Source organism: Cupressus sempervirens, chromosome 10 (genome assembly GCF_028749045.1).
Source record: "Cupressus sempervirens isolate cs-2001-9-10 chromosome 10, ASM2874904v1, whole genome shotgun sequence".
Taxonomy (NCBI): Eukaryota; Viridiplantae; Streptophyta; class Pinopsida; order Cupressales; family Cupressaceae; genus Cupressus; species Cupressus sempervirens.
In genome coordinates, this window is record NC_143127.1 from 632,874,671 (window position 1) to 633,163,028 (window position 288,358).

The window sequence follows — 288,358 nt, forward strand, 5'->3', positions numbered from 1 at the left end:
TAAGGATGAATCATTTACATTCCCTATGTGATCTACCTGTAGCCAATCAAAAAAATGGAGAAGGCATGTAACCAATGAGAAAAATACAAGGTATGAGCAGGAATTTGAGATTCAATATGGATTGTAGATCCATACCTAACCCTAAGTCTTCACAATCTTTAAAAGGAGGTCAAAAACTCTATTAGGTAGAAGGATTAGAACAATGTATCGAGAGATTATAGTAGAATTTAAGTGTGAAGAAGGAAAGACTTAGTGAAAGGAGCAGCAATTACATATCTAGTTGATCAAAACAAAATAGGGGACACATATAGAGATCAGATCAAGCAAGGATCGGAACTGAAAGAGCAGATCTAGTGCTTGAACCCAGTAATTAAAGATTGCATTCTATCAGGTCAAATGTTCTAATACTCTCTTACCATTGTATAAGGTGATGAAAATCCTATGTTGGTAGGTTATCTTAATAGCTAGGTGGGAAAACCTTTGGAGAAGGTGATGAAAATCCTATGTATTAGGTGGGTTTAACAACCTATTGTAAATCATTTAACAGGGTGACACTTCTTGTAAAGTGTTTGTAAATCTTCTAACCAGGTCACTATTGACACAGTGTAAAGCCTTTAATAGGGTAGGCCTCTAACAGGGCAAACCATCAAAAGTGGTTAAACATATTGCTACAGTAATTTTTGTGGGTGTCATCCCCACCCTAGTTTTACCTTCTTATTCCTAGAGGGTTTCTGGGTTACCAAATCTCTTGTGTCATGTGTCATGCATGCTTTCATTTCATGTTTGTTTATATGTCTACATGCATGTGCTTTACTTTTAGTTATGTGTTAATCAGGGTTTAAAAGGATAAAAACTAGGTACTTCTGATTCACCCCCCCCCCCCCTTCTCAAAAGTACTCTTCCCGTTTGAACATTCCAATAGTTCTTATCCTTGATTCACATTTCCAACCTTAACATCTTTAGTGAGGTTGACAGCTAGGAAGGAAAACCTTTGGAGAAGGTGATGAAAATCCTATGTATTAGGTGGGTTTAACAACCTATTGTAAATCCTTTAATAGGGTGGAACTTCTTGTAAAGTGTTTGTAAATCCTCCATTTAGGTCACTATTGATATAGTGTAAAGCCTTTAACAAGGTAGGCCTCTAATAGGGTAGACCACCAGAAGTGGTTAAACATATTGTTACAGTAATTTTTGTGGGTGTCATCCCCACCCCAGTTTTACCTTCTTATTCCTGGAGGGTTTTTGGGTTACCAAATCTCTTATGTCATGTGTTGATGCATGCTTTCATTTCATGTTTGTTTATATGTTTACATGCATGTGCTTTACTTTTAGTTATGTGTTAATTAGGGTTTAAAAGGATAAAAACTATGTACTTTTGATTCACCCTGCCCCCCCCCCCCCCCCCCCCCCTTCTTAGAAGTACTCTTCCCATTTGAACATTCCAACAGTTCTTATCCTTCATTCACATTTCCAACCTTAACATCTTTGGTGAGCTCAACTTTTGATATTTCCTCTTTTAATTTTGGAGTTATATTATTGCATTTTGATCACCATCTTTAGTGAATCCAAATTTTCAACTCTTACTCTTATGGAGTTAGATTATTCTATTTTGATCACCATCTTTTGTGAATATGACTTTTCAATTCTTTCTCTTGTGGTGTTATATTTATATTTACATGATTTTTATATTCATTAGGTTATATTGTGTGATTTTGATTTAGTTCATATTATAAGGTTAGATTTCTTTGGTGTCTTCTTGCCTTTTCCAGTGTATGAGCTTAATCACCTTCATCCCTACCTATATTATTCACATTAGGAGAAGTTTTAGACTTATGGATCTCTTTGATCTATATTCATCTTCTCCTCTCCTAAGGAACCTTAGTGATCCTATGGTTTCTCAAGATCCTAGTCCTTCTATGGAGCATGACCCTTCCCACTCATCTCATAATGAGGATGAGGCTAAATGTTCCTCCTAAAAAATTTGATAATCTTGCTATAAGATTGATAAAATGCATGATTTTCTTCTTCAAGAGAATCAAAATATGAATAATATTGCTTCTTTTGATGCTCTTAAGAAATTTATATGTAATGATAAACATGGTGTTAATCTTTTGTATGGTCTTACTCACCTTTCCCATACTCATCTTAAGCTTCTAACTGAAGTCGCATCTAAAATAGGGATAGCTCCACCTGTTACTACTATTGAACATGTCCTACCTATTTTTTAACCTATCTCTATCATTCATGCTTATCTTTCTCCTATTTTGACTACTTCTATTCAGCCATCTAGTCATCCTACTAGTATTCTTCCTATTTTTTCTTTACATGTGAGTGTTTCACCCACTTTTTAGCCCACTTAAAATCCTTCATATAATAATGTTCCTTTCACTTATCCTTATTCTCCTACTATGGTTAGTGTCCTAACATGAGTGAAAGATGTCCTAACATGATGGAAAGATGTCCTAACATGAGTGAAATCATCAAACATGGTCAAATTTGGTCAAATATGGTGAGACAAATGTCAAACTAAGGTTGAACCAGGTGGAAAGCCACAGAAAGTTGATTGACAGTATGGGATGATGCAAGAATGCATGAATGCAAGATGAAGATGATTTGGTGAATCAAAAGATATGATCATGGTGATGGAGAATGAGATGAAGAAGAAAGATGAGATGAGGAGATGTTAGTATGATGGAAAGACTTTTTCTTTTGTAAACTAAAAAATATATCAAATGGAGCTTTATTTTGATATGGCAAATGGAATGCAATGCATCATGGTATAAAGTGCTAGAGTGCAAATGCAAGCCTTTTGCATAAACAATCACGATGTAGACAAAGAATGACCTTGTCCTTCCTGATGCATATGTACATGCCCCAGACTCTCAAAGGTATATTGTAACAGAAAGAAATAGAAAAAGATGACCATGAACCATCTTGACCACTCTCATAGATCAGTTTATATCATTGAGTAGCATAGGAACATTATCAAAGAAAAAAAAAGAAAAAAATAAATCACTCACTAAACAGCATGAGCCAGCAGCTATTCTTGTCTGTTATTACTTGTCTTTTAGTGTTTTAGGTGTTCAGACAGTGTTTGACATGTTGATGATGTGATAGTTTTGGTTGTGGATTTAGTTGATAGGTTCATAGTGATATGTTGGATTGATTGTTTGTTCACATTTCTTAGATAGTGTGATTGTCTCAAAAGTGTAGTGCTTTGGATTTTGATCTGCAAAGTGCAAGTGTGTACACAAAAGGGATGGTTATGTATAGTGAATATTGACAAGTTTTATTGCAAATTTTTGATGGGGTTTATGATTTTTACAATTTTTTGGGGATATTTGATGTTTTTGTGTGACTGATTTTTTCAAGATAGTTTATGATTTTTGGGTTTTACTTCAAGACATTTTATGATTTTTATGTGATTTTCTCAAGATATTTTATGAGTTTTAGTGCTTTTTTCAGGACATTTTATGATTTTTAGTGATTTTTCCAGGATCATATTCAAATGTTTAGGATTTTTTCAAGATTGTATTTGAATTTTTAGGATTTTTTCAAGATCATAAAAGCATATACAAGTGTTAGCTCCAATCTATTTTGTGATAGGTCCAATGGATAAAAATTTCTTAGGGATATGCCTCCAGTTCAAGTTCAATCTCATGCACTGTGCAGGTAATATGCCCCCAAACAAGACGCAAACTATGTACAAAGGCCAATGATAGAGTTTGTGCAGACTAGTGATGCTTAGGTAAGATAATAAAGGACATTAACTAGTTTGTGAGCCATGATAAGGGACCAAGGATGTCCTACAATATGAAGGATATGATCAAGGAATGATAGAGGGGAAAAAACTAGATGGGATCCCGATAGATGGAGGAGCAACAACTGATTACACATGGTGCTTGTTTGCCAGGTTTTCACCATGGTACTTGCCCAAAGCGCCTGTTTGCTAGGTTTTCACTTTTGGACGAAATTTTTCTCTTGACTCAAATTTTCATGCCAAGATGCCTGTTTGCCAGGTTTTCATCAAGGCATCCATTTTTTCATTTTTTTTCATTTTTTTTAATTTCTTTTCTTTTCTTTTTTTAGGACTTTTTGCTATTTTTTAAATTTTTTTTTAGGACTTTTAGATGGAATCAAGAATGTTGCTAACAACTACTGATAAGAAATTTGTTGTTACTACTACTAGCTAATAATCTCAAGGTCCATGACTGACTATAACTATGTAGTATTTGTTTTGAGTCTGTAGCTAAAATCAAACCACTGGAAAGGCCTTAAGATATACCATCATGCACCATATGTAGGACAATGTCTGCCTCTTGCGAATCAAGGCATTTGAGGATAATTGGGTCAATAGATATGTCATGTGGGATGTCACTGATGATGACATATGCAAAGGCTTGTTGGATAAATATTTAAGCTTGGGTGTTGGGAAAATTAGGTAGCTAGATTTGGGGATAAACAACTAGATATAAGGGAGGGTTGGGAGGGTTGAGACCAATGACCTTCCATATAAATACTGACTGAGAGAACTCCAAAAGACTTTGTGGCGTGTTGAACACTAGAACACTAATATTCATGGCATCATATTTTTCATTTTTTATCCTTGGGAGCTGCTTAGCTTTTGATTTTTTACGATTTAATGGCACCTTTCGATTTTCACCAAGAGACCCATGGTTGTTATTTTTTTCTCTTTTTGCTTTGTAACTAGAAGGTGGAGTTGGCTCCCCAAAGTATGTCAATGTGTTCTCTTTAGAAGAAATTGCTTCTTTATGATTGTCAATCAAAATTCCTTCATAGATTTCAAATTCTATTATAAGAGTGTCCTCATTGTTGAATCGATCAAAAATTGGTGGTCCACGTTGGTCCCAATCTAATAGTTTAGGATAACTTGAGGGGATTTCATCATCAATGTTGAATGGGCTTTGGTGAAAGATATGGATATGGGCATTAGATTCTATTGTATCATTGGTATTATGCTCAGAAGTGAGAGGATTGCTGGTTTCAGGTGGGATATCCTCATATTCCTTTTCATCGTTCAAAACATTTATAGTCTTACATGTAGGTACCGTAGTTCTAGGAGGACCTATTTGTAATGGTTTAAATCCAAGCCCCAAACTAGGAGGTCATCCTTTTGTAGTGATAGGTTCAATTATACCTTGTTTCTGAGATCCAAGACCACTATAGCCAGCATAGCCTCATTTTTGCATGATAGTAAACCCAATTTTGTATTGGCTAGGAGATATCAAAGCAGGCTCTTGGTCTTCTTTTGCTTTCTCAATACATATAGATGTATCCTCATTGATAGAAGTGGCATTTTGTGTACCGATCTTAGAGTGTTGATCTTGCAATAGTTGTAATTTACCATAAGATAGGGGAGAAAGTGGCAACTCCCCAATGTGAGAGACTTGAGACATAAAGTACTCTCCACACCCATTGTCTTCAATATTCATCTTTTCCTTGGCCTTACTGAGGATTATATAAGCATCCACATACTTAGAGGAATCTATGGGTTGTGCTTCATTGTTTGTTGGGATTTGGTATGTAGTAGCATCTCTTAGATTAGCACAAAAATGGAAAGGATTTGGATCACTAGGGATGGTAACCTCCACATTGTCATAGGAAAACTTTAGGCATTGATGATATGTAGAAGGGACTACCGTCATAGCATGAAGCCAAGGGCGTCCTAGTATCATGTTGCAATTCATTTCTATATCTAGGACATGGAATAATGTGTTCTCAGTAGTTGGACCAACTCTAATAGGTAAGATGATGACCCCTGTAGATAAACATTCACCATCATCATAGGCTTTGATTGTGATCCTTCGAGAGGGATCCACATCAATTTCAGAATAACCCAAACCTTTGACTACTTTAAGTGTACAGATATTCAACCCTACTCCTCCATCTATCAAGACATATCTGACTTTAACATTGTGGACAAAGACTTCTAAGTGAAGGGGATCATTGTGGTTGGGTTTGTCTTTAGGAATATCTCGAGGGGAAAAAGTGATATGCTGTGATGCAGATAGGTTCCCAACCATGGCTTGGAATTGGGCAACATCAATGTTATCTGGGACTACTAACTCTTTAAGGGCTTGATCCAAGATCTTCTGATGTTGGGGAGATGCACGTAGTAGGTCCAAAATGGATATTTGCATAGGAGTCTTGTTAAGTTGTTCAACAAGGCTATAATCAAGAAAAGTAGGAGCAGTAGGTCTACTAGGGGGTGCAAGTATAGTAGAAGCAATAGGTCTAGATGGGGCTCCAGGTAGGGTGATCTTGATATAGCATGTAGTGACAACACAACAATGGTTTTCAGCCTTTAAAGTGAATGTGGATATGCGGGAATTTGACTCATTGAAATAGTTGATAGTGTAGTCATATCCCACGTGCATTTTATTCACATTAGCTTGTGAGTTTGAGTTTGAATTGAAGGGCTTCTCTTTGTCTTGATAACCCAAAGGATCTTTGAAAATAGTGTGATCAGAGTTGGATGCTAATAATGATGGATCAACTGTGATTACACCATCATCAATGAGGTCTTGTATTACATGCTTTAGTTGGAAGCATGATGAGGTCTTATGTCCTTTGGTGTGGTGGTAATCGCAGTGTTTATTGTCATCCCACCAATCGGCTTTAGTCAATGGTTCATCTTTGATCGGGGGTAACTGTAGGAAGTTATTACTTAGTAACTACTATAGTGCAATCTCAAGAGGTATCCCCAATGGTGTGAATTTCCTATCTTTGGTTCTAGGATGTCTTCGAGGTTTTTCTTGCATGGAAGTCTCAATTTTCTATTGTTGAGGTGTTGTTTGATTAGGAGTTTGTGAATTTTTAGGGTTTGCACCTTTCAAAGTCAATTGAGTTTGTACTATGCTAATTGTTCATGCATCCACAATTCCATCATTAGTCACATTCTTATTTTTGGAGAAAAATTTAGCCTTCTCATTAGATGAGTTGGTGTTTGTGTTGTCCTTGTTTATCTTGAGGATTCCTTTACGGATAAGAGCATCTTCAATACTAGCCCCTTTTTTCATCAGTTTAGAAATGGTGCTTGGACTCTTGATTTTGAGTTCATACATTAAGTCTAAGACTAATTTTTCAATGCACAAGTTTACTTGTTGTTCTTTAGGAATGTCTAGTGAGCATTGACTAACCAAGCTTCTCTAGTGCAGTAAGAATGTGATAAATGATTCTCCTACCATTTGTTTAGTTGAGCACAAATCAAAAAGTGTCACCTCATTCGTAATGTTAAAGGCAAAGTGGGAAATGAACTTGTCTTCTCACTCTAACCAAGATTTGATAGTACCAGGAAGTTTGGAGTACCATTCAAGTGTGGGCCCACCTAAAGAATGAGGGAACAATCTCATGAGGTAAGTGGGCTCATCATTGAGTTTGGTACATGAGACATAAAATTATCTAATGTGATCAACAAGGTTGCCTTTTCCTTGGTATTTTTCGAACCTTGGAGCCTCAAAGTGTTTTGGCAATGGAGGTATATACAAACTTTTATCAAATGGATTAGGATGTAAGTCCCTCTCTGTATATAGAGCCTATTTCTTTTGGACTCCCAATGCCTCGACTTGTTTAAAAAGTTGCTTGAATTGTTTTAATAGCTCTTCATTGGGATTTTGTGTGATATTATTTTCTTCAAGTCTTTTGTGTCTATGAGTAGACCATTTGCTATGGCAAGAACTATGTCTACTTGGCTCTGACATTTTTGTATATGATGAGTCTGGTGATGTGTCACTAGGTGGTGGAGGTATGTTGGTACCTCGAAGACAAAAGGGTTGTTGTTGTGATACCTGTTAGGGTACTTTTTGTGGTATTTGATGTGGCACTTGTTGCGGTATTGACTGTGATTGATGTACCATATGTTGTTGTTGTGCCATTTGTTGTGGTTGTTGTTGGGATACCTCTATTGGTTGCATGTGAGGCCATGTATGTGATTGTTGTTGTAGAGGTATCTGTTGAGGTTGTGGTGGCACATGTTGTTGTTGCAATAAATGTTGTTGATATGTTATTTTTTGCTCAAGGAATCTTTGGTATTCCAACTATTGTTTGAGTTGCTCTTATTGTTTAGCAAACATGGCTTCTTGTTGTTGGAATTGTTGTTGATACATTGCATGGAAATCAAGTGCGTTTATGTTGGACTGCATATTAGGGATGTTGGATGTTTGCACCACTTGAATTTTTTGTTGTTGTGGTTGGTGTTGCTATTGATATGTCAAATGTGTGTTAAGTGGATGTAGACTTGGTTGAGGGTTGGAAGTGTTAAGTCCTTGTACCACTATAGGTTGATGTTGTTATGGGAGTTGACTAAGTCCTGGCGAATTGACCATCATGTTGGTATTGTTGCTTTGACACCTTTGTGTGTTAGAGGTTTCTCCTTGGGACATCATGTTGATTTGACAATGAGGTGCATTCATTTTGGGAATAGGTTCAATGTTAATAAGACTTTTCCTTTGTGCATCAATAGGGATTTTTGTAGTTGATGTTTCACATAGTGTACTTGTGGGAGGCTCCATAACATTAGATGCCATGACACTTGGTAGAGTTAGGAGTAAAGGTTCACTTTGTTGATTTGTCTCAAAAGCAGGTATGTTTGGCATCCCTAAAGCACAAGTCCCCTTAGGTGCATCTTGTTGGTTCATCATGTGACTAAAATCAAGTCCTAATGTCCTTTTGGGGTGTTTAGGAATTGGTAGTATTTCATCAAACAAGGGGTTAACATTGATGTGTTCAAATGTAGTTTGGAGGATTTCGATGGTTGATTCTTGATGGGGCCTTATAGGTTCCATTATTGCATTTGACAACTCCAAAGGTTGTTATTCCTTACCTAAGTCCAAATTGATCATGGGTTGTATGTTTTCAATGGTTGTGTTGGTTTGATGTTTAGACTTAGGTCCCTCCACATTTGGGTTGAATTTGATAATTTCTCGGTCTATTTTTGTCTTGACATGCCCTAGCATTCTCTTCATCATTGATGCCATAATCAGTGTTAGAGTCATTACTAAGGTGGATAGTACCTTTTTGTATGTTTGATGTGTTATAGTCAAAGGTACTTGTGTTAGGTTGGCTGAATTTGAAGGAGTGTGTTTGTTCATCCTTGAGTGTGGTTGGTACACTTCCTCCTCCTGGTGGTATCGGCACAAATATAGGTTCAAAGTTTTGACTCCATTGAACCATCCCATGTGTAGGGGAAGAGTTTGAAGGAAAACTCATAGTAGGTGCATTTTTTAAGGTTTGTTTTGTCATAGCTTGACTATGATAATCTTGTGGATAGATGTTTAAGGGGTCTGCAAGTAACGGTTGTGACGCCTCAATTTGGTCTTCATTAAATGGTTGTTGGGTCTTCTTGCTCTTCTTCTATCATGGATGAGGTTTTGGTTGTGCTTGTGCCTCAAAAAATAATGGTTGGTAAAGTTCTTCAGATCTTTGAGCTGATTGTGTCCTAATGAGTGTTGGCATGATACCTAAGAATGCAGATGCAATGGAGGGAAACCTAAATGGAATTTTTGCCTCCAAGTGTGCACCTAAACTACCAACTACGCTAAGATAGTACCAAGTGTGCCCATGATGTAGTTGGGGGTCTGAAGGTAAGTAGTTGGTAAGTAGGAGGTATGTAATGGGTAAATAGAGGTGTTAGGGTGCCTAAAATGTAAATTTGAAGTGTTTTGAGTGGTTTAGAGTGATTTGCAAGATTTAGGGATGCAATGCAAGGTGTGGAAGTGCATATTAGGGTTCTATAACCTAGAATGAAACACCTAATTCCCAAGTGCATCCTAAAACTACCAAGTGCATCTTTAAAACACCAAGTGCACACTTGAAGCGTGCAGATGGTAAAATAGGGTTGCAATTGGTAAAATAGGGTTGCAGTTGGTAAAACAGGGTTGCAGTTGGTAAAAGAGGTCAAAAAGGTCAAAACTTGATAACTAAGATGTGGGTATGCAAGATATGAGTTTTTTTGTGAATTTTAATTGTTTAGAGAGTTTATGCAAAGTGAGGAAATGCTAAATGAGCTAGGGTCTTGATGTGCAAAGTGTAAATGTCCTAGGGATGTTATGCAAATGCAAATGCAAGGTGCTACTTTGAACGTATGCAAAATGAAGATTATGGTATGCAAAATGAAGGTTAGGGTTGTGTTTTGGACTTGGAAATGACACTAAAGGTAGGTGTATGCAAGGTGTATTATGAAAAGGATGGTGTTCTAGGGTTGATAATGATGTTTTGGATATGCAAAAAATGAGGATAAGTGATCAAAAGGACAATTTGGTTGATGGACACTTTGATAGGGTTTGGTAGTGAAAATGATGCTAAGATTTTGATCAATGCAAGATGAAGGGGATATACCACTAGGGTAAGTCAAAATGACATTTAGGAATATGATTATGCTAATGATAGAGGTATATGCAAGGTTTTGAACTTAGGTGAAATCTTAAGAAAGTATTTTGTCTAGGAGTATAACCTTGTGATAATGGACTTTGGATCTTGGCCAAAAAGTGATAAAAGACAAAAAAGATCAAATTGATAAAAGATGATAAGGTCAAATCCATCAAGACATAGATAGATTTTGACCAAAGAAAATGATAAGAAAAGATAAAAATACTAGTCCAGATCCATCATCCATCAACACTAGGATATACTCTAAGACTCATACTTTGTTCAAATTTTTGATTGAGTTCAAAGGTTCTATGGTTTAAAATGACATTTAGGGAACTCAAAATGGTGATTATGCTGATTGTATATGTGATATGAAAAGGTCCTAAGGTGAAAAATGAGATTTTGGGTGCAAGATGTAGTTCTGGGTCAATTGCAGAATGAGGAGGTACAGAGGCTCCTAAATGCAGTTTTAGGTTTCCAAAGTGCAATTTGGAAGCCCAAAATGGTCATGCAGGTGCCCAAGTGCACCCTAATAGTGCCAAGTGTTCTCTAATAGTACCAACTATTCCTATGACATATTTGGGGCAGTTTGGGCGTAGTTGGTAGTTTCTGGGCACAGTTGGTAAGCTAGGAAGTATGTTTGCTGGTTCTGAAGGGTATGGTTGCCAAGTTGATATGCTAGGAAGCTAAGATGCTAGGGTTGATGTTATGATGGGTTGGGAGATTTAGAATTGATTTTATGACTTAAGGAATGATGTTCTAAGTGAAGGTAATGAAGACTAGGTGATGCAAAATGCAGATTTGGGCAAGCTAATGCAAGGGGAGCTAACCAAGTACCTAAGGACACTGTAAAAGCCTCAAAATGTTATCTAGAATCCAAAACTAGTTCATCAAACTACCAAGTGCACTCAGATAATACCAACTACATCCATGACATAGTTGGGGCTAGTTTGGGCTTAGTTGGTAGTTTCAGGATGTAGTTGGTAAACTGGGCTGAAACTAAGGCAATTTTGGGAGCTATGATTTCCAAATTGATGTCACAATGAGCTAAACCATAGAGGACAATGTTAAGACCAGAATGAATGCTAAAAATGATGTTTAGGACACCTAGAATGAGGGTTAAACTGGTCAAGATGAAGGTTGGGTATGCAAAGATGCAAGATGGACAATACAACATGCAAGTTTTGAGATTGGAATGCAAAAACTAAGGGAGGTAACCTTAACCCAAATGGATGCAATATGAAAGTTAATGAATACTAAATGAGGACTAAAAGGTGCAATATTAAATCTATATGATTCAATTATGAAGCCTAGACTAGGGTTAATGCAAGTGGAGTCTATGCAAGGATGAGATCTATGTTTTGCCAAGCACATTTAGGAGCACAAGTTGCCATGTTTTCCAAGGTTTGAATGTGTTGAACCAAAGTTTGCAAAGTTTGGACAAAGGTTGAGATGTTTTGACAATTTGTAATGTTTTGAAAAGGTTCAAGATGTAAATTTGAATGTTGGCTATTATCTTTATTAATGTTTCACACACACATAAGACACATTAAGACAAGAATAGTTGTTGTTAAAAGTGAACAAACACACCACAACCTAGGCTTTAAGACTGTATCCACTAAATTCCTACTTGAACCAAAGTTCATCCATGCTTATCTAGAGTGGAAAACCTAGGATATTGGTACCACAGGCTCCCCCTTACAGTGCACTCACTTCTCGAGGCAACCAAGATCCACTTCCTAAGGGGCATGACTTCCCAAGGGACTATTGCCTCTACTAAGGACCGCACAAATGTAGGATGTCTTCACGGGCATGGGTGACCCCCTAAGCTAGTGGATAGAAAGGATTTTGGCCACTAAAACACAATTTTTAGTAAGGGCATTCTATTCAGCAAGTGAATGATAAACTTCCACAGAAGGTCTCCCAGCCCTAAGAACTAAGGTTTGACGCACCACAATGGTACTAGAGGAGAGCTATCACGCAACAATACCGTCAACACAGCTTTCACTATAATCAAATTTTATATAGAGGCTAGAATATTGACCTGGATTTTGGCCTATTACCACTCTGAGGTTGTCCCCTAGCATACCCAATATCGAGTATCTTGGTCCAAGGTAGGCCTCCTATAGAAGTTACATGGATTTCTCTTACACCCAAGATCCATAAATGGCGAGGGGAGAGGATACGTCCAATGTAACTCCAAGGGATTTAAACATTCTAGACATACTAGGCATAAAAGAAAAAGTTCATTTTAAGCACCAAACAAAGTGTTATCTAATCTAGGAAATCCACACACATGGTTTTGACAAACACGCAATGGTCTTCAAAAATGTCCTGCAAACAAACATTAGTAGTTTATTATGATCATGTCTTCATCCAACAATTTCCACATGCTCCAAGTAGACCATTAGTAACACAAAATCATCTAATATATGTTCTAGAAGCAAATGGAAACCTTACATGAAAATTTTGATTGATGTGTATGATTTATGTGAACCAGATGCACTCTGAGAGAGCAAACTGCACCCCAGAAGGCCAAAATTGCTTAGAATGCCCCCAAGTGTGCCCAAAAAGTGCTAAATATTTCCATGACATAGTTGGGGCCCACTTGGGCACATTTGGTAGTTTTTGGGCGCAGTTGGGAGCCCTGGTGCAAGTTGTGGGGAATTGTGCCCTAAATGAGACCTTGAAACTACAAATTTTGACACCTATACTACCAAGTGTGCCCAAATAGTGTAGACTATGTCAATGACATATTTGGTAAGTTTTTGACATCATTGGTAAGTTAGAAATAGCAAAAAGAGGTTTTGGTGGCTTCTAGACTCCTAAAACTGCTCCTAGGGGTCCCAAGTGCACCTTGACAGAGTAGAGTGCACCCTAGGACAGCAAGCTAACAAAATGCATGAAGAAAGAGCATACAAGTGTTTTATTGGACCCCCCTAATTAATCTAGGTGTTATATGGAAGTGTTGATAGCCTTTATACCCTTCCAAGTGAGCTCCTTCATTGCACCTACAAGCACAAAACAAGAAAATCCAAGTTAGATATGCATGTTCACGTCAGGTTCACCAATTGTAGGACCGGAAAATGGGTTAAATGCATAACATACTATGAGAAATCACAAACTTAATCAACATACATTAGCACCCACTAGTCTACCATGAAAGCCAAACTAATAAAAAAAGCAATAGAAACCCCCTCTTTCATTTGTAGCTCCCATGTCCTTCTTTCTTCTCCAAGTGATGTAGATTCAACTTGCCTATAATGCACACAATATTGAAGCAAAAGTCTATGATAATGGTGATAATTCTATGAGAATACTTGAAGTTTTGATTTTACATGATAGATGGAGTGAAAATACTAAAAAGCTAAGGACCTGAAAAATGCTCAAGAATTAGGACCGGAAATGAGAGGGAGAATGCTCATTTTATAATTGACATGGAGGATGAGAGCATTGGATTTGTCACCTTCGATATGTGATGTGGCAAGAGATTTCTTTGAGAATCCATGATGCATATGACACTATATGCCAATTGTAAGATTCTATGATGCATGCAAGTCAAACTCGACTAAATGTGGAAGAGAATCTATGACACGTCATAAGACACCACAAGCCCACTTAAAGCCAAGAATCTATGACAAATAAGCCAAATATGGACATGCGCAAGGGAATAAGAATATTGGATTATGAAATATCTTAACCAAATGTCAAAGGAGCATCCACGAGGTGTCATACTCGAGTGTCATGATGATGTCAATATTTTGTAGAATATTTGAACTAAAAATCCTTTATTCCACAAAATAGAAATTAGTAGAAAATGAAATTAATGAAGGAAAATGTGACTTAGGAAATTAAGAATTCCCATGGTTTGTGAATGATGAATAAATTAATTAATATAATTAATTAATTGAGAAGGATAATTAGGAAGAATAATTAGTAAGAATAATAGGATTAAATTATGGGTTATTTAATCTTATAGAGAAAATTAGTAGATGATTGGCCAAAATTGATTAAATAAATACAACAATACCCTTTGATGAAAATGTGATGATAATATAGATCGAATAAGATGATGCCAAGTAGACCAAAGCCATGGTTAGATTGATTGATTGAAATTGATAACATGCCAAGGACATGTGACATGAATTGATTGATATGTAACATTTAACCTACATTGTAAATGCTACAAGATCAAAATTGATTGAAAAGGTTTGATCATAATAACATCGACAAACACTGTCAATATTATTAAAATGGTTGATAATGCCATGATCTAACATTGAAAGCCTCAACAATTTCAAATATTGGATGACATGAATGATAGTTTGACCTAGCACTAAGAGCCATGATAGTACTAAGGTTAGATTGATAAGATTGATAGGTTGATAGGTTTCCAAGGTGCTGAAATCCACAATAATGCCTAGGAATGGAAAAATGATGACTGATTTTGGATGTTTGACATGTTTTGTGATGATTATGACTGATTCTAGGTGATTTTGGGTTGATTTGAAATGGTTTTGAGTTGATTTGAAATGATTTTGAGTTGATATGAAATGATTGCAAAATTGTTGGGTGATGCGACGCGCTCCCCTGCCCACAGGTGGTTAATTATGTGGTGTTCCATGTTCACTAATAGTCATGGCTTTTGGTGCAACGGAAAATGGGCCCCACAATTGGTATCAAACCCTGGTTTTGGCTTGGTCGTGGGTTCAAATCTCCCCAGTGCCTTCCCGACCCGCGTAAGCACCTAGTATGTGCGTTAAGGGGGAGATTGTTGGGTGATGCGACACACTCCCCTGCCCACAGGTGGTTAATTATGTGGTGTTCCATGTTCACTAATAGTCATGGCTTTTGGTGGAATGGGAAATGGGCCCCACAAAAATGATATGAAATTGATGTGAAAAAGGATGCAACTAATGAAATATGATCAATTTTGGCCAAAAGATCAAAGTTAGTAGAATGAGAAAATGGGACAAATTAGTATGAAGAAGTGATGAAACTGTAGATGCAAACCATTTTTTAGCATCTACACTTCCATGGTTATTGTTATCACTGAGGAACATTTATGTGCTAAGAAACTACATCATGATTTTTTGTTAATTTCATTGTGGTTTTGACATTGTAGTGACAAAAAACTTAGTCATTATCTACCAAAGAATAATGCAAGTATAGATCATGTCAAGTATAAGCCTCTAGAAAATACATGCTAAGTAATATGGTAGTTTGTACTGAACACTAGTAGATGTTGAGAAGACAGTGTGTGCCAAGTCAAGCAGGAACCAAGAAAATAGGAGGTGCCAAGAAAATAGTGCATATTGAGTGATTCTAATGTCAAGAAATAGTAAGTGTCAAGCCATTCAAAAGCTGAGTATTAGTAGATAGAGTATAGTGAAGGACAAGCATCAGAGCCTATTGATGTCAAATGAACAATCAATGACATAGATATTTGTAATGGCATAAAATTCTATGTAAACCAATTACTGCCAACATGAACATGAATTTTTTATTATAAGAAATAAGGACAAAATCATATTATGCATCCCTATGTTATGCATGCAACCAATCAAATTGAGGGAAGCATTAGGCAAAAATAAGGATCAACCATAGTCATTGGTTCTAACCTAATTTTGTCTCAATGATGCTCATAAAAGAAGTAAACCCTAAGAGTAACTTATGTTGTGAAGGAGGATACTAAGGAGAGTATCTGGTGTGAAAGAAACATGGAGAAGATGGCTAAGACAAAGTTATGCAATGCAGAATCAATCTGAGAAGAACATACATAAGAAGTGAAAGCTTAGAGAAGATAGATCTAATTAGGAGGATCAAGAGATAACCAGTAAAGAGGAGAATTGACATCAAGCAGTAAGGTGCTAACCGAAGGATCATGTGTTGAATCATTCTTATAGGTGATACAAAGTAAATAGTCTTAACAGGATTTTGTAAATATCTTAATTGAGTGCTTACTTCATTATGAGTTTAAATCCTTTAGCAAGGTGAGACCTAATAGTCTTTCTAAGCCTCTAACAAGAAAGACCTTTCATAAGGTAGATCATAGTTTATGATCAAAACTTTATAGCCACAATTGGCCACACTTTATTATTGCAATACTAAAGATTTGTGGGTGTCATCCATACCCTAGTTTTACCTTCTCTTTGGAGGGTTTCTAGGGAAAAAATACTTGTGTTATGTGTTGATTTACTTTATGTTATGGATGTGGTGCATGCTGACTTATTTTAGTTTGCATGTTAAGTTATGAGATAGATTAAGGTGAATTGCTTTTATGGTAGAAGTTTCAAGTGTTGATTCAAACACCCCCCCTCCCCCCCACCCCGCACCCCCCCCACCCCCCCCCTCCCCCCCCCCTTAAAAATTTTTTTCCCATTGTTATTTCCAACAATTGTAATTAGATTTGAGTTCTCGAGAAAGGAAATTTTGATAGCTTAAAAGGTAAGATCTTGGAAATTGAAATCTACAAATTGGGAAAGACTATCTAGAACTAGAAGATAGAATATAGCTTGCCCTACATCATCTAAAGGAGGAAAGAGGGGAATTGTAGCAATCATTAAAGAGAAGAGAAGATATGGCCATCCAGAAAAATGACACTCAATATCAAGAAGAAGATACCACTAGATTGTTTGAGGAAAAGGACTCAAAATAATTCAATGCAACAATTACAGATCTGATAGAAAAGAATGGTGCCCTAAATGAAGAAGTGAGGAGTTTGAAAAGGGAACAAGAAACACAAGCAATACTATTGTGTGTGAAATCTAAATGGAAAAAATAAAGAAGAAGAAGACAAAGTCATGATTGAAGAATAAAAAAGATTACTGCCTAACAGACTTAAGGAGAAGTCATAAGATGTGCAAAATCTTATCAACACTCAACTAGATTGGATGAATCAGTTGATGACTGCAAATCAAGAATTGAATAGAAAAGACATTGAGATTGTAACCATGAAATCATAGAATGACCTACTAAAGAATGAATTGAGAACAAAGAAGGAATTCATTAAAAGGTTCAACAAACCTAGTGAAGCCATAAAGTACTTTAAACAATTGATGAACACACCAAGGACAAATGGTGATACTGTTAGAGTTGAATATTCTACTACTAAAGTAAGAGAATCATCTAAAAGTGGTGAATAAAGGAGTAATAAGGAAAGATCAAAGAATCCACTTGTCATCATTGTGGAAAAATAGGTCATATAGAAAATGTCTGTAGGAGCAACACTAGAAATCAAAACCCTAAGTAGAAATGCAAGGGACACTACTATAACTACAAGAAGTAAGGACATCTAGCACATGAATGAATGACAAAGACCACCAACACTTAGAAATTTGAAGTTCAATGTTACAACTATTGGAAGTATGGACACAATGCATATGAATGTAGATCTATACCTAAGTGGACATCAAATAAGAAAACAAAGGTACATCATCAAGGTAATTCTTATGATTGGGATTACAATACAAAGGACAGTTGTCACTATTGTGAAGAATAAGGTCATATTCATAAAAAATGCATAAGCACTCACTTTAGAGATAATTACAATAGATGGTTGAATGATAATGTATTCTTTAGTTGCCTCAAGACTGGTCATGTAAGCAAAAACTATCCAACTCGGCCACCTGCATCGAGAAATAAGTTCAACAAAGGTAAAGGAAAGGTTGATACTAAGAAGGTGAAGATGAAAATGAACAAAACTTGGAGAAAGAAGGAAGATTGCAATACTTCAAGCCAAGATGAGGTCACTTTATCCAATGGATCAGGTGATCGCGTCAACCCCAACTAGGAAATCAAAGGTATGTGTGGAACTAACACTTGAAATGTTATATTTTGCATCAGTTCCAAGTGTTCAAGTAATGAAAAGGATCTATTAGCATATATTAGATGCAATGAAGTTATTAGAAGAAAGAGAAAATCTATCATTTTGTTGTTTTCTTTTGTTTTTGCCAAGTATTTGAAGTAGTGCAGTAAGTGTCAAGTAATAAGGTACTATAGTAACTGTCGAGGTAGCTATGATAGCTGAGTATATTGAAAACCTATTAGCAACAAAGCTTACATTTTTATATGCACTAAGCATTAATTGCAAGGTTTTGAAGGCTATATAATCATTTTTTTAAGTCATTTACATTTACCAAAAGATCAAAGAGCATGAAGGCAATTTGAGAAAGGGATTAGAGTGATTGCATATCAAATTCAACTGCTATATGACATTTTACATCGATTTAAAAGGTATTTCACTCATGTCAAGTTATACTATTTCACATTTTCCATAGCCTAGCAAGTGAAACATGGTAGTGAGTTCATCAGTAGAAGTAATAAAGGAATGGAAAGAGGTTTTTAATGTTTAGTTAATTAGTAATGATGTGAGACAACTTCCATTTTGTGCTATTCCTAAAATCGCATATAAAGGAGACCTATCTAGTGCATTATTGACTATTCCACCCAAGGTTTTGATGATTTAGGATATTAGATGTTGTTATACATGTAAGATTGGAGAAGTTGGAGACTTACAAATCAAAGAGAGTTATCAGAAGTTGTGTGAGAATGGAGTTTGAAAGAAGAGAACAAAATTGTAGAGCAAAAAGGGTTGACGTGGGCCCTAGATTTCCCACAAGTATTCAAAATAGGATCTATAAATACTATATTAGGATGAATACATGACAATAAACTATGGCTAGAGAATGGACCTATCAAAATATCAAAGAGGATCATTTATAGAGTGACAGGGTCCTACCCTAGACAAGTCGAAGACATTGAGGAGCAAAGAAAAAGAAGTAATCAAGAATAATATTAGATTCATATGGAACAAGAGGGGAATGTCAATTGATACAACTGAAGACCCTATTACTACATTCAAGCTGATATTGATAACACACATATTCTACCAGTCAAGCTGACTCAATAGTGTGCCATGCATTGTTATTGACCTAGGTTACAAGATCATTTCTATGACCTAGTCAAGCTACAGCTTCAACAATTATTAGAAAACCTAGAACCTATCAGGAAGGAAAAGAGTTCTTCATGTAAGTTTGGTTCACTCATTGTTTGCATATTATTTTATGTGTAAAATACTTTTCCTACATTTGGTAAGGTAGTTTAGAAGTTCAATCAGTCTGTTACCCAACAGATTGATGAATTCATTGAGCAACTAGGAGAAATTTTTTATTTAGTCATGACTAGTTATTTTAAAGATTTCAAGAAATCAGTGAAGCAAAGGTCAATAGTTCTTGCATCTCTAGTAGAGCAACATTATAATGACATTTGTTTCCTAGTAGATGTTGACTATACTTATGTTTAGGCATCTATTCCAAGGGTTAGATGGTTGAGACCATTACCATATGAGATAAATGTTGATGAGGCATCAATAGCCATCACTACATTGTTGGCAAAATAAATTGACAAGGATGCTACATCCTTTGGGAATTATGATGAATCCAAGTCAAGGATCACCATAGAATTGAAAATTGCCATAGTCATTAGAAAGAAAAACAAGATGGTAAAGTAACTTAAAGAGAAGTTTGATGAAGGAATAGAAGAAGAAGAAGAAGAAGAAGACAGTCAAGGACCTCTACAATTTACTCAAGGACAAAGTGAAGATCAAGCTTCAAAATATGAAGAGGAAGTTGATCAAGAACCAAAGAAAACTAAAAAAGAAGAGGAAGGCATAGCCAAAGAAAGTAGAGAAACTAAAGAAAGTGGCAAAGAAAGAACAATAGAAGTCAGTTGCACCTTTGACAAGGTCAAGCACAAGGGTTGTCACTATCCAAGCTAAGGAATCTCAATCAAAAAAAGGTAAAAAGAAGAATGATACAGAAGATTCAAGCATGCCTACTAAGATATCGAAGAGAAGTTTGAAACTTCAAGAAGAATCAGATGAGGAAAGGATAGAATTAGATTACATTAGTCAATTCAAAGTGGTAAGCCACAATCCTTCATCTAATATTGAAAACCTATGTAACAATATAAAGAGTAATGCAGATTTTTTAAATTTTCAACATGTTTATTTTGATTAGTTTGACAATGGAGATAAGCATAATATTGAAGAAGTTATTTATGATATGGTGGCTACTTTAAAACCACTTCATTAGAGATTGCTAACTCATTACCCAAAAGCTTATGTGAAAGAGTTGGGCAAAAATGGAAGTTTAGTATGGAGACTGGGAAGGCCACTTTAGCTCAAGTGATGCATGAATTTAATAAGAAATAGATCACAAAGGTTGTAGAGAAACACAAAGGGAGAATTGTTCCTAAATACAAAGCCTTTCATATTTTGAGAAGTAGAGTTGAACAGGTGGTAACCCAAAGAAAAATACTTTGGAAATCAATTTATGGGTTGACTGCACAATTAGTGGAATCAATAGAAGAGAAGAAATGAACAGAGGTAGAGAAGAATGAAATAGAATGGGTTGAGACTACTTAGGATGACACGATTGAGGAAGATGCATAGGATGTCAATGTGTTGAGCACCAGTCCTACACATGGTGAGAAAGAAATTCAATAGGACTCAGTGACCATTGAAGACATGCCTAATAACGCTACACAAAATGTAAATCCATTGAGTGAGGAAGATTTGAAGACTCTGCAACAGAGCTCCACCAATACTACTATTCCATGTACAAATCCTATATTGGTTAGAGTTGATGAAATTTAGAAGGTAGAGATTGCATCTATAGGGGAGGAAAAACAAGACACATCCAATGTGCCCTCATCTTTACAGAAGTTAAGGAGAAGGAATCACAAGATACAACTGATCAAATTGTAAAATTGGAGAAGAAAGATGAACCTACAAAGATACCATCTGTAATGCCTACTATAGCCATTGAGATGAAAGATAAAGAGGCATAGATACTAGCTACATTACTGCCTACTCTACATAGCTCAGGTTTACCAGCCATTATGATAATTGACAAAGAGGGTAATGAAGAGAATAAGGGTAAGGAAGTCAATCCTATACCCACTACACCAAAATAGGGTGAAGAAAAAAAGAGGATGAGAAGATAGAAGAGGATAAGATGGTTGTTGAGTCAGAGGAGAAAATTGTAATACAAACATTGGTTATTTACTAGTCACAACATCTTGTCTTAGCAGCCAGACTCTTCTAAGGCCGAGTACCCAAGATACATGATTGCAAATAGAAAGGTTGAATACTAGCACACCCAAGAGTGTTGAAGCTACATCATTTGAGGATGTGAGTTTAGATGAGGTGATTGTTTTACCAATGTTTGATTTGATGACAATCACACTTGAAGAAATGAATTTTCTTTAAGAGGCTCTACAAAGGAAGAAAAGGCAAGAAATCTTAAGGAGAGAGCATAAGAAAAAGCAAGTTTTGCATGAAATTAAAGACATTTTTATTGATGCTTTTAGTCTCCCCATTTCATTATCAAATAAGCCTATTATAGAACAACTTGTCCACATGGTTGACAATATAAAGGATGAGGACCTAGAGACCAATGTTAAATTATTGGAATGGTCTAAGAGAAAATTTCACACAAAGGTCATGGATAAGATATCCAGTGCCATTGCATTGAGACAAGTTGACTTGTCAACCAAAATGGATAGTGTGAAGAAGGTATTAGAGAACATTTTATCTCTATATACAAAATTATATAGCATTGATCTATTTACCAAAGATAATCAACAATCTATTGAATAGTTGCAAGGAGATTTACAACTAATAGGTACTATATTAAGGCAATCTCCTAGCACTAGTCAAATTAATTTTCAGAGGTTACTGACAACACAAAGTATACTTTCCAAGTTGAAAGTAAAGGATGAAAACATAAGATCTACATTGATCAATACGTAGTCCATGCTAACCCCTCATGTGGAAGTTTTGCAGAAGGAACTAGCCTATGTAGAGATATTGATGAAGAAAGATTCACATCTTTCTACTCATGAAGGCTTAGTTGATCTAGCAACACAGCTAGAAATTTAGATTCAATCTCTAGATGTAGCCACTAATAATTGGGATTTAGCATTAAGAATCATTATGGAGTTACATAAGCCATTTTTTGAAAAATGCACTTTAAGTGTACAACTCAAATGCCATAAGTGTCAAAAAAGGGAGATTATATAAAGTTTGAAGATTTTGTCAAGGAAAATATCTACTCAAATGGAGATATAGAATAGAAGCAAAGCATTTACTCAAGGGGAGTAAAATAACAAGGTAACTTCAGCATTTTTGAAATTTTGAGGATTTTATATACAAGTCGAGTAAAGAAGATACATTGTCTGACTTATGCATGAAGGAATGTATATGCCATGACAAAGTGTTTTTTCCACTCATGTCAAAGGGGGATATTTTTAATCTCATTATGGCTTTGACATTGTAGTGACAAAACACTTAGTCATTATCTAGCAAAGAACAGTGCATGTCGAGTGAATAGAATGAGCCAAGTGATCAATGTGAGTCAAGTGAACAAAGCATGTCGAGCATAAGCCTTCGACTAATACAACTTGAGTAATATGATAGTTAGTGATGAGCACTGTTATTATTTGTTCACCCACCAAAGATTCAAATTTTAAAAGTCCAGCCCGTCCAACGGCTATTCCTAGAATTAATATTATTTTAATGCCTAAGAGACATCAAAAAATCTAATCAATCAAACCTTGTAAAATTTTCCACGGCCCGCAAGTTCTCTGTCATTAGATCTAAGTCAAATCTACGTTTGGTGCTATCTCACCATCAAAAGCTATGCGAGATTTACGTTCGCGACATGGTGCCCTTTTGCCACATGTCCTGTGGGTCCAACGGGCCAGGCAATGAGTTTGGTGGGTCAAAAAAGTTTCACGGCACTGTGGGCGTTATGTCGCTATCGTGTGTTGGCCAAAAAATCTTCATAAAGACATAGCGCCCGACAAAAAAGGTGTTCAGCAGGCAGGTTGCATCACCGAAAATGTCTTACAGTGGACAATCAGTTTTCATGGGCCAAAAAGTTCAAAAGGCGGCAAGAACTCCAAGAAAATGAGTTGGGTCCCATTCTGTATTATGTTTGCCTAGTTGGAAGGGTCCTTGATCCATGCTAGCAAATTAGAACATGCCACATCTACAAGGAAGGACTACTCAATGGGTCAAGGTGGTACAGGTTTCCAGGATGATGCTACGCAGACCAGTGTGGGGACGCCACGTGTATTATGGGGCTAGGGTTGATCAGTAGGATCAGGGAAAGTCTTTCGTGGCCATAGGATCAAAGTAGGATTGACGGTCGATGCTATCTCACCTTTCGAAGTTGCACAGAGAATATGATGGTGACATAGCACCCTTCTGCCACATGTCTGGTGAGTTTCAGTTGTCAGCGAGGATCCGTCAGAACATGGATGCACTAAGGAGAATGATCTATCTTGCTCGTCATCAGATCAGAAAAGATTAATGATAGGCACCATCTCGCTATGGTGAAACTATGTGGTCCTTACCATGGTGATATAGCCCCTTAGTGACATGTGTCAGGTGGGGCTGTGTTATCTTGTAAACCTCAGGGGTGATGCCAGGTGTGCTGACGGCAGAGGAGAAAAGTGAAAAGTATGACGAGTCTTCATGATCGTCAAATTAAATCAAATCAATGAAAGGTGCCATGTCGCCATGGTGAAGTTGTGCGATCTTTACCATAGCGACATGGCACCCTTTCACCACGTGTCAGCGGGGCCAAGTCTTGTTAGGGTACGTCGATCAGATATTGCCAGGTGTTGTTTGGGCATAGAGCAGTTGCTGAGGTGGCGCCAGATATGATGGGCCTAGGGTAAGAACAATATAGTGGTACGACGAGTCTCCATGATCATCAGATTTAAGGCAGATCGATGGTCGGCGTTATCTCGCCTTTCAAAGTTGCACGACGGATACCATGGTGACACAGCGCCTTGTTGATACGTGTCTCGCTGGCTTGGATAGGGTTGGCGGTTAACAACTGACGATTAGTGTGATCGTTGTAGTTAAAGATAACAATTCGAAGGTGGCATAGTTAGTCCAACGTAACGAATGGTCAGCGCGTGGGACCTTGAGGAGGTGGCAAAATAAAGAGAGGCAATTGGCCTGCGTGGCCCAGTTGGCTTGTGAAGCTAGTTGACTCTCTAACCCCCGTTGATTCATGAACCTAAGGGGCAAAGGTGATTGATTTTATCTTACGATCTAATCTTCATGATCAATCCCAACCTACTAGAAATGAATGCAAAACATAGGGAGACACTCCACTGTCTCAGTCGATCCATCTACCTAGTCAAACATCGATGGCACCATTCTCAGTCCTCTTAGGACACCTATTGCAATAAGATTAGATTTTCCTCAGATTTCCATGATTGTCCTTCGTGGGACTTAATGGCAGGTAGCTACAGGGTCACTTCAGCTACAAAAGATCTCAGTTATGCCTGAGCTATAAAGGCAAATTTTATTGTTTTTGTAAAAGGGGACTTCTCTTCTAATTTCTCTGCTACTGCTCGCAGGTCTGCAGTGTAAAATTCCCTTTGTCTCTGAGCTATATAACATTTTGTATCATCTCCTTCAACCATCAATGTGTATGTGCATTCATCTTGCCTCTCATTGGTGTATTGTTGAGATCTGTGGCTCTCATACTGTGTCTATTTTTTGCCTATTGGATAATATATAAGTGAAATTCCTTTCCTTGTGTTATTCAACTTGGTTTCCTAATCTATATGTGGTTATTGATTGACATAAGTCTGGATGTGTATGTCTTTTGAATGTTATCTTGGTTTTGTAGTGCATATATGGGCAGAAATGAAGTCTGAACACTCTATTTTGGTGCATCACCTCCTTAGATTAGACTAGGTAGATTTGCTTTCATGCTCTCTTTCTCCCTTTTCCTCTCCAAGAGTACTTAGGTGCACCCTGATAGTAAGAGGAAGCCGGCCTTCTCTGGAGACTCAACCTCGCAGTTCAAGTCCCACAGCTTGGAGGTTGTTTCCATGTTTCACTAGGTTGTCCTCGTGCATAGGCCTTGGACAAGGGTGCAAACCTAAGTGACAACAGTTTCTGGCACGCCTGGTGGGACACTTTTTCAAACAAAATTTAAAGTCTACTGGTGTCAAGAAGAAAGAGTTTCAGAGATTAATGCTGAAGAGGTAGTGTTGGCTTCAGTATTCAAGCCTTCAAGAGGCTGATCCTTCAAAGTACTTGGCGACTCTGAACAATACATATCTGGTTCCAGGCCAAAGTTGCAGAAATTCATTCCCAGAGCTGAAACAAGGGTGTCTTTTAGAGGTAAATTTCAATATCAAGAGCTTTCTCTTTCAAATCCTAGAAGAAGGAGGACTAGAACTTCATTATCACCAGTTAGGGGTGTAATAACAATTAATATACCTGTAAGATCTGTCTCTACTCCTCCTATTGCTCGAACTCAGCCTAGATTGCCATCAACACTCATCAATTGAACACTTGCTTACATGGCACAGCCAAGAGTTCATGCGTTTGCCACCTTTAATGGTGGAAGTCCTCTATTTTTAGCCCAAAGACATAATATACCAGTATCTGCACTAAAAAGTATACCTGATTTTACTAGTGAAACTTCCATCTCCCCTTTAGAGCATATCCAAGAAGTAGAAAATATCTGTAATATTCATGGTATTACAGAGGATGATGTTGCTGTCAGACTTCTAGCCTCATCTTTAAAAGGAAAAGCATTACAGTGGTATAGAGGCTTAGCTCATGGTTCTATAGCTAATTGGGATGGACTGGGAGCAGGATTATGCAAACATTTTGAGGATAAGAGTGACCATTTGTCACTTTTAGAGCAGCTGACTACAATAAAAAGAGCCCCCCATGAATGTATGACTGATTTTAATTATAGATTTCAAAATACATGGGATAGAATACCCACTACAGTGAAACCTACCCTTGGTAATGCCTTCTTGCATTACCTTAGAGCTTTTAACAGTGATATTGCCACTACAATCCAAACTATGGGAGGAGATACCTTGCCTAATGCTTATGAGATAGTCATAAAAGCTGAGAACATCCTAATACAAGGAGGAAAGTTGGCTCCAAGGCTCCCTATGCCTTTCTTTCTCGATGTTCCCAACCACCAACCAGCAATAGCCCCTCTTCCTACAACTTCTACATCACAAGCCCTTACTCCAGTTCCTCAAGCTTCCACATCCTCAAATGGGATAGATGAACTCAAAGAGATGTTCCAAGGTCTAGTGTTGAATACAGATAAAAGAGAGAAGACCCTGGATAAAAAATTGCAAGAGCAGGGGAGGGAGTTGAAGGACCAAGGGAAGAGATTAGAGGATAGTTTTTCTATAATACAAAAAATGAGTAACAAGTTGGTGGCCTTAGAAAGGCAAAAAGCTCAAGGTGGCAAGCCTCCCCAATTGCAATATCAAGCTCCAAATGGTGGTAGGCCTCCTAATCAGTGGAATAGCTCTTTTGATCAAGGTAGGAAAAATAGTCATGCTTCTGCTTCAAGCTCAAATCATAACAGAGCTATAGTCCCTCAAAATAACTTGGCCCAAGATCAAGATTTCTGTCCTTCTTGCAACTATTCTTATACCTATTGCATGTGCCAGAAGGCAGAATCCTATTTGGCCCTGACTAACCAAGAACCTACAGCAAAGCAACCATATAAGGAAGATCATCCCAAGGAGACCTCATTTATTCAAGGACGTGATGATTGCTCTTTCATGAATCATCAGATTGGGGAGCATTGTAATGTAAACCAGGATTTCGTTGCTCATAACACTAGAAGTAAGAAGAGAGCTATGAAACATGCTGCCCCTCCTCCTAAGCAGGCCTCAACTTCAAGTGTTGCACCTCATGTACATGCAGCAAATGAACAAACAAGTACTTCACAACAGAAAAAGCAAGATTCTAGAAAGAAAGATGCAAGTGATCCTTATGTTGCTCCATCTCAACCTCTTATAAGTGTAGCTCCCAAGGTTTCTACCAAAGTTCTTAATGCACCATTTAATGTGGTAGAGCAAATGAAGAAGACCAATGTGAATATCTCCATGTGGGATGCCATTGCTACCATACCAATACATAAGAGGATGCTGCAGCAAGAGTTAGAGAAGATTGAACCTAAGGATCAGCCATCTACCATAGAGAGTGCCACAAGTCTAGTACAACCAGCAGGGGATGTGGAGACAAATAAAAAGGTTAGACCTCCTCCATTCTATGTTTCTCTGATTATAGGGGGCAAATTAGTCCACAACTGCATGATAGATTCAGGGGCTAGTAGCTCAATAATGCCTAGGTGTGTTGTTGATGCTTTAGGAATGAAATATGAGCCCATTGTTAGGGATGTGTTACAATTAGATGGTAGTACTGTCAAAACTATAGGTATCCTTAGGAATGTGGAGATGGCCCTACATGCATGCCCTGGTTGCACTGTGATTCAAGACATATCTATTGCTGAAGTCAAGCCCTATTTTGCTATCTGTCTTTCAAGAGACTTCACTTCTCAAATTGGTGGATTCATATCTACTGATTGGTCATATATGTCATTTAAGACTAGATATGGAGCCAATGCCTCAATTAGAGCAGAACCTCAAGCCCTTCATCACACTGAATCTTACACCCCCAATCCCATCAACATGAATTGCCCTATTCTAGAAATGGATGAAAATGACATAGTAAATGAGCCTGCTACTTCTATAGTAGAGATTCCTAATTTCTTCTTGGATGAGTGGGAAAACGCATATCAGTTTGAGCCTATGTCAGAAACTCTTGAGACAGGCCTCAGTACATATTGCATAATAGAGAAAGATGCTCAAGTTCCTAATCTTGTTGGGACTAATGATGATATAAATGGAACATGGAGTATGTACTTTGATGGTTCAAGGAATAGAAATGGATCAAGGGTTGGTGTTATGCTAATCTCTCCTACACAAATAAGATATTACTTCTCCTTTAGACTCCAATTTAGTTGCACCAATAATGTGGCCGAGTATGAATCTTTGATTCAAGGTCTCTTACTTGCCCAAAAGAGAGGAATTCAAGCCTTGAAAGTATATGGGGATAGTGAGTTGGTAGTTAACCAAGTGAGCAACCAGAATATCACTAAAAATAGCCTGCTCAAGTCTTACAAACACAAAGTCTGGGATTTGCTTTGAGGGCTTCAATGCATTTAATATTCAGAGCATCCCTAGGAAAGAAAATAGACATGCTGATAGACTTGCAGCAATGGGTGCAGCTTACGATGTACCAGGGAATCTTGAGGAAAGGAGGAAGCAACAAATAAAGGTGGTAGTGAGGCCTATCATCCCTGACAACAACACTCATTGGCAGGTGTTCGATTTTGATGAGCAAATTGTGAGTTTCTTGCAGAATGAGGTAGAATTCTCAGAGAGAAACCAGTCAAGACTGCAAAATCAGTATGGTGGTCAGATCATTCATCTCAGTTCTAACAAGTTGCCCAAGGGTCTCATTACCTTGGAGAGTGTTTTTAATCCTGATGATCAAACAAGAGGCAAAGGAATGAATCTAGCTGCAGAAAAGGATGATTATGCCCCAGTTACAATTGCTGATGGAAAACCTCTGAATATGGGGAAGGTATGTTCTGAAACTGAGCAAGAAAACTTCATCCATCTATGTCAAGAATTTAATGATGTATTTTCTTGGACTAATGATGTATTTGCTTGGACATATGATGATTTAAAAGGGTTTGACCCTAGTTTGTTTCATCATACCATAGATTTAGTTGATAAGGCCAAACCAGTAAGGCAAAAACAAAGGCCAGTGAATCCTAAGATTGAGCCTCTAATGAGAAAAGAGCTATCCAAGTTGATAGAAGCTAATATAATCTTTCCTATCAAACACTCATCATGGGTAGCTAACCTTGTCCCTGTAAGGAAGAAGAATGGAGAAATCAGACTGTGTGTGGACTTTAGAGACCTCAATCAAGCTTCTCTTAAAGATCACCATCCTCTCCCTTACATGGAGCAAATTCTATCCAAGGTTAGTGGGTCAAGGAGATTCTCTTTTCTTGATGGATTCTCTGGTTATAATCAAGTGCTGGTTAAAGAATCTGACAGATATAAGACTACATTTACTACTAAGTGGGGCACCTATGCTTATTGCAAGATGCCATTTGGACTAACAAATGCAGGTGCCACATTTCAGAAGGCAATGGAGATGGCCTTTAAAAAATTAATTGACAAGTTTGTCTTAGTATACCTTGATGATATAACTGTATATTCAAAAGATGTAGAAGATCATTTTAATCATCTAAGGTAGGTATTTCTAAGATGTAGAGAGTTTGGGGTCTCCCTCAACCCAGCCAAGTGTTTCTTTGCTACAAGCCAAGGAAAACTATTGGGACACATTGTATCTAAGGATGGGCTGACCATTGATCCAGAAAGAACAAAGGCAATACTTGCCCTTCCTCTTCCTAAACACAAGAAAGGGCTGCAAAGTTTCCTTGGTAGAATAAATTTTGTAAGAAGGTTTATTCCTAATCTTGCTACCATGGTGAAACCTCTTACAGCTATGCTTAAGAAAGGTATGGTCTTCTCATGGACCAGGGAAGGGAAGGAGAGTTTTGAAGAGATCAAGGTAGCCATAGCCTCAGCCCCTACTCTCATGAATCAAAATTTTGAGAAAGATTTCATCCTCTACACTCTAGGTGGTGAGTCAAGTATCTTGTTGTCTTGACTCAAACAAATGGCAAGGATGAGGAGTAGCCCATAGCTTTCTTTAGTGAAGGGCTCAAGGAATATGAGGATAAGTACAGCTTTGTTGAGAAGCAGGCCCTTGCGGTCATCAGAGCCTTGAAGAAATTCAAACACCTCTTATCCCACAATAGGATCCATTTGTTGGTACCCCATGCCAGTGTAAAAGACTTCCTATTAAGCAAAGATATCAATGAAAAGAGAGTTGGATGGATCATTAGGGTAATGGAGTATGATGTTGATATTCAGATTACCAAGCTGGTAAGAGGGAAGGGGTTGTGCAAAGAAATGTTATCAGGCCAGGATTCAAATGAAGAGGCTGCTATGGTAATAACAGAGCAGCGGGAGGAAGGAAGTGCTAATGGTCCAAGAAGCTGGATAAATGATATGAAGAGCTTCTTATCAAGGGATGGATACCCTCAAGGATTGGACAGAGCTAAAAGAAGACAATATAGACTGCAGTCCATTCACTATGTTGTAATTGATGGTATCCTATTCAGGAGGGATTTTAATGGGATCCTATTGAGATGCATTGAAGAGGATCAAGCTGAGAGGATGATAAAGGAACTTCATGATGGCCCTGATGGTGGCCATTTCTTTGCAAGAACAACTGCTATGAAGATCATGAGGGCTGGTTATTATTGGCCATCTCTGTTCCATGATTGTCATGGATATGTGAGAAAATGTGAGAAATGTGCTTTCTTCTCAGGAAAATAGAGGCTTGCAGCTCTTCCCCTTCATCCTATTCAGGTGGATCAGCCCTTTACTCAGTGGGGGTTGGATTTTATAGGCCCCATTAATCCTCCATCTAGTGCAGGTCATAAATGGATTTTGGCTGCTACTGATTATTTCACTAGATGGATAGAGGCAGTTGCCTTGAAGGATGCCACAGAACCATCAGTTGTTGAATTCCTTGCTGGAATTGTATCTAGGTTTGGTGCTCCTTCTACTATCATCTCAGACAATGCTAGGTCTTTTGTTGGAACCCAGATTTGTGCATGGGCAATGAATCACAATATCTACCTGAGCACATCATCAAATTATTATCCCCAGGGTAATGGTTTGGCTAAGTCTTCCAACAAGACTCTGATCAGAATCATGAAGAGGACAATAGAAGGCAATCAGAGGGTCTGGCATAAGAAATTAAGAACTGCTCTATGGGCTGATAAGATAACACCCAAGAGATCTATTGGGAATTCGTCTTTTGTGCTATTATATGGTAGGGAGGCCAAACTCCCAATTTCATTAGAATTCCCATCCTTGGAGTTGGCTCATTAGTTCGAATTGATTGAAGATAATGCCATGTCAATAAGAATGGCAGAGCTGATTGAACTAGAAGAAAAGAGAAACAAGGCTATGCAAACCCTAGAGATACATCAACAACAGATGAAGAGGAATTTTGACAAGAGAGCTAGGCTCAGAATCTTCAGAGAAGGAGATTTAGTTCTAAAGTAGGATTCAGACAGAGCAAAACTAGGAAGACATTCCAAGTTTGACCCACTATGGAGTGGTCCCTATCTGATTGCCAATTGCAAACAGGCTAATGCATTCCAGCTAAGCCGGCCCAATGGAGAGATTTTTCCCATTCCAATCAATGGGATCTATCTGAAACCCTGTTTCTGAAAATTTGGGAATTCCTGTACATGAGTAGTTTAGTTTCTTTTTTGTTGTTTCCTACTTTTCAAGAAGTGCGCGAGCACAGCCATCTCCCTGTGAGGTAGTAGATTTTGAGGTGTCTCAGGTTGCAAAGGAAGTTTTATTTTTGTTTCCAGTTGCAGTCGCGGAGCTAGGGTTTTCATGTTTTAATTTCTCACAGGAAGGGTTAGGGTTTTGCAGTTCTCAGATTCATACTTTTTTGACTCCATAGCCCAATGGATACATGAGGCCACTGGTCATGCATCGAGCAGGCTCATGCCCCCTATGAGTCACCAGAAATGTTATCATTTGTTCACCTGCCAAAGATTCAAATTTTAAATGTCCAGCCCGTCCAACAGCTAGTCCTAGAATTAAAATTATTTTAATGCCTAAGAGACATCAAAAAATCTAATCGATCAAACCTTGTAAAAGTTTCCACGGCTCGCAGGTTCTCTGCCGTCAAATCTAAGTCAGATCTACAGTTGGCATTATCTCTCCATCAGAAGCTGCATGAGATTTACGTTCACAACATGGCACCCTTTCACCACGTGTTCGGTGGGTCCAACGGGCTAGGCAACAAGTTTGGCTCGTCGAAAAAGTTTCACGGCACCGTGGGCTCTATGTCACTATCGTGTGTTGGCTGAAAAATCTTCATAGCAACATAGCACCCGACGAAAAAGGTGTTCGGCGGGCAGGTTGCGTCACCGAAAATGTCTTACAGCAGACAGTCAGTTTTCATGGGCCGAAATGTTCAAAAGGCGGCAAGGCACCATGTCACCATTAGAAAACTCATAAGTTTTTTGATAGCGACATAGCGCCCGGCCAGCCGGAAGGTGTTCTACAATGAGTCTCAGTGTCGGCGACAAGGTTCACGGCAACGAAAAAGATCAATGGCAAGAACTCTAGGTAAATGAGTTTGGTCCCATTCCATATTCTATTTGCCCAGTTGGAAGGGTCCTTGATCCACGCTAGCAAATCAGAACATGCCACATCTGTAAGGAAGGGCTACTCAATGGGTCAAGGCGGTATAGGTTGCCAAGATGATGCTACGCGGACCAGTGTGGGGATGCCACGTGTATTATGGGGCCAGGGTTGATCAGTAGGATTAGGGCAAGTCTTTCATGGATGTAGGATCAAAGTAGGATCGACGGTCGACGCTATCTCACCTTCTGAAGTTGCATGGAGAATATGATGGTGACATAGCGCCCTTCTGCCACATGTCTAGTGAGTCTCAGTTGTCAGCGAGGATCCATCAGAACATTTGGTACGTGGCTAGTTCCTATTCATGGATGCACTAAGGAGAATGATCTATCTAGCTCACCGTCAGATCAGAAAAGATCAACGACAAGCACCATCTCACTATGGTGAAATTGCGCAGTCCTTACCATGGTGACATAGCACCTCAGTGACACGTGTTAAGTGGGGTCGTGTTATCTCGTAAACCTCAGGGGTGATGCCAGGTGTGTTGACGGCGGAGGAGCAAAGTGCAAAGTATGATGAGTCTTCACGATCGTCAGATTAAATCAAATCGATGGAAGGTGCCATGTCGCCATAGTGAAGTTGCATGATCTTTACCATAGCAACATGGTGCCCTTTTGCCACGTGTTAGCGGGGCCAGGTCTCGTTAGGGTACGTCAGTCAGATATTGCCAGGTGTCATTTGGGTGTAGAGCAGTTGCTGAGGTGGCGCCAGATTTGATGGGCCCGGGGTAAGAACAATATAGTGGTAGGACAAGTCTCCACAATCATCAGATTTAAGGTAGATCGATGGTCGGTGCTATCTCACCTTTCAAAGTTGCATAGCAGATACCATGGTGACACAGCGCCTTGTTGACACATGTCTTGCTAGCTCGGCTAGGGTTGGCGGTTAACAACTGATGGTTAGTGTGATCGCCGAAGTTAAAGATAACAATTCGAAGGTGGCGTAGTTAGTCCAACGTAAGGAATGGTCAGCACGTGGGACCTTGAGGAGGTGGCAAAATAAAGAGAGGCGATTGGCCTGCGTGGCCCAGTTGGCTTGTGAAGCTAGTTGACTCTCTGACCCCCACTGATTCATGAACCTAAGGGGTGAAGGTGATCGATTTTATCTTATGATCTGATCTTCATGATCAATCCTGACCTACCAGAAATGAATGCGAAACATAGGGAGACACTCGACTGTCTCAGTCGATCCATCTACCCCGTCAGAACATCGATGGTGCCATTCTCAATCCTCTTAGGACACCTATTGCAACAAGATCAGATTTTCCTTAGATTTCCATGATTGTCCTCCATGGGACTTAATGGCAGGTAGCTATAGGGTCACTTCAACAGCAAAAGATCTCAGTTATGCTTGAACTATAAAGGCAGATTTTATTGTTTTTGTAAAAGGGGACTTCTCTTCTGATTTCTCTGCTACTGCTCGCAGGTCTACAGTGTAAAATTCCCTTTGTCTCTGAGCTATGTAACATTCTGTATCATCTCCTTCAGCCATCAATGTGTATGTGCATTCATCTTGCCTCTCATTGGTGTATTGTTGAGATCTGTGGCTCGCATACTGTGTCTATTTTTGGCCTATTGGATAATATATAAGTGAAATTCCTTTCCTTGTGTTATTCACCTTGGTTTCCTAATCTGTATGTGGTTATTGATTGACATAAGTCTGGATGTGTATGTCTTTTGAATGTTATCTTGGTTTTGTAGTGCATATATGGGCAAAAATGAAGTCTGAACACTCTATTTTGGTGCATCACTCCTTAGATTAGACTAGGTAGTTTTGCTTTCATGCTCTCTTTCTCCCTTTTCCTCTCCAAGAGTAGTTAGGTGCACCCTAATAGTAAGAGGAAGCCGGCCTTCTTCGAAGACTCAACCTCGCAGTTCAAGTCCCACAGCTTGGAGGTTGTTTCCATGTTTCACTAGGTTGTCTTCGCGCATAGGCCTTGGACAAGGGTGCAAACCTAAGTGACAAAAAGCTTTAGTAGGCGTCAAGTAGATAGTGTATGTCTAGTAATTCAGGTGTTGACCATGTTGGGACTAAAAATTGCATGGTCAATTTTGAGTACCATTGAGAAATTTGAGCCCTATAAATGCTTTTAAATGCATGTGTACCCATCTATTAGTTTGAGGCCTAAGAGGTTTTTAATGCTTCTAACACCTTTCATTTAGTGTGCCTACTTGTTCCATGAAGTTAAATCACCATTTTGAGCCATTTTACAAAGTCTCATTTTGAGCAAGTGTCAAATCTGCATTTTACCCTTAGCGTCGAGGCTTTGTTTGCCATTGAATATCTCACACCCAGAAATGTTTTGTGACCGGCCACTTTGAGAGTGTTTAGTGTCCATACCAGAGAACCTAAGTTTTAGATTTTGAGTCATTTCAAGTATGTCTTACTAGGTTTTGAATCCCTCAAAGTTGGTCAGTTTTCAATGTCATGCTGATATGAAATGTTTAGAATTTTGGGAAGCCCTGTTTGACATGTTGTAACTTTTGACTAGTTGACGAAAATGCTAAATTTCCTTTTGCATTATATTGTAAATGTCAGGGAGTTTTTATGTTTCAAGGTTCAGCTCATGATGAATCCATTTGATTAGTTTTCAAACACGATTCCAAATGCAATATCTATCTTTTTACTAGTGTCATGAAGTGCAGATTTGTCGGAAGCCCTGTTCATGATGTTATATCTTGAGATTTGTGATTGGTAAGATTGAATGGATTGTTCCCTTATGTTGTCCTCTAAAAATTCTCCAAGTGTGCCAGTTTTTAAGTCTTGATGAATCCATTTGCATACTTTCCCAGGTCAATTCCATTTGCAAAAAATGTTTTATGTTAGTGTTTCCAGTTTGCAAAATCCAAGTAACCTACTTTGACCATTTGCCATTTGCGCCCTGTTATTCATCATGAGCCCAAATTGTAGATCTATATTCTCCCCATGACAGAGAGCCAATGCCCTATTTTTTGTCTTCCCAAGTGTTAGTTTACCTAGTTTTCAAAGCCAACTTTGAACCCCATTTATTGCTTTCTGACATGTTTATCTGCAGGTGATTCTGAGAAGACAACTTTGATGGTGAATATCTTTTGACTGGAAATTTTTCATAGGAAAAGATTCAACAGGATGCAAGAATGCAAAACAAAGAATCAATGTGCCATTTTTTAGAGCTCTGTGAGGTGTTTGGGTCAATTTTTTAAGGCCAGTCAATAGACCTCCTGACATTAAATTGACAAGTTGCAAATTAATGAAAAATGAGTTTTTAAGGATCAGTTAGTACTCAACTTGGATTCCAATCAGTTTGAAAAGGTCAGTGGGTCAGTTTGAAGGTTTAGTTGTCCAAAAATGAAAAAAAAAATTAGCCAGACCCACTTTGGCGCTCGGCTAAATTCATTAGATTTGTGACAGTCAGCAAGATTTTAAAGATGGCTTCTGTATTTAAACTTTGGAAGTGTGGAATTAGTATGATCATATGCTCAAGTGATAATTCAAAGTTACATGGAAATAAGGAACAGTCACCAACATAAAGAAGCCCTACCTAAAACTATATCTAGAGTTCACAAGCCTATCATTCCAAAAAAATTTCCATAGAAATCTCTCAAATTCCAATGAACGAAAGTTCCAGACCTACTACCTATGAAATTCCAAAGGAAAAAAAATCTAGTGTTGATGTTGAAGATAAGCCAGTTAAACCAAAATGGAAAGAGGGGGAAGACAAAGTAGCAAATGAAGAGGATGTGCAACCACCAAATTATGCACAAGAAAAGAAGTATAAGGAGCCATCTTCTTTTTCTCCCAAGGATCATATGTATTATCATTGAATATTGAAGACATCAAAAGAGAACAGAGCCTTGTAATCACTTTGAGCATTCAATAAAAGGATCTACTTTTCGGGTGTGGCTAGATTTTTCCCTCAGCTACTGGAGGATCTTAACGAATTTCCAAGACAAGATGAAGGTAGATATGGTCTACTTGAAGAGCCCATGCCATATAAACCTCCAATTGAAGCAGTTGATATTCCAAACCTGATGAAACTATTAGTTACTAAATATAACTTGAGATAATCCCCCCAGGACAAAGCTCAAGTCCCACACAAAGCTAAAGATTTGAAGGACCCAATGAGCATGTCTAGAGAAACTACAAAGAGAATAGTTAAGCTTCTAGTCCAAACAGTAGAAACTCCCACTATGGATACAGAAGTGCCACTTTTAGCAGAATCTAAGAGGCACATACCTATGGAAATCCCATGCTCACCAGAGATTACAAAAGGAAAGCGCACATTGATAAAAGAGAGATCCACGTAAGTAAAATTAAGGAGACATTCACGTAGGTGTAAAAGGTCCCAATGTGGAGGGGCAGATGCATTCAATGCCATCAAAAAGAATAGCTCACACCATTTTAAGGGAACTTGAGCCACTGGTCAAAAGTCCACACACATAGTAAAGGCATCCTATGGCACAAAAAAAAATGGAGCCCATGGTGTTGAAGGGAGAAGGGGCAATTCCCATTATAAGGTAAGTTGTCCCATTTTGAGTGTCCACGCAAGGAAGCAACAGGCATTTTAATTGAAACAAGACACCAAGGTTAAAAAGGGTGGATCACGCCAAGCTTGGAGGAATCAGCACACATTGAAGGAGATGCCATGTATAAAATAACATCAGTCAAAAACCACCCATGCCAATGACTGAAAGATCACAGCTTAAAACTGCACTTGTTAAATTATGCTCAAAGTTAACACATTTTGATCTGTCTTGTTGCCAACTGTAGAGACTCAAGAGTGGTTCTATGTCATAAAGGAAGGGATGGCTTGAGGCAGGGGAGTCAACGTCAAACATGGGTAGAGCCCACGGTGGGAGAGCCCAAAGTGGCTTAAAAAGGATGAGTTGCTCCATAACCAACTGGAGCAGCACAAGTGCAAGTCACGATAGGGAGAATGAGGTCTACGTACAGAGTAAAATCTCTCACAGCAAGAAGGTAGCCCATTGATAGAGCACAAAACCATAAAATTGATTTATCCCATGTGGGCTGGGGAACAAGACCTTTTAGCTTTTAAATACAACCATACACAAATGGATGGTGTCTAAAAGATGTTGCCTTTTGAGAGACAAGTTGCATTGTGGACCCATCCACAAATGTGACAGCTAGAAGGTCACTAAAGTAATATTTTAAGCAAAGTTGTTGATGTGACAATGTGGCACTGACGCATAGGATTGCACCACGTGGTGCATCCTATGGTCAGCACATTCTTGCATGAATAAAATGAAAGGAATTTAAGCAATGCAGGAATGCACTCGAGCGCCACATGGCAGTGGGCTCGGGGCGCATTCCAAGGTGGCAATCTAGTCAAGGCCAAGGGGTGATGGGGCATGCCTTATTAGTAGATGATGTGGAAAATGGGTGGCCAGTGGTAGCATGCCATGTGGCACAAGCAGAATGAATTAACAAGGGCCAAAGATGGAGTCGTCAGATCTCACCACGTGGCGAGATCGGACGATTGGCACTTTCTCGCAATACGAAGTTGCCCAAAGGTTAAGAAAATGCAGGGAAGTGGGGATGCACCATGTGGTAGCGAGTCCCAACCTATGATGATGTGGTACTAGAGGTCAACAAATCAGATATCGCCACGTGTCAAAAAGGTCAAACTAGGGTTGACCACAGATTTGAAGGAAAAGGAAAAAATTTTAAGTCATAAAAACTTTATTATTTTAAATTCCTTTTGAGATTAGGTCACGTGCAGACTTTTAAATGAAAAACTTGTTTTTTATAAAGTTTGAACCTTAAGACATTTTAAATTTTTTGAAATTTAAAATCAAGGATGCAAACCTGAGTCTCATAGCAAAGGGGGACATTTTCAAACTAGCTTTCAAGGGGTTTCCAGTAGGCTAAATATGAAATGTTATATATCGCCAAAATCATGAGAAGATGAACTTTCCAATTGTGGAGTTTTTTCCTGCACAGGGATTCATGGGTTCAAGTTATAACCAAAAATGTGAAATTTTGGGCCTTCTTAGTGGAATGAGTTAAAACTGAAAATGCAGTTACAAGATCAGTAACCGATAATGAAAATGAAGTTGGGGTCATTTCTAAGTTAGTTAAATGGGGTTTTCACTAGCATTTTCATAAGGCAGATCAGATATTTTGATGACTCAAAAAGTTTTCATCATTTCAACAAAGATATTTTCTAATCAATAACAAAAAAAAGGATGAAAACAAAATCAGATCAAATGGGTAGAGGGATGAAAGAGGTTTCAAAATTGCTAGGGATGGAATTCCAAGTGGACACATGTCGTCTTCAGATCGGATCCAGGAATTCATCTTGGTCTATATCTTTCTTTCTTTCATCCATTGTAAGGGTTCCAATTTTTGGAGAAAAAACCACTCACTGCTGAAATACCGTGTTTTGGATCCAGTTTTGATGTATTCCCAATATTGAGACACCATTCATTCAGCAATTTCTCTTTTGTATGAACAGCAGTAGTGAAGTTAATTCAGCTAGTTTCAGATCTATTAGGTGTTTGTGTTTTTGAATTTCATGTATTTGAATGTATAATTTCAAGGAAATGAATACAAGTGAGCCAGAATTTCTTTCGTTTCATTATAATTCTTATCTCCTATCTCAGTAATTTGCAATCTTATTTGGTCTAGGAACAAAGAGCTGATACCCATTTGCATCCCTTTAAAGTTGTATGTCACATATGTTTTGTTGTTGGAACAAAGGGCCAAGTAAATGCTTGATGTGTTTGACAAGGTTGCTAGTTATTTTGAGAAGGATATTTCATAAGAATGAGGTCTTAGTGAACATTGATGTCTGAATCACAAAGTGATAGGATGGATCTGATATCCTTGTGTATGAGATATGACCTAGATATCACAGATGTATGTATTCAATTCATAGAAATTCCCAATGGATTAGGCATTGATCATTTGTAGGATCAATTCATTCTTATTGCTGCATGTTTAACGATTTGTTGAAAATCAACATCAATAATCAATTGTATTTCCCTTTCATGTTAAAGAACCTAAATGTGATGCCCTCACTCAACTTTTGAATACCATAGAGTTGTAATTTTCTACTGTAGATCTATGTCATTTCATCAGTCATTAGGAGAAATAAGGGTAAAATCTTCTTAATAGATTCAGGAAAATGTTTTTGCACTGGTACGATATCATTTGAATCTAAGGTCTACCTACCTTGGTTTAGCAGAGCCTGAAGTAGAAGAAGGGTCAAGCCTTATAGTTTTCCTTGTGTCTAAAATGATATGTTGAGAATGGGAGTTAACTGCCCCTAGATATGTCATATTTCCATGGGGATAATTAAAAACCCTCTAGCGTTTTCAAACACCAACAGAGAAAATAGCAGGTGTCGAGAAAATTGTGTGTCAAATGATTCTAGTGCCAAGTAACAGTAAGTGTTGAGCCATTTAGAAGTCGACTATCAGCAGATAGAGCACAATGAAGGTCAAGCATCAAAGCCTATTGATGTTGAGTCAACAGTCAATGACTTAGATATTTGTAATGGCACAAACTTCTATCTAAACCATTTTTGGCCAACATGGACATGAGTTTTCAATTATAAATAATAAGAAGGGAGTCATATTCACATCCCTATGCTATGCATGCAACCAATCAGATTGAGGAAAGCATTAGGCGGAAATAAGGATCAACCATAGCCATTGATTCTAACCTAGTTTTGTCTCCATGGTGCTTATAAAAGAAGTAAACCCTATGGGTAACTTGTGTTGCAAAGGAGGATACTTAGGAGAGTATTTGGTGTGAAAGAAACATGGAGAAGATGGCTAAGAAAGAGTTATGCAATGCAGAATCAGTCTGAGAAGAAAAGACACAAGTAATGAAAGGTTAGAGAAGATAGATCTAATTAGGAGGATCAAGAGATAACTAGTAAAGAGGAGATCTAACATGAAGCAGTAAGGTGCTAACCAGAGGATCAAGTGTTGAATCATTCTAATAGGTGATACAGAGTAAATCTTTTAATAGAGTAGTCTTAACAAGCTTTTGTAAATATCTTAACTGAGTGATTACTTCATTGTGATTTTAAATCTTTAGAAAGGTGAGACCTAATAGTATTTTTAAGCCTTTAACAAGGAATACCTTTCACAAGGTAGATCATAGTTTATGATCAAAACTTTGTAGCCATAATTGGCCACACTTTATTGCTGCAATAGTGAAGATTTGTGGGTGTCATCCCCACCCCAGTTTTACCTTCTCTTTGGAGGGTTTCTAGGTAAAAAATACTTGTGTTATGTGTTGATTTACTTTATTATATGCATGCTCACTTATTTTAGTTTACATGTTAAGTTATGAGATGGATTAAGGTGAATAGTTTTAGTGGTAAAAGTTTCAAGTGCTAATTCATCCCCACCCCCCCCCCCACCCCCCACGCCCCCCCCCCCCCCCCCCCCCCCCCGCCCCGCCCCGCCCTCAAAAGTTAGTTTCCCATTGTTATTTCCAACATTTTTATGAGTTAGTTGATACTTGTAATGGTTTCTTGTATCATCCTTAAGTTTCCATTTATATTCTTTTTTATCTTTGTGGTAAAGTGGTGAATAATACCATTTTCATTATTCCTACTTTCGATCAATTCCAAGTGAAGCTTGGTTTACCTTGGTTGACTTTAATGCAATCCATTACTTACCCTATTCATCAATGTATGAAATTTCCTTATGATGGTGAAATTAATACAATAAATACTAATCATTATCATCCTTCTCAACCTTGACATTTTTCTACATTTGATTTATTTTGGCCTTCTATTCCTACTACACCTCCTACTCATCCTGATAATATTTTTCAATCATTATCAAGGTCATAATGCCAAAAGATTGTTGAGTTGAGTATACCTAGGGATATCTCTTGTGGTCTTTTTCTTACATATTTTATGCCTATTTCTTTGATTCTTCCATTTATAATGGTCAACCACCTCTTGCATCCACTGATCCTTCTAGTGTGGTTCCTTCTTCCAATGTAGTTTCTCCTTCCAACTTGGTTGCTCCTTCTAGTTCTCAACCTATCATTGTTCCTCTTTTTTTCATAAAAAGGTAAGAAAACTATGGTTTTTGATCCCTCTTCTCAACAAAAAATAATACTAACCATAAGCAACATGATCATGAATGTTGAAAGAATCACCAAGCTCATGTTAAGGCTCGTATGAATACTTCCCACCAACCCATGTCTATAGAGGAAGTTAAGCATACTAATGAGAAAGATAAATATGATATTTAGATTTTGGATTCTATTATTATTGATATTGATGAAGTAGATTCTTTAGATGATGATGAGCATGATATTATTGATCTTAATGTTGATTTACCTATGCTTTATATGCATATTATGCTTACATCTAGTTCTTAGCATGTAGTGATTCTCTAGAGATCCTTCTTTAGATTTAGCTATTGTTCCTACTTTGTTGGGTATACCTCCTCTTGTAAGTTATCCACCTTCTCTTATTTCCAGTGACCAAGATGGGGGAGGAGGGAAATGTTCCTAAAGTGATTTCTCTAGCATGGTAGCTTTCTATATGTTTGTTTGTTATAATGTGCTTCCCTTGTATCATGTTTTCTTAATGTTTGTTTAGATATTTTTATATGACCCTTGTTGCTCCATTGGCACAAGGTGATAAAGAAATAAAAATGCAATATAATTCTTCTATTTGTATCTTACCTCTTATATATGTTGCTATATGTTATGTTGTACATCTAATATTATCTGTACTTGTGTGCTAAAATGTTGTCACACTTCTATGAATCATTACATGTAAGAAAACTCAAGAATTAGCCCTCACAAATCGATCCATAGCTCTCTACTCATAGAGTGCAAGGGTTTGCAATGGAGGCCCTCAGTTTGACCTATTTGTGTGCCCATGCAAGTACACCATGAGATGAGAGATTCAAAGAGGAAAAGCAAGAATGCTAGTCTCCATGATCTTCAAATATGCATGAAAATAAGATCTAATCTATGGAAGAAAAATCTAATCTATAAATGTAAGATCTAAGCTAAAAGCCCATGATGGGTGCAAGAGAGAAAAAGACAAGAAAATAGAAGTTCTCCACAAAAAGCTTTTGTATTCAAACTCCTTCAAAAAAATTGGTCTTCAAACCTACAGCATAACGATAGCATAATCATGGGTGTCTAACATGAGGAGAGGGCTCTCCCTTATAAAGGAAATTATGGAGATGAGAGGCTTCTCACAACCAATATGGGATAATAGAGCTTGATCCATGTGAGACAAAATTCCACCAATGAGAAAAGAGGAGAGGTGGAGAAGAAAGTGGTGATCCATGTGAAACAAGATTCCACCAATTAGAAAAGAGGAGTGGTTGAGGAGAAAGTGGAAAGATAAATCCCACTTAGATCACATTTTTAAGTGTAGAGAAATTAAATAAAAAGAATTTATTTTATTTCCTTTTTTCATCAAAAGAGATATTTAAGTGAGATTTTTATTTAATTAAAAGGGAGCAAGTTCTTTTTAATTAAATAGAAGATATTTAATTAAATTAAAAGAGAGGTTTTTCTCTTAATTAATTAAATGTGGATGAACTGTTTAATTAAAAGAGAGGTTTTTTTTTAATTAAATGAGGATTTTATTTTATTTAATTAAAAGAGAATATTTTCTTTTAATTAAATAAGACTTGGAATAAAATGATCAATCTTAGAAATGAAATAAATCGAATTTGATCAAGGAAATTGATTTGAATTGATTTAATAAAATATTACAAACCATTGATTCAGAAAATTTGATAAATTGATAAATTGAATAATGGGGGCCCATAGTCTAGGCGACCATTTTTGGGTGCATACATTTGCCCCTCTTTGACTAATGTGTGATCGATTTGGGAAAACATGTAGTCAAAGAAAGAAATTGAAGTGTGAGGTCAATTTGGGATCACAAAACAACCCAGATGTGTGGTCAACTCGGGAACACATCAGGACAAAGAATACAAATAAATTTTAACTTGAAAAAGTCGAGGATAAAATTGATAAAACTGAATCAAGGATTGAAATTGATAATTACTGCCCCCTCGTGATCGAAATCGAAATGAGATAGAGGAGAAACAACAAATTGATAAATTTGATCAAATCGAACAAAAGATAAGGTTCTTGATGTAAGATGAAAGATATAAGAATCATAGAACCAAGGTAGATCATCAAGCATGAAATATTATGCCCCAAAGGTGATTTAGAAGAAAAGAAGTGGGGAAAAAGAAAATGGAAGATAGAAGTTTGAAAGATATGGAAAGAAATAGAAATAAGAAAAGAAAATGCTCCAAAAATCAATCAACTGTTTAAGATAGAAATTTCGATTGAGATCACGAAAGAAAATAAGGAAATGAAGATCAAAATGTGACCACAATTGATTAAATGTCCACAATAAATATGAAAGGAGAACCCTCTCAAACTCATAATGCAGCCTAAAAATGCAAACTAACATGAAGTCTAATAATGAAAGCTACATGAAATGCAATGGTGTACTTGCAAAAGAGCAACTGTAACATAGGATTTTGTGTTCATCATTCATTAGAGAATGTAAAAGAACTTACTTTCATCATTGGGCCATTATTAACAGACATCAAAAAATCACACAATCATCACTAGTTACAAATGCAACTATGAAGATATGAATGCGATTTATATTGGATTGAAATGTGGAAAGATTCTAACATAAGCATCAAAGACATAAAGGTCAAGATGACTTCGATGTTAGCTTACCCAATTTAATATAGAAAAACTAGGCTCGCATCAAGGCATAGATGCCAAGATGACTATAAGAATGGTTGTGCAAAAACAATCAAGGATGATGTCTCAAATCTCCTAAGTGTTTCAAGGGGACAACAAAAGACACTCTAGAGTTCAAGACCACACCCACAAGCAAAAAAATAAAAATAAAAACATGTCTCATGCCCCAAGTCTTCTAGCGATGCATCATGGAGAGACTTATCAGACAAAGACACTCAACAAAAATCAATAACAGTTAGTACACAGAGAAAAAAAATCATAACATAAGTCAAGCATTAAGTGTTGCATTTAAAAATTTAAGTGTGTTAACTGAAACTGAGTTCTGAGGATAAGGATCAAATGCTTGTAGGAAGGTAAGATCACATGATGATACTGGGTAAGACCAAACCAATAAGTGTTGAAAAACACTCGATGTCAATGGGTGTTGAAAAAAACCATTTGTGAGGTGTCCTAAAGACTCACACATCTAAGAAACCAAAGCTAACATAGTTATGCCCCCTAGACAAAGACCAATTCCAAACCAAGGTAACAAGGACAAGGCATGGTGGAGAAAGGCTAAGTGTCGAGTACATGTGCTAAGAAATAGGGGTGCAAAGGCCTCAAGTAGCTCCCGTTTCCAGGTTTTCACCACTTGGATTTTTTTTTTTTTTTTTTTTTTTTTTTTTCAGGACTTTTTATAATTTTTTTTTTTTTGGAATATATAATTTTTTTGAAGATACATCAAAGTGCCTTTTGCTAGGTTGTCACTGAGATGATCATTTTTTCAGGACATTTTTCAATTTTTAGAATTTTTACAATATATCATTTTTTTGGATTTTTTAAAATATATCAATTTTTTTTGGATTTTTTAAAATATATCAATTTTTTTGGATTTTTTTCAGGATCAATAAATATGTACAAAGATACCCCTAAACAGAATAGGCATTAAACTCTTAAGCAAGATCACATCATGCAGTCCCAATGTCTAACAAGGTGGAGGACATGATGAAGCAATAAGCTAATGGATATTATGGATAAGCAAGGAGTGTATGAAGCAAGTGAAAGTGATCTTCAAAGGTTGACTCCTCAAGAGTACCCAAGCTAGGGAAAAAATTTCATGTAAAGAACATTTGGACAAGAAATGAAAGGCAAGTATAGGATAATTCAAGAAAACATAATGTAAAAGTGGGAAAGATGCAATCCAAAGAAGTAGACATGTCAAGAGACTTTATAGCATCATATTTTACTCTATTTTATTAGATCAAGACCAAAGGGGTAAATGGGAAAAGGGTAGCAAAAGACTAGAATGAATGGAGGAAAATAGATATGAAAGCTAAACATGAAAGGAATGAAAACAAGATCATCATAAGATATCTCACAAGATAGCCAAATGTTTGTCTATAGGTCAACATTGTCAAGATCAAAGAGAGAAGACGAAATGAATGAAAGATGTAGAAGAACTATGCATGATGCCTATTTGTTAGGTTTTCATCATGGTACTTATCCAAGGCACCACAAGGGAGTGGTTTTCACCATAGGATGAATTTATTTCTCTTTACTTTTGCTACCAAGGTGCCTGATTACCAGGTTTTCACCAAGGCACATTTTCAAATTTTTCATTTTTTTTCTTTTTTTTTTTTTTCAATCTTTTTCAATTTTTTTTGGAAGAAGTCAAGCTTTTGAGATAATTCTCTTTGAATGTTTAAACCATGATGTACAAAGGAATTCAAATGATATGCTCAAAGATGCTAATAGGGAAAGGAAGATGGGAGACAAAAATGGAGGATATGGCTTTATGCAAAGTGAGTGAGATTGAAAAATGGAAATGAAGGCAAGATCAACGTCAACACACACCTTGAAGGGTGGCGAAAGGATGGAGAAAATGTGAATGAAGGAATATGTGAAGGAATATGGGGAGTGGATAGAAAAGTTTGCAGTTTAGGCACATGGAATGGAAGAATGCTTTTGGAAGAAGATGAAGCGGAATTCTTTGGAAACTTGAATGTCAAATTTAATTTTTGTTCAACATTAGACTCTCTCAAGAGAGATTTTGGAATCCATATAGCCTTAGGCTTCTTTTCATTTCTTTTTGATGATTTAGAGATAATATCTTCAATGATGGATTTTGGAACCCATACTTGTCTTGTAATTTTTTTCTTAGATATCTCTTTTGACTTAATGCCCCCATGTCGATTAGAAGAGACATGGTGGTCTTCTTTTTTATGTGGATTCTGGAATTGCTTCTTTTTCTTGTATTGAACATTCAAGTTACTTCCAAAAGACTTGGGACTTGTGGAAGAAGAAGGATGATATGAATGGTTTAGGTGAGTGGGTGGATGAAAAGGATTCAAGGATATGCATCTATGTTGATCTTGAGGAAAGATAGGAGAGGGAGGGAAAATTGAAGGGACATAAGGACCCAAGATGGAAGGAAGATATGAAGCATTTAGTATTGGTGGGGGAGGTCCAAGGATGGATGTAGAAGATGCAAAAGGATAATCAATAAGTTCATTAACATCTATATGACAATCAAGGACATCAGCATCTTTAGAGTGAGCATCAGGATTTTCAATAGGAACATAAACATCTTTAATAGGAGCAACTTCGTTGATAGGAGAACTTATAGCTTGAGAAGACTTAGGAAGAGTAGAAAGTGGAAGGGAACATGGAGTGGTAGAACAAGAAGATGGAAGACTTTGATCTTGACAAGGATCTTTGGATAACATAAGCATAGAATTGTTCTCTTGATTTTCAATAGGCTCAACATTGGAAGTAATAGCATCATTTTTAATAACCTTAATGGAAGTATCATCTTTGGAAGGAGAAAGTGTACTAAGGCCATTTTTATTGTCAATAGGCTCAGTGGTGCAAGCAGTATCTTGATCTTGCTTAGGAGAAGGCTTAAGACATGGTGGAATGAATGAGAAAGGGTGTAAGGGATCAAAAGAACCATGAAATGTATCAGAAACATTGTGAAAAGGATTGGATGACATGGAAGGTTCTTGATCTTGATCTTTTTTTATATTCTTTTCTTTATCATTTTTAGAGTCCTCTTGACATGAAGCCAGTGCTAAGGAGAAGGAAGCATGTTGGAATTGTATGGAAGACTTTGGAATAGATGATGAAGGACTAGTTGAAGTAGGCATTATAGTGCATGAAGGCTTAGGCTCTTTAGGTTTAGCATTTTCAAAGGTATTTGTAGCCAAGTGAAGGTTAGCTTGAGTTTCTTTAAGAGGTAGCCCTTGAGGATAACTATAGGGAACTGCATGAAAAGCATTAGGATCTTTGTTGTACGAATGATTGGTAGAAGATTTGAGAGTCTCAGAATCTTTAGGGAATGTATGGATAGTGGAGGAAGTAGAAAATGGAAGGGGAGCATCAGAAGAAAAAGGTTCAAAATTAACATGATCTTGCTCAAGAGTGTAATATTTATTTTCAGCATGAGGGTTCTTAGAAGAGGAACTCTTATCCCATTGATGTTGTATTTCAGCACAAAAAAATGCTTTCTCTTCATCAAAAAATGCAGATTTATCATTTAGGTATTGTTCACAAAATTTATCAATGTTGTTTTCAAGATTTGATTCATGTGAATTACCATCAATATCTTTTCGTGACTCATCCCCTTTAAGCACAAGCATAGGACTAGGAGGACTTTTAGGAACTGTTGGAATGTAATAATCATCACCATCATAATCATTGTCACTAGAAGAATTATAAATAGGCATATCACAAGACTTTTCATGTTGTTCATTATCATATGTCTTAATAAGAGGAATAAGACTCTTGGTAGAAGTAGAAGAAGAATGATATCGTGAAAAAGAGGTAGGTGAAGACCTAGATGGATGATATCTAGAAGAGTCATGGTAAGATTTAGAAGATGAAGTATGTGAATGATATTTAGAAGAATTATCGTAAGACTTAGAAGATGAAGAATATGAAGGATATTTAGAAGAATCATGATAAGACTTGAAAGATAAGGAATTTGAACGATATTTAGAAGAATCATGATAAGACTTGGAGAATGAAGAATCTATATGATATTTAGAAGAATCATGATAAGACTTGGAAGATGGAAAATATTTGGAAGAAGGATATTGTGATTTAATCTTGCACATGATCCTAGCAAAAGTGTCTGATTTATCCATTTTTTTAATCATTTTTTTTGCAACATTAGCATCCATGCATCTATTGGAGTGACAACACTTTTCAAATTCAAGAAGGAGGTGGATTTCATCTGAGCTCAAATGAGGATCCCTAAAAAGATATCCAAGATCCATGGTTCTAGAAGAAGAAGAATCAAGTATGGAAGAAGAGAAAGAATGAATAGAAGAAGGTAGACTATATGATAATAGGAGGAAAAGAATCAAGAAGACATGAAGAAGAGGAAGAGTGGAAATGACAAATTAGAAAGACATGGGAGATAAAGAAGAAAGAAGACCAAGAGTCATTTTGGAAAATTTGATACCATTTGAGATCATTTGAATGTTGAGCAACATGTAATAGCACTTGTAATCAACATAAAAGAAAAGGCACTAGTTGATAGGATAACCCTAAGAAACGTTGGTACCAAACTAGGATAGTAAAAGCTCTCACTTGTCCAAAAGAGATGTGATAAGATAGAATTTCGCAATAGGTGTAAACCAACACTGCTACAAAGGTGCTCACAACTTTGGGTGAATACCCTAGCACATATGGACCAGGAGGATGATTTACCCAAATTATAAATAATTAAAATTGAACTTTGATGAAAGTGAATGGACAAGAGATTACTAAGACTCTCCAAGTGTAATATCAAAGGATCCAAGTGTATATCTTTCTCAATAAGGACAGTTTCTAACTTACCAACTCCAAACAAGGTCTCTTGTGAAATCAATGATCACTAATTCAAGAGGTCAAAGCACAATAACCCATGGTGCAAAAAGGCTTTTAACAATGGGAAAAGTAGCCTGATCCAAATAGGACCAACCTAGGGAGACTAGAAATAATGGGACAACAAAGTTATTTGATCATGAAGTCTCAACTCAGGAACCCATATTTGTTTTAAAAGATCAAGTAAGCACATCAATAGGTTTTCATCATTGAATAGGCACATAAGACAACAATCAAAGAGTTCAAGCAAGTAGTCTTCAAACAATGAGCAAGGGCAAAAGCAACATTGTGCATGAGCAATCAAGTGACTTAGTTTATGCTAATCCCTAGGAGAGCTAATTGTGTATGTTCTCAAAGAGTTTCACAATCATTGCATACATCCCTAGAAAATAAAAGTTGGCCTCTTTAAGGTTTTTAGTAATGGTTTGACTCTGCAACTTTTATGATTCACAGGGGTGACCTCCAATCCCGGCGCACCGAGGTTTTGACACAGTCTGAGAACTTAATCTTCAAGAGCTGCTAAAGAGATCTGACAACCCACAATGAACCATACCCCATGGAGATTTCTTCTACGAGGACATTTATATAGTGATTGTTGCAACCACAGTAGAAGTGGCTATTACCGCTTGAGGTTTCGTCCGCAGTTTTCCCTGTATAGGGATTGTCTACTATGGTTAACCCTCTCTAAAGGTGACCGACTCACAATAGTGGACCACAAGGGGACTTAGCTTTCAGATCCAAGGTTTTGACACCTTTTCACTTTTAGCCCAATCAAAGAAAGCAGATTAATCTGACACACTAACTAAGATTATCTCAAGATCTATGATATCAACCCCTAGTGATCTATCAACCTCTCCAGAGAAAGGATGCCTCAATCACCAAGTTGAAGATCCATCTATCTAAGAGATTCTCAAAGTATCCTCCCCACCTACAAAGAATCTGTCTTTGAGAGGAGTTTCACTAGGAACTCACTCCCTCAAGATCAACGAATAGTATTCATGGGGCCTAATTACTATGTGTGTACATATGTTAATTCTCCAAAAGAAAATCTATCCAAGAATAATCAAAAAGCACAAGGTGGTACACTTAATGCTTTAACTAATGCAAGGTGAGTCCAAAGATGTGGAACACTTAACCCCTCACACAAGCCAAAACGAGTCCACAACTCAAAGATTAGTGAGTTCTAGAAAGCACAAGAGGGTTGCCAAGTGGAGCACTTAACGCTTCTATCCTATAGACCCCTCCCTTTTAATGTGGCGTTGATCTTGCAACCACGGGGTGGAATGAGGGGCTGGCGGATTCAGCGAGTCCAATAACCCAATATAGCTATCTAAATCTATCACTAATAATCAAGCTTGCTAAATAAAAATCAATGGAGATTACAACATAGTATCAATTATGCATGTGTTTGAAAAATAAAAGCATAAGAAAAACACACAAGCTAGACACATGAGAGGTTCATTTTAAAGTTCCAAATCAAAGTGTTATCAGCCAAAGAAAAATACCTGAAGTCCTCGCAACGCGCTTAGTAGATCTTACCTATTGTTAACAACTTTAGCACATTTTTCCAATGAAATCACAACTTGCTGCTATGCTGCTCCAAAAAAATTAGAAAACACAGAAAAACCCAAAACAGTGAGCAGTTAGCAGAAAAAACCAGAAAAACACGAAAATCCCTACAAAAAAAATATGAATAACCTAGTCAACATGATTAGACCTTTTTTTTGCTATGATTTTGAACCCAAAAATAGAAATGAAAAGAAGAGACCCCTACTAAAAACTAAAGAGCTTTCCAAAAATGTAAGAAATTTAAAAAAATTTCTTCATTTGTGCCCTAGGGACCCAATTTTTCAAAATAGGCCAGATTAATCAAATCAAGTTTTTGATCCTTAATAAGGCCTCAAAATTCAAAACACAAAGAAAGAAACCCCCTTAGAATTCAAAAATATTTCTGAAAATGTAAATTTTTTCAAAAAATACGCTGATTTGCGATCAGAAATAGCTTTTTATGAAAAATTAAGAGAAATTCATAACTCGCGCAAATCATTTCAAAATTCTCTTAAAATCTAACTAAGACATTTTGGGCACATAAAAAACCCACAAAAAAAATTTTGGAACCAAACTCTAAGTGGTTTAAAAGATATGATTGAATCTTTAAACCAACTAGATTTTTTGCCTGCAAACCAATCTATATATGGGTTGGCCTTAAAACCAAAGTAAAAAATTTACAAAAGCACTTGATTAGATCCAATATGCTGCTGTAAAAAATCAAAGATGAAAAATAAAAGCAAATGGAGCTAGAAACTTGATTCAAGCCCCATGGTGGGCGCCAAAAATGTGTGCTAAAATGTTGTCACACTTCTATGAATCATTACATGTAAGAAAATTCAAGAATGAGCCCTCACAAATCGATCCATAGCTCTCTACTCATAGAGTGCAAGGGTTTGCAATGGAGGCCCTCAGTTTGACCTATTTTTGTGCCCATGCAAGTACACCATGAGATGAGAGATTCAAAGAGGAAAAGCAAGAATGCTAGTCTCCATAATCTTCAAATATGCATGAAAATAAGATCTAATCTATGGAAGCAAAATCTAATCTATAAATGTAAGATCTAAGCTAAAAGCCCATGATGGGTGCAAGAGAGAAAAAGACAAGAAAATAGAAGTTCTCCACAAAAAGCTTTTGTATTCAAACTCTTTCAAAAAAATTAGTCTTCAAACCTACAGCATAACGATAGCATAATCATGGGTGTCTAACATGAGGAGAGGGCTCTCCCTTATAAAATAAATTATGGAGGTGAGAGGCTTCTCACAACCAATATGGGATAATAGAGCTTGATCCATGTGAGACAAAATTCCACCAATGAGAAAAGAGGAGTGGTTGAGAAAAAAGTGGTGATCCAAGTGAGACAAGATTCCACCAATTAGAAAAGAGGAGTGGTTGAGGAGAAAGTGGAAAGATAAATCCCACTTAGATCACATTTTTAAGTGTAGAGAAATTAAATAAAAAGAATTTATTTTATTTCCTTTTTTCATCAAAAGAGATATTTAAGTGAGATTTTTATTTAATTAAAAGGGAGCAAGTTCTTTTTAATTAAATAGAAGATATTTAATTAAATTAAAAGAGAGGTTTTTCTCTTAATTAATTAAATGTGGATGAACTGTTTAATTAAAAGAGAGGTTTTCTTTTAATTAAATGAGGATTTTATTTTATTTAATTAAAAGAGAATATTTTCTTTTAATTAAATAAGACTTGGAATAAAATGATCAATCTTAGAAATGAAATAAATCAAATTTGATCAAGGAAATTGATTTGAATTGATTTAATAAAATATTACAAACCATTGATTCAAAAAATTTGATAAATTGATAAATTGAATAATGGGGGCCCATAGTCTAGGCGACCATTTTTGGGTGCATACAGTACTTGTATCATTATATTGTCTACTTGGATTTATGACATGGTAGCACCAATTATTTTTCATCTCCATGATGGTAGTCCAAAAAGATTCTTCTTCATAACTCCTATGTATCTCTTTTCCATTATGTTGTAGTTCTACTTCCTTTGTGGGATGATGATATTTCATACTTGATATAATATCTACATGTTATTATATGATCATACTGACCCCAAATCTAGTAGATCCATTTGTGCTCTCTATATGTTACGCATTCATTCCTCTTTATTTGTAGTCTGTTAGGGGCATCTCATAGTGAAAAAATCTCTTAGTGGATGTATGTATACTCTATTAAAGAGATTTCTCATGTTAAAGTGTTAGCAATAACTTTAATGTGGGGGCATACGCTCTGCTCATTTTTTATTCCAATCATGGGGTAGTGAATACAAATTCTAAGTATGGATTGGGGTACTTTAGCCCTGGATGCTTAGTATGCTTCCTAAGTTATCCTCAGATATATGCATTACTACTTCATTCATTCTCTTTGCACACATCTTGTGAATCCCTTTATGGATTATGCACAATCCTAAATAATGGATTCTTTATGGACACCTTCAATTTAGAAAGTGAGCATCCTTGACATTGGGTCTTTCTTTCCTTTTCATACACATATGTTAAATCTTGTCTATGGGTAATGCATAAAAAATTGCTAAGTTCCATGCATAGGCAATACAGCCTTACTAGACCATGCCATAGTGATACAAAGAAACATTGATCTATGGGTGGGTCCTCTGATGGGTTGAGTAGGTAGTTACCACCCCATTAGACTATTCAATGTCATTATTTACAACAAATCTTCGAGTGATCAATAGCAGGGTGGGAACTCTACTGGGTGAGATAATAAATCTCTTTATTTTTGCTCTTTTAGTCATTGATATCTCTTATGATGATCTTGGAGTTAGCAAAGTCTCAATCCCTTGGTGGCTTGATGAATTATTTGTCTCCTTGATCATAATGAGAGTATCTTATGCATTATGCTCCACTTTCCCAAGAGTTTGGATAAAGTCCATAATCTCACTAAAGTGGGGGCTAAATGTATCACCTTAAATTGGAAGTACTCCAATTTAATGAAGTTTTAGTATCTAATTAATGTGAGATCATCAATATCCTTTTACATTTCCTTATTTCTTCCCTTTTTTGTCCTTTATCCTAGGTAGAATCGAGGTAAAACCTAATAAATCATCTTTAGGATCTCATATTTCATGGTGTAAACCTTGAGGTAGGATATATCTATATAGGTCCTTCCTTCCCTTCATTTAATCACTTAAAATCTACTCTCTAGACTGAAATGGTCTTTTCTTGAGCTCTATACCTAATTTATGAAATCTGAGACCTCAACAGGACCCCAAGGGCCTCTCAAAGGTTCTTGGCCCTAGTTTCCAAGGACACAATGCATCCTTGGCCAATAATGGATGTAGTGCATCCCTAGAGGGTTGACCAAGGATGTAGTGTGTCCTTGGTTGGGCCCCCTTTTGGGTCCTCTACTTGGATATCAAGCCCAGTTAACCTTAGGATGTTAATTTCTATGTAGGTCAGCCTATAAGATTTATTCAATTATGAGCCCTTTATAAACCCCTCCATTTTCTCTATTTTACCATGATGATATATCATCTCTCACATGTGCAACCACTCAACCTCTCAAGAATTTAATTTTTCAAGCCTTCAAATCTTCAAGCATCCTTCAAGGAAATCCTCCACTACAAATCAAGGATTCAAGCATTCAAGCAATTGAGGAAGCCATCTTCAAGATCTCCTTTAATACACTCAAGATCCTTTGTTTCATATTACACATTAATTCATCTTCATCTTGTTGATCCAAATAAATTGGTGAAGTAAGCACATTACATTCAATTCAAGAGATCCTATAGTTGTAAGGTGAATTCATACATTTATTTTATACTTGTGTTAATTCAATTACTTTAATTCAAGGTTAATTCCTAAACTAGGGTTTGATCAATGAAAACACCCTATCAACAAAAAACCTTTTTATTACAGGTTGTGGATATCATAATAGCAATCAAGTTGCAAATTTGAGTACCCTTTATGACTTTCTTTAGAATTGCAAAAATATAAATAGCATCGGCTCATTCTTCCAAGGTCAACTGGGTCACTCTTGGTCAGCTTCATCAACTGAGTCACCCTTGGTCATCTAGTTTATCCGTAGCATATCACCAAACAATTTATAGTTTTTTTCTGTCACATGGTTTTAGGCCTAGATCTAATGATTTTCATCTATTTTGATTAGTACATCAAGCATAAAATCAAGTTTGAAAGGTGTTTTTCATACCTTCTTTTTCCTTTCAACATATTTACTTTTTTTGTTTACATGTCTATCCATGGCTTATCATATCATCTATGGTTTTCAAGGATTTGGTTTTCTTTTTTGCTATTCTTTCCTAGGCCTAGTTTGCATTAGTGCTCCTTTCTCATTTGATTAGCACTAATATTTCAAGATCTAGTCCTCTAGGATTGGGATTGAAAGGGTCTATCTCCTTGACTTCACCCTTTGATTTGTGTAAGCATGGTTATGTGATGAACTTAGGTTCTCTTATCCTTGATTCACATTTCCAATCTTAACAAGTACATGTATGTTTTTGGTTAGAGTTCTATCATATACTCAAACTAGATTTTTAGTAATAATTTTGCAACTACTCTAATGTGAGAAACATCGGAGCATAGTCAAGGCATGTAAATTTTTATAGAATGTCATGCTTCAAATAGAAAAAATCTTTCATAGATTTAAAGCTCTAGGATCAGAGGTTGCAAGGACAAATGGGAAGAACAATGCTTGTATAATCATGGACAGAAACCAATAGAATTATATAGAATTATTTTAAAATGTAAAAAGATATATCACTTTTAAGTAATATAAACCTTAAAAGAAGCTTAGGTTTATAGAAGGCTTGATGTAACAAGGTTGGAAACTTTATATGCATTGAAAAATTAAATAACCTGTATGAAAAAAGCAACCACCATAAAAAAATATTATGCACTATATCTACTTTTGCAATTGAGAGATGTTTGTTGCCAACGCCCAACACACATGAAAGGATTTGAATGGTGTAAGTTAATGATTTTGGCTTCTATGAATTACACCAACCTACACACAAAAGAACATGAGAGTATCTCAATATTTTGTAACCAAGATAGGTGAGGTAGAGGATCCATTTGGTTTTTTAACTTTTAAGGATTATAACAATATCAACTCATATGGCTCTTCTTCAGGATTTAATAAAGGATAAAATGAATGCCTTACATCTTGATTTGTGTTACAAAGACATTATGATTTTGAAAACTTCACAATATTAATCTAAAATACTCATTAAAAAAAATCCTTAAGGTCATGGGAGCAAGTTACAGTATGAAAACTACAAGATAAGTTCAAAAGATACTATTGATATAAAATTTGAAAAGATATCTTGAACAAAAGAGGGATGTTCAATAGGAAACCTCACCAAAAATTCATTAAAACCAAAAGTGCCAAAATGTCAATACTACTCTAGTCTTAATCATAAAACTACACCAATATGTCAAAATAGCTATTTTCAAGGAAAACCCTGAGTGAGTTGCATGTTCTTAAGTTACACCATATGATCATATTCGAGTGCTTTAAGCCTACTAACCATTACCCATACACTAGGTAGTCATCTTATGGTAATCTCTAGGTACACAAAGAACATGATCACAATTGAGAACTTTATGCCTCTTTAATTATTAATAATGATATAATAAGTCACCATATGACCATCTTGAGGTATAAGACATTTTTGGAATATTCAAGGCCAGTTTAACAGAAAAAATGAAAACCTATAGTAAGTAGATGTTGACTAGAATCTAACAACATAAAAAGGTTGACATTCTTGTATCATTCAACCATATACAAAGTACAAGAAAAAATATATTGTTGGTGTACTTTGTTGGATATTAACATATTACGCATTAGTAGTGGTTACCTTGAGTTGACTACCAATAAGACCATCAAAAAAATATTGATATGTAGGTAAGAATAAGCTAAAACTTGGATTAATCAAGTTAACTAATTAACTATTTTTTTCAAGACCATAAGTAAGAATCCAATGTGTTTTTTTTTTGGATTAGATCATGTACAAGTTTTTCCATTGACATCTTGAATCACATTGTGTGATCCGTCATTTTCTTCTTTAGCTCTCTTGCATCCTGATGATGGATCACATATCATGATTCATAAAATTGATGAAAAAACCTGTATACGATCTAATCCAAAAAAAAAAAAATTAATTAAATTTAAAAATTAAAATTAATTTTTAAAAAAAAAATTATTATGAATTGTTGAAATCTTATTGCTTTGAAGAATCCAATACTTAATAAAATGGACTTTTAAAAGTGTGATTTAAATAATGTTTCCCTCCCTAGTAGAATTCCCAAAATATAGTAATATGTGTCAGCAGGATTGTTAGAATGATGGTTTCATAAAGATCTTAAAAAATGAAATAATTATAATCCCATTAGAGGTACTTTTAGGAGTTTCATTGAAATATTAAATATTCATCAAAATTGTGTTATAGTATAAATATTGAGTATAGAACTATAGATAATCATATTCATGTAAAAATATAGTATTGATAAATCTTATAAGGAGTGTTATACTAAAATGGAGATGGCATGTTGATAACATGTAGAGTAAAGTGAAATATTTATTTACATTAAATAAACATAGGATGGATTGTTCTAAATTCTATACAAAATTTAAAAATCAATCTTTTGTGAGCCAAAACATCATGCAAAGTATAGAATTCATTGTTTCACAATCTCAACAGTGGTGTTTTTAAGAGCTAATGTTAATGTACCATAGAGTTGTTATTTTCTATAGTGCATATACTACTTTTGAGATTTTTTTGGTACTGTTCTTATGAAATAGATGAAATTTCTAGGAAGTGCTTCTTTAGAAAATCACCTTGCAAAGTATAGTCAATTTTACCTTTCTAGCTTTGCAACGTGGATAACAAATTATGGCAGCATGTAGATGATGTAGGCTTTCTACGGTATGTGCAATCCATGGAGTCGATAGCAACATAAGTTTCAAATGTCATTGCATGATGGCATGAACTATAACATATTTCATAAGGTGCAAAATGTGTATTTATTTCCTTTAATGTGTCAAGTACCTACAAAAAAAGTGCATTTAAATAATAATTATATGAGGATTGGAAAGAGTTGGTTGCAATTTGCAGTAGAAAGGAAAGCATTTTTTGCTTGCCAAGATATTGGATTTGGGGAATGTTTGCAAATGTGCCTTCAAAAACTCATCATTAAGTTGTTTTAAAATGAATACTATGATGGACAGATGGAATGTGAACCTCTTGGACCACACCACATGTTTTTTTGGATAGCACTAGAGGCATGCCCATTGTTGAGATCAGTCATATCAGAGTAGTCCACAAATTTGTGTAGCTATTGGACACAAAGATCTACAAAACTAGTTTGTAGTTAATAGTACCAAGGTTGTTAATATTTAGTTTTGGTTTAAAGAATAATTTTGACAGCTGAGTGTCAATACACTTAACCATTTTTCACTATACATGCCGAGCAAAGAGTAAGTGTCGAGTAATATCAAGTGTCGAGTAATATCAAGTGCCGAGTAATATCAAGTGCCGAGTAATATCAAGTGCTGAGTTATTCAAGTGCCAAGTAACACAAGGTGCCGAGTGATATAGTTTTGCTTAGGTGTTGAGCTATCCAGGAAATAGCATGTGCCGAGCATCAGTAATGCTGCAGGAGCCGAGTAACTCAGGATATCAGCATAAGAGTTTGTAATTGCACAAACTATGATGTAAACTATTTTTGTAGCCGACATAAGATAAATCTTGAAAGATGTAGAGATAAGAACGAATCTTTTACATTTCATTTGCAATCTGCATGTAGCCAATTGGAAAATTGGAAAGGCATGCAACCAATCAGCAAAAAGGGAAGTATTGAGTGGGAAATTGAGATTCAATGTGGATTGTAGATCCATATCTAACCCTAAGTCTTCGAAGTCCTTTTAAGGAAGAAAAAAAATTTCACTGTGATGATGATGATGATGATGATGATGATGATGATGATGATGATGATGATGATGAGAGAAGGAGAATAGAGTTAAAAAAAAATACATAATGGAATTCAGTGAAAGAAGACATAGAGAGTAAGAGTAGCAATTCAATATTCAGTTGATCAGAACAAAGCAAAGGAGATGAACAAAAATTAGATCTCAGAGGATCAAAATTAGAGAGAGAGCCAAAACAAGTGCCTACATTCAGCAATCAAGGATTGCAAACTATCAGGTTTATAATACCTAATACTCTCTTACCATTGTATTAGAAAGGAAATCCTATGTAGATAGGTTGGCTTAACAGCTATTTGTAGATCCTTATCAAAAGGTGATTAAATCCTTTAACAGGGTGACACTTCATGTTAAGTGTTTAGAAATCCTTTAACTAGGTCACTATTGACATAGTGTAAAGCCTTTAATAGGGAAGACCATCAGAAGTGGTTGAACAATATTACTGCAATGAATTTATGTGGGTATCATCCCCACCCAATTTTTACCTTCTTATTTTTGGAGGGTTTCTGGGTTACCAAATTCCAATGTTATGTGTTGTTGATGCATGCATTAGTTTCATATTTTCATAATGTATTTACATGCATGCAATTTACTTTTAGATAAAAGTTTTATTGGATAAAGTGTAATACTTTTGATTCACCCCCCCCCCCCCCACCCCCTCATCAGTATTCTTTCCATTTTTGAATATTCCAACAATTGGTATCATAGCCGATTAGGTTCTCACAAGAAAAAGCCTAATAGCTTGGAGGAAAAGATCTAGAGATGGAAGTTTTCAAACTTGGAAAGATCATTGAAAATCAGGTGATAGATGTGCAACTTGCTCTGCATAGCTTGGAGGAATTTAGAGATAAGTTGAGAAACTCATTGAAAAGAAGGAAGGATTTGGCCATAGCCAAAAATGAGATAAACTACAAGGAGATTGATACCACAAATATATTTTTCAATGGAGATACTAAAGAGTTTGATGCAGCAATTGCAAAACTGATGGAGAAAAACAAAGTTCAAACAGATGAGATAAGATCTCTCAAGATGGAACATGAATCACAGGCCATAATGTTATGTGAAATCACTGAACAAAAGAAAAGAGCAGTTGAAGATAAAGTCATGATGGAAAATGAGAAAATGAATCTTGCAAACAGACTTGAAGAAAAATGTACTAAATTAACAAGGGTCTCAAACATGCAGATGGATACACTTGCCCAAATGATGAACCTTCATCATGAACTTAATGTGAAAGACATTGAGATCTCTACACTAAAGATGCAGAATGACTTAAGAAGAGAAAAGGAAATCTCAGAAAGCTTCAACAAACCCAATGAATCCATCAAGTATTTTGAGCAATTACTGAAATCCCCAAGATCAACCCATGATACATTAGGACTTGGATACAACAGCACTGAAGTTGGAGAATCATCAAAGAGTGCTGAACAAAGAAGTGAAAAATGGTAAAAATGTCAAGCTTACATGTCATTTTTGTGGAAAGAAAGGACATACATCTATTTTATATAGAAGCAAGAATGCCCATCAGCATGATAAGCCTAAGAATGCAAACTATTGTCATAAGTGCAAGAAGCAAGGTCATCAAGCATATGAATGTAGAACCAAGACTATTAAGACATCAAGATTTGAGGGTCACTGTCATAATTGCAAGAAATATGGACATAGAGCTTTTGAATGCAGATCAAAGCCTATGTGGACATCAAATCAACCAGCAAAAACATCAAACCATGAGTTTTGGGATTACAACACCAGGTATAGCTGTCACTATTGTCAAGAATATGGACATATACCCCAAAATTGCATAAGAACATATTTTAGGGGAAACTATAAAAGATGGTTGAGTCAAACCACATGTTTTAGTTGCTTAAAAACTGGTCATATCAGCAGGAATTTCCCAACAAGGTCAAAACCAGTAGTTTCTAAGTTCAACAATGGAAAGGCAAAGATAGATGTTGAACACATCAAAAGTGAGATGAATAAGACATGGAAGAAGAAAGATGAGTGTAGCACATCAAGTGCAGAGATCACTTCACCTAATAGGTCAAGTGATCACACTTCATCAAATTAAGAAAGAATGGGTGTGTGGGATTGATAAACTAAGCTACATCATACATCAGTCCCAAAACATAGAAGAACTGCAAAGAAGAAAACAGCATAAGCAAAGATGCTAAGTCAAAATTAAGAGTCTTGCAAAATCTTCCAAATTTGTCTTCAGGTGCCGAGTTGCTAACAGTGACCGAGTTGATAGATGATGCCAAGCTGTGAAACATCAATGGGAGCCAAGCAAAGTGAAACACAATGAGTGTCGAGTCATGTCAAAATCCTTCATGTGTCGAGTAGACAGTTGTCAATGCACTAAGCATTAATTACTCTGTTTTGAAGAGTACATAGTTCAATTTTTGATCATTTCTTACCATTCAAACACGAAGCAAAGACGAGAAGAGCACAAAAGATCAAGGTCATCTTAGAAGCCATTTGTGAAGATTTCCACAGCAATTTAGCACGAGTCTCATTGATTTGAGGTATTTTACTTAAGTGACGAGCTACGTAGTGTTTATAAATTTGTTTAAACTGTAAACTCTAGTTTGGAAAATAATGGCATTCAAGTCTGGAACCACCAAGAGCAAAGAAAGTCATGAGATACAGTTGGTTAGTAATGAAGTTAAGTAACCAAAATTTAAGCCCATTCCAGAAGTTGCATATAAGAATGATCCCGCAGGTGCATTATTAGTTATTCCTGATAAAGTTGTTATGGTACAAGATGTTCGTAGATGCTATAACTGCAAAATTGGAGCCATAGGAGATTTAGAAATTTATAATGCATATGACAAGCTATGTGAGAACAAGATACTGAAAGATGAGTTCTCAATAGTTGAAAGAAAAGGATTGACAAAAACCCTAGAATTTTTTATTGTTTTCAAAGTTGAATGGGTACGCATAGTTTTGAGCAGAATACATGATGGAGCCTTTTGGTTAGAAATAGGGCCAGTGAAATTCACCAAGAGAACTATTCATAGAGTCACTGGTATTCCAACCCTAGATCGGCCAAAGAGCCTGCGTAGTGATAAAAGGGAAGTAATAGAGAGAAACACGGGTGCTAAATGGAATAATAGGGGAATGACTATTGATAAAATCACAGAACCCCTACTAGATTTTGATGTGAGAATCATCTCACACAAATTCTATCAGTCAAGCAGGTTAAACAGTGTGCCTTGTATAGCAGTTGATGTTGCATACAAATTGATTAAAAAGGATCATACCTATGATCTAGCAGAGCTCATGTTTCAACAGATTAATAAGAATCTAGGAGCTATAAGGAAGAGCAAGGGAGCTCAGTGCAAATTTGGATCAGTTTTGGTATGCATGTTTTTCTATCTGATGAAAGAATTTCCTTCTGTGGGTAAGGTGAGATGGAGTCCAGAAAAAACAATTGTTGAACAAATCAATAGATATATTGAACAGATGGGTGACAATTTTGATGCCCAAATGACTAGTTACTTTGAGGACTTCAAACAGTCCATGAAACAAAAAATGAGGATTCCAGTCTCATTGACTAACAAGTATGAAAAAGACATTTGTTTTCTTGTAGATATTGATTATACCTATATACAAGTAGTCATACCTAGAGTGAGATGGCTTAGGCCACTAGGTTATGAACTTGACATTGATCAAGCCTCTGCAGCAATAACAGACCTCCTTGCAGAAGAAGTTGATAAAGATGCAAAAGCCTTTGGAACCTACGATGTTGTAAAATCAAGGGTGATAACAGATTTGAAAATTGCCTCAGCAGTAAAGAAGAAAGAAAAATTGGTAAGGAAAATTAAACAAAAATTTGCTGTTGGAGAAGAAGGAACAGCAGAAGAGAAAGAAGAAGACATTGAAGATGAGGGAGATAAACCACAAGGTCTAACTCAAGGGTTAGGAGAAGATGAAGAGGAAAGTGTTGAGGAAGAAGAAGCCGAGGAAGCAAAAGTTGAAATCAAGGTCACAAAAAGAAAGGCCATAACTCCTCCTACTCCTCAACCCAAGGGAAAGAAAGTAGCTACTCCAGCACCAAAGAGACCTACCACAAGGGCTGCAGCACAAAAATCCCAAGAGGAGGCAAGAGAGAAGAAGAAAACTTCAAAGAAGACTAATGCCGAGCCTAAGAAGAAAAGAAAATTTGTTGCCTAGCCTGAAACAGATGAGGAGAAGACTGAGTCAGAGGACAACAGCCAATTTCAAGTGGTAAGGCACAAACCTCAGACTACTATTGATAAATTATGTTCAAAGATCAAGAATGATGATTTGAAAGGTTTAAAGAACCTAACTTTTTCTAAGCTAACCAAAGAAGAACAAAATAAATTAGAGGAATCAGTGTATGCCATGATGGCTAAGTATAAGCACACACCTCTAGAATTAGATGAATCAATGCCTAAAGAATTGTACAAAATTATAGAGGATAAATGGCATTTTTGTTTACAAATGGAAAGGGAGATAAGGGAATCAACATTAACTAGATTGTTGCCTGATTTGACTAAGGATCAAGAAACAAATGCAGTCAAGAGGCATAACAATAGATTCACTCCCAAACATAGAGCTTTCAGCATTTTATAGAACAAAATTGAGGAGGTAGTTAAAAAATCCACAAGATTATGGAAGATAGTTTACAAGAAAATAGAAGACGTGTATAATAAAGAATATAAGGCAGAAGCAAGTGTCAAGATAAAGGAGAAGAAGGCATCAGGAATCAAAGAAAAAGAAAAGGAACAAGTGGAGAAGAAGCTTGAAGAAGAAAAGGAAGAAAAGGCATATACAGAGGAGAAAGAATAAGAGAAAGATATAGCTGTGCAACAAGATCAAAGTGTGCAAGACACACAGGTATCCCCTCCTAGTCCTCCTCATGCCACCATCACACCTGTAGAGATTATCAAAATCAAGGATGTTACAGACACTTCAAGTCCAAACATCAATCCATTAACTGCATGGGATTTAGAAATCCTTGACCAATCAACACTAGTAGCAAAATTATGTTCAAATCCTGTATTGGTCAGTGTTGATGAATTGCAGAATCCAGTAGTTAAAACAAAGGCAGTCAAGGTGAAAACACAAGAACCACCTTTGATCATACAACCTACCGGTATTCTATTTCTTCCTCCACCACCTCCACCAAGTGTAGTCAGTGACACACTTCAGATGCCGAGTATAGCAGCAGGGGAAATTAAAGAAACATCTGAACAACCAGCAAGTTCAACCCCACCTAGTGATCATCAAAAGGATATACAAGCTGAAGAAAAAGATAAGACAAGCAAGAAGGAGGAGACTGCAATACAAACATTGGTTGCATTATCCAAATCAGGTACTCCAACACAGACTCTTCAGCAGCCGAGCACAGATGGGTTACAATTACAAATCAGAACACCAAGCTCGAGCTCATCAAAGGTAGTCAAGAAACTTCACTATGGAATTCTTGAGCTTGATGAAGAAATAAAGATTCCATATTATGAATCCAGCACTCTCACTGAAGAGAAGATCAATGAAATTCAAAGTGTATTGGACAGAAGAAGGAGACAAGAAGCACTAAGAAGAGAGCACAAGCACAAGCTTACCTTGAATAAAATCAAAGACATATTCATAGAAGCTTTCTGCTTACAGTCTCCAGATGAGTCAAGGCCAATTGTAGAGAAACTATCTGATATAGTTGACCAGGTGACTAGTGAAGACCAGGAAACAAACACCAAACTACTGGAATGGTCAGAAAGAAAATTCCAAGGCAAGGTAAACAAGAAAATATCTGGTGATATAGCACTATCACAAGTAGAGCTGGCTAAGAAAATTGAAATAGTCAAAACTATACTTGGAAACATATTTTCCCTGTACAACAAGTTGTGTGACTTTTCCACATTCACACAGGACACTAGCCAGAAGATACTGAGCTTGGAGAAAAATTTGAAGATTTCTAGCATGCAACTCCCCACAAATCTAGCTCAAAGTGAGAAGCATTTTTCCCAATCGCTTCATACACAAAGAGAGTTAGCTGTCTTAGCAGCAGCGGAGACAACCACAAAAGCTAAATTGATACAAATTCAATCCTCTATCAATCCTCATTTGGAAATACTTCACAAGGAGTAGATGAATGCAGAGACAGTCCTCAGGAAAGACCCTAATCTTTCTACAACTGATGGACTGGTACACCTAGCAGCAAAGATTGCCATCCAGCATAAGTCATTGGATGTTGCATTAGCAAATTGGGATGCAGCTCTGAAGGTACTCCTTGAAGTAAATAGTACATTTTTGACCAAATATGGCATTTCTTTATAAGACCTTTCACATAAGTGTCAAAAAGGGGGAGAATAAGTATAGAGAATGTTAAGTACAGAATGAAAGGGGGAGATAAAGAGAATTTTTGAGTTAAGTACAGAATGAAAGGGGGAGATAACAAATTTTTGAAAAATTTTGTATAACATATTAGTCAGAATGCAGAAATAGGACAGAAGTCACTGAATGCACAAGGCATAATCAACTCACAGGGAGTCATAAGGTATATTGTTATTTGTTTCTAAAATTTTTGAAGCAAACAAGAGGATGCATGAAATAATGCCAAGATCACTAGATCTTAGTTAAGTGATTTTGCCACTCATTTCAAAGGGGAGATTGTTGGTTTAAAGAATAATTTTGATAGCTGAGTGTCAATACACTTAACCGTTTTTCACTATACATGTCAAGCAAAGAGTAAGTGTCGAGTAATATCAAGTGCCAAGTAATATCAAGTGCCGAGTAATATCAAGTGCCGAGTAATATCAAGTGGCAAGTTATTCAAGTGTCGAGTAACACAAGGTGCCGAGTGATACAATTTTTCTTAGGTGCCGAGCTATCCAAGAAACAGCATGTGCCGAGCATCAATAATGCTTCAGGAGCCGAGTAACTTAGGATATCATCATAAGAGTTTGTAATTGCACAAACTATGATGTAAACCATTTTTCTAGCCAACATAAGATAAATCTCAAAATATCTAGAGATAAGAACGAATCTTTTACATTTCCTATGCAATCTGCATGCAGCCAATTGGAAAATTGGAAAGGCATGCAACCAATCAGCAAAAAGGGAAGTATTGAGCGGGAAATTGAGATTCAATATGGATCATAGATCCATATCTAACCCTAAGTCTTCAAAGTCCTTTTAAGGAAGAAAAAAAATTTCACTGTGATGATGATGATGATGATGATGATGATGATGAGAGAAGGAGAATAGAGTTTTAAAAAAAATACATAATGGAATTCAGTGAAAGAAGACATAGAGAGTAAGAGTAGCAATTCAATATTCAGTTGATCAGAACAAAGCAATGGAGATGAACAAAAATCAGATCTCAGAGGATTGAAATTAGAGAGAGAGCTAGAACAAGTGCCTGCATTCAGCAATCAAGGATTGCAAACTATCAGGTTTATAATACCTAATACTCTCTTACCATTGTATTAGAAAGGAAATCCTATGTAGATAGGTTGGCTTAACAGCTATTTGTAGATCCTTATCAAAAGGTGATTAAATCCTTTAATAGGGTGACACTTCATGTTAAGTGTTTAGAAATCCTTTAACCAGGTCACTATTGACATAGTGTAAAGCCTTTAACAGGGCAGGCCTTTAATAGGGCAGACCATCAGAATTGGTTGAACAATATTACTGCAGTGAATTTTTGTGGGTATCATCCCCACTCCAGTTTTACCTTCTTATTTCTGGAGGGTTTCTGGGTTACCAAATTCTAGTGTTATGTGTTGTTGATGCATGCATTAGTTTCATATTTTCATAATGTATTTACATGCATGCAATTTACTTTCAGATAAAAGTTTTATTGGATAAAGTGTAATACTTTTGATTACCCCCCCCCCCCCTCTCATCAGTATTCTTTCCATATTTGAATATTCCAACATTTAGTACATAATGGTAGAGTCAGAAACAAAATTAGTTTTTCATATGGGTAGAAATGCACCATGGTTATGTCTTTCTATGAAATCCCCATCTTTCATGTGTACTTTAAGTTGTCAATTTTTTGTTGTGATAACTTGTGGTAATAGCATCAATGGATAGAACTAGATAAATAAAATCAAGATCTTTTAGTTGATAAATGGTCATGTCAAGTGTTAAATTGTAGTGACTTGCAAACAAGTTTGATAATGTCCATCTTACTTTTAGCAGTTAAAGAAATACAAATGGTCTACATCACCTCGTTCATACTATCATTTGAGTTTTATAGTCAATTCAATATTTTGTTAGTTGGAACCAATTGTTATCTATGGTGATTTATTGTCTACTAAATCATTATTGATGTTTAATGTTATCATCATTTTTCCATTAGAATCCACAAGGTCTACATGACCAATCTTTTTTTGATTTGGTGTATTTGGGTATCTTTGTTGTGGGTTCAAAAATAACTAATACTTCTCCTTTAAATACCATCTTATTCCATTTTCTATAGAGGTTTGGAATTGTACCTGGTCATTGTGGTACTAAGGTTAGGTTGTAGGTATAAAATAATGAAACATGTGTTTATAAAAGTAGTCTAATGTAGACCTGTAGATAAATTCCAAAACGAAAAAATATATTACTATATAGTTCAAAGTTATAAAGACAATAATAATTTAGCTATCAGTGGTCAAGTCATAAGCAATTTATTTAAGTTTGTAAGAATCTAAGTTTGGTATGTTAGAACATGTATTTGAACTACTCATTGTACATTAATTTGTATATTATAAAAGGTTGAAGATTTGAAGATTTGAATGGACAAGAAGCCAATGTTTTCATAGATAGCATAATGGAAAGGCAAGTCATAGTTTCTCCATGAGAAATAATAATGTTGATATCATTGTAGGAAACTGTGACTCAAATATATCAAAATATTTGTATTGTAACATAAGAAAGTCAAATATTATCTTAGAGCCAATCAGTTTGAGATACATGGTCTACTCATACCTATTTAGAGATATACCTAAAGCCTTATGAGGTTTTTTAAGTAAAAATAAGAAGAGTTCATTGAGGAAGAGTATTTTCCCAAAAGAGAGCCAAAGGAATTTTAGTTAAAATTATTACTATCTATTCTGATTATGATTAAAATCGAATTTTAAGTTTCATGGTTTGAATTAAAGTTAGGTGGGTTAGATGTTGCATTATATCCATCCAAGTGAACTTTCAAGTTGTCATCTTAAATTGAATGTACTTCTTATGGTGTCAAACATTTCATGTTCTCTCTTATACTTTGTTTACTAGATAAACATCATCTATTAAAATAAGCCAACTTTAGTAATGTTATATAAATATATAGTTCTAGTTCAAATCACAAATGTTTCTCTTTTATCACTTCATACTTATTACTATAGTCATTATTTAAACATACACTTTTGTCATTATTACCTGAAAATAAATGTTTTGTTCTCTTTGAACCATATTTGAGATGTTTCTCAAAATAGAAACCTTTGAACTTTTTGCATTAGCTTGCAAGTTTTTGGAAAGCCTTGACTTTCCAATGACATAGTGGACTTCAAGTTTATTGATCATTAAGTACTTTTAATATATTGATCATTTCTAGATGATCATTTACCATCATGATGGCTAATCAACATTTATACTAACTTTGGCATTTATATATTTGGTACAATGAATAAGAGCATAAAGGGAAAATAGTGTTTAAGCTACATGAAGTAAAGTATTGACAACATTATAAAATGTATTTAAAAATAACATGTCTTATTTGAATCATTGGACATTACAATATTGGGTCCCTCTTGAGCCTCTTAATGTTACTACATCAATGCATCTTCTTAAATTGGCCACCAAAACATGAGAGAACAATAAGAAGCTTCTTAGGGAACACAAGGATCACATTTATTTCCATAATGACCATTAAGTTTCACAAAGACTAACATTTGGATTACATTAATACATGTAGAGTACTTTTAAATATGAAAATATAAGGAAAGCCTCGAGGAATGTGCTAAGGGAATGACTTTCTCCTCCAAGGTCCATGTCCCTACATCAAAACCATGTATACAATTCCCAAACACAAAAAGGGATAAGAAAAAATTCATCAACAAGAAGATGAGAAGTGTAATGTACAAGGATCTTTAATAAATCATCATATGAGCATGCAATATAAACTAGAGAGAAAGCATGATATATATATATATATATATATATATATATATATATATATATATATATATATATATATATATATATATATATATATATATATATATATATATATATATATATATATATATATATATATATATATATATATATATATATATATATATATATATATATTCATTAATGAATAGTGTTGAATTTGATGAAAGATCAACCCTGCAACTCTCAAGAATCACTTGCATGAAAATGCTTGTCACGAAAAGAGAGAAGCAAAAGATATGGATGTTGGAATTCATAGATCCATAGAGGAGACATTCTTGATGAGAAAAAGAGAATTTTTTATTAATCAAAAGGGAATGAAAGTGTAATACAAAGCAAGATCAATCTTTATAAAAGGAGATCAAAACCCTAACAGGAATCTAAACTAGGTTGCATAATAATAATTAATAAAAGAATTAATTATTATATGTCTAAATTTTAGCTTAAGTAAAATAGATTTTATTAGAAAATATCTAATTACTCTAATGCCCCCCTTAAGATAAACTTAGAGAGTAGCCAAAAACCCAGAAACTACTACTGAAAGAAGATGTGGGTCCTGACAACAAGGTTTGATGAGGTGCCCAAGCACAACCAAATCTCTATAAAGAGGAGAAGTAAAGAAAACCACATGGGAAAAATCCTACTGCAAAAAGAAATGGAAAGAATGTCGAAAGAACTAGTAAAGGATTGCATAAGCCTCTAAACTACATAATGTCCCAGAAGATAGGAACAAAAGATGACCATAAAGAACACCAATGAAGCATAATAAGTTGAAAAGCTCTATCGAATAGTAACTATGATCTAAAGAACATCCACTAAAATAGAACCTAACTAGGTAGAAAAGACTATAATCTACATGAGTGCTCTTAGAAGACACTACTTAAATCAGGAGGAACACAAAGGAAAACAACTAAATTCGAAGATACAGATGGTATGAAACACTAAATCTTGAAGAGCTAATCAATTAAACATGGAAGATTTCATCCAAAGTAGGAACAAAAATAAGAGCATGTATATGGTAAATGATCCATCTCACTAAAATGCATAGGTACCCAGCCATTGCATCCACCTAGTACATAGAAATAAATATTGAATACATAGCTCACTCCATCGAACCAAGGAAGCATAAGAAATAATAGAAGAACCCCCCTAATGTAAACAAGGGTGAGGTGACAAAAAACTAGAAATTTGGGCCAAAAGAACTGCATGTCAAGGAACCACAATCAAGATGCAATAAAGAATACATATGTGTATATTGAGGTGATCATTCACAGACATGTCATGAGGCTAATGTCATGGAAGGGAAAACTTACTAGACAAAGAAAAATGACAAACAAAGGTAAACCATCAACCCCCCATGGCACTTTAATCAGATTAGTGCATGTACAATATGACACGGGATATGGTTAATCTCAAGAATACAATAATCTACATGAGTGTATATGATACTCCTCAAATCATAAGGAAAAACAAGGAAAAAATAACTAAAATGAAAATACAACATATAGAATATGCCACTTTATCTCAGCGTGTTTGAAAAAATGCATACAAATGACGTCTACAAATACCAAAAGAGACATAAGGCTAATAAAATAGATAGTACAACCCATGACGAATCATATGAAGCAACAAAGTTGATCCTTGAGCCTAAAGCAACCAAGATATCCACCAAAATGCAAAAATGCAAAAAATTAAATAGAATGTGCCTCAAGTAGAATTTGTAAAACTAACCAGCATTATTGGAAAGAGCTCTAAAATACCTTTCCAATGATATAAATAATTTCACAATCTAAGATCATTGCATAATTCTCTCCTTGGGTTACCTAGGTCAAGCCAGTCTGGGATCTGACTCCCAAGGAGCAACTCATGCGAGACCAAGTTATCATCTCATGTAGACAAGGATGCTTGACCATGCCTAACATTTTAAGCATCTTCTCACACTCCCATCCTCTATATGTACTAGTGTATGAGGTGTAGACAATGTATAATTTTATCCTAGTTATATGTTTTCTATTATTTTATTAGGTTTTCTCTTATTTACATTATGTGTCCTGGGTTACCCAAGTTCGGTCACTTTAGGGCCCCATCTCCTGTGACAAGCCACTCGACCTATATGGACATTTTTAATTCAAGTTCTTTCAAAGTGTATGGACCATAATTTAATGATTCCTCATAATTTACATCTTTTTCTTATAGATTATTATGAACCTATGAAATGAATTGGTCTTAATCATTTTTTTTGCACCATAGGTATCCATGCGACCTAACCTAGCACCCAAACTTCTTTACCTTAGCATCACTACCAAGTTAGGGTCAAGAAGGGGCAAGATGAGGCAAGACTAGTCCTTTAGAGATGTATCAAGTTGACCACAATCCAAGTGCATTGGGTGAATCTAGGATTTAGAGTTAAACTTAAGAGTACTAGGGAGAAAACTCAAGACCCAAGATAGACATACGTACTCAAACTAATTACATGACTTGGCAAAAAGATCTTTCCCTACAAATTGACTGAATAAAAACTTCTTCTTCAACATCCCTTTCTCTTGTCATATTTTCATTTTCTAGAATTTCCACAATATACATTTTTTCTTGTGTGATAGAAGTTTGGATTGGTTAAAATCTCATCTTAGCTTCATTGAGTACATGTTCAATATGCATGGATTTTGATAATATCTTTACCATGTATCTGAAGAATTAGATATGAAAAATCTAAAGAAAAGGTGGCCTCATGTCTTGGCTATGAAATCTCTTGACAAGAAAAGACTAAAAATAAGAGGGGTGTCTATTATTATGACTTCCTAGACTGTAACATTTAAATAGGAAAATAGTGTAAGGAACAACTCCTTTATAAGACACTAAATAATACTCCTTTGAATGAGCTCATATTTAAGATTTGAGTCTTGGACTATTTTTTTTAGCATCATTATGGTGTTATAATTTGAATCTATCATAGAACTATAGAGTAACGTTTCTCCTATGATTAGAGTTAAGAATCCTTACGAATTTTCTCCATCCTTGTTTCTAATGAATGTTGTGGCTTGATCAATATGAGGATCTACAATATCTTCCTTTGACTTTTTGTGCTCACATTCTTTATAAATATCCTCTCAAATGACTCTATTGTTCCCTTCAATAGCTTCTTTGAATAAATATTTATACTCAGGAATGGCTAATATGCACCCTAAGGATACATTAGCTAGTACCTTCTTCAATTGTTTGACCATGTTGGTGACCTATAATTAAAATATTTTTTAAATCATAAAGTTTGAAAATAGAACCCATCTTTTAGGCTTCGAGACTAACACTACTTTAGGCTTTGGAATAAATGGAACTACTAAAGGGTTCATGGTATTTTTCTTAAAAGTCACTTTAGTCTATTAGTCTAAACCACCAACTCCCTTATGTATCTTTTCTTGGAGTGGGTATTGTAGTTGGACTATACTTGTGGTGTTTTTGATGTTGATGCCATATTATCAAACACCATATATTCATCTACCATCCAAGAAAATAACTCGTGATTTAGTATGATCTTTGCCCCTTGTTCTAGAGACATCCCTTGCAGTTGAGAACTTGACATATAATTATCCATTATTGGTAAATAATAAGCATAGACTTCAAAATATAGTGAAACTCCTTGGATTCTTTTTTCTACCACCTTTTTCAGCATATTTCCTCTTGTATGATTTCATTGTGCATGTTCATAATTACAAGGGAAACACCAAGCATTGAGACCATAACAAGATGATTGACGAGTTGTGCTTGAGATCTATCGGTTTTGTAAGCTCTTTGGTACTAGTTATGTTAATAAATAGGTTGGAAACATTGGTGTATCACCTAAAATTTTATTGCAAAGGAAAACTAAACTAGTAATAGCATTCACAAAATAATTAGATTAACACTTATGAAAAGACAAAGAAGACATGGTAAGAGAATGCAAACCAAGTATGGAAAGCTCTCAAGATAGTTTCCTTGGTATTTTGATGTTCCCAATGATGAAGGATGTATTCTCAATGTGCTTCAAGCTTCAAGGTGGCCTCAACAATGGAGGCCATGGGAGTGTGGATGAAATTTTGTATTATGAGGATATGGTTGATGGATTTGTTGCAAAATGGAGCATTATAACATTAACATGGAAGTTGAATGCTTTGTGAGAGGGGAAGGGTCTCCATAGGCCAAGGAGTAGTGAAATTGAGGGCCAAGATGCAATATGGAGGATTTGTGAGGGAAGGCTAGGATGCAAGGAGAGGGAAGTGAGTATGAGAAGATGGTAATTTTGAAGGTAATGTGACCATTTTAGGAGGTGTGAGGGGACAAAGTCATTTATGAGGGATGTGAGCTTGTAAGATAATGTGTAATGGGCCTTTAAGTTTCTATAAGAGAATTTAATGCATGTGGGTGGGGTATAAGAGGGGATTTTACTTTGGCTTGGCTTAGGAATTCTTAATCCATGCTTAAAGTTGTGGAAATGCTTAAGGGAGGATTAGGCTTTAGTTAGGGAATGGGTCAGAAGATAAGTGAGAGTGTTAGAGAAATGCAAGTGGGTTGGTTAATTAAGTGAGATTAATTAGCAAATGATATGAATTAGTATGGATGAATGGGGTGGGTTAGGTTTGAGCTCTTGGGTTAGGATTGGGTTAGGCATTTAGTCAATGGTTGGGCGATTTGATTAATTAATTTATTTAATCAAGGGAGGGAAATAGAATTAAATTGAATAGGTTAGTGCAATTATTTAACTTAATAGGAGAGAGAGGATTTATAATTAATAAATCATAGTAGATGGTGTTATTTGATTATTAATTAAACTATAGCCAATAAATTGGATTAATAACTAGGGGATAACATAAATTAATTAAATATTAAAATACTTAATCAATAATGTCCTAGAAGATAACTAAATAAGATTACATAAATGGTGTAATCAGATTTAGGTGTCTACACTTACTACCCTTGATAATTTCAATAAGAATTTAAAGGAATGACCTACTACCTTTTAACATTTATAATTTCATTTGAAAAAGTTCAGAAATAATTTTTCATATCATCCATTATAGAAACCATGGATGAAATAGTGGGCAGATGAAATTGTTTGGTATTTGGTAAACATACATAGATTGAGGTTGTATAGAGGTGATGACGATTGTTTCCACTTGTCGAGTTGAAACTATTTCTAGAAATACTAGCATAGGTGACTTTGGTGAGAGTTTCCTAGTGTCAATCAGATTGTTTTCTACTCATTCAACCAAATAATAAGCATTTGATAATGTAATGTCTTCAAGTGACTAAATAGTCATGGCTATATTTGAATTAAATGCTTTGAGATAACAAAGAAAAGCTATGGCAGCAAGAGTAGTAGTGAAATTAGGGATTTAGTGCCAAGCTTTAGGAAAGAAAGTGTTGAAGTCTCTAATATAGATTCTCGATGTACTCTTTTGATAGTGAGTAGCTACTAGAACAAGGAGGAATGGTCCCCTTACTCTATAAAAGAGATTAAAAATACATCTTGTAATTCATGACAAGTGTTTATAGAGTACAATATTAGAGATCTATGGAAATTCTAAGATTTTCCTTTAAAGGAGGCTTCTAAAGACTAAAGATTATATTTTCCTTACTAGAGTGGTGAACTGGACAACTTTATGAAACATATTTGCATATGTTTTGTAGGGATTTTTGTATCTTCTCCAGTAAACTCAGGTAACACTTTTAAGGCATATACAAGAATGAGATCTAATTTTCACCGACATGTGGAGAAAGGGGGATTCCATTATTCTAGGTAACTAAATTACATTTCATTCTTATGGGCATAACCAGTGAGGGTGGATTTAGCTACAAAGTTTGTGAAGCACTAACCATAGAAACTCATGTGTGTCTTATCAACACTAAAGGCAACATCAATAATCTTTTATTTTGGGTTAATATGGACAAAGAAAAGAACAAATAAAATAGATATAACTAATGTGGAATACCATAGATCAAATAGTTAAAGTATTTCAACCACTTCATTCTTGTGAACATAATGTAAATGATACATAGCAAATCATAAAAAGAGTTGTAGACATGAATTTATTATTCATTAAGTCAATTAATATTGATAGAATCTAAACTCAAGAAACATAATTTTTTTTTTATAAAATATGTGGAGTAAATATTAAAGGCATTACAAAATAGCATGATGCATATGAGGAGGTCTAAAACATAGTTCAATATATCTCTTGGAGCTCTAATTTTTTAGCAAAATTTGGAGTTCCATATAGTGACAAAACCCTAAAAATAGCCTCCTAAAATCCATGCCAAACCAGTTATATATCCATATTAGCCACTTATAAATAGGTATATACATTCACTTTAATCCTTTTAGAGTCAAACTTGATATGTTTCTAGAGTACTACACTCTTATGATCCCTAAACAATCTTACACTGCATCTTGTAGATCCCTCCAAGTAACTCAATCTCATGAGTAGATATTTAAATTTCTAATCCCTTCCTCACCAAATCAATTATTACACATTATTGTATGCATGATAAGGTATGTATTTATCCATTTTCATATCTCTGGGAGTACCAGTATAACATTCAAAATGTTTCATAAACTTATACTATTCATTAGGGACAAATCGTAGGTTGACGGATTGACAAAAATTATCAATAAAGGTAGCTGATGAGATGAAAAAATACATGTATATAGAGATAATATGGGATAAAACATTTTATTATTTTCAACTCAAATTTAAAGAGTACAGAAGGAAGCTTTGTGATAAGAATAATCAAGATTTTGCAAGCAAAGGTTTCAAAGATGCTAGAATTTTGACTTGTTGTAAAGATGATGTTGATAGAGGATGAAAAAAATTGAAATCTAAAATCTAAAAAAGACCCAACTTAGAAAATTTGATTTCCAAGTTTCAATCAAAATCATACTTTTTCATGAGGTATTTTGGATTGCTAACCAAACCCAAATCCAAAAGATAGGTAGTTAGTTTTAACTCAATTGATTTTTTTTTCAATAGAGCTTTTAATAGAGTGGTGTCTTTTCACCTTAAAGGGTGTGAAACCCATCCAACCACATATATGTGTATGGTGATAAATTTAAAGAGAGAAAGAATTCTAATTCTAATCAATATTGATCACAATGTAAATCCTTTCTATATCATCCATTTCAGTTTTTAACATAAAGCCAGTATTTTTTTTCTTTATGAAAGTTGTTGATTCAAGTTTTAAATTGATTAATTCCCTTGTGATTTCTATTTCAAGAAAGTGGAAGCTATCAAAGTTGTCATGTGAAGAAGTTATTTTAATCATATTGCATATTGAATGTCAAAATTTACATGAGAAGTGATTGTTCATATTGATTTTTTCTAATTGGTTGTATCAAGCATAAATTAAATTCAGCAAGACTAATTCTGGTGTGGTTTAAGAATCATAAAATTACAAGGTTAGAATAATTGACATATCCATTCCAGTGGTGGAAGTAAGAATTATCTCATGAGAGTTACGAAGAACCAAGGAGGAAACTTGATTCTGCTATCCAGTAAGAAGAAGACACTAATATACAATTAGAAAGAAAGAAATAATTAATCATCTAAGAAAATAAACATTAAACAATCAAAATTAGGAATGCAAACTAAATAATTGAATAATTCAACAATTGTGAATCAAATAATTAGATCTTTCTCAAGATACTAATTCCATCTTGAGAGATCGTATAACATTCAAATACAAGTAGAATCTACTATAACAATCTTTAACTAGGAGATACATTTAAAGTATATGCTTACTCACCTTGGTTCTCTAGAGCCTAAAGTGTGGGGGAGTGGGATCATATTGATTATTCCCATTAGTTGGCCAACTAATTTGGAAGATTTGAGCATTGAGTTAGGCATACTTGTTGAAGAAGGAGATTGTTGAAAATAGATTGATGCAAGTATGATAAATGTGTTTCAATCATTATTTTGTCACTAATGTCAAACCTGCTATTTTTTTGGTAAGACTACTACTTATATGATTTAGGTACTGTCACTTATTTGATTGATGAAGAGGATTTGATCAAAAGATGTAATAATAGCACTTAGAGGAAAGGTGGAGTTATGATATAAAAAGGAGTACAAGAATGAGTTAAGATAGTGATATCATAGTGCATTGATAATCTACTTAAGGTTACAAAGGTTAGTTACACTAAGCAAGTTCAAAAGAACAAGTTAAACAAAGTTTGTCTACCAAGCTTGCCCAAATGGATAGTAGGTGTTGAGCAAAGTTAGTGCAAGCCGAGCAGAAAATCAATTGGAGCTGAGTAAGAGTCTAGTTTAGTGTATGCCAAGCAAAATGGTAGATGCCAAGTAAAGTTTAGTTGATGTTTAGTACCAGTAAACTTTAATTCGTACCAAGTGATTTTATAGAGGATGTCAAGAAATGTAGTATGTGTCAAGCATCAGAAGCAAGTTAATGTTAAGTGTCAACATTATTAGAAATATCATGAATTCGATGGATCTAAGCTAACAAGTTTGTTCTCTTAGATTGTGTGAACCAAGTGGAAGATAAGATTGATGAGCTGGTGGCACAGAATTCATGGTAAACCGTTTTGAGACAAATTCAAAGAGGATTGAAGGAGAAGTTTCTAGAAGTGATATGAAATGAGGGGTAGATTCATTGAATCCTACCTAATCTTTCCTAACCCTAAATTGGAAGAATGAATGACAAAAGATCTTAATTCTCTATTTAAAGGGATGGTTAGTCAGAAGCAAGGGTTGTCATGTGCAAGAATCTAAGAAAGACAAGGAGTCAAGGGTATTGCTTCATTCAATGACCTAATTGAGATTCTGCATTAGCATGATAAGCAAGAAGTCTTAAGGGTATAAATGCTTGAAGGATGAATAAGCTATCGAATCTTAAATGTGTGAAATCCAAACAGAATGGAGGACTAAAACAAAGATCTGTAATCTGCAAATGGAGTTGTAAGTTGTTATCAGATCAAGCCTTATTGTTACTCTCTAATAATTGTATCAGTCTAGGGTAAATCCTTTGGATTAAGGTTGACCTAAAAGTCATTTGTAAATCCTTTAACTAGGTGACATTCCAAGTGAATGGTCTAAAGTCCTCTAACAAGGCTCACTCCTAATAGGGTGTTTTAAATCCTTTAATAGGATCACATTTAACAATGTGTATTCTAACCTTTAATAGGGTTGGCCTTTCACAGGGCATCACTTCAGAAGAGTGAAAAAGAGTAGCATGTTATTGGTGGTTTTTCCCAAATTAAGTTTTCACATAAATCATTGTGTCAAGTGTATTGTTGAATCTGTTATGTTTCATATTTACATTTCTATAAATTGATTTGACAGTAACCTACAAGTTTTAAGTGATTGCATAATGTTAAGGATGAATGCATGATGATAAATGTTTTACAGGTTCACTAAGCTATGAAAAGTTTTATTTATACATCTTGACCTTAAATAACTAATTCACCCCTCTCTCAATTATTCTAAAAAAATTCAACAATTGGTATTAGAGCCATCTGCTTAAGAGGATGAGTTTGGAGGTACTAGAAGCACAAAGATCAAAATGTCAAAAAGAGATGTACTCAATCTTAACAAAGATAACTTTCCTACATGAAAAAGTTTGATGAAGCTATACCTTGGAGGACTTGGAGATCATGCACAATCTACTATTACTACTGAGCATGTTTATCTTGCTAGAGCCCTAACTGTTGAGGATCTGAAAAAGAAGAAAGAACATAACCAGGTAATGTTGGAGATTGCCTCTACCCTAAGCTATGCTAAATTTGATGATATCAAAAGTCTTGATAGTGCAAAGAAAATGTGGGATGCTCTACACACCATATATGGAGGACACAATAATGTTCTAAGAGCTAAAGTTAAGAGTCTCAGAGGTAAGTTTGATGATATGAGAATGCAAGAAGGTCAAAATATTGCTCAATACTGCTCAAGGATAAAAGATGTTTGTTAATGCAATAAGAGGAGCTACTGCTAAAATAGATGATTATATTCTACTAAGAAAATTTTTAAGAACATTATTGCCTATATATGCTATTAGAGTTTCTGCAATACAAGAATTGAGATGTATACTAGGGAATACTCTATCTCTTGAAGGTTTGGTAGGTAGGCTCACTACTTTTGAGCTATCTAACTTTGATAATTACAAACCTAAAAATATTGAATCTGCTTTAAAAGCTAAGCTATCATTGAAGGAACCTAATGAGAAGAATAAGAAGAAGGCAAAGTATGTGTCCAATGATAGTGATACAGGTGAGGATGTAGATCAACTTGAAGCACTACTAGCAAGGAGATTTCACAGAGGTAAAAGAAAGTTTAAAGGTAAATTACCTATCATTTGTTTCAATTGCAATGAAGTTGGTCATATTGCTACTAGATGTCTAGAGAAGAAGAACTACAGAGGTGGTGACAAGTACAAAAGTAGAAGAGATGAAGACAATAAGGATTACAAAGACAAAGGCAAGAAGTCTCGTTACATTATTGAAGAGGAAACAAAAGATGAATCTGATGAACCTGATGATGAAGTGGTGTATGTTGCAATGAAGGATGAATCTAATGAGGATGAGGTAATTACACTTGTGTCTTGTGTAAACAAGAATGACAAATGGGTCATTAACAGTGGATGTTCACATCAAATGTCTAGATATAAAAGTAAGTCCATTGCCTTAAATTGTTATGATGGAAATAGTGTAAGATTTGCTAATGATGCACCATGTTTGATAAAAGGAAAAGGTTCTATCAAACTCATAGAAAAGATTTTATGTGATAATGCATACTATGTTGAAGGACTTAACTATAATCTATTGAGTGTGTCATAATTGAATAATTCAGGATGTAAGGTTGAGTTTGAAAACAAGATTGCTAAGATATATGATACAGATGGAAAAATGATTGGAAAGGGTGATCAAACTGGAAGTAATCTATTCTACCTTGATATAGAGGATGCTACTGTCTAATTGTAAAATCTAATGATTTACAGCTATGGTACAAAAGGTTTTGTCATGTTAATTTTGATAACTTGGTTAGTATCAGTAACATGAGAAAAGTTAGAGGTTTTCCTAAGTTGAAGAAGCCTGATAATATAATGTGCAAACAATGTTCGTTAGGCAAAATGGAAAAGTCAAGTTTTAAAAGTAAAATTCATATCTCTAAAGGTATACTAGAGGTTGTTCATAATGACTTATGTAGACCAATTGAAGTGCAAAGCTACAAAGGAGATAAGTACATTATGTTGCTTGTTGATGATTATTCTAGAATGATGATAGCTATATTTTTAAAATAAAAATTTGATGCTTTCCAAATGTTTAAGTGGTACTTAGCAAGAGTTGAGAAGGAAATAGATAAAAGTATGAAATGTTTGAGATCTGACAGAGGAGGAGAATTTACATCAAATGAGTTTGAGATGTTCTATAATGACAGAGGAATCGAAAGACATACATCTGCTCCTAGAACCCCCTCCATAAGATGGAATTGTTGAAAGGAAGAACAGGTATGTAATGGATTGTACTAGGACACTCATGATGGAGAAAATGTTGCTTTAAAATGCTAGAGAGAAGCTATAAGTACAATTATCTATACCTTGAACCATGTACAAGTCAAGAAAGGCCAATGTGATATATTTAAAAGGTATTTGGAAGCAAATGCTTTATTCTCAAAGATTTCAAGAATGGTAAACTAGATTCAAAAAGTGAATAAGGTATATTCTTAGGTTATTCCACAAGAAGTAAAGCTTATAAGTGTTTAAATACTAACACTAACAAAGTTGTAGAAAGTGAAAATGTGAAATTTGATGAACATACAGAAGTTTATGAGGCTGAATCTATGAAAAAACCAGAAGAATACAAATCATTTGTATATTTTTATGAAGGAATGTCTACTGAAGAAGATCTTGCAAATCAAGCTACTAATCAATAGTAGGTTTCAATAACTTTCGACTTACATACTATGAATGTTGAATTTCATTTAGGAACTAAGCTACATTCAGATGTTGAGTTATATAATGAAGTTGAGGCACATTCTGATTCTGAGATTAGTATACATGAGAAAGATGTTGAACTACCTGATAGAGATGTACATAGTGACTATGAAGTAGATAGACCAAATGAAGAAACCAGAGCTAAACCAAGATTGTCCAAATATTTCAAGAGACATCATCCTACTACACAAATCATTGGAGATAAAGATGCTAGACCAATGACAAGAAACAAGTTGAGAAATTATACATGCTTGTTGAGCATGAAAGAGCCTAAAATAGTGAAAGATGCTTTAGAAGATGTGGACTAGAGAAAAGCCATGGATGAAGAGATTGAACAAACAAACATGGACTCCAATTCCTAGACCAGAAGACAAAAATGTGATTGGCACCACGTGGGTATACAGAAATAAACTAGATGAAAATGGTGAAGTCACAAGGAACAAGACAAGATTAGTCTGCAAAGGATATACACAAGAAGAAGGAATTGACTATGGAGAAATATTTTCTCCTATTGCTAGATTGGGAGGAGTAAGAAGTCTACTTGCTTATTCTACATACAAAAGTTTCAAAGTTTATCAAATGGATGTTAAATCTGCATTTCTGAATGGCATATTAGAGGAAGAAGTTTACATAGAATGGTCAAAAGGATTTGTTGATGTTAACAATAAGAACATCGTATGTAGATTATATAAAGCTTTATATGGTTTGAAACAAGCACCAAGAGCATGGTATGAGAGACTTCATAATTATCTTGTGAAGATTGGATTTGAAAGGACTGATGATAACATTAATTTGTACATGAAGACAAAGAAAGGCAAAGGTATTGTGTTATCTAAAATTTTTGTTGATGATATCATATTTAGAGGTCAAGATATTTTATGTAAGGTTTTTGTAAATGAAATAAAGCAAGAATTTGAGATGTCTATGTTTGGAGAGATCAAGTTCTTTGTGGGTTTGCAAATACATCAAATGAAATATGGTATATACATCACTTAGTCAAAGTATGTCAAGAAGATACTGAAAACTTTTGGATTGGAGGATTCCAAACTAGTAAGTACACCCATTGTGAGAGGAAGGACATAAATTGTCAAAGAATGATGATTGAGTTGAAGTAAATCAAACATTATACAGGTCTATGATTGAAAAATTACAATGTGTAGTACATAACAGACCTGATATTGCATTATCTATAGGGATAGTTACAAGATTCTCTACTAATCCTAGAGAGAATCATTTGATGGTTGTAAGAGAGAATAATGAGATATTTGAAAGGAACAGAAGAATGTGTTCTATACTATAAGAAAAATGAAAAATTTGAATTAAGAACCTATACTAATGTTGATTGGGCTGGAAACATTGATGACAGAAAAAGCACCAATGGAGGAGCATTTTTCTTAGGCAAGAGGTTGGTTATATGGACTAGCAAGAAATAAAATTGCACTTCACAATCTATTGTTGAAGCTGAATATGTTGATGGTGCTATAAATTGTACAAACATTGTATGAATCAAACAATTACTCAAAGGTATAAAGGAAGAGATCACTGAACCAGTGATACTTTATTGTGATAATACAAGTGTTATAAATATATCAAAGAATCCTGTGATGCACACAAAGACTAAGCACATTGCACTCAAGTATCATTAGTTGAGAGAACTAGTTCAAGATAAAGAGGTGAAGATGGAATATGTTAACACAAGAGAGAAAAGTGTTGATATCTTCACAAAAGCATTACCTAAGGATCATCATGAGTATCTAAGAGGAAAACTAGGGGTGATAGCCCTATCAAAGGCTATCTAAGTAACAAAAGGAGTGCCTTGCATCAAACAAACTGATTGTCATATGTTACAAATTGATGCAGTGGATCTTACTTTAGGAGCTACCTAAAGTAATCAAAGAGCTAGAACTACAAATCAATCACAAGCAAGGTGACAGGGAGAAACTAAAAAAGTTCATATCTGCATATTAAGATGACAAGTCTTTGGCATTGTTGTCAAAGAGGGAGAAATACAAGAGAGTAAATTGATCCTACAGGGAGAAATACAAGAGATTGAACAAAGAGGGAGAAATCCTAATCCTAACTCACAGTATGAGGGAGAAATTTTGACAATGTATATGCTAATTACATCTACCTAGCAAGAGGAAGATAATGGAGAGAAGTAATTCAAAGGGAGTTATAAGGATGACACAATAGATTTTTGTAACCTATTCAAAAGATGAAAGTTGATGATAAATGGAGAGATTTCAATACAAAGAATTATTTTCCTTTTGGTATTTTGTTGGTCTTACTATGTTAACCTAGTCAGTCTGGTTGATCAGATTGATTTGCCATCAATGCCAAAGAGGGAGATTGTTGAAGAAGGAACCCGATGAGAAGAAGAAGAAGAAAAATAAGACAAAGTATGTGTCCAGTGACAGTGATACAGATGAGGAGGACTCATAAAATTTTCCAATCTATTGATTTGGGGACCAACAATATCAACATCTAATAAGAACAAATAGATTATACTAAGAATAGAGAGACTTACAAATATTGTTGTATTGTCACCAACAACAAGAAAAAATTGCACTTTTATATTTATAGCTTTATGGAATAGATTATCCCAAAGATCTCAACAACCCACTAATTCCATGATTGGTGCAATGGCAACCTCTTGATAAATTATTGACCTACTTAGAAAATGGGGCCCACAATCAAAAGTGTCACTTCAAACAAATGATTTAATATGGAGCATTTATGTTGCTCTGAGGCATCCTTGAAAATAAACAACCACACAAAAGGACCCACTAGCCCGTACCAAAAAGACACATGGAAAGATCTACAAAACCCACGTGCAAAGAAAAAGAACGTCCAACCAACACTAGGTGAAAAGAAAAGGAAAGTCCAAATGTCATTACTATGGATCTTTTTGAAGAAATATAATGCAAAACGTAGAACACCATGCACTTCCAAGACACATGGACTCCTACAAAGGATGCCAAAAAGGGAAACAAAATGTCCACCATGATATTCAAAAAAATATAAAATAGAATAAGTTGAAGCCAAATACAAGGTTAATGGCCTATACAACTTATTGGTAGATTTATGTCATCTATCATGGGCTCTTAAAATGGAGAACTCGTAGGAAAGAGATTATACATGTTTTACATCCATGACTTGATATTTTACACAATTTTATATTGTTGAAACATTTTTTTTAAAATTTACTTTCAATTTAATCGTTTGCATAAAAATAAAGCATAAGCAAAATGTGCTGATGAAAATTACATAGAGACACCGCTCTTTTCACTTATGTTTTAAGTCCATGATAACTATGATGTCTTTTATGCATCCAACTAGTTTGTATAAAAGTATGTTTTGTGTAGAACCTTGGAAGTAACTTCTTCTAACCATTTTCCCTCATCCCTAATCCCCAATATCCATTTGGTCATTCATATTTATGTATGGGAAATTTATCTAAATCATGTCTATGGTCTGGTCAGAAAAGTGATCCCTCAATATTTAAAATTGAATTCTTAATTTGGAATTCATGTTTCAATGAAAAGATTTAACAGCATAACATAAAGCCTGCCTACAACTTAATCTAACACATTTTTATTGTCATATTTATAGTTTGTGTTTTAGTGAGAAATAAGTTTGCTCTTAAACAAATCACAAATGTGGGCAAGCAAAACCTAAATAAAAGGACAAGATTTTAAGCATGAAACAGATAGATTCAATTAATATAGATTGATTCAATTTGGGGCAGCATCCTTTGACGCGCACAAGTGGCTGATGAGCATCCCAGCTTGTATTTTCTTCATAAATCAAGTTTGAGACGCTCTGAACAAGTATGTACAGCCTCTGCAACTGTGAGGAAAATCCATTCCTGCCCTAGTTCCTCAATGAACTTGGATGTATGAAGCTTCTCAAGTACTTGTTTAACAGGATTTGCAAGTGCTAGCTGTCAATAAAGCATCAAAGAATGAGGAAGAGTATAGAGACAGGTTTTACCATTAAAAGAAGTGAGGAAAAATGTATTGTCTCAGACTTTCATTTCAAGTTGATTGGATTTTTTTTAATGAGTTCAAATATTTTGGTGATGAATCATAAAGTTTGATCTACAATATTGATGAAAAAAACACAATTATATTTTAAAAAGTAACAACAGTAACATTATAAACTGTGAAAAACTAATATATTCTAACATTTAACATGGAAGACTGAAGTTCAATATTATTATAATCATGATTTTGAGTGAAGAGTTAAACCTGTATGTTACGTTTTTTTAATGATTTATGGAGATCCTCCAAGGCATGGATTCCGCTAGTATCTATATTGATAATAGCTGCAATAAATAGAGCAATTGTAAATAGAGAAGCAAGAACATTTGGATATTGTTAGAGAGATGAATGATGTCAGTATTCTCAGCTCTAATGTAAAGAATGCAGTCAAAGTAAACAAACGAAAGTTTAATGCAACTTACGAGACATTGCAATGACTAGAGATAGCGGTCTCATTTCACCTTTCTCCTGGAGTCTCTCTTCTTCATCGTCTACCCATCTCAAAGTCCTGCATAAATATAATCCATATATCAAAATCATAAGATTGTTAATTAGTTGCTCTATGACTTCATGTACTGAAAACCTTAGGAGTTCAGTTTACCAGGATCTTAAGTAGTATAGTACCCATAACTGTAAGGTCCATCAGCATCATAATACTTCTATATTTTGGACAATATAAACTTACAATTCACTTTTTAGTTATGCAGAACAGTAGTAACATAATTAGAGCGCTTGCTTTTCCATTGATGAACCGGTATTTTCGACTGAAAAATATTTTAACAGTCCACATATATCTATGTCAAATGAATCCTCTCTTGAGAAAATTATACTACATTGAGTTTAAGTTTCTAATAAGAAAAAAGGACAGACCCACACAATTTACAATTTCCTGTATTTTTAAGCTTTGTACCCTTGGTCTGACTTTGATTGCTCTTGCCACACTATTTGCAGGTTTGCAAGTCAGATTTGGGAAAATGTTGAAATCAACAGATAGTTTCCACTTCACTATTCTCTTCCTCATAGATATAGACATTAGAAAATTTTGCGTACAATCCCTTTAGAGTGTATGCAGAATTGAACAAATTGATTGGTTGTTTTTTATTATCTTTCCGGTCAGAGTTTTATACAGTTATGGAACAGGACAACCACTTTTGACTGTATTCACAATGGAATTAGGAAAAATAAATGGATTCATTTTTCTTGATTATCTATTTAGTAATGGTTTTATATTTTTATGGGGCTACTCATGGTTATTTATAGCTGTATTTCTTCCAACAATTCTCTTTCTAATTTATAGTTAGCATAGGGCCAGTTGATACTCATTGTAACAGCAGCAATTGATAGGCTGCTTTCATCTAATTTCCTAGAATGATTCACATCTACTCTCATTGTAATTTCCTAGGATGATTCGCATCTACTCTCATTGTTATCGAGATCACTATCACTAAAACTATCTGATACCACCAGCTGCAAGATTATAGAAAGACTACTGAATTTGGTCTAAATTTAAAGACTACGAACAGGGGATTGCTCTGTCTTTAGCTGCAAAATCAGATACCCTTATTTTATGAAAACAACAAAGAACAAAAAGAGCATTAGTTGGTAAAACCCCAAACAAAGCATGAAGCCAATTCATAACATCTTGCTCTTCCATTATTTTTCTCTGCAGACACAACTATTCTGTATGATAAGCATTCTCAATCTCTTTTAAAAGCTCTTTACTGATGTTAGCAACCAATTCACTCATTGCAAAATTCTGAACATCTTCACTCTTCAAAAACTGATAGTTCCGCTTCTGTGTGCTTTTAGTAATGGCAGCATATGTGAAGATCACAAAAAAAAAAAATTCAATCTTCTGAACCATATAGTGTTCCTTGCTGCCAATGAAGAACCATAAGGATCACTTGGAAAACATAGATCGCTTGTTGATCTGCTTGTTTGTTGATCAGTGTTTCTCAATAGGGTTGGAATTTAATTGAAGTTGTGTTAAAGATAGCATGCATGAGGTTTTCAATCAAATTTTATCTTATTTTCATATTGACCTGTTATGTACCTTCAACTAGTGATTTCAATTCTGCATTGGCCTATCCGAAAGGTTTAAAATTCCTCAAATCAAATTTCTCCAGAAATTCCTTGGCTTTGGCAAATCAACTTTCTTTCTTGATCTCTGATAATTCCCAAGGTGAGAATTGAGATTCTCATTATCTACCATTTCGAATTCAGATGGCTTAAACATCATACTAAGCTCCATTCCAAAACTATAAATATTAAATAATGAAAGTGAACTTATTTTTTCCAAACTTAATTTTCTTTAGTGTGTGATGTTAAAAAATAGCCTCTTCAATTGTTCAGCAATATACATCATATATTCATACCAGAACACCGTCGAAGTACAAGAATGTAAGGATGATAACTTCATCACCAAATTCAGAAAAAAAGAATTTTGCAGGTAAAGCATTTGCCAAAAATCTGCTGGATAAGCTGTTTAGAGATTTTTATCCAACATTTGGAGTAGTTTACCTCGCTCATCGTCAGAAAACCATAATTAGTAGTTGTTTGCTACTGATACAAGTTTCACAAAGAAAAAATAACCATTTTCACAAACCATGCTCTAGAGGCCTATTTTCAATTATAGGCCGTTTTCAAGCTTGCAAACTAAACGTAAAATACCAAGTACCTAAAATGGTATCGCTGTTACGTATACATCTCCATAAAGAAATGTTATGGTACTGCTGCATCGTACATATCAATGGAGAAAAAATCTTACGGTGGACTACATCTTACGTTTGCACACATCTTTTCACAACCAGTCTTCCTTTGAATTTGTCCAATGTGCCATTAGATTCATAGATTATTTCGCACACACTCAAAAATAATTGTGTTTCTACCGTTTCGGAGAGAGATTAATTCTTATGGTTAAAGTTTTTAGGCCTGTTCCCAAAAAAAAAAGGATAAAAGTGGTTGAAAGATTTTGGTTGTGTTGCAGGTTTTTAGTGAACTGGAATTGGTATGCAGGAATCGTTTAATATAGAACACTAGTGCATCTAAAACCAATTTATTTTTAACTTTTACAATAATTAAAGTAATTTTGACAACATTTCAATGGGAAACTTTTGGGAAACTTTTTGGGAACATTAACTTGTCCATTTAGACTAAAAATTTGAGTTTTTTTTAAATAATTGAAAATCTTTTCTAAAGGAACATGAATAGGGAAGAGGAACCAGTAGTTGAGCACTCTAACTTCGCGCTTCTCAAAATCCTATGTGGAAATTTCAAATCACTCCCAGCTTTTTATAGTAGCTTACTTGGCAAGTCCCCTACTTATAACTAAGGTTTCAGGGCCACATCATCAAATATGATGCCACATCAACGTGCTTTCTGTTAGAATCTGATAAGATTAATAACCCGAAAAACTAGTGCAAAGAATAAATATCTAAACTATGAATGCAAATGATACAAAATCAAAATAGCATCATAGAGTTAGTCTCCAAGAGAGTAATGCAAATGCTGGAAGCAAAATAGCATCAAGAGGATGCAAAAATAAGAGATACAAATACAAGCCAGGTAGCATGTTTATATAGGCTAGGAAGAGGGAGGAGGTGGCAACACCAACCAATGAGGAGCAACCATCTATCAGACTAAAGATAGCAAAGTATCTTCCCAAGATAGCTAATGGATGGTCACATGTAGGAAGGTGACACCTCACAACCATTCACCTAATAAGACATGCTTTATTAACCTAAGCGAGATTATTAAAAGTGTAGGAAAAACCTAGCAAAATAGGAAAAATAAAAAACTACACTAACACCCCCCCATAAGCGAAGCTTAAGTGGATGCTAACTTAGCAAAGCTATGAAAGCAGGAAAATGGGTCCCGGCAACAAGGCCTGATCAGGTACCCAATACAAGAAAAAGAACTCGATGAAGGAAATTAAGCCTCCAATCTAGGAAATGTCGCAAAGAGAGGAACAAAAAAGAGCATGAAGCATCTCCGAAGCATGAAGCTACAAACACTGTCAGAAGAAACTATTGGAACCCCCATTGAAATAGTGCATGACCAGGTAGAGAAGACAAAGTCTGAAGAGTTGATCAATCGAAGAGGTGACCTCCAAAGGTAGGAATGAATGAGTGTCTATATAATAGATGAACCATCTCACCGAAATGCATAGGTGCCTAGCCACTGCATCTGCCTAGTACATAGGAACAAAAACTAAATATGTAGATCACTCAATCGAACCAAAGAAGCAATAGAGCCAACAAGTGAACCCCCCCATAATGCTAAACAGGGAGAGGGGTGACAAGAACACTGAAATGCAATGCCAAAAACATCTACAAGAAGAAGAATCAGGAACACCAATAGTGCAATAGAAGTACAAGCACAGGATAAAGAGCGGTGTCACCGATACACTGCATGGGCTAATGTCGTGGAAGAAAAATTCACTTGACAAAGGTGGATGAGAACAAAATGGCAAAACATCATGACCCCCCATGGCACTTTATAACTAAGTGCGAGTACAAACAAACACAAGGTGTACAAGATCCCAAATATGCAAAAGCAAGCACTTTATCTCAGTGCGTTTACAAAAAAAGGAATGCAATAGAATAGAAGCATACAATGCTCAGAAGTCAGAAAGAAGAGTGAGCCAAAAGAATAGAAGAAGAGATTCTAGGACCTGTAGAATCCAAGTAATCCGCCAGAGTGCGAAAGTGCAAAACTCGAAAGAGAAAGAACCTGGAGCAGAATCTGGATAAAAGACCTCTGCAACTGAATAACTCATAGAACCATTTTTTCAACGATATCTGGCAAGCCCAGAAAAAGAGTCTGAATGAGCGAGATATGGCTCTCGGAAGGCAAAATAGAACATCTGGCTTTGACTGTCAAAATAGGCAACCAAACTATGGCAAAAATTAAAAAAACTTGTACCATCATCTCTATCTCAGAACCAGCTTTTCGATGCATTTTTTGGATCGAAAAAATACGTCTGTATGCTCAAGTACGGAAGAAAAACTGACAGGGTCTCCTCATGAAGAGCATATGCTAAAAGTGAAACTTGGGCACAATAATCAAGGAAACAAATAGACCACTGCGATCTACTCGAAAAATCATGCACTTTCAAAAAAAGAATCACCTAGATACGAGGTCGTATGAGAAAGTTATGATCCTCCGAAATTTCTAAAACGAGAACTGTGCACAGTCACGGCTGAGAATCTACAATTTCTGAAGAATTCATGCATGAAAATCAAAAAACAACTCCACTAACGGATAGAGCGCAAAAAAATAGCCAAGTTCATAACAAGAATCATCAAAATCGAAGTCCGTATGAGCAAGAATGAGACATTTGAAAACTGCATTCAAATCTACGACTGCCAACGGAGAGGGGTATGGCTGTATCCTTTCATGCTCAATTCTGAAAAATATAAAACTTGCATGCAAAATCTAAAAGATACCCAGATGGTTTTTCGGGGCTGTGAACAAAACCCAGAAAGTGTTTTTCTTGTTGATGTATAGAAGATGCTGCTATAGTGTAAATTAGATGCCTTTAATAGTAAAAAATGGCTCCAAAAATAAAAAATCGACCCCAGCAACCAAAATATGACATGCAAATGCTGGATCAGCTTCCTAAGTCCATCAATGGCACGCTGGAACCTGCAATACTGATTGAAAACTCCAAATATGCAAGTTAGTTGTCAGATTTGAGATTGAAACCCCAGAGAAAAATCGTTTTTGTCAAAACTTTTCTGATTCTCAAGATCATCCAAAGATGCAAGAGAAGAGCATACTTCGTTTTTCAAAAAACTACAATAAAGTTTATAGCCCCCCCTGAATCTCTCAAATAAGGAAACTAAAATCTACTTTTGCACATAGAAAAGCTCTGATACCATGTTAGAATCTGATAAGATTAATAACCCAGAAAACTAGTGCAAAGAATAAATATCTAAACTATGAATGCAAATGATACAAAATAAAAATAGCATCATAGAGTTAGTCTCCAAGAGAGTAATGCAAATGCTGGAAGCAAAATAGCATTAAGAGGATGCAAAAATAAGAGATACAAATACAAGCCGGGTAGCATGCTTATATAGGCTAGGAAGAGGGAGGAGGTGGCAACACCAACCAATGAGGAGCAACCATCTATCGGACTAAAGATAGCAAAGTATCTTCCCAAGATAGCTAATGGATGCTCACATGTAGGAAGGTGACACCTCACAACCATTCACCTAATAAGACATGCTTTATTAACTTAAGCAAGATTATTAAAAGTGTAGGAAAAACCTAGCAAAATAGGAAAAACAAAAAACTACACTAACACTTTTTGCCAAGGTGTCCAAAACAGCCCAAAAAAAAGTGAGTGAGACCAATCATAGTGCATTGGAGACCCCCATACTTGTGCAACTGATGTGGCATCACACTATTGGTTATTTTTTGGGAAAAGAGACACTTTTCATTCAATTGTGGGTAGTCATCATTAACAAGAACAACTTTAAATTCACAACTATTGGTACAATCTTGTCAAAAATGTTGGATATTAAATCAACAAGTGTGAGTGTTAAGTTAACAGCTCCTATCACAACCATTGGAACGTGCTCAAGTACTAGGTCCTCTCCCCTACTCAGTTGGCACTTACTTCAACTAGGGGAAGAGTATCACTTACTAGTCCCTGCCACCTATAGGTGGGGACTAATGTTTTCACCTAACTTTGGCATTAAATCTTGTATGGAAAGTCTCGTAAATGACAAAAAAATCCCATCAACTTCAGCCTTGTTTGTCCATTTTTATTTACCATCATTTTCACTTCGAATTTCCTAGCATTTTCATTGGACGGGGTGCATTTTTCCAATAGTTTTTTATTTTTAGTTGACATAAAATTAGATCTTAAGACAAGGCTGCAATGCACTTGTCCTGCGTACAACCTACACTACATGCCTCTTGCACATCTGCTATGATGAGAGTGTGATGTTGTCATCCTCAAGTGGATTATTGTGGCATTCTACATGAACATTGGTATGTTCCTCCTATTGATGTATTGAAACACATGTTTCATTCCTTTTCAGTTCGTCTTCCCACAAATGAATGTGTGCTTGCTATCGATGAAATGTCATCAAATCACTTGCGCTCTAGAATTGTATCATTACCAATATCCTCTCAATTCTACATGATCACCCCTCTTCACTACCACAACATTCTAATGTTAGGTATGTATTTTGTTCTATTCTATGGTTTTGATTATTTTATGTTTTTCTTTGCATTCTTTCCCTTGTGGCATGGCTCTATGTTTTCAGATATTCAAAGCTCATCCCTCCTTATTATTGCTGATTACGATTAAAATTCTTCCTTCAATGTACACCATTCACATGATTATGTGTCATTTCACCTAAAATATGGAGTGTCCATTCGTATTCTATATGCATTTGAAGGCTTTGTTTAGAGAAAGCAAAATTTCCTTCCTCCCATGGACTAATTTTGTTGCTTTTTATATTCATACGTGGGTCACGGCCATATGGAAAGAAACCTTTGAACTTCCTAAGATTTTTTTTTGCCTTTTACCTTTATTGTGTAGGGGAGAGGACCCAGTAGTTGAGCACCCTAACTTCGCACTTCACAAAATCCTATGTAGAAATTTCAAATCAATCCCTATTTTTTATAGTAGTTTACTTGGCAAGTCCCCTACTTATAACTAAGGTTTCAGAACCAAATCATCAAATATGATGCCACATCAACATAATTTTTGCCAAGCTGTCCAAAATAGCCCAAAAAAAAAAAGTGAGACCAATCACAGTGCATTGAAGGACCCCATACTTGTGCAACTAATATGGCATCACACTACTGGTTTTTTTTTGGGAAAAGGGACACTTTTCATTCAATTGTGGGTAGTCATCATTAACAACAACAACTTTAAAGTCACAACTATTGGTACAATCTTGTCAAAAATATTAAATATTAAATCAACAAGTGTGGGTGTTAAGTTAACAACTCCTATCACAACCATTGGAACATGCTCAAGTGTTGGGTCCTCTACCCTAGCTTACCATGTTTGATTTGGAAATGGAAAAATAAAAATGTAAATTGTTATGCCTTTGAAGACTTATTATGTGGAGAATTTTCACTCTAATTGTCTGCCAAGACATACATCTTTCAATAGGTAGATTTGACCAATGCCACATACTCTTTCTTTTAGCTTAAAATACATGAAAGGCAAGCCATTATTCAACACTCTAAAGTCATTCCATCACTTCTTCCTACATATTTGCTATGTACCTTTGATGAGGATTTATGTGTCTTTGCAGCTATAAAAATTTGTATTGCCATGCTTGGCATTGGCTCTATACTTGATTATAGGGTATTTATTTTTTAAAGGGGCCAATAAATTAAAACCCAAGCTCCTTGTATTACATATTCCATTTCAAACTCAAAGCAGCCATGATTATTTTTAAAGATATGTATCTTTGAAGTCATTTATCTATGGCTAAGGCTCTTGGTCATGAAGCTATGTATCTAATTTGAGCTCTATGAGTTGGTATGTTCATAAGGGCATGGCATTCATATCTATCCTTCACTAGTTTCATGAAAATTTCTTTTTAAAAACTTATCATTTCCCACATGTGTATTTGGTAATACACCCTATGACTACATGTAGTTGTTACTCTTATTGATAGAGCATATTTCCTTCTTAATGCATGTGAAGTCTTATTCTAAAAATATAATTGAATTGCTTATAATGTGTTGATATCATAATCAACTTTCATTTATTCTTTGTATTCCTCTGTAAAAAGACATACTCATGAACTATGCTCTTTCTTCATATGACTTCAATAGATCTTTGTATTTTTGTGGCCTCTCTTGTGCTCTTGAAATGGGTATTGTCGATGGGGTTGCTTTATTATCACAGGCACCTTTGCTCTAACACTACATGAATTTAAATAGATAACACCAAAATTTTCTACGATAACACACGTATACAATCTAAAACATTATATTAAAATATAAATAAATTTCAATCTTATTTGTGCAGAATTCAATCTTCAATATAGGTAAATTGCCCAACTAAGTAGGTCAACTAATCCAAATGATTACGGTAATAAATATCATCCCTAAAAATGATAGTATGAGCTTGTCGCATAGTGAAACCTAGACAATAAATTAGGTCAATTATAATTTTCAACAAATACATGTGTCAAATGTATTGAAAATAGTTTTTCCCAAATTTCCTTAATGTGACATACGTCAATAAGTAATTCTATTTTTGTATGCTTCCATTTGCTAGTATGCCTAAAATTGTTGTTGTAGAAAGATGATGTGATGGACTCTTTTTCTATCAACTTTGCTATGGATATGATAGCTGATTTTTATATATGATCTTCCACTTTGATTTCATCAACATGTGCTATTTCTACTTGTATTTAGATCCATCTCTACATAGTGTGTTATTTCTACTTGCATTTAGATCCATCTCTACATAAAGTTGACTGCTCACTAAATCTCACACTCCAATAGTCCTTTGATATCCTATTTTGTAGTACTTCTCCTCTCTTCTATCCATTCATCCTGTCATACTAACAAACATCTCCCACCAAGCCGGACAATAACAGGGACTAGTGATGCAAACGACCCTTGTTGTTAATGTTTAATTATTATTCGTTGAATTTCACTCATTAAAAGCTCACTAAGTATCTTCTTGATGTTAATGTGTTTGATGTCCCTCACTTTCCTTTGGTGGGAAGAGGTTTTATGATGTAGAATATTTTGAAATTGTGCTTAGGTTAGTTAAGAATGGCCTCTTTTAGATTTTTTATTCAGGATATCGAGGTCTTTTTTGGTTGGATTCTTTGGATGAGTATCCTTCTATCCTTTCCACTCATACCCACCATTGGCCCCATTGTGACTCCTTTTCTACTTTTGGCTAGGACACAATTGAATATTATAAGATTTCCTATAGTTTTGGGTTGACAATTTGTACTCCTTGGAAACATCCTTCTAAATTGCCTCTAAGAGGATCTGAGGAAGATAGGCAAGAGCTGGCTCAAACTCTTGAGTCTCAAAAGTGCACTATCTTAACTAGAAACGATAAGTGATTTATCTAGAAAGTTTTCTATTTTTGCAAGTTATGTTGAACTTGTGCAATAGACTTTTGGGGAGATTTAGGTTCTTTGGTGGAAACATGTTTGGTGCAAGCTCCCATGGCCCAAGGGTAATTTTCTCATGTGGTTGGTGATCCAAAATTGATGCCTTACTTGGGATAATTTATGCAAGTTTGGTATTCAAGGATCCTCAAGGTGTGTGTTGTGTCGTAATAGTGACCAAAGTGGTCCCCATCTCTTTTTCTTGTGCTCTTTCACTAGACATATTTGACACCTTTGGTGAAATGTGTAGAATCAAGTTTTTTGGCACGTATCTTCCTTGGCTGAGTTTTTGTTCAATGGGGCAAACCCCTGTCAAAACTTATTTTCTTTAAGTGGTTTGAACTCTTGGTCATTCTTTTATTATTTGGCATATCTGGTTGGAGAAGAATTGTCAAATCTTTCAAGATATGATGTTGGGGGCTCGCCACTTTGTGGTGGAAAATTTTTCATTCATTAGGAGAAATTGTTTCGACAAAGTGTTATTTGACGAAGGTTGTGGATTCTAATGATGTTATTTTCTATAGGTATCTCCAACTTCATCCTTCAAAATGGAAGCTCATCATAAATGGATGCAGACACCCTGTATATAAGATAAATAGGGTGCGGAGGTAGAAACCTCCTCCACAAGGCATTTTGAAAATCAATACAAATAAGTCTTCTTGGGGAAATCCAAATCCTTTAAGTATTGGGGGAGTGAGTAGGGATAGATCAGGAATTGTTCAGTTTATGTGTAATGTTTATAAAATTCATCATACCAATATTTTGATGGAATCTATGGATATGGTGTATGTTGTGGAACGGGCTTAAACTTATTTGTGAATCTGGCTCACAAGTGGTTGTTCATTTGTTGACTCGACAACACTATGAGGATGTTACTTTGCAATTACTTTGAGTTGTTAACTAGATTCTTAATTTATATGTCTCTTTGTACTCTATCACTTTCATGCATACCCCTAGGGAGTGGAATGGTGTAGTAAATTGATTGGCCAAGTGAGCTTCTAATCAAATGCAAAGCTGGAATATTATGGATAAAGATCAATTGCCTTTGGAGTTGTACCAATTGTTAGATCATTTAATGGATCTTCGTAGGTTTGTTTGATTCTCGTATTTCTTCCTACATTAATAAATTTTAACCCCTCTTTTATAAAAGACCACTAAAATATTATTTAGTGGGCTAATGGCCACACATTTTTGGGAAAAAAAAAAGGTTTGGTAACTAGATCAATTTTGCAACTTTATTGGTAACAATAGCGTGATGATTTTTGGGCAGTTGTGCATAAGTATTAGATTAATTGAACAATTATTTTTGTTAGAGTTATAAAGTATTTTCTTATTAATTAAACCATATTGATTTAATTATTAAGCCACTTGTTATCTCTAGTTTACTTAAGCTAAACTTTGGGCATATAATAATTAATTATTTTATTAATTATTATCATGCAACCTAGGTTAGTTACATGTTTGGGTTTTGATCTCCTTTATAAGGATTGATATCTTTGTAATAATTCATTCATTCAATATAATTGCAATTTCTTTTTTGCACATCAAGAATGTCTCATCTATGGATCTCAGAATTCCAATCTTTGTAACTTTTATTTCTCTCTTTTTGTGATAGGTGTTTACATAGGTGATTCTTGGAAGTTGTGGGGTTGATCTTTCATCAACTTCAACAAGTTTGGTTCTCAAAATGAATAGATAATGGAGTAGTAAGAAAAATGTTTCATAAGACACTTCTAAATGACCACTTTTTAACCTTTGTAGGGACATAATTTCCAACAACATTCATTTTAACTATCAAAAAGTTAAAGTGATAGTTATAAAGAACTGAGTCAAATACAAAGACAACCTAATAAAATTGTTGAAATCCAATGTACTGTTTAGGAGCTCGTGGTGTGAAAAGTTATCTATCATAGTTATTGGAGCTCCTCCCCTGTGAATTTGACAAACAAAATGAAGATGACAACTAACAAAGGTGAGGTGTGTTGGCATTATACATTAACCACTACCTTATTTTATGCTTCAAACCTATCAAAATGAGTTGCAAGTTTGAAGAGGAATTAGAGAAAAAAAAGTTTTGAAATGATTGAATAAAAGAAAAATAAATTTTGAAGGTGAATATTTAGAGTTCAAACATTGGAATCATATCACTTATCATCTATGTCACACTTATAAATAAGAGAACAAATCTAAAGCATATTTTTAGGGGGGTGCATGCACAAAAAATGTGGGCATCTCCTTTTTTAGTGAAACTAGAAATGTGAAAATTCATAAATAAATGATCATGAAAGAAGAGAAGTTGTCTTAGGTGAATAGGAAAATGGTAGGAATTTTGGACCCATGAAAAATATTGGAAAATCATTAGGAAGAGGAGAAATAAGGGTAAAGGAAAAATGATTTTTCACAAAGAGGGTGCCCTAAGCAGGCAAATTGGCTTAATTAGGAATATAATGACATGAAGAAATGGTAACATGTTGAGGTGGGATTGAGGAGCTCAAATCCATTCTAAGATTAGATCAACCCACTACCAATTTCTATAGTGTACCTGTATTTGGTTTAGGCTCATTTTCAACATGTTGTAACCTATTAAGGCAAAGGTTTTTTTTTATGTAATGAAAAACAACATTATTTATAGTTTTTATCTTAGGGATGATGCTTTAAGAGTATATGTTAGGAAGGATTGTCTTTCATGGGGATCCCTTTCTTAGACTACAATGAACAATATCAGAGATGCATGTTTTGCTATTAGAAGGTGTCTTTGAGGCTCTATAAATTTGCAAACACAATATGTGAAGAATTAGTGTAACTACAAGCAACTATCAGAGGGAGACATTACATAATACTATGAAATGATCTTTCTTGCTAGTGTATGTTTCATCAAGATATGGTAGATTTGGTTTGGTCATTAAAAAGATGTACAATTGCATAGAGCACGATGGAGAAATGGTGTTGGAGAGTGTTTTTCTTAAAAGAGAGTTGGATAGAAGGTGTAGGAATACCACCCATTAAGTGGTAAGATGGTAAAGGAGTTTTAAGATCCTACGTCTTCTAGTGTCTTAATTAGGTTGAAGGTGCATGCAAACTATTTGAGTGAAAAATCAATTTTACATAGAAGCGGCCCATGGGTGAGAATATCATTGTGATTCATGGTGTGAGTCTTTGCACTTGTGGATATGTGAGAGAATATGTATTATAAAATAAGGTGCAAGGTGGCCTTGAAAAGTATTAGGAGATTTTTATTCAATGAGAAAAGAGAAAGGAGTTTTGAGGAGAGATGTTGGGTTATATTTGACACTTGCATGTATAAATGTGTAAGATGTTAGATACAATGGAATAGGTGGTGCCCATGTAGAAGGAGCTACAAAAAGTATGGCTCTAGAGCTATAGCTTGCAAGTAATTTAATTAAAAACAAGCAGTCAAAGGGGACTTTAACTAACCCTTATCCATCAACTCCACCCTGACCCTCCAAGTTGCCTCGGACCTCCTATTTTGGGCTAAAATTTGGTTTATAATCCTATTAGAGTTTCCACTTCTTCGATCTAGTCCTGAAGCTGGTTTGTTAGTCTATAGTCATCGTGCATATTTAGAAATCCATCTTGTCTCTCCATCCAACCATAGATTTCACATGCATAGTCATATTCCAGAGAAACAAATGATTATTGCATCCACTTAACCCTTGAGCCTATTTGAGCCTAGTGGATCATATTCCATCTAATTTATGAGAGGATATAGATCTTGGTTTCCTAGTTTGTCCACACATCATAGTAAATAATCAACTACAGTCATTTTTTTTCTTTACAATTTGGTGAACTAAAATCTCTTGCACCTTAGTTTTGATTTGATGTATTGATCTTATTTATAAGTGTTATGTTGCTACAATTTATGTATTTAGAAACCTAGGTTCACCTTCATTTCTTTTTGGTGAACTTGGCTCCTTACATTTTCATTCTAATTCGAATGTATAGATATGATTTACGTGCATTTACTCTCACATTTTATATTGTATGTGTTATGCATTTAGAGATTCAAAATTTCTTTATTTAATGCAATGTTTAAATGATAATTTTTTTAGAAATCTATATTGTTTAGATGTCACCTTCTTTCATTTCTTTGTGTTTTAGTTTTATGATTTTGATCTCTACATATAACACCTCCACGATAAGAAGACCCTTCTCACATTTCTCATGATTAGGATGATTCCTTAACAAGAATGTCTCCTAGACAAGTGGAAAAGATTCTCAACGATTTAGTAAAGAATAAACATGCATGGGTCAAGAATATTCTAATAGTGAGGAAATCCCCTTCATTGAAGGGTTGAGATAGATGATAGAAAATGATGAATATGGTGTTGATTTGTTGCGTGTCATATCTCAAATTATTAATAGTAATCATTATATCTATGAAAATGTGTGTCTAAATCTTAATATTTATAATCCTAATACCAATGTTTATAATTTCATCCCTATTTTGGAATCCTTACCTAATATATCTACCTATAATCTGTCTATTGTGGCCACATACATTAAAACATCAACTCCACATGTTATCTTGGAGGAATTCCTAATCACAACATACCTCCCCCCATGAGTATTCCATGTATTTCCCAACCATCATTTACACCTACTTATCGTAATGTCCCGCTTTCACATTCTGGTTCTCCATCCTCTTCCCATAACATTCCACATCCTTCATTATCAAGCATTTCCAATGCCTACATATCCACTAAATAAATCATTAATAACCTTTCCCAAAGTGTTTCACCCTTACAACAACAACTTGCTTCCATAACCTAGTCCAAATACAACATCCCTACTTGAGACATTTCTAGCTAGCCCATTATCCAATGGAACCATTCATTCAATTATCCCTCAATACATGAAGATACCTCACATAGAGACATACAATGGAAAAGGTGATCCCGTGACTCATGTTGAGTCATTTCAAACCTTGTGTATTAACTTCTCAAATAATCATAGACTTAATGGCTAAATTATTGGCTAAGAAATTTAGAGATAAGGCCTTACAATATTTTTTCTCCTTAACCCCCTTTTATATCGATTCATTTCAAAAACTAACTAATGCTTTTATTCAAAAAAAATTGAAATCACAGTAGTCCTCAAATTTCTATAATTAATTTAATTCATTATAAGCAAGGTGTTAAGGAAGAAGTAACTAATTTATTGGTTGATTCAAACATATGTATGCACAAATTTATTATCATGTGCTTGATATGGATGTCCAAATAATTTTTATTTCTAATATGTGAAATTACATTGGAGATAAGCTACTTTTTATGAGTTTACTTTTTAAAAACCTAATTGTATGTAGTGATTCATAATTATTAGATTCAAGTGATCTAGTTTGAGTCATCCACTTTGATGATTCTAGTTTATAAGAATGATGTTACTCAAAAATATTCTAGATGTTCCAAAATCTCAACAATAGATTAATGAAGATCAATGCACGAGTGGAAACTACAACATCAAGTATAAATCCTTGTCAACCACTTTAAGACCATCTTATTATTGTACATCTCATTTTGAATCCTTTTATAGTGTTATATGTTGAATTCAATTAACCCATTGACCTTTCCAAACCATTTATACACTCCTTTGATCCCAAAGCATTTAGCCAATGCATTTTCCATCGTAGGCATGATAGTGAGAAGTATTTTCATTTCAAACATATTATCCAAGACCATAGATTCCAACATCATATTGTTGATCATGTGAATGATAATTGAAACAAATCAATTGCACCCCCTAACTAGAACTTGCAAACCTAAACCGTTGCCTTCTCCTACCAACATCATTGAGCAAAAATGGATATTGTCTTCTTCTTCCATCAATATTGTTGAGCCTACTCACTCTATGATCATGGATGTTGATGCTAGATGTAGTGTGGCAAATAATGTTATTACTCTTATTGGTCAATCCAAATACAAACCCAAACCAAACCTAAACTTAAACCCAAACCTAAACCTAAACCTTGCATTACCTTTAATCCTAATGAGACTATTAAGGCACCCAATGAACCTCTTTATATTTCCATAAAGATAAATGATAAGTTATTTGAATGGTTACTTTTTAATCCTACTTGCACAATCAATGTTATTAATGAGAAAAGTATTTTCACAAAATAACTCCATTAATGATGGGGACACAACCCAAGCACAGAATGGGCACAACAGGAAAGGAAAAATTTTATTAACTATGAAAATATGCTAGTACACTTAGAGCAGAGAAGCAGACTCCAAAACATGCCCTACGGGCTTACAATAGCATAAATCTGGAGATAATTTCTTCTCCTAGTACCTTCTCTCAAACTCCACTCCGAACTGCCTTTTACAATGCCAAAAATGTTCTTAAATAGACCCTGAAGGGTTAAGGATTAGGAATACATTCTAGAAAGTGCTAGTTGGCATCCACTGACGAAATAGAAGGCTCTGAAAGTCACTTTAGAAGTCGACGCAAAATTAGAAGAATCCAAAAACGGTAACCGAACTTTCGGGAGGCATAACTTTTGAACCGTAGCTCCGATTGAGGAACCGTTTACATTTTTGGAAAGCTCTCAAAGCACTCTATAGCCTTATGGACTAGCTTCACTCATCCCCCATTTTTTGGCCCTGTACGAGGTCATTGAATGCCCTAAACCTGATTTTGAAGCATTCTTAGGAGGTCTCCAAAAATCGAAAAACTGTGATAACTTTCAAACCATGGGGCCCTTTGACCTGATTCTTTTTCTGGAATGCTCTAAATTACAATTACAATCATCTGGCCAATTTACACCCTCTAATTCACCAAAATTATGGCTCAAATACATACTCCTATTTTTTTTACGTTTACACATATCCCAAGGTGATTTAAAACTCTAAAAAACTCTAACCTAGAATACTAAAAGTGGAACTGTGAGAGTTGGAACCTTTATTTGACCCAAATGGTATCTAGAAAAGAAACACATGAAACAGAAACTAAGTCTAAGTACATTTTTTTGGGTGATACAGGATTGCCCTTATACCTTTGGATGCTCCTGCATCAATTAATACTTCTATGACAAATCTAATATAATTTTATGCAATTATTAAGACATTCAAAGGTTGTACAAAGAAAAGGCACAATTTTTTGAGTAATCTAAAAATTGTAAAAATGATTTTGTGTTATGTGCATAATGTAAAACAAAGAGAAAGAAGTATAGCCCCATGTTAATGTGATTGTGTATGCCCCTATTCTCCAACTCCTAAAATCTACTTCACCTTTTTTTGGTCCATTCCTTGATTTTTTTTCAATCATATTGCCAAAATATTTTGATAACAAAGATTTGAACATTATCACTAGGTAATTAGAAAGGTTGTTACATTGATGCTCTTAAGAAGATGTATTGCTAGATTGGTTGTCCAATTTATTGGGAACCCTTATGAAATAATGTTGTTGAAAATTATCATAATGCATGAAACAAGTGTTTTTATCCCCCATTTTAGGCATTGTGCTTAAATTTCAACCAAAACCTTGGCTTTACTATCTCTAATATTCTTTTATGCCAATCTCAACTTCAAGTAATGTGAAAAGAGTTGTACTAGTGTTTAGGAAGGGAATGGAATCCAAATACAATTCAAACTTCTAATTAGCTACAATATTGTTTTTAGTCTGTATCTTTCTTGGCTAAAACTCCTTCCAATTATTCTTCTCAACGTAGAGTAACTTTTTCATGTAATATTTTTTTTTTAAAAATTTATTTTAAAGATTTGCTTGCACAACATAGCATTTGCCTTCCTCTTTCAAACTTCCCCTTGTAGTTTTATGTTCCTAATCCAACCAAGTATTAACATTCCTTATCAAACCAATTATTAATAGGAAAGAAATTAGTTTTAAATTTCTTGGTTTTTTCTGTTTACATTTCTGATGAGCTACTTGAATTATGTTTGTTATATAAACGTTGATCTGTCAAATATAAATGTTATATTCTTAATTGACCTCTCTACCATTGCCTCAAAAGTTACTACCGTTTAGAGGAGATCGCTAAAGATATAAAAACCAAGGAAATTTATGTTGAATTTGCTTCAAATTCATCCCTTGCACTCTTAAAGTTGTGAGTGAGGGTAGTATATTCAAATTATTAACTTTGACATTTGATGAGATAATTTATGATGGTTTGGCACCATTTTGTAAGAATTTCATCAAAAGTAAAATTTAAAATGATTTGAGTTGGTAAGTCTTAGGGGAAACATACTCGCAATTGTCATAGCTAACTTTGGGCACTCATAGAGCCTAAACTATATATTAGATTTAACATTTTTTTGGTTGTCTATGTATGCAACTTAATTACCTAGAAAATATTTTTTGACTTTTGGGTAGTAATGATGCTCCTTGTATAATTCGTTAAGTGCAAAAGGATTAAAAAAAGTGGCCATTTTGAAGTACCGCTTCATACCTAGCCCTTTTTTCTCCATCACTTGTTTACTTAGACGATCAAAACATTTTCACAATTGATCAAATACTTACAAATGCCCTAGTGATCATACCACTTTTGCACAAATGCTCCAATAATGTACTATTGGTACCAACAAACTTGCATATTTGATCTTATTGCTAACTTTTTAAACAAAAAATAGATGATTTTCTAAGGGTTGAGTCCTATGGAATGGGGCTTCCTACAAAATTGATATGGAGCTCCTTGAGATTGTTTTGAAATATTTTAAAATTGACATTCCCAAAAATGTTATAGTCTGGTTCAACTTGAAAGATAAAGCTTCATTATTTAAGGACATTAGTTGTCTAATGAATATAGTACATTTGTTTCTCATTTTCATGCATGATAAGTTTTAAAAAATTATTTCCCCCTTTTTAAAACTAAAATCAATACTTTATATTTGACAAGTGATAGATAACATTCCTAAACAAAAGAGACAATTTCTAGTTCCACTTATTCGCACCTGATTTCTAAAAAATAAGAACTTCTACTTTTTAAGAAAATATTCTAAGGTGTGGTCCCATGAGGGGTGGCTTCATGATCTATTTTTATGGAGAAAGTGGTCCCATGTAGCCCAAAAAAAAGGCTTACTACAAGTTAATTGGAATCTTGTCCTAAAAAGTACCAGCGCCTACTTATTAGGATGTAGATTTGAGAAGGTGGAAAAGGTGGGGGATAATAAATTGTCCTACTAGAGTAGACTTTTTTTTACTAGTAGTCAATTTTATACTAATTAACTAAAAAATTAACTAATCATTTAATCAAGTCAATTATTTCATAAATTGTTGAGCTTAAACTTTTAAACATTACAAGATTCATGGGTCCTTCACTTTTGTAATTCTATAAAAGTATCAACATAGTGCATATCCTAAGGAAGAAGGTTCCATGAGGGGGCTTGAACTCTATTTTTTAGGGAAGAGATGTCCAATAATTTTTTTTATTTTTTATTTTGAGGGGGAGGGGGCTGCAAATGATTATTTAGAATCTTCCTCCAAAATAGGAGCATCTATTTTTTAGCCCACTTAATTTGAGCAAAAATGAGTTGGGGCTGGAAATAGCCCCACAAGCTTAGCAAAATGTTTTGCCACATGTCAACAATTTGATCATTTTTTTCATTTCAAATAAAATAAAATTTAGAAGGAAAATACATTTTTTTCTCTTTTCATTGGTCAATAGACTATTATACACAATACTTTGATAGGGAAGTGTTACGTCTTATGTGGAAAAGTTTGGTTGTCAAGAAAAATAATCAAGTAGATTATCATTAGAAAAAAATCTCATAGGTAATCAAGCAGGTTCTTCCAGAAAAAATTACTTATGATATCGATGGACTTCTTTGCCATGTGAACTATCCACATGGATAAAATAATCTTAGAAAATAAAATTAGCGATAGCAGAGGTAAATTTTGGCTTGGTTTGCAGTTTTCTTCATTTTATTGTTCATACACTTCAAGATTGAGTTTGAGGAAGAGGTGATTCAAAGTGCAGATGATACTCTGAAAATTGTGCTTCTCACTTGGGAGCCCTCAAATTGATGATTTTTCTGGGTGCTCACATAACCTTTTTTCCATGTCAATTTTTTAATAAATAAAATCTCAAAGGGTTTTCCTTTTCTTTGATTAATTGTAAAAAAAATTAAAGTCACGACTTTGTAAACAACACTTTGCATAATACTACTCATGTGAATGGTATGATTGCTACTATAAAAATTGTATGTATCAGTAGTTGTGTTCCTTGTTGTATTCAAATTTAAAGGCCCCTACCATACAATTTTCATAATTGTGGCATCACATTCACTCATAGCTTATTACTTTTGATGGCTTGGGAATTGGTTATAAAATTATATGGTTTCAAGTACATGGGTTTTAGTCAAGTTAATATGGCTTAATTTATTATCAAAGTATAGTATAGATAGTTAGTAGACGTGTTTAAACATATTAATTTTTTAATAAGTGTAGTTATTTGAAATTTAAAAGAATTAAAAATTACAGAAATACAAATTGATTAATTTATTAGTTCCTATCATAAAACTATAGGCATCGAACTAAACTTAACTCACTATTATTAATTTGTTTTTGAAACCACAAAGTTTCATATGAATTATTTTAACTACTTTGTAGAACTATAGACAACAAAGAAAAACACAAGAAACTATTTAATTTCACCTAATAAATCTTTATCATTCGTTTAATAATAATATATCAAAATGTTTCATTTTTCTAATTTTCAAAATATAATCATCATTCCTCTAATTTAATTTTAAAAATTTAACTATCCATTATGCATAATTTTAGATTGTTTTTTAACATTAGATATTAAATATATTATATAATTAATTTTTTGTTTTACATAAAAAATAGTAAATTATATTAGAATTAGGTTAATATAATACTTTTAATTATGCTTTGATTTTAACATCTTTTTTCACAAAGATTTTCAAGTGTAAATTTATTTATCAACAATCATCTAAACAATTGTATTGAATTTAAATGGTGCAACTAAACATGAATAATGTAATATTAGTTGACAATGAAATCAAATATTAAGAACATAATTAAAATTTTCATAGTTCAATTAAATTTTTATAATTTATATGAATAGTAATTAATATAATCATTATTCATTTCATAAAACTTACTAATTAAATAAAACTCCACTAATTAATATATCAATAAGATTAATATAGATTAAAATTTAAATCTAATTGTAAAATTAAACTTTACAAATGAATGCAACGACAGGAACTACGTTGCTCTGCAGTCTTGTTTTAAAATTATATTATTATAATGTGTATCTATTGTTACTTTTTTATAAGTTGTCGATTATATTGAATTTAATGTAATTAACAAATGAAATATAGTAATATTAAAATGTACATATGATACTTTCATTCTAGAGTTACTTTGAAAGTTGGTATTGCATTTAAGATTTGCATTTCAAGACAAAGCTTAAATTAGGTCTAGCATTATAATTAGACTTTAATTTAGTCCTTGTACTTGTTCAAGCTTGCAATAAATCATTTAAAATAACAACTTGAAAATGTTTATTCTTATTAAGGTGATATGAAACTTGCGTACACAATTAACATGTGACAATGTAATGATCCAAGATAATTAGAGACAAAATATTAGCTAAAGAGCGTCTAAAATATGTCAAGGTGATATAGGTCATCTTAAAAAAGAAAACATCTCCTTTCATATTAGAAGAAATTTGAAACATAGTACCTACACTCTCTTTATAAGATGATAAATTTAGTCTCATTCTATACATGGTATACTATAGATTGTTTGTAGTTGTGCAAGGAATCAAATTTGTAACTTTGAAGGAATATATTAAATATAGCACCTCAATTTTAAAGTAGGAGGCTTGATAAGTATATTGCAATTAAAAATTGAGAGAAGTTTGAAATATACATATTAGACTTTGAGAAGCTACAAACAAATTATTTTCCATACCTTCTAAAATCTACTTAAATCTAGTTTTGTAAATGTTCATGTACTTTAAGAAAAAATAAGCTTAAATAAGCTTACAGTCTATTTCAAAATTATTTAGAAGACAAACAAGAATAAAACATAATATTTTTTCCAATATTTTGTATTAAATTTGGAAAACTATTAGATTTATATATCTAATCAAATGTTTCTATGATAGGTTTCTTGCAAAGAAATAGGGCAGTTGTTGATGTTGTACATGATATTTTGTGATCCAGAAGAAAAAAAAAATTGTTTTTCCATTGACTAGTTATAGAGGAAAGTACAATGGAAAGTGAAGAATCATATGGAATTGTGAAAAAGATCTTAATTATTGATTTATATTTATTGTAGATAACTTTTGTCGCTATTGTTTAAGAATGTTCATAGACTACAATGACCATTGACTAAACTTATGTATTGCACACCTTACAATTGGTGTAGTCATTACACCTCATTTTGGTGAAAAGTACTAGTTATATTTTAACTTCAAAATCTCCCAACTTCCTTAAACTTACCCTTATTTGTGGTAGGTTATATACTTTTGCAATCATGTGTGCTTAACTAGTTCTTAAATTTAATTATTTCTCCCAATTGAAACTAAGTTTTTAAAAATATTTTTCTAAATTATAGATATGAAATATTTAATTTTTAAAATCATTAATATTATTTTTGTTAAAGTTGATTGACCTGAATATAAAATATTTTTGCTTAAATTTTTCTAATTACCATTAAATAACATAAAATCATAATATATTATATATAAATAAGTTACAAAACATAAACATATAAAAATATGTTAAATTATATAGTCTTATCTTTTAAGCTTAGTAAAATATTGATTTTAAAATTTTCTTATTTTTATATTATAATTATGATTATATAATTTTATATTAAATAATAACATCTATTAAATTTATTCATATATAAATAAAATTTCTAATTTAAAGGAAAATTTTATATTTTGTTTAGATTTTTTTAAATAATTTTACAGAATTATTCTAATTTATAAATTGAATTTATTTTGTAATCAGTAATAGGTTTTTTGTATTAATTTGGAAAGTAAGAACATTACATCAAGTAAGAGTCCATCTAACATCTATCCTCACTTCTTTATATTCCTACGTTGTTATCTTCCCCATATTTGCTTATATTCACATACAAGGTCTTCCTCTATTCTACACATTAACTATTAAAGTTTTACAATCTTTACAATTCAATACTACATAAAAGTAAATAACCTACAAGCTCCAATGTTTTCACAAAATTTGAGCTTTATTGCTACATCGTTTGTAAGTGTTGCCCTTTCTTCACTTGTCATCTTGTCAACTTCAAATATTCAAAATCCTCCCATCTTACACCTCCTATAAGTCGAAGCCCACCAAAACTGTGTTTCCATCTACCTCTGAGCAACCCATCTCATTCTCCATCAAAGCCCGACTAGGAGCCACCACTACTTCTTTGGCATCGAGGGACATTCCTCCAAAGCCCAACACCAGCTACTTGCTCTACCCATTCCACATGCCCTAGTTCCCTTACTACTCTCAGCCACACCTCCTCAACTTTCCTAAACATTAATGGTTTATCAACCCCTGTCTTCCAGCGCAAGAAAGGCACATATCCAAAAATGTGAGCCTCATCTTCATCAGTGAAACACTCACTAATGTCTTGCCTGATTCCAAGGATCAACCACTCCATGATTGACCCTAGCCCATCTAGCATATCATTAGCAAACAGAGCGTGTCATAAATTCTACTTCATAAGTGTTCTTATTCAGCTCTAAATCCCATGCTATGAAGATTGAGATCACATCTAAGTTTGTGCACCTTTGAAATGGGTCACCAATCACCCCTAACACTACTGAGATCGTCTCCTTTGTCTTTATTTTTAATAACCCTTTCCCATCTTTATTTTTAATAACCCTTTCCCATCCTGCAAGTCCTTTGAATGCCTTCATTTGTCTATTTGAATCAACTGAGAATGTAGTTTCCATTTTCTTTATGTCTAAGTTTTCTTCAAAGCCTTACTTTCTTTCCTTCTTTCACTTTGCCAGTAATAAATAAATTCAGAGTAGCTTTCTCTTCACTCTACCTTTCACATGCTTTAATGTCACTCATCATAAATTCTTTTTTGAATAGCTCTACCACCGAAAAACCTCAACATGTACTTTTATGCATCAACCTTAAATGTATCACATAATTACAACCTATTGGCATATCTCCCACCTTCTTAAAAGGATGTCGTTATCATTATCTAATAAGCCATCGCTAGGACAATCACTAAATTTATCCATCATCATATCACTAATATTGGATAATAATATTGCATAATTTGCTAATTTATTAGCTTCCTTGTTCACCTCTCTAAAAATGTGACTAATTTAAAAGTTGGTAAACCTATCCAACAATGTAATTATTTCCTCTATTTGGCTCTGTAAAAACCAACTATGTGATTTTCCTTTTTTCAGCATATTAACAATAATTTCTAAGTTATCCTCCAAATGGATATTATTCACCTTCAACTTTGCTCCTAATTGCACATCTAGAAGAGCTTCTTGTGCTTCCACCACATTGTTAGTTCCATCCAGCAACCTTACTGTTGCTATAGTTGAGGTTTCTCCATTAGTCATTCTTGAAATTGCACCTACTCTTGAAAATCTTGGGTTCCCTTTAGATACCCCATCAAAATTAATTTGTATCTAATCTTCATCCAATGGTTTCCATACTGCATTCTCCCTACTTATTTTTTTGTCCACTCTCTTATTTCCATATTTAAGCCAATTGATTCTAATCTCTGGCCAATTTCTTTGCATCAAGTAGTCCCAAGAGGAAAAATTCCTATTAGCCTGCCCCCTAAATGTAATGACTTGCATTATTTCACATACTATTCTGTGAATTTTGTCCCAAACTATATCCACATATTCTATCTTGTCTTGAAACATCTGCTTGTTTCTCTCCTTCCACACATCCCATGTCACTATTTAGGGACTTATTATCCATAATTTTGAAAAGGTAGACTTCTTGAAGTCTTTTGGCTATCCTTGGAACAAAGGCCATAGCTTGTTTGGTAATGGACTAATCCAATTTAGATGTTGTCTTAAATTCTACCAACATGTATCTGCAAATTCACGTTAAACTAATGAATGATTTGTATTTTCCTCCTCCTTCTGACATAAATACATCGATTTGGTCCAGTGAATCCATATTTCTTTCTTCTTTCACAAGTCAATATCCTTTCTTGAATTACTAACCAAGCAAATACCCCTGCCTTTTGAAGACAATCATTATCCCAACATAACTTTGATGGCCACTCTTCTAAACATTCTATGCTACCTAACATCTAATATCCTACTTTTGCTGAGTAAGCCCCACTCTTTGTAGCACACCATATGATCTCATCACCTTTCTCCCTATAAATCACTCTCCTATCTCTGAAAATCCTCTACATCACTCTATTCTAATCTACCATTAGTCCCACTGGTATCCAGTCTTTCCATCCCCAGTAAGAGCCTACAAGAGATTCCTTTCTTTCCATGTAATCAACAACTTCCCCCCCAAGTTCTAACAAATATTTATTTCACCTTTTGGACCTCATTAGACTCTACGAGAATTGGTGCTACATTCCAGGAGTCATCCCAAAAGGAGGCCATTTTGTCATTCCCTATTTGCCATGATAAGTGATCTATTATTACCTGTCTACATTCCAAAATAAAATTCCAAATGGCTAAACCATTTGGTGGATTTCTAATTGTTAAAATTCTAGAGGCCTCCCTAGAATCGAGATATTTGGCCTGGAGTATCTGCACCCACAACTGAGAAGGGTTAGCATACATATCCCACACCAATTTGGCTCCAAGTGTTTTGTTTACCAAGTGCCTTTTTCTTAGGCCTACTCCTCCTTGCTTCTTTGGATTAGAAATCCTCTCCCATGCTATAAGGGGAATCTTCTCCTCTTCCTACACCCCATTCCACACAAATTTCCTCATCCTTTGTTCAATATATCTCAACACTTTTAGAGGAATCTTTAGGCAACTCATTGCAAAGACGAGAATAGTCGAGATAACCGATTGTAACAATAAATTATGTCTGCATATGTCAACCATTTCCCTTTCCAACTATCCAATCATTTAACATAGGCATTTATTAGATCCTTCCATAGATTGGCTTTATTAGCTCCCTTGGAAAGAGGGATCCCAAGATACTTATTAGGCAGGGAGCACCCAAAATTCTACTAATATGCTCTTGGGTGGGAATAGGGGTATTAAAGAAAAAGATTTCAGATTTAGTCCAATTAATGAATTGTCCTGAAGCATTACTATATTTCTCCAAAACTGATTTGATACACCTAGCTTCAAGAACAAAAACTTCCTCCATTAAAAAAGTATCATCAACAAACTACAAGTGAGTAATCAAATCAATACCCCTAACAATGGTTAAGCCTTTCCACACACTGTTCAAATTAGCATTTTTTATGGACCACCCCAAGACCTCTGCCATGATAATAAATAGAAAAGGGGAAATAGGGTGCCCTTGTCTAATGCTAGTGGTGGTCTCAAAAAAAACCCATGGGATTCCGTTGATCAATATGGAGAGCCTTGGTGTAGAAATACAACTACAAATCCATTTACACTAGTCATAAGCAAAACCAAACCGATTAATAACTTGAAGAAAGAAGGCTATGTTAACATTATCATATGCTTTCTTAATATCCAGCTCAATCATTATTACCATTTCTCTTGCCAATTTTATAGAGTGAATAGCTTCATGCACCACAATAATCCCTTTATAGATAGATCTACTTGGAGAAAAGCCACTTTGCTCCCCTGAAATGATAGTTGACAAGACTATTTCAGTCTATTAATAATCACCTTGGATATAATTTGTATGTAGTATTGAAGAGGGCAATTGGTTGGAAATCCTCAAATGATTCCTTTGCGCCCTTTTTTGGAATCAATGTTAAAAAGGTGTTATTAAAGTCTTTAAACACAAAACCTCCTTTCTAAAATTCTTCCACCACCTTCAACAAGTCCTTCCCAATCACCTTCCATGCCTTTTGAAAGAAAAGTGTTGGAAATCCATCCGACCGTGGGGATTTATCACTTCTCATATTGAAAACAACATTTTTAACCTCCCCCTCCAAAATAGGTTTCATCAGCATGGCATTTTGGTCCTCATTATTAGTTTGGGAATACCATCCAACAACTCATCTATTTCATTCTACTTCAGAATGTTTTTTGCAAAATATTTGAGAAAAAACTGATAGCTTCCTTATTAATATCATTTGCCTCCTCTAACATCCCACCTTGTCCGTCCTTGATAGTAGAGATCTTATTGATTGCTCCTCTACCTTTGACAAAGTTGTGAAAAAACTTCATGTTTCTTTCTCCTCTCTAAGCCATAACTCCCATATTTTTTGTCACCAAAAGGATTCCTCTCTATGTAAGACCTTGTTATACTTCTTTTTCAAACTTACTTCTTGATTATATAGGAGTTCATCCATTCCACCTTTCATAACTGTTTCATTTACATCTGCTAGCTCTTTTTCTATTTTCACCTTTTCATCAAATATATTTTTGAAAACTACTATATTCCAAATCTTTAGTTGATCCTTCCCAAATTGAAGTTTCTTAAAGAAAATAAATGCTTAGTTCCCTGATCGTTTTAGCGCAATATTCCACCAATTTTGAGTTAAATCTACAAACCCTTCTTCCATTAGCCACATTTTTTCAAATCGAAAGGGGGCCCTCTTCGGAGTAGAATCACTCCAAACTCCTAGACATATAGGGAAGTGATTAGATCCACTTAATGACATAACTTTAGCTTGGCATAGCCATTTTGTGTCACCCCAGGACCCCCCTAGTAGAAATCTATCTATTCTTTTAGCTATATTTGTAAAACCTTTGCGACGGTTTGTCCATATGAATTTACCATTATTTAAATCCACACCCTACAATCCATTGGCTGATACAAAATCTACAAATTCCACATTGCTTTGGCTAGGGCAACCTTTACCTCCTAGTTTTTCCATTGGGGACAAAATAGCATTGAATTCTCCACCTAAAAAGAACAAACTTTGTTTCTTATTATTACATCTATCAGTCAGAGCTATCCATACTTGAGATTTTAAAGTTTGATTGCATGGTCCATAAAAATTGAAAGCAAATAAATCAATTGATGCAGGGGATAAAGTGTGGTGGGGCCAAACAAGTTCCCACTTCTATATTTATAAGGGAAATACAAGGTTTCCCAAACCCTCAAAATAACAAATATGCCTTCTTCAACTCCTACACCTTACCAAAGGCCAAGGTGGATGTATTATACCATCATGAGATGGATTAAAAGGGTTTCAACCAATTTTACGCTTTCAAACAACTCCAAGTGCCCAAACACTACAAATTGCCTAGTAGGCCTAATTGCCCCCTGTTAGGTCTCTCGTGAGAAAGGGTCAAGTTTTCCCACAAACTCTCCAAAAAAATTCACAAAAAAAATAGGTTTTTAGACACCCATTTCTATCTTCTTCAACATATCTCAACCTTGGTATAGGTTGTTTTGGCTCAACCAATAGATCCTCCAACTGTGCACCCTTTTTAGGCACAAAACATGGTCATTTTCCAAAGCAACTACAAGTTCTACTTGCTCCTAGTACTCAAGACTTTCAACAGTCCCTTCAAATGGCTCCAATCTAGGGAATATCAAGTTAATTTTATGCTCTAGCCTCTGAAAGTAAGAAACCCCCAAATTGGTCTCCTACAAACCCTTAAACCTAGGGTTTCCTCAATGTGTGCCTTTCCAACCCAATCTCAATCAACTGAGAGTTGATTCACCATCTCCATGACATATGTAGACATAATCCACCATAAAATACCACCCTCAAATGGCTAGAACTCCTGTTGTTGCTCCTTAGCCATGCATTTCATGCACTTACAACCACATAGCCTCCATTAGTGATCACCACCTCTGTAATCTTCAACCTAGACATTGTTAGAATTTGTATTCACATATATTTATAGGATCATTCCATGAGAATCATATTCCTACATCCATGGAATGATCAAATTCTTGCTAAACACTCAAAACCTCACAAATTAATGAAATCTTCAAAATTGCAATCGACACTTTTGGCAAAAGAAACTAGTGTTTAGCTTAATTCATCAGAAACAAGTTGGAAGACATTCAAATATGTTTATATTTCCATCTGAATATAGAGAAAGCAATCCAATCAAAATATTATACACCAAAAACTTGCAAAATGGAGTTTTTATTGCCTCTTCATTACCAATTCATACAATTGCTGATAGATCTGTACCACTGCTCTTGCCTACTTGATCCTATGCCTTGACTAGGCTTTATAGGATGGATTGCAACTCCCTCAACCAATTTACATTGGTTGGAACTCATTCAACATGTTTAAACATTTAAAAACTAGTTTCCCTCCTAAATGGGATTTGATAGTTGGAATTCAAAATTTTGAGATCTCAACCTTATTTTATTGTTTATTCTTGCAACTTAGTACTTTCTAACTCTATATATTTACTCCATGACCCTTCCAAGACCTAATTGACCTTCCTAATCAACCTAGATCCCTTGTTGGCACTATTGGCCACCCTTACATAATTTTGGCTCCTAAATCCCTTATCAAGACTTTTCGAGTTTACATTAATTTGATCATTGCATATTGCCATTATTGGCTTCAAGACATTCCAATTCACTTTCAAGGATGCCCTTGATCCTTTGTCTTCACTTGAACCCAAGGTGGACCTAGGTGTTTCCCTAGGTGCTCCTACACCATTAATCTTCAGCTGAAAGGATTGCACTTTAATCAACTGCCAATTTGTGTTTGAATCTATCAACTAGACACTTTCTAAGGCTTCCTTCCATAAGTGATGCAGGAGCATCTTGCATGGAAAAATTATTGGCAAAAAAAAAAAAAAATCTGGAGAGAGAAAGTGACGAAAATTAGAGGAGAAATAATAAATAAATAAAAAGGGAAAAAGGAGAAAAAGAAAAAAGGAGGAATTTCTATTTTCGAGGTGCATAGGTGGCATAAAATAGAAAAATAAGAAAAATAGTTGTCATTCCATTAATCGAGGTGTGTAGGTGGAAATTCTAGAAGGTTTTGGATAAATCATGTATTTAATATTTGTTGGGTGCTTAGTTGTATTTGGGTGGAAATTTAATATTTATTTAAAGAAAGTTGTATTTACCCTTTATCCCACATTGGTTGTGTTTGTAATGTCTTGGGTTAGAAGTGCCTATTTAAGCAAGGCTTATTATCATTTGTAATCAAGCTCGAGGAGTAGAAACTTGAGAAGTAGAAGCTCAAGCTTGGAGAAGCTCAAGGGGGAAGCTTGAGGAGTAGAAGCTCAAGGAGAAGCTCAAGAAGTGGAAGTTTGAGAAGCTTGGAAGGCTTCAAGGTGTGAAAGAGAAGGAGAAAGTGAAGAGTGAGTTTTCCTAAGTCTGTGGACAGAGCGCCGAATGTGAAGTAGTTTACAGCAGGATTGTGATAGACTTGTGAGTGTGTAAACAGAGCGCCGAATGTGAGGCAGTTTACACTTGGATCTTGGATTAGGTTTGTGAGAAGAGCTAGTGACTGCGGTTTAGAAACAAGGAGGTTGTTTGGTGGCTTGCGAGAACAAGTTGAGATCTCAGAGGTTTCTACCAGAGTATGGATCTGGACTAGCTTGGGTTTGGATTGGATCTTGCGAGATCTTGCAAAAATGTTTTTGTAATTAGATTTTCAAGTATAATAAAAGAGTTCTTTGGGAAGCATTTTATTTTCTTTGTCTTCATATTGTTGCATTCTTGGTTGTGAGTTGGTAAGGGTGGTGTGGCTCTTCATCAAGTGGTATCAGAGCGTACCTACATTAGTGGTATCAGAGCAGGAGATCCTAAGTGTACAAGTAGATCGCCGAAGTGTGAGGCAGTTTGTACCAGGACCTTGGTTGGGCAAAGTTTATCAGAGCTTGTGGATTGTAGATCCGTTGTCCTAGACTTGTGATGTGGTTCCTGATTGTTCGTGCGAGGTGGCAGCTTGCGATCTGACTTGCAAACAATTTGGTTGTCACAAGGAGCGTGGGAAGGATTTGTTGTAGAGGGTTTACGAAGATCTTGGGAGATGGCTCCAAGAGGATTGGACCCTAGGATGATTGAAAAAATCCATGATATAGTGGAGAGGAATTTTTCTAAGATGATTTCTCGGTTGGATGCTACATTGGCTGATCAAGCTAAGAAGGTCAAGGTGGAAAAGGATGGTTTTGCTAATCAGTTTGTGGAGTCTCATGCAGAACTTGCAGAGCAACTAGAGGTTGTTGCTGAAGATATTCCTAATGTTGTTGATGTTGGGACAGAGGTTGGTTTTCATGATCAGTTGGTTGAGTCTGACATGGAGACTGCAGAGCATTTGGTTGTGAATGATCTAGTTGATGTTAGTGGTGACTTGAATGTTGTAGAGCACTTGGTCATGGATGATCTGATTGTTGGAGGTGAGTTATGTATTGTAGAGCATCTTGTTGTGAGCAATGAAGTTTCTGGTGTTGAGAGTTTGGCATGTATTGATGGAGATCTACATGTTGATGCTGATATGAAGTTTGTTGTTGCTGATGCGGGGTTTGTTGCTGCTAGTATGGACACACTAGTTGCTGATGTGAATGGGAGTTTGCTAATGAAGCATTATGTTCAGTTTGTTCCTGGGAATGAGCATGTTGATTGGATGGTTGAGATTCTAGTGTTTGATAGAGTAATGCATATGTGGAGGATTTGCATGGTGGTTTTGTTGTCCCTATTGAGGTGGAAGCCTTTGGTGAAGATGAAGATGGTGGTAGATCTTTCTTTTGGCGTCAAAGTGTGGGACACACTTTTGTATCTACCGGGGGAGTCTGATGCAGGAGCATCTTGCATGGAAAAATTATTGGCAAAAAAAAAAAAAAAAAAATCTGGAGGAGAGAGAAAGTGACGAAAATTAGAGGAGAAATAATAAATAAATAAAAAGGGAAAAAGGAGAAAAAGAAAAAAGGAGGAATTTCTATTTTCGAGGTGCATAGGTGGCATAAAATAGAAAAATAAGAAAAATAGTTGTCATTCCATTAATCGAGGTGTGTAGGTGGAAATTCTAGAAGGTTTTGGATAAATCATGTATTTAATATTTGTTGGGTGCTTAGTTGTATTTGGGTGGAAATTTAATATTTATTTAAAGAAAGTTGTATTTACCCTTTATCCCACATTGGTTGTGTTTGTAATGTCTTGGGTTAGAAGTGCCTATTTAAGCAAGGCTTATTATCATTTGTAATCAAGCTCGAGGAGTAGAAACTTGAGAAGTAGAAGCTCAAGCTTGGAGAAGCTCAAGGGGGAAGCTTGAGGAGTAGAAGCTCAAGGAGAAGCTCGAGAAGTGGAAGTTTGAGGAGCTTGGAAGGCTTCAAGGTGTGAAAGAGAAGGAGAAAGTGAAGAGTGAGTTTTCCTAAGTCTGTGGACAGAGCGCCGAATGTGAGGCAGATTATAGCAGGATTGTGATGGACTTGTGAGTGTGTAAACAGAGCGCCGAATGTGAGGCAGTTTACACTTGGATCTTGGATTAGGTTTGTGAGAAGAGCTAGTGACTGCGGTTTAGAAACAAGGAGGTTGCTTGGTGGCTTGCGAGAACAAGTTGAGATCTCAGAGGTTTCTACCAGAGTGTCGATCTGGACTAGCTTGGGTTTGGATTGGATCTTGCGAGATCTTGCAAAAATGTTGTTGTAATTAGATTTTCAAGTATAATAAAAGAGTTCTTTGGGAAGCATTTTATTTTCTTTGTCTTCATATTGTTGCATTCTTGGTTGTGAGTTGGTAAGGGTGGTGTGGCTCTTCATCAAGTGGTATCAGAGCGTACCTACATTAATAAGATACGTAGACCTCAAGAAGATCTGTTTGCCTCTACAAATAAACTCCCCAACATCCTAAAATTTTTAGCAAAGGATTTTATACTATCCCCACTTAACTTTGTCTCTTGAAGAAGAATCAAATCTGGGGTTTTGATCAAGACCTCGTTTGATCAAACACCTTTTCTTAGAGGCATTGTAACCTCTGACATTCCATGAAAGAATCTTCATTGCTTCCAGGAAGAGGCATATCCTCTTCCCTATCTCAACAATTTTGACTGGTCTACTGCATTATTAGCTATGACAAGTTTAATTTTTGTCAATTTAGGACCTCTCTTCTTCTTCTTCTCCTTACAGTTAGGTTTTTGAATTTAAGAGGGGGTTTGAGAGATAGTTCTATTTTTCTCTATGTCTACTTGATCCTCCATTCCACATTCATCCTATTCATTATCCTTCTGATGAGAATAGTAATCCAATTCTGAGACTAAGCTGTCCCCCCCTACTATCTCTAGCTCTCTCTAGGGCCCTTTCCAAATTTCTAATACGTGAGATTTGTATGTCTTTGAATCCTTCTTCATTTCCATCCTTGTTGTCTTTTGGGGTAAAGGCATTGCTTGTTGTAATATCCATTCTTGATTTGAGATATGGTTTATGTCCTCTATCCTCTAGAATGCCTTTTAAGCTAGGGAGGTTCTGATCCACTTCCTCCAAAGTATCAGGGACAATACATGATAACTTATTAAAATCTAGATTTGCAACTAAGGGACAAGCTTTTAAGCCTTTGATCCTCATAATACTATAGGGTGTCTCCTTTACCACTTGAGTTGATCTTTGGGGATTAGTTATCTCCATCGTTTGATCCTGATGTGGACCCTTTTTGGTTCCAGTCACCTCATTAGATATGCCTATGGGATTGAATCTGCTTGAGATCATTTCATCTTCAAAGGAAACAGACCAACGAGGAATAATTTCCCTTTGTTCCCCAATGCTTTTAACGATATCCACACATAAATTCCCATCTAAACCTTTTCCTTTACTATTGTAGTTACCTTTTCTTATTTCCCCATCAACATAATACACTTCTAGTTTTAGCCTCCATTCTCCTTGAGATGTGTTCAACATTACAAAGTCTGGAACCATGTAACAATCTTGCATTCTTATTAGAATTCTAGTATGCTGATAAAAATGATTCGAGTTTACCACCTCCTCTTATAAATAATATGATCTGAAATAGTCCCCTATATTGTTTAGGGTTTCCTCATCCTTAAACTCCCATGGTAGATTTTTTTAGGTTTATCCATATCATTACATCCTTTACCTCTTCTAAACCAGGATTGAAATTGGGGAACCAATCACAGATGTACACTCCTTTACCATCTATAATGTTAGGCCCTCCCTTCAAAATGTCTCCCTTTTTTGATTTGGAGGGGCATATGATCATAAAAACTCATTTGAGAGCAGTTTCAAGATCATATTTTGTCCCTAGTTTCATTCAATCCAACCCAGTATTTTTGTTACAACTAGCCACGCCCCAACCATTTCATAAAGAAAGCTAGATTTTTATATCTATTAATTGATTCCTCCGATGCATTATTATTAATGATAAGTGTAGTGCCTCTATGAATCTCTTTAAGATTTAACTCAATAGCTACCTTTTCCACTGAAGCTTGACTCTCATATCTCTGTGTGAATCTCACCTACTTCTTCTTTCTCTAGAATTTTAGTTCAATATTTTTGAATTTAAAATTATTTGGCACTGGATATATGTAACAGCTATGATTCCCACCATACCGACCATGCTTCCCGTCCCTTCCATTCCAACCAAACCCTGTAAACCCTGAAGTTCTATCATTTGGAAAATTTTTGCTCGCCCTTCTTGATAATCTAGAGCCAAGATCAAAAGTTCCAAATCTTTTCTTTCTTGAAAAATCTGCCTCTCTTCCATGCTATTTTTCCCATGCATTGTTTTGATTGTATGATTTATTAAAAATACTTCTCTGAGACTGAGAAAACGGATTCCCCCATGGTACCTGAGGTCTGCTTGGGCTTGTACTATCATTTCCTGAGTGTAATCTATCTCGACACTGATCTCTGTAGCCATTTCTCCATCCAAAGCCTTGATCGCTAGGGTTCCCATTCACGCCCACCATATTAACCCTTATTAAACTATGTATTCTAAAGAACAAGGAAGAAAATGTATCTAATATAAATTTAATTTTTTTAATATCGTTATTTAATTTTTATCTTCTTATAATATCATTCCTCTAAACTTAATTAAATTATAGAAACTGAATTTTAAGATATAATTATTAATTTCAGCTACACCCAACTAGGTACGCAGCACTGTCAAGTAATGTTTCACACTGTTTCTTGTTGACCTCTTCTTTCCAAAGATAAAAACGCTGGTCCCTGTCCATGCACAAGACTTTCAGTATGAAAAATGTGATGAACTACCATTGAAACGCCCTTGGCCCCTACTCTTTCCCAACCTTCTGACGATGACATCGTTTGTAAATTTGATGTTGGTTCCATGGCTTTTCCGACGTTTAATGGTTTTTATTGTCTTTTGGAATCATATTTTGGCTGTGAACAGTAACAGTGTATGGCTCGAATCTCAGGATATCTCTGGCATTTTGAAAAAGGCGAATGATACATGCCAAAGATATTGAGCTATTTTGTAATACAGGGTCTCGCCCTGTTTAAACGCATTCAAACGGTAAGCATATTCATTTTTTCAGCTCTGAAGGCATCTCTAGTTTTCAGATTATTAAACAACTTCAGAAATCAATATGAACTTATCTAATTACTTACGGCCTTGAGATGCTCTATTCATTCCTGGGAGGTTTGAGAAAGACAGATGCTATAATATATGACTAGAACTTTTGATTTTTGGGGAACTTTTGATTTTTGGGGTTCAGATGTCTGGATTCTGTCACATTGCGCTGTAAAGGCAAATGATTGTGGGTTATGAATGAAATTGGAAATACTTTCAAGTTTTCGTATAAGAACATTCGCAGTAAATCTTACATGGATTAAGGTTTTCTTATTTTGAAGTTTTAGCCTACTGTAGAGATTTTATGTACTTGTGAAGCGAATGAATGCAGGATTCTGGGTTGTCTTGTAAGGCTTTCCTAAGATTTTGAAGGAAAGTTTTTGGTGACTTATCTCTTAAGCACTTTGCAGTGTTATTTGCAAATGATTCTTTCTTGTTCTGATAGGTGTTTCGAGTCTAGATCTGTCAAAGCAGTCATTTCAGCTGGTTAAGAAATCAACCTTTCCACGCCAAATATAACAAAACATTCTAAGTTCTCAATGAAACCTCAATCTGCAACTTCCATTAGGTGTCAATTAATACTAATAAAAATTCCGCTTCTTCAAGGATATTGCCCAGACATTTAAAAAAAAAATTATTTATTACAGTATACTGTATCATATTAATTTTTATTATATTCAATTGTTCTATTACTACTGATTTATTATATTATATTATAATTATTTATTATTTATTATAAATTCTATTTGTTATTTATTTATAATTTTATTGTTTTAATTATTCATTTGTTTATATAATATAATATTATTATTTCAATATTTTTTTTTTTCTCGGTAATAGTTTTGATTTTATTAAAAGATAATGTAACGTTACATAAAGTATAAGAACTTAACTAAACCGGCTTCAAACTAACAATGATGGAGTCGTGACCATGAACCATTGATCCCAGAAAACCAACACCTGAACTTACAGCTTAGTCTCATTCCATTAGATCTACCACTACCCTTACAAAGAGTTTTACAAGGTAAACCTGTACAATGCTCACAGAATTAGACATCAATGCTCACAGAATTAGGCATTCACTAATGTCCTAACAATCCCAAAACCAGATCACAGGTGGATCCATAATTACAAAAACTTAACCTTTACAATTTTGTCGAAGCAAAGAATTGACATTGAAACCCACAGACCTGTTCATTTCACCATGCTCATTCATTCCAGACAGTCTTTGCCATTTGACATTCTACAAAATTGTCCACAATTGGGCTTCAAGCCTGCCCTAACCAGACCTTTGAACAAACAGTTTCCCATCACAATTTAAAACAAAATTGGCATTATAACTTTTGCCAAGAAGAGTAGTCTTTCAAAAAACTAGACCTTCTTACTATTAACTTGAAGAGTAGTATTAACATTGTCAAAATTAAACAAGAGAAATGGATTTAAAACAAAAACACTCCATGAGGTCTGCTGTAAAAATTAACCTCCATGGACTGGCCACATTTTGCAATTTCTGCTAATCCTCACCTTGCCATTTGCCTTATCACAATAAAGGTGGATCTTTGTTAATTCAGTTTTGATCATTGGGATATTATGTTGCCCCTAATCCCCATTTATAGACCCAAATTGGCAATTCCACCTACTGCCCTAAAAGTGAAAACTCACAAAAAATAAAAAAACCATACTTTCCCTCCCGTCTCTATGCTGAGGAAGATTGTTCAGTCTTGGTCGGACAACAAGATTCAAAAGGGTTCTTTGGTCCTTGAGTTCCTAGTGATGGGGGCATTTGTACTGGTGGCTAGGTTTCAGCCAAGCATGGTTTGTGTGGGCAGAGGAAGGATGTGGGGTCACCATTTTCTGGTGGGCGACCTGACTTTGTTGATGAAAACTCTCCCTCTACGTGGTGGGGGGCTTTCCCGGTGAGCTCTTTTCTTCCTATGGTTTGGGTTTTCCCAGGATGAGGCTCGATCTGCATCTTCAAAGGGCGGTTGGAGTTTGGGCTAGCGGGTTTTGGAAGCTCTGCGATTCTATTTTGGAGGGTAGCTATGATTCTACCCTTTTTGCTTGTCCTTTGAACTATGGAGCTCCCTGTGGTATGCTCATTCTGATCCTTCCTCCCGTTACGAGATGGGATTTGTTTTGTTATGCTTCATGGCATTTCTCGTGGCTGGGTTGGGCTTTTTGTTATCTTATTGGAGGGATCTGGTGCTGTTGTGTGTTTATGATGATGATGACCCTCATTTGTTCAGGATTTGTCAAAATTTAGAATATGTGGATGAGCTATGCCCAAATTCATAAGTGGGTTCTTTTGGTTTGCTACTGGGAGGATGCTGAAATTTTTCAAGGGCCCTCTATGGCTTCGTCTTAAAAGTTTCAGTGGTGGAGTTTCTTCCCCTAATGGAGACTGGTGCCTATGTTTAGTTATATTTGAGAGGTCTTTGAGTTCTCTTCTGTTACATCCCAAATTTTGACCTAATTTAAAATATAGCCGTTGAGGTTCACATGAAGTCAGTTGGCAATTTAATTTGTTATAATCTTGCAAAATGGTAAGATGGTTAGTCGTTATAATTTCAAGTAAAGATAACAAGCTAGTTGATCATTTATCATGAATTCATGGAATTGAGAAGATGGTTAACTGTTATGATTATTTATGATTAAATAATACATAATTTAATTACGGAGAATTTCCTTGCAGAAAACACGTTGAAGGGGTGGAAGCATTGTTAGAAAAAAATTAGGCACAGGAGCATCACCATCACTGGGTAGATGGGTTGAGAACCTAGCGACTTGAAACATGATACATCTGTGGGACCTGCATGAGCTATTTAAATAAATAATTTGAGAAACATAAATAATTGAGTTAAAATATAAAATGTACCTTAAAGGATTTAATATGATCTTTCACCTTGTTTTTTTTTTTTGATTAAGTAAAATAGGTTTTATGGGGATCCTGAAACTCGAAAGTTTTTACAACAAATCTGAAATATAAATATTAAGAAAAGTCCAGCTATAGAGAAACTGCTTATCAAAAGCCAAACCTAAACAATAGGCCTGCGGCCAGGAAACAAAAAACTAGCTACACAATAAAAAGAAAGAAACCAGCTACACAAGGAAAATACGAGACAACAAAGTAGCTATTAGTTCTCTCTATCAAGAACTTGTAGGGTCTCTGTAGCTTCATTGGTCTTCCTGTCATCCGCATCCTCCTGGTCCTGGTTCTGAGCATCCGCTTGGTCCCTGGTTTCTTTTGAATCATCCTCAGCCTGCTCGATGTCCAAACTGGCCTTCTCCATCTTTTCCCTGCCAAATCCAGCACTCATCAGTGATTCACCCAAACAGTTAATGTTCTCATTCAGGGCGTTCAAAGTATCGATCACCTGGTTAGCCAAGGTCTGATGGGAGAACTCCATCCTTTGGACTCTTTGTTCAACCTTGGTGATTCTGTCCTCCTGGTCAACATTGTGTTCGTGGACATTAAAGTGCCGTTGGCTTCCATCCTAGCTTCTCTTCTCTTCATTGTGCCCTTGGTCGTTGCCGATTTTCTGGCTTCCTTCCTGACTTCTTTTCCCCTTAAGGGCTTCAATTTCATGGATTAACCATTTTATAGACTAAAAATTGTCTACCATACTGTTCTTGGCATTGTTCAAAAGGTTAAGTCCAGTTTCCCTCGCATTATCAGAGATAATGACCAAAGCAGGGTCAATGACTTCATCATAGTGGGCTTTGCCATCGATGTCCTCCATCACTTGGATATTCAACGGCTCCCTGACAATCCCCAACTTCGCTGTATTCGAATTAAAATTCCTCCAAGACCTCCTTCTGTTTTTCGTTATCACCTCCCCACTCTCTTTCCCCTGAATATCAATCTTCTCCTGAGACGGAGAGGTAGTGGGGCCAAGGCCTGGAATCTCAGGAATCTGGTCATTGGTTTCAAAAGCCTGATCTGCTTTCATTTTCTTGGAATTCCCTGACACGTTAGCTGTATCCTCCTCCTCCTTTTCACTTTCCCTCCCCTTCTCCTCTTCCTTCTCATCATCCTCCCCCTTCTTCTCTTCCTCCGAATCTATATCCTCATCATCATCGTTATCCTCCTCCTCCTCCTGAGGCTTAGGCTAAGGGGGAATGGGGGGTAAGCCTCTGGGGCTCTTTCTGTAGGGAATGCGGGCAGAGGGAGTGACCTTCCTTTCTTCCTTGGGAGCTTTACCTTTAGAGGAAACATTGTCCTCTTCTTCCAATTTTATGCTATGCACATCCTCAGAATCCAAACTCCCAGTTCCCTCAGAAGCACACCTAGTATCACCAAGGGATTTTCCCCTAGTTTGAGACTTCAGATACTCATAGACCAGGAGGAGTAATCCCTCGTGAAGGGCTAGGTTAGCTGTACATTTCCTCTTAAAACCCTCGATACCCTTGCTCATGGAGGTGAAAAGATAAAAAGGAAAAGAGATTTTGATTCCATGCCTAAAGTGATTAAGCAAAACAAAATGATGCGTTCTGATCCTATCAAATCTGGGCTCCAGGGAAATATATTCAATGATAATCCTTAGGACATACCTCCATAGCTTTTTAATTGACTCCATCTCGTAATACGTCTCCAGCTTGATGAGCTTATTCAGCTCCTTTTCATCCTTCGCAAAAACTTTGACAACATTTTCTTGTCTCTGAAGAAGTTACTCCCTTCCAGAGGGATCTTCGCAACCCGGGCAATCAAATCCGCATTGACATGGTGGGTGACCCCATCGATTTTGACTCTCCCATTTTTCTAGGACTCCACCATAATCTCGGTGATCCCCACATAAAATCCATGGAGCTTCTCTAGGAATCTAGTGATTCCGCCCTTTTCCAACTTATGCCAAACCTTCGGTTTCTTCTTCCAGTTCTCCGCCTCCCCCTATGGCTCCCTCCTACTTCTCTCCCCTACCATGGTTTCCTCAGGTTCAATAAGCCCCCACCTACTCATAGTTTGCTTACAGACCTCGGCCTCCTTCAAAATGTGAAACACGAAAACGCTTTTGAATTTACCAGTTTTAATGGTTGCAATCAAGACAACCCATAAAGCGTGTCGTACGTACACGCTATCATGTTTTGAAAAGAGTTTTGCATGATTTTCATTTACTCCCACTCCAACGTGCAATCTTGCAAAACTTCCCATTATTAATTTTGGATTTTTTTTGTACTTCCCTGGATGCGATCTTGCAATATTAAATTATTAATTGCCACCAGAAAGTTGTCGCCGACATGCCACTTCATTGCCAAATTTTTGGCGACCGCTTCATTTGTGAACCAGTCGGCAGCTGAATTGGCCTCCCTGTACACATGGCTGATATAGGCCTTATTAAACTTACCCAGGTCAGACTTTAACCCTTGGATCACATTCGCAATGGTCGAAGAAGGCATAGAGTTACCGTTTAGACAATTTATGATATTTAAAGAATCCCCCTCCAGCTAGAGGTTCTCTATCCCAAAAGCCAGGGCCAGTTTAACAATGTGACTAGCGGCACTGGCTTCTGCGAAATTATTCATCTGATGTCCAAGAGGGTAGGAAAAAGCCGCAACTCCTCCACCATAGTTGTTTCTGATGATGCCTCTGCTGCCAGCAAGACTGGGGTTCCCTTTGGCAGCCCCATCAAAATTGGCTTTGTACCAATTTTCAGGAGGAAAAAACCACCTGGCCTCTTGTCTTTTCTTGTCCTTGTCCTTTTCCCTTTGTCTGCTGTTCCCACCTTCAATATTTCCTTACTTTGTGATGGCAAAGTTCTCCTTCATAAATCCTTCAATTTTCTCAGTAGTAACAAACTCAGGGGATTCCCTGTCTCTGAAAATCCGGTTATTCCGCTCTTTCCAAATTCCCCAGTAGAAATGCGAGAGGGACTAGGAGAAAATTAATTGGGTGATCAAACCTAAGTGTGAACTCTTCCATTGGTTGAAGAATTCTTGAATGTTGGCCGAGGGACACCAGCTGACCCCAAAGTCCCTGGTCAGGAGGTTCCAAACTTTGGAGGAATAGGAGCAATGAATAAATAAGTGATTGACCATCTCCAAGTCATGCTTGCATAAATTGGATAATCTGACCTCTCTTAGCTAAATTATCCAAAGTAAGTATTTTGTCTTGGAGCAAAAGCCAAAAGAAGAAATTGATTTTTGGGGTAAGGCCAGGAGTCCATGCCTTAGCCCAGATGGGTTTCTCCATTCTATCCCACAATGAAAAAGACCCAGAGGCGACAAAGTATTGCCCATTCGAGTTGTCTCCCCAGATGACTTCATCCCTCTTGTTATTTATGAAAATAGCATTTAGGCTAATCATCAAAGATTTAAGGTCCAGAGATATCATAGACAGGTCATGCCATCCATTACCTGTTCTATAATCACTAACATTCAAACCATATCTTCTTATGCATGGCTCTGCCCATCTACTATAATCAGGGTGATCAATAAGAGGTCCCTGGGGTGATCAATAAGAGGTCCCTGGCTCATCTAGTCATCCTGCCAAAATAAGATATTCTCACCTTTACCAATTTCCCATTTAGCCTTTGACTTAGCTAGGAATTTTGCCTTTAGAATCCCATTCCATATATAAGATCCTTGAGGAATCTCAGTCTCATGAAGCAAAAAGCTGAGAGACTGCCTTCTCAGGTATTTCTCAATCATAATTTCCCTCCATTCTCTGACACTCTGAAAAATGCGCTAGATCTGTTTGGCTAAAAGGGCATTATTGAGATGTCTGATTTTTCTAATACCAAGGCCTCCCTAACATTTGGGAAGGCAAACATGGTCCTAGGCGACAAGATGATATCTTTTGTGCTCTTCAACCCCTGTCCAGAGAAAGTTCCTTTGAATCTTCTCCATTCTGTCAGCTTTCTTAGTCGAAATCCCAAAGAGGCTTAAGGCATAAGTGGGGAGATTTTGGAGTATTGATTTCACCAAAGTGCATTTGCCTGCCTGGCTGAGGGTAGCACCTTTCCAGCCAGCGAATTTCTTGTTGAATCTATCAATGGTGCTGTTCCAAAAAGTTTCTAGGGGTTTGGATCCCAAAGGCATACCAAGATAACTTGCAGGAAGGGTCCCAATGCCACTTCCCAGGATACAAGCAATTTTCCTTTGTCTCTCCAGCAGAGTATTGATGAAGTAGACCGAACTCTTATCCCAGTTAATAGCCTGGCCATAACCCCTAGTATAAGTATTCAACAAACCCTTAAACACTCTGGGCTCCTAGACTGTAGCCTCTCCCCCCAGAATAGTATCGTCCACAAATTGCTGGTGGGTGAAAGAAAGATGACCAGACGAAGGCTTGAGACCTTGCAGACTCCGGTCCTGTCTTTTTCTTATAATTAGCCTTCCCAAACAATCAGCCAAAATGATGAAGAGAACAGGTGATAGGGGATCACCCTGTCTCAGCCCTCTTGAAGGGAAAAATAAATTTGATGGGGAACCATTAACCAGAACAGACAAAGAAGGGGAAGAGACAAGCTGAAAGATGAGTTTACAAACTTGGGAGTCAAAGCCAAAAGCTTGGAGAACCATCATCAAGAAATTCCAATCCACCCTATCATAAGCTTTAGACATATCCAGCTTGAGTAGAAAACCTTCCCTCTTGCCAGCTTCGAGAGAGTGAATCACCTCATGCACCATGATAATAGAGTCTAGAATCTGCTTCCCTGGGACAAAGCTAGTTTGTTGTGGGGAGATGATCAGGTGAAGAACTCTGAGGAGCCTAGTAGTAAGGACTTTGGATATGATTTTGTAGAAAGAGTTGCAAAGACTGATGGGCCTAAACTTATCCATTGAATCTGCCTTTGGGATTTTCGGTATGAGAACCAGAAAAGTGGCATTGAGTTCTTTCAAAAAGTTTCTGGCCCCGAAGAATTCTTGCACAGCCTTCACAACGTCCCCTTTGACCACCTCCCAATAGACCTGGAAAAAGAAAGTCGGGACACCATCTAGGCTAGGGGCCTTATCACCCAGAAGGGAGTTGAGAGCTTGAAAAATCTCCTCCGGGGTTGGGATAGCTTTCAACATAGAGTTGTGGTGGGCTTGCAGCAGAGAAGGAATAGCAGACAAAATATCCTCTTGATTAGACACCGAGAGAGTATGATCCTTAGTGAGAAGAGAAGAGAAAAACTGTACTGCTTCATTCGCTATCTCATTATCTTTAGATAACAAAGTCTGTCCTTTCTTGATACTGGAAATCCTGTTATTGGCCCGATGTTTTAAAGCAGATAAGTGGAAGAACCTGGTGTTCTAGTCCCCCTTCTTTAAACCAATTAACTCTTGATCTCTGTTTCCAAAAGTGTTCTTCCTTGGAGATGATGTTATGGAGGTCAGAGAGAATAGACCTTTCCTCCAGCCAATTCTGATCATTATATCCATCTTGTTGGATCTCTTCTTGGATTATGTAGAGCTGATTAGTCTTTTCATCCTTATCCTGGAAAATGTGGCCAAAGTTTGATTTGTTCTAGATTTTAATATTTCTTTTCACATTCTTCAATTTCTGGGCCACCTTGAACATTGCAGTACCATCCACCTCAATGTTCCACCATGAAGAAATTTTAGTTGCCAAAGTCGGGTGGGAAATCCACATTTTCTCGAAACGAAAAGGGAAAGACCTTTTGATTGTAAGACGACAAACAGAGAGAGATATGGGGAAGTGGTCTGATCCCAATCTAGGGAGTGGGGAAAGCCTGTAGGAGTAGGTTTGCAACCAAACAGGGGAAATAAGGGCTCTGTCAAGACGGACTTGGATACAATCCCCCCCAACTCTTCTGTTAGACCAAGTGAATTTGCTCCCCAGGAGATCAACATCCATGAAAGCCAAGTTGTTAATGAAGTTTGAAAGGTCTAACTTGCTCTCCTGATCCGGGGCAAGCCCTCCACTTTTTTCATCGTCAGAGAGGGGGGAGTTGAAATCCCCCATTATAATCCCTTTATTTATGTTCTTGATGTTAATAACCTCTAGCATCTTAGCCTAGAAGACCTTTCTCTCCCTTTTGGAATTGGGAGCATAAATATTTAAGATAAACCAGGAATCATCACTATGAATATGGGACACCTTGCATAGGAGGGCATTACCTGCATTATAGATAGTAGATATCTGATAAGCCTTGTTATTATAGAGAATCAACACCCCTCCTGCAGCTCCCTCCGAGTCTGTGGCCTTGCTACTCATGTTTTTGTTGAAAGAGAGCTTGCCTACCACATCTTTTCTCATTTTGGTTTCTTGAATCAATAAAAAATCTGGTCTTTGATCTCTGATCATATTCCTAACTAACTCCTGTTTGTGAGCCCCATTTAGGCCCCTTATGTTCCAAGATATGATCTTCATTTCTTACTTGCGGAGTATTCCTTGATGGTTCTTGGGCTCCTGTCTGCCAAGTTCTTTTTGGTGTCTTCTTGCAATAACTGATTCGTATTTTTCCTCCTTGGAGTCTTGGGATTACCCTCGACATCAGCCTTAACCCTGCTTCTGGTTGTTGTTGGTGACAGAGGAGGGTGGTCACGGTTCTTCTTCTTCTTTTTAACTAAACTCCAGCCATTAATACTGTCTTGAGAGCAGTTGTCAATCTAATCTTCCCATTGTGAGATCTGATTTGGAGAAGACTTGTTAATAAGCTCTATGATCTTAGTCCCCAGACCTTTGGATGCTGGCAGGTTCGTCAGAGGAGCAGCAAGACTTCCCACATGACCAGACCCATCACCGACGACTTCGTCACTTTGATTGTGATCCATCGCCCTCGAGGAATCAACAACACTAATATTCCGGGGGTCTAAGTCAGAGACCCTTGAATTCTCCGCCCGGGGGGTCTCCTGCTTTCCTACATTTTGCTCTTTCTCAAACAACACATTGTCTTCTGCCAGAGCTATGGCCACAACAGTTGGGCCATCCACAGTAGACACCTTTGGTGAAGCACTATTGTGGCCTCTGTCCTGTATATCAGAGTCAAAGTGGGGTGGACCATTACCACTTTTATCGCCTTGGATTCCATCCTGCCTGGTGGCATTATTGTTCACCTCCTTGCCATCCTAGTTCTCGGGCTGCTTAGCAAGTTTGCATCTGCAGATCAGTTTCTTCTTTCCCTTGACAGAGGTTCTAGTGGGCTTGGATTTCTTCTTTGCTTTGGCCGAGTCAACAGGAGCCTGACTTTTTTGACTTTTTTGCTTCATAGCCCTTGGGCATTGATTTGCCTTATGGCCAGCCTTCAGACAAAGGAAACAGGCAAAAGGCACTGTTTCATAGATCAGTTTTTGAACATGCACTCCAAGTTTGGAGTGAAAAGCCACAGTTTTTGGCATGTTTGTGCCTTCTCTAACCCCTATGCATATGTGAGCATAGTTGAGTCGTCTTTTAGAGGAAGTGATTGGATCAATCGACAAAAGTTCTCCAAAAGACCTAGCTAGCCCCACAAAAACATCTTCGTTCCAGAATTCTAAAGGCAATTCGAGCAGTCTAACCCACACAGGGGCTTGAACAAAAAATGAGTCATTCAGATTCAGCTTAGAAGACCACTTCTAGAGGACCAAAGTGGAATGACCAATAGCCCATTGACCTTCACTGAGAATGGAAGAAAGGTCTTCCATGCAAGTGAAATCAAAAGACAGAAAACCCTTTGCCATGGCCGTGACCAAAACTTGACCTTTAAGAGCCCATTTCTACTTAATAAAAGACCTCACATCATCTATATTCGGTCTAGGCCCCAGGAATTTGTCAATCAAAGTAGAAGCCATGGATCAAATGCTATGATCCACGATTTCGTCTGGGATGGCAATGGCGCAAGAACCTTTCTCCGTCTTGGGAAGAATCTTAACAGGCAGGAAAGATGACTTACCTAAGGGCTTGATCCAGAAAAGGGAAGACCATTTGGCTGATTGACCCCTTTTGGGAACCAAAGGAATCTTGACCGCTTCCTTGGGGGGAGCATCTGGGTCCCCATTTGCATTCTCCGATTGATCCCCTGTACACGACCCTTGACCGTCGCCCTTCTACGGCCCGTGCTACAGACCAGGGATCCAATTCCGACAGTCCAGAGAAATCCTGCCCTTTTTTGAATTCAAATTTTGAAAACCTCCCCTGCCTCCATTTGCGCTCGCCATGTTATCTTTCACCTTGTTATATAATAGATATATTTATATACGTACATATAAATATAAAAATGATATGACACCATTTTATTATAATAATTTAATAAAGTGATGTTACCTTGTTAATATATTTACATGTACATAAATAAATATAAGATTATAATAATATTCAAAATATAATAACATTTGAATTATAATATTCGAATTATAATCTTCCAGCTCTATTCTTTCCATTTAAATATCTTCCATTTAAAGTTCTTGCTTTTAACTGATTAACACTTGGCATGAAAATCAATTTAATATTTAGCAATTCGAATTGTATTATAATCTTTCCAACTTCTCTTCCAACCTTTTTATTTTCTTTTTTCTCTCTTTTCCCAATCGATTTAATACTTGGAATTTGAATGGCGAATAATCTTTTTGTAACCATTGGGAGCCAAGAAGTCACGGCTCGTTCCTTTACATGGAAGGCAAGAGAAGTGTCAGATGCATTATCTCCATAGTTTCGGATTCCTTCTACAGTTTTATTTCCAGATTTCTTTAGCCGACTTCATCACAATATACAGTGATTTACCCCTGCAAATATCAATTAATAACTTGAACAAACAGAGCGATATCTATTCCTTGCCGTGCGAGTAATTCCGGCTGAGATTCACGGCTGAGAGCACTGAAGGTGTCGTCTCAAGTAGCTGAAGAGATTGAACAGAGTTCAATATCATCAAAACATTTCCGAATCATTAACAGGTCATGGGATTACCATTCCATTATGTTTATTTATATCTATAGCAGCCGGCTAGGCTCAGGATTATCTTTCTTACCCATGATTACGGTATAAGCTTGCTGAATAATCCATGATATGATTAATGAATCTTCTTCTTCATAGTTTCCTGATTCATCATAAAAGAGTCGAATTGTATCTCTTATGGGAGAGTTTTCCAATGCAATAAACTTGAAATAAAAAGTACAATAACATCCAATTTCATAGCAGCAAATCTTAGCATTTATCATGATGATATCTTGTTTGAATTTACAGATTGACCTTCTTTAAATTTAACCTTGTTCATGGCAAGTGAAAGCCAAGTAACCATGGTATGGCTCCATAAATTATTATGCCAATGGATATTAGAATCAATTCTGGAATCTTTAAAGAACAGATGCATGTAATCTCCTTGTATAATTGACAGAGTCGATTGCTCTGAGATCCGAACACCTAAGATCTACTGGCTATATAGCCATGGAAAAGGGTGAAGAGGTGAGATGGAGTCTGTAATGACTTAGAAAATGAAAGTCAGATACGATACATTTAATCTAGAATAATATCATTTAATAGCTCATGCATGGTTATGTTATTGTAATCTTCTGCTGTCAAGTTGAGTGGTATAGATACCAGGATTGCTTGGTAGATGATAGATGTTCCAGGTCCAATTTCGGGTAGGGAGGGCCTTTCTCATTAGAGATTGTGTGGGGAATAAAGTTATGGTCCGAGGTTGGGTGGTTAAGCCCCTGACAATGTTTCATCTCTCCCCAAGTTGATTGACGTACAACAGACAAAGATAAGCAATGCATTCAATTGTTTTCGAAAACAAGTAGTTTTACTTTTATGAAGTATATGCAAGAAGAGGGCAAGATTAATTAAGTTTTCTTATCATTACAATTATTTTACATTTAGATGCGAGAGAAAGATATATCTAATGGATTATTATATCGATCTTTCAATTATATGAATAATAAATATGAGCATATCTTCTAATCTTATGTTATTGCCACAGTTAAGCAATCGGAAGGAAAAGAAATGATACATTGGTATCTGAAGCTCTAATTGAATCAGTGGTATCTGAAGCCCTAAGTGATACAATGGTATCTGAAGCCCTAAATGATACAGTGGTATCTGAAATCCTAAGTGATACAGTGGTATTAGGAGCCCTAAATGATCCAATGGTAATCAATGCCCTAATTGATACAGTGGTATGTGATGCCCTAATTTTATATAGTGGTATTTAATGGTAATCATCATTTAATTTCGATGTAGCGGTATTTGATGGTAGTTGTTATTTGATATTGTTATAGTGGTATTTGGGAACTAATCTAGATGATTGCAGAAGCATTCTTACAATGATTTATCGGTTCAAATTCCATGGTATGCGGTTTTTAATTTCTACAATAAAATCATTGATGGCGTTTTAAGTTCTTAGTTAAGAAATTTTATTTAATTGATTTTAATGGTAAATCTCATTCACATGAACATGACTGATATAACTGTCTTCCTATGGAAATGAAGTAATAACTGTATTCTATGAGTATGTTAGTTGTTAATTAAGACCTGAGAAATCTGGTTGTTACATCCTCTGTTTCTTCCTCGAACGACTTCTATAGAGGTCAAGTTCCTTCGGTGACCTTTGTGGATCTTTCTGGAGGCTTGCAAGTCTAAAGGTTGGCTTTTGTTTCTTCAACACTTAGCTCATATTGAGGTGGAGGTATCATCTATTGAGATGGTGATATTCTATGTTGTTGGTACTGTCGATGATAGGCCTTGCCCTTTTCCTTGTTGGAGTGCGGGAGAGATACAAAAGTGGTTTTATTTGAGGTTTCCATTTCTCTCCATCTTCCTTTCGAGGTGGGTTCCCATTCTTTTGAGGTGGAAGGGGGTTTGGATGGGAGATTGGGTGTGGAGAAGCTTTCTCTCTCATAAGGATTCAGCCAATGCTAAGAATATGTACTTTCAAATGGCTGATCAGATTGTGTTTAAAGAGTTTGGCTATGCTTTGGGACTGGGAGGAAGTCCCTCCGTTTTCCTATGATCTAGTGGATCGTGTTGGGTCCTTTGCCCTTTTGGGTATTTGTTTGCAGCCCATGCTCTACTCTTCTCATCTTCCTCTTTTTGGTGGTGGCCTTGATTGGTTTTTTACTGCTGACCTGTTGTTGAAAATCTTTCTGCAGTGTTTCATCTATCTTGGGTGTCAGATCCCTTATAAAATCTAGTTGTAATGGGTTTTTGGGCCCCATCAAAACTTGTTTTACTTAATCACAAACCATGCTTTCCCTCCCAAACACCATAGACATTAAAAGATTGTGTAAAAGAAGATAACAAACATTATAGAGAAACAAACACCCCACCTAAAACCAACACAAAGTTAAAGGGGGAAGTAAAACAAAACCTTGCTTCATTTGAGGGCATGCGGGATGAAACCTTGAATCCTTGCTTTTAACATTGCAATTATTTTGGCTTCTAGCCAATCTTCTTCCGCCTTATTTGCTTCTTCTCTATCTCTCTGCAACTCAACCAATCGTACCTCATTTGTGTCCCTCCACCCTACCCGAGCTTTCATTTGATTCATGTCCTTGTCAATAATGTGTTGCATTACAAGTAACTTGAGTGTGTACCCGACCTTTCTTGCTTCTTTGAATCTTTTATGTCTCAGGCTTTAATCAAATCTCCACACAAAAGGTGTGTATTTTGTACCTGAAGTTTTTCAATTCTAGTTTGCTTCTCACCCTAATTTATTCTAGTTCTAGGGACTGAGGTCACTAGAATCTCCTCTAAACCTAGTAAAGCGTCCTCAGGGACCAATTGAAGCTTCATAACTGAATAATGTCCTTACCTTCCCCAAGTAACACCCATGCCAAAATAATTTAGTAGATATCCGTGTTGGTGCGGTACCTATGTTCCAGCTAATAGAACATTTCACCAAGCAGCCAATCTACAACATCCACCAATTTGGGGTGAGTGCATTTGAACATTTTATCCACCCTAATTTCTCAACTATGGACATGAAATGAGTTTTGTTGCTTTCGACATTGAAGGTGAACGCTGATTCTATTTTCTCTGCACCAAAAAACCCAACCTCTGTTGAATCTCTGCAAAACAAGAAGCTTGCGATCAAGAAGGCACACACTACAAAGTTTTAGGGTGGTGAATGATGACATGCAATAAAAAAATGTCAAATCCAACATTGTATTTTAAGGGAATGACAACCTCTAAGCGTCTTCCAATTGCATGCCACATTTATGAGTTTGGAGATGTGTCTTGATGAGGGAAAAGGAGAATAATTGTTAGGAATGTTTAATTTTCCTACCCGACATCAATTTCCATGACAATTGCAGAAATGTTAAGATTTAAAACCCAGTTTGACATTGTGTTTGCTTCTTTATTTCCTAATCTTTTATTGTGTGTGATCTTAGAATCCTCCAATGATGACAACTCATATTTGATTTTGGACATGTAATTGTGAAGGTGCGAAGCCTCCATGTCACCTTTGATAATGATATCAATAATAATTTGTGAATCACCTTCAACATGCAACTTTGTCACCCCTAGCTTCTTTGAAGCTCTAATAGCCAAAAGAGTTGCTTCAACATTGTTGAGATTTAAACCTAGAAATCAATGATAAATAACAATAAGAAAAACATAATAGATACAACAAATAATAGCAGATACCTTGGGAAAACCCTTCCAGAATTGTGGGGCAAAACTTAGCCACACAACAAAATATCACTTTATTGATCATAAAATATTTTGTGTATGGTGCCTTTTGCTTGATGTGATATATATAACATATAGAGAGACTCTTCATATTACAACTGAAGGTCTCTTCAATTTCCCAAAACATGACTCTTTATTTTCAAATACAATTCTTGGTATTTCCATTCCTCAACGCTTGTTGAATGACATTGTCATAATATTTAATATTACAATTTATCATAAATGTCCTTTTTGGCGGAAGGTGACGATAATGGTATTAACGCCCAGAGATATTGATCTCTATTGCAGCTACAATCTCCAACACTCCCTCTTAGTGAGAGATATATCTTTAGCTGAACTATCCCACTAGGCTACAACCAAAATGTCAATGATAAAATCTAATCACATAGATCCTATAAAATTCATGAAATCACTCAACATGAAAATCCTGCAAGAAACACAACTAACTTTCATCACAAACTCTCTCAAGGTGATGTTGTCATTGAATCTGTCAACATGACACTAAGAGAACAATTTACTCATTGTTAATAATCATAGAATCACTCAACATGATAGACTTGTAACAATTACTTATAATCATGGAATCGCTCAATTTGATAGATGAAAATATTTATTCATAACTAATAATCATGGAATCACTCAACATGAAAAACTTGCAAAAATCACATTTAACTTTCATCATAGACTCACTCAACGTGATGCTTCATGGAATCTCTCAACATGACAAACCTGAAAAAAAATCACAATCAGCTTTTATCAGAGACTCACTCAACGTGATGCTGTCATGGAAACTCTAAACATGACAAACCTACAAGAATCACAATCACTTCTCATCACGAACTCGCTCAACATGATGCTGTCATGGAATCTCTCAACATGATAAGTTAGTAAGGTTTACAACCAACATTTTATCACAGATTCTCTCAACGTGATGACATCCTGGACTCTCTCTACATGATGCTCACTATGAATCTCTCATAACTTAAAGAGTTATTTGGTTGACCTTATAACTTTAATTTATTTCACATAAATAAGAATCCATAATTAACAAGAAGGAAAATGACAGCTAAGACTCATTTCCATCAAGAGTCTCAATATCCTACAATACGAATAAGGAAACTCATTAGCACCATGCATACAATGATTGATATACCCTTTCAACAAGGACTCCCTCTCAACAAGGATAGCTTTGATTGATACAAAAGATAGTGATATAACTTCCCTCTGAGGCTGTACATCTCCCTGTAGAGATTATTGTTGTTGCAGCCTGCAACCAATAGAGATTAAATTAACATCAACTTATCATATAGATCAATCAAGGATTACTTTGATCAATGCGATGAGGTCGTGGTAGTATTCTCCCTTTGAAGTTGAACATTTCATTACTTCTTGTTGCATCCGGATTCTACAACCAAGAGAGATAAACCTATCATCAATATCATTGATATACTATTTCTAGTTATAAAAATCATCAGCTATACAAAACTAGAATACTTATCTCCTTGATGATGTACTTATCTCCGAGTCAAAATCAAAACTCCCACTTTTTAAAGAAAAGTATAAGAGCTGAGGCTACAGGTGATTTATCCAAATTTCCAGGTTTTCTAGAAAAGTCATATAGATTTCCCAAACAAAATTTTCCTTTTTTGAGAAAATGATAAATATAGCCAGTCGCTATATAATTGAATCTCCAAACATTCAAGACTTGATTGATGATCTTCCACCCGTCTTTTGTTTATACTTGTTTTGGAAATATTGTAAGCAACTTCGAAAATAGATACTCTGTGCAAAAACAAAAATCATTTCAAGAACCTCCAGTACAAGACAACACACAAAACTTCACCGCTCATGGAAAGTCCAACTCATATTGTACTGATGTTTACAAAATAGAATAGAAAACACCAGAATATCAAAAAATAAGTGCGAAGAAAGAATCAGCAAGAGAAAAATGCACGTTTCCTATAATAAAACGATTACCACTGGAGAATTAAAAAAATCCTCCGCTAGGAACAAGGAGTCATTCAGACACAATGACGATAGTAAATCCAAGTCATAGTGTGCAAGAGCATACAAACATGTCTATTACAATGATTTCACCTCAATACAAACATGTCTATTACAATTATTTCACCTCAATATAAACATGTCTATTTCAATCATAGTTGGAAAACTCTCTCAAAAAAACTTGCCAAGCCCAAAATAGAAAAATACAAAAAAATTTGGCCAGTTTTTGAAAAACAACTCATGCAATAGCTGAGGAACTTAAATTCTGCTTAAATTTAATTAGAAATGCATTTATTTTGTAAAATTCAATGAAAAGATGCATCTAATGAGTTAATTAATTAGAACGAAAAGAAACAAGCCGAGTTTAGATATATATAAATGCAAAGTTGGTACAAAATTGCATTCTCATGTGGAATATTGATGGATGGAAGCAAGATAGTAAATAGTTTTAAAAAGTAAATACATCATTACAATTCATCTTCCTCTTTCTAGCTCTACTAACAAATAAGGGAGAGGAACTACATGGCCTAGTTCTAGAAGTAGAATGTTGAGGTGGTTGTGATTGTGCCTCCACTGAAATCTGCCTCTAGTACTTTGCAATCACCTAGCAATGGCTTGGAAGCTACTTTTTCTCCTCCACCCACAAACCAAATCACTGCAAACAAAAAACAATGACAAAAATGCCATTTTTTGCATTTAACATAGGACAGGTGTAGGAGAGTTTCTTTAAAAAATTCATAGGGTTTCTTGTAAAAACTTTGCGATTTTTTCGTGCGTGTTTTTCTGGAAAGCTTCCCTAGTTGAAGAACTTGACAAAAACTTGAGACTTGGCGATTAGTCCATCTATGATTACAATAGAATAACAAAAGAACATGGCAATTGCAAATGATCACACTTGAGGGTTGGACAAGGAGACTAGACCCTTCATTGCCACCCTTGCAACTCCTCATTGATGAGTTTTACATCCTCTTCTCTGCAACCACACACCCGAACCCCTTCCCCTATCACCACCCTTAGAGTTGCTTCTTCTTCGGCTCTGTTGTCCTCTCATAAAGGACATTCCACCACTGTGTCTCCTTCCTCGTCTACCATTTCCCCTCTGTTGATGACCACTTTGATTGTTTGGTGCCTCACTCCAAGATATGACTTGTTAAAGTTTTCCCTACTTTGCTTGGAACATATCACCTTCTCTTTGTCCACCAAATAGTCGCAAACAACCTGTCATATTTTTCAAGCATCGACCCACCTAACATGTGGATTGGTTTTAGCTTTGTATTGTACGAAGGGATGGAGATGTTGTGGATACCCTAACACATGTACCCAGTCACTCAGCTCCCTAGAAACTCTATTCCATTGTTTGCAAGTTGACAAAAAAGCTCAAGTCTAATTCTCCACTCTAACTCTACACATCTCGTCACAACCCTTTGAACCTCCAAAATGCTTTTGAATTCCAAGACCCAAGTGCATAAAAAGGAGAATGTGTTTGTGTTTTCTTGTGGTTTGTAATCTACAATTAGAAAATTGATACCAAGCAACCCTCGCACCATTGTGAGCAAGTATGGATCATTTGCAGTGAAGACATGTTCGAGCCTTTGTTGATAGTTCTCCCCAAAATGTCATTGGCCGCTTGAAAGAGAGTAGGTTGAAGTTTTCCTCCATTGCCAAAAGCTTCTTTGTTCACCTCTTCACTATTGAATGAAAATTGTGCATAGAAATTTGGCCATCTTGAAGCCACTATAAATGTCCTTTATAGGCAGTGTGTTCATTTATTCCTGTCCTTCGAAATATAAAGTTGCCTTGTCAAAAGTCCCCCCGCATTGAATGTAGGTCATTTCACCACATGCCTTCGCCCACACAATCAAATTTTAATTGCAATTTGGTTTGGCTTGGATCATTCCCAACACGATCATCAACTCATAGTCATCATTCCTTTATGTTAGCCATCTACCAATATTGCCATCTCATCACCTAGTTTTTATTGAGGGGCTACGTTAGTTGCCAACTTAGAGAACGCGTCAACTGAAGTGTTACCTTCTTTGTATACACGGGAAATTCTAAAGCTCCAAAATTTCCTCAATTTTTTTCTTATTATTGATATTATTTTATCAATGTTCCACTCATGGGACTTGTCGATTGCTATGACATTAACAGTAATTGGCAAGTCTCCCTCCAAATGTAGATTGTCAACCTTTATAGTGCATGCCATGTCAATTGCCATCAACATGAGCCTCTGCTATATTATTTGTTTCCTCCTCCAACTTCTTGGTCTTTGTTGACTGAATATTGCCCGCAGAATCTCTTGCTACACATCCCACCTTAGATGGTCCCGAATTTCCTTTTGAAGCCCTTTCAAAATTTGCTTTGACTCATACCTCCTTTGGTGCTTCCTATTGAACCTAACTTCTCACTAAGTGACACAAATCAACCCTTGGAAGCCCATTTATGAGCCATTTATTTTTATTTTATTATTTTAAGAATATATTATTATATTAAGAATAAATAATTTATATGGGCTATCATTAGTTGCCATATGAGAGCGGACTTTCTCTATGAGTATTTGCGAACTTTCGACTTCATTTTGTTCCTTTCTTTCCTTTGAAGCGACGCCTCTCTTCTACCCTTCCACCTTCCTTTCTTCTATGCCTTTCTATATATGGAGGATGAAAATTACCATATTCCCCCTAAACTACGATCCACCTCTTTCAACCCACTCTTGGTTCTAGGTGATTGGCAAGTCTCAAAAGCGACTCCTAAGAAACGCAAGAAGTGCTTTGTCCAAATCTCCTCGTCTCCATAGGAAGCGAGGCCCTCCTACAATGGCAAGAAGGGATAGACGCTTTCAAGCCAGAAGACACAGGAAATCCCCTATTGCTCCCCTCGTTCCTCTAAATCAATCTCTACCTTGCATAGAAGCGGGTATTTAGGCCATTCCCATATCCTCATCGACTCCCTCCTTTGCAACATGAGCCAATATTGTCCCTCTTGGCAAGCCCTGGGTAATAGATAATGTACTGGAATTATACAATCACTCACCATCATGCCCTAACCCTAATGCCCCAACTTGAAGAAATTTGGACCCTGAAACAACGATCGGTTCTAACATGGCTGCATCATCAAGCTCATCTAAATTCTTAGCGTATTGGTGTGGGAAAGATCAATCATAGATGATTTTATGGTACATTTTGGCATTTTCAAATCAGATAAGTATCTCTTATATCAATTGCGATTTCTATTGTTTAGAATGTGTTTCAAAATCTCTTAAGAAATTCCTAGTAGAAGAAGGCGAAAATTTCAATATGCAGGCTCTCCTTTCTTTCTTTTGGATTATCCTGAAAATTTCAATCCTCATTCATGCTTTTTGCAAAGAAAAGCCTTATGGTTTAATTTAGGAATCCTCCCCCTGACCTTTTTAAATATGGATTCAATTCATTGCATTGGGGATTGTCTCGGTTCCTTCGTAGGGTTTGAAAACCCCAAGTTTGAGCGTGAAGATTGTAAAGTCTACTCCTTATCAACCCTCGTTTCAAGTTATCAAAGTTGACCATAACAAAGGATAATGCAACACAGTGCATCTCCCCGAAACTCTTCTTTGGTGATATTGATGATAATAGGGTAAGATTATTGGAGGAATTTACCTCCCCTTTTGCACTTCCTTAATTTGATCCCCCTGGAAGCTGCTTCATCCACCATCTTACCTATGATAAAATTTCTCCAAATAGGAGGGTTTGTTTTGAACCACAACTGTATCCCGAATCCTGATGTTCCCCCAATGCCCCCCTAGAGGAGCTTGCTTCCTCTCTCCCCGCCCCCCACCCCCTCATTGGCCTCAATAGCTGTAAAGCAGATATCCCCTCTATTCTCCTACAACAGACTCCATTTGGTTTATCCCTCTTGGACATGGAACAAGAAGTCCCCCTTCTCCCGACCAACCTCCCAAGGTTCCCCCTTCCCTAAATATCAATGACTTGGATACAACCACCAAAGAGGAGGCTAGAGACATCATAAAATCTTTACTAGACAAGACTTTTGCAACTCAATGATATAATGGGGGAATTCACATATACCCACAAATAAGTTCAACAAGAACTTCTTAGATGGTAGGATCTTGAATCTCGCATGTCTGATGCCCAATCCGCATCCGTCCTTTCCTCTCTAGACCACAATGTTAATGAAAAAATTCCGATGGATTTAGAATCGGTCTACAATATGCTTGACATTAATCAAATGGTTGACTATTTGAAAGTTTTGTGCTCCCCTCAGCCAAACCCCATCCCTAATTTTTACCACCCAGAAGTAGATTCGCCATCTAGCTCAGATTTGGGCTTGGAATCTATGGAGTCAAATGCTCCATGCCCTCTTCCTTGCCGGGGTATAGTTGACAATCTTCAAGGGGAGAAATCTCCTAATTGTGGGAAAAGTTCTAAGAAAAGTGGAAGAAAATCTAAGTCAGACTTAAGAAAACAAGATGGCGAGGCATGGAATCAACCCAAACTCACCTCACTTTTTCATAATGGGAAGGGGAAGGGCCTTCCATCTTCTCAATGAAGATTCCATCCTAGAATATTAGGGGATGCAATGCCCCCTTCAAGCAACGCTTGCTTAAATGTTGCCTTAAAACTCTAGCCTCAGATATTATCCTTATCCAAGAGACCAAATTGCAAGCAGAAGAACTTGCAAGACTTGACAGGAAAATGGGCATTTGGAAGGTATGGGGTCATGCTGTCAACTTAACCACTGGTGACTTTGTGTGTTTGTGGAACCCCAAATCGGTTAATTCAACTCGTATTGAAAGTCACCCAAACTGGATGGGTGGATAGGTTAAGAGTTTCTCATCCCCCTTGTCCTTTATCTGGCTCAACATCTATGGCCTGATAACATCCTTTGGGAAGCTCGAGCTTTGGGGAGAGTTAACCAACTTTCTCTTGGCAGACCAAGACTGCAGTGTCATTCTTCCGGGGGACTTCAATGCCATTTCTAACTTAGATGAAAAGATTGGAGGTGTTAGGTCCTTGAACCAAGCATCCTGAGATTTCAATCAGTAGATCTTGTCTTGCAATCTCTGGATATCCACACAACCAATGGGGTTTGTATTTGGAACAACAAGATATTTGGCTCGAAGCTCATAACATAAATGCTGGACGGATTTCTGTTCTGTGGGCACTTGCCCTCCTTTAATTTCTGTTTTTTAGTAGAGAGCATGCCTATATTAGGCTCAGATCACTTCCCTATCAGGATTGATATCTTTGAAGCTGCCAGGCCATGTAGAAACCCCTTCAAGTGCGAAAACATGTGGTTTCAAGACAAGAACTTCCTCTCCCTCCTAGAAGTTTGGTGGAACGAGGTCTCCTTCCAGCGCTCCAAGATGTTCTGTTTTGTTGCAAATTTAAAACACCTAAAATTGAAAATCAAAGAGTGGGACAAACACTCCTTCAGTAACATCTTTGAATAACTTAATAAAGTACACTTGGACATTTTGGAACTAAATGAGGAAGTTCTAATTAAAGGTATGGACACCAATCTTTATTTCCAAGAAAAAGAATTCCTAGTCAAACAAGCTGATCTCCTTTCAAAGGAAGAAATATTTTGGAAGAAGAAATCCAGAGAATCTTGGCTCTCTGCGGGGGATAGAAATGCCAAGTTTTTCCACAACTGCTTCGAAATGAGACATTCGGTAAATAAAATCACTAATATTAGTAACTCACAAGGTATTGTGTTGGAAGAACCCAAAGGTATTGCTGCTGAAGCCATTCACTACTTTGAGCAAGTTCTCAATATTGGATTTTCTTTGACCTTCTGGCCCAATCAACCCTGCTAAACAACACTTCTCGCTTAATAACAAATGAACACAATGCTGCTCTTAATAAGAAGTTTACCAAAGAAGAAATCAGACTGGCTCTTTTTCAGATGCATCTAGATAGAGCCCCTGGTCCTAACAGTTTCTAAGCTAGCTTCTTGCAAAAGTGCTGGCATTTCTTGGGGGATGAACTTTGGCAAGCCATTGAGGGTACCATAAATTCGGGCAATCTTCTTAGAGAAATCAACCATATATTCCTAATCCTCATTCCAAAAAAGAATGAGGCACTACATTTTGGAGATCTTATACCTATAGCCTTGTGTAGCACAATCTATAAGATTCTTGCCAAAGCATTGGCCAATAGACTAAAGCCCATTCTCCCACTCATAATCTTAGAAGAGCAAACTGGATTTATCCCTTGTAGATCCATTATGGATGGGGTTATCATCATTCAGGAACTCATTCACTTAGTTCAGGCCAATAAAACCCCTTGTATGTTAGTAAAATTAGATATTCAAAAAGCTTATGACAAGATGGATTGGTGATTTCTATGTAAATGCATGGAGGCCTTCGGTTTTTCAAGGCATTGGATTCATCTAATCTTCAGTTGTATCTCATACCCCAAGATCTCTATCCTCATTTATGGGTCACCCGAAGGTTTCTTTGACATGTCTAGAGGCCTTAGGCAAGGAGATCCTGTTTCCCCTTTTTTGTTTGTCATTATGGCTGAGGCTTTTGACAGGCTCATCAGTGTTTCCCATGCCCATGGCACCTAACATGGAATCAAGGTTTTTGATGATATCCTGAATATTACCCATCAACAATTTGTTGATGATACTATTATGCCTGCTCAGTGCTCTATTGTTGAAGCTACATCTCTCAAAAACATTCTTGAGTTGTATATGAGAGCCTCAGGATAGATCATCAATGCAGATAAATCTAAAGTCTTCTTCATTAACTCTGACCCTTGTCTTGAAAATAGGATTTGCAATATCCTGGATTTTAGAAGAGGGCATTCCCTTGTAAATATCTTGGAATGTCCTTGGACAAGGGCACTAAGTCAAATAAGGCATGGTCCCACATCATCTGAAATATGGATAATAAGATGGATAGTTGGAAATTGAGATGGTCATCAAGTGCAAGTTGTCTGACTATGATTAAATTTGTTCTCTCGGCCCTTCCTTCTTACCAAATGTCATGCCTCCCCTTGACCTCCAAAGCCAGTGCAAAACTGGAAAAGAAGACCCTGGCATGGGGTCTCCCAACAAAAGAAGATGACTATTATCAAGTGGGATAACATTTGTAAACCTATCTCTTATGGGGTCCTTGGCATCAAAAAGCTATTGTGGCAAAGCAAAGCCTTTGGTGCTGAATTATTATGGAGATTGTTTAAAGAATCCAATAGGAAATGTGCTCAAATTATCTATCATAAATACCTTTCCCCTCAAGATCCCCTTAGCATTTTTAGAACAACCTCCCCCCCTAAAGGATCCACAGTTTGGAATTTCATGCTAGACAATAGATCCATTATTAGCCAGCACCTCACGTAGGATATTGGGAATGGCCAATCGGCTCTATTTTGGGAAGATTCTTGGGGAGACCACCCTCCCCTTAAATCAATTATACTTGCCAATATTATCAATTCCATGACAGCAGCATGGGGACCCCACTTTTGTGACTATATCAACGTAAATATCAATGATCAAGTTTTTGATTGGAGCTGTAAATCATGGTATAATGCACCCATCTCCCCAGAAGAAAGAGCCCTACTTATCTCTACTCTCAAGGATAGACAAGTCTTCCGTAGAGCCTCAGAGGGATTCACTAATTTGGTCAGTTGCTAAAACTGGAATATATTCTGCCAAAGATGAATATAAAGCCATATCTTCTCAAATGCATGGACTCCAACTGAGTTTCCCCTGACCTTTGTTGGGACAAAGCATGCCTCCCAAAGGATGGTATGTTTCTGTGGGTTGTAGCACAAAACAAAATCCTGACAGCAGATTGGTTTACGAAAATTGGTTTTGAAGGTCCCTCTGTTAGGAACCTGTGTGTTCCTTCTGTTTATTTTGTTAGAGTAGTGTTGTTGGACGCATATGCTTTGTAAGTCGTCCCGTGAGTATATTTTATTATCCCACATGCATAGGTAGTATTACTTTTCTAGATCGTACTCAGTATATAAGAATAGGTTGAGGCCCTTGATGGGCACGGACGAATTTATTGTATTGAGCTTGCTCAAAGGAGGTTACCCCCTCGAAGTGGCCTGCGATCAGTAGATTCATTCTGAGTTCTGCTATCACTTTGTATTCTGTTATTTCGAGCATTCTCACGATATTGCTATAAGGATGGTATGTTTCTGTGGGTTGTAGCACAAAACAAAATCCTGACAGCAGATTGGTTTACGAAAATTGGTTTTGAAGGTCCCTCCCATTGTGTCCTTTGTAAAAAGGACGAGGAATCAGTAGATCACTTGCTTCTTCATTGCCCCTTTACTCAACAATCTTGGGCTTGGCTTTGTAATAAGATGCACTATCTATCAACTTTCCCAGTAAATCTATTAAGCCATCTCAAAGCTTGGTCCACCAACTTCAACAACACTTATGGAGCTCTTTGGAAATTGGCACTATCAATCTTATTATGGGAAATATGGAAGAAACGTAACTGAAGAATCTTTGAAGACTTTGCCATGAGCATTTCTTGTCTTTGTAACAAGATTAAGGCTAGCATTGTGGAGAACATAAACAATAGACTTCGCTCTATTACCAATTATGAAGGCAATTTTACAGGTTGGGATGCTCTCATTAAGAAAGAATGGTTTGGCCTCATCAACCTAGTTTGTGTGGGCAAGGGTGGATCCTCCTCAAAAGATGACTAATTGAACTATATCTAGAACCCTCCTCCCCATTCATGGTTTAAACTTAATTTTGATGGAGCATCCACAGGTAACCCTGGGAATGCTGGAATTGGCTTTATTATCCATGATTGGAATGGTAAAGTTTGTGCTCTGGGGGCCAAACCTATATTTCCCTCCACCAACAATGTGGCTGAAACAAAGGCTCTTGTGGAAGGGCTAAAACCTTGTAGGGCCCTAAACATTGAAAATTTGATTATAGAAGGTGACTCTTAGATCATCTTAAATGCCCTAATTTGGAAATGATCTACTCCTAACTGGTCCCTTAACTATAGATTAGCTAGAGCATTGATTTATTTAGACCTCCTGAACACTTACAAAATTGTCCATATCTATCGAGAAGGTAATTCTCTAGTGGACTTCCTAGCCAATCTTGGGGCCGATGACACACATTTGTTCCAATTTCCCTAAAATTTTTATCCTTTAAAGTTTAATTATGTTTTTGATCCCTATCCTTTTCCTCTTAGTCTTGTCTTCCCCCATTCCTTTATATTATTACTTTAAATTATTTATGTGAGAGACTTTCATTACTTTTGGGAATTAGAATTTATTGCCATCCTTCCAAGTAGTACGAAGATTTGTGCGATCCCTCTTCGACAACATTATCATCATTATTTGTTCATTTCAAAGACACCATATCCCTTGGTTTTTGAGATGATTTTGACAATTCACACATTTTGTGGGCAAAATTTCTTTATATAGCCCTTCTCATCCTCATTACACCTACCTCTGAAAATGGACACTAACATAAGGATGAAGACAAGCAAGAGACTTGCAATTTTTGGGAAGAATTTCAGAGATGAGGCTTAGGTTGATGCTGTATGATTATTCTGTTCATAGTTTGATTGTGAGGGCTGTAAGGGAAATAGTGTGAAATGAATTTTCCCTGTTGGATGAAAGGCCCAAATCCAATGCGGAAATTGTTACAATGTTTGTCTCCACCATTCTCCATGCCATTGGGGATAAAAGGGCAATTTTGGAGCTCTGCAACAGCCTTTTCAAGGCTCACCTAGTGGTCAAATTGAATGTAATCCCAAATAACATCGATGCCAACCTTTGCATTCCGGACCGGAGCGACTTTTGGGTGGTGAATAGGATAGTTGAAGTCAAGCCCATCCTCATTATCAAGAATGAGACATAATTCAACTCATGAATCCCATCCATTTGCTTAAACTGGTTATTTCTTTTGGATGTTATGAACATCTGCAACCCTCTTGAGTGGCATGTGGAAGACACTGAAGTGGAGATTGACTCGTCTTCGAATGACGAGTAAAAGGACCTATAATTTTTTCATAGATAATATCGCCTCATGAAACTATCTTAGGAACTCCTTTTGACTAACTATTCAATGACAGTTTATGTTAACTTTTAATACCAAACATTTTAGGTTCATTTTGTTTTAAGCTTATATTAAACTCACCTATTACGCTAAGTTGTTTTGGCTTTATTATTTTGGGGAGAAATGGTGTTTATTGCGGGCTTCTAACATTGAATGGCTTTGTACCCATCAACCTCTATTCCGTTTCCCTCTCATGAAATTGTGTTGGTTCTTCGTTTTCCTTAGATGGCTCATTGCATTTCCCCTCTCCTATTTGTGGTTAGTCTTGGGGCGAAAGATTATGCTGTATCTTTTATCTCTTTCCTTAATCTCTGTAACCTATTTGGGTTGTTCTCTGGTAAGGTTATTTACCAAAGAGCTAACTATTATCTTCTTCCTTGGCTGCTTGTATAGGCTAGGAAGATTGTTGTGGGTAATAAATTCGGTTGTGGTAGTATGAATTTCTTCATAGCTCCCCATTTTATGGAGCCTGAATTTTTCATTTGTTGTGTTAATCTTGGATCAGAGTGCCCTATTTTATGGGTATTGTGTTGACAATTATGACGAATAAAGCTATATCTTTTTGCCTTTCTTTTTAAGCATTGAATGCATTTCTTATGGATCCCGTCGTTGGAGGGCACATGAGGCTCACTATGCATCTTTATATTCAGTATTATGGGAACTTGATATTTTTCTGGAGAAAGCATAGTTCCATTCTTCAAAGCTATTAACTTAATTATTGATGCATACGGGACCCTGCTCCGCATTCCCTTTCTCCCACCTAGTACCCTCCTCATTACTTCAATACTAGACTCAGTTAATTTATGAATTCTCTATTGAATTGTTTTTAAAGGAAGAATGCTCTCTTTTGTCATATCCTGGTTGAAAACGAGATGATTCCGGGCTCTTTCAGCCCTAGAGGTTTCTTGAAGAGGCTTTCTCCCCTGGCAATTCCTCTTTGTCCATATCTAAGTATGAGGATCTCTCCCTCCCCTGGCCAGGCTCTTATGCATCAATTATGAACCCTCTTGGTCTTTGTATTGCTTTCGAGAGACTACCTGATGGGTAGTAATTCAACTTCTAATCATGCATCCTTCTCACTGATGGTCTCATTTTGTGCTGCTGGATTGATTTATGACTATTTGGAGTTGTGATCACAATCTTCCTTTTATTTATGCAATTGGATCTTCTTATTTTTACTGAGCTTACTTCTTCCCTCTTGGTAAGGATTATGATTGTGTTTTTGAGTATTGTGGCAGGCTATGTTGGTGGTTTTATCCTTGCCTGTGTTACTTTGAACTGGGCTGGGCACAAATTTGTGAGTACTTGAAGGTGATTTCTCTGCTTTTAAAGCCTAGTAAATAGACAACTCAGTGGCATGCATTTTTCTCTCTCTTACCCCTGTTGTCTGGGATCTAGGGGCAGGCTTCTCCTTTTTAAAGAATTTTTTTTCACTTGGCTTCTATGATGCAACTATAACTGGATTTTCAGTTCTATTATATGATCTTGACTAATGGATTAAGGGCCTGCATTTATGTGCCATCTTCACTCAATCTTGTGGGCATGCTAGTTTTTCCCTTTATGTGAGACAGTATATCAGATATTCTGCTCTGTATCCTTTTTTGGTATCTTATTCTATGCCATCTTTTTCTTTCCGAATTGATAGAGGATGTCAGAACTGGTGTGCAGGGGAGCCCTCCAACCCTCCCCTCCACCATGGTACTGTTTGGTTGCTCTGCTTTTTGTTTTGTAGGGATACAGAGGTAATAAGCCTTCAGATAGGCACCCTTTATCCGGTGCTCTCAAAGTATTCCTTATGTAATTTTCCATTCCACCTTTCCAAACCTTTTTCAAGGGCTGGTATGCCAGTTCCCTCACTTGGGAGGCACTTGTAAAGGGTGGTATGCCACCTTCGCCATCTTTTTTTAGCAATTGTAAACGGAGGGTATGCCCTCTCTTTTTTGTATTGGAGGAACTTTCCACTCCTTTTGTATACAAGATTTCGGTCCTGGGCTAGACTAGGGGGTTTTCTTCCCCGTTCTTTTCCCCCTAGAACCCACACTTTGAACGGGGTAAAAATTATGTATTTATCTTTAATATTAATAAAATTTGGCATTAGCTTTCTACTGAAAAAAAAGAATAGATAATTTATATTATTTTATATATTAAATTTTTTCTTTATCTTTATTCTTTGTTATATACTATTAAATCCTATTTCCAAAAGGGGATGATGTAATTAGGGTTTTAAATGACAAGATACAGTAGTAATTCTCATTGAGCCATGCTAAAGTCTTATTAGCTATGGAATGCAAATCCTGTTTGCCAAAATGCATCTCCTTTATTAGGTTCTCCCTTATTAGGTCCCCCCTTGTTGAACCTCGAGATATGCACAATTGTTTGTTGAATAACAATTCATCTTGTTTAAAGTGGTCCACCTATGGTGTTCTATCAATGGTAGTAGGCTTCATATATGTTGTCCATACATCCTTAAAGTCTGAATCATCCTTCTACAACTTCCTCATTGCATTATAACCAATCCTTTGACCTCCATTAACAATGTTGTTACATGCTAAAATTTCAGAATCTAATTGATACTTTAAAATAAAGGAATCAAATCTTATTCTTACCTGAATGAATGGAGATACAGTTAAATCAGTAACTCAACTACTTCATATGAAAAGAAAATACGAACTAACTATAATCCTTGTTGCAAATAAATAGAAATTACAATGATATAACTACCAATTCACATGACATTCAGTTAATTAACTACGATTTCATTTCCGATATAATCCAAGGATAGCAGCATATTAAAAGCAAGGAAATGCATATGACACTTAAGAAGATTGCCATAATAAGAGCAGTTGATGACACTGAGTTGTATAAGCCTTGACATCTGGAAGAGAGGAGAAGCATTGCCATGGGCTTAACCTCCCAACCCCAGACCTTTAGTATACCCTCACAATCTCTAATGAGAAAGGCCCTCTCTACCCTAGGAGTTGGCTTGGGACACCCTTATCCAGCGATTGAGCATCTTGGTGTTAGAGTGTCGACTAGTCAATTGTCTAGGTTGTGGTCAGATCCCATCCAGTCTATCTTACAATTGTTAGCACTTTGACATTTGGTGATCATGGTGGCTTACGCCATGAACTACTTTGGCCAAGGATTTTGGATGGGCATCTTATGTGCCCGATCACCCACCACTTGACTTGACAATAAGAAAATGCAAAAGATTACCATGAGTTGTTTTATTTATATTTTTCAAGTGCTAATGCTGATTTTATTCTTTTTTTCACTCTTTTCCCTTTTAGCTTGACCTTAATGGTCCTCATTACTCGGGGAATTATCAATCTCTAGTTTTCTTGAAATCTTACTCCTTTGCCATGCATCATGGCATTTTGGCCTATGGCATCATAAGATATTATGTTTATAATTCTGTTTTGATTGCATCAAGAGAGCTCGCCATCTAAGAGACATATCAGCTATGTCTCTGTATGGTGTCCCTTAATTCAGGCCATTTGAACAAGCAACATTGTAATATACTGACAGAGCATATTGGTAAACAACATACGGCTCTGCACTTGCAACCAGATAAAAGATAAAGGCCGAGCTGATAACTATTGGCATAAGCAGAAGGAAAAACACATTAACAATATGATGGAATACCCAAAGCATAACCTGATTCAGCATAACAGTCTGCTATACATTGTAAAGTTGTGGTAATGTTGGCACCAAGATCTCAAACAATCTGATGAGTAACATTGGCTTAGCCCTCTGAGCTTTGGCTCTTAATTATATCACTGCTAGTCTCTTTGAATGAGCTCGATCATGCAAACAAATATGGGGGAATGATAGAAAAGAAAACAGTAATGCTCGGAGTAAAGTGCAGAGAGAAAAATATATATAGAGATGTCCTCCCGCGGCATGATCAGGGAGTATAAATAAAAGGCAAGTATTGACCAAGATGAGAAAGACCTCCAGCATTAGTTCGGTCAGATCAAGATTGAGGTGGCAAGAAACATTTGCCGAGTTTAAAAATTCAAAAATAAATACCAACGAATATAAATTGCTCGATGCCAAAAGGTGGCGAATTCAACACAACATGATTGATCAAGCAATTAAATAAATGACCATGTCCGAGACAAAAGATATAAAAATAAAGGTGGCAAAATACACCAATCTCATGTCTTATAATAATAATGTCATTTTCCATATATTCATGCTTGCCTAAGTAATTATGATATGTAGGTATATATATATGTGTGTGTGTACACACACACACACACACACACATACATATATATGTATATGCTAATGACAAATTCACATACACATATGTGTGTGTGTGTGTACATACGTACATATTTCATACCCACACAAGTATGAGTATAGACGAGATATTACTATACTAAGGCATGATAGCTTGCAAGGTTCGCAAAAATCAAAACACAATGAAGGTAATATTCTTACTTAAGTTCTTTATAATGTTTAATTTGTTTATCTGAATAGCTCATGGTAATCCTTGTACTTTCTTGCTTGCCTAGCCATTTTAGTCCTTAGTCCCAGTGGTTAGGTTCATACGTGATGGTCTGACGGTGGATTTGGTTGTCCCCTTCCTAACTCTCATTTTGGCAACACTTCCCCTTGTCATCATGCGTATGCAAAAAGGAAATGGTTCCAGATAATAACATATTTACAATAATAAAATATCACATAATCATTCCAGTTTCTAAGATAATCATTTTCCAATTTCATCTTAACGGCTAACTAACATGCCACATGACATATTAACTATAAACCGAATTTCCATTTCATAAGAATCAAAATATCTCAACAACTTAATCCATAAATCCATTTCACATGAACCATCAACAATTTTATTGAACAACTAACTTCACATGAATTTTTCAACGGCTAGAATATTATTTAAAGTAGCAAATTTTTTGGGATGTAACAAATGTTCTTTTACACAATCCATTCATCACTTTGTGTGAACTAAAGTATATCCTTATAGGACTTCCACCCACTACATATGCCATTGATTGAGTTTGGTTTTGTCACGAATTTTCAACGCGTGCACTATAGCATAAAACCCTTGATCATAACTAAATGTTTCCTCTTGGCATCATTGAGTTTCTTGCCAAAATAAGCCATGACCTTGCCATTTTGGTTGAGAATGGCTCCAATGATTATCTTAGTAGCATCACAATCCACTTGAAATACTATTGAAAAGTCTAGCGAAATAATCCAGCCATTTGATGATTGGAAACTTTGGACCTCATGGACACTCCTGAGACCTAGGTATAGGGCATTTCACTGGAGCTCCTCACAAAACACACACACACTTTATTTCTACTCAACAATAGCATTTTTTTTTACTTAAAAAATCTCCTGCGCCTACTTCTCATTCAATGAAAAATGTTCCTACACCTCGTTTCCAACACCAAGGTGCTAATTTTAAATGATTTACATCAAGGTGCTAATTTTTGCTCCAAATAAATTTCCAACAGCTCCAAGATCTCCAAGATTTACATCAGGGTAGTAATTTCCACAAAGTGCAATTCCAACTATGACAGTTTCTGCTCCTACCCTTGGAAGACATTCCAAGCATCTTGTTATTTCTGCTCGGCCTTCAAGCAAATTCAAAGTCTTAAACTCAGAGTTTATCTAGAAAAAAAGAGTTGGGAAATTGCACGTGTGTGAATTTTTTAAATCTAAAAGTGTTGAAGGCCTTCCGTGGGTTTGAAATCTTGCAGAGCTGAGCTTACGAACTCAGAATTTGCTTATCATAGCAGGGAAGGTATGCTTCACAATGAATCTACAATAGGGGATACATGAATGAAGACAGAAATGTTGAATGCTTCTTCAATAGAAATCAGAACTTCAATGAAAAATCTAAACTTAGCATCTGTAGAATTGCATATTAGAATCATTAGAATAAGGTTCGAAGGTAGAACCTTAAGGACTTATATGCATATAGAGATCATTAATCAGAGAATGCGAGTAGCATGTGGGGTTTCATCTATGCATTTCACAGGTTTAACACAATTATTTTTTTGCTTGCAAGGTGAAACGAATAAGACTATGGAGGAGAGGAAAAGCAAAATAAGACTTTCCACTTCAAGATTTTGACCAAGATGCAGACAAAGGGCAAGTACAAGTACAATGATCGAATCTTGGGACTTAGAGGAAATCATGGATAAGGAAAGGCAACTTAATGAAGAGTTGAAAATGCAAGTCCAAGTTTAGGTTAAAGTCATCAACATAGATTTCAAGTTAAACAAGGAAAATGAGCAAGTGACATAGGAGAAGATGATAACAATGTCAAATTTCCTTAAAAAATCCAAGATCAATTCGAATGATCCAAATACATGAGATAGAGGAAAATCATGAAGATGAAGTAATTTTGGAATATGAGCTAGTACAATCAATTGAAGGCTTGAAAATGTTGAGTATCAAGAGATATCTTTGCATCACATGAATTGAAGAAGTTTACAAGATAAACATGCTGAGGTGGCGCCCACTCATCTTCAACCAATTTGAGGGTTTCAGTAACAATGTGCCCAAGACCATACAATCAAGTTATTCTAAGCATAGTTGAAAAACTTGGTTTTGACAATATCCCGGCTTGCCCAAAAAATTTGAAAATCTCGGAATTGGCAAAAACTCGGTGAGATTCAGTAATAAATTGACACTTTTATTGAACATTTGAAAATATATAATTTATTAAAATATTCCTAAAAATATATTGGTTTGTTTTTGGATCAGTAAGAGGCTGAAGCCAAGATTAATTGTTTTAGTATGTGTTGTTGAATAATTATTATTATTTATTAAGTGCAAGTAGAATCGAACCTGATGGATATCCAATTTTCACAAATGTGGGACTCCATTTTTGTACCCTACCTAATCTTTATCCTTCAACTAATAATATAGAATTTGGTAAAAACTATTATGTTGCTGAAAGATGGGAATACATTTGACAAATTTTATTTGAAAAGGATTACTGGTCCAATCAAATTTAGCTTGGATACTTTTTAAGGATTGGAGCCCATGGGTTCTATCTGGAGTTTCAATCAGCACTTTTGGAATAGAAGAGCTGCAATTTGACTGAAAATTTGATTCAAGTTCTAGAGAAATTCTTGGACTTTACAATATATGTAACAGCTGGTATATTTTGTACTTATGATGAAATCTCTATTCTTGAGATATTTATACATGATGGAGGCCAAGATAAGTGGCAAGCATTTCTTCGACATGAAGAGATATGCTGCTACTGTAGAACACTGCAGAGACACATTTCAAAGAGATTAAACACACTCATTTCAGGCTGAAGATACCTTTTATGCTAAGGATTTCATGAGAGCCGTTTTCTTCTATACAAAAATAAATTATATTATGACATTTGAGGAAGTTTGATTGCCTCTCTTGGTTGGATTTAAAAAGGCAATTAACACGCTATTGGCATCAAAACATTGAATTCTGAAGATTTGTAGATAGTATTGTGGTTTCTGAAGAACTCCTTGATATAGGCTGGAGAAGGACAGGGCATTTCCATACTTACATACTGTATATCCTCATACAAATACTTTACCTTTTGCCACAATGAGTTCTGGATATATTTCTGCTATGGCAATGTTTGAATTACGATACAAAGAAGGGCTAAATAAGAAGAGGAATTTATGCAATCGATGTTATCACCATCATCCGGGCCTTCTACAACTTAAAAGTTAACCTGGTAGCCTCATGGTTGTTGGTTGTCACTATTTAGATCCTTGGCTTTGCGATAGGTTGGATTATTCAGAAAATTTCAGGTGAAGGGTGCTTACATGTGGTGGCCTTCAAACTTTGTGCAATTTTCCTTGTTTAGAGCCTTACACGAGAAGATGGGAGACCTAAAAGTGGGCTAACGGGAATGAAATTTTTCTTCTTGACGATGATGGCCTATAGCTTTGCATATTATGTGATCCCAAATAACTTTTTCCCGATCATTTCAAATTTGTCAATTGTGTGCTACGTTCGGAAGAGATTAGTAACAACCCAGATTTAAGAGTGAAGACACTCAATGCACTTGAGTTGAGGACTAAGGGAGTAAAAGTCAAGGCCGTTGTAGATGGAGGACGACTTCTATAGTCTCCATTCAACTATTTATTAGCACTTTGCAAAGACACCAGTTGCAAAATGAATCACTGTAGGATGACCTACGTAATTTGCATGAGCTCATGGTGAGAGGTAGAGTATGAATTCATGCCAACAATCTAATACATGATGCCAATATGCGTAGGAGAACTTGAAGCATTGAAGAGCAAGATAATTGCTGGAAGTGATCTGAGGGAAAAAACATATAGAGCGTTCAACATAAAACGTTTTGTTGACCTGCAATGAAATTAAGAAGCAACGGCTACAATATCCTATGTGTGAATGAAAAACAAAAATAATAAGTCAAACTAAAAGTTTGATATATTTCCACAGGCTAGTGTATGAATATTTATGTCATATGTCTCTACCATTATAGCATTCCATGCCATATTAAGAGTCAAAGGTAATATTCAATACAACGAATGGATAAAGGTTTGCAGACAAAATTAGTATTGCCACATCATCTGTGAATGGAAGAAAACTCGTCACAAAATATTTGTGTAATAGGAGACAGTGTCATGGATAACCAAGCCTTTCACGGGACCCTGTTGATTTTAATTTAATTAAAATTGTTTATAAGTCATATTACGGGAGGGTGTTAAAATTTGATTTATTATGTGCAAATTATTTTAATATGTTACGGTGGAGAGGAGCAATTAATAGGGAAATATAATATGACTTTTATTTTGAAAAGTCACATTTTCTACATGAAAAGGATATAAGTACAAGTTGGAAGTGGAAGAAAGAACACGATATTCAAAAAAGAACTTCAAAAGAAGAAATATTTTATATTCACTTGTATGGAGGAATAAGGGGCTAAAATATGACTTTGTAATATAAAATTCAAATATTATATTTTAATGATTAATAAAAGCTTTTTTTGCTTTTTGTTTATTTAAAAGGCATAGAGATTTAAACTGTAGTTGATTCGTCCTTTATAATTATTTTTAAAATTCATAAACATGTTATGTCAGATAAGTGGACGTGGTCATCTATGGCATTTAAAACTCAATCATTGTCGATATTGTGAAATATTTGATTGTTTCCGAATCTGTGTCCAGTCTGTATCCCCTACCTTAGGAGTTAAAGTGCAATCTGGACTAGTTTAGAATTGCGTATATATATTTGATCCGTCACGTCTTGATCATTAAACTGTTTATAGTTCATTTTCATGGAACATTATAAAATTGTACGTTATAATCTTCATTGTAGTTGACTCTGTTGCCCAAATAAGCTAAAGCATTGGTCTTTTTTCATTAAAGTATTGGATTTATATTTGAAGTTAGAAAATCTATAACTTCCTTCTTACAAACCCCAAATCCATTGTTAAAACCTTATACAATTCATTCAATTCAAACATTCAGCATTAATTTTCATTTTCATTGAGTTTGAGGACCTTGCCAATCGAAGAACTCACAAAGCAAAAATTCGCTATAAAAAAGCCTTGAACTAGATAGTCAGCGTTTGAGGTGAAGGTCTACCTGCTTGGGTGTAGTGGAGCCTAAAGTGTAGGGGAATCAAGGTGATTCTTGTTCGTTGGCCAGAATTAATTGTGGAATTCTATCAAAGAAGTGGCAAGCTCTTGGATTTCCAATCTGCGGTTTTGGGAACCAACATAACCCAAGACCTCCCAGATAAGAGGCTCGCAATTTACTGTTGTGTTGTAGGCTCTTGCCTCTAAAAAATATATTGTTATAAATCTATTAAAATCTATTATAATTATACTAAAATCTAGTAAACTCTATTAATCATTAATCTATCTAATATTTTATAAATTTATTAAAACTTAAAATATATCAAAATTTTAAATATTGTTTATATATTTAATATTTATACTATTAGTATAAATATATAACAACATCTAATGTATTTTAACAGATTTATAAAATAGTAATATGTAATTCAAATTAAGAGATTTAAACTTTATAAAATTTAATATATTCTATAGATTTATATTATAATTATAAGTTTAATATTATAATTGTAATTATTTACACGTAATAATTACAATTATTTACATACAATAATTTCAAACTAATACAATAATTACAAATTGATACATACCTTGGTAGTTGTCGCTGGCAGGAAGAACCTCTGCGGTGCCAAATCACCTCTGCAATTGCTGGCAGGGAGCTGAAAAACCTCTGCCGTCGTTGCTAAATTCAAACAAAATGCAGCAAGCCACCCCTATCGTCGCTGCATCACGCTATCGTCAAACGCAGATAAAGCCAAACACACCTAAAGCCAAACAAAGATAAGGCAAATATGTAATGCGAGTGTTTGGAAATAAAGGCAAAAACCCCAACGTGTCATTTTCAATGATTTTTACTCCAAAAGGTCATGCGATATGATGATTATTCCATGAAATATCGCTGCGATTTTTCATTAGACATGTCGAATTTAATGGCATTTGTATCACTTGCTACTTGCATGCGCGAACTACCACGTTTTTGGCGATATTTCACCCTTTTTTTGAACTATCATTCTAAGTGTACATTTGGAATGGATTTAATGTCTTTGCCTAATGAATTTTCTTATTAGCCTCCAAATTGGTACCCATGGTAATAAGATAGTTTTTAATGCTTATAGATGTGGTTGTGGAAACCCTAATTAGGGCTATGTTGTCGCAATCTTTGCCATTCATTGTACTTGGAACAACTATAAAAGGAATGGCCTTAGTTGTGATTAATTATTTAGAGTAGAGTGCGAGAGTTTTGGAGAAATTTTTGCTATAATACTGCCAAAATATTTCCTAATATATTATTGTTATCATGGTGTACGCATGTGAAGTTTTGGAGTGTTACATGGTTTCAACATTTCCTCAATTAGCTTAGGATTTCATTTATCTTGAGTAGTAGTTGAGTAGATCAATGGAAGATTTTTTTTTGTTGGCGAATAATGGTGAAACGTATGTTCATACCTTTTGGTACTTGTTGATTGCAAATAACATTGTAAAGTTAGTCTAAGGTAATAGCAAACGCTTAACTTCAATTGGAAATGTTCATTTGGATTGCACCATCATTGAGTATTTGAATGAGTGTTGTTAATATGAAAATCATTCATGCAACCTTAGAAGATTTCACCCTCCTTTGCTTAGTTGATTTGGCGAAGCAAGGACTGGTTTAGTTTCACCTCACTATCAATATTGTCTTGAATTCATATAGATAGATTAGATTCCTAAACCCTTTATCCTTTTTGCAACTTTTACGTTAGAAGTAGTTGATGAGCTCAAATTGCCAAATCATTCACACTTCAAAGTTGATACATTATCCACTGAATGGATAACATATCATAAAGCTGAGTTGTGTCTAACAAGTATAGGAACCTTGTAGCTGCCTTTATGATCTTTTTGTGATCTTTAGCATACGTGGTGTCTTTGTTCAAGAGAATATTTGATATTTGGTCATCTTGCATGTTGGAGTGGTCACAAAATTGACAATAAGAGGAGTTGGTGCAAGAGCACCCTATTACTCCAAGGGCCTCCAAGAGTTCAATTATGAAATTTTTGTATTTAGATAGACCATGAATGTAAAGAAGGTCTATAAGGGCCAAGTATGATGTAATAAGGCTATTGAAAGCCAATCAATAGGTTAGGAGGGTTGTTTGGTTCATAGGTTCTGAAAGGTGTCAAAATGGTAAGACTGAGGACAGTAAAATGGGAATGGAGACAAGTACTGACTGTACCATGGTGTTTAGAGAAGGGTAACTGGTTGCGGAACATGTGCTATCAACTATAACCATGGAGAATGTTTGTATTTGACATTTTTTTGGTTTCCCAAATGCTTGTATAGGAGCATGCACATTTTGGCACGTGGATCCAATAGATAGAAGGCTGATTGCATTGTCCCAGACTGATACCAGGACAGTAAAATGGGAATGGAGACAAGTACTGACTGTACCATGGTGTTTGGAGAAGGATAACTGGTTGTGGAACATGTGCTATCAACTATCAAGTTCCTGATGCATTGCATTGATTGGAAGCCAAGGATCAATCCATCAAAGGTGTGAGGAGGTGACTGTCTCAGCGTTTTGATCTGACTGTCACAATGAATGTTTCAGAATTGGCAGTCTGAAAACAATTATTGTTGAGGGATGAAATGTACTTGTAAGACCCTGTAATTTTGGGAAATGGTAGGTATTGAGGTTACCTACAATTTTTGTTCTTTCCAGTAAAATTACTTTTGACATTTAGGGGCTCAGACAAAAGGATTTCTAAATACTTTCCCAGAAGGACTGAATGTGGACAGTCCTCGTAGGATGATGGGATAAGGAATGTCAAGAGTGGATCATGTTAATGTTGTAGCTTCATCGGATTGAATGGACCTATAGATAATCCTTCTACGGTTATTGATTAATCATCAATTAGACAAACTCCCATATATATATATATATGTTATACATAGTTACTTTTATATATATTATTATTAATATTGTCTAAATGGTTATTAACTTATAAATTCCCATAGAGACATTTCTCTTCATGAGACATGTCTCCTCTACTCATATTTATATGCATTCCAATCTGCACTTGGAAAACACAGAAATAAATGACAATGTTATTACAATTGCAGAAAATGATCTAATAAAAGTAATATGGTATCAGAGCAAGGCTGCAGATGTAACAGAGCAATCAAAGAATTTTTTTTTTATATTAAGGTTGATATCATCAATAGAGATGGCTCTGCTGGAGAGAATAGGCAAAATTAGGGAGATACAAAGAAGGGACATCACCAGTGCTCTTCGATCCTGCCAATCTGCACTACTGGAGGAATCATGTCATCATAAATGTCAACACAATTGACACCCAATGAAAGTGACTATTACATTGAAGAAACCACAAAAATGTCAAATCGCTTGTAGAATGAAAGCAAAATTGAAATATCTTATCACGCCTAATTTACGATGGAACCACAAAGCGAGGAATGTGAGACCATGGCCGGAATTGCAGATCGAATATAATATTCTGAAAGACAGACATGATTTTGAGTGGCCCTAAACTTTGTTGAGCTCTGATTGAAATGAATGAATGAAAGTGTCTTAAGAGAAACTTCCATGGAGAGGCCAAGTGCAAGACAAAGATGTCATTCCCTGAGTAGAACAACACAAGTCAAAGTATATACCCCTTGCATTGAGTACGGGCCCGCACAATTTGCATTGTATATGCAGATAATTTCCTCGGTGGCTTACACACAGCAATATATCATATTGCTTGGCGGCTTACACGTAGACAATTATATGTATTGGGCGCATCAATGTGCATATAGAGGTTAGAACATAAGCTTGCAATGTCTGCAAAATCTGGAAGAACCATAGCGGTTGAAAGGATAAAGCATTTTTATCAAATAAGGAATTACATATAATATCTTCCACATCAACAGTCTACCTTGAACCTCTGAGTCTACATCGCAAGATTGAGAAAGGAATGATTTAAGGAAGGCACAAGAGAAGCATCAAATCCTTGAATGGGGAACAAAGAGCATGAATACACCCCATTATTCGATCAGGACCTCATATCTAGATGACTGGAAAGATACAATACTGGTCAACGTCCTTCCACCTTTAAATTAATGAACATGCACTTTAGGAAGAGCATTCACAACAGGCAGTGAACATTCGTCCAAATCAATAACTGAGTTAGCCAATAATCATCATTAATGGAAGGAGGGAGAATATTGTTTCAAAGCATCTTTGCATTTTGAAGAAAACGTTAATATCGGGGATTAATAGATAAAATTACATAATGTTCGAATTATTTTGACTATAATTGGAAATCATACTTAATCAGCAACGAGGATGACAAATTGATATGGGCATTGAACAAGAGCCATATTAAAGGTATAGTGTAGCTTGAAGTCAACAAGATATAAAAGACATCATGGAAACCAATGGCTAACATAATTAATAACGCCAAATAAGATTTCAAAAAGAGGAGACAAGGCATGCACGATTAAAAAAACATACACTTTAATGGTTTTCTCATTGTTAGCTCGCTTCAGACTACTGGGCGTTGGGTTGGGTTGCGAGATACCTGTTGACACAAAAGTTTGCACCCTTGCTTGAGGAACTACTTCTTAGGCGACCTTGTGTAATATGGAAACAACCTCCAAGTGCGGGACTTGCGCTCTGAGGCTGAATGAGAAGGCTGACTTCCTTACTATCAGGATGCACCTAAACTACTGCTGGGAAGGAAAAGGGAAAAGGAAACTGAAAGAAATTGCGGAAAGGGAAAGGGGGGGTGATGCACCAAGATAGAAATGGTGGTTGCGACTCTGTCCATGTATGCACAACACATCAATGAAAAGTCTAGATACATAGATCTTAACTCTATTCTATCTTCAAGAACTCACATGTAGGTTTGGAACTGATCAAGTGCTCAAAGGAAAGACATCTTCATAGATACAACAACCATAAACAGTTTGGACACAACATACAAACCTTGAAAAAACTAGAAAGAAACACCCACCAAAAGGCAAGATACATGCACGATTGACGAATGACAAGAAGAGGTACGGAAGGAAAACTATTTCATTAATGGAAGACAAGGAATTACATAGCATAATGCTGCTGCAAAAATGCAGACAGAGAAGAACCCTTAAAGCATATTTACAACTACCTTTTAAAGAGTTTAGACATAACTCAAATCTAACTTGAAGTTCAAACCCCAACCAAGGTGGAGTCAAGTTGCAGAGAGCAACAATAATTGAATATCAGAACTAAATCTGATAATGAAATCAATCTACTATAATGAAGTGACAGGCAAGGAAAAAAAAAATACACCTAGCTGTAAGAAATCAAATCCCATGAGATTTGATCATTACAATCATTAGAGAGGCAAGGAGATGCATGCCATGCAAACAAGGCCCAAGAATGTCGTTCAACATTAAAGGATAGTCCTTGTAATGTGTCATGGCTGCAACAAATAAATTCACACCGCTGTCCAAAAATGCGGGTTGGGATAACATGCAATGTTAACCTGCTACAAAAATTTCAGAGTTGACTTGTGTGGAATAAATCTGATTTGACTCAGAAGAGTTGCAAGACATCAATGTAGATCTTCATTTTGGAATGAACGACTCAAATGCTGCAAAAATCTCCTCAACAAGTGATTAAAGCCCAACCGTAGATCAAGATCTTCAAAAGAATGGACGGCCCAGACGCATCCGGAAAAAATCCAAAGATTTGCAGTCCAACACAAGAAAGAACTGCCACGTTGCATATATCTATTGGTCGACACATTTCTTGAATGTTTGGCTGAAGAGGCAACAACAATTTTGCGATTTCGCAGAAGCAAAAAGGTAAGCCTTATGAAATAGCGAATTCCTCTATTTCAGAAAGAGCAGCAAAGTCATTCTCTAAAATGGTGAAAATGTTTAATGCAAAAATGTTAACCCCGGCAGAAAATGTGTTAACCTGCAACTCGACAATTGAAGGAAAACAAGCCAACTTGGTCAATGAACAAAATGAACTGGCTCGGTCAATGAAGGAACCGAGCCAACTCGGCTCATGAAGAGACCGAGTTAACACGAGATAACCCAACCAAAAGTGTGTTAACCCACATCAAAGAATCCAACCCATTGAAGATCTCTCAGATCGATTATCAATGATGGGTTGAATAGGGGGCAAAAATGGTCAACAATACCTGGGTCAAATAAAATAAGAAGAAAATAACTGATCGAATAAGGGAACCATTTATCATGGAAGCAGATATGAATATAAAAATATGGACTAGATCAGTTACTATTCTATAATTTAAATTCAGAATATGAAATAACACAAGTTGGAACATAATGAAGAAGGATTGGACTTCTAAATGAAAGGGGGATAATTTTGTGAAGGTCAGTAGAATTGGGAAGGAAAGACTTTCAGCAGCAATCGGGAGTATGAACTGAGGCGGCACAACTGCTCACTGCATTAGGCGTCAAACAATCTGTAGTAATAACCGTTTCAGGAGAACATAACCTTAGCCGAAACTAATAATATGACCACACACATATATTGGAGAGGAGATATTGGAAATCGTTCAAGGCATAAGTATCAATCAAACATATAATGAAGAAGTTGGGAATCTTATATTTCATTTTCATATATTTTATCGCAATAATATTTAGAGAATTGATTCATGCGAAGTTTGGAAATCTAAATATTTTTAGGAGCTCAAAATTGTGATAGATTGATATTATTCAACTAAGAGATTATTCGTGTAGACTCAATAAACTCCAGAATATTAAAAGCCTTTGATGCAAGATATCTCAATTGGTGTTTTGATGAAGTGAACCAAGCTTTAGAGTATCTACGTATCCATTGGTGTTCAAGCATGAAAAAAGGAACACAAATTCAACAAACTAGTAATGATAAATGAAGGGGTCTTTGCATCAACATCTAATCAGCAGTATCTAATCCAACTTAGAATTATGAAGCTACCTCATCTAAGATGATGCGTTGATATCAACTAATACACAGACATTTACATTCGGTCAAGCTCAACGATAGAATCATTCCAAATATGATTATATTACCAACTATCGGTCAAGAACAAAGAGTGACAACAAGGAATTGAATGCAATCACTTCATCTTAACGAGAGATTGGATAGACCAAGAGAGGCCTGTTTCAAGACTCTACATAGCATAATGAATTGACAAATCATTATACCGCAACCTTGATACAGTGAGCATTATGCTAGTAATTATACATATTGGAGACGACACAAGACAATAACATTCTTATATATTATTTAGAAAGAAATAGATATGAGCCTAATTTTCTTCATACTGCTGAATACTAATTTTATCAAGAGGACAAAGATAAGTAATTAAAGTAATTGTCTTGCTACTCCTAGTTAGCCAGAAGGCAATATTACAGTGGTATCAAATAAAAGAGAGATTGAGTGATATGGGAGAAGACATCGAAATGAAAGTAATTATTACTGGAGGAACTAAAGTCCCGACTCTTGGTAGAAACATCGAACAATCTTAAACGAATACAAAATATACATCCCAATACTAGAATACAATTCATCAAAGGCGACACATACACGTATTAGCAATAATAGAGATAGGATCAATAAAACATAGTTCTTGTATATATAGTGTCACTGTAAAACCCATGTCGTGTATGGAGTGGTCTCATCCATGGGATTTAAATATAGGAGACATCTATTGAACAAAGACATGAGCTAATATATTCAAACATATTGCATAGTGGGTGACATATTGGATTCACCTTATTTGGGAAATGTGTGCAGTAAATCAGAAATGACTCATGCGGTCAGCATTATCTTGAATCGACACAAGTCAACCCAACTCATGACCTTATTCTTTGGCAAGTAGGCATCAGCAATAGAGTTGAACAGACCCCTGATAGAGTTGGATAGTCAATAATGAGGTTAAGTGGAAATAATACTAGATGAATCTACAAGATGAATCTACAAGTCCATATGGAATACCATCAAATAGAAGTAAAGGGGAAGATGAGTGAGTGATTGGAAATTTTAAACAGTGGATAAAGTGGGAATTTACATTGTGGGGAGGAATAATAACAAATGTTCCTTTCCCACTTGAACCATCTTTAGAAAGGAGATGTTCCATTCTCAAATGTCTATGGACCCTCATGTGTAGATAAATATTCTTATATTTTACATTTATCTACTCATTGTAGTCTCACTCCTATTTGTAATCCTTCACATACTGTAAGAGTTATTTTCCTTGATCTTTTCCTTTATGTCTGAGGATGTTCTTGCAGGAAAAGAATGTTGGTACTTTACAGATGCTACCAAATATTGTGCAAACTCAATCTTATGACAATAGCTCCAAAGAAGCTGTGATCTATAATTCATTAGTCATCTGATGATCAGGCTGGATAAAGTGAGGCTCTTGAAGTGAATATTGTCGATGATTGAGATTATGAGTATCCTTTTATAGAAAGAGGGAGTCTGACACTTCGTTAGAGGCAACCTTGTACGAGAAGGTCAGAAGGTTGATATCGGATTCAAAGGGAGTCTAACATTCCAATCAAAAGCAACCTTGAACTGAAAAAGGTCAAAAAATCGTGAGAGAGAACCTTGAGGTGCAAGCCCTTGTTCCACCCTCTAGGAGCAGCCATGGTGGATCCACCCTCTGACTTGGTTCATGGTGGAAATCCTGAGAGTTACTATTTTTCATATGTTGATTATGTCATGAAAGGTGTGTTGGAAGCATGAATGCTGCTGATATTCCTATGGGGGAGTATTGCAGAAACATGATTAGATCATTATCATGATGATAAGTTACATTCATGATTGTGTTTGTCATTGAGTCAACATAGTAGTTTTCTATGGTATCTGCCAGAAGAACAATAGAAAGATTAAGTTGGTACGGACAGATCGTTGAGTACTTTCACTAAGTGAGGTTAAAGGGAGATACTACTAAGTGTCTAGTATATGCAGCTAGCCTCGGAAGCATAAGATATTAAGTATGGAAGAAGTTATGCAAGTTTTAGTGAAGACTGTTTTGAGATAGAGTTTACAGAGGAATGTTCTGGTAAACTTGTTATATCTCTTAGTAGAGTTGTTATTCTAAGAAGCCGAAGTTAAAGATGTGAAGAAGACATGGTGATGACATTGGTAAGCTCGCTTGTCATAATATTACGTGTATGGAAAGTTATTTAAGTTGTAAGGCAAAAGATTAATGTTATCACTAAGTGTAATGTGTTCTTAATGTGGTCCTCTAATAATTAATTGAGAAGGTGTAACAACCGACTCAGGGAATTGTTTTATGGATTTGGTATAAAGGAAGAACATTTTCTTTTATCATGAAGTATGGATGTATGGAGGAATGCGAATGATTGTAAGCAACACAAAGAGCAGAATGCCAAGATACGCAGAGCTAAGCAGAAGTGAAGGAAACATCATTGCCGAGGTTTTATTGTGTGATCCAAAGTTGGATACTTGGATCCAAGGTTTGTGACCTGGTCTACAAAGTTTGATAGTGATTGGTTTGGTTGATAGGACAGAAGAAAGAAGCTAAAGTATAGTACACAATTATTCTGGAAGGAATAGTTGAGAGATCAATTGGATAGTGAGTTCGGTGATTTTGCCCCAGAAGCTATTTGGACAATGGGTCTTATCTTCTACAACTCCTAACATAGTTGAAATCTTCTAACAAGGATTCAGAGTCTCCTAATAGGGACTGATATGTACTAAATGTTGTAATAGACTCCTAACAGGGTCCATCCTCTAACAAAGAATATTTATATTAGTACATCATCTTGTGGGCATCATTCCCACCGGGGTTTTCCCTTTAATCAAGGGTTTCCCTAGTTAACATATCCGGTGTAATTGACTATGTGCATTTTGTTATGGTTGTTGTTTACTTTGGTTGAATGTATGAGATTGTTTGAGGTTGATAAATGTTTTAATTATTGGATAACTGATTCACACCCCCCCCCTCAATTATCTTGGTTGATTATTGTTTCTAACAATTGGTATTAGAGCATCAAGTCCTTGAAGATAAAGTTCAACAACTTTGGGAGATCCATGGCAAGCATGTTCAGGAAAGATCGTTTGAAGTTCGATGGAACAAATTTTGATAGTTGGAAGGAAAAGATGAAGACACATCTATTGTGTATGGGTCTAGGATATTGGATTTTGATAAAATTAGAAAAGGCATTCATTGCTAAAAGTGATTTGGAGACTTGTACGAAGGAAGAGAGATCTTTTCATCTGTGACATGAGAGCTAGAGAAGCATTATTGTTTGCACTTCTTGAAATTGAATACAATCAAGTAAAGTCACTTGTTACTTCTCATTTGATTTGGAAATCTCTGGAAAATAGTTTTGAAAGTGATGAACATTCTAAGAAATTGAGGCAACAAAGTTGGATTCATGCATTTCAAGATGCTAAAATGATGGAAGATGAATCTATAAGAACATATGTAGGCAGAATATTAGAAATTACTGTAGGTATTAGATCTCAAGGAGGAACCAAAGAAGATGATGAGGTTATATGGAAGATGTTAAAGAGCTTAACACCACCGTCTAAGTCAGCAGTTCAAATGATACAGTTGTTGATATCTTGTACCAAAGATTTCACAAAGGAGACATTGCTTGGAAGACTTGAAGCAGTTGAAAATGAGCTTAGACAGTCCGAAGAATTCACTAGAACAAAAACAACGTTCAGTCCCTTGAATATTTGACCTAGTTTATCAAGGAGCACAAGTGCTAGAGGAGACTTTGCTAGCAGTAGCAGATCTGATGAGGACAAAAAGATTGAAGGAGTAGCCCTTCTGGTAAGAAGCGAAAAAGATGGTAAGAAAATCTTTAAATGTTGGACTTGCAATGAATTTGGTCATTATGCATCTAAGTGTCCTAAAAGAGAGAAAAGGTATAGAGGGAATTTCAAACCTAGAAGAGATAGAGAATGTCTGTATGCAAATGAAGAAGATGATTCTGATAAGTGCTAGTGATGATGAAATAGGATTTGTAGCAATTAAAGAAGAAAGTCTAGAGAAAATAGCTTTAGTATCACAGGTTGAAAAGAAATCTGATTGGATAATTAACAGTGGTTGTTCACATCATATGACTGGTGATATAAACAAGTTTGTTGACTTCAAAATTTAGGATGGAGGCATTTTTAGAGTTGGAAACAGTGCAGCATGCCAAGTTAAAGGTATTGGATCTATAACTCTTGATGGTAAGACTAACACTGAGGACATATATTTTGTTGATGGTTTGAAGCACACTCTTTTGAGTGATAGACAACAAGTGGATAAAGGTTATCAGTTGCAGTTTGCAGAAAAGACATGCATGATCAGAGACAAAGATGGAAAGGTAATTGGAACAAGAACCCGATCTCGAGGTAATGTATTTCAGTTGAATCCTACTGAAATGACATGTTTGGTTGCAAAGGTAGATGATAGTTGGTTATGGCATAAGAGATTTTGTCATATAAACTTTGACAACATTGTGAAGACTAGTAACGTGTTTGCAGTTAGAGATTTGCCTAAGATTGTAAAGCCTACTAACACAATTTGCAACGAGTGTGTTTTGGCAAAGCATAATAGAACTTCTTTTCCCAGCAAGAAGTTTACTACTACAGCCAAATTGGAGATTACAGATCTTAGTGCTCCTACGAAGACTAAATGATTCTATGGTGAAAGGTATATCATGATTTTAGTTGATGACTTTTCTAGAATGATGTGGGTTGCATTTCTTAAAGAAAAATCTGAGGCATTTGATAAGTTCAAGATATTCAAGAATAGTGTTGAGAATGAATCAGGCATGAAGATTAAATGTTTAAGATCAGATAGAGGAGGAGAGTTTGTTTCAAATGAGTTTAACATCTTTTGTGAAGCTAATGGAATCAAAAGACAATTATCAGCTTTGAGAACCCCTGAATAGAATGGTATAACATAAAGAAAAAATATGTCAGTAACAGAAGTAGCAGGAGCTATGTTAGCTGAGAATGATGTATCCAAGATGTTTTGGAAAGAAGTTGTGAATACAATAGTCTACACTATGGACAGAGTGTAGGTCAGGAAAGACACAAACAAGACCCCTTACGAATTGTGGTTTGGTCACTCACCTATAGTTAAGTATTTCAGAATTTTTGGCAGTAAGTGTTATATCAAGAGAGATGATGATATTGGTAAGTTTGATGCTAGAAGTGATGAAGGTATGTTTCTTGGTTATTCATTGAAAAACAAGGCTTATAGATGTTATAATCTGAGAACTTAGACTATTATGGAAAGTGCAAATGTAAGAGTTGATGAGAAATTTAGAATACAAGAAAGAGTAGTTGATTACAATTCAGATGATGATGTTGTTACTAAACCAAGGAATGATGAAGTATTCCTTGAGACTAACAATGATTTGCAAAATGAAGGAGAGCTAAGACAGGAACATTGCTCGGAACCTTCAATAGAGCCAAGAGTTGAGATAACAACTCCCACTTCGGGTAAGAATGTGATAAAGAATCATCCACTCAAGCAGATCATTGGAAGCAGAGATAAAGGAGTGACGAAAAGAAGAAGAATCAATGAACTATGTTTGATATCTCAAGTTGAACCTAAGAATGTAGATGAAGCATGTAAAGATGACTATTGGAAGGAAGCTATGAAAGAGGAATTGGATTAGATAGTGAAGAATGAGATGTGGGAATTGGTCCCCAGACCAGTAGACAAGAATGTGATGGGAACTAAATGGGTATTCAGGAACAAGATGAACGAACAAGGCGAAGTTGTAAGGAACAAAACAAGACTGGTATGTCAAGGTTACTCACAGTAAGAAGGAATAGACTATGATGAGACCTATGCTCTTGTTGCTAGAATATAAATAGTAAGGTTATTCTTAGCATATGCGGCATATAAGAAATTCAAAATATATCAGATGGATGTCAAGTCAACGTTTCTGAATGGAGAACTTGAAGAAGAGGTATACATAGAACAACTTGAAGGTTGTCCTTTGACAGATGACAAGGACATAGTATGTAGATTGAAGAAAGCATTGTATGGCTTGAAGCAAGCACTTAGAACCTTGCATGCAAGGTTGGACAAGCATTTGACAAAGCTTGGATATCGCAAAGGTATGGCAGATAACAATCTCTATTGGAAAGAAATTGATGAAGGATTGACGATCTTGGTAGTATTTGTTGATGATATCATATTTGGAGGAAATGATGATGAAAGTGACAAGTTTGTAAAAGAAATAAAAAAGGAATTTGAAATGAGCATGATAGGACAAATGAAATATTTTCTAGGATTATAGATTGTACAGGATAAAGAAGGAATCTTTATTTCTCAGACTAAGTATTTTAAAGATTTATTGAAAAGGTTTGGTTTGGAAACATGTAAACCCGTTCAAACACCTATGGTAACTGGACACAAGTTATCTACAAAGGATGAGACACCTACTGTTGAGCAGAAGAAGTACAAATCTATGATTGGAGGATTACAATATTTGACTCACACAATGCTGGATATAGCAAATGCAGTTGGAATTGTTTCAAGATTCCAAACTGATCCCAAAGAAGTACATTATGTAACAGTTGAACAAAAGTACAGTAGGAGAAGTACAGCATGAAAGACAGTTTAGCATGAAAACAGTTTGCGAGATGTACAACATGGGAGAATGATTGATGAAGAGAATTTGGAAAGAAAGGTTAACAGTCTTTTGCAGTTGGTATTCTTGGAACTAGAGGTTTTTCATCTATGTTGCCATCAATGCCAAAGGGGGAGATTGTTGGAAGCATGAATGCTGATGATATTCCTATGGGGAAGTATTGTAGATACATGATTAGATCATTATCATGATGATATGTTACATTCATGACTGTGTTTGTCATTGGTGTCAACATAGCAGTTTTTTGTGGTATCTGACATAAGATCAACCGAAAAATCAAGTTGGTACGAATAGATCGTTGAGTACTTTCACTAAATGAGGTTAAAGGGAGATACTACTAAGTGTCTAGTATATGCAGCTAACCTTGGAAGCGTAAGATATTATGGAAAAAGTTATGCAAGTTCCGGTGAAGACTGTTTTGAGATAGAGTTTACAAAGGCATGTTCTGGTAAACTTGTTATATCTCTTAGCAGAGTTGTTATTCTGAGAAGCCGAAGTTAAAGATGTGAAGAAGACATGTTGGTGATGATGTGGCTAAGCTTGCTCGTCATAATATTACGTGTATGAAAAGTTATTTAAGTTGCAAGGCGAAAGATTAATGTTATCGCTAAGTATAACATGTTCTTAATGTGATCCTATAATAATTAATTGAGAAGGTGTAACGGCCGACCTAGGGAATTGTTTTATGGATTCGGTATAAAGGAAGAATATTTTCCTTTATCATGAAGTATGGATGTATGGAGGAATGCGAATGATTGTAAGCATCACAAAGAGTGGAATGCGAAGATAAGCAGAGCTGAGCGGAAGTGAAGTAAACTTCATTGCCGAGGTTTTATTGTGTGATCTGAAGTTGGATACTTGGATCCGATGTTCGTGACCTAGTCTACAAGGTTTGACAGTGATTCTTCCGGTTGACAGGACAGAGGAAAGTGTCATCGGTAGATATTGTATAGCCGATAGGTTGATGTCGTCGGTTCTTGTTATGTAGCCGACGGACCCCTTCGGGAAGATTCTTGTTATGTAGCCGACGGATCCCTTTGGAAGGGTTCTTCGGAAAGTATATATACACCCTTCGAGATCATTGTAATTATCATCAGAAGCATTATGTAATCTCTTGGCGTATGCGAATAATAAAGGAGTACTGCGGTTCTAAAGAAAAAAGTCATCTCCGGATGACAAGAAGAAGTTAAAGTACAGTACACACAATTATTCTGCAAGGAATAGTTGAGAGATCAGTTGGATAGTGAGTTTGGTGATCTTGCCCCAAAAGCTGTTTGGAAAGTGGGTCCTTCTATCTTGACACAACTCCTAATAGGGTTGGAATCTTCTAACAAGGATTCAAAGTCTCCTAACAGGGACTCATATGTACTAAATGTTGTAACAGACTCCTAACAGAGTCCATCTTCTAACAAGGAATATTTATATTAGTACATCATCTTGTGGGCATCATTCCCACTGGGGTTTTCCCTTTGATCAAGGGTTCCTTAGTTAACATATCTGGTGTAATTGTCTATGTGTATCTTGTTATGGTTGCTGTTTACTTTGGTTGAATGGATAAGATTGTTTTAAGGTTGATAAATGTTTTAATTATTGGATAATTGATTCACCCCCCCCCCAGTTATCTTGGTGTACTGTCGTTTCTAACAAGGTGATGATCTTTAATTGATGTAGTTGTGAGGTCGCTATTATAAGGTGACGATCTTAACAATGAGTTGACCTGTTATCATGATTGACTACCTTAAATTTCTGTCCCGGAGTGTTGGATATCATGATAATGAACTTATCATGATAGAGTACATTAAGTTGCTGTCTTAGAATGCCGGAGATCATGATACTTGTCATGATGGAAATCATGACATTTTGATCACTTGTTATTTGATAGACTACATTCAGTTTCTGTCCCAGAGTGTGCCAGAAATCAGATAACTCATATCCTTCTAGGATATAACATATTCTTTTGGTAGGCATCATGATCATGATGATAGTGCACATACCAAGAGAATATAAGTATGATTGATATTTCTTGTTGAATCATACTTAGGATGATATCGAAAGTAACATATAAGTTGATGGATATATGTTGATATCCTTAAATATGCCATTCCAAGAATATCATATTGAGATGATATCTCTCTATATGTTTGAGAGAATAATGTGTTCTATAACAATCCTTCCTAGCTAAGAGGGAGTGTTAATGTTGTAGCTTCATACATATTGAATGGACCTAGAGATAATCCCTGTATGGTTATTGGTTAATCATCAATTAGACAAACTCCCATATATCTGCTCATAAATAAATATATATATGTTTATATATATTATTATTAATATTGTGTAAATGGTTATTAACTTATCAATTACCATAGAGACATGTCACAAGCTCTTCATGAGACATGTCTCTACTTATATTTAAATGCATTCCAATCTGCACTTGGAAAACACAAAAAAAAATGACAGTGTTATTACATTTGCAGAAAACGATCCAATAAAATTAACAGATCAGAGTTATATTGTGGGGTCTGATGGTTGGTGTGATGTACAAGAAGGGTGCCAAAGGTTGTGAGGCCTTGTTGAGTCCACTGGGAAGGGATTGGTTAGATTCAAGCATCAAGGAGGATGTCTTTTTTTATGGCAAATGGGGTTTGGGACAGTCACCAGCAAAATCTGATTGTGTGAAGTGTCATAAGTGTTTGGGTGTTCTTATTGCTTGTGAGGGCATTGGGAATGTCCAAGGAGTCAAGTTATTGTCAAAGGTTGGAGTTGATATGGCTAGGAGCCTTAAGGGGGTATGGTGTTACAAAGAGGGGTGTCTGTGGACAGTTTTTAACAAGGGGGTTCAAGGGCATTGTGTTGAGTCAAGAGGGCAAGCTTGAATGTGTTAAAGGCTTGGAAGGGTTAATTAAACCTTTAGAAGAAAGGTTTTGATGAATTTAGTGGATGGGTTGGGGAGGAGGGGGGAGAATCTAACAAACAAAGTTGGGAAGGCAGTTCTAATAGGGGTCTGAGTGTTTTGAGTGGATGCTCTGCATCATAGTGGTATTAGAGCAAGGGACTAGGTCTATTGTGAAGGGCAGAAGTTGAAGGTTGGGTAAAAGAGATTCAAGATGCCTCCTTAAGGTAAAGGTACTGCTAGGGAGATTGCAAGATTGCAAGAGTCTTACAATGCACTCTTGGCAAGGCTTGAAGCCTTGGAGTGTAATTAGAGAAGGGTTGCAGAAGTTGGAGATGTGAGTAGTGAGAACTAGGCGAAGAAGAGGAAGAGTTCCAAGAGGCAGAGGAAGCATTACTAGTAGATCCTGAAGAGCAAAGGACAATCAGGATTCTCAAGGCAGTTATAGGGGACAAACATAAGCTAGGGGGAGATATACCTATGTATGATGGCAGTATAAAGGAAGAATTATTGGTTTGGAGAGGAGCAATGGATGCATCCTCTGAAGGTGAAAAGATACTTGATGATTTAAAGGTCAGACTGGCAAAGAAAAAACTTAAAGGGCTTGCACTTCTATGGTGGGACCATGAAGAAGCAGATAAAAGGAAGAGAGGGAAGACCGAGATCACCACTTGGGACTGGATGGTGGCCAAACTAAAAGGTAATTTTCCTCCCAAAGATTATCAAGTTCAGATGTATAAGAGGATGCAGGGATTAAGACAAAAGGAGTTAGATGTCAAAATATATACCGATGAGTTTTACAAATTAAGTATAAGGCTTGGTTGGGAGGAAGATGAAGTTGCCAAGGTTGCTAGGTATCTAGGTGGCTTGAGGTTTAATAAACAAGATGAACTTGTTGTGGCTAATCCAAGGACAGTAAGGAAGTGTTACCAATTAGCCATGAGGATTGAGAAGTTGAAAAGGAGACAAGACAAAACCGTAAGGGGTAGGGATACTAGTTCCAAGGGGAAGGAAACTATACACTCTAAACAAACCAGTGAAAGACAAGATGAACAAGGGAAAGGATCTGATTTCAGGGGTAGAGCACAAAGAGGAGGAAGATTTGGTGGTGGTAGAGGTGTGTTCACAAGAAGGTGTTACAATTGTAACCAGGTAGGGCATTTAACAAGTAGGTGTCCTGAGAAGCAAACAAACAACTCTCAAGGAGGACAGAGGAGAAATTACTCTGCTCAAGAGGGGAGCAGTCAAGGAGATGATATGCCACACTTTGCAGCAGATCCTGAGTATGGAGAAGCATTAATGGTAAGAAGATAAGTTTTGCAGCCATCTAAGAATGAAACGAGTCAAAGGAGGAACTTGTTTAAAACATTGTACAAGTGCAGGGGTAAAATATGCAAGGTTGTCATTGATACAGGGTCTCAAGACAACATGGTGTCTAATGAGATGGTGGACAAGTTAAAGCTGGTTAGGATGCTTCATCCTAGGCCCTACAAGGCATGTTGGGTAACAAATAATGAGTCACTCATGGTGAAGGAGCAGGTTTATGTGGATTTTCAGATTGGTTAGTATTGGGACAGGGTTCTATTTGATGTGATCCCCATGGAGCGTTGCCATTTTCTCTTGGGAAGGCCATGGCAATTTGATAGGGAGATTCTCTTTAATGGGAAGCGGAACACATATCTTGTTCATAAAGGTGGCAAACGGTTTAAATTAACCTGTCTGCAAGGTGATAATATAGGAAAACATGACATAAGGATAGTCATGTATGGGAAACAAGAACCATTCATGAAGGAGGAGGCTGCAACCAAGCCAAGGCAAGAGAAGCATGAAGACAAGAATGTGAATGTTGGGATAAGGGTTGGGACAATTATGTGTCCACTAGTACAGGTTAAAGCATAGGTACAAACAAATGTACAAGAAGAAAAGAAACAAGTCAAGGAGAAGGTGCAAGTGTAAGCACCACAAATAAGGTCTTGGTATCCACTGGGTACTTGGCTCAATGCACCATCATATTTTTGTTTTCTTCTTCTTATGCAGGTGTGCAGGTGTTTTCAAATGGGGGTGGAACATGCAACTCATGTGGTAGGAGTTCTTTTCTTGGTGAGTATGGTGCAGGAGCACCCCGTTGCTCCAAGGGCCTCCAGGAGGTCAAATATGAAAGTTTTGTATTTTGATAGACCACGAATCTAAATAAGTCCTATAAGGACCAAGTATGATGTAATAAGGGTATGTAAAGCCAAACAATAGGTTAGGAGGGTTGTTTGGTTCATAGGTCCTAAAAGTTTTCATGTTGTGAAAAGTTGTCAAAATGGTTCGTATGGTGAAAATGGTAAGACCAAGGGTTGGAATGAGCATTTTTAGTCATGTTGATTTTAAAACATATAATGCAATCATCTTGGGTCATTAGAATGACAAAATGCTCAAAAAATGGAAAAATTGCAAAAATGCACAAAAGTTGTCAAGCAACTTTTCAGAGTTGCTTGACAACTTCTTGCAACTAATGGTTAAAGGGTAGTTAAAGGTAGTTGGTTAGTTGGGATGTCTTAGAATGGCTATAAAATGAGATGTATATGTTCTCAAACGAATGTAATGGTTGAGATCTAGAAGTTTGGCAATAAAATTCAAAAGTTCTCTGCAAAACTTCACGGTTTTCTTGTTATAACTGACTGATCACAGTTGTTTCCAGTGTTGAAAACTCATTGAAATGTACTAAGTAACACCTTGTAATGTTGGAGCATTGAATTAACTTCATTGTGGCATTGGTGGCATCCGTTTTCATCTTGTTTTGAGGAAGATATTAATTATTTTGTAAGACTGGCCAAAACCCTAGCTAGGGTGACCAGGGGCATAAATAAAATGTAGAACTCTTTTGTTTTCAATCCAATAAACTATCTAACTGTTGAGGATGTTTGAATTTGATATGTTTTTGGTTTCCCAAATGCTTGTTGAGGACCATGCACATTTTGGCATGTGCATCCAATAGATAGAAGGCTGATTGCATTGTCCCAGACTGAGACCGGGACAGTAAAATGGGAGGGGAGATAAATATTGATTGTACCATGGTGTTTGGAGAAGGATCACTGGTTGGGGAACATTTTGTATTAGGTTCCTGATGCATTCCATTGATTGGAAGCCACGTATCAATCCACCAAAGGTGTTAGGAGGTGACTGTCTGAGACTTTTGATTTGACTGTTACAATGAATGTTTCAGAATTGGCTGTCTGAAAACAATTATTGTCGAGGGATCAGATGGACTCGTAAGACCTCTAATTTTGGGAAATGGTAGGTATTGAAGTTGCCTACAACTTTTTTTCTTTCCAGTAAAATTAGTTTTGATGTTTAGCGGGACAAACAAAAGGATTTTTAAAAACTGTCCCAGAAGGATTGAATGTGGACAGTCCTAGTAGGATGATGGGATAAACATTGTCAAGGTCAAAGTTATATTGTGGGTTCTGATGGTGAGGCCCAGTTAAGTCCATTGGGAAGGGACTGGACAGATTCAAACATCAAGGAGGGTGTCTTTTGTATGGCAAATGGGGTTTGGGACAGTCATGGGCAAAATCTGATTGTGTTAAGTGTCATAAGGTTTTGGGTGTTGCTTACTACTGCTTAGGGCATTAGGAATGTCCAAGGAGATAAGGTATGGTCAAGGGTTGTTGTTGATATGGGTAGGAGCCTTAAGGGGTATGATGTTACCAAGAGGGGTGTTTGTGGACAGTTTTGAACAAGGGGGTTCAAGGGTATTGTGTTGAGTCAAGAGGGCAAGTTTGAATGTATTGAAGCCTTGGAAGGGTTAGGAAGGCCTTTAGAAGAAAGGTTTTGATGAATTTAGTGAGTGGGGGTGGGGTAGAATCTAACAAAGTAAGTTGGGAAGGCACTCCTAATAGGGGATTGGATGTTTTGAGTGGATGTTCGACATCATGAACTTTGTCAACATCTCCACACTCCTAAAACCATGCAAGCATCTTCATTAATAACTGCCATCTTTTACGATTAATTGCTGATTTCTATAGCCATATAATCATCTCTGTCAATAAAATGGTCCATAGTGAAGCTTGGTTTGCTACTTGGGACCCTAGTTTGGCCAGGGTTTGAATCTGTTTTTGGTTTGGGTGTAGTTCACTTGTGGGGTTGTGGTCCACAGTGAAGCTTGGTTCGCCTACCTGGGACCCTAGTTTGGCTAGGGTTTGAATCTGTTTTTGGTTTGGGTACAGTTCACTTGTGGGGTTGTACAAGTTTCAACCCTTGACAGGCTGGTTCGTCTGGACCGAATGAAGGTCGAACTGGGCTCACACTAGGGCAGAATTAGGCAAACCAAGTGGACTAGGTAGATTTCCATTGAGAAACATTCTATAATTAAGTATGGAAAACAATTATTGTAGAATTTGAATAATATCTTTAACATTATAAAACAAAATTTGTTTTAATCTAGATATTTATTACATCAAATTAAACCAATCCTCAAGATTTATTTTGGTAAATTTTTCATATCCAATTGCTTATAAATAACTTGAAGGATAAATTTGAATCTCTCTGTTGTGATAAATCATATTTAAACATTAGATAACATCTTCAATAGGTGAAGAGAGTTCCTATTACATCCCAATTTTTGACCCAATTTAAAATGTTCATATAGCCGTTGAGGTTCACATGAAGTTAGTTGATAGTTAAAATTTGTTATAATCTTGCGAAATGGTAAGATGGTTAGTCGTTATAATTTCATATGAAGATAACATGCTAGTTAACCATTATGATGATATTTTAAAGCTATTTTAGATAGTTGGTTATTTACCATGAATTCATGGAAATTGAAAAGGCGGTTAGCTGTTATGATCATTTATGATTAATAACTTTATATGGTAATATGATTTAACTATTGGAATTTTTTTTTGTAGGGAGCACGTCAAAGAGGTGGAAGCATTGTCAGAAACGAATTGGGCATAGAGGCATCACCACCACTGGGCAAATGAGTATGAATCTTGAATCACCATGATTGAGGACTTAGTGACTGCATAACATGATACATATATTGGACACGCATGAGCTATTGGACAATCATTAAAACATTTTAAACATAATCAAAGTACATACCTTTAATGATTTATATTGACATTCTCATCACTTCAAATAATACGTATATATGTATGTGCACATAGGTATAAAAGTATGGTGCCACCATAGTATTAATTTATACAAGCTCGTATCTATTAAAATACATATACCTAAATATGCGTATACCTTGAGAAGATATGAAGATAATATAATCTTCCAGTTAATACTCGTATTTAGATATGCATACCTTAGTAGGTACAACCTTGGATAAATAATAATAATATAATGTCATCATTCAAAATAATATATATGTATAATTTAATAATTATCCTTTTTGATTTAGTAACCTTCGAATTCTGCCTCATAATTATTTGTCTTTATAAGAGGCGAGAATTTACACTTGGTATCTTTTATCGGTGGTTCAAGAAGTTGGTTTTTCTTTCTTTTTATAACCGCTCAAAGAGTCACGGCTTCTTGGAAGCCTTTATATTTTTCTTCAAATGTCTTCTTTTATATGCAAGTTGGAAGAACCAAAAAAGAAGTGAGTTCTGCATTATTACCTTTACACCCTCTTTTTCTCATCATTTTATTTGCTGCATTTGGATTGATGACAATCTGAGTCATAGTCTTTTATTTGATTTGAGCTCTGCATTTGGAATACGTATTTTAGAAGAGTCTACTATACGGGAATCAAGCCGAGCTTCATACTTTTATTGATCAGGTTATGTGGTCAACTCTTTCATTACATATTGCTTTATGTATGCACTCGAAATTATAGATGTAATAAGTGAGTCTGTAATTCGATGTCTCATTGTTTGACTATATATTGAATAGTATATTCGATAAATCCATCTCTCCTTGATTAAGTCTAAATCAAATGTATCTGTATTGCCAAGACGCCTCTTGTTTTTAGTCGGTTTCCATATTCAATCTATTTCTTTGTAAATTCTTAAGAAGAAGTTCTCAGGTCATAAGAATTGTATTATGGCAGTAATGAAATTGTATTAATCTTTTTCACCAGCTGAAGTTCAGCAAAGGAGTTGAATTACTTTGAGATTTAACACCTAGGACTCACCCGACTGGATAGCCAAGAAAGAGGGTGAAGAGGTGAGAGAAAATCTGCAAGAACATGAAACCAGAATCAGAAGCGATTCAATGAATTCATTACTTTTTAAAAGAATCATTAAATAGCTTTTGTATGTCCATTCATTCTACTCTGTTGTCTAGTTGAGTGGTGGAATTAAGTACTAGAATGCTCAGTGGCTGGACAAGGTGTTCTATGTCTATTTCGAGTAGGGAGGGCCTTTCTAAGTTAGAAAAAGTGTGGGGATAATTTTAAGGTCCGTGGTTGGGTGGTTAAGCCCCTGACAATGTTTCCCCTCTCCACAAGATGCCGGGACGTGCATTAGACAAAGATAAGTTATACATTCAAATGTTTGTCGAAAACAAATATTTTACCTTTATGATGTTTATATGAGTAGAAGATATGATGGACTGATTTATATCATTGATTCAATTATTCCTTTAATGAAAGCAACTTTTTGTCAATGTACTTGGTAACCAATTAGATTGTCATCGGTAGAAATTGTGTATCAGCTGACGGGTCCCTTCGGGAAGGAAATTGTGTATCAGCCGACGGGTCCTTTCGGAAAGGAAATTGTGTATCAGCCGATGGGTCCCTTCGGAAAGGTTCTTGTTATGTAGCCGACAGGTCCCTTCAGAATTTTTTTTGTTATTTAGTGACATGTTGTATGTGGCCGACGGACTCCTTCGAGAAAGTTCTTCGGAAAGTATTTATAACCCCTTCGGGAAGCATTGTAATCATCAGATCTTATCATTCAAGCATAATGTAATGTTCTGGCATATGCGAATAATAATAAGAAGAGTTTTGCTGTTCGTGTTCGTGTTCATTATCTGTGTGCAATTCTTAATTAACCTATGTGGTAAACATAGATCAAATGATCGTTCAACTAATCATGAAATTTAACTATATGCAAGAGATAGGTTTATCTCATGGATTGTTATTTCAATCTTTCAATTATTTAAATAATGAATATGAGCGTATTTTCTAACTGAATGTTATTGCCATAATTAGCAATAGAAGGTACAATGAAATTTGATGCCCTAATTGATATAGTGGTATTTGATGCCCTAAATAATTGATAGTGGTATTTGATGCCCTAATTGATAGATTGGTATTTGATGCCCTAAATGATACAATGATATTTGATGCCCTAAAAGATACAATGACATTTTATGCCTTAAATGATATAGTGGTATTTGATAGTAATTGTCATTTGTTCCTAAGTGGTATTTATGAACTAACTTGGGTTTTGTAGAAGCATCCCTAGATTGATTTCGGTTTCAAATTCTATGGTATCTAGATTTTAATTTCTATAGTAAATTCATCGATGGTGTTTTCAATTGTTAGTTATGAAATTTTCATTTAACTGATTATAATTGTTAATCTGATTCACATGAACGTAACTGATATAACCGTCTTCCTATGAAAATGAAGTAATAACTGTATTTCTTTGATATGTTAGTTGTTAGTTAAGACTTGGAAAAAGCAGATGTTACAGTTCCAATCTACTTTTATTATCATTTTTCAAGTAGTTTGTTAATTACAAACAAACACACTCTCTATATAGTGGAAAAGTAATAAGCATTTGAGCACATGGATAGAATGTTATTAGGGAAGCTGATCACTTTGGCATTGACATTGTTTTTTAATCAACTAATGCCTTTGAAGAAGATTTAGATAATCCCTCAGATCATTGAAACCTAGTATACAGTTCTGATTGTTGAAAGTCAAAACAATGATACGTGAGCTGTATATTATTATTTTAATATTTTGAGGTTGATATGATGCTAGGATTACAAGTTGATAATGGTTTTGTTGTTTTTATGATACAATGTAACATTCTAATCTTAATTCATGCTTCTAGGTTGCATACATACATACATACATACATACATACACACACATATAACTCTTACATGTTTTTGTACTAATGAACCTAAACGAACCCAACCCATTATAAAAACTTGTCATATAGGTGAACTAGTTCTTCGAACCCAACCTTGAACCAGAACCCGAACCGGAACACAAACCAGAACCAACAACTTAGCCTAGAACAAAAAAGGAAAAATCTAATAAAATAAATGCACATGTGTCCCTGGTCAATGTAAACCCACAAAATTCTAGGACACTTGTGCATCACAAAGGATTAGAACTACTAGAACTCGAAAAGATTAAATCCCATTAAGGGTTGAGAGAATTACTAGCTAATGGAAGGCCCTTAAACTTGCTTTACAAAGAGTTGAGCTAGAGGAAATAGTTAATACTTAGAATATTATTCTCAATGAAGTTACGAAGAAGGGTAGATCTGCACTACCCCAAAATAAAACTTGAAGAAGATTAAGATGAAGATGATGAATGGGCTGAAGGTGTTGAGCATTGTTACCTTGAAGGAGGGGAAGCTATTGATGAGTGCCATGGAGGAGGAGAAGATTTGGAAGAGAGTAATAAAGAAGAGTGCAACCTCTGCCCAATATATTGTACTTGTGGAAGTAATCCACATTAGAGGTGATGTAGTAGAAAGGAAGCAACATTAAAGAATTCCATGTAGGTAGAGTGTGAATAAGAAAGACCTTGGGCAGAATCAACAGGGAAATCAAGTTAGTGATGGTGATAATGAAGAAGCCTTATAAGAGAGGTTGGCATTGTAAAGAACGACGTGAAGGGCATGATATTGTGAACATACCAGAAAAGCTGATATGGCTTCAAAAATAGATGAAGACAAAAAGGGACTCTTGATATTGTATTAAGTGGTATAGTGCAAAGAAGGAAGAAGCACCTATGCACTTTATTCGATTTTGGATTTACTCAATTTGTGTTTTGGATTCTTTTTGTATAAATGAAGTAGAATTAAGAAAGAATGAGAGGAGAGCCCTCAACCATGAAATAAATGGACTATGTAATGTCCCCATCTTTTAGACCCTCAACGAAGTTCTTAGTTTTTCATTGTAATGCCCCCATCTTTTAGACCCTCAACGAAGTTCTTAGTTTTTCATTCTCCGAAGGCTAAGTGGAGAAATAAAAAGAAATAAATAAAATTAAAGCCAATAAATAAATAAATCTAAAGGTGACTTTATATTTAATTAATTTAATTTTCTAGAAGCACAACTAATTATTGTATTGGAAAGGGGGAAGCTTCTAAAGAGTGCATTTTCTAGAAGTACAACTAATTATTGCATTGAAAAGGGGGAAGCTTCTAGAGAGTGCAATTTAATAATATTATATTTCCTTCTAGAAGGGTGAGGGAAAAAAATAAATAGAGGCAAAAGCTTCATTGCTAGGCATCTGATTATTGTCAATTGCATTTGATATAAACTTGGGAGAAGAAACTAAGGGTTTCTAATTTCAGTTAGCCTTTGGAGAGAGTCAATTTTTCAGTGTTGCAACCATTTGAGGTGGTGAAATATCCACTAAATTTGGCATTCAGGAGAGCTTCATTCTGGAGTTCTATTTGTGGTTAAAGTTAAGGAATGACTGAAGGGTTTGAAGAATATTGAAGGACTATCGAGTGCAGACTTGAAGATTCATCTTTGGCAGCCATTAGTAATCGTTTTTTCTTGCTGCTATAGTATGCGTGCACAGTGCCGTGCTATAGTACCCGCACTACAATATTTATGCTTGATTGTGATTGCAACTTTCGTCTCCATTCTTGGGCATCACTATTATCAGGTTCCTCTTGCAACTATTAGTAATTAGTATTGTAATCTTAGGCATATAATTTTGCTGTTGTAAGTGATAACTCAGAATCGGATTTGGCATTGTTGTAGTTATTATTGTAAGCCCATTTGTCTTGGCAAATACATAGCAACATTGTACATGGGAATGAATTCAATAAAGGAGACATATGTTGCATACCATTTGTTTGATGAAATATCCATCTAATAGCATATATGATCAGCATAATAGTATGCATGCCAAGTGTTTGACAAAATACCAATTGGCTATGAGTGCACATTTTTCATTTAGAATTCATCTATATGCATTTGAAAAGCCAAAAGAGAATTGCATATGTATTTAGTTCTTTTCTTAGATATAGTAGTAATCAATTACAGGCTTTTAGATTCTCTTTGATATCATTTCAAGCAAGCATAATCAGTCTAAAACTCAGAAACAACAAGCATAGAGATTGTATTGGAAGTGTTTAACAATTTTCCTTGACCTACAAATCAACAAGTTGAGGTTTGAATTGACAAGGGATATTACAGTGGTATCAGAGCTTGCTTGCAAAGTGTTTGACGAAATGTCAAACAACTGAATTAGAGAAGAATTTGATGTTTGATGAAATTATAACCGGTTGAGGTTATTACAGTGGTATCAGAGCTTGCTTGCAAAATGTTTGACGAAATGTCAAACAATTGAATAAGTAAAGAATTTGGTATTTGTTGAAGGTATAACCGGTTGGGGCTATTACAGATTATTTCAAGAGTTCATGATGGTTGGGGATAGATTTAAAAGAACTTTGTAAAGCTCTTATAAACATGAAGCTACAATTAAGCTCGATGGTGGAATAAAGACAAGAGGAAGTAATGAATGCTAGCTTAGAGGTAGCCATGAGAAATATGTCTAATCAACTTAATACCCAAAATGTAAAGGGATAATGAAAACTGAAAAGAGAGAAGAGGTGTTGCAATTATGCTTAGATGGTTGGTTTAGAATCCAACAATAGGTTGGTCAAGCAATGAGAAAATCTTAAATTTGTCTTAGTGGAGGATATGTAGAGGTGGGTCTAAGATGGCAATAAGCTAGAAAAATAGAAGACAACAATTTGTTGGAGGTGGATATAATGTGTCCAAGCAAGGGGAAAGAGAAATTAAAGATTATAAGAGCTAGCAGAGGAGAGTTTATGGTCCAATAAGTATTTTGAAGCAGATGAAGAAATTATGTGAAAAACTGTGGTAGCACCTAACATGGTTGAAGTGAATGCCTTGGCCTGATTTTTTTGGGTAGAAGGATAGTTTTACCATTTAACTCAAATTGGTGAGCAGTATGCTCACAAACTCTTATCTGGGGAGTTTGATCCAGGTGCATCTTGACATAAAGGAAATCTTGAATCACCCAAAAATATTAGCAGCCAGCTTTGGGTCATCTTAGTGTTTTGGCTTTCATGGAGTCCGATTATAGATAAAATCAGCTTCGGACCAGGATATGCAAAAGGGGAGGATGCTACATACCAATCGGTCAAATGGTTGAGGCATTTAGGAATTTGTTCTCGTTAAATAGAAACAATTGTAATAGCTCTGTTTTGATGAGCTACATAGACATAGGTGAGTAGAGGTTGTCTCTGTTTAATACAGGGAATGTTGAGTCTCTAGGTAAGTTGATTACAATGTGTGCTGAATTAGTGGTCATATTGTTGTTTGCACACGTGCATTTATAAAGATGGGTGGATAAAAGAGATAGTCTTTGATCTTGCATTCTACAAATTTCTAACATATATCTTTATGCTATCACTTCGGCAAATTTATGTTGACTATACTTTGTCTTTTGTGCATAACAACTGTTATTTAGTCAATATACATGTTATAAACTGGGTTAGTAGTATTGCGATTGATATTACATTATGGTTAAGTTACAGGATTTGAGCTGCACCATCTAATTTCATGCATCTATTGAACACAACTAATTGATGTGGGGCATATATTTTCACACACTCTTGATGATCTATGGTGTCTTATGTTGTAATGTTCCCTTTTGTAAATTCCCTAGTTTTTTCTCTAAAATATGAGTTCAAAATAGAAAAAGGAATCAAATAGAATTAGTAACATCCATGTTCCTAGTTGAGATCGTGCAACATGTGAGGAAATAATTGAAACATAAACCACAAATAGATCTTCCTTATTAGAGATATTAAAACCATAGATCTTTTCTACTAGGGCTAGGAATATTAGTTTAATTATATTATAGATTTAATTTATTGACAGTTCAATCATAGGAGAGCTAGGATAAGAGGCATATTACGGTACCTTAAACAATCTTCTACCCTAGGCTCAAGTGCAAATGTCATCTCTCTTGGCCTCATCCGACCCTTTTCCATCCATATGAGGGGCCGTATTAGTGAGGAATCTACAGTCATTCCCCTCTTCCATTACCACCCTCATCCTCCATATGATTAGAGTTCCTTAACATAATGGTCAACCAAGGTAAGCATTTGAGGAAATTACAACAGTGTTCTAGAGCATCCTTCCCTTCTAAGCCCAAGGATGGGCAATACCTATGCCCCTTTTTTCTCATGAGACTATCCATCACCACCATGAGGTGGCATGCTTAGAAAAGGACTACATAAGAGTTTCTCCCTCTTTGTATTCCCTTATTATCCCTACCATGATTGATAATAACAAACATATAAAGAGTTGCACATTATTTTATGTATCCTTCAAATACGAGATCACATAATAATACCATATTCATTTCTGTTATTCAAAAGAAAGAAATTATAAATAAGACCTAGTATGCTGTGTATTATAAGAAGTGATATTATACCAATTCATAGATTTCAAATTCTATATGCCTGTTGAGTTATTTGGATCTTCTAAGGGTCTTTGCCAAGGAGACTGTTCTCTCCCTATTTGTTTATTATTATGGCTGAGGGCTTAGACATATTTATTAAGTCTCGGATTTTCCAAGATTTGATTGAGGGTTGGAGTTGCAGTGATGGGCTGCTAAGCATTCTCATTTGTAATATGATACTTCTCTTATTGGGGTTTCTCGTCTTCATGAAGTTGAATTTTTTAGGTGGTCATTGGATATTTATTTAGCTACTTTGGGTCTTAAAGTCAATGAGCACAAATCTTGTATCTATTTTTTTAAATACTCTTAAGACCATTTAGAGAAGGATTGTGTTTTGAAGTTTCAAATTGGTTCTCTTCCCTTCTTTATCTGAGTATCCTTGAAGTTGTTGGTAGGCAAATTTGGTCTTATTGGATCGAGTTGCTGGGTAAGCTACTTTAAAAAGTTAATCACTAGACCCACCAGTGGCTATCCATTGCTTCTAAGTGGAGCTTAGTTAAGTGGTAGTTTGTGTGTAGGCCAAAGAAAGAGGAGTGCCTTGATCATCCTTCTGCTATCTTGAATGGCAAGTCTTTGCAACCAAATATTTTTGGCAATACTAGTCAAGACCAATTTGGGCTTGTATTCTTATGCGTAAGTATTTAAAAGGAGTTACTAGTTTGGATATTCCTTGTCATTTGGAGGGAAAGGGTTCTATGATTTGACATAATTTGAAAACCTGAGCTCAACTTATTAAAAGTGGACCTTTTAGATTTGCAATAGATTTGCAAAAGGGCTTAAAAGCTCTTTTTTGACTTTTTTCTTGGGATGGTAATTCTCCTATTCTTTCCATGTGACCACCCTTTCTACTCCTTCGTGATAGTTTTACTGCAGCTAGTTGGAGTGTGGTAGCGGATTATAAGACTGTTCAAAATTTAAGACTGAATACAAGTTATAAATGGAAGGATTCTTGTGAATGGTCTCCACGATGGTTAAAGGACTTGAAGAGAGTTAGCTTAGATTCTTGCTTCTCGTGAATGCAACTCCTTAGCGAGGTTAGATATTTTGGCCTAGGTTAGGGATTTGTTTGGTAAGTATTTTGTTGCTATGGGGTTCTTGGAGCTTGATAAATAGTTGTTTGGAGGTATGTGGGTGCCTTAGTGGAATTAGGTATGAAATAATTTTTTTTGGCCCAAGTGAAACTTTTTCATGTGGTTGTTGGTTCAAAAATCAATGTCATACTTGAAATAATTTGTACGAGTGGGGCTTATGTGGTCCCTCTTTATGTGTTTTGTGTCTTAAGAATGAAGAGTTTATTTCTTATCTTTTCTTTCAATGCTCTTTCTCTAGGGAGACTTTTGGTGGGGAGTTTGGAATTAGGTCTATTGTAATGTCCGCTCTTTGGATGAGTTTTGGGCTCGTTGGGGTAAAGCTCCAGTTAAGACTTCTTTTCTTTAGGTTGCATGGGGTTCTTGGACCCACTTTAAGTACATGGCATATTTGGTTGGAGAGGAATTGTAGGATTTTTCATGATATGCTAAGATGGTTGTTCAACGCTTGTGGTGGAAAATTCTCTATTCTCTTCAAGAGTTTGTCTCGATAGAGTGACTTTTTTGGAGGCGTAGATCTTGGAGATGTTGATATTTGCAATTGGTTTACTCTCTCTTTAGAGAGATGGGCTTCTCTTTGGGTGAGTTATAGGTAGGTTATGAGGGATAAATGAAGACATGCTTTGTGAAAGACAAATTAGGAGGGTTGTTGGATCCCTCCTCGGCAAAGAGTTTTTAAATTAACATTTATGGTTCTTATCGGGGAATCCTAGTCATGCTAGTATTAGTAGTGTAGAGCAAGATGTTTTTGGAGATGTTCAGTTTTTTTTCAATTGATAAGGTTATTCATATGAATATTTACATGGAGGTTCTTGCCATTTTGCATGTTGTGGAACAAAGTTGTCTTCTTGGCTGGAAAAGGATTATTTGTGAATGTATTTCTTAGGCATTGGTGAGTTTGTGTTACATTCCTCATTTTGTTGATTTTGAAAATTTATTTAGTTGAATCCGAAATGGTTGGTTAAATTAATTACTCATTTTGAGTTCAAATGAATGGAAATATTGGTTATTCATTATGTTTCATGTGGAATGGAAGATGTTGGTTAATTATATGGTATCACATGAATGGAAATGGTTAGTTAATATGGTTATTAGTTATGAACTTATGAGAACTAATTTTTATTTGAGTGATGTGAAAGTATGCTTTCACCTTGTTAATTCTTTTTGAAGGAAGCGCGATGATGGAGGGAGCATTGACAGAGAGGGAATAGGGCATGAGTGCACCAACCTACCACTGAGCTAATAGGTATGAGCCTAAACCACCATAGTTAGGGAAAGTAGGCTGGGCAAACTAGATTACGTTAAGTATCCATTGTGAGCTAATTGGGTCATCTAATCTAGAAAGATACATAAATATATACTCACCTGAACATTAAAGGAAAATGAAAACAATTGTTAGCTTTGATTTGGGAACTTGGATGCTCTGCAGCCTCCTTGTGTTGTCAGACATGACCTATTATATAAACAATACCCATAGTACGTATGTACATTTGTACGTGTTACATATATGTATATGTATGTATGCGTATATTTAAATATAATGTTTAAGTATATGTATATTTGAAATATAACATATTTATATGTATCTGTATAAATAACACGTACAAACATGTGTAAACAATGTGAGTATAATGGATGTAATAAATCATGGGAAAGATTCTATTAATTTTCTTCTTACATCAAATTAAATTGATGCATGAAGTCTATTGGCATCTTATCTTTCCTTATTATTTCAGCCCCTTTGTATTTTATTTCAATTTCTATCAAGATTGTAACTCATGCTTGCCACCTTGCAATCTCTCATGCACATAACTGTTTCTTGGTCAGGCATAATTCCCTTGTAACCAAGAATTGTTCTATAAGTTGGCAAATCCTTGTCTCGCATGGGTTGCTCTCATTTCTCATTTGCAATTTCTGCTATCCTGCTTTAAGTTTTGCAGAAGTTAAATACTGCTGTAAGCGCTGAACAACAGCCAAAAAAGCCATATGCTAAAGCTTGCGATTTGGAGTGGAGAAAGAAATCTCTTTCATACTTCAGTGCAGCCCTGTTAGGTTGTATTTGTTAATTCTTCCATGCCATTACTGTCGTTCAATGGTAGTCTGAATATATGCATCAATCATCTCCTTGTTTCTATTGGTCCAAGCAGACATGAATGAACATAAATCAGAGTTCAAAACTATGTGCATAGGCATGTTATTCATGGGATGAGCTGTCGGCTCAAAATGTTTTATATTTCTCTACCTTTTGTCTGTTTTCAGAAGGTGTTAATAAGAGACAAATTGTGTGCGAACACACTCTACATGTTACAATGACACCCTTCCTTATGTCGTTGAGAGCATGGAAATTTACTCCATTAGATGTGGAGCGATTGAGAAGATGTGCCACTTTGTTTACTTGCATTAGCAAGAAACTCTTGAAGGAATTTCATGATCTTTTGCTTTGTTCAACCAGTTTAATATACGTTGGGAATTTACGTGCAAGGCGGAGATGTGTGGTGTGACCCATGTAAGATGGTTGTGCAATTTCTGCATTTAAAATAGAATTTATGTCAGGATCAGTCTAGAATTTATAAGCTGAAATACAAAATTCTGGTTAGCTCATGGTGGGCAGTTGGGTGTAGTCTTGTTTGTCAAGTCGAGTGGTGGGTGATCAGGCTCATTGTCCATGTAAATCCTTGGCTAGGGTAGGATTAGTGGCAAATGATACTGTTGTGATCACTAGAGGTTAGAATAACTTGTAGTCAGATGGATAGGCTGATAGGAAGGTTCCACAGTTGGCTGTGTAGTTGACAATCTAACGCAAAGATGCTCAGGTGGCAGGACGAGATGGTGTCCCTGTGCCTTATCCTGTGTAGGGTAGGGCCATTCTCAGCTGTGAGTGAGAGGGATACACTAGGTCCGTGGTTGGGTGTTTAAGCCTCTGACAATGCTTCTCTCCACCAAAGCCAAGACTTGCACTAGATAGAGCGGGTCTACACTCTTAGCTTGATATAATTTAGTGGGTATTTGAATATCCTTTCATGCTCATTCAAGTTCAGCTAGACATGTATTTATTTATGTTGCAATCACATTTATTTCCTTTAAGTTATATGAAGTGATATTTAAATGTATCAACTAGTTAAAGATCTCTCTCTTCCATGCAATTTAATCTTTTAGTTTAATTAAATAAATGAAATAAGTCACCATTTGTTAGTTAAGGCCTTTCATGAGAATCAATTAGTCTGTTATAATTGTTAATCCCATGCATGTGAATATGTAGATAGCTTATTTTGAATGTTAAATATAGAGAAACTAAGGGGTAGGAAAGATGGCTGTTACACTTTGTTGAATGCAGTGAATAGATGGTGTCAGTTTGTACTTAGATTCTAAGGTTGTGTGCCTTTTTGGATCTATTACTTTTAATCACATTCCTAGACAATAGGAATGTAGTAGATTATATAGCCAAATGGGCTTTTGATCGAGTATAGGGTTGGAATATTGTGGATATAGGACAATTATCCTCAAAATTGTCCCATATGTTGGATTAGTTAGTGCATAAAGATAGGGTTGTGTAGTGCTGTTTTCTGTGTCGGGCTCTTAGCCCTTCTTGCTTTATATTTCTTTGTTGAATAAATTTTACCCATCTTTTTAGCCAAAAGATCATTGTAAGTCGGATCTGATTGGTTCGGCGATATGGGATCATTGATACTTTTCGATCTCTTGTCTTGATCGATCATTCAATTGCTGTTTAATGATTGATTGATTGAATCAATTCCTTTGACTTGAGGATTTGAAGCATTGTTGAGTTGTGATTAAGTAATCGTTGATTAGATGATTGAAAAGTGATGATATAATGAATGCTGGTTTATTATATTGGTGGACGATTATGGGATGATCGTTGATTCAATAGACTGATGCTTTGTTGCTGAACGGTATGTTTTCTTGATCCCAAGATGAATTGATGATTGATGTGGATTTGAGGATTGTTTGCTTGAACTCGCTGTTTGATTGTTTGCTTGATTTCTTGACGGACTAATGATTGATGGATAAAATATGATGATTAATAAGTCCTTCAATGCTTGGAAGGAAATCTCCTTTATTATCTATTGATGAGTCACCACCTTTTAGAAGAATTGAGTCACCACTTTTCATTGTTGCCTTTGAGAATGAAAAATTATTTCCCAAATCGATCTGCCTTAGATGTCCTCAAATGAAACCTTCTCCCCTATATATCTTTCAATGTGGGGGAGAGTCACACTTTTTCATCATGATTGTCCTTTGTAATTGTCACAACCATAGTTCAAAATATTGTTATCGACGTTTTATTCCCGAGGCAAAAGGAAAGATATTAGGAAATATTAGAGGTAAGTCAGAAAATTCTTGGGAAAATATTGGGAGCTTAAAATTTGTTTTTCCAGTCAAATTTCTGTTTTCCCAATCCTGACGGAACCTTCTTTCTCCTCTTTGCTCTTTCTCTCCTCTCCAAATATGTTTTTCCAATCAAACCATGTGTTTTGCCCTTTTTTCAGCCATCCCCATCTGTAACAGGCTTGTGGCTGATAAATCTGCTATTTATTGCGATAAAATAAAGAAATATCAGCGATATTTTAGTAAATTCTTTGTGATATTTTGAAACTTTTCTACGATAACTTATCTGCGATAAGTTTTTTGTATTAAAGTAAAAACAGGTTTTGAGGGGACCCGAAACCCCTTACAACAATTAACTAAGATAAAGCCTAAAGTTCAAAGTATCAGCAAAATAAACAAGTTTTACAAAGACCTGAAACCTCAGGTATAAAGCATAACAATACAAAACAAAATCCCCAAAAGGGAACACCTTACTGCTGTTAAAAAGACAAAGACCAGCAGTACTGACTAGACACTACGACTAGAACCAGATACTAGTACCAGACGACAGAACAGAAAGACCCATATAATCAAAAAGGAAACCTTATCCCCCTCAGACGAGCTCCTTCACTACTTAGCGAGGTTCTTACCAATGTTAGCCACTTCCTCAATAGATTCTTTAGTAGTCAAACCCAGACTTGCTTCAATAGCCTTCCTAGTGCTCTGCCTGGTGCACTTGTTGGGACCCCCACTAGAGAAACAATCTCATCCACACTTCTCCTTCCTAAGCTAGCAGCAATTGCACATAAGCTGGAAGTAACCGCATTCATGTTCTGCTCATTGTTCTTAACAAGATGCTTAAGTTTGGCTTCATAGTCTAGGAGCTTTCCATAAATGTTCCCAACCTCTGCTTCCAGCTCCATTCTATTTTTCTTTTCTGCCTCCAAATTGCCTTGCAGATCCCTGACCATCTTTCTCAGAGAATTTATTTCATTATGGATCCATGTGTCAACCATGAGGGATAGTTCAACATGCATCTTGGCCTTTTGGAGAAACTCAAGATTACCGCCCGACTCCTTCCCAACCTTCTCATCGGGTTTATCAAAATGCTCCCGCAGTTTGTAAAAAATCTAATAGTTAATCCTCCCCACATTAGAGTTAGTCACATCAAACTTTAATAATTCCTTAAGCTCTGTATGTTTCTCGGTGGCTATGGGAAATATGGACTTCATCAAAATTATTTAAGAGCCCCTTTATTTCCATGATTGTCGCTTCAATAGTCCTTGAGATACCATTTTTATTATTTACATAATTAATTATGTTACGAGAGTCCCCTTCCAGCCAGAGATTTCGGTATCTAGTTTCCATTGCCTTTCTAACCACATGAAGCGCAATAGTTGCCTCCACAATATGACTAGAGGAAATGCCAGTGGGGACTGCAATAGCATTAAAAACTCTCCCATAGTAATCCCTCAAAACTCTACCACAACCAGTCCTTCGTGGGTTCCTTTTCATAGACCCATCAAAATTTGCTTTTAACCATCCATTCGGAGGGGAAAGACAAACCACAGCCTCTCTTTTAGAATCAGTTTTAACATAGATATTCATGGTTGGGTCCGTGATATTGAAATCCACTTTTCCTCCATTGTGGGAGATGAAATTCTCCTTAGTTGTCCTAATGATTTTTTGACCCACCGCCCAAGCTGGGGAATCTTTGTCCCTAAAGATAGGACTGTTCCTTTCTTTCCAGATGCCCCAGTACAAATGAGGGAGAGAGAAGTTCCATAGAACATTGACTTACGTACCTTTCATAGGACATTTCTAGCTCATAAAACAATTAGTCAAATTGTCAGCATGAACCAAGGTCACTTTCCAATAATCCAGAATAATCTTCCATACCTCTTGACTAAAGCTACAATGGATAAACAGACGGTCAATGTTTTCCGCATCTTTCTTGCAAAGGATACATCTATTAACCAACTGGAAACCTCTTTTATTCAAATTATCAATAGTCAATATTTTATTCTGAAGAGCAATCTAGAATATCTTAGGAACAAGATCTCTCATCCATGCCTTCACCCACAGAGGGGAACTATCTTCACTTTTAGCTTTGAAGACCATAGCAACTTTGTATTTCCCAGCAGGATGGATTCCCCAAACAAGAGAATCTTGAGAGTTTTGATTAATACTTACAGAATTGAGAGAATTTTGAATAAGTCCAAGGTCTGGATTAATTTTCACATTATTCACCCAATTCCCATTGTTCCAATAATTCGAAACATAGTCTCCAAATCTCTGTTTGCACCTCTCTATAGTGTCAAGATCATTAAAAGCACTTTCCAGAGGATAGTCTAGAAACCAACAGTCCTCCCAGAAATTCACTCTTCTTCCATCTCCTTCCTAAAGCCGTAATCTCCTTAACCCCTTGAACAACATTCCAAATGGATGAAGCATTGGAAACTGGGGGGGTGCGGGGGGGGGAGGGGGTTGGGAATTAAGGAACTCCTAGATAGGTGTATTAAACAAATACTTATGTTTGCAAATCTTACTCCATTCATTGGTTTCCTTTAAGACTCTCCAACCCTTCTTAGCAAGAAGAGCTTTGTTTATTAGTCTCAAAGGCCTAATACCAAGACTACCTAAACTCTTTGGCTTACACACTAAGTCCCAAGCCACCAACGGCATTCTTTTCATTTACTCTGTCCCTGTCCAAAAGAAAAAGTTTTTCTGAATTCTTTCAATAGCATCAGCATACTTTGCCAGAATTCTAAAGAGACTCAGGGCATAGGTAGGTAAACATTGGAGGCAAGATTTCAGCAATGTAAATTAACAAGCTTGGCTGAGCAAATTTCCTTTCCAGCCTGCTAGCTTCCTATTAAACTTATCTGCGAAAAATTGACATTACTTCTTGGCAGCCAAAAAATATCACGATAAGTAGACTTATCGCAGATGTATCTGCGATATTTTGAACTATGATCACAATCTTTTATAATTACCACCTTTTGAAAGATTCACAACCCTTCATCATTTCTACCCTTTGAAAGAGTCCTCACAAGCCCGTCATAATTGTCACTCTTTGAGAGAGACAACTCTCATAACTTTTCCTCTTTGAAGTAGCCACTTACTTATTTTCTTCTCATTTCTTTTTTCTCTTCCTTCCTGTCCCCCTTTTCAAATGAAGTTCTCCCTTTTGTATCCCATGTTTGAGGTAGACAACTTTTTATTTCATGCCTTTTGATGATTTATTAACTTTACTAAATTTAATTGTAATGTAATTAAATTAAATTTTTATTCATTTAATATTATAATTTTATTATTATTTATTATTAAATCCTATTTCAAAAAGGGGACATTTCATATTCTATATGTGTTTATTGCATCCCACAAGATAAGACTTTGTTGCATTTAAGTATCACATGAATTTTTCATACCACTTTTTGAGTAGACAAAATTATCTATTTTCTTTAATAGTTTTTGATTTTTTTTAGATAGCGAAAGGAAAATTGTAGTTTATGCTCACTTTGATCATGCGACTGTGTGTTGTGGAACAGGTACAATCAATTTTCATAATATAACCGACAAACATAAATACATGTAATCAGACATAAGAAGGGACAAAATGCACCAAACATTTTGAGTATAAGGAGTTGGGGATTAAAATTCACAAACAATTCAATGTTACAACGAGTCCATATCATTTACAAGTGTATAGAGATCATATTTATATGTGATGACGCTCCATCAGGTTGTGCCACTTGACATAGAAGAGGAGAGCAAGAAGACAATTTATTGAGGGGCCGATAAGGAGGCTGATGATCTATTGCATGCGTTAAATAAATAGGACAGATGTGGAATGCTAGATGATGAAGTGGTTAGCAAATCCTCAACATTGGATGATTTTGATGGCAGGAAAGTTAAACAAATAATCTGTCAACAGAAAATGACTTGCTCATGAGATATACTGTGTGTGTGGGATGCAGAAAACAAAAATATTCGACGGTCCCATGAGCCCAACGGGCTTTAATAATTGGCAATCTTCAGAATAAGAGGTTCTTCTGGTTCATGCTTGGCACGTGGAGAATGTGGGTGACCAATGAGTGGTTGACATTTCTTTTTAGGTCATCCTAGATGGGTGCATTCGAGTGCAGGAAGATCTGAAGCATGTGAGCAACAGTTGAAGCATGGGCAGGTTAGGAAGATATCTCTTGAAGATGTCGGCTTATGATACATATGAATGTGGCAGCACTGAAAATACACTGCAGAATACTAAGGTTATCTTGGTTAAGCTTTCTAATTTAATTATCCTGTCCTAAATGAGCTTCTATCACTACAATATTTGTTTTGAATCACAGACATGCGAAACATTTAGATTGTTTATCCATTCATTTAAGGTCCTACCAGAGGCCAAGTGATGCAATCATATGCTAACAACCTTCAAAGTAGGATCTTATTGCCAAGGGCAATAGAGAGTCTAACCCTATTTGTTTGTAGGAGGAAGACAACATTCAGCAATCAATATGCCTAGCGACCAGCATATTCCAGGATTGCAAGCCCTTTTCTTTCTCTCCGACCAACTTTCCAGTAACCACCTACCGAGGGACCAATTGTTTAGTCCAACAGTGGACCGAATCTTTTCAGCAAGTCCATTCCTTCTCTAATTTGTTCCCGATTATATACTCACAAACGCACATCTTTAAAATCTATCATGCATAAAGAATCAATGAATGCCATAAAAATAATGTTGCAAATCCATGCAAAAAACTTATCAATAGATGGGCACAACCATGTTAAAAAAGCAAGAAGAAAAATTGCATATCAGCTTCCAAATAGAGCATGTGTTTTGAGAAACCCTAATCTAAATAGAAAAATGTATGTTCACAGTAAATAAAGACACAAACAGATCTTACCTCTCTCGGATGTAATTTGCATTTGTAAAGTAAATTGAAGAATCAATGCGCACAACAAGAACCCCAGGAATAATAGTTGCTGATGGATATTGTTCAATGTTCCTGAATATATTTGTTCCTGGAATTTTGCCAAGTAAAGCTGTATGGGGCCTTGTCACATGTACAAGAATTTTTGCAAAGGAAAGAGCAACCTGTTTCATAACCCGTGCCAGGAATTAAAGGAGCATACCTACTTCAATAACAAATGCCAGTAGAATAAAGTAAATAAAAACCACTAACACATTGCTAAGTTAGATGAAAGGCCTATAAAAATGCCTATGCTCCCTGCTTTTCCAACCCTAAATTTGAGTAATTTTTATGCTTAACATCCACTATACATAAGCATCACTCTTCCTTCAGTTACTAATGCTATGAGAGATAAAGTGTTACTTAACTGCAATCAAGAGACCAATTTCAACAGAGACAAATACTACACCCAGAAAGGCTCCCATACAGGCAACAAAATCAAGTTTATCAATTTTCCAAATGAGATATGCTGCCTTGATGTCAATTAAGTTCATGACCGCAGAGATGATAATGGAAGCTAAGATTGCATTTGGAGTATAGTAGAAAAGTCGTGTGAGTGTTAAAAGTGTAATTAAAACTGTGATTGACATCACAACATTAGAAATTGCTGTGTGGCATCCTGCATTATAGTTTACTGCTGAGCGTGAGAAGGAGCCTGAAAAGAAAAGAAAAAGACAACATATGATATCCAGATGGATTCTACAAAGCATTTTCAGGTTAAAACAATTAAAGAACCTAACACGTGTGAATAATTTAAAAATACCAGTTGCAACATAGCATGAAGTCAATGAACCAGCTATATTCATAATGCCCATTGCTATCATTTCCTTGTTTCCATCCAAATGATAATCCTTTAAAGTAGCAAATGTTCTCCCAATTGCAATAGCTTCCTGTAATGGTCATTGCATGTTGACAAATAAATTATAATATCAGTCCAGTTTTATCACAACGTATAAGTTGACCGTACAACCTACTATTCTAATGATTTTCTACCAATAAATTTTATTTATTGAGGCTCAGAATCAGATAACCTCAGTCCAGTTTGATCAACATCAACATGAAAGTTATACCCCAGTATTACACTTTAATGTCTATTAATAGTTAATTCTGCCACTATAATGAGAAAAAAGGAAAATGGAAGGCTTAAATAGATTGTTTATCATACCGTCAGAGCAATCAAAGCTACCATGAAACCAATCTTAGCGCCTTTTGGAAGAAGGGTGCCCTTTAAAGCAATCTTCTTTGCCGAACTTGGGTTTATTCCGTCTTTAATGTGTCCTACCTGTTAAATTAACTTAAATATAATAAATTTCATTGCGGGAACCTAGATATTGAAAGCAACCCACATAACCTGGAAATAACCACGATAAATTGCTCCTCTCTCCACTTAGCTTCTCCCACATTTTTTGTTAGGAAAACCAACAACCACCATAACTGTAGGAATGTATACTTACAATTTTCACACCATGTTTGTCTACACGTGTGAGAAAAACAATGAGAGTTGACAAAATGACTGAGATCAGTGGAGCCACAGCAGGAACCCAGAAAAGTTGCTTTCTTTTCTTACCCTGTCGAAGTTGGTTGCATTAGGAAAATTTCTTAGTTGAGATTGTATGTGCTTTTCATTCACTTAACAAAAGCTACATGTAGAACGGAATTTTCGGACTTTTCACATAAATGGGAAGGCCGGATCAGATTTCTGAAGTGTATGAGCCTTTCGAATGTAAGCGTCCTAAATAAGATTTTTTTTACTTGATTTGATTGCCATAATAAACTTGAGGAGGAGTTTGGACTTACAATAAATTTTGCAGTCAGTAGAAACATCAGAAAAAATGCTCCAATCAAAATGGTCTGCCAATTCCACTGCAAATATGCAAAACATTACAACATATAAAACTTTAGAAGCTTAATGAGCTAGAAATTCGTTTTCTAGAACATTTTTGAAATCTCAGCTGTATTATATCACCTCAATTCTCCCTTGTTAAGTGATCCAAAGGAACCATTGAATGAATTTTAGAAATTGCAGATATTTACAAATTTCAAAGCAGAAAACATAAGACAAGTAGAACTGGTGAAATTACATACTTCATCATGAACAGAACCCCATACAGACTTCATTACAGAGATCATATCTGCATTCTTGGTGAAATTATTAATGCCAAGAAATCCTTTCAGCTGTTGTAGGGAAATTGTAATGGCAGCACCTCCCATGAAGCCAACAATAGATGCATGAGATAGAAAGTCAACCAGGAAGCCAAGCCTGACCAACCAAACTACCATTAGATGATAATGGTGGTACATATGTTGGATTTATTGATATAAGTATGCGTTGCAAACCTGCAGATTCCAAGTATTGCCTGGAAAATGCCAGCAAAAAATGTTGACGTGAAGAGAAGTCGGTAGTAATCGGCCGAGTGAGTATCTTCTATTTCCCTGCTGACTGATGTGCCCAACAAGAGAGAAACAACAGCAACTGGCCCAATAGCAATATCTCTGGAACTTCCCATAGCAGCATATATCAAGGGGGTTACAAAGCTAGTGTCTTCCAACATCACATAGCAAAAGTTGGAAACCAATTAAAATCCTATTTATTTGAGATATAATCTGTCTTGCTGTTCACTACAAATACTGCTAAAGGCTTACAAATCATCTACATTATGCTATTTTTATAGCTATATGAAAGCATTCCTCTGTAATGGGCAAGTTTATGATTTAAGAGACTTCTAAAGCATTTTTTTTTTTTTGAACTGTTCTATTTCTCAAGTACTGACCAAACATTGCTTTCCTTTCACAGAATTTTCTGAACGAAATTCTCAACAATAGATGTGCCACTGTATATGTAGTGTTTTTTAGCAAAACATTTACACTAAGACAAGTCATAAGGGAAGTCAAAAATCATACAAGCCCTCCTATGTTATCAGAGAACACAAATTCCCAATCAGTAGGGACTTGAACTGCAAATCCTACTTAGAGATTGCAAATTATCGGTGCCACCTCATTAATTATTATCTCAAGTTAAAACCATTCTCAAGTTATAAGCACTTTATTTAAAGGCAAGTGGAAAGAGAAACTTACAAAGGGCATATTGAGGATCCACATGAGCTAATTTCGCATATCCGATATCCTGTTGGTTAGAAGAGATCAGACATTTATCTCAATCAAATGTTAAGCTCAAAATTCAACTCAAATATTCTAGAGCAGATATGGATGTTGATGGCAGATACTCCTCAATAAAATGTCTATCGAGGATAAAATGGAACCATGGGCCAAGCTTATCCTATATCTTAGGTCATTGCATGGAAATTTCTGGGTATTACTTAAAACGAAAGCATAGGGGAATCTTTAAAGAAAAAAAGCACGAAAATAGCAACCTGAGGAATGCAGAGGCTTGCAATTGTTAAACCTGCCAACAAGTCTCCCCTGAACTTACTCCATGTGTAATGTCTTCCCCATTCAAGCACAGGAAAGACTGCCTGTACACCTAGTATGAGTTTCTCGGATTTAGGCTTGTGCTTGTAATGGCGCAAGGGATCATCAGGGAATAAGGCCTCTGCGATTGTATTCCTCAACTCTGTGAGCAGCTTCAGAGCAGGCTGAGAACCATCTGGTTTATACACCGCCGGCAGGTTGTTCTCCACATACTTAGGCGAGGAGGGAATGAGTTCAACATCACCAGCTTTTGAATTGTCTCCATTATTGGGTTGAGGGAGCTTTAGCTCAGGGTCAGGCTTTGGGCTCCCAAACGGTTTCATTGTTGGGGGGGAATGTAGACTTCAATTTCCTTAGAGAAGACAAATGATGGTCAGGTAAGCATTTCAAGCATACCCATTATAGTGAACCTCATTTTTTCATCATATTCAGTGACATTACATGGATGCTCATCTCACATCTATTTGAAGAAGAAAATTCAAAAGAACTAAGAAATCATTGGAGACTAAGACTACATGCCATCCTTAGCCCAAATAAGCTGAGAAAACAATCAAACCGTTCTTGACAATGGGATCAGGAGATAGAAATCGTTCAACATGGCAAAGATTTGGCAATTTACAATCCAAAATATTTCAGAAAACTGTCATAGTTGATCTCGAGATCAAGAGATACGAATGGTGTGAAACATGGGAAATTTTTTTGATAATAAATAAATATTTACAGGCGATCCATCAAATTTTTGACAAAGACAACCATGAAAACAAATAACAGGATTCCTTTCTTCCTCGATCAAAACGACTATGCAATGTCACGCCAATCATAATGACTCAGGCGGTGGTGGCCAAGTATGGTTAACAATGAATTCAATTAATCAAAGTATGCGCCATGGCTGTGGAATACAATGAATTCAAGAAAAGTTTAATCTTAGTCGAGAGATCCATTTTGTTTTTTTTACTACCGTTGGTAAAGCTTGTTTATGGACCAACTCAGTTACAGACAACTACTTTCATCTTCTCTGACTCGCACCAAGAATTGAACTGTGGTGGCACTGCAAGAGTCGGGCTTTCATCTTCATTGGAGTTTTCTGCTGGGCCTTTTCAAAGAGTCCAGCTCTTCACTAATTCCAAAGTACTTTTCGCAGTTGAATAATAAACAAATTCAATTTTCTGTATTTTTCTTTTGTTTTGCTTAGTATTATTATTATTTTTTAAAGCTTTTCTTTTGTTTCCTAATAGTAAGTTTTACTAATAATAAATTGTGATTTGCTCAATTATAATTAGAGTAATTTACTTATCTATTTTTTATCTTGAGATATGTGAGTCAGCATCTACTAATAAAAAATTGTGATTTGCTCAATTATAATTAGAGTAATTTACTTATCTATTTTTTATTTGAGATATGTGATTCAGTATCTACTAAATGTCTAACATAATTCTTGAATAAGTATTATATAACTATTTACATGAGCTTTGAATAAGTTTCATATGATTGTGTGGTTATCAGTAAAAATCACTTAATATTTTATTTATGATTATGTGTTTTGGTCTTTTTAAAATTATTATAGAATGGTAATTCTCTTTTATTATTAAATTTTAGTAGTACTACTAAATTGTATACTTCAAAAATTATACAAGAGTCTATAACACTAGTAAATTGTGAGCCTTTTATCTCAAGGGTCTTAGGTTCAAATCTATTTAAAGTTAACTAATAATCATAATAATTAACCTTTACTTGGACCTCTTAATCATAAAAAAGATTTAAAAAATTGTATACTTCAAAAATTGAAGTCATTAACGATATGTAATATTATGTTGTCATTATATATATATATATATATATATATATATATATATATGACCAATGATGACAAACCATATATTATTTTGTAGCCTTCACCAGACATTAAACCTTATCTCCAATCAAAATTATCAAGTTAGCTATGGTTATAGGTAAATACAATAACACATCCAACCAAATGGAATGGATTGTCTGTAATGACTAGAATTTAGTAAAAAGTAGTTTTATGATGAGATTAAAGATCAATGAGAGTGTGAGGCCAATTGAAGAAATAAGCAACTTCAACTCTTTTTGTTTAAACCTTTGAATAAATCATTTTGTAACCATTCAAAAGGAAAAATATATTGTTTATTGAACATTTAAGTTACCAATTTCAATGTATTAATTAATTGACCCTTAACTCAAAAGTTAAAAAGATACTCTTGTTGGAAATACAAGAATGATAAATAGTTAATTGCACCTTATGACAATTGTTGGGAACTATACTAAGTTATGTAGACAAGATTTTAGTCGAGCATGGAATTCATAATACATTGAATAAATTCATTGTTATGACCCCTCTTTAAACTATTATCAATTGATAAATTTATTATATCAATAAATTATGTGGTTGTGTAACTTTAGCCTTGCCACCCATTTCATTTGAAATGAATATATGATGTTAAAAATGGCTTTCCATTGATTATTGAACACTCAAATTTTATATTATAATTATTATATTATTTTTATTTTAACTTTTGAATTATACAATATAACAAAAATAATAATATTAACTTATATATACATAAAAAAAAAAATTATTAACAAATTTATAGAACTTGCTATCATTGTAAATGAATTCTTATTTTTGTTTAAAAAATGGAAGAGATTGGTTTCAAACAATGAGACAAATTAGAAATTATTATGTAACTTTCATAGTCAATGACATTAAGTCTTATCCCAAATTAAAATACATAGTTAGTTACAATTTTAGCTATATAAAATAATACATGCAAGCAATATGGATTGATTGTAATGACTATAGGTTTAGTATTTTATGGTGACATTGATGAGTGTTGTACCTTGAGGGTGAATTGTTGAAGTATGCAACGACCTCATTTAGAACTCTTTTTCTCGAACAACCTCAATAAATCATTTTGTAATCATTTAGTGGAAAACCATAGTCTATTCAACATTAAGGTTGCTACTTTGGTTGTATATATATTTTAATTAGGTAGAATTAAGAGTATAACATCAACATGGATTAATAAAATAGTTGGTTAGATATTCTTGCTAGAAATACAAAGAGTGATTAATAGCTAAACAATTAATGCATGTGGCAACCATTGGGAAACATAATTATGTAAACAATATTATAGTTGAAGATGGAAGCTAGAATATATTGAAGATTTATAATGTATATTTTTGGTATACAAACTTAGATGAAGTTACCAGTTTTGATTGCTTTAGGTGTTGACCCTTTGATTCACTTTGTACATGTGAATACATTTGAGATAGATTTCTTTAAGAAAAATACTAACATTTATAAGTAAATGTGCTATTTTAGCAGAGTTTTAGATGCATAACTATGTAAAGAATTACCACTGATGCTTGTGTTTAACATATGTTTACATTGATGTCAAAGAGGAGTCAATAGTAAGCGAGAATTAAATGCAAAAGGTACATTACAATAAAGGAGCTCACTATGGTGTTATATCAACAAGTAATTGTATAACTGTAACTACAACTATAACAACTACTTTACTCCTGCTAAGTTTATGTCATTTGAGTTTTGGAAGTACAATGATGAGTTATGTTGTTAAGATAAGTTAAAGTATGCTTGTAATAACATCTTGCATCCATTCCTATTGTTGAAGATGATCCAAAAGTGGTTATGGTTTGTTGTTGAGGTCTATTCCTTAGATAATGTGTTTACATCGACAACTTGTTTTGTTTGATATTTTGTTGTAGTTAAACATTATGACATTTCAATTGGAAGGAGATTATGTCTACCCACACTATGGAACATTCCAAATTTTTAGTAGTTAAATTTCAATAGTTAGAAAGTAAGCATTAAAACTGGTTATCAATTGATTTGGGTTTATGTGCTATATTGGTGCACCAGAGATTTGTAATGTATGTTTTACAAAGATAGTGTGTGGATGATTGTTGCGACCAAGCTCATGTTGAGTAAAGCATAGTGTATCCCTTCTTCTAGAGTAAGGTGTGGACATTTTGAGTTGGCTAATTACACATTTGGCTGAAGGTTGTTCTTGTGGCCAACTTGTAGATGACTTAATTTTTCTCTAAGCCAACATGTCAATGTAGTTATAATTGTAATTCTCATATATAGATGATCTAGGTTAATTCCTAGTAGGTGCGTAGTGTAGTTTCTTGATTTTTGTTATTTTTGATGTGAAGTTGATTGATGCAATGTGAGGTGCATCTCAATCATTGTACAATTTCATTAAAGGTTGTTTAGATTAAAACTCAAGCAAAGTATTTAGTTTGAAGGTATGCAATTCTATCTTTTGTATCTTTGGTAAGATTGTCGCCTCACTAAGTTGACACTCAAAGTTGAGTATAAGAAAGTGTCTCTTGTAGGTGGGTGCTTGCAAATGTAGTTGGGGATTGGTGTCTTTGGCACACTGGTGTCTAGATCATATTATAAATTCATTTTATATTCCTACTTTGTAAGGTTGGACTTGGGCAAAAGATCGAAATAGCTATTCTCATTGTGGTTTTCCCTTCCTAGGTTTTCACATAAATTTGTTGTACTTTGTGAGGATATTATTCATCAAAGAAAAAATATTAAATGATGCTTTGGTGATTTGAGGCTAATGGTTGGAGATATCATTAATAACAACTAAAGTTTTATTAAGTGGAAATTCACATATGCAAAAAAAGTTTAGTTATATATCTCATAAATATAGTGCATAATGCTAACTAAATATTACCTCAATGGTGGCACTGTGGATGCCAAAACCTTAACTTTGATGACTCCCTCTAATAACGGTTCCTATTGCATACACGACAATAATGGTGGCATTGTAGATGGAAATGAAGGTCATGAAGATGATTCATAAGAAACTATGGATACTTGGGGCCATGATTGGATTGAAGAAGGAGATGAGGAAGATAATGTATACTAGTTGGGGTCTCTTTGTAATTCACAAGCATAAACATACAAAATTTAGAAAATAGAAAGATGCATTCTAAATTTAATGAGCAAGATAGTAATTCATTATTGTTGAAAAGAACTGACAATAAGCATTAAGCCCTTTTCTTCATAGTTTTTCAACTACAACCTTGACAAAGTAACCCAAATAGGTACATGATGGAGTCATCCTTTATTGGATTAACGTTTGATGACTTGTTTTGAAGATAGGTCATTTTGCCCCATAAACAAAGGACCTTCATATAGAGTCCAAGAGAAATACCTTGGATTGAAAAAATAAAACAAGAAGAGTTATTCAACAAAGTGAATACATCAACATGATCACACAATTTCCATTTTTAAAGAATCAATATTAGACAGATTACAAAAAATCTCCTAACCAACGAGTTCACAAGTAATGGACTAAAATTTAAAAAAAAAAAAATAAAAAAAAAAATATATAAATATAAATATAAATAAATAAATAAATAATTAAATAAATAAATAAATAAATAAATAAATAAATAAATAAATAAATATATATAGAATAGAATAGAATTGAACAACATCTAGATACTTACGACATGGCTATGCCATTACACAAAATATCATTTGGCATCGATTCAAAGAAAAAAATTTGTATTCGCTCCTTGACCTCAACTTGACTAGGAATAAAAAACATTTGAACCATTTTCATTGACATATTCTTCACAAAAATCCAAGGGTGAGCAAACCACATGAATACATTGAGACACCCAATATAAACAATGTTGTAGGTAATTTTCCTAGTTACATGAAGTCCATAAACTTGCAAAGAATCTACAATTCCAAACTCCCCATCTTGCTAGAAAAAAAACATTCCTAGATAAAGCCTTAACATAAAAACCCCTCCTGTCAAAAGTAATATGAGTGAGAAAAGAGGAAGGAGTCATTTTCTTATGACCACCCCCCTCTCTCTGAAAAACTTAGACTTATCCAAAACGACACAATTAGTAGAGTTAGTAAAATCCTTCATTGCTTGGCCACCATATGTTCAACATACAGGAATTTGAGCATGATTGAAGCACATAGAGTGTAAGAAATTCCCTTTGGAGAGCAAGTCATAAGTCACTTAACCCTAATCTAAATTGAAGTGGTTTGTTCTTTGTTCAACACATTACAAGATTTATGTCTCCTCATACCTTTATGAATCACAATGTAAAATCCTCTTTTATACATGCAACTAGCTTGACTACAAGCTCCAATGCATAAGGACAAAACTTATCAAAGTCCTTCGAAAGAAATTCTCTCCAAAAAATATCTTCACATTCCCCCCCCTCTCAAATCACCACTTCTTGCTCCCTTTTATACACATGATTTACTCATTATGATAAAAAAGCGTATTATTTACAAAATCTTCTCAATTTTCCATTTACAACAATGAATCTTATCACTTTAAAAAATAATCGTTAATCTATTCAAATAAGATCCTTATAATCTTTGAAAATAGTAAACTCCTCTCACACAGTTAACAAATGTCCAAGAATTTGCATAAGGAAAAGAATGAAAATGCCAAGATCTAGAAGCTCAATTGATAGTGTAAATAAGAGAGAAAAAAATATGATCAAATGATTGATTCAATATTGATCATCATGATAATTAGTACAAATTATTTGAATTTCAATGTAGATCTATGCCTGATTATATAGGCAATGCATGATAGCTAGGAGTGATGCAAGATATAACCTATTAGTTAGAAAAGGTGTATCACATATCCACCAAAGGTGGATTATTCTTCAGTGTATAATAAAGTATGTGAAAAAATGAGAGGATGATAATGTGATACAAGAAATAGGTAGAACTCATAGAGAGAGTTTTGGGATGGAAACTAACTCCACCTCAAGTGGATTTCTCCAACATTATGTGCTAAAATAAAAATGTAAACTCCTATTTTTCTACACAACTAATATGCAAATGGATTATTGTAAGTAAACTTAAGTAAACTGTAATTAGTGAATATTTATTTACCCCATCACCCCACTAAGTGCAACTTAGGGGAATGCACTTTAACTCCAAAGGTTAGATGACATTGCATGATGGGTTCCACCACAAGGCTGTATTAGGTACCCATGTATAATATGCAAAAGAAAAATAATGTAATCTCTCATAAAGTAGAGAAAGAGGGAAAACCCCATGTGAAAAAATATCCCTAAAAAAGAGAGATGAACAAACAACCAAGATGCATGAATGAATAGAGTATTTCTAAGTAATTAGTTATGAATGTATGAATGTTGTCATTAATGACAACATAATTAGATGGTAAGGTCACTTGGATTTATGTTTAGTTTTTTCAGGAAAACTGTTAGCAGATGTATTGTTCTGATCAATAAGCTTACTAGAGTAAATCTTACTAGCCACAACTTTGGGTTTTGGTATACTAGAGTCTGTATACAATGTCAATTAAATTTATAGTACAATTAAGAGAATTGATTTCTTTATATCAGGTGTGCCTATATCACTTGACATAACTGTAAAAGAGAAAGAGGAAGAACAAAATACTTTTTTGGATAACTTGGTGAGCAATGATGAGATCCAAGACATAATGATGAAGGCCACTAATGAGGCTGCATAGATTAAAGAAGAAGAATACTAGGATAAGGATCACAAAGAAAAGTTATGAGTAGGAGGTCAGAAAGATCCATCTCTTTCTAGTTTGAAGTTTTGACCTAAACTAACAGGTCCTAAGAAGAAATATGTAAAAAAGAAACACAATTCCCTAACCCATAATTGATACATTGCCCATCAATTAATTTTTGGTTAGATTATCAAATCAACTAAGTCTTCTTATTCAAGTCCGAAAAGAATTGAATAATCTCACCTCTCATTTGAATTCACCAGCTAAATATTTCCCCTGAGATCTTGTGGAGAATTTCCTCTTGAGTGACGAGTAGATCTCTGGATTGCAATGCTTTTCTCCTCCCTATATGGATACACAAACCTCTCTTAAATGACTCCTCCAAGCCTTTAAAGAGGCTCCCCAATCTCCTTATAGCATAAGATTTTCCTACCAAATATATAGCCAACTATATTGTTGGAGGAGTTGCTTAGGGGAAGGACCTACTCCAACTATAATAGTTGGTTTACCAACCAATTAGACCATCTAAACTTCCCACACACTCATTAATTAAATGTTTTATTTTTTAATTAACTTAATTACCTCACCAAATCTTCAAATATAACATTAGCAAGTAATGATACCAAGTAAATTTCATAGCCCAATGGTAATCTAACTAGCCTTACTTCTAGGAGGTCTTGAGCTCAAATATCCTAGGCAAGTTAGTTTTGATAATTAGACATTTATCTTTATTCAATGGTCAACCTGCAAAGTCTTACAACTCAAACAACTAGATATTTCAACATAATAAATAGGAAAATATGATTTTAAGAAGAAAAAAATGCACTATTTGATAAAGTCCAAGATAAATTAACTTGATTGTTAATACTTTATAATAATCTATCCAATAAGGAAAGGGTCTAATGTTGAAGTTTGTATAGATGATTATCTAAGAAAAACATATTTTGAAATATTCATACAACTTTCACAATATGTAAAATCAATGAAATCATATACAAGAAAATTGCCAACTGCAACATATTCAACAGTCACCTTGCAATATCTTAAAGTAAAAAAAAAAGAGATTTTTCAATTATATTTCCATCTGTGAAATTTACCGTGCTTAATCACTCATTGAATTTTGCTTGCTTCTTGTCCTTTTTTCTCTTTTAGAATATGCAGAAAAAGGACCATATATCTAAATCCAAAATCTGTAACATAGAGATCCCTCAAAATAAAACTAACAACTAGAAAACAAACCAAATACTATTTATGTGACATTAAACTAAATCCGAACACTTGGAAAAAATTGATTCAATCTAATTCTATTCCTAAGAATAGTAATAATCTTGTTGATGCACAAATTCTAAGTTTGAGAATCATGGAGAAATTACTATTTGAAACATTATTTCTAGTATGACATTATTTTAAAGAATTCATTCTCATGTACGTTATGTAATGACACTTTATTGTATATGTAATTATGGTTTAGCATCGCATGGGATCTTCGCGTAAATAATAAATCATAATCTTGTAGGGATAGCAAAATTGAATGGTAGGGTAAGGAACGAGAGAAGCTAGCAAAAAAGGCTAGTTTAGATTAGAAAGAAATTCTTCTATGAGCATGATACTGCACACCCACTACATATATAATAACTGAGAGGGACCAGGGAAACACATAAATTTACTCCTTCAATACTTTGATGCATGCAGATTTATGCATTGCACACATAAAATTGAAAATAGTTGAAAGGCTTACAACCAATAGTAGTAACAATCCTCTGAACCCTCATTTGATATGGCTTTACTCTCTCAAAAGAAAAGACCAAAATGTAAATCTTGATGGTCTATGTGTGACTTGGGTTGTTTGCCCTCATGTTGGGAACATTAGTGTGTCCCTCTAGTTAGTCGGGTGGTTCTCCACGATTGTTTAAGATTCTCATTGTTATATCTTTCTTGTCCCTTTGTACAAGGTTTTGGGTCCTTTCAAAACCTATTTTTACTTAATCAAAACGATCCTCTAAAAAATCTAGATCAAAGAAGTCCCCTTCTTAGTGGAAGGGGGTTTTAGATGATCACTACACAGTTCAGAAAGTCCCCTCTGTGGGGGATAGTGACTCTTCTCAGGACACTTTGGTGGCAAACTTGACTACTGTGATTGTTGCCCCAACGGTGGTGATCTCTTCTGTGCACCCTCTCTCAAATTCTGTCACTGGCGATTTGACTACTGCCCCTCCTGTGGCTCTGTCTTGGGATGTTGTTGGTCTATCTCAGGATGTTGTTATCCCTTCTTTTGTTGTGGTCCTTTCCTCGACTATGGGGGTTTAGGGGGTTGGTTGTGGTGTTTTTGACTTTGTGTGATAGAAGGATGCTGGTATGGTGGAGGATGGATGGAACATAGTAAAAGGAAAAAAGGTCAAGCCCTCCACTCCCTCTTCTGATATGGCATTACGCTCTCAAAAGATGGGACCAAAAAGGGAAAGCCTGATGCAGCTATCCTGTTTTTGGCTCTCCTGGCTCTTTTGGCCTGTTGTTTTTTATAGTCTAATATGGTTAGAGACTTATTGTCTATTCCCTTTTAACCATGGGGTTCCAGGTGCCTGGTCAAAACCTGTTTTTATGGCTATAGTGAACCGTGTTATCTGTGATGCCACCTTGGTCACCTTGTTTTGGTTGGTGATCTGTTTCACCTTTGGGCTATAATTTTATTTGGCTTGGGTTTCATTGATTTTTTAAAAAATTTGTAAAGGGTTTCAGGCACCCTTCAAAACTTGTTTTCCTTAATAAAAAATGATCCCCGTGTGTTGTCAATTTAGGTTCGATTTCAAAATTTCCTTCCAACTCCCCCTACTATATATAGGCGATCATCTAAGAGCAGGTGAGCAGTAGAATTTGAGCTCTATAGATAGCTGGCAACTATAGAACTATCTGTGTACTAAGATCCCACCCACATGTCCCCTATCTTTATGACTGCTAGATATGTTGTTGTATCTACTTCTGGGTTTTGATTTGCTTCTAGGTATTGATGGCCTTTTTTGCTCCCCATTCAACCCATCATAGATAACCAATTTGAGAGATCTTCAATGGGTTGTTTTCTTTATTGTGGGTTAACACGCTAAAATTTGGCGGTTAACATTTCGTGTTAAGCCATTTTTCTTCTTTGCTGATTTGCTTTAAATCCAATGACTCTCGTATTTTCACATCACTATTGTTTCCCTTTTGCGAAGATGTGACAACCATTGGATTTGATCTCATCTTGGGAGATTCTTTGTTGCATCTCAGCTATCTATTTAAAATAAAGCTCATCTTGATCAATGGTGGTGTCTTAATCTCTCATTGGGGGGATTTTTTCGCTGCATCTCAACCGTCAATTTCAAATGGGGAGATCTATATCAACGGTCATCATTTTTTGGAGCAGATTAAATCTTTTTCCATGCGGGTCAATGTATAAGTGTACATGGGTGGTTAACACCGCGTGTTATTGCATCCCACATTTTTTGACAGCAACACAAATTGGCTTGTTGCAGCCATGACACATTACAAGGACTATTCTTTAATGCTGAACTACATTCTTTGGCCTTGTTTGCATGATGCCAATGCCCTCCATGCTTCTTTATTGATTGTAATAATCAAATCTTTGGTGATTTAATCTTTTATGGATGGGTGCATTATTTTTTGCCCTTCTTGTCACTTCCAGTAGCAAGATGCATTCAAGATCATATTTTACTCTGATATTTAGTTATTTCTTTCTTTTCAACTTAACTCCACCTTGGTTGGCGTTTGAACTTCATGGTTAGATTCAAGTTATGTTTGAACTCTTTAAAAGGCAATTGTAAATATTTTCAAAGGGTTCTTCTTTGGTTCTCTTGCAGTTGCTTATACATCTGCAATCATAAATTTCTTGTCTGCCTTGCATTAATATAAATCCATGCTTCCTCTTCTTTCTATTTTACTATCTTGTGCATATTTTGCCTTGTGTTGAATGTTTCTACTTTACCTTTTAAATCTGTATGTTGTGTTAATATGCTCATGAATGTTGTAATGTGAATAACTCTTTCCTTGCAACATTTTATTTGTTCAAACCTGCATATGAGCCCTTAGAAGGTAAGTTAGAGTTGAGCTCTGTGACTTTTGGGGCCTTTTGTTAATTTTATTTGTATCTGTAGGAAGAGTTGTAACCAAGTTCAATCTAGTGCATCACCTCCTTTCCCTTTCAACATTACTTTCATGCATTCCTTCTCCCTTTCCCTCTCAAGTGGTAGTGTAGGTGCGCCCTAATTTTAAGGAAGCCGACCTTCTCCGAAGATTTGATCTCAAAGCGCAAGTCCCACACTTGGAGGTCATGTCCATGTTACACAAGGATGCCCAAGTATAACATGTTGGGTAGGGGTGCAAACCTTTGTGTCAAAAGTTATCAATTTGGATCTGTACCTCAATCTGAATCTATAAATAACTCTTCTATCTATGCTGCCACCTTTTCTTCTTCTGGCGCCTTTTCTCGTGTTTCCATTTTCAGTCTAACAACTAGGTCTCTTCATCTCAATTTTTTGTTTGAAGTTGGTAAATTGTTTCCCATGCTTCTATGATTACAGAGAAAGAAAATATGCAATTAGATGCCCTGTTGTTCCTATAGGTACCTAGAATTAGATCATTCTCTGCCCTTTCCTCAAATTAGGTTTTAATTTTGATTTCTTTCTATAAACTAGGTTGTCATGTCAATTTTAGTTCTGCCTAGCCCCCTAGCCTTCGAATTGAGACTACATGGGAAAAATTGATCTATCTTTAGGATCTAGTAGAGTTAGGGGATAAAGAATGCATATAATGCATGATATTTTTGAAAGTCATTGAGGAGCTAGCTGTAATCACCTAAAAATGGTCATCTAGACTATTAGCCCCCTTTTCAACATTTTGGCTAAATTAATTTAATAATTTACTTAGACCAAATTGCTAATAATCAATTTATTTGATTATAACCTATAGTTTGACTATGCTATCCTAAGTTCATTATTTGATTAAAAGAACATGTCCCCTTTTAATTAAATAAAAGACCCCATTCTTCTAACCCACTTAAAGTGCACACATAAAGTCCTTTTTCTATTTTGCAATTAAAAGAAAAAGCTTTGTGACTTTTGTCTTATATGACAAGTCAACTTATATTCTATTGGTTGACTTGTGTGTGCACATGGATCACTCCTCTTTTTGAATTCCACTGTTGATCATCCACCATCTTCATCTTGATCTCTATCATCCATACATCTTTAAAAGGGAGAGAGCTTTCCCCCTCAATCCATCCATCTTTGAATATTGTTATGTTGCAGGTTTTCTAACATGTTTCTTTGGATCTTTGTGGAGAACTTCTATTTCTTGTCTACATTCTCTCATCCATGGCATCATGGCATTCTAGCTTAGCTTAGCTTTTATTCTTACATGTAGCTTAAATCATATAGTCTAGTAGTTGGATTGTAACATTCTCATACATGTTTTAGCATAGCTCCACTTTGCATCTCATTCTAGCTTAATCTTCATTTGCATTGCATTCTTGAGGAACTCCTTGAGACATTTGCATTCTTGCATCTTGTCTTTGGAACCTCCCATTGCATGGTTTACTAGCAAGAAGAGTATCTCTAAGGCTCATCTGAGAGCTTTCTTATTCTTGAAATATACTCTCTTGCACTCCATGGATAGGGAGCTCTAAGCCGGCATCCAAGCATTCCAACTCATGGAATCGTTTGGATAGAATAGTTTAGAGTGTGACACATTTCTAGTGTACACTAGCAATATGCGAAAATGATAATATACAATTAAAGGGTTTACTAATGAATTTTGTAAAGGGAACAAATAAACTTGAGTATTTATTAGTAGTAGAAAGGCAAGTGCCAAAGGAGAAAATACTTAAACAAGTTAAAACACTATTGAAGAATACTGGTCTTGTAACACATATTAGGCAGACTCAAGAATACTTAGAAACATGTCTCCATCAAGATTTGCTCCTGTACAAAATTCTCTCTTATTAAGTTTGGAATAAAAATATAATCTCTTAAGTGGTTAAGTAAAGCTATTGTAAATTTCCTTAACTAAGATCACTCTATACCATTTAATATTTTTATGGTTAGTTAAAATAGAGTGCATCATGATATAACTATTTTACTAGATTTTTGCACTCATGATCCATAATGGGGCCCAATTTAAAGAAACCATCCCAAGGAGTGCAAAATCAAGTGAAATTTATAATAAACCTACAATCTGACCATGAATATGTTCCGAAGATAAATTTTGGTGAAATTTCTAATAAGGTTTGATTTAGACACAAACAAATCATCTACTCAGAACAATGAACATGAAATAGATCTCAAGGATGTCCCTTCTCAAAAATATATGCTTGTTTGACATGATAGTGTGGGGTTTAATAGAAGAGCAGAGGTAAATAAATGGGAGTAAGAAGATTTAGAGGTCAGATATGATTTGATGGGTGATGGGTAGGATCTCTTAGAGGAAGATGAATCAAGGAATACTGAAGTACCAGATGATGTTGTAGATGGTAAATGACATTCAATAGATGCAAAAGTACAAATTCCATGATCTATCCATCCACAAAAACATCCTCAATCCAAAATCTTGTAAATAGATGGGAAATTTTCCTTGCAAAACATTGTCTAAAAGTCCATTGGTGAAAAATGATGACTCAACTTGCCAACTTGTTAGTTCTCTCCTACACAACTACATTTATGAAGTTACAATTTTTACAAATGACCAAAAAGCATGGAAAATTCTAGAAGACCCCAATAATTATTTTGATATTATTTTGACAAAGGTAGTGATGCCTTTTCTTTCTGATGCAGGAGCATCCTGGGTTGCACTGCTATCCTACATGTTTTCATTTTTAACCTTGTTGCTAAAACTGTGTTTTCTGGTTTCTAGGTGCATGTTGCAGACTGTGTAACTATTTTTTCATAATTAATGAGAGTCTATGCACTTCAAGGATTGAAGAGGGCCTAGAGTAATATCTACGATCCAAGGCACAAGTTTTGATTCCCCATAAGTTGGAAGATATGGAAATTCTCTTGGAGTATCAATTTCTGGCAGTTTTGCATGATAGTTTTTTGTGCTTGACTTTTGGGATGGATGCACACTTTTCCTTGGTGAATCAGCCTTTGTGCACTTAAGGGGTTGTAGAGGACCTAAAATACTACCCAAAATTTGAAGAGTGAGTTCTAATTCAATTGGAGCTAGGAGATATCACAATTTTTCTTAGACATCAATTTTTGGACATTTAATTGCTGATGCAGTCCAACTTGTGGCTCTTCAAGTATTTAATGTTAGGTTTATTTTCGTGATGGGTATTTAATATTTGATAAGAGCAGACTTGTGGCTTCTCTATGTTCTAGAATAATTTGTAAGCTATTTTGGCTAGTATATATAGAGTGTTTAGGCTTAGAGCTAGAACAGTTTTAAGAGGGGATTGGAGAGCAAAATTGGAAAGTGCAAATTTGAAGCTAGATCTTAGATCATGAATCTATTTGTATCTAGCCATAACCTAGAAGGCCTTACAGCTGGGCATGTATGTTGAATATTTAAAAAATCAATGAAAGTGTTTGCTCTTCCTCCTTTGGTTGTTGATTATATGTGTTAGATTTCTATTGTGTTAACTCTTACAGGGTGGTTCAGAGAACTGGGTGTGCCATTAGCCCTAGTTTTCCTATCCTTCCTTGCGTTAGGTGGTATCAGAGCTTTAGGTTCATTCTTGTGGTGATTGGATCGTGTAGAACCCTATTTCAAATATTGGTTGTAGGGTTGTAGATCTGCCCATTTGACCTATAACTTGCAGAGGGTTACGATCTTATAGGAACCTGATTTGTAAAGATGGTTCGTGCCAGAGGGAATGCTGATAATACTATATTGGATCAATTGAGACAAACTGCAACTAGATTAGATGTTGTAGAGACAACCCATAGGAGAGGAGCACATCTTGATGATGTAAGTGATGATGAAGCAGTAGCACCAAACCATAATCTAGAACATGAAGAAGATCAAGATGAGGAAAGATTGTTGAGAGTATTATCTAGGGCACATTCAAAGCTTGCTGTAGAAGTTGTTCCTTATGATAAAAAATTGGATACCAATGCTGTGTTAGATTGGATCTCAGATATGGAGAAGTTCTTTGAGTATGAAAATAGTCCTGATAATAAGAAGGTGAAGATTGCAATTACTAGGTTGAAAGATCATGCTTTACTATGGTGGGAGCATTTGCAAACTGATAGACAAAGAAGAGGAAAGGAGAAGATCAAAACTTGGTCAAAGATGGTTAAAAAGGTAAAGAAAAAATTCCTCCTTGTTGATTACCAAGTTAGCTTGTTGAGAAAGATGCAAAATTTGAGACAAACAGACATGACTAAGAAAGAGTATACTAAGGAATTCTATAGATTGGACATTAGATCTAGACATGTGGATGATGATGTTGAAAAAATTGCAAGGTAAATAAATGGATTGAGATCTAGAATTCAAGATGAAATAAGTTTTGTGAAGTTGGAAAGTGTGGAAGAAGCATATCAATATGCCTTGAAAGCTGAGGAGATCTTGACAAAGAAGAATGAACAAAGACAAAGAGGTAGAGGTGGTATATTCTAGAGAGGCAGAGGAAGATCTTATGGTGAAGGTGGCAGATCTGATAATTTTGTGCAAGACAAAGGCAAATCTGAATGGAAGAATGATGACAAGGACAAAATTGAGTGAAAAAGTGGTAGTTCATACCGAGGAGGTACTGCTTACCGAGGAAGAGGTAATTATTATTCTAGAGGTAGTTTTCGTGGTAATTGTTTCAGATGTGGTAAAGAAGGACATAGATCTTTTGAATGTAGATCTTCTAAAAGTGGGTAGAATAATAGGAATGTTGTGATTCAAGGGGACATTAAGAGTTCACCAAGTGGACCTGAGGTTGGAGAAAATTTGATGGTGAGAAGAACCTTATGTAATAAGGGGAGTGATGAGGAACCTGTCCTCAGAAGAAGTCTTTTCAAGACCAGATGTAAGATGGATGGAAAATGTTGCAAGGTGATCATTGATAGTGGAAGTTCAAAAACTTTGGCATTAGAAGAGCTGGTTACAAAGTTGCAATTGCAGAGGCTAAAAAATCCCAAACCTTATCGTGTTTCATGGATCAAAGATGAGCATAAGATATTGGTAAGTGAGCAATGTATTGTGAAGTTCAAAATTGGACACTACTTTGATGAAGTTTTGTGTGATATTATGCCCATGGATTGTTGTCATATTTTTTTGGGTAGACCTTGGCAATATGATAGATATGCCATGCATGATGGAAGATTGAATCAATATACTCTTTGTGTAAATGGGAAGAAACAAATATTGTCGCCTTTGATTAAAAGTCCAGATGAGGTCAGTTGTACTACAATAAAAGTTTGCATGGTTAATGGAAAGCAATTTCAAAAGGAAGTAAAGAATAATCAAGTTTGTTTTGCTATAGTTCCTAGAGGACTGAGTGTTGGTAGTAATGACCAAGCAACAGAAGTTGGTAATGACAAAGTGACAACAAAAATTGTAGAATTGCTAAATGAGTATAAATATATTGTTGTTGATGATATTCCTGATGGTTTACCTCCAGTAAGAAGTATAAGTCATTGTATGCATTTGATTCCTGGAGCTAGTTTGCCAAACAAAGCACCATATAGATTGACAACAACAAAGAATGAAGAACTTAACAGACAAGTGCATGAGTTGTTGTAGAAAGGTTTGATCAGAGAAAGTTTGAGTTCATGTGATGTACCTGCTATATTAGCAACTAAAAAGAATGAAAAATGGAGAACGTGTATTGATTCCAGAGCTATTAACAAAATCACAGTGAAATATAGATTTTATATACCAAGGATGGATGACATAATGGATTGTTTGAGTGGAGCAAAGTATTTTACCAAGATTGATTTGAAGAGTGGCTATCATCAGATCAAAATTAGAGAAGGTGATGAATGGAAGATTGCTTTCAAGACAAAAGATGGTTTGTATGAATGGTTGGTTATGCCTTTTGGTTTGACTAATGCACCTAGTACTTTCATGAGGTTGATGAATGAAGTTATAAAAGGATTCTTGGGTAAGTTTGTGATTGTTTATTTGGATGATATTGTGATATTCAGTAAGACCAAGGAAGAACATCTTGAGCATATTAGACAAGTATTGCAGAGATTGAAAGAGGAAAAGTTGTAGATTAATTTGAAAAATTGTTCTTTTATGCAAGAGGAGATTGTGTATTTGGGATTTGTGATTTCAATTGATGGATTGAAGATGGATCTTGAGAAGGTTAAAGCAATTTTTGGGTGGCCTACACCTGAGAATGTGGGCGAGGTAAGATCATTCCATGATTTGACTAGTTTTTACAAAAAATATATAAAGAATTTCAGTGCTATTTGTAATACTATGAGTGAGACAATGAGGGAAGATAAAAATGAATTCAAGTGGACACATGGAGCTGATAAGAATTTTGAGACTTTGAAACAAAAGGTTGCTGAATTACCTATATTAGCTTTGCCTAATTTCAATAAGGTATTTCAAGTTGAATGTGATGCAAGTGGTAGTGCAATAGGAGCTATATTAAGTCAAGAAGGTAAACCTGTTGCTTTCTTTAGTGAAAAATTGAATGATGGTAGAAGAAAGTATTCTGTGTATGATCAAGAATTTTATGCTATTGTCCAAGCATTGAAGAAGTGGAGACATTATTTGATTCCTAAGGAGTTTGTGTTGTATATTGATCATAAAGTTTTACAGTACTTGGGAAGTCAACATAAACCAAATCAGAGACATATGAAGTGGGTTGAGTATCTGTAGAATTTTACATTTGTAATTAAGCACACGAGTGGAGTTACTAATAGAGTTGCTGATGCATTGAGTAGAATACGTTCTTTGTTGACTAAAATGAAGGTTGAAGTTCTTGGTTTTGATGAAATGAAAGAGTTGTATGATGCTGATCCTGATTTTTCCACTAATACATTTGGCATCGATTTGCGACGGCCAAGTGTCAAAATTGTGACGCAAATGTGTCGCCACTGCGACGGCAACAGACGTCGTTGTTTTTTAGTCGCAAATTATGACGTCTACTCTTGGACGTCGCAATTGCGACGCCTATCCGTCGCAAGCTCAACATTCTATCCCATCATTGCTCCTATGGCAATGGATGCGGTTCCCGTCGCAATTCTGACGTCTTCACCACGCATTACAATGAGGTGGCGTCGACATCTGCCCACGGGTTCGCTGAGGTAGGAGCCTTTACAGTTCATCTGTGGGCGTTGCACTTGCGACGTCCATGGAAACATGCGACGGTGCTGTCGATGCCACTAGCCATCGCAATGTTTGCGAATGTGTCGCAATTGCAACACAAAATCATCAATTGTGACGGTGTCGCTATGCACGCGACACTTATTTCATCGCAATGCGCATGCGTACGTCACAATTGCGATGTCCGTGGTTAGCAATATGGTGGGGCCGCTGTGGCGGCGATGCCAACTGCCGTCGCCGCCGCAGCGGCCCCGCCACAAGCTCCCTGATTCCAATAGTATGGTGATTGGATGCTGTGAAATAAATTTAGATGTGGCATGAATAGGGAGGGTAGATACCAACACTCCACTAGGTAGGCCGCCTCTTGCTTGATGTCCTATGTGCTTGCTAGTTGGGGCCAAGAGGGCGAGGGTCCGCGCTTGGTCTTAGTGCGAGGATTGTTTCAGGCCAATCTATCATGCTCCCTTCTTCAAATGTGAACTCTAATAAAAAGATGGGTTTAATGAACTATACTTCAAATATTTTTCTAGAAGGGTTGCACGGGATCTCAACCAGATTTATCTTGATAAAGTCTTTTTATGTAACCTGCAATAGTTATATATTCTACAAGAAAAGTGTGCAAAATATAGTGCAATAATTATATGTTTACTACATTGAAATGTTTGTAAATAATGGGAAAAAAATTGTCATGTGTGAAAGTTATGATGGTGTTACGATGATATTTTTTTTGGAGGATGGGTGTGTTTTCACAAAAAAATATCAAACATGTATTTATGAAATGCAGTATTTCAAAATTATGCATAAGGGCAAAGAAATACATTGCATTAGCTCAGAACTAGAATGTATTTAACTTCTAAGTCAAACCCTCAAAATCAATCAAAAACTACAAAAGGTAAATGCCAAGCAACAAAGAAACACTTGTCAGATGAGCCAGTAAGGCTGGCTGCTATGATCTACGATCCATGAGGGGGTTGTAGTTCTTAATGAAAAAGTCTAGCTTTGTTTTAACTCCTAATTTGGTTCAGTTGTTCCACATCAAATACATCAGCCATTACAAAGACTCTCAATTAATTATTTTAGCATTAATTGGTGCCATAGAATTATGAGACTGCTAATGTCCCAAAAAATTTTAACCAATTTTTTTTTAGTACAATTTGCCCTATAAAAGCCATGGGACCAGCTGATTTATGAGTCTCCTGAACTTCTTAGCAGTTTAAGTGGCTCCCCTCTCTTCATGGGACTATACCCTAAGTAGTTGCGATTTCTGCACAGGGGTATAAAAACTTGTTTTTTTTTTTTTTTTTTACAGTATTCACTAAGATGATTTGCCTACAAATGACACAGGAAGCTACAAAAATGATCTTCTATTTTTGAAATGAAAATTGTGTGTGAAAGATCTGCATAGCTTTTTGACAGTTTGTGGTAATTTTTCTCATATATTTGAGTACCTCAAGGAGGCACAAAATACTCATTAGGCTTCACAAGTTTTGTTTACCATCTTTTACGATTCAGAAGAACCAGTGTTGTGCAATTTGAAAGCTAAATTCATAATAAAGTGCTCTCGATTGATCCATTTCTACTGAGCTTATATAGGCAATGGTGATGTAATAGCAATCACAAACAATGACATGGAAAGGAGAAATGTTGTGCTTATTGTGACGGGCCAAACAAAATGAATTGCTAGTGATGTATTTGCGTTTGAAAAGAATCACTGTGTTTTTAGATGAAGAGCTTGTGGAGTTCTTGTCAGATTTGGAGGTAAGAAGTCAACAAGTTTGATTTTCCTCCTTACTAGCTAATGCTAAGGGGAAAAAAATTATTGATAAAATGTGGGCCAAAATTCTGGAAAAAATTGGGAAAATCCTGATCAACCTTTTTTTGGGAAAATATCTTGATCAAGACAGAAAATCAGAGACAGCAAATTAGAGATCTAGTATCACAACATATCATTTCCCAAGAATAATAGAATTACATGCCTAAAATAATGATGGAGAACTTTTGAACCACTGGAAAACTATATCTCTGACTCACCTTGTGCGGCATCAACTTTGTAATAGGAACCAACGATGGAAGATTACTAGATTAGAACTTGATATGTATCAATAGAAAAGAATGAAGAACATTATGTACGTAGTGAATCATGATATACATAACATGTTATACAACTATGAGGATGAAGGAAGATGTCATAGTAGTTTCAGTGAGTAGCTATCTTCTATGCAAAGCAAGTATTGTTACCAAAACTACTTACCATGTCACCTGCAAAGGCAATGAAAAGATTAAGATCTAAAGTATGCGGTGGGAGTATGCAGTGGAAATGATCTGCATAGGGCCTCTTAGAGCACTCTACAATTAGAGATCATAATTGCAATTTGTCTATGTTGATGGAGAATTTTATTTTGGTGAAGACAAAGACAATATTCAAGCATTGCTGGTACTAGATGATCGACCTCATACTTAAAACAATAACAACCACAAAACTATATATTGGGATGACACATAATGAAATATTCTGGATTTATTTTGTTCTTAGCTCCTCATCTCAAGTTGTAATTTCTAGAGGACATATCGACTTTTATATATCCAATTACTTATATGAATAAAACAACAATTATATATCTCACAAAGGTAGAAGTATAATGAAGTGTGATACTAATAAGGCACTGAGACTGAAAAGTTAATTATTTTGGGTGATCCATTTGCTAGGTGAACCAAATAAAGGAGTTGTGTGGTGGGACAAATGCCACAAATAAGACCTCATTCAATTAAGAGGACCGTGGCTATGATGTGCCAACACAATGGATAAAATTGCTAATCATTGACACAAATTCTCATTTATAAAATCAAAGTTACCTTGACATAGCAGTAGTGAATATGCAGGGGGAGCAATTAATGTCCTTTGGGGAGCTTCTAATCTGCTTGCAAGGGATTGCATAAGATTGATAAAGCAATATTATATTGTTGACTGAATTGCTGACATCTTTGCATTTACAAGGAGTTGGGAATGAAAATACACATCCATTCATACAAGTACTCTAGGGTTCCCATATCAATATCAATGGGATGGAAATAATTTTAGATTTCAAATATAAATTTTAAAGGCTCTATCTTGGAAAAATATAAGGTGTGGATATGTGTGAATGAGTAAGAGTGCGTAGTGTGTGTGAAATAAAAAAGAAGACCAATGGAGCACAACACACACTAGAATCACAACATAATATGGGAGTACAGACAGTATATCCAAATTGTTGGACAAATTGGCTTAAGGGAATGTTACCAAGAGATGGGATGCATCGATTGGAGATTAAGGGCACGCATAAATATTTCCGTGAAAGAGAGTGTATGTGATATAAAATAGAATACTACAACAATAATGGATAATATGGCTAATCCAAGATGATTTGATTATGTGGTATTTGTAAAACCCATTAGGAAGAGCCAAACCATCTTATCAAACTATCAATATGGCTAGTCTCTCATTCTACATACTACGACATTAACCCTTCTTGATATGTGTAACCCTTGTACTTATGAAGTCCTTGCATAGCCATTGGAGTTCAAACATTGTACTAGGAATTGATATAAGAGTGGTGATCTCTTATGAAGCGTTGGAGTTTATGAGTGTATCACAACCTATATGGAGAATTAACACACATTCGTGTGTTTTGGGGTAGGGTGGTTATTTGAGTATCTTATTGAGCTTCACTTTGTTTCAAGAATAGTTTAATATTCTCTACTAAATAGGGCCAACCACGTGAAGGTGGAAGCTCATTTGGCCCAACCCCCCCCCCCCCCAACATCACTCTACATTTCCCGTTAACATCTAACATTCATTCATTCTTTCAACCATTAATAAAATGTAACATTCAATCAATATCACATGATAACATTCAATCAATATCACATGATAACATTCATTAACACATTAGATTCGTTAACATGCAACATTCATCAATATTCTGCATTAACACATAATTCATGAACATTCATTAGCACATAATTAAATTCATTGAGACATAAAATACAATCATTATCAATTAAGGTATGTAGTGACAATCATTTCTTTTTTTTCTTTCTATTTCTTTTTTCTATGTAAGCTCTAAGAGGAGCATCAGTGTCATCATCAATTCCCCCTCATCAGTTGTTCTGTTCTCTGTTCTTGATGATCTCAAATTCCTATGCTGTTGCAAAGGGGGGTCCTCTGCAATAACAAATAAAAGAGTTAAATTAAAAATAATTTATTATAATTGTTACAAGTATTTAATTATTTTAAATAACATAACTGTGTCTCTTTACCTAATCTGACCACATCATTTTGTCTGGACTCAACGTCAACACGGTCATGAACATCGACCCCTCGATCCTCTACAGCTGCTATACAAAATGTTACGTTAATCCAAACACCAATTGCAATTACATATAAAATTTTTAATAGCAAATGTATACCTCCACCACTGGGATGCACATCATGCGAACCTTCGACATCCATAGATTGTGTAGAAGGATTGTCAGGCTGCATTCCAACATCCTACGCATTGTTATCATTGCTTGCTTAAAACAGATATACTCACTTTATATTGGAACTTAACATCAAATAGACTAATTGGTAAAGTATTCAATTTGAAATAAATTTCATTTAGCTTATTTACCTATGGCTGAGATGCATCAGTATTAGAACCTTCCACACTAATTTCAGCTCATAGCCATTCAACCACAGCTCTATAGCCTTGTTGGAAGCCAATTCTCTTATCGTCTTCTGTGAGGAATCTCTTGAACTCTAAGCCCAACATTTTTGCGTGGTATGGTGAATTTTACTTGCATTGTTTGATCAACCAATGGAGGGTAGTTAAAATATCAATAGCAAATCATCTATATCCATCACAATATAATAGGAGAAAAATTGAGCAGTTTTGATGGAGCAATCTACTATATAAATGTTGCGTGTTTGTATGCTTTTCTTGTACCAACATATTTTCTCCAAATTCTTAAGTTGGGTAAGAGTTAGTTCAACTCTTTGGAAATAAAAATGGCTGCAAGTGCTGCTGCATTCCCTCATTCTTTCAATCACTGCCTTTATTCTCAACTATTGGAGGAAAATTCAGTCAAGGGTGAGATTTTAAATAATGTCATATTAGTGAATCACAAGTTTTCTTCACTAATCTAGATTGCAGAGTCTTGACTTCAATTGTTGAATTGTTTATATTGAATATGAAAATCCACTATTGTTATTATATTCTATTGACCTATTTATAATTGATGAGCTAAATAAGGGAGTCCTAGCATATCCCTTCACATTATATAAAAAATTTGATACAATTTTTCATTTACTAATACTTACAACTCTTGCTTGAAGTTTCGAAAAACCACTAGAGCCGAGCTTGTGTGTCCCGTGCTTTTCTAGTCTTGCCTTTGTTGCCTTTGATGTGTCAGGCAATCTATGAAAAGTTTGAAATATGTTAGATAGTATAAATATGGAGGTTAATTAGTACATAATTAGATTCTCAACAGTATCACATACCTTGCTGTACTCTCCACTGGTGTAATATTATTTTTCTTGTCAGCTTTATACTTTCCATCCAAAATCGGAGCCTGCCACTCAGCCTCAGGAACATAGGGCGGACACTTGTACCTGGGGTTATCCCGTAAATTTTTTCTGTACTGGTCCCTAATATACTTCAAACATAAACCAGCTTTTTCAAGGAGCTTGTTTCTCTCGAATGCACGAGGTCCAAAGAGTTGGGTCATGCTCTCTATAAGATCATCCTTCAACGGTTTGCGTTGGTGATTCCACCTTTTAAGTTAAAAAAAATATGTTAGACTCATAAATGAAGTGAAGCTACCTTTAATATAGTTCAAGAAATGGAAGAAAAGGAAAAATATTATAGCAATGATATGAAATCAAAATAGTGGTTTGGGGTTTTAGTTAGGATATGATGTTCCACCAGGTACGCATGGTGGGCCCAAATATTCGCAAACACTCATCACCAAGTTTTCTCCAAAAAAGATCATTCCCTACAAAACAATCATGGGATCATTAGTTGATGAAGAGTGATCAAAAACTAAATTACTATTATATCACTATAGAATAATAATAACTTTAAAGTACCTGGAACTTTGGCTACTTTTAATGGAATTCCTTCATCATCGCTGACGATCAATGTGACATCCTTCACCGTTCCCGTACTAGGAACATAGGAACATCCGAGAAATGATTTTGCAGGTCCTATTGCGAAAAGTTTCATAAGTTTCATAAGTCTTTGTCACGATTGAAGTATAAAAGAACAAATGATAATTGATTTTATAAAGTTGTAAAAAAGAAACTGTTTGTTGCTGTCATAAGAGAGAAAAAGAGGGATTTGTGTACCAGCAGATGGTGCAACAGTCGATGCATGTAAGCTGTGTGTTGTTGACTCAACAATCGGAAAGAGATTTGTGGTTGTCCTGGATGGAGGTGGCGTCATCGTAGGATTCAATTGATGTGAAGCTGAAAAATAAAATTGTTAGAGCATGCATAAATATAGAACGCGTGGACTAGCATGGACAAGATTGTTAGAGTATTAAAAAAAAGGATTGTTCGAGCATGTATTGTCAATGATTATGATCATTCCTATATATATTCAGTGGAAAAAAAAAGTGGGGAATGGAACATGCGATCTACCTGAACCACCTGCAACACCCTCATCATGGGAACGAGGCTCGAAATCAAGCAAAAAACTCTGTAAAGACAACACATCCATATTTTAATTAATTCCATAAAAGAGCATAACATAAAAACCATTATTGAACTCTTGTTATAATTAAAAATTTCATTAATACTTACTTTTAAGGACTCAGAGGTGTGCAACAATTCAGATGCCCTATCTTTTATTTGTTGAGTCATAGGCTTTATGGTTGCCAAACGTAGAATTTCTTTGCTAATTTTCTTTAAATTAATTTTAATCGAACTGATCGGGTCATCGGTCTCTGCTAAATCGATATAGAAAGGGTCCTCCCTAGGGGGGGCTTGCTGAGGGACTGCAGGTTCCTTTCCCTCCCTCTGACCACTAGCCCTCTGTGACAACAATAGTATTAGTATTATCAAAATTACTCCAAAACAATAAAGAAAACAACATTAAAAAAATAACATTTTGCTTCTATCTAGTTTGCACAATTACAAATGAGTTTTACCTGCTCATGTGTAGATGAGCCGGGAGCATCGTCAGCATCCCCTCTGGGTGGTTGCTCCATATTGTGCCCCTATGTCAAAGATGAAGTATAAAAATGTTAGCCAAAAATTTATTGACTAAATGGTATGTTGGAGTTATTGATTAGAAGTTGGTTTAATAGTATGTACCACCCCCATGATAGTAGCCTCATTTGTATCTATGCGGTTCAAATTGTAATCAATAAGAAGCTCTTCCCCTACATGTATTGATTTTATCACATAGATGAATACACGATTTCCCTCACGCATCTCAAATATGCAATTGGGTTGCTTTATAGTTGACCCAGGTCGTGTACTATTTATAAAACCTAAAATATTCCCTGTTGCTTTTGGCCTTCCATCAATGTATATAGCCAAACTTTTACTTTGATTATTGTCTTGCTGTTGTATATAATTTGCGGAGAGGACATACCTACGCATACTTTTTTTATATTTAACAATATGCATCCAACTTTTGTAATCGTAACATGGTCCAACATACTCCATCAATTCAGAAAATTTGTTGTAAGACACCTTTATGCCGTCCATAGAAAATAGGCCCAAACCATGTAGTGATGATGGTGCTATGCGATATATCCTCTCGTTAACACAAAAATCAGTGTTTATTGGAGGAAGTTCCTTGGGTACCCAATGTTTCTGTAGATGTTGGTACCTCAAGGGCACCTCGATGTCGCCTTCCATCTCATCATCATAAGAACACATGACCCCCCTTGAGCAAGGAAAAATTTCATGTGTTTATTGAATTTCCTTCTAGTCCTTTGACCTCTAGTTAATCTCCCTGTTCTAGATAAACTACATGTCTCACTTTCCTCTTCTATTCCTATATTTCCCTCACTAGAGGAAGACACTTTTGACAAATACCTATTCGCTGGTACCTGCAAATGGGAGAGATCTTAGAAGACATCAATCTTACTATTGATAAGTGTATTAAATAGACACTCTATAAGGAGTATTGACTTATACCTGTTGATCCATGAGACTGTGCGGGATGCTCCTGAAAGGGGTTCAATTTCCTACAAATGTAATTCAATTATCGTGAGCATAATCACATCATAATCATAATCACATCCATCATTAGCATCACATAAAAATTAAAAACATTAAAAGGTACACAATAAAACACTTAAATCAGGCTCACATTATAAGCCTACTAGGGAAGTAGGCCTAGTGAAGGGCTAAAACTGGGTTTTTGTATCAGCTGATGAGTTGAGGGCTTAGTCACCTTGGGGACATGCTATTTGAAGTTTTTTGATGTGTGTGAAGGTGGAGGAAACACCTAGACTAAAGCCACTTGCATAACATTTTGAAATTCAGTTAGATATTTTATATTAATTAAGATAATTGTAATTTCTTCCAAAACCCATTATAATAATTTTAAAATGGATTACTGGTTTCTTTTTACTTACCATGTAAATCCCATAGATCCAAATACATGTACTGAAATAAGTTTTCTAGTTTTATTCTGTAAATCAACATACTTATACAATGTTATTCCTATTCTAAAATGAAATGTTAGAGAAACTTGAATTATTAACCAACAAATTGGGTAAGCACTTATATTATGTTTTCCCTATGAATTTTATTCTAGGTACAACTCCCTTTTATAGATATTTAATGAATTCCCTTTTCTAAACTAAACACTTACAAATGTTTTTGACCTGAAAGAAAATAAGGCTCAATACATTCACACATCAATATGTGTTTTAAATAGTTTTATTTAATTAATTTAGATTAATAGTTAATTTAGATTAGCAGTATTCTATTTGTAGTTGAAACTTGTAGCTTTTAAATAGATAATGAATAAACTATGTAACTATATATATAAGACAAATATATTTCTATCAAGAAATGAATATTAAATAGATTAAGGATTGATGGCATACCTCTAAATTCCATCATCATCATCATCATCGTCGTCGTCATCATCATCATCATCATCATCATCATCATCGTCCTTGTCATCATCATCATCGTCGTCATCATCATCCTCCTCGCCATCATCGTCGTCATCGTTGTCATCATCATCAACATCGTCATCAACATCAACATCATCTTCATCATCATCATCAGTAGCAGCATCATCATCATCATCATCTTCTTCTTCTTCATGAAAATTTGTGTCAGGAACATCATCCAATAACTGTCGATCGTGATCACCATCTACATCATCTTCTACTTCTTCGATATCTTCTTCTTCCATCACATTATACTTTATTGGCCTTCCTCTCGGGTCATGTCTAACAACAAATGACCAACCCAGTTTATGTGGAACTTTTGAGTAAAATACCTGCTCACATTGGCTTGGAAGAACATAAGGCTCATCCCCAACTGGCTCAAACGACCTTGTATTAACCATTGTAAATCCATTATCATGTTCAATAACAGTTCTATCAAGATCATTTGGATTAAGTCGTAGCCTGTACCATTTGACAACGAAGAGTACTAATTTGAAGGAACTAAAGTCACACTCAATTATCTCATCCAAAATGCCATAGTATCGATTTTTAGACTCTTGAGGATGTAAGTCGTTTCTAGATGAAATATTAGTCACTTGAAAGACTGCAGTTATTCCTGAATCACAAGTTTTCTTCATGTCATCCAACACTTTGACGCGAAATTTTTGACCATTATAGAACATAGCCTTGTGGTGTTTAACCTGCAATAATATGTGAAACATATCAAAATTATTGTATCGTGAGTTGATAAACATACGGGTGATTAATAAATTTGTACGTACCTGGAAATCTCTTGAACCACGTGCTAAATCTATTTTCTATTGCGTAACATTGGAATCTCCATTACGATGAGCTTCTTTAACCAATGAAGATACACTTTTCCATGTTAATGTGCGACCAGAATGTTGACATCGTTCAATCCATACCGTCATCCAATCAAAGATTGTTTGCAATATACAAATGTAGTGCATCCCACTCTCGAGCACCTGTACAAAAAAAAAAAAGACAACTTACAACCGATTTATTTTGAAGATTAAGAAATAATTTATTACAATAACATCTTATAATTTATTACCTCTCACTTTCCTCAATATACCTTTCACCATCAAGTACTCCCCTTCTAATTTTTTAAAAGGCTCGAGATCCCAAATGCGATCTACATGGATATTTGATGCAAACTTAGGAAGATATTCAGTAATGTACACCATAGTCTGGTATACCATAGATCCCTCTACCATAGAACCCTCAGGATGTGCTCTTTGTCGAACCAAAGCCTTCAAAGATTTCAAATGCCTCTCAACCATCCACATTGACCTAGTGTGTACAGGTCCACACAATTCAATCTCCTCAACTAGGTGTATGAGGTAGTGTTCCTGTGCATTGAAAAAAGTTGGAGGTAGACACTTTTGCATTTCACACAGTAAATGAGGAATTCTTCTCTTCCAATAGTTTATATCTTCTTTATGGATTTCTTTAGATGACAACCACCTACATTAAGAGATTCAAGTCACAAAAAATATATAGATATGAGACTTTACAAAATAATATACAATAGATTACATAGCAAGAAAAAAAAATCACAAATATAATAAATATATACAACAAATTGAACAGATATTACTGCTTACCTCATATATTTTCCAAGATTGTATATCACTTGTTTGATGTTATTGTTGAAGTGCTCTGGGAGAGATAGAGGAAGCACGTACTGCAGTAATTATAAACCAATCATTTCATTGTTTTCTAACATAACATAACGAACAATTCATGTAGTTTATGAATATATTGTAAATACAGAAGAACATAACTTACCTTGACGAAAGTATGCCAATCATGCGTTTTGAGCCCGGCCCAAATTCACTTTTTTTTGATATGAGATTATTTATGTTCACAGCAAATCCTGTGGGAAATCAAATTTTTCGTATGACTTCTTTTATGGCATCACTTTGCTGCTCCATTAATAACCATGGAAGGGCACTTATATTAATTTGATCTCTGTTGCTATTTGAGTGAATGAAATTTTTCAATGCATGATTGGATTCATGTATGTCATTAAAAATTTTGACAATTTTTTCTTTGTCACGCCTTCCATCCAATATTTTCCACAATGTCTCTATTATATTCTTTCAAATATGCATAGTATCAAACAAATGCACAATTTGTAAGTGCTCTTAGTAGGGAAACCTACTAAATTGTCTGGGATAGCTTTTTAGTCCCTTTGGAAGGTTGTCAGTATTGCCTTGACGACCTTCACGATCATCAATTACACAATTAGTCAACAAAAATCACAATAGAAATATATAAATTACAAACATAAACCATTAGGTGGAATGGCATTACCTCGACGATTAATTCTATTATATTCCAACTTCCATAGGCGAGATGTCATTCTTCATGGGTTTGATGCAGTCTCTTCTTTCCCATTGAAAAGATGTTTTTCTGTACTTCGATACTTATGATTCCTGTGGAGGAAGTGTCTACACTCATCAAACACCTGCTTTCCTAAACTTTTTGAATGACGAGATTTCATCTTTGGACCACAAACTGGACATGCAAATTTTCCCTTTGTTTGAAGACCTACAAGATAATGATGTAATTGGATTATTAAATATGTTGATTTTTATAATTAGAATTATTGTGCGCAACTTGAATTCACTATAACATACCACAAAAATGTGTTAGCCCTGGGGCATCATGTATTGTCCATGCAAGTATTGCATGGAATTAAAATTGTCTTTGTCGTATTGGTCTAGACACATCATACATAGTGACACCATTCCATAACTCCACCAACTCGTCGATAAGAGGCTCAATATATACATTCATATCTTTTACTTGATATTTACCTACTTGAATGAACAGTAACATTACATAGTTATTGTGACCGTTTTACTGCAAGATTTGTAAGTACGTGTAAATTAATAACTATCAAATGATAAGATACCTGGAACAATTATTGCCAACATAATGTGCTCCCTCTTTATTGACATCCACAGAGGAATGTTATTGTTGATAAAAAAAACAGGCCACACTGAGTAAACAGATCTCATCTCTCCAAATGGATTGACACCGTCCGCTGCCAATGAAAGCTTGAGATTACGAGGTTCTTCTTTGAAGTGTTGCCACTTTTCCTCTATGTGCATAAATGCCGAACCATCCATAGGGATTCGAATAATGTCATCTCAACTTCTATTGCGTGCATGATAATCCATAAATTGAGCCAAGCTATTACACCTGAATAATTGTCGCATCCGTAGAATAATGGGGATGTAACGAAGAACCTTTTGAGGCACCTTTTTTGTTAGTCGATCTGTTCGATATCTACTCGTATGACATATAGGGCATTGTGTTGCAAATTCATGTTCTTTATAATATATAATATGATCATTGGGACAAGCATGTATTGCTTCATACTCCATTCCAATATCTTTCATAACAGCAGTTAATTCTCGATATGAGCGAGGTAGAATATTTGATGATGGTAACAGAAACTTGCCTATCAATCTACAACAAAAAATATAAGTTGTTAATATAAACAATATTAGTGGTACATTATTCACCCTTTGTTAACTATAAAGACATATATGACATACCTTAACATAGGTGACATTGTTATGTTGGATAAACCATTCATAACCTTCAAGTTCAACAACAACAATACAACAGAGAGAAGAGTTGTTTGGGAGTCTTTGTATAGGGGCTTGTATGCCTTCTGAAGTAGAGGTACATCGAGGCTATCATCATCATCATGATCAAATACGCTTGGACTAGATGTGTCACGGATCAATGTATTTATACCATCCTCTTCAATTATGTTTTCTGGCGCATGATCGTCATCTTCCATGGGATCATTATCTTCACCTTGGATATTTGCACCTCCATGTTCCTCCACTTCGAACACCATATTCTTTGGATTTTTGTGGTTCATATCATGTACTTCCCTAGGAAGATCAACCTATATAAAATTGATTAACATAAATAAACCATGATCATCAACTCATCATCAAGTGATTTCATATGTATATAAATTGTTAAAATGATATAATGAATGACTTACCAGTGGATGATAGTCATGCCCCCCTTCAATGTGACCATTCTCCCTACAATGTCTCTTAACTGTTTTGATTAGCAGTCTTCTATGGTTTAAGCCCTTACAAATATTGCAAGGACAATAACATTTTCCATCACCTTTTCTTTTCAAGTTAGACCACAATCTAGCGATTGTCTCCCTGTTTTGTTCTTCACTTATATTATCTGACATGATCATTCTTTGTAGGAAGCAAAAATCGAGCTATGAAAACTTTGGTCTACTGCAACTTTCAAAAACTAAGCAAAACTATCGAAAGTACACAAATCTTCTTAGACCTAGCTAAATACTTTAATATTTTAAAAATACTTTCTTTGACTTTATTCCTAAGATTATTTGTAAAACTTTGACCAACCGCCTAAAGGTCTTATTTCAAGAGACCTTACAACATTAAGCCACTAAAAGCAATTTCAAAACATATAAGCTAAAAGTCTAGTTAAAATATACATTAGAATAAAAAAAAAAATAATTTTCATACCTGAGCGCGCGGCTATAACTTGTGCAACGACCTTCTTGCTTAGCTGTAGAAGCTCTCCATCAATCAAATTATACAAACTACAAGGCCTAACAAAAATTTCAAAACATATAAGCTACAAGTCTAGTTAAAATATACATTAGATTAGATTCAACAATAGCAAGCAATGTTATTCAGAATTAGATTCAACAAACTTTAGTAGTGTAAATAGCCATCTCCTCTAAACTAGACTCCACACATGAGGGGGCATTCACATACTCTTCCCCTAAAGGTATCCTGAAGAACAAAAGCCACTATTCTTGAGTTTGTGAATTGCACCTCGAGATGAATGAAGCTTAAAAGGAATGAAAATTGTTTTCATACATTTAAATCAGGATGTAATATTTATTCATAAGTATATACCTTGCAAACACTTAAAATTGTTGTTATATGTGTTGCGGGAAAAGAAGAATTTTATACTTATGTGTATAGACACACTTCCTGTATGCGATCCAAAGCTCGAATGTTATCAAGTGTGTCCAATGATGGGGAGAGACCTCCGTGCAAGCATTGACATAGATTTTGTGAATATTTTCTATGTAATGAAGATTTTACTGCAAATGGAATGAACCTAGGGGTGGATTGGTAAACTGATTATTTGTATCAAATGGTGTAAAATTGAAACTAAAACCATTTCAATTGGCCATGCCACTCATGGACTGTTCCTCCATATGTTATAATACTTTCATCATATATCACAAATGTGAAATAGAATATGTAGCACACTGAAATAAAGCATTAAAAGATAGTGTCTAAATGTAATTAAATATATGGAACTAGTCATAAGAATCTGTACAAATCAATCAGAATGGGTTGAAATTAGTGCCCAACTTAAGAAGATCAACACTAATAATATGTCAAATATTTATTGTTAATTTTTGCTCATAGCTGTAGGGAAATTAGGTAAGCGAGCAACAAAAGAGCTAATAGTTTGTAAGAGTATACCATTTAAACTGTGTATGCTCTTTTAACAAGAGAGCCCATAATTTGGCATGAAATACTCAAGACAATATATTTGATATGCATCTTACTTCAGCATTTCATGTAAATGTGCATATCAACTCCAAGTGTCAAATGTCAGCTGTAAGTGTAACAATGCAAGTTTCTATCTGTGTAACTTGTTTTTCTACTATAGTCAATGCTGATACATCCTACTTTAACATAAATAGATTCAAAAGGAAGCATTGTCAACTTAAGAAAAATAGTAAAAATATACAGATGGATAAATGATGCATTTGTTTGGTATATTGTTAACTAGTTGAGCAATAACAGAAGCTACGCTGACTGCTTGAAACTTTTTGTATGGCTTTTTCTGCCCCTGTGAAGAAGATGAAAAAATTCCATAGATAGTAATCAAAAGGAATTAAGCCTACTAACAACAACATGATTTGCATTGACAAAAAAAACCACAAATCCATACATTTAAAGAATGACTTGAGTGATCTTTCAAACAATTTGAAAATGAACTCTGAACAAATACTTTTAACCATATTTCCTTTTATTATGCTATGTCTCCTTGCAAGAAAAATAAATAGATCTACAAGAAAAATATTACACATGCTCATCTGCATGCCAAACTAAACATGCAATTAAACAAGTGTTACACCATTTGTAGAAATGAGAAGCTCAGGAGCACCCTCTGCAAGAATGATAGGCCCAACACTTTGGTACTTGCTCCCTCATGCCAAAACATGCCAGCAAGCACAACAACCTTCTGCTCTCTAACATCTAGATGATAGATCATAGAGTGAGATCTGAAACATTGTGATTCAAAAAACATATACAATCTCTTCTAAAAACAACATCGAGTAAAATATTGGATAGCAAAAAAATTGTTATGTATAATAGAAAGTTGTTTTTAAATAAACTTAAGCAATTTTTAATTTACCAAAGTTTTTGCTAAGCCCACATTTGCCAATTGTGTAAGGAACTTCATATGATGTTGCGAGGAATGTGTTGATGAAGCCAAAAAATGTGATTTTTTGATTAATCACTAATTGCCAACATTCATGATTATGTAATTCTGAAGGACATGTCTAAATTGTATCTACTCTGATTTACAATCAATTTTCATCCTATCACTGTGAAAAATGGTTCAGAAATGTCAGGATAGCAAAAAAGTGAAAGCCCGACTTGGAAGGGAGACATAGTGGTGCATGTGAGGCTGAGCCCAATAATGATGGAGTGAGAGGTTGTTCTTAAAATTGGTTGATACTCTACTAGTTTTGGAGGCCAGTAAGAGTATTAATGTGAACTAGAGTAAGTAAACAAAAGAGAGACCTAAAATTGATTTAAACTTATCTCTAACCTCCCAATTCTTCGAGAGCCTCTTATAATTCTTCTTCTACTCATGGTTGAAGATTCTGGAAGGTAGCTTAATATTTTGCAGCCACAAAGACTATTTTTTCCATATTATCATCTGCAGGTTCATGCCTCCATCAATAGTCCAAAGATTTATCTCCAAGAACTCAAAAACAAATTTGAGACATGCAGGCTTTCGTAGGTTGTGGAGTTTGTTATGGAAAGTTTGATGACTTTCAATTTGTTCCATTCAATGTTGTTGATTGACCAGTCTCTAAGGATAATAGAGTCCTCATTGAATCTTGTTCATCCTACAAAATTGAATTGATATGTAGTATGACATGTACTGTCCCTAATCCTCTGTATGAAACTGTGATTACAACCTTCAATGGCATTCTGTGCTTTCTCATAATGTCATGCCTTTGTTTCATTCTGCATGCCCCCTCAACCCTACTCTCTCCAACATTAAGTATCCCTAAAGCATGATCCCTACTCCCTCTATTAGCATGTATCCTTGAACCCCAATCCTCACTATTTGAAACAAATTTGAGACATGGGGGAAGTATTCTTATTTCCTTCTTCAAATAATCAGAAACCTAGACCAAGTTAGGAAAGAGGCATTCCTATAGGCAAAAAGGGATTAATTATTTATGTTATTGTTAGGTTTGAGGGGGTTATACAAGAAACAATACCTGACCCTCATGCATGCATGCACACCCTGCAGGTTCATGCACCGTCGAATAGTAGGGCATCAGGGCGGCTGGCTTTTTTTTGGTATCTAACCAGCCAGCCAATAAACTCCATTTCCATCTCATAGATATCCATTTCCTCTTTAGACGCGGCTATTCAGGAATGGGCCAAGTTTTAGGGACTAAGCCATTTCAGGATATGGAACCAAACGTTATGGTGGGGGTATGGACCAAATCAAAAAATCAAAAAATCATATTCCTGTTCACATCTAGCCCCAAAAATAATACTCAAACTAATTGTCCACTACAACACCTTGTACCATTGAAAGATTTCACAAAATCTGTTCTATTTAAACGTTATATCGACTAGATAATGAATCGAATAAGGCGAGATCAAAGAGGAGGATGCCTCAGAGAAAGAGATATTTTACCTCTTCACATCAAACCTGGAGTCCAATCAAGATTTGTTTCTTTCCTTCATCTTCAAGAGGAGGATGTCTCAGAGAATGAGATATTTTACCTTAGACCTGAAGTCCAATGAATATTTTTTTGTTTCCTTCGTCTTGCATACAATTCATGTAGTCTTTGGATTCAAAATTTACTCCAAATAATTGCAGTGCTCTGTGCTCGATCGAGGGCAGATTCGTTGATTTGCTGTGCTCGAAGGTATTTTTTTGCTCTGTTGGGAGATCTGATTCATTGGGCACAAACAATATGAGCAACGCGCCCTTTTTTTTTTGTCTTATATCCCGACGACGTCACAATTGCGACATTACCGTCGCAATTGCGATGTCATCGGGATATAAAACAAAAAAAATGCCAAATACACATTGATGTCGCAAAGCACTGCCTAATGTATTAGTGTTCTGAGGCATAGATAGAGTGCAGAGCACCAAATCTTATAGATCATGTAAGTATGATGAGTATTTCATTCAAGAAGGTATGTTGTTCAAAAGTATTCAGTTGTGTATTTCTAGAAGTTCTATGAGGTTGAATTTGATTAAGGAAAAGCATAGTGGTGGATTGGCTGGACATTTTAGAATTGATAAGACATTGAGTTTTCTAAAGGAGAAGTATAATTGGCCACAAATGTATAACTATGTTCATAAATGTGTAAAGAGTTGTGGAGTTTGTCGATTTGCAAAAGGAGTGAGTCAAAATATTGGTTTGTATACACCTATTATTGTTCCTGAGAAACTTTGGAGTGACATTAGTATGGATTTTGTTCTTGGATTACCTAAGATAGTGAAGGGGTATGATTCTATATTTTTTGTTGTGGATAGATTTTCTAAGATATCTCATTTCATAGCATGTAAGAAGACATCAAATGTTGAGCATGTTACTGAACTTTTCTTTAAAGAGATTGTGAGATTGCATGGATTAGCAAGAAGTATTATTTTTGACAGAGAGAATAAGTTTGTTGGTTATTTTTGGAAGTCTTTGTAGAAGAAGATGGGCACTAAGTTGAAGTTTAGTTCTACGTTCCATCCACATACAGATGGACAGACTGAGCTTGTGAATAAAAGCTTGGGTAATTTGCTGAGATGTTTAGTTGGGAATAAACCAAGTAATTGGGAGATGGTATTGGCACAAGCTGAATTTGCATAAAATAATTCTGTGAATAGGAGTATAGGAAAGACACATTTTGAGATTGTTACTGGAATGAAGCCTAGAGGAGTATCAGATTTGAGAGATATTGCTAGTGAAGAAAAGAGAAGTGTTGCAAGAGAAAAATTTGCTGATTTTATGAAATCTTTACATAAAGAAGTGAAGTTGAAGATAGAAAAAAGTAATCAGAAGTATAAGGAGAACACTGATCCATGAGGTGATAGTCCATCTGAAGAAAGGAAGATTTTCTATTGGAACATACAGTAAGCTAAAGATGGAGAAGTTTGGATTTTGTAAGATCTTGAAGAAGTTTGACAGTGGAAATGCTTATGAAATTGAGTTACCTAATGACATGGATATATCTCCTATATTCAATGTTGCTAGTTTATACAAGTATCATGAGATAAATGATGAATTTATTGTATTAGAGGATTATCCTAAGAAGAAAATTGAAGAAGTTGAATAGATATTGGATCAGAGAGTTGGTAAGAGCACAAGGGTAAAAGATTATTATGAATATTTGTTGAATTGGAAGAACAGACCTATGGAAGATGCTTGATGGATTTCTCAATCTGAGTGGGATTTAGCTCAGGTTGTGACATCTCAATGATTTAGGAGAATCATTTCTTCCAACCCTTGTTCTTTGATGCAGGAGCATCCTGGGTTGCACTGCTATCCTGCATGTTTTCAATTTTTACGTTGCCACTGAAATTGTGTTTTGCTGAAACTGTATTTTCTAGTTTTTGGGTGCCAGTTGCAGACGATGTAACTAATTTTTCATAATGAATGAGAGGCTGAAAATTTTAGGGATTTAAGAGGGCCTATATTACTATCAATGATCCAAGGAACAAGTTTTATTTCCTTATCTGTTGGGAGATATGGCAATTCTTCTGAAGTATCATTTTCTGGCAGTTTTGTGTGACAATTTTCTATGCTTGACTTTCAAGATGGATGCACACTTATCCTTGTTGAATCAGCCTTTGTGCACTTATGAGGTTGTAGAGGACCTAAAATATGAACCACAATTTGAAGTTTAAGTTCTAATTCAATTAAGCTAGGAGATATCATGGTTTTGATCGAACATCAATTTCTAGACATTTAATTGCTAATGCAGGCCAACTTGTGGCTCTTCAAGTATTTAATAATAGGTTTATTTTCATGATGGGTATTTAATATTTTCTATGAGCAAATTTGTGGCTTCTCCATGTTCTAGAATGATCAGTAAGTCATTTTGGCTAGTATAAATAGAGTGTTTCACTACACTTGGAATACAAATTTATCTATAGTGGTTGTTAATAAAAGGGCATTCAAAATCTTAGTCACTTTTAACTTTTACCAATCCATTCACACATTCATCAGTTTTCCTATGTATGTAAAACTTGAAATAATAAACTTCCTATATTATGTAAATATGATCTATCACATGTAAGAAAATAAACACATAACACAAAATTTGTTACCCAAAAATCCTCCAAGGTGAAGATAAAACTAGGGTGGGGATGACACCCACAAATATTCACTATTGTAGTAATAAAATTAACTTATTATGGTTGCAATGTAAGATTATAAAATATGATCTACCCTATGAGGGGTCTGCCTTGTAAAAAGATTTAGAGACTACTAGGTCTTACCTTGTTATATATTTTATAATTATAACAAAGTAAGGACTCTGTTAGGAGATTTACAAAGATCTGTTTAGACCACTCTTTTAAGAGATTTACCCTGATTCAAGTCAATTAGAACTAATTTAGTACCTAACTCTCAGTATGCTCTGTAACCTAATTTTGAGTCTTCTCCTTACTAACTAATACTCTCCTTTGATATGATAATATTTGTCTTCCCCTTTCACTTCACTACTATGATTTGGTCACTTGCTCTATTAAGTGATAACAAAAGGCCTTCACTTACTTCTGAACTGGTCTCAATACTTCACTAATCACATATTACTCCTCGTTTGCATGTATGCACTTCTCTTCTCTATGCCATATTACACCACATGATCTAGGTTAAGATCTTCTCTATTTAAAGAGTTTCGTAAAGAGTTTTATAGATCCTTCCATAATAGCCTCTCCATCTGAATCGTTGATCAAAAAACATAGGAATATGTAATCAATGTCATTCATGTGTGTAAAACTCTCTATAAAAACCTCTACAAATATTAAATGTTCCTTCCATGTTGGCTCAAAAATATTTTACCTCAAAATAGGTTTTGTTCTTGACTATTATGTAAACTCTACATTGCTTGACCTTTACTATTTTCTGACACTTGGCATTGATGTTGTTCAATCTATATTGTTCTCGACACAAATTGTGTCACTCGATATTTGTATGCTTAAAACTTGCTTGGTCGCTAGTGAGCTCAGCTCGTATAGAAAATACTTGGTGACCATACACTTTCTTGGCTCCTATAGAGCTTGGTAAATACTTTCTTATGTACATGACTTAACCTATGTAGAGTAGCTTGGTCTCAATGATGACTGTTCGACACTTCCTTGTAAATGATTAAGTGTTTGAAACTAACAAACAACAATAGTTAGAGATACCAACAATATCCCCCTTCGACATTAGTGGAAAAAATACTTTTTCATATTTACATAATTACAAATACAATCTGATATAAGTTCTCTCTTAAGTCTTATGACTTATACCAAAAATTGATACAGGAGCATCCTAGGATTTCTTGTGATCCCCACCAAACTTGTGGGATACTTTTGTTTTCCATGTGAGAGAGTAAATACTCGTGTGAGACTTTTCTTAGTCATACAAGAGAATGCTCCTCCCAACCAACATAATTTTGATAGCAACACAAAAATGCAAGAAGGAAAGCATGAAAACATAAAACCTCCACACCAGGGAGTGCCAAATCCATATAGATCAAGGTATGATCACTCAAGAGCATAAAATTAAATCTAAGAACTTGAATAAAGGTAAAATACACATTACAATAATGCACATCCATCAATTAAACAACATCAATATAAAAAATGAGCATAAACAACATTGCAGTGAAAAGGAAAGAACATACGTGATATAAACAACTTAATTCAACTGTGCTAATTTCTTCCCCACCATAATGGCATCATGATATCTCAAGGACCCTAACCATAGCCCCAAGAATGAATCAAAAATTTCCAACAAGATCATTGGAGTTATCCTATGAGATCTTTCTTTCTAATAAGACATCCAATAACATCACATGAAAAAAGAAACATCTAACATGATAATCTACCAATATCATCACTAATCCAAAGAAGTAAGAAATCTCAACTAAGAAATATGATACAACATCATGATGAAGGAATGCGTTAAGTAACATGCTAAACATCATCTAAACATGATATCAAATGCACCCAAAGTAAAGCATAAATCACAAGGCAACATACTTTGGATAAACTAAAGTACCAAGAGAAGACCCAACACTGACCTTAAACTAGAAGTAGACCATCTTTGTACACCAGTCCCTAGTAAATGTATAGGTAGCTAAGCCTCCCAACAATGTGGTACCTATAGGCCCACACCCACCATGATCATGGAGATAGTGACCCAATCACAATCACATAAGATAATCTCCCATGGCTAACAAATATGCTAATGAAGAATATGATACCAAAATCTATGTGATCATGAAGATAATGCAATACAATAGTGTTAGAATATAAAGTCCACCACTATAATTGAGGGAGGGGGGATGAATCAGTTATATAACTATTATCACAATTATCAACCCTATTAATCCTTAACCATATGAGCAATATAATCAAAAACCATAACAAGATACTCATACACAATAGCAAAAGATATATTAACTAGGCAAACCTTTGATCAAAGGGAAAAACCCAGTGGGGATAGTACCCACAAAATGATATACTAATTTAAATATCCCTTGTTAGAGGATGAACCCTGTTAAGAGTCAATAAAAAAATTTAATACATATTAGCCCCTGTTAGGAGATGTTGAATCCCATTAGGAGATTCTAAACATGTTAGGAGTTGTGCCAACCTTATTAAGAGTTGTAGAATGTAGATGGACCCAGTATCCAAAAAAATTTAGGGGCAAGACCAATGAACCCACTATCCAAATGATCTCTATATTATTCCTTGCAAAATAAGAGATATGAACTGTACTTTTCCTTCCTCTTCCTCTATCCTGTCAACAAGACTTCTTCTCTTTTTTGACCTTGATACCAGATAACCAACTTTGCATCTAATAATCCCTTGAATCATTTCCTAACATTTACCAAACACTTTGCTCTTGTTTGTACACTTCACACTTGGTATTCTTTTCTCAATCAAGGAAAATAATTTGCTTTATACCAAGTCCTCAAAACAATTCCTTGAGTCGGGCTTAAGACTTTCCCAATTAATTATAATTGGACCATATTAAGATAATTAATTATTTCACAATCACACAACACTATTGGCTCACAGTCTTCACAACTTCTCACACATGTGACTTTATGAAGGGTGCTCCCCTTAATACCATAAACCCATAACAAAAACAAAGAAACAACAACAAATGTAAGAACAAAATATGGACTTCTTATTATCACCACAAATGAAAAATTAAAGAATTCACAAGTACAATATGCTAACCCACACGAATGCCTTCATTATAGTAATCTGCAAGACTAAGCTACGAATCATCACCTAGAGTTATTCTAGACAATGTTCGAGCCTTTCTTAAATAGACAATTTTATGCCACTTGAGAAGATTTTAGACATTCAAAATTAATACCTAGGCCTAAATACCCTAACAATACATATAGACTCGACCAAATACATCTTTGGCAATTGTTTTAGAAATTTTTGGTAGCCTAACTTTGGAAGGTCATAACTCTCAAACCGTTGCTTTGATTGGCTATTATAACCACTTTTCAAAAACCCCAGCTCTTGATCTACAGGCTTAAAATGATGCAAGTGCCCTTCCATCAAGTTTTTGGACCTGATCTGGGCAACCTAAGGCCTCCAACGGTGAGCATGGAGATTTTTCTCCTAAATTTTGCTTCAAAAATCTACAGTAACTTCTCCAATACTTAAGCTAGAGAAATGAGATTTTTATGATAGGCTTATAACTCCAAAATGAATTTTCATGTAGAAAATGAGAACATTCCAAGCTCATATGAAAAAATTACTAAAAATAGTAAGCTCCCAAAAATAGTAAACCCCTGTCTACTAGTCCTTATTAAAATATAAAAGGCTGAAAATAAAATATTTTTGGGTGATGCAAAATTGCTCTTACACCCAGGATGCTCCTGCATTAGACACCCAAAGTAATTTGAGAAGTGACTCCGTCACATCTCAAGTGTTCAAAGGAAAACTAAGATGGTTAACCTCTTCGTTTGCTAGGCATGATGAATCCTCCCCTGGCCTCCCTTTTGATTTCACCCAATATTATTCATAAGTTTTGTTCCTTGTACTTTTTCCAATATAATTGTCTAGTATCTCCTCAATCTCTTTTGTAGCCGCACTAGTTGCTAGAATACTCCACTATGCTTTTACAATTTCATCTCAATCACCTCCTTCATAATACTTTGTCAAATCTAAAATATTCTATATTGGTGAAATATTCAATTTAGCAGGCAACTCCACTTCATAAGCATTTCTGGAATCATGCCTTTTCACTATCTTGCATGGTCCAAACTTCTTCATCTTTAGCTTAATATATGTACCCAATAGAAAATGCTCCATTTATAAATTAACCATCACTTCATCTCCAATCTAAAATTCTTGATACCTCCTTTTTACATCTTCCTTAGCCTTGTACTATGTATTCATCTTTATGATGTGCTTCCTCACCTCCTCATGGATGTTCTTCAAATGTTTAGCAAATTCTTTGGCTTCAACACTACTTATCTCTCCTTTCGCAATTCAGTAGAATTTCTGGGACTACTCCCATATACAATTTGGAATGGTGATTTACCAGTACTTTTGTTGGCATTATTATTATATGCAAATTCTACCTATGGTAAAATAAGATCCCACCCTTTTGGTTTGTCTCCAACCAAATATCTCAATAAATTTTCCAAACTCTTATTCACAACTTCTATTTGTCCATCGATTTGTGGATGATGTGATGGACTAAACTTCAACTCCATCTTCAATTTCTTCCACAATGTATGCTATAAATACCCAACAAACATGGTATCTCGATCTGAAACTATACTCTTTGGTAAACCATGTAGTCTCACCACTTCTTTGAAAAACAACTTTGCCACATGAACAACATCACTAGTCTTCTTACAAGGAATGAAATGTTCCATCTTTGAAAACCTATCAACTGCCACAAAAATAGAATCATGCCCTTAGTGAGTCTTTGGTAATCTAAGAAAAAAATCCATGCTCATATCCTCCCACAACTTCTCTGGTATAGGTAATGGTTGATACAACCCTGTATTTTGCTTCACTCCTTTCACCATCTGACATACTCTGCAACTTTGTAAAAACTTCTTCACATCTTTCTACAACTATGGCTAGTAATAATTCTCAGCAACCAAAGCTATGGTTTTATCTCTGCAAAAATGTCCAGCCAATCCTCCACTATGCTTCTCCTTGATGAGATTTCGTCTCATTGAATTTCTTGGAATACACAATTGGCTTCATTTGAACAACATACTATCTTGGATCATGAAATCCAACCACTTTTTCCTATCAAGTGTAACAGGTTCTATACAAGCCTTCTATGTTTCACAAAAATTAGGATCATCTGGATACAAAGTACTGAGTTTCTTCAACCTGACCACCTCTATCTGCATTTCTATCAGCAAAAGTTTTCATCTACTAAGAGCATCTGCAACTTTGTTAGACTTCCCACTCCCGTGTTTCAAAAAAAATGTACAACTCTGCAAAAACTCAACCTTCTTCAAATGCATTTGGTTTAATTTTCCTTGACTATTCAAATATTGCAAAGCTTGATGATCTGTATACAAAATAAACTCCTTAGAAAGAAGATAATGTCTCCAATTCTTCAATGCTTCAACTATAGCATAAAACTCCTAATCATAAACATAATTTTTTCTATCATTCAACTTCTCACCAAAATAAGAAATAGGTCTACCTTCTTGGCTCATAAAAAATCCTATTGCATTACCATTAGCATCACAGTCTACTTGAAACACCTTGTTAAAATTAGGAAGTGCTAAAACAGGTTGATTAGCAATTTTCTATTTCAATAGATTAAAACTCTTATCTTCTCCTATAGTCCACTTAAATTCTTTCCTACCCCCTCTTATTGTTTCAGTAAAGGGTCCACAAATACTGCTAAAACCTCTTATGAACATTTTTTAAAAACTAGCTAGTCCATGAAAAGATCTTATCTCTGTCACACTTCTTGGAGTAGGGCATTCAAGGATAGCATTCACTTTCTTTGGGTCCATTTTTAGACCTTCTACTGAGACTATGAATCCCAAGTACACCAACTCCTTCTTTACAAAAATACAATTCTTCAAGTTTATCAGCAACTTTTTTTGCCTCAACTTATCAAACACCTTGTGAATATGCTCAAATGCTCCTCCAAAGTCTTACTAAAGATCAAAATATAATCTAGGTAAACAATGACAAACTTACCTAGAAAATCCTTTATTACCTCACTCGTGAGTTGCATAAAAGTGCTTGGTGCATTGGTTAGCCCAAAAGACATGAGTAACCACTCATACAATCCTTCTTTTGTCTTGAGAGTAGCCTTCCACCCATCACCTTCTCTGATATGAATCTGATGGTACCCACTCTTTAGATCTATCTTTGTGAAATACTCAGCTCCACTCAAACAGTTCATAATATCATCCATCCTTGGAAATGAATGCAAAATCAAGGTTTTTGGAGTTAGGAACATAATTATAAAAATTATCTAACTCAAATGATGTCAACCTTCTGACTACTGCATCCAAGTTTGTATCATTCTTAGGGTCACATCTCATTTCTTGAATAGCTAACACTCTAATTGCATAAATTGGAAGAAAGGTTCTGAGTACCTTGCTTACCACTATTACATCATCAATTTTCCCAGCTGAGGCTATGATTGCACACACACTGGCTTTGACTCTTTTACTGTACTGTGCAATGTTCTCATCTTTTGTCATCTTCATTTGATCAAATTGACCTTTGAGACTTTTTGCCTTGGCTCTCCTCACATTATCATCACCTCCATAAATAGCTTTTAGTTTGATCTACATCTCATAATTAGGATCACAATGTTTTACCTCATCAAATTAAACATAGTTGAGAGTGGAAGCAATGTCAATCATTATAATGTTATGATTCTTCTTTTCTATAATTTCTTGCAAAATCATAGTTCCAATAGGTGTCACATACTTGGTGTTTAGATACTTTAGGTCCGAGTCTCCAATTGTGCTAAATACAACTTCATGAGTTCCTTCCATGCTTGGAAGTTATCTCTATTCAACTTAGGAATCTCCCTTCTATAAGGCATCTTGATCTTTATCTGAGGTCCTTGAAACCTTCTCTATAAGCACCAAAGGATCTCATACCAATTGTTGGAAATGTAAGAGGGGTAATTGAGAGGGGAGGGGTGAACTAGTTACCACAAAAAAATCTCAGATCTCTTAAGATGTCAGTACAAAAAAATCCAAACTCTACTGAATATACTGTTGTAACTTAGTTAGCACTGAAACACTTTCTTAACATAGTAATTTGGTTTACATTAACAATCATTGTCACTTAGTAAACACTCAGTTAATACTGAATATGTGCACTATTACTTTGTTAAAACTAAATATGTAGATCATATGATATTAAGTGTGATTAACCTTAATTAACTTAGTTGCAGAATCATAAAGAAAATAACATGAACACAAGAGTCATGAGGATTTAACATGGAAACCCAATTTGGGAAAAACCACCAATTACAACTAGTCACTATTTTTCACTCTTTTGAAGTGAGCCTTGTTAGGAGCCAACCCTATTAAATATTATAAACACACTATTAGGTGTGATCCTATTAAATGATTTAGTTCACCCTATTAGGAGTGGCCTTGTTAGAGGTCTTTAGACACTTCAATCTAGAAATGCCACCTTGTTAAAGGATTTGGCAAATAGCTGTTAAGCTAACTCTGTTAAGATATTTGATTCACTGCTACAATTATTAGAGAGTAACAATGATATGACCTGATTGCTGATGCAAACTATATTTGCTGATTTTAGATCTCTGTTCTAGCTTGAATACTTGATCGTTCTTGATCAGAATGTTCTTTGCATCTCAATCAACTCCTAATTCACTTCCTTGACTTATCTTTTCAATCCCATGCTTCTTGTTCTCATTCTCTCCAATTCAATTCTCAACTTGACCTTATACTTATATATTTTACCTTATCAATTCAGATTGAATACAATTTCAAATAAATGAAATTCATCCTATGAGTTGGCTAGAACTAACGAACAAAAATGAGACAAGAAAATCCTTCATTAGCCAAACCAACTTGGTCAACACTAACTTAGAAATGATTTTCCTTCATACTTCCTTTGGTAACCAAGTGATCTTGATTAACACTAGTTCCATGCCAAATTTCCTTTGGTAATTGAGTGAGCTTGATAGACATCGTCCTCCTACAAACTCCCTTTGGTACTCGAGTGAGCTTGGTTAACACTTGCTCTAAACTTGGTTAACACTTGCTCTAAACTTGGTTAACATTAAAATGCTTGTCATACACTGAAACTTCCTTTGACTCCTAAGTGAGCTCGACAAACACTAATTTCTTGATATATACTTGATATTTGTGTAACATCAAAGACAACATATAATTGGCTGATTGTATCCAACATAACCTCTCTCCAATACTTTTGTGAAACATCCTTCTCCATCATTAAAGCTCTTACACAATCCTTCTCTGAGCTATTCCATTCTATGTTGGAGTTCTTGGTGCACTCATTTGTCTCTTGACTCCTTTTTCACTTCAAAATATGTTGAGCTCATCTAAAATTAATTCACCACCTCTATTTGATCTCAATAACTTCAAACTATTTCCTATTTCTTTTTCAACTCTAGCCAAGTAGCACTTAAACATTTGAAATTCATGATATGTTTTCTTAAGAAAAGTCACAATCATTATTCTAGAAAATTCATCAACAAACAAAATGAAATATTTATCACCATAATAGCTTTGTAATCTAATAGGAATACACAAGTAAGTATGAACCAACTCCAAAATATTATCATAAGGATAGGTCTTTCTCTTGAAACTAGAATTTTCCATTTTACCCATTTGACATTGTTTGCACATCACTTTATTAGGTTTGCGTAGTCTTGGTAATCCTATAACTCTTTTCATATTACTAATGCTTATCAAATTATCAAAGTTCATATGACACAACCTCTTATTCCATAACTAAACATCTTCACATTGTGGAAATAGAAAAATATCTTTAGATAGGTCTAGATAGAGAAAGTTACCTCTTATTTTCTCTCCACTTTCAACTATTTCACCAACAACATCATAGAGATTTTCCTTCTTGTTCTGGAAATCAACCCTATAGCCTAATCTTATGACCTGTGCAACACTCAATGAGTTAAATTTCAAACCATCAAGCCAATATGCATTATCACACTTGATCTTATCATTTAGTTTAATCAATCCTTTAACTTTTAGATAACATGGCACATCATTGGCAAACTTAAACATACTTCCATAATAATGATCTATCTTCTCAAAATTACTTGTATCACCAGTCATATCATGTGAGAAACTACTACCAATTATCCATCAATTACTCTTACTCACATGTGAAATCAATGCAATTTTCTCATCAGAATCAAAATCATCTTTCATTGCAACATAAACAACTTCTTCATCATGATCATCAAAATTACTATTAGAACCATCCTTTCAATAATATAGAAAGATTTCTTAGTTTTGTCCTTGTCATTTCTTTTATTTATGTTGCCTCTATTTCCTCTATGATATCTCCTTCTTTTTCACTTAAAGTCTTTTCTTTCATCTTTTTCATCTCCATAAGGATATCTAGCAGTAATATGACCATCTTTGTTACATGTAAAGTAGATAATAAGAAGTTTACCTTTGTATTTTCATTTTCCTTTGCAAAGTATTCTAGCCAACAATTCTTCAAGCTCATCAAGGTCATCATCACATCCACTGCCACTTTCTACTTACTTTCTCTTCTTTTTATTAGTTTCATCAAGGGTTAGTAGTTCTTTGATTGTAGATTCAACATTAGAAGGGGAATAGTTATCAATGTTTGATAATTCAAATGTAGTAAGTCTACCAATCAAACAATCCAAGGTTATATCATTACCAAGCATACACCTCAGTTCTTGAATTGTAGATACTCTAATTGTATAGATATAAAGTGAAGTCCTCAATACCTTACTTATTATAGTCTCATCATATATGTCTCCTCCATCTCCTCTGATAACATTCACCACTTCTTTGATTCAACCACAATATTGTCCAGTAGTCTCACCTTCTTTCATTCTCATGTCATCAAAATTTCCTCTCAAGCTTTCTGCCTTATCTCTAAACACATTTTTGTCTTTTCCATGGATTTTTTAAATTTGTCCCACATTTTCTTAGTAGTGGTGTATTTATTTACATCATCAAATTTTGTATAACATAGGGTTTTTTCAAGTTCAATCGTCATTTGATTATGCTCCTGCTTCTCTTTCATTTGTTCAACTATCATGGGTCTAGGCACCTCAATGTATTCATTTCCCAAATAGTATGATGTGGAGTCTCCAATGCAAGATACATGTTATCTCATCAATATTTTCCATGTTAGGAAGTTCTCCTTGTTCAACTTAGGTATCTCTCTTGTATATCTTGATCTTTGGCTTGAGTCCCTTCAAACTTTCCTTACTAGCACCAAAGCTCTATGATAACAATTGTTATAATGATTTAGAATAATTGGGGTCGGGGATGAATCAAGAATCCTTAGGTCTAGATGTACTAATTCAAATTTTACTAACTTCAAAGAGATTAATTAATGTCAGATACCCACTCAATATATATAGCATAACATCAACAATTTAACTTTTCATACAATTTCTTAACTCTCCGTCTCTATATGTGTCAACTTCTAGTAAATAAACTACTATAAAATATAGCATGCATAGCAATAACATCCACACATTAAAATAATGCTTTGACACAAGGATTTAACATGGAAACCCAATTTGAGAAAAACCATCAAGTAACATGCTACTAATTTTTCACTCTTCTAAAATGAGCTTGGTCAAGAGCCAACCCTATTAAAAGTTATACAACACATTGTTAAATGTGACTTTTTTAAGGGATTTATTCACCCTATTAGGAGTGGCCTTGTTAGAGGAATTTTTATCATTCTATTAATATGTCACCTTGATTAAAGGATTTATAAAATGACTATTAGGTCAACCTTGATTGAAGGATTTTGACTGATACAATGGTTATGATGTAATAGTAGGTTTGATCTATAAAGTACAACTCACTTTGCAAATTCAAATCTCCATTTTCTCATCTGTAGGTTTATTGACTGACATTCATTGATATCTCCATTATTGATATGCTTGACATCTCCTTAAGCAATGACTCTTCACCAAACTCTTCACACTTTAAGTTTGTTATTTTTATCTTCATAGATTCTCCTTTAAGTTTCCAATCAACAAAGAACCAACCTTAGAAAACATCTCTTATACTTCCTGGAATAGATAATTTCAATCTTTTGCCACTTAAACATCACTTTTGTTCTTAGGATTAGGTCATATTCATTGAATCCTTCTATCTTTTTGTTCTCCTTTTTCTTTTAGAAACTTCTAATCAAATCCTTTCCTCTTATCGCTAAACAAACTCTCCTTTTGCATTAAATATGTGATCTCATCAATCTTTATCTTTTGTGTACTTTGATTAATTCAAAATTTCAATTGTGTTAACCATAAATTCAATTCTTTCTCGAATTGTAAATTTTTCTATAGCTCAACAATCATTATGTTCTTCTTGGTCAGCACTATGTAACATGGCATACACTCTACTTTCTCGCTTGGAATCAACAAGATCACTTGGCCATTACTATGCTTGATCACTATTAACACTTCTTCATACATTTTCTCGATAATAACTAGCACTCTAATTGAACTATTTCATTTGGCTTCTACTTCATTTCCTTCATTGACAGACCAATACTGATACTCAATCAAGCTTATCCTTTCAACTTGTTTCAAATCCAAGCTTCATCCAACTATCTTCTTTACATTATGTATTGATTGAATAACAAATTATCTTGTCAAGCACTAACTAATCAATTGCACATTATAATTCCATGATACTGAACTTTCTCAATAGTCAACATCACTCATTATATTACCTTTCTATGTCTTCTTTTGAAATCCTCTTCATCGACCAATAGATATGCCACTCTACACTATTAGTAAATATCTCTATAGTAGGTTTTACATTCTCTCTTACCAATAGGTTTGACATCAATGACAACATTAAAATTGCTCAAATTGTAATTTCCAACAAAAAGTTACTAGGACATATAATATCTAAGAAGGGAATTACAAATGACCCTAAGAGAGTAGAGGATCTATAAAACTTACAAATATATGGAGGCAAAGAAATATTTTGTCCAAATAAAATATTCTATAATGGAAGATCTGTCCTTAGGTAGTCCTAACTATGATCCTCGATTCCACATATATTCCTTTGTTTTTGCATACTCTCTCACTATTATGTTAACCCAAAAGATTGAAGGAGAGGAGAGACCCATTTCCTTCATGAGATCCCCCTTGAAGAATTTAGAAGTTTGGTGCTCTACACTTGAGAAACAAGAATTCTCCCTTATCTAGGCGGTAAATAAATTCTAGCACTGCATCCTCTAGAAAAAGGTATACACAATCACATTGGACCAAGCATTCAAAACATTACTCATGTAGAGTGAACTTGGTGAGAGACAGGGTAGGTGGATGGATATTCTTCAAGAATATGAATTAGAATATAGCCTATGTGACTATTTTATGGGCAGGGATTATCGAAATCCATGACATCCACATACCTATGTATAGAATTCCAAATTTATACCATGGAATCTTTGATTCTATTCTCAAGGTACATGGATTTGGAATACTTATTGTTGCATAACAAATGTCCATAGGGAGTTCCATCTCATAAAGGTTGTGTGATCTAACTAAAAAAGAACACATTCCATGATATAGGGTGGGATTCTATTTCAACAAAACATTGAGGGTGTATACCTTAGACGCCTCTATCAAGAGCAAGAAAGAAAAATAACCAAGGTATTCTACAGACAATTTGACATTGGGCATGGCTTTGTCGATTCAACTACTCGTTATATTCTTAAAGCTAGGAATTAGTGAACTTGGTTATTTTGAGATGTCAACAATCATGTGAGAAAATTCCACACATGTTAGACTTCTACTTCCAAAGTAGAATCTTGCAATGCCCCTTTAGCCAAATTTTGAGCCTAGACCAGTTTCTCAATGGGCACTTGATTTTATCAAGGAAATAAATCCCAATTCATCTATCAGGCAGGCACCAATATATGCTAATAAAAATAGATTATTGAACCTATTGGTTTAAGGCTATTCCATATAAAAACAACATGGTAGACATACTAATCTAATTCATTGAGGAGAACATTGCTACTAGATTTAGGATGCCTTACTCTCTTGTGTGCAATAATGACACAAAGTTATCCTCGACCTAGATCTTAGAGTGGTTTTACAACAAAAATGTTAGCTTAAAATATTCAAGTAATTACTTTCCACAAGGTAATGGGGTTATAGAATCAACCATCAAGGACCTCTTAGAGGTTATCAAACATCTACTAGAGTGAAATCCCTGGGACTAGTATCACAAGATTATAGTTTCCCTCAAGGAAGATCACATTCAAATTGAGGAAACCCTCAGAACTTCTTTGTTCTACCTAGTCTATAGCCATAATCCATTGTTCTTTGTAAATCTATAGATTCTAATGCTACAATACATGAGGGAGTTTGATGAGAGGGAAAATATCATGGAAGTTCAACCCCTCAATTTCTTTCACCTTAAAGAAAAAATGGATGCAACCCTTGAGAATTTCACTAAACACTAAGCAGTGGTCAAATGGTGGTTTGATAAAAGAGCCCAATATAAGGATTTTTGGATTTTGTTCCTAGTCATTCTTTGGGAAAAGTCCCATGAGAGGAAAGGAAAACATAAGATGTTCTAGTCATTCTAGCTTTGGCCTAGATCTGAAAGATATGGAGGGCTCATACTTACCATCTTAGTTTTCTAATTAGAGAGCCTACCCCATTTTGCATCAATAGATAGTTTCTTAGACACTATTTTGAATAAGGAGATGGGATAAGGATATACAATCCTCTATTGTCGTACATGATGTATAGATTCCTTTTAATTATCACTCTGGTGTTCCTCCGAGAACACCCTATAAATTCTTTTCTTCTTTTTTTTTCCTTTTCTTTGTAAATAGTTTGGTCAGGTCTTGGGTTTGCTTTTGGTCCTAGTTTTGTTTGGTCTCTTCTAGGCCTTAGTTTCTTGTTCCTCCAAGTAGGTGGGTATGCTTTTCCTAGGACTATGTAACCCAATATAATTTTTTTATGGCATTTAAGTACTCTTTTCCTTGTCTTACAACCTCCCTCTTGCCCTTATTTTGTAAGTTAGAAATTATAAGTATGAATGTTGGAAACATTCAGCCTACATCGAGTCTAGATAACTCTACTCCTTTCTTAAGAGAATTTAGAGACCAACTAAGTTATCAAGAAAAAGGTAAGAGAAGAATCATGATTAATGGAATGAATAGATAGATCATGCTCAAATTTGATAAAATTGAGTGCTAAGTGATATTTCAAGTAACGAGTGTCTTTTTCCTTCCAAGCAATAATAAGAAAATGCATAAGAATAGGATGGTGAAAAGAGTACGCCCGTATGAACAAATTAAATTTTCTAATTTTGGGGAAAAAAGTACCACCTCCCATGCATAGAAAATAAATAAAAAAAGAGTGGAGGAAAGAGATCCCTAGTTTTTGAAATTGTATGAAATCCAAAAAAAGCTAACAAAGGAATTCCTAAGTGACGTTGGTTTATCTATTTTTTTCAAAAATTAAATGGTATGCCTCCTTTCAAAGCACACAGATCATTTCTTGACACTAGTAGTAAGCTCATCGATTATGGTGAGCGAGGATGTCCAAATTTGGGGTTCATGCTAAAGGGGATTTTCTTCACAAAGATAAGGCTATGGTATGATTAAAGAATAAGCTATGGATTTCTCAAATGCAAGACATTTTTCCTATTGATTCTCCATTTTTTATGCCCTACATACCTGTCCATGCTTTTTGTGAGAAAAAAGTTGGGTCCCCACATTTTTCTTTTTGTCTTGTCTCATTTGAGACAATTCCTTTGTATTTTCTTTGGTTTTTGTTGTTCAATTTCCTATATCCCTATCTAGGAAATCAGTCCCATTTGTGTGGGACAAAAAGGTAACGAGCCCTGGTCTCAGGCCAAGGGTCTTCAGCTGACAAAAAAAGTAAATTTTGGACCTATCTCAAACCCTTTCCCTTGTGTCTTCTGTAGCAAGAAAAATATTATGAGGTCTCTAATTGGACACATGGAAAGTTATATTAATTATGAACAAGTAAAATTAGTGTGTACTTTAATTACCATGATCTACAAGTTATTGAAATATCTAAAGGGCTTAATTATCACCTTTTTTTGATAATCATAATCATAATCACATTCTTCAAAAAAAAAGTCTTTGTTTGGGTAGTGACCCCACATATGAGTGATTGTCCATTGAATATGTGAGATCTTTGGTGGGTCAAGCTAGTTTTGGTTCATGTTCAGATAAGGACTAGTCCTAGCATCATGGTACTTCTGCAAGTTAGTGTTTTACTTTGTTATTTTTTCCTCCACTTTTCTTTCCATTTTGTAGGTTTGTTATTGTTTTGGTTTTTCATTGTCTGTCCTTATCTTTGTTAATCCATTTGGCATTATTTTGTTTTCTTGTTTCACCTCCATGGGCATTATTTTGTTGGTTATTGTTCATCCTTTCCCTTTTTTTGTTTTCATTTTTGTTGTGTGTTCATCATGGGGCAAAGCTTCTTCAACTCCACCCTCTTCATGTTTAGGATAAGTTAATGTTTCTTCTATAGAATGTTCTTGGTATCTTATATTTTTGGACCATTGGTTGCAAGTTTTAATTCATGGTGCAAAATGTGTTCTGTCATAGGAAGTTTGGCTTGGTTCTATTATTTTTTTGGGGGGTTGTGTGGTTTGGTGGTGCAAGATTGCCTCTTTAAGTTTTTCTAGGTGTTTTCTCTACCAAGGGAGTGGTTTTCATCTTGGATGCCCTTTGATGTCCATTTATATCCTTGTTTTTGTGTGGGGTTTAATCTCATAGGTTGAGTCAGTCTGTTTGAATTCGTCAAAAGGTTGATGACATTCCTTCATGATGTATACCAAAAAAAGAGTAAACTTTCTCTAACATATTCTATCCGAGGGATCTAATGGATTAGGAACCTTGAATGATGAGTTAGAGATTCCTATCTATGACATGAAAGAGTTATGAGACGATGACTCTCAAATGAAGATTCAATGAGTAGAGGCAAGAATGTCAGTATGTGAGAATCAAGAGAGTGCAATGAAAATGAAAGATATTCTAAATGAAATGAAAAAGTAATCTAACAAGTATGAAGAATTAAAATACCACCTAGTTATGTGATCTAAACTAGAGCATAAAGGAAATCTAGCTATGAAGTGCCATGATGCAAACAAAATGAAGACTAAGATAAGAATGCAAGAATGCTCCAAGTTCTCCAAATGCTACAAAAGATGTAAGAAAACCTGCAACATAATGTTAGCATAAACTATAATGTTATGAGAGAGTGAGGAGAGAGCCTTATTTTTAAAGAGAAATGGATGGTAGAGATTAAGTGACAAAATCAAGGGTGGAGAACGAGCCCCCTTAGGATCAAAATCTAAACAGAGTAGAAGAGATGTAAAAATGAGATAGATTTGATCAAATAAAGGTAAAGAAATGTCCAAGATGATTGATAAGAGATTAAGACCAAAGAATGACCACCAAGAAATGATGAGATCCCCTAGTTTGACTAGTGATGTGACTCAAAATGGGATTTCCCGTTTTGAGTGTCATTCCAAAATTTTGAGTCACTTTGAGCCCTATAAATGCATTTTCTCACTTGTGTACCTTACTATCATTTTAAGTCCTAAGAGGTGTTTTATGTTTCTAACACCTTGCATTCAACTTGTCTATGCATCCTATAATGATAAACTGGCACTCCGAATCATGAGCAATGTTCATTTCTTCATTTTTGCTTAAATGTCAAACAACGATAGAAGGCCTAGTTTGCATTCGAATATCTTGTACTCGATAATGTTTCATGACTCACCACTTTGGGATTGTTTAGTAAAAATATCAATGAACCTATGTTTTAATTTTCATGTCATTTTGATATGTTTTGACTAGGTTTTGAGTCCCACAAAGTTGGTTACTTATCTCTGTCATGCTGATGCATATTTCTCAAGAATTCTAGAAGGCCTTTTTTGAACCATTATAACTTTGAATCAGTTGACCTTACTAAGAAAATTCCTTTTGGATTGTATTATAGAGGTCACACACTTGCTATGCTCCAGATTTGAGCTTATGAAAAATCTGTTTGATTAGTTTTCAAATATGATTTCGAATGCAATTTATAACTATTTACTAGTGTCATAAAATGTAGATTTTTTGGTACCCCTGTTCGGGATGTCATAACTCTGATTTTATAATAGATGAGATCAAATGGTTTGTTCCACTACATTCTACTCTAAAAATACTTCAGGTGTGCCAATTTGTAAACCTTGACGAATCCGTTTGCATACTTTCCCATGGTCATTCTATTTGCAAAAAACACTTTTCTACTAATGTTTCTAGTCATGCAATTCTGAGTACCTAACTTCGCATGCTTACAAAATGCATCATGTTATTCATCATGAGCCTAGATCATAGATTTACATTCTTCTCATGGCAATAAACTCATTCCCCAATTTTCAAACCTTCAAGCATCTGTTTGCCTAGTTTTCAAAGCTAAAAAAAAATGCATTTTATGCTTTTTTAACATGTTTATTTGCGGAAAATTTTAACTGGGAAACTTTGAATGTCATTATCTTTTTATTGAGTGATCGTCATGCGATGAGATTTGACAGGATGTAAGAATGTAGAACAAACTATCAACTTTTTAGTTTTTAGAGCCTAGTTATCTGTTTGGGTTAGTTTTTAAGGCTAGGCTATAGGCCTTCCTGTCAAAAAATCATAGTTTGTAGATAAATGATGAAATTAATTTTAAATGATGATTCAATGCTCAATTTTGATTTCAGTCAGCTTGAGAAGATCTTAGTGGATCAATTCTAGGAATCAGTTGTTCAAAAACAATTTTTTTTTTATAGTTGGACCACTTTGGGGCCTGACTAATTCTAGCAGACTAATGAAAATATGTGTGAATCAAAGATTTTGAGAGGGAATGACAATGTTTTAACAAAAAAGAACAAATATTGAATGCATTGGATGGATTGTCTGCCAAGCATGGTTGCAGCATGACAAAAGCGATCCACGTAGGAAGAAGGTAGAGGCATCACATTGCAAGGGGAGCCAACTGGCTTTATGAGGAGATGTTTGCAAAATGGAAGAGCTCCACAAAACATGCAAACAGAGACCACCACAACACAGAAATGGGGCATCTACGACATATGAGAACTCCCACATCAAGGTAAGTGGGAAGAGATGGCATGGAGCTCCATGGTTTTGGTAGGGGTTGCACTACACCATAGTCCATGTCCAATGGAAGAGGAGTGCCAAAGTAGATTTGCAATAGAGAAGGAAGAAGGGAAAGATCTACAGAGCTATCAGGGCTGGAGCTGAAGTAGTCCACGTGTAGTAAGAGTTTGAGGGGAGATGGTGTTGAAGGGGCTCCCATCTCTATACAGGAAGCAGAATACCCCCATTTTTGAAGGCAATGATAAGCATGAAGGAGGCTCTATGGAAGTTGAGAAGGAATGGAATAGGGCACAACAAGGAGAGTTCCACTACAAAATGTGGTGAAGACAACCTTTTTTTCCATAATCCCACATCCCTTATGTGCATTTATTTTAAAATGTTCAAATGCCCCAGCACGAACTAAAGAAGTGTCTAAAAGACACACATCTTTTAAAGACGTGGAGGCACATGTGGAGGGGCCTGCCCACAACATGTTGATGGGGTCAACAAAATTTTGACTAAATATGCCTAGCCCATCGTATGATTAGAGGACAAATTTTGAAGATGTAAGATACTACGAAATTCGTAAGATCATGGAATGAATTTCAAAGTATTAGATGCTATGATAGGCCTGTTGAGATTGGGAAGGAAAGTAAAATTCCTTAAGGTGTCATGATAAAGCTAGAATTTGAAAGATTAATTAAATGATCAATCCTAGTTATCATAGGATCGTAAGAAGTAAATTTCTAGGACAAGATACTACGAAATGGTGAGTTTGTTGTAAGGTCAGGGCATGGGATTTGAAGAAGTCAGATGTTACAATTTAAGATGTCGTGAGATTGTATTTCAAATTTCAAAAGCTATATGAAATTGTGTGGGACCTGCCTAGATGGTGATGGCCAATCAAATTTTGACACTTGGCACATGTGGATTGGAGAAATGAAAAAGGAATAACAAATAAAGTTCAGAGATATTCAATGCATCAAAATTCAAATGTTGAAAGATTTAAATAAATTTAAGATTTTATATAGTTTATACTATATAGTTCTTTAAAAATTTTCATTTTAAACTTTGTTCATAGCTTGGCGGCTAGAATTTCAAATTGACCTCAGGAGCACAATTTTTATCTGAAATATGCACTATAATATACCGTTGGAATCAAAAAAAGATGGACTATCCATTTTTGTAGTCAGTATTTACACAAGTATTCACTTGAAGTAGCTATAGGAAAATTTGTGATTTCGAGGGCTCCTTAGTTTAAACTGTAGATTTGATGTTTTCAGAATAGGATAATATCATATTTTGATTAGATTTGCATAGAAATTGATTTCATTGACTAGCTGTAAAGATGATTTGAATGTTTTAAAGCAAGCATTTGCAAGTGACAAGTTTTGCTGATAGTACAAAGTAATTTCACTGTAAAAGCAGAACATGACAAACAAAGATTAGATTTGAAGCTCCAACACATACTATGATGTGTATCTGATATTTTTCTCGAAAGGATATTTTTCTAATTACTTTAAGGGGATATATTAGATATTTCTACAATAGCATTTATGGTTTTGAAAGTAGGCAGATGAAGAAGATCAGTTTCAACAACATTAGGATGAAGACAATTTTAGCAAGGCAGATGTCAAAATCAAATTGTAGATCTAGAAACTTCTTCTCCTCTATAAGTCTTTCTTCTCTACTCTTTGTACAGGTTCCAATTTTTATGACCATGAGACCACAAGGCTGGCTCCAGTTCTAAGAGTCATGATACCATTTCTCCTCAGTATTCCTCTATTACAAACAAAAACAATGTATTTATTTTGAAGCATTTTGATACTACACAACCATTCCTTGGTGTTATTTTCTAAGTGTTGACATACATATGATGCATTTTTTTCAAGGAGATTAATACAAAGCTTCATTTTCTTAGTTTCTTTTTGATTCTTATCTCCTTCTACTATTGTCTACAATGTTTTGCGTTTAAGAATAAAGAGCTTAAACTCAATTGCAATCCCTTAAAGTTCTATGTCTTGATAGGTTTACTATTATAACAAAGAGCTAATTAAATGCTTATTTACCTTGACAGGGTTGCAGGTTTCACCAAGAGGATATTCAATTAGTATGAGAGTTCTTATGAAAATAAATGTCTATTTGAAAGTTAAATAGATAGCTAAGATACCTAAATATATAAGTATATATCAGATATCAAAGTGTATGCTTTGACTTAGCATATTCCCAATGGATAAGGGACTGATTAGCTAGGAGATTGCATGCGTTTGTTGTTGCATACCTAGATTATGTTGATGATTCAATCATTAATTGAATATCTTTTCCCTTTATGTTTAAGAGTTAAAAGTATTTCCCTCACTTGGTTTATTAGGTTCATGTGCTTTATTATTAGCTATTTCATGTCCATGAATGCTTGCATAAACATAGAAGATTAAGGGATTTTATCTGTTATCTAGATTTAGTTGTATGCCTTTACACTAGTACCATATAAAGAATCTAAGGTTCACCAACCTAGGTCTTGCAAAGCTTGAAGAAGAAGAAGGAGAGTTAAATAGCCTTATAGTTAGCCTTGGTGTCTAAATAGGTGCATTGAGGATGGGAGTTAGTTTCCCCTAGGTGTACATGTTCTTCCACAAGGTTATTCAAAAGTTGTTAATTCAGAAGCCAACAAAATGGTGACTCTGCTGGGGAAAATGATGGCAAATAAACCTTGTTAAAAGGACAAGAGTCTTTGGTGTTAATTGAATATTTTAGTCATATTTTTTAGTATTGTTTTGCCCATCCAAGTCAGCCAACAAAATGGTGACTTTGTTGGGGAGTATTGAATCAGAAAGGTGATTCAATTTAATAAATTAGAAGATCATCAATAGTGCAACCTATGCCTCAAAGGCATAAAGGTAAAGATGGTAGTTCAGTTAGAATCCCTAGGTTTAATATAGAAAGGTTATGGTCATATCGAGACACAAGATGTCAAGATGACCATAAGAATACACTTTAAAAAAAAAAGGACTTAACATTGAAGATCCTAAATATCAAGTGGGTCAAGCAAAATTCTCAAGACCCCTAGTATCTAACAAAGTACACCCACAAACAAAATTAAAAGGAAAATGTACCACATGCCCTGAGTCATCCAATTCATGAAATCCTTGAGAGATTATTAGGGAGGGACACTCAACAAAGAAATCATCATAGAAAGCACACAAAAAAAATCAACATGTCTCAATTAGTGTTTAGTTTAAGTGAGTGTGTGAAAGTCACATGACCGTATTCCTAGGACTTAAGTCTACTAGTGAGAAATATTGCAACATCCTAGACTATAGCCAAATTATTTAATAAGTGTTGAGAAACACTTGATGTCAAAGGAAGGGTTGATAAATACTATTAAGAGATCTTTCAAAATAAATGCCAATGCAAATAAGAGACCTAGCAAGCTATATAGTTTAGGAATTCTAGACGTACACAAGAGCTAGTTCCAAGCTAGCTATGGTAAGAAGATGTGAGATGAATTAGTTCAGAGCACATAGCGATATGATGATAAACATGAGTGAAAGGGTATCAAGAAGTACTTATTTCCAAGTTTTCACCACCCCTCTTTAGAAATTTCGTATCCTTTTGTTTTGGTTTCAACTAAAGTGTAGGACATGATGGATTACCAAGCTATTATATAAGATGGATAAGAAAGGATGAATGAAGCAAGTGAAACTGATACTCAAGAACTTACTCCTCAAGAGTATCCAAGCTAGGGAAAGGGTAAAATAACCATACAAATCATGTATTGGATAAGAAATAGAAGCCAATAAGTGAAACATAGCATATAGTGTAATGACTTGATGTCATGTAAGTGTATAGCCCAAAAGAGTGGATATTTCAAAAAACCCATGAGAACCAAATTTTCTTCTTCTTCTTCTTTTGATTAAGATAAAGGGTCAACTAGATAAGATAAAATAATAAGGATGTAGGTCATTATAGAGGCTATGAGAGAATGAATTCGACAAGAAAGATCATGATAGGTTATATTGATGGGAAAGATAGCCAGTGCTCATGGATAGATCAACAATATCAAGGTCAAAGAGGAAAGATGGAATGAATGGATTATGGAATAATTGTGCTCGACACCTATTTTCTAGGTTCTCATTGCTATACTTATCGAAGGCTTAACAAGAAGTGTTTTCACTATAGTAAAGATTTATTTCTCTTTACTTTTTTCTACCAAGTTGCTTGTTTACTAGGGTTTTACCAAGGAACTTATTTTTTCTTCCTTTTTCTCTTTTTAAATTTTTAGATAGAATGGATAGTGCTCCTTAGGGTGTTTCTTACTGGTAAATATTCATAATTTAGTGAATAGTGGGATTTCTCAGTGTTGATTTTGGTGATTTTTGAGCCATTACATAGTGTCCCAATCACCTTACATTATCAAGGTTAGCGGGTCTTTAATCCTTTCAATCCCCAAGCATGGATTCACATTTGACTTCTTTGGTAAAATTATTCACCTTTCATGCACCTAACTTTTTATTCTAACTGATGTCATGTTCACCATCCCTCAATCCATTAGATTTGCATTTGAACAAGTAGTTCACCCAATGTATTTAATTTTAATTCCCTTTAGTTGACCCATTTTTCCAATAATTTTCCACTTTTCATTGGATTTGTCGACACATTTTGACTCTTGGAATTTGGAATGAACTGATATAAATTCCATTTTGCCTCATTTTTTTTCTATCCCTAATTAGTTATTAGCATCTTGATATAAACTTGTGGATTTTGGACATGTCGCACAAGAACAAACAATTTCTAGCAATCCATTTGAATTCTTTTGTTTATTTCTAGCTTTGATTGGATATAATTTTTTTAACATCAAAGCCAAGAGCAAAAAAAAGATTTGGATTAGATCAATTCATCCAACCCAATGATATATAAGTTCTTGAATGATGTTTAGCTCAACAGGCTGATTGGATAAGTTTCTAATTATTTTGCAAGTGAAATTATCCTGAAATAAGTTATATGTATATATATATATATATATATATATATATATATATATATATATATATATATATATATATATATATATATATATATATATATATATATATATATATATATATATATATATATATATATATATATATATATATATATATATCTTGAAGTGAGTTATATATATCTTTATATATTTTATGTTTACCATAATGAATCAATTCACCCACAAAATTAATGTTTAATTTTGAAAAAAATTGTCATTCATCAATGTATATGTTTTGTCTAGTACAATGAAATAATTCATCCAAAAAATTAATATTTTACTAGAAAATAATTTTTATTCGCCAATGCATATATTTTTGTGGTTTTAAAAATAACACAATTCATCTAGATTTTACACAATGTTCAAGAGACTATGAATGATTCTCCAATTGAGATTATTATTTTTCTTTGTAAATTGATGTTTTTTGCCAAAAAATTTAATTTTTTTGTTAGGTATTTTACACCTTTCACAAAGTTTTAACCCCTTTCCCAAAGGGGCGAGGCAGGGGTGTTACTTAAAGTATACCCTAGTGCTCCTATTGGAAGGATATGTCATGATAAACCAAGATCATAGAAAGTTATTTTTAAAGATGTTGATTGGGTGATAAAAGTAGAAAAATCACATGGAGGATAAGAGTTCATTCCTTGGAAGGATAGGATTTATGAATGAATAAGGCTGATATGAGTGGTCTATATGGAAAGGTGGATATGAAGAGTTCAAGGATGTGTATCATTTTTGATCTTGAGGCATAATAGGAGAATTTCATGATGATATAGGAGTGGAAGTTATGGGAGATGGAGGAACATAAGATCCTAATATGGATGGAAGGTTTGGAGCTTTTAGCTTTGATGGATAAGGACCAAGGATAGATTTGGAAGATGCAAAGCTATAATGAGTAAGGATACCAACATTTTTAGAGTGAGTAACATGGCCAAGACCACCAATAGACTCATGAGTAGTTTTGATAGGATAATTACCTTTAATAAGAGCATTTGAAGCTTGAGCATAGTTTTGAAGTGGACATGGAGAAGTAGAACAAGAGGGGATACTTTTATCTTGACAAGGATCTTTAGATAACATATGCATAGTTATTTTCTCACAATTTTTAGTAAGCTCAATGGGAATAGTGGTATCCTTGTCATACTTGGGAGATGAGAAAAAAATAGGATATGTAGAAGTGATATATTGAAGGAGATGAAAGGGCACTTGATCTTGATCTTTCTTAATATTTATAACTTTATATTTTTGAGAACATGGAGCCACTCTTGAGGATAAAGGAGGATGTGGACCTTACATGGTAGAATCTTGAAGAGGTAATGAAGGACCAACTAAAATGAAAATAGGTGTAGTAGGCATAACATTTCATAAAGTCTAAGGAATTTTAGTCTTAGTAGTATCAAAAATGTTTGCAACCAAATGCATATTAGCTTGGGTTTCTTTTAGAGGTATCCCTTGAGGCTACACATGGATAGTGTCAAAGGCATTAGGTTATTTTTTTGATGGAGATATGTTGGAAATATTTGAATTCTTAGGAATTTCCTATGTGTTGGAATAGGCAGGGGTGTCAAGGAGACCATCACTAGATATAGGTTGATCAACATGATCTAACTCAATAGAATATCCTAACAACATGAGCCTATAGAGTTTGCAATGCCAACTACCCTATCATCAATATCATATTGAGCTTGATGTCTTAACTCCATGCAATATAAAGTACTATGATAATTATGTCAATGATAAGCATAATAGATTTCTAAGTATGGGTTTCTATACAAGCAAGAATTAGGTAATGTGATGAGCTTAGTTTTAAGAAGCGTTTGCAAGATGAAATCATAAGAATATTCCAAGGAGTAGAATTCCTCTCAAAAGTATGCCTAGGATCTTTGTTTTTTTCATCAAGTGAATAGGATCTTTCCATATCTTCATCATTGTCTTGGTGAAAGATAGGTCCATCATGAAATCTTAGCATAGGCTAAAATCAGGTATTACTTGCTTGTTCTCTAGAGAGATCTTTGGATCCAATAGATATAGATAATTGTTTTCTTAGACTAGAAAATGTAGACCATGAAGAAGATAGTGACCTTAAAGAAGAGGATGTGTAGGCATATCATTTTAACAAAATTAGAATGCATTCCCATTATATGCTTAGTAAGATGAGGGTAAGTAGGATCGTTTGTCTCTTCTTTTTCTTTGTATTGAGTGTATATGCCTTGAAACTCTTTAGTAGCATGTAAGAAATCATGATCATCTAGACTTGGGTGAGATTTGGAAGGAAAAGGCTCAAAACCTACAGTAGTAAATAGAAAGTCAAGCATGAGGGAGACTAGATAAAGATGATAAGGTAACACAAGATAACTTGATGTCCAAACTAGAGAGGTGGAGTGTTTAATTGCCAAGATAGAGAGATAAATTAAAATGGCTTCTCAAGAAAAGAGTCCAAGAAATTTATGATACCAACGAGTTGAGTTGAGATTTAGGTAAGAAGAAAAATAGACAAATAGATAGAGTAAGAGGATGGACAAGTGAACAACCTTCCCAATCAAGTAATGTCGTCAAGAAATCGAGGTAACCATTTCAGCCAAAAAGTCCCTATCATATAAATTTCAGATTAGAATAGCATTATGATCAAGTATGGAGCTTCCTAAATCAGCCAAGAATGAGATCAAATCCAAATGCAGTTAGTGCAGAGACCATGTGATAGAGTCCAACAAGTAGGATGCTAATAGGATAGCTAGAAGTTTCATATGATAGTTTCCAGCAAGCAACACAACAGTTTTATCTAGTATGATAGTTTCTAAATAATGATACAATAGATGTGCATATAGAAGTATGATATCTTTTCAAAGGAGTATAATCATATGTAGGGAATAGAAGTATCATACAATACTTTTCACAACAATAGTATGATAGCTGACCAATAGAGACAATTTTGAATGCTTGACTGAGTTTTTTGACCAATTTGTGCAATATGACTTTGATAATAGAATTTGTTTTAGTTTTTGACAATAAGGTAGTAGTTTGGAGAGTAATTGTGATACAAACACACATTTTCAAGAAATTGGGCAAGGGGCAAAGAAACCTTGCCAATACAAATACTTGGGAAGTTTGAAAAGAAAAGACCCTATAAAACTACCAATTTGTGTATGTTTAAATGATTTCCACAGGTCTAGCACATTTGAAGACATAATAAAGAAATATACATCTAAAGGAAATGCCTCATTTCTCAATACCTTGGCTCACAACTTAATGCTCCCTCACCTCATACAAAGAGGTTGTCCACAAGAGATATTGGCTTTTACCCACATCTATACGAACACATATGATGAGTCAGATCTTGGGTTGATCTAGGTAGTTGGCTAGGATCGATCCTTGCACTAAGATATTGAGTGGTAAAATAGGGTGGCCTCTAAATCCTAAGGTGTCTAGAAAGGGTTTCATTCATGACACCCCCCTTGTACCCAATATGGGACAGAGGCCTCGCAACCACAAGAGTACCTTAAGCATACCCACCTAGTGATTTCCTCATGTTCCCAATCCTACAAGTAATATGGCCAAGTGAAGTAAAGTGTTATGCTCCCTAAGGATTTATCCTTTGTTAAGAGGCTTTCATTATAGTGGGTGAGATTAGATAAGTTTTGCTTGTTCCCACTTCAAGTCATTCCTATTGGTATCTTTCCACCAATAATAGGCTTTCTAATAGTAAAATATCACTAGTGAGATCAAACCAAATGGATCCACACAAAGGAGTTGAAGATTTATGATTCACTAAATAGGTGAAAAGAATACTCTCCTATTCCCTAATGCTTTCCCCAAACACACTAAGAAAGTTAATTAAGAACACTAAAGAGAATAATATACTACCCACTTTCTTAAAACAACGACGAGTCAATATTTTTGATTCATCAAGAATGTGAAGATCATACTCTCCTTGTTGATATTGTGGTGATTGATCATGTAGTAGGTGTTGATGTTGTGGTGACTTCTCTTGTAGTTGCTAGAAATATTTTGTGCTTTTTGGGGAAAATAAAAATGACATTGTAAAACCCTATCATTGATTTTAGAGGTTGCCCTAAAATGTTGTCATAAGTGATTGAGATGCATAATGCATTGTAATGTTGGTGTACATTTTCATTAGATAATAGAAAGGCTAAAGGCTGTGTAGGTGGATGTAGCCCAGGTTTTGGGGTGAACCACATTAAATCTGTGTATTATTAATGTTCATTTTGTATTCTTCTTTTGTTTCTACATATAACTATTTATTCTTATATTGTTATGGATCTATAAAACCCTAACACTCCTATCAACAATGAAACCTTACTAATGGGTTATGTGCCTAGGAAAATGAAACAACTAGTATGTATCATACTTGAAATGAAATGAAGAAACACAAAATCTTTTTTATTTTTATTTTTGCTTGGGAAACCCTATAAAAATGTTAGTAGCCCTTTTGTATTTTGCAGTTTTCCTTAGCAAGACAAGAAATGAAGATAAGAACCTAAAAATGATATTACTGGCTAGCCTAGTGTCATATGATACTCCAAGTATGTTAGGGTGATATGTTTTCCCAAAATGATATTATGTACAAAGACAATATGATACTTTTCAGACATCAATACAATAGAATACAAAGTACTAGTATGATAGAGAAACTAGCCCTATATTGTATCCTAGGTCACGAACTATTGTACAATCACAAATAAAATATTGTATGATAATTATAATAGCAAAAACAAAGTCCAAACCTACAAGCAAAAAAAGTAACAAAAATAAATAAAAATGGAGCTAAAGAATGATGTTGAGCCCCATGGTGGGCACAAAAAATGTGTACAAAAATAGGGTACACTCCTCTAAGACATTCTATCCAAGGGATCTAATGGATTATGAACCTTGAATGGTGACTTAGAGCTTCCTATATATGGCATGCACAAGCTATGAGATGGTGGCTCTCAAATGAGCCTAGCTAAAGCAACCCTTCCAAAGTGTACCATAGAATAGAATATTCAAAGAGTAGAAGTAGTAATGTCAATATCCAAGAAACAAGAGAGTGCAATGAAAATGTAGGCTATTCTAAATGAAATGCAAAAGTAATCTAGCAAGTATGAAGAATTACAATAGCACCTAGTTAATTTATGTGATCTAAACTAGTTCATAAAGGAAATCTAAGCTATGAAGTATGTCATGATGCAATCAAAATGAAGACTAAGCTAAGAATGGAATAATGCTCCAAAAGTTATAAGAAAACCTATAGCATAATGTTAGCATAAAATAAAATGATATGTGAGAGTAAGGAGAGAGCCTCTTGTTTAAATATAAATGGATAGTAGAGATTAAGAGTCAAAATCAAGAGTGGAGAGTGAGCCTTGAGTGATCCATGCGCATAAGAATCTCACCTAAGAAATATCAACAATGATATTTAAGAGGCAAAAGACGTGTGGATGAGAATTAAGATTCCACCCACCTTGGAAAGTTGGCACCTCATGTGAGACAAAAATTCCTTTTCATTTTTAATCTTAAAATAGGAATAATTTTTTTTGTGTGCACACTTATGATAAGTGAAACTTTGGGAATTTTATTTAATTAAAATGACACAAGTTCTTTCAATGAAATAAAAGACTGAGGATAAAGTTGTCAAACCATAGGTTATAATCAAATAAATAGAAAAGTGATGATTTGATTAAGAATAAACAATTGATAACTTATGAAAAATTGCTAGAAAGAGGGTTCATAATCTAGATGACCATTTTTGGGTGATTACACATGGGTTTTTGGTTGTTGGTTTTTCCTCTGAAAGATAGAATGGGGGATATTTTGTCACTATTAAAAGCACATGCGTGACCTTGGTCCTTGGTGGCTTAGTTGTGGCTTACTAGCATTGTAGTGGTGACACTTTTTGTGGTCTTGGGTGACTGTAAGGGGTGGTTGTTTCCTTTGATTTTCCACCAAGCTGCATCACCCATCCTCAGACTGAGTGCCTTACATTATTTACAACACATGGGCTCATATTTAAAATTCAAATGGTTGGCACATCCAAAGTATGCAACAATTATTGGTCCCATATGTCACACGAGTGAATATTAAATAGTAGTCTTGTCAATCATGTAAGAACAACTTGATATTGTGCATTATGTCACTAGAGTCTTACTCTAGGTGATGTAGTTTGGGATTCTAAAGAAGAACAAGTAATGGACATCTCATAGATTTGAAACTATATATCTTGTGCTCACAAGTTGTAATATTGTAGGTCTTCAAGGTTCAGGGATTTCATCTCCCATGACCCATAAGAGGTAGTTTTCATGCTTTCGAGTTATGACTTCTAGATACCATCTTTTGTCTTTTACTAGGAGTTACTTTACTTATTTTGGCTTCTGGATTTTGTGCTCCCTCTCATAAAGCATATTCATCTTCAAGAAAAGGAAAGGAGGGCACAAGTTCTCATGAACCATAAATCTTAAGCTTGGTAAAATAATGTACTTGAAAAGGATCATCGTATTAACGTGCGTCTAGTCCTTGTAGGTGTTGATGGATATTGGCTTCAAGGGATCAAAAAAATCGTTCACATATCAAGGCAGGGAAATGATCAATGTAAATTTAAAAAGATGGCTATTGCCTTGTAAAATAAGCATCTCCAAGCAAATATGGGAAGACGATTCCCTAGTGGTTCTAGGCCAGTAGAGTCTTGAGATTCTAATCATGGAAGGACCAGCTCCCAACACAACAAGAGGCATCTAAGGAAGGGAAGCGAAGGAAAAAATGAGTTAATAAACAAAAGGGTACCCATATGTTTAGAATCTTGTAACAAGGAGTTCAAAATGTTTATCTTCTGGGATTGACGAGGCTTCTTCTTCTATGTTTAATGCACCTTGTATCGTGACATAAAATAAAGCACAAAAATGACCATACTACAAGCAAAAATTTTAGTATCTAGGGATCCTTTTGGTTTGATTTAGTACCTTCTCAAAAGGAGCTTCACTTACTTTCAAAAGAATCACAACTCTACAAGGTAAAGTTGTAGGTCCGAGATTCCTTCCTCCCTATGACGCAGTCGGATAAACTTTCATTCCATGGTAGATGAAACTCAAGGGTCTTAACACAAAAGTCTTGGAACTCAAGTCCTTTTACAACATGACTAGATATGTAGGGATTTCTTGCAAAGTCAACCATCTATCACTGTAGTTGGTTGACAAACATATTTATGGTGTGGCTGTTGGAATTCTTTAGAATAACTAAGGGGGGAGGATTAGTTATCCAAGGTCTATATGTATAGCTAAAACATTTCATAGCTTAGTGAACCCATAAAACATTCATATCCATGCATGCATCCATAAGATTATGTAATCACTTAAAAACTTGTAGGTTACTGTCAAATCAACTTGTAGAAATGTAAAGTATGAAACATAATAGATTCATCAACACACTTAACACAATGATTTATGTGGAAACCCAATTTGGAAAAAACCATCAGTAACATGATACTCTTTTTCTCTCTTCTAAAGTGATGCCCTGTGAAAGGCCAATCCTGTTAAAGGTTACAATACACACTATTAAATGTGACCCTATTAAAGGATTTCAATCACCCTATTAGGAGTGAGCATTGTTCGAGGACTTTAGGCCATTCACTTGGAATGCTACCTAGTCAAAGGATTTACAAATGTCTGTTAGGTCAATCTTAATCCAAAGGATTTACCCTAGACTGATACAATTGTTAGAGAGTAATAATAGAGCTTTGATTTGATACAACTTAAAACTTCTCTTGTAGATTATAGATCTCTATTCAGTCCTCCATTCTAATTGGCCTTCATACTTTGTAGCTCTGATAGCTTGTTCACCCTTCAAGCATTCATTTCCTTAAGCCTTCTTTCTTAACATGCCATTACAAACTCTTCTCTTAGGTCACTTGATGAAGCAAAATCCTTACATCCTTCTCTTCCTTAGAATTTTACACATGAAAACTTTGCTTCATGACCAACCATTCCTATAAATAGGAAATTTAGATATTTTTCTACTCATTCTCCATCACCCAAATTAGCATTCAAATGGATTGGGTAGGATACAATGTATCTACCCCATATCTCATATCTCTTCTAGAAACTTCTCCTAGAATCCACTTTGAATTTTCCTAAAAATAGTTTACCTCAAATTATGTACCACCATCTCATCATCCTTATCTTCCACTTGGTTCACAAAATTCAAGAAAACAAACTTGCCAGCTTAGATTCAACGAATCTTCAATCTCTTAAATAATGCAACAACTCAACATTATCAACCTTTTGATGCTCAGTACATATTGTGTTACTTGATATCAACTGTAAAATCACTTGGTATCAAATAAAGTTTACTAATGCTTAGCATCAACTAAACTATGCTCAACATAAATGATCTGCTTGGCATCCACTAGAATTTTCTTTCACTCAGCTCCAACTGACTTTCTGCTCAGCTTTCACGGACTTTGCTCGGCACCTACTATCCACTTGATTAAGCTTGGCAGAAAAACTTTGTGTAACTTGTTCTTCTAAACTTTCTTAATGTAGCCAACATTTGTAACCTTAAGTAGATTATCAATACATCATGTCATCACTATCTTAACTGATCCTTGTACTTCATTACATAATCATAGCTCAACCTTTTCTCTAGGTGCTTTTGTTACATCTTATTGATCAAATCCTCTTCATCAATCAACTAAGTGATAGTACTTGAATCTTATAAGAAGTTGTCTTACCAAAAAATAGTAGGTTTGTCATTAGTGACAAAACAATGATTGAAACACATAGTTTTCTTCAACAATCTCCCTCTTTCAATAATCTCTTTTGACAATGATATTTTCAATTAGATTTTAACAATCTCCCTCTTTGACATTGATGGAAAACCAAACTAATCAACTAAGTCAATCAAATGATGAGCAACTTGTTCAACCAAATTGACTGAGTTAAAATAGTAAGACAATACCAAAAATAAAATAATTCCTTGTATTGAAATCTCTTTTTTTATCAACAACTTTCATCTTACGATTAGGTTACAAAACTCCTTCTTATAACTCCCTCTAAGTTCCTTTTTGTATCTCCCTCTTACTAGGTAGATTATGATTTCTCCCTCTTTCTTACATTCTTCTCTATCTCCCTCATCATACATGTGTCCTCTTCTAATCAGCAATTATACTAGTTTGATTAGTAGAATATTTCCCTCTATGATCATACATTCTAGCTTTAATCTATCTCCCTTTTGATTAGTAAATCTCTCCCTCTTTTTTGGCTTTTGATCGATATCTCCCTATCTATTTTGACTCTTGATTAGTAGAATATCTCCCTCTTTGACAATAATGACAAAGACATATACCAAAAACTTGTCATCTTAAAACATGCAGATATAGGCTTTTGTAGTTTTTTCAGTTTCTCCCTCTGTCACATTGCTGATTTGAAGTTTAAGTTCTATGATTACTTCAAGCAGCTCCTACAGTGAGATCCTCTACATCAATTTGTAACATATGAACATCAACCTGTTTGATGTAGGACACTCCTTCTGTTACTTAAATAGCCTTTGATAGGGGTATCACCCCTAAATTACTCTTAGATACTCATGAGAATCCTTAGGTAATTCTTTTGTGAAAATATCATCAATTTTATCCTTTGTGTTAACATAGTCCATCTTCACCTCTTTATCTTGAACTAATTCTTGCAAGTAATGATACTTGATTTCAATGTGCTTAGTCTTTGTATGCATCACTAGATTCTTTGATATATTGGTAAAACTTGTATTATCGCAATAAAGTATCACTTGTTCTATGATTGCTTCCTTCATTCATTTTAGTAGCTATTTGATCCATACAATATTTGTGAAATTTAAAACAACAACAACATATTCAACTTCAGCAGTAGATTGTGAAGTGCAATTTTGTTTCTTACTAGTCCATGCAACTAGTCTCTTGCCTAAGAAAAATGCTCCTCCACTAGTGCTCTTTCTATCATCAATGTTTCTAACCCAATCAATATCAGTGTAGGCTCTTTTGGTCCTTTAAAATATCTCATTATTCTCTTCACAACCATTAAGTGATTCTCCCTAGGATTAACGGATAATCTTGAAACTATCCCTACAGATAATGCAATGTCAAGTTTGCTATGTACCACATATTGCAAATTTCCAATCATAGACCTGTATAATGTTTGATTCACCTCAGCTGAATCATCATTCTTTGACAACTTGTATCCTGTCACCATAGGTGTACTTACTAGTTTGGAATCCTCCAATCCAAAAGTCTTCAATATTTCTTTGACATACTTTGACTGAGTGATGTATATACCATATTTCATTTGATATACTTGCAAAACCACACAAAAATTGATCTCTCCAAACATAGACATTTCAAATTCTTGCTTCATCTGATTTGCAAAATCCTTACATAAATCATCTTGATCTCCAAATATGATATCATCAACAAATATTTTAGATAACAAAATACCTTTTCCTTTCTCTATCTTCATGTACAAATTGCTATTATCATCAGTCCTTTCAAATATGCCAATCAAATTTTTGTCTTCTGGTCTAGGAACTATACTCCATGTTTTATTCTTCTCTATTTGTTCAATCTCTTCTTCCATGGCTTTATACCAGTCCACATCTTGTAATGCATCTTTCATTTTTTTGGGTTTTTTCATGCTTAGAAAACATGATTCACTTCTCAATCTATTTCTTATCATTTTCCTAGCATCTTTATCTCCAATGATTTGAGTAGCAGGATGATGTTTTTTGACATATTTGGACAATCTTAGCTTAGCTCTTGTTTCTTCATTTTGTATTTTAGCTTCAGAATTACTATGTACATCTCCATTGGCTATCTCAATATCTCTTTTAGGTACACTAACTTCAAGTTCAGAATGTGCACCCACTTCATTCTATAACTCGACATCTAAATGTAGCTCGATTCCTGAATGCAACTTGCTTGCTGTTGGTTTGTAACTTGATTTACAACATCTTCTTTAGTAGGCATACCATCATAAAATTATACAAATGATTTGTATTTTTTTGGTTCTTTCATAGGTTTAGCCTCATGTACTTCTGTATATTCATCAAAGTTCACACTTGCACTTTCCACAACTTTTTTAGTGTTAGTAGTCAAACATTTATAAGCTTCTTGTGGAGTAGCCAAGGAATATACCTTCTTCACTTTTTGCATCAAGTTTACCATTCTTAACATCTTTAATAATGTAAAATTTTCTTCCACATACTTTAAAATATTTTACATTGGGTGAGTGTCCATACCATAGTTTAAAGGTGTTAAATGAGTACCTTTCTTGACTTGCACATGATTCAAAGTATAGATAGCTATACTTACAACTTCTCTCTAGTATTTCAAAGCAACATTCTTTTCTATCATGAGCATTCTAGCACAATCCATTATAGACCTATTTCTTCTTTTAGCTATTCCATTTTGTGGAGGGGTTCTGGGGGTAGATGTCTGTATTTTGATTCCTCTGTCATTACAGAACATGTCAAACTCATTTGATGTGAATTCTCCTCCTCTATATGATCTCAAACATTTTTGACTCTTACCTATTTCATTCTCAACTCTTCCTAAGTACCACTTAAACATTTGAAAAGCATCAGATTTCTATTTTAGAAGCATGACTATCATCATTCTAGAATAATCATCAACAAATAACATAATGTACTTATCTCCTTTGTAGCTTTTCACATCAATTGGTCCACACAAGTCAGTATGAACAATCTCTAGTATTTCTTTAGAGGTATAAGCTTTAATTTTAAAGCTTGACTTTGTCATTTTGCCTAACTGACATTGTTTGTACATTGTATTGTATGGTTTCTTCAACTTAGGAAAACCTCTAACATTATTCATGTTACTGATACTAACCAAGTTATCAAAATTAACATGACATAACCTCTTGTTCCATAGCCATACATCATCAAATCTTACAACAAGAAAAGTAGCATTCTCTGTATCAAGATAGAATAGATTACTCCTAGTTTGATCACCTTTTCCAATCAATTTTCTATCAGTATCATATACCTTAGCAATATTATTTTCAAACTCAACCTTACATCCTACATTATTCAATTGTGACACACTTAAAATATTATAGTTTGATCTTTCAACATAATAAGCATTGTCACATGAAATCTTGTCTGTGAGTTTGATAGAACTTTTTCCTTTTATCAAACATGGTGCATCATTGCCAAATCTTACACTATTTCCATCATAACAATTTAAGGTAATGAACTTACTTTTTTCTCCAGTCATGTAATGTGAGCATCCACTGTCAATGATCCATTTATCATTTTTGTTCACACAAGTGACAAGTGTAGTTGCCTCATCTTCATCAAATTCATCCTTCATTGCGACATACACTACTTCATCATCATGTTCATCAAATTCATCCCTTGTTTCCTCTTCAACAATGTAGCATGACTTCTTGCCTTTATCTTTGTAATCTTTTTTTTCATCTTCTCTTCTATTTTTATACTTGTCACCACCTTTGTAGTTCTTCTTCTATGTACATGTTGCAACAATATGACCAACCTAATTGAAATTGAAATAGATGATAGGTGACTTACCTTTGAACTTTATTTTACCTTTGTGGAATCTTCTTTCTAGTAGTGCTTCTAGTTTTTCAACATCTTCCTCATTTGTATCACTATCACTAGATACATATTTTATCTTTTTCTTCTTCTGCTTCACCTCATCAGAGTCCTTCAATAACAACTTAGCTTTGAAATAAGATTCAAGACTCTTAGGTTTGTAATTATCATAGTTAGATAGCTCAAAAGTAGTGAGTTTACCTACCAAACCTTCATGGGTTAGATCACTAATAGCATAAATAGGTAGTAGTGTTCTCAAGACTTTTCTTAGCTTAGTATCATCATCTATCTGACCATTAGCTCCTTTTATTGCACTGAAAAAATATTTTATTCCAGCAACATATTGAGCAATATTCTCACCTTCTTCCATTCTCATATCATCAAACTTACCTTTGAGACTCTTAGATTTTGCCCTTTGATCATTTTTGTCTCCTCCATAGATAGTGTGTAGGCCATCTCACATTTTCTTTATAGTGTCACAACCTTTGATATCATCAAATTTGGCATAGCTTAGAGTAGAGACAATCTCCAACATCACCTGATTGTGTTCTTTCTTCTTCTTCATATCTTTAGTAGTTAGGGCTCCAACTAGATCAACATGTTCCATTGAAATGGTAGATTGTGCATGATCTCCAATTCCTCCAAGGTGTAGCTTCATCAAGCTTTTCCATGTAGGAAAGTTATCTCTATTAAGCTTGGGTACATCTCTTTTTGACATCTTGATCTTTGTGTTTCTAGTACCTTCAAACTAGTACCAAGTGAAGCAAAACCCTCACCTCCTTTTCTTCCTTAGGTTTTTGCACATGATAACTTTTCTTCATGACCAACCATTCCAATAAATAGAAAATTTAGATTACTTTCTGCTCATTCTCCATCACCCAAATTAGGGTTTAGATGGATTAGGTAGGATACAATATATCTACCCCATATCTCATATATCTTCTAGAAACTTCTCCTAGAATCCACTTTGAATTCACTTAAAAATGGTTTACCTCAAATTCTGTACCACCACCTCATCATCCTTATCTTCCACCTAGTTCACAAAATTCAAGAAAACAAACTTGTCATCTCAGATTCAATGAATCTTCAATCTCTTAAATAATGTAGCAGCTTCGCATTATCAACCTTCTGATGCTTGGCACATACTGTGTTCTCAGCATCAACTATAAAATCACTTGGCATCAACTAAAGTTTACTAATACTCGACATCAAATAAACTTTGTTTGGTATCAACTGTCTTGCTCGACATCCACTAGAATTTTCTTTCACTTGGATCCATCTAACTTTTTGCTTGGCTTGTACTGACTTTGCTCGGCACCTACTATCCATTCAGTCAAGATTGGTAGAAAAACTTTGTGTAACTTGTTCTTATAAGCTTTCTTAGTATAGCAAACATTTGTATCCTTAAGTAGATTATCTATACATCATGTTGTCACTATGTTAATTGATCCTTGTACTTCATTACATAATCATAACTCAACCTTTTCTCTAGGTGCTTTTGTTATATCTTATTGATCAAATCCTCTTCATTAATCAACTAAGTGATGGTACTTGAATATTTTAAGCAATTGTCTTACCAGCAAATAGTAGGTTTGACATCAGTGACAAAACAATGATTGAAACACATAGTCTTCTTCAACAATCTCCCACTTTCAATAATCTCTTTCAACAATGATCTTTTCAATCAGATCTCAATGACGGAAAGAAGTTAATGATGATAGATAAATTCCTTTTTTGACTGTGTGTTTCCCTACATACCTGATGCATTTAAGGTTGTTGGAGAAGTGGAGTGCTCTTATCAATCATTGGGTGTCTCAAGTAGACAACTAGTAGAGATTTGTCAAGAAAAGTGTTTGAAGATTGGATTTACCTTGTTTTATTTGACATATGCTCTTGCATGAAGATATCAGTAGATTGTTTTAATTAAGGTATTAGGTGAGTTAGTTAGGGATGGAATTAGTTTTCCCAAATAAATTGTGAAATACCCATCTATAAATAAGAGAAAGACTAACTATTATGGGGTCAATGAAGTTGATGATTTTATCATCCATGCTATTGTAACACCTCACTTCATGAATAAAAGAAATATCATTTTTTTATGGAATATATTTGTCCCACCTAGTGCTTGCTAGTATTGATAAGTTTTTTCTTGAGTAAAGGGATCTTGGAGTGATTTCTATGGGATTCATATGCCTTCAAAAATATTGAGATCTTTCTATTTCTTTGCTATGATCTTTCTTGATTTGGATAAAACTAAATGACTATTTAATTCGGTACCAGATTCATTTGCAACACTTATGTGTTAGATTAATTGATTGAGCATATGCTTAAGTGATCCTTTCATTCAAGCATTGATTGTTGATAATAATAGTGCAAAAGTAGACTATAGGTAGATTAAATTTTTAACTCTATAGGCTCTTTAATTTATGTTATTTACTTTTCTTGCTTTCCCTAGTTCTTTCCTAAGATATTTATCCATCTATGTTCAAGCGATCCATTTCCAAACCAAACATAGAGGGAAATGATGAAGCTTTAGCCCATGTTGTTATAAATCTATTACCTCCTCATCCAACTTTGTCTACTTTTGCACAACCAAGACCTAGTGTACAAGGAACTTAGGAGTGGAAAGTTTTTGCTTCCCATACTTTCAAAAAATATTGGCCAAACATTCCAATCTAGTGACAATTGTTACTCTATTGGTTGGGTGCGAAACAAAGTCATGCCAACAAGTTCTCAATCAAACTCATTGATCCATGTTTCATGAGTAATGGTTCACAAGAACTCTTCTTATGAGAATGAATATAACATCTCAATGATGATCACATGGGTGAAGCATTGAAATTTTTGTCACCCATCCTAGTATTGCTTCAACTGAAGGTTTCTTAGTCATCGAGTTTTGTTCAAGTTAGGACCACTTAGCTTGCTATCATATTTGCAAAATGTTCAACAAGTGTTTTTCCACTAGTAAATTTGGACCTATTTTTTGATGAGAGTTGGTCAAAATTTTGACTCTGAAAGGTCAAAAAATATTGTCGCTATAATTTCATCAAAATTTTGATGTAATCCATGGTTGTTGATATATTGAGGGACCACTTCGTCGAAAATCATTCCAATCTCTATCATAGGGTGACATCATACCACTACTACAAAATGTTGAAAGTTCGATAATAACAAATTTGTTATCGACGAGAATTCTCATCAAAAGATCTACAAAATCATCCCAATCTCTGTCATAGGCCGGCGTCAAACCACTGGTATCAAACACAAAAAGTTTAATGATTATAAAATCTCTATCGACGAGCATTGGCATCAAAATATTGATGTATAGGAAATTATTATCAATGAGCTTTCTGTGCACTCAATGACACATAACGTTAAAATAATGGCAATATTGAGATTTTCATCGACAAATTTGTCATGCCATCAATGATGGGCATCATCAAAATAATGAATATTGGGTGACTAAATTTTAACGACAACCATAGATTTTAAAAATAATGAGACCGTCTGTGATTAGATCAAATTGTATATTCACCAAATATGTTGTGATTACTTCTCATTGTATCAAGCATGGTTGACTATAATATTGCCACTAAATGGGCTAATTGTATCACGATAATAAAAGTCATATGAGTGTTGACCCTTGGATCTTATTGAGACAAAAATTATATTATTATTACATATGTTATTGGCATGTCATAGTAATAAATATTACTATTTGGTTAAGGAAACTAACATATGTATATTGTGCCTTCATTGTCAATACTCCACAAACCCTTTAATCATGGGGTTTGGTTTCCATTTATCTCTGAGTCTATTTACACTCCTTCAGTTCTATTCATCTTATTTAATCTCTTTTATATCAGCCTCAACACAACTTGATCTCTTTTGTTTATCCTTTTGGCTTAACCTCTCTCCTTATCGATTTGTTCTCTTTCATCATTTACATCCAATTCTTTTATCGTCAAGCAATACATAATTATTTTTTACCATAATGCTACATTTATGATTTTAATCAAGATTTCAATGTAACATCTATATGAATGAATTATAATTCTCTAGGGATGTCCAAAAGAGGAACCAAAAGGAATTACCTCGACGTTATTGTAATATCGAACAATACAACACTTTTAAACTTCTCTGCTTATACCAAAAATGAGCACTCACAAGCATATAAGGATTCAACTGTTAAGATTATATGTCAAATGTTTTGACCCAAATTTCATAAATAGAAGTTAAAATGAACCACATGAGCTCATCTTTGATAAGAATGAATAGTCCACTATAGTGCTCTTGGTTTGAGTGACATCCTTCATCCCCTGGGCATCAATTTGATGCAATAAGTGCTAAATGACAAACTTTCAAAGTAGGATGTCTCCTATTGCCTCTCTTTGAGGAAATTATTGTCAAAGTGCACCACAACCCTTGATTTCTTGGGCCTTCTGAGTCCACAAACTTACCCTTGTTTTAGAGGAAAATTTACTAGGTGAGACCTAGTTGGAAAGAAGGCTAAAAGCCACAAAATTGTAGTTTGTGTGTCCAAACTTTGCAAGGAGTTTTGATTGTTGGTATTTGTGATAAATCCATCATTTGAAAAATTCTAGAGTGCCCTAGGAATTGAGTCATAAATTTGAGTGTTGTTGTGACTATCATGGAAGGTAGACCCTAGGAGTAAAAGGGAAACCTAGGAAAGGAAAAGTGAAAGTTTGAATTAATATTGGAGTTGCATATTTGGTGATTATTGTTCCACTCAATGGTATATTTGTGCATGTTGGAAGATTGACCAAGGTCATAGAAGTTTCTATTATGTGCACTCTGCATCAATCTGTATAACTAATACATAACATTGAATGGTTATGATGTCTCAATCCTAACTGTTGGTCAAGATCTGGGTCAGCCAATGTTGGTCAATGCTAGGTTTGACCAAAATTATGCATTTTTATGTTTATTAAGAGTATTCTATGTTTTGAAATGCATTTGTAGGAATTTAGAGTGAGAATCAATGAAAGTTGCAAAATTGACAAAAAAAAGTTGTCATGCAACAATTTTTGTTGCTAGGAAACTTTTGTAATTTTTTGGGAAGGAAGATTCTTGAATGAAACTACATGCTCCACCAAACACTGTTAGAGCTTTATGGCTGATCTACCTAGTTTTCGTGCTTGTTTGGTTACCTAGCAAATACAAACTAGCCCCTACCATAGAGATCCAATGTTGCTTGTATCAGTCCCAAGCTCAACCCAAGTAGGTGAGGTATAAATGAGAGTGGAGCAGGCAGGCTATTAGGTATTCATGATAGAGGGACCAAGCTATGAAAACATTCACCATCCTTATGTATGTGGCTAATTATCAACTGTGCAGACAAATTTATTCATTTATAGTGGCAGAGATAAGGATTGAAGAAATTCCTCAACAAAAAAAATTGTTGCATGAAAACATTTTTTGTCACTTGTGCAACTTTTCCTGATTCTCACTCTAAATTCCTTCAAATACCTACTGTATATGAGCAATGTTAGTATGCTAATAGAAACCAAATTTAAATAAAGCTTCTACAAACTAAGCAAAATTCATAAACTTCAAGATAGACTAAGATGAGCTCTCAATTGAGAATATGAGCCATTAATGGGCTCTCTCAATGAGAAGCTCTGTTGTTGAGTAGCTTTGTCTAAATAGATAAGATGTATGCTCAAGCTTTATGCTTCAAAAAGGGCTTCAAATGGAGTTGGAATTTGGGTGTGAGTGTATGGTTTTGATGTAAAATGGCTTCTCAAAATGGCATTATGACTTTACTTCATGGATTTTGTTATTTTGCAAAGGGGAAGGATCTAATTTATAGGCAAGAGGCTTGAGGAGTTGAGGGCTAAGATGCAAGGATGGGGAAAAACTCATGGAGGGCTTAGATTGCATGAGAGGAGAGCACATGGATTGTGCTTCCTTACAACCAATCAGGGAGTGACACATGTGACAGGGTGAGAGGATGGAGGAAAGGGAAAGGATGAGTCAACAAAGGAGGCTCAAGAGATAAACTCTTCATAAAGACCCTTCATAAGTGCTTTGTAAGAACATTTATGACCTTGTGGGCTTTATAAAGTTTTTTGGTTGAAGATATTTGTAAGAGATACCATTAAATTCGAATTTGAGGGTTTAGGGGGGTTTTAAGCTTGCTTAGGGTTGAAAAAATGATTAGAGGAAGGGTTAGAGATGGCTTAGGACTAGGCAAGTGGATGGCAAGTGGATTGCAATTAATGAGGGTGGGTGAAGGAGGAGATATTTGTTAACTTTGGCTTGAGTTAGCAAGTATTAACCCATGTTTAGGGAATGTGACAAGGTTAGGAGGGGATTAGGATTAGGGTTAAAGACATCTTCTAGAAGAGTCTAGGCTTTGGATGAGGATGAAGACTTTCTAGAAGAGTCTAGAACTTCCTAAGATAAGATTTTATGAAATAAATAAAGTTTTATTTATTTCAAGGGTTTGGGTTGAGGAGATATTTATTAAAATATTTTTAATAAACATGAGGATTAATATTTAATCTTGATTAAATATTTTGAGTTGGGATTAGGGGTAGGAAATGATGGGATTAGCCTTTAATCGAAATTAAAGAAGGATTAGAAGATTTTGGAAGAGGTTATTGGTCTCAAGAAGATTGGCCAAGTTTTGGGCAAAAAATAAATTTTTTATTTATTTTAGGATTTTTGGTCAATTTATTAATTAAATAATTAATAAATAAGGAAATAATGTTTAAATAAGATTTAAACATTTTTGGGAGGGATTCCTTAATTAAATATTTTTAATTAAGATAAAGGGATTTAATGGCATAAAAATTAATTAATTAATAAATGATGATGTCATCAGGGATTTTTTCAAAAAATAAAAATAATTTATTTTCTAAAGGATTTTTGGTCAATTTATTAATTAAATAATTAATAAATAAGGAAATAATGTTTAAATAAGATTTAAACATTTTTGGGAGGGATTCCTTAATTAAATACTTTTAATTAAGATAAAGGGATTTAATGGCATAAAAATTAATTAATTAATTAATTAATTAATTAATTAATAAATGATGATGTCATCAGGGATTTTTTCAAAAAATAAAAATACTTTATTTTCTAAAGGATTTTTAGGTGTCTACATTTTGCCCCTCTTTGATATGATGCCGCAAGTGGCATGGCATCAAAAATAAGAAAATAAGATGCCCAAGGCTAGAGCAGAAGAGGAGAGAATGGACTGTGAGATGCCCCCTCAAGAAGGCAGCGGGGAGAGAAAGAGAGGCACGATGGCTTTTTGAAAAATACAAGAATCTGGGATGAGCAAGGAGACTCAGATTGGCTTAAGAGAAGAGGTTTAGTTAGCACAAACTCTCACTATGGGAGAATGATGAAGGAGAATCAAATGCACAAGAGGAAGCAAGCTTAAGAATTTAGGGAAGGTGGAGGATGAAGGAGCGGAGTGCTATAAAAAGGAATCCAGGATGGGGAGATGGATGAGGGGATTAAAAAGCTGATGCAACAGGATTTCAAAGAGTCAAATTGGCAAAAGATGGGTTTCAGAGATCCCTAGGACTAGGATTGTGGATCTCGAAAGATGAGGCTTGGTGGATTGATTTGGATTAGTGGATCCCTAAGATTAGGATTGTGGATCCCTAAAGCTAAAGGTGAGGAGTGATTCAAAGAGATATTGATGCATAAGCCAGTGTAGGAGAGATGGATGTTGGATATGGATGGGGGATAATGGAGATGAAGGAAAACCATTGAAGCTTTTTGAGCGGGAGGATACTTCAAAGAGAAGTACCACCATGTAGTTGAGCACTAGATTTTCTATAGGACTATTGGTTAATTGCCAAGGTTACCAAGAACATCAAGGCCTTTTCACCAACTATCCAGAGGACTGACGGACTGACTTAAAACAAACACACAAGGATTGCCCCAGCATCACACATGAATCTCGAAAGAATCAGAGTGGAACTGACACTGGGTAACCCACAAGAAGAAAAGAAAACAAGCAAGAGACATGATCAAGACCTTACACTCTGATTGCCACATTCACAGTATACCATGATATGGAAGATCGTGGCAACCTTGAGGAGGGAACAAGGAGATTGCTTGGAAAAGATATTTCAAGACCCAACAGGGAAGAGTCCAAATCAAAAGAAAGCGAAAATCCAAAAGAGAATTGTTTGCCACCGAGATGGGTAGGACGAGGTACTAACGGACCAAGATCAGACATGAGGAAAGCTATATCCTGCAAGGACCTATCGGAGAGCACCTAAGATGTTGGATTTGGATGAGTGATGCGTTTGGCAAGCTGAACTAAGAAAGATAACACTTTGCTGACAGGAAATCTAGCTAAAGGATGCATTGGAATAGCTAACCAAGATGTGTGGTGGGTGCAAGATGTTGATCAAGGATGAACTGACACGAACACTGGATAGACACAATGGTACTAGGCTAAAGAGGATGTACAAGCTGATGGACCAAGATATGTTACAAATGTACAAGTTTGTTCATGTTTTGGTTTTTGTGAGATGGAAATGTTTTTGAAGGATGGGATGTCTATAATAGGTGATCGGTGGATAGGTAGATGGTTTGCGAAAAGCTTAAGTGAAAATGGGGTTTTGTGTGTGCACGTGATAGTATACAAGCTAGGATACAAGATTATTTATAGGCTGGAATATGGTACAAACTTTGGACAAGATTTGGATATACAAGGTATGGTACAAGATTTACAAAGTATAATACAAGCTTTGGTACAAGATTTTACAAGCTGTACATGAGGTATTTACAAGCTCCATTAGATTTTGGATATTTGGTTGGAACACCAAGGGAACACGCAGGTATTTTATGGGATGGTGGGTGAATGGATGAGGGGTAGGATAGTGATAGATAATGGATTAGTCTTAGTACACAAGGCACCTAAATTACTAGGTTTTCACCAAGGTACCTATCCAAGGCGCTTGAATTGCCAAGTTTTCACCATTGGATGCTTATTTCTCTTTACTATTTTTTTTTGTATTTTTCAAAAGCTAGGTATACTAAGGATCTTCAAGCATAGAACTTCTTGAGATGAATGATGTTAGTAGGATCATTCAAGAGTTCTCCTTCCGGTGTAGATAGCTGATAGGCTCTGAAGCCAAAGGAAGCAGTGACAACATAAGGACCAAGCCATGTAGGTTCAAACTTGCCTTTCTTTTATCGATTTGCTTGGACTTTCATGTTTTCTTTAAGGACCATGTCACCTGGCTAAAAGTGTCGTGGAAGCACCTTCTTGTTGAAATTCCTTTTGAGATGAGTTTGATAGACTGTGAGATGATCATAAGCTTGTTGTCGCTTCTCGTCTAAGAGATCTAGCTGGGTGAGCCGAGCTACTCTATATTCTTCATCTGATATTTGCCCTTGCAAAGATATGCACAAGGAGGGAAGTTCAACCTCTATAGGTAGTACCGCTTCGGCACCATAGACTAGGGAGTATGGAGTTGTGCCTGTGGATGTATGGAAGGAAGTTTGATAGGCCCATAGGGCTGGATTTATTTGTAGGTGCCAATCACGGCCGAAATCATTGACAACTTTCTTTAGGATTTTGAGGAGGGTTTTGTTAGTTGCCTCTACCTGGCCGTTACCTTGTGGGAAATATGGGCTAGAAAAGCGGTGATGGATGCAGAGGGAAGTGCATAATTCTTCCATGTTGAGATTTTCAAAGTTACCTCCGTGGTCGGTGAAGATGGTGGATGGGATGCCGAAGCGGCAAACAATGTGGTACAAGATGAACTTGGAGACCTGAACTCTAGTAGCTGAGACTAGGGGGACTGCTTCCACCCATTTAGTGAAATAGTCTGTAGCTGTTATTATCCATTTATGTCCATCAGATGAGACGGGTGTGATAGTTCCAACTAGATCAAGGCCCCAATAAGTGAAAGGCCAAGGTGGTACAATAGGCTGTAGATCTTGTGTTGGAGCGTGCACAAGATTTGCATGCTGCTGACATGGGAGACACTTTCTGAAAAAGTCATAGGAGTCTTCTTCAATAGTAGGCCAATAGTAGCATTCTCTAAGGATTTGTCGTGCTAGGAAAATACCACTCGTGTGGGCACCACAAAGTCCAGAGTGTACTTCCTTTAACACCATTGCGGCCTTGTTTTGGTCTAAACATCGAGAAAGAGTATCGTGATAACCCCAACGATATAGGGTATTGGCTATGATAACATAGCGGGATGATTTTCGGATGAGGTTCTAGCGTTGGGTATGTGTGAGGTGAGGGGATATGATACCATCGTTAGGTAAGCGTGAATCTCATGGTACCAAGGGGATTGGGGACCAACCAAGATACAAACACGATTTGAATCCTCATTCGCATAGGCGGGTGTGAGGAGCTTCTCCACTAAAAACTCATACTGTGTAGCTGCTTGGGGAATTTCCAAGAGCGAGCCTATAGTAGCCATAGCATCTGCTGCTTTGTTCTGTATTCGAGGCACTTGTGTAAACTGAAGCCTTGTAAAATGCTGGGTTAGCTGATCAATTAGCTCTTTGTAGGGTAATAGCTTTTCATCTTTGGTTTGATATTCATTTAGGGCTTGCTTGATGATGAGCTGAGAATCACCAAAGATTTGTAGCTCAACAATGTTCCATTCTGCAGCTATATTTAATCCTGCTATGAGGGCCTCATATTCAGCTATATTGTTGGTGCTAGGGAATTGTAGCTTGAAGGCTTTTGGAATGTAATCTCCTTGAGGTGTGACCAACAATATTCCTACCCCTGATCCATGAGATGTGTATGAGCCATCAAAATAAAGTTTCCATGGGGGTTGTTCTTCAATTAGATAGATATGCTCATCTGGAAATTCTGTGATCAACGGATAAGCATCTATTAGAGGTGCATCAGCTAGGTGATCTGCTATAGCTTGCCCTTTGATTGCCTTTCTATTCACATACTGGATGTCAAATTCGCTAAGGAGCATAACCCATTTGGCCAAACGGCCTGTAAGTGTTGTTCTGGAGAGCATATACTTGAGAGGGTCAATCTTGGAGACTAGTTGGATGGTATGACTTAGCATGTAATGGCGAAGCTTTTGAGTTGAGAAAACAACTGCCAAACATGCTTTTTCCATAGGAGTGTAATTGAGTTCATAACCAACTAGGGTTCTACTGATGTAGTAGATGGCTCTTTCTCTGCTGTAGTCATCAAGTTGTGCTAGAAGTGCCCCTAGAGAAGTAGGTGTTGCTGATATGTACAAAATCAGGGGACGACCAGGAACTGGTGGAACCAAGATAGGAGGATTGATGAGATACTACTTGAGATGGTCAAAGTTGTGCTGACATAAAGGATCCCACTTGAAGTTCTCATCCTTCTTTAGTAAATGTGAAAATGGTGTACACTTATCTGCAAGTTGGGAGATGAAGCGCCAAACAGATTGAAGCTTTCTCTGAAGAGAACGAAGCTGTCACAGTGTCTGGGGAGGAGGCATGTCTAAGATAGCCTTGACCTTCTTGGGGTCGATCTCTATACCTCATTTAGAAACTATAAAACCTAGAAGCTTTCCAGATGTGACCCCAAAGACACATTTCTTGGGATTCAGCATGAGATGATATTTGGCTAACCTATCAAAGACTTTCTCCAGGTCAGCAAGATGATCCATGAAGGTATGAGATTTGACCAAGATATCATCCACATTATCCTCCAAAATGCTATGGATGAGATCATGAAAGATGGTTGTCATAGCTCTTTGATAGGTAGCCCTAGCATTCTTTAGGCCAAAAGGCATCATGTTGTAGCAAAAAGTTCCCCAAGGGGTAGTGAATGTTGTCTTATGCTAATCCTCTTCTACAATCTTGATTTGATTATACCCAGAAAATCCATCCATGAGGGACAAAATTTCATGTCCAGCTGTAAGATCTACAATCATATCTATGTTGGGCAAGAGAAAATCATCTTTTGGACAAGCTTTTTTAAGATCTCTAAAATCAGTGCAGATTTTGATGTCACCAGAAGGCTTAGTGACGGGGACCATGTTGGAGATCCACTCTAGATAATCGATAGGTCAGATAACCTTAGCAGCTAACATTCTTTCTAATTTAGCTTTGACCAATAATGCCACCTTGGGGTGCATTTTTCTAAGCTTTTGTCTGACGGGCTTGATCTTTGGATCGACTACAAGATGATGAACTACAAGATTTGGATCAAGCCCTGGCATGTCCTGATATGACCATGCAAATTGACCAATGTTTTCTCTTAAGACTTCAAAGAGGAGATCAGCTTGGTCTTGTGATAGGGATGCAGCAATGTGAACAAGTCTGGGGATCTCTGAAGAACCAATGTTGACTTCTTGAGTATCCTCAATTAGAATAGGAGACACCTCTGGTCGATTATCTTGAGGAGGCAATGCTAAATCCTCATGTTCTTCTTGTGGCTCTAGATTTTCTTACTGAGGGGTTCTCTTCGCTGCCTTAGCTAGTCTCAAATTCACCTTAGTTCTAGTTTTGGGTGTATCAGAACTAGGTTGGGGATTTTCTCCAAAATACCCCTTGGGATCTAGCTTGTAGATATAGGCAAAATCTGGCTTTGTTTTCTTGTGAGGTGTTTCAGCTCCCATGAATCTCAGAAGCGCTTCCTCTGATGTGAACTCATCAATGTGTATGACGCTTGGTTGGTCCCAACCTATGAGTTGTGGATGGGTGAGTGGTAGGTCAATGAGGTGGATGGATAGTTCTTGGAGAACAGAGTCTCCAAGGGAGATTTGGTCTAGGATATCGTCGTAGGCTCTCTTTTCAACTTCCTCAGGAATGTCTTTGATTTCGACAAGGTCGCGGTGAATGTTCAAGAAAGCGTGACCGTTCGTATTGGTGCCCCCAGTTGTGGGTATGCCAAAGCCAAGACCTAACTTCAATTCCCACTTGTGTGCGTCGATGGGGCACTGCATGCCTCTTTCTTTTGGTCCTAGACCACCACCTTGATAGTTCCATTTGTCAGTGATGAGCTTATGTTCTTGGGGATACTTTTGGCTGAATTAATCAAGGCATGCTTGATTTCTTTGAGGTGGATCCTTATGTAACCATTTGTTGATATTTGGAGTGAGCTCCTCATGAAGAGGAATTTTCGATGATACAAAGGTTGTTGGGCCAAACTATTTGTATTGAGGAGGTGGAAT

General features: G+C 35.5%; 2 protein-coding genes and 1 long non-coding RNA gene across 4 annotated transcripts; 1 reads left to right on the top strand and 2 right to left on the bottom strand.

The window, feature by feature from the left end:
• Positions 1-84,376: 84,376 nt before the first annotated feature.
• LOC149535426 (sulfate transporter 1.3-like) lies at positions 84,377-201,851 on the bottom strand. Its single transcript, XM_089803301.1, has 13 exons — positions 200,687-201,851; positions 200,391-200,439; positions 199,653-199,857; positions 199,401-199,575; positions 199,113-199,178; positions 198,770-198,883; positions 198,481-198,597; positions 198,079-198,205; positions 197,684-197,970; positions 197,250-197,440; positions 85,342-85,427; positions 85,127-85,203; positions 84,377-84,819 (listed from the first exon to the last, which is right to left on the bottom strand). Exons 1-13 carry the CDS (start codon positions 201,065-201,067, stop codon positions 84,676-84,678), a joined length of 2,019 nt encoding a protein of 672 aa, XP_089659427.1. The 5' UTR covers positions 201,068-201,851; the 3' UTR covers positions 84,377-84,675.
• On the top strand, positions 120,212-197,043 carry LOC149535427 (uncharacterized). 2 transcript variants are annotated; one of them, XR_016356732.1, is made up of 4 exons: positions 120,212-120,341; positions 120,439-120,536; positions 179,184-179,258; positions 195,894-197,043. It is a non-coding gene; the product is annotated as an uncharacterized LOC149535427 (long non-coding RNA). The 2 variants fall into 2 exon arrangements; XR_016356731.1 differs by having other exon boundaries at positions 120,214-120,341; positions 120,414-120,536; positions 195,894-196,031.
• Positions 201,852-219,688: 17,837 nt separating the features above from the next.
• On the bottom strand, positions 219,689-230,533 carry LOC149535428 (uncharacterized). Its single transcript, XM_089806134.1, has 7 exons — positions 230,519-230,533; positions 230,335-230,389; positions 229,886-230,194; positions 225,066-225,338; positions 224,886-224,982; positions 221,799-221,806; positions 219,689-219,812 (listed from the first exon to the last, which is right to left on the bottom strand). Exons 2-7 carry the CDS (start codon positions 230,337-230,339, stop codon positions 219,689-219,691), a joined length of 816 nt encoding a protein of 271 aa, XP_089662260.1. The 5' UTR covers positions 230,340-230,389; positions 230,519-230,533.
• Between the last annotated feature and the right edge of the window lie 57,825 nt (positions 230,534-288,358).

What these genes read in the sequence shown, in the direction of transcription:
- LOC149535426 (XM_089803301.1), bottom strand. Translation starts at nt 201,067, where the DNA reads ATGAAACCGTTTGGGAGCCCAAAGCCTGACCCTGAGCTAAAGCTCCCT. An exon ending in CAAGCCTCTGCATTCCTCAG is followed by an intron (nt 200,440 to 200,686) that starts GTTGCTATTTTC and finishes TCTAACCAACAG; the next exon opens with GATATCGGATATGCGAAATT. An exon ending in TAAAAAAACGTAACATACAG is followed by an intron (nt 84,820 to 85,126) that starts GTTTAACTCTTC and finishes CTTTATTGACAG; the next exon opens with CTAGCACTTGCAAATCCTGT.
- LOC149535428 (XM_089806134.1), bottom strand. An exon ending in ATTACTGAATATCTTCCTAA is followed by an intron (nt 225,339 to 229,885) that starts GTTTGCATCAAA and finishes TTAACTTAAAAG; the next exon opens with GTGGAATCACCAACGCAAAC. An exon ending in CCAGTGGAGAGTACAGCAAG is followed by an intron (nt 224,983 to 225,065) that starts GTATGTGATACT and finishes AACTTTTCATAG; the next exon opens with ATTGCCTGACACATCAAAGG.